Raw genomic sequence first — 284,241 nt, forward strand, 5'->3', positions numbered from 1 at the left:
CAGAGTACAATCATACAACAGCATCCATGCTGCTCAGGAGACACCCGTTTGAGCAAGAATGGCCTCTTACACTGTCTGTCTAGGGTCTCCATGCCCTGAGCCCCGCTTGCCCTAATTAATAATGAGTAATGAAGTATGTGCAATGCACATGATAGCTTTTAGAGACACTTGAAGAGAAGAGCCTTCGTTATTTCACAATTTTCAATGACGACACAGGCATCAGCTGCCAGGCCATGGCTGAATTATTTGATTGGATTCCTTCTAAGAGGAAACACAAGTACTTTCCTAAGGGTCTAAACCCACAACAGTGACACCAGCAGACCATAAAAAAAGAAAAAACCTTTTCAACAGGTAGCAGACGCCCTCCACTGGCATCTTAGAAGAGGACTTTGTGAATAAGCCATTTCCCCTGTGAAGCCCTCTCTTTCTCTCTCTGTTTTTGTAATCTCTTTTGCTGAGGTTACCTCAGGTTAAAAGTACTGCCTGAATTTCCAGCATTTCAAAGTAGGTTCTGGTTTTCATGAAGGGCTGCCTTCATGACAGATTACAGATCGACTCAGTGGACATTAATAAGATATGTTAATAACTGACAGCCCTGGTAAGTGAATTATTATATGCGCTGCAGACTGATACAAGACTAAGTCCCTCCGCTCAAAAATCGTTTAGGGAGGCAAGAATTTAATTCTATCCAGTGGCTTATTCAATAAGAGACGGTCAGTGCAGTGTGTTTAAACAATGTGTAGATGTATAGTCATGGACACAAGAAATAAGGTGGTAATTGCCTGAACTCATTCATGCAAGACCGGAACAGCCATGAGGTAACCAGAAAAGAATGTTTTTATTATCAGTTTAAATCTAGGCTACTCGTGACTCAAAACTCAAAGGGATTATTTTGTCAAGCCTGTTAATTAATGCATTGCATGGTGCGCAACACCTTCACTCTCTACATTGTCTTTCTCTTCTTTATTAGTCAGCACCATTGTGCTGGACAGCTGCAAACATCACAAGGCAGTTGGCCATTGACCTTTTGCTGAAATTAACATTGAATTAAATCACTGTGCACTACACAAAACTTTAACGCACACTATATTTGAATGTGGTTTTGTTGAATTAATGTTAGGTTTGGCATTGATAAAACTGTTCTTGACTTGATATAAAGTAGATTTGGAGGTGTTTTCAACACACACTCATATATAAAAAAGAGTGTACAGTTGCATAGCGTTCAAAAAGAAAAAAAGAAGAAAATGGATAATGGGTTTAACCTACATAAAGTAGACTCTTTAGGATGAGTATTGAACTTTAGAGCCTTAACTAGTAATGATAAAAAAAGGTTTGTGTGTATAAATTGTATGCTATGTGTTTTTTTTTAACTTAATAAATAGATAATAGCATTGCTAACTCATTTGTAATTCAGTTACACAGTAAATGGATTATAATTAAATTGTATAATGTGCTATGTTAGATGTCACAAATACTTGAAAAAAATGCAGTTTAAATTGACCTTGGCAGGAAGTGAATGTCCGGAAAAATTAAATGAAAAAAGGCACTTCAGAGGGCATTTGAAAATAGATGGAGTGTTAAAATAAATAAAGGAACTAGTCAATCTGTATCAGAATCGCTTCAAGTTCTTTTTATTTAACACTATCTCCTCCATTTCCATCCAGTGGAATACAAGTCAAAGCTTTTAAATATGCAGCTTTTCTAAGATTACAAGTGATTTATACACTTTACCTAAAGAAAACATCTACTATTGATAAACCATTACAACACCAGTGTATAATCATGAGGGAACAATCGCAGAATCATTATCAGACCATAGCACTACCAGCAATGCCAATACAAGCACATGGAAAACTCTAATGGATTACCAGTGTCTAATGGCTTATACCATCATGAATGATAACATAACTGCTTTTTTGCAACCCATTACTCAAGTATGTTGATTCGCTTCACCTGGATCTTTTTAAAGGCTGGGTTCCCATGCAGACACAGGAATGGAATGTAGAGAGAACAAGAGGCTGTCATGTGCCATGCCACCGGCACTAGTACTGTTTAACGTTCTTCACAAAAGAATCCTACGGCTGTTATATTTTTGTGAGTGTAAGATTGTAAACCTGCCTTTGTAAGAACTACGAGCAGCGGGAAAAACTATTCTCAGAATTATGAGAGGGTGTGAGTAAACCAATTTGGATATATATTTAGTAATTGGATAGATACCGCCATAGATGGCTGTTGAGAGTAAATACCTGAAGGAAGTGACTAGTTAAATGTACTGTTCAAAACTAAGCAAATTTACATTTACTTTGGCCAGATGCTTGTAAAGTGACACACAGGCTTGGTATATGGTGTAATCCCTGACAGCCTGTCATTCTGTAGATTAGAGGGAGGTTTGAGTCTATTTTAGTTTCTGTTCTTTCTTGTAGAGAAACGCCCCTGATTTTAGCCGATTTTATGTATTGTGTTTAGCTGGAAGGTTTTTAATGATAATATCCTGTGAAGGATTGTTTGTAGTAATTCACCGATGGTATATAAACTTTACTATCCTACTTGGACTGACCCTCCTACTTTCAGTGTCTATGTCCCTGATACACATTTTAAGACTGTTTATTCTTGTCTGTGTGCCTTTTCTCCTCGGGTTACATCCCAGTTATGTACCACTGCCCTATAAAACAAACCTGTGATAAACTTTGAATTATAAGGGACTAATTGGATGTGTTCACCAAAATGATTCAATTTCTGAGGGAAAAAGTCCCTCAGTGGCGTAGTCAGACTACTGATTTTGATCCTGTGCCATTTACTGTAGCCACTTTCTCTTGTCTTGAGGAGGCATTACAAAAAAAAATTGAGGCTGGTGGATTAAGAGAAGACCTGAGGTCAGGTTTTTCAATCCACAACTTAATTTTAACAATTCAATTATAGTGACCATTCATTTTGTAACTGGAATTTTAAGCTAGTCCAACTATTTTTGTTTAATGAATAAATTACTAACTTGCAAAATAAAGATAAATCATTGTATACCCATGCTGATGAAGACAACAATTTCCTATTATCAGGGACTGCCTCGATCACGGCTTGTTCGAGCTACGCCAAACAATATATATATTTTATTGTTTTTTAAATGAACTAAACAGACTAAATAGTGTTCATTATTGCTTAACCTCCCACAGTTCCATACTCTTTGTGCAGCAGCCTCCAAACATGTTCCCAAAACTGAAGAGATGTAGTGGAGCAATTAAATAATAAGAATCCCTCACCCCCGCAAAAGGATGGCATTGAACATCTGCTGGTAATCCCCAAAGTGTGTGGGAGGTGGCAGGGGACTTAGTGACTGCTCCAATACTTTCTCACATTACTCACACAGAAAAGGAGACTGAAATATTGGCCTCCTGTGCAGTCTTACAGAACTGCTTACAGTGCAGACAGAGGTGCATTTCAGCTCAATAACCCAGCAGTAATCTCTTAGAGGAAGTTCATGCAAAACAGTGTGTACGCCAGTATTTATTTAGATTCAATAAACACATTGCAATTAACTCTGTTAATTGCAAGAACCTATTTTTCTCTCAACATTTCGCCCCAGCTAAAACATGTATTGAATTTAATTTTTGATCAATCCGGAGTTTCATTAATTTTGTAGATATATACTAATAGGATGTTTGAGGGTCTTAGAGAACGGAAAACTGGAAAGAAACTTATTTACAGTATTAACAATATAAGCACAGTGGTGCTTTTAAACAAATTTACATTAAAGTTACAATAATAATAATAATAATAATAATAATAATAATAATAATATATGTTGTTCAATCCCTCCCACCCTTCAAATTATATTTCTCTTTTCCTTGTCTTTTTTTAAACTATGTGGCCTTTAGAACAAGACAGGAATTCCAAAAACTTTCTGCTTTCGTAATGAGACTGCCTGTGTGTGATCTGTCCATCAGAGTGACTAGCAGTAACAACTGAGGCTTCACTGAGCAAGGTTGCCTAGGAAACTAGTTTGGGCCTGCTCTTTGGCTCTGATAGCTATCGCTGTGAGAGGAAAAATGAAAGGGTGAACAAATATTTCTGTGATCGATAAATAGATTAATAATTGGTACTTTATTTTTTTTTCCTTAAGCATTGCTTTATGCATGTTTTTTCAACGGCTGTTTTTATGAATAAAACATATATTTGTAAAACTGCTCTCGACTGTTGCTTGGCTTTTTAAAAAACAGTTCCATGCATACCAAAATGATTGTATTCATAAAAATAGAACATTTAAATATCTCATGAGCTTTGTGAATACGGCTCTATGTCTTGCTGGGTTTTATATTATATTCAAAGTCAGTGAATGTGTTGGAGCCTTCAGCACTGTACAGGATAAAAATATGTATAGAATTCCATAAAGTGTTTTGATAATATATTACCATGCTAACAAAACAAGAAATACCGAAGAGAGCTTCTAAAATAACAAGCTTACATGAGACATCTAAGAGAAAGATGTTGCGTCATCTGCCTTAGTAGCATTTGATGGAAATGCTTAAAGATGCAGTTAGTTAATCCAAATGTATTACAGTATGTTTCCTCCAATGTTTTGTTAGTTGTTATTTTTCTATATCATTCTGCTACTCTCTCTCTCTCTCTCTCTCTCTCTCTCTCTCTCTCTCTCTTTCTCCTTACAGTGATTTTGCATTATTTAAAGTAATTTACAAACAGTAAAAAGCTGCTCTTCAAATGATGTCGAATATTTCAGCTGCTTTACATTTATCTTGGTTTCCATGGAAACAAGACTAGAGCTTAGACTACCCAATCATAGCTTTCTTGGATCCGAGTAAGCTTACATTCATGAATGAAGAAAGTCATTCACACAAAAAAAAAAACAGAATGGAGAGGAAGGGGGTGTTAAAAGGTGACATACACAGAACACAGTTAGAATGTATAATTACCATGACAGTCTAATTACTGCAGCTAAGGCAGCTAGAAAAAGAAACATATTTCAGAACTGATGATTATCTTGCAATGATAGCGTACATCACTTGAGAATCACAGAAAACTAGAGGAAATTATGTTCTTTGTGGGGAAATGTAAACTGTTACATATAGTATCTATAAGGGATAAACAACAATTTTTCATTCTGGATCTGTAAAAATAATTCACTGTTACGAGTGCCGTTAGGCAGAAGAAACTGTGGATATTTTCTTACCAATTCAACACTTTGAGCTGTTTGTGCCACTTAAAAATGTCTTCCTAACTGATACTTGTTCGATACAGAGATTGAATTGATTGTTAATTTGGTACTTGGATTTGGTTTTTGCTCTTTTGTTACGCTTAGTTCAAACAGTTAAAATGTTTGTCTCTCATATTGTTGGAATGTTGTTATGAGTTCCTTGCAATTTGAGTTTGAAATCCCACTTACACAGACAACAGTGTATGTTGTTAGTGAAGATTTTCCGCACCTAAAACAGATAAAGACCTAAATATCATTGCCAGCGATCAATTTTCGAGACATACTCAGGCAAAATGTAAGTGGGCTGTAAGCTTGTCTGAACAATGGTTAAAACGAAAGAAATGCAAAAGCTGAGTTCACATCTAACGTCAGTTAATGAAGATTTACTAAGTGATGATGAAATTGCTGTTGATCAACAATATACCTGCTCTGCACTCCTATTCTCTTCAAAGCCACTTTCAATTGGAAGATTCGTAGAATTAATCCATCAAAAGATCAAAGCGTGACATCATAGAAATGTTTTAAGGTTAAAGTATACTTTGTTATAAATGTAGCTTTTCTGCAATTGTTTGTCATAACTTTGATAAGTTCCTTCAATGCACAATTTCCATTGAATAAGCAATAGCCCCAACACGTTTTGAAGTCTGTGCACTCCTTATGAAAATGAGATGCAATCTTAAGAGTCCTGGTGAAATAAAGAAATTCAAATTTAAAAAAAAAGCAGATTGTTTGAGGGTTTGGTTGCCTGACACACAGATGCCCACTTTGGCAAAATTGTAATTAATATAGCAAAGCTTTAAGCAGAGAAGCACTTAAGTGCTTTTTTAACAGCATTATAGTGCCAATGATAGCTGTGCGATCATTTTGGTTTAATTTACTAGAAAAGATAAGGGGGGGGGGGGGGGGGGGGGGGGGGGGGGGTCTGCTTCTTTTCTTGCTAATTATTCTGTGTAATGTGTTTATTGATTGATTGGTTGACTGATTGATAGAAAGGTGGACAAGGGTGGCACATTAAGGGTCAAGGCTCCTTTCAGAGAGCACATCTGTTTCCTGCTTTTAAATTAAACCACAGAGGTGTTGGAAATTGTCTCCATGCCCTACAATGTGCTGCCCATCAATGGCTGTAACTACAGGTCATTTTGTCAATGCCAGTACCCAAGATGGATAAATAAATCTTTGTTCAATGTCAGTGTTTCCAAATTAACAGAAAGTATAGATGTGCAGTGGGATATAAGTACAGCCAAAACACAGCTGGAAACGGCTTCATATTTGATGGTAATGAAAGGGACTGCAGGCTGGCTCCAGTATTCTTTCTCCCCAACTCTCTCTCATTCTGAGAGTAAGAATTACAACCTTCAAATAAGTGAAAACCCCATGTGTCGTATATGAAATACTGTGCGAGATGCTTTGATTGTGAACTAATTAGATTTTCTAAACCTTTGAGAAACTGCCACGTTTCGTAATAGCAACTTCAGTAACTGGGTGTGCTTCCCTTCAAGCATGTCCGCTCGCCAGAGGGGTTGATTCGTCTTTATTTGCAGACTATGCTTTCTACCCTAGATTGAATAAGTTATGCCTTACAAAAAAACCTGTTCTATCCTTTGACCTTGACAGATAGTAATTAGAGTCTAAATTGGAAAACAGGAGTCAATTCATTTCATCTGTCCAGCGTCTTTCACCTTTAACCCTCCCAGATTAAGCACATGTTTGAACAGATAAGATACGGAAAAATCAGTTGTTGTCAGGGTATATGTTTAGTTGGATACATCTTTTACGGTGTAAAAACCAATAAATGCAACGAATGAAGAAGCTTTGTAACCTTTACATTATTATGGGGTTGGTTTGCAGAATGCTGTGTGTAATGAAAAGCACAACCATTTCAGATTGATTGTGCTATAGAGATAATCAATACAATACAGTTTTTAGGCTTCTACAATGGCTAAGAATCGAATGTGAGTTTGCATACAACAAAAGACTTTTAAAATTAGTGAGGAGCTTAAAGTACCAAGATTCTGAAGATATTACACTTCACATCTATCATATTAAAAAGACATTTAATTACTCAAACCCAGGCTGGATTCAAGCCTGTCTCGGAAGTACAGTCAGTGAACTCACCAGGGAAATGGAAGATGTCATCTTGTCGTCTAATCGACAGGGCTTTTTTAGATACTTTATTTTACAAGTTAATGCACTACTGAGTACAAGATTCGGAGGATACCTATTAGGTATAGGATGAATGGATTACTTTTGCAATACCCATGCATAACCCATAACGTATTCTGTTTATCCTTTTCGAATAATCATGTACCGTGCCTACCGTATGTACCATGGATCTCGCTGTATGTGAAGAGTCACCCAATACTGTACATCAACCAGTTTGGGGTTCATGAACTGTGTGGTGTAGGTGTCAAAGAGTTATTACACATGGGGAATAGTTTGTTCCACCTACAGCAGCAGCAGCAGCAGTTTCAAACTGGGTTCTGAAATTGATATTTTTGTTTGGTTTGTGCATAGCATCTTTAGGACTTAACATTTATACATCTGGTGTAATCAAATTTCACACATCCTTAAAATTTTACAGTTTTGAAGGACAGTGAGCAAATAACTAGTTAAATGTATTTCACTTATAAACATTAGATTTTATATGAATAGGAAGGTACAGTCGTCAAAGGCATTTTGAAGGATGCAGTCTGCTATGATTACCCCCAGGGACACACTTCTCAAAATGTACAGCAGTAGGATGTTTGGGATGAGTCATCAAGCCAAAAAGAAGAATAAAAAACTTTAAAGAATGCAGCATGTTTTGACCAGAGTTAAAGGTGGTTATACTGATGAAAGAAGTCTATGCTAATGTAAAGGAACTGCATGAAACTCACTGTGTGCTGAACATTTAATGGATGTGTAAAGATTTTCATTTGTATAATGAAGTATTGAATTCTTTGTTTTTTTTAGATTAACTATTTTAATGATTTTTTTTGGGAGAAATTTGCATGGCAGGAAAAACCCATATCCAAAAAAAAAATGCTTTGTTGGGCAATTCAGACAAATAATTTAAAACAAGCATAGCAAGTGCATTCAAGGCTAATGTATCAGTTTCAGACCCTTTAAATATAACAGAAACTGTTCCCTTGGGTTGGGGTGCGCTTCCATCTTTTGGTCCAAAACATTAAAACCAGGTCATTTTCCAATGGAGTTCTTCCCCAGATAACAACTATCTGCTACCAAAAAACAATTAAACATAATTAAATCATTCCTTGGTACCAACAGGGTTCACATGTTTCAAGCAAGCATTTAGCAGGGGGATGTTTCTTAATCATACTCAGCTCAGTGGTGCTATAACAACCCCATCCCTGCTTCCTTCCTCACCTCGATTGACAGGAGCTTTTTGCAGAAACGACAGCATGAAATCAAAGCCCCCCATAGCTATTTACAACCTGTCTGAGTCTCATTTCCTCCTCCCTTCAGAGACAATGTACCCATTTGCTGCTCAATCTTGACAGATGTCTTTTGTAGCAAGTCTGCCGCTAACATTTGCTCCTGCACATTTGTAATGAAATTCACGGGAGCAGAGAAATAAAGCATTAATTGGATCAGCTGTCAGAGAGTGGATGTCATTTATATCTTTATATACCTTAAACCCACCCTTGCAGGAATAGCTGAATGGATCAACTTGCCCTGTTTGATAACCTCTCCTGCCCTCTTGATCAGGATTGTTACCTTCAAGGGCAGTTTCTTATAAATGCATAAACCATTCAAAAGTCTTTTTGTTTTTTACTGGTTACTGATACCATATTAATTACTGTGTTACAGCAGCTTATGCTAATTGCTGTGTTTCCTAATTTATGTGCTACTTATTTGTCTTCAATATACTTTTAATTTATTCACACTGACACTCTTCTTCCTGTGGGAAACCTCACACTTTCTAAAACAGTTTTTGCAATAAATCATGCACACCTGAAGCTTGAGATTTGCTCCATCCAATTTGTGATGGACCAGATTCTCTCCAGTGTGTGTTTGACACGTTAATCCACAAAGAAAAACTGTACTCACTCAAGTACAAGGGAGCTGACACGTTTGTGTTTTATATTATCACCAACAGTTTAAAGCCCAATACTAAGCCATTTTCACCCTTACAAGTCCGGGGGAAATGTGGTAGAAGCGGGATACCACCCTTTATCATAGAGGGCAACTGGATACGCTGAACCTGTCAGTACTCAATAAACAGATATGACGCCAAGTGTCATTTTTACAGGCCCTGGTAGCTTTACACCTTCTTGAAAGAAGTTCCTTTTTGGTCTTATTCCTCTGAATTTGGAGAGTTTAAATACACTGGCTGAGTGTCCATGTCCTCTGTATTTTTATTAACCCTTACACATTTTTTTTTCCACAGCTTTTTGCTCACTGTAATTTTTTTCTAATCTGTTGACCCCGATAATTAAGGGCACTATATTTAAGACTGATATGCAAGTAAACCCTAGTGAGGCTACAACTTCAAAGGCTAATTGATGTTGTATTGATAAAGCATAACCAATTCTGTCACACACACACATACACTTGTGTTTCGATGCTGTTTCCATCTGAAAGCTGTCAATTGGTGCCACTATATACAGTATAAAGGGAATGTTATTAATGTAATTCGGTCCTTATGGTAATAACAAAAAGAATGAAAGCAGTTGAGATGCCCTGCCCTGATTATATGCATTACTTAATGCTCCCTTGAGATCAGAGCTGATCCATCATGCAGTGACACAGCCTTGTTTCAGAGCGGACAAATGTAATCAATAAGTTTTCAGTCTGCTTGCCATTTGTACAAAATCCTTTCGAGCTGTCATGTTGATATCTGTGTTTGAGGTGCATCCCTGATTGGTCTGTGCATTTAGACTTTTCCGCATAGGTTAACACAAATAGACAAGTCATTTAAATGTAATTACATATTGTAAGATTTAAGGATTTAAAATCAATTTCTCTAGCATTTACTGTTTCCAGCACCAGTTGACTGTTATCACTGTGGTGTTTTTTTCCCGATACCTAATACACCACTTAGAACTAGCTGTGCAACCCCATGGGACAAGTGAATGACACACACACCAATATGGAACATTCTCAAGAAAATCCCTGTAATTGTTTTTCTCTTCATGCACAAATGAATTTAATTTCATATTTTGTTTAAAAACAAAACTGCATATTTGATCATTCTTTTTAATAGTCATATTTCTTTAATTGATACCGCTCAGTTAATATGAAGCATAACCCAGTTAAATTCCGCATATGGTTTATCATGTGTAAAGCAGCCAAACATCAATTATTTAAAATTCAAAAGAGCTGAAAAAATTACTAGCTCTTAAGAGCCCTTATTCAATGATCTGTGCTGCTCTGCACAGTGCAGATTACCAAGCAAATACTAGGCTATATTTGCGTGTGGATGTGATGCAGTGTCTGCTATAAATATCATTAAACTGACTCGTTTGATTTGCCGGACCTGGTTGTTTCAAGACAAATCATATTCCTAACCCAATTGTTTTGTTTGGCCACACCTAAAGAAAATTTACCTAGCCTCATTGTACCACGGCTAAAATTATGAGTGTGTATGCATAGAAGTTACCACATGAAAGGAATACATCAATCAATTGATCAGATAAAATACCAATACTGTACCAATTTTCTTCATATTGTTGTTCAGTGTGTCTAATCACAAGCTGGTGGAAATAAAGTGATTTTTACTCTATTTGAATGGGTTGATTTTGAGTCTGGCTTGCTTCCTGCAATGCTGGGCATTATATAAGGTTGCAGTAGCAAAGCATTGGAAAATGTTGTCATTCTGTATCAGCTAGTATGCTTGCTGATTTTTTGCTCAGCTCGGCGTTATGTTTGTGGCATTTTCTGTACCAAGTGGAGGAGCTGAATGGTAAACTCAGATCTGTAAAATGGCTAAAAAGTCAAATGTAAAGGCAGTGTGTAGTGCACATTTGTGCAGATGTGTGTTTGGATGCCCAAGAATTTATTGCTCTTATTACACAAGAAAAGAATGGTCTACAGCTGTTTTAACTGTGTACTTCAAACTATGGCTTATGGATGGTCTTATTTTAATGGCCATCGCAATGGGGTTTGCGGTTTCTATTATCGCAAGCCACCAAAATGGTATCTCTCTCTTTAAAGTGCTGCACAGCTTTGTAATGTGACCTCAACCTGAGCAATATCTGTAAACCGAATGCATTACCATTTCCCAGGCTCTCGGAAATGTCATAAAATGATGGATTGGACTGAGAATAACATCCCTGTGGTGTACTGTTGTTAGCAAAATGTTTGGAGCCTCCAATCTGATCAACCACGTCTAAGATATATGGCAGTGATTCACAACTGGAAAACAACATCCTGTTTTTTTATTTTTATTTAACATTGAAGACTTGCAATTCAAGAAGTCTCAAAAAATTATATATATATATATATATATATATATATATATATATATATATATATATACAATTTACGAGGTAGTGTATTGCCAGCTATATTCCAAATTAAAATAAAATAAAAATTATTAAAATATTACTTGTGTAACATGAGAACGCCTTAATGCATATTTCTTTCAGATGAATGTTTCAGATTGCGGAAGTAAATTGTGAAAACTAAAATAAAGAAGCAATTTTATACTAATAATATTCATTTATCAGTGCCTGCTGTTCATAATTAATTATTGTTTAAGGTTACCTAATATGAACAGATCATGTTAAGTTTCAAAGGGGCAGAAAAAAGTGACAGGCCTTCAAACCATGGCGATAGATACACTATTTACTGTGGTATCCAAGGTTGAGATGCATGCGTGGATCTGGTGATTCTACATGGGATTGCCACTTGAAGGTCGTGACACAAGTATATTGGATGTGTTGAGCTGTTTCTGTGGACCATTGTTATGTCAAACCAGATTTAACAGCTTCAAATATAATGCATAGCAGCAACCTTTATTAGAGCAACCAGATGTGATCGGATGTTACATCTAAATCAGATTTTCTCATTAAAATAATATAACCAGAACCACCCTTTGTAATAAATTTAGTTTCTACTAAATATTTACAGATTGCCAGTAAGATTCCAGGCATTCTAAAGCATTTAAGTAAACTTTATTCTACTGTTTCTTTCATTACTTTTCCCCCAATCTCTTTAGAAACAAGGACCAGGGGTCACAAATGGAGATTAGATAAAGGGGCATTCAGAACAGAAAATAGGAGACACATTTTTACACAGAGAATTGTGAGGGTCTGGAACCAACTCCCCAGTAATGTTGTTGAAGCTGACACCCAGGGATCCTTCAAGAAGCTGCTTGATGAGATTCTGGGATCAATAAGCTACTAACAACCAAACAAGCAAGATGGGCTGAATGGCCTCCTCTCGTTTGTAAACTTTCTTATGTTCTTATGTTCTTAAACCTTAAAGAAAACATTACTGAATTATTCTTCTTTAAAACATGTCTGTGAAAAGTGAATACCATTTTATTAGGCAACAATCATTTCAACAATTAGTTCATTATAGTATTACACATTTCAAACTTAACACTTCGAAAAGGGCTTGCTATTTCAATTTAGCATTTCATATTGTTTGCTAAAAGTAATACAATTATACTTATACATAATTAAACACCTCATTTGATTTCACATTTGATTTCACATCTTCTGGACAGGTTCAGGAACAACAGAAGTTTCATCATCACTTAGTAAATCTCCATCAATTACACGGATGTTAGATTTAAACCATGAAACCACCATGTGTATTTGTAAACAAACAATCAAAATACTTCATTAAAAAGTTAAAAAATTAAAAAGTGCAGTAAACTCATGTTTGTGAGAAACAGAACATTTGTCATGAGCAATCTGACCAATCAAAGTGTGTTTTGTGGATGGAAATAAAACACCTATTGCATAGAAGTTTCACCTATTCCAGGCTTTATGAGCTTGATTAGCCACAGTGTATAGGTAACAAGCTCAGGTGTATTCTATTAAACTCATCGTAAAACCAGAATTGGATCAAACTGGGAGTCTTATTTACATCCTTGCTTTCCATGCATTTTACAGAAAAGGTAGTTGCATGCACTGGTATTAATAACTCTGACACAAAAAGGGTAAAATATGGTATGAAGCCTTACCTTTTTTGTCTTGTGATTGGCTGCTCTCAGTCTCTTCACTTTGGGCCTTGGTTGTTGTCTCACTGACATCAGCAGCAGGCACGTCGGCTTGTTTGGGCTCTTCTTTCTCCACGGCATTCGGCGATGGGGCACTTTCAGTGGAAGCATTGGTGGTAGATGCACTCTCCTTGGCAGTGGGGGGTTCTTTGTTTTCGCTTTCAGCTGCCTTCTTCTCTTCAGAGACAGCAGGGGAAGCAACATCCTTGGTCTTTTCTGAAACGTCCGTCACAGCCTCAGGCTTCTCTTCCTCTTTGCTGGGTTCAGAAGGAACTGCATCAGTCGCAGGAGTGCTGACGGCCTTTTCTGCCTCTTCGGTTTTGGATTCGCTGCTCTCTGCTTTCTGCTCTGTTACTGCATCTGCAGCAGGTTCTTGGCTCTCTGCTGCTGGAGAGGTGGCCTCTTCTTTCTTTTTCTCTCCCTCAGCTGTCGCTGCCACAGGGGCTGCTGTGCCATCCTCCTTTTTCACGTCCTTGAGCTTTTTCCGGATTATGTGCCCACGGAAACTGGCCTGGATTTTTGTGGCAGCCTTGTGTGCCTTGTCTTCAGGTTTGTTGCCATCCTGCTCAATTTTCTGGTCAGCCTCTTCATTCTTCTCAACCTTCAGGTAAAAGAAGAAGAAGAACAACAAAAAAAATTAATTAGATCAGAAATGTTTATTTATATTATTGAATGCATGTGAATAAATAAAGTAAGATTAGGTTATAATGACACCCCAAACAATGTGAGATATACCAGTTGCATAGATACGGACAACAAATAAAGAAAGGGAATTATGATATCTATTTAAGGTTTTTGCTTTTCTTGTATTACCTGGATGTCATTTATGGTACCAGATGTTATTCTTCTTGGTTCATTTAAATTGCAGTCAGTGGGTGAAAGAGCCTTAAACATTAAAATGCTATAACCCTGATTTGTGGAGTTCCCTGCCTTAGGATGTATGTGACTAATCACAAGGAACCTACTACACAAGGACCAATAAACATGACTGTACCATGGTTTACCTATTATGTGTAGGAATTTTAAAATATACTACAGGGATCATCAAGTGGTGTTTGAATCATTTATCCTGGATCTGCCTGTGTCAACGCCAAAGGCCATAAATTTAATTGTGGTCAAAATTACGGTGGTGGCTGTGACAAAGACGATGGATAACATTGTACCATACTAATACATAGAGGGAAAATTACTCTGAGTCAAAATTGTTTTGGGGGAGGGGGTACCATTTTTATTTCTACAATGAAGCTCTCCCTATAAAAACTGAGCTGAATGTGGATTATACTTTCTGGCATTTCCATGAATGTATGCCTGATATCCTACAAGTGTGTAATGCTGTGAAGCCAAGGCTCACATTCCTAGAAGCATCATTAAAAAAAAAAAGGTTAATCTGGGATTAATGCTTTATTAGGATAATTCTGTTTTTGTATTATCAAATCATGTTTGGCAGTGCTTACATATGCATCTGTTTGATCTACATAATTAGTGGTTTGTAATGTACTAAGTGGTTAAAAACTGAAGATGTGGCTAATGAGAGTTTTACAGTCTCCAGATTGTGGAGACCATTCATAAAATGAGGGGGAAAACAGTAATTTCAAAGTGATGAATATTTATATAAAATGACAAGGTAATCCGTCACGTGCTTTTTATGACAGAGGTAAACACTGAGAAGTGCCAACACTGCTTGGTATAAAAATAAATGTAAGTTGTGCACAAACAATTTTCATTCACAGATCTCTACAGATACTTTTGTCTTCAAGGTGAGCTACTTTTCCCCCTATTTTTCTACCTACAGATTTTACTGTATAGGAACCATACCATGATATTTAATGGGAGGGGATATTGAGGTAAAACCGTCTACCTTAGGCGACAGTTAGGTTCAAGAGCTTTCCCATCTGGATAAAACTATTTTTTTATTCAGCTGTCAAAGACACAGTAGGATGCATATTGTGAAAGTGGTGTGAATAAAAAGGAGCATTTTGCTTAGGACGTTGATTCACTGTTCCCTGTTGTGCAGGAGAGCTGAATAAGCACCACATGTAACTTTGATTTGGCATGTGTATTTATACAGGTAACCAGGTAGGTAATTTTCTATGTTGTCAGCTAAAAAAGCACACAGGAAATCTGCTGAATGTTATACTCCAAGCTGGCACTTCCAAGCTGCCTCTGTAGTAATGTATAGGTACTACAGTGGTTTAATTACATCAAAGTATCCTGTATACCAGGGCTTCTCAAACTCGGTCCTGGGGACCCCCTGTGTCTGTTGGTTTTCATTCTAGCCGAGCTCTCAATTACTTAACTAGACCCTTAATTGAACTAATAATTTGCTTAATTAGACATTTTTACTTGTTTTCAGCTCTTAAACAGTTGCAGTTTACTTATCAAATGTTATAGCTGACTTGAAATATGCAACTGTTCAAGAGCTGAAAACAAGTAAAAAGGTCTAATTAAGCAAATTATCAGTTCTATTAAGTGTCTAGTTAAGTAATTGAGAGCTCGGTTGGAATGAAATCCAGCAGACACAGGGGGTCCCCAGGACAGAGTTTGAGAAGCCCTGCTGTATACAATATGTACAAAGAGGTTGGAATAAAGTGGTTCACATAAAATGTTGAATGAATGGTGAATTGATAATGGCTATTCAATGGGAAATTAAAATATATTCAATCCGGAATCTAAATTGTTGTACAGTTCAATAGAACTATGTGGCAAATTGTATGAGACCTGTACAAATTAAGGCCCGATACCTTCAGAGTTTGAAAAAGTCATGTTAGTGGTATTTGTATATGGAAGGCAACTGAAGACCGAGTTTAAATAATTTTATAAGAGAACTAGACAGATGGGTTGAGAAGGATGTGAGGGGAAAGCGGGGGGCAGGTGGGGACCCCAAGTGTCTTCTACTTTTTATTCCAACTGAGCTCTCAGTTACTTAACTAAACCCTTAATATAACTAATAATTTGCTTAATTAGACCTTTGTACTTGTTTTCAGCTCTTAAACAGTTACAGATTTCAAGTTAGCTATAACAAGTTAACTTGAACAGCAACTTTTAATGGAGCTGAGAACAATTAAAAAGGGCTAATAAGCAAATTATTACTTCAATTGGAATTAACTAATCATTTGAAGCTTAATTGGAATGAAAACCAGAAGACACGGGGTCCCAAGGACCAGGGTGGGGAAGCCCTGCCTTAGTGGAAAGAGTGTGTGTGTGTGGGAATGTAAGGTTGCCAGCAATCATAGGTGTGGCCATTCCTCAGTTAGGTAATCGATGCTAATTGGGTAGTGGCCACATGTACAAAAGCAATGAGAAATCCTTTTGTTTGGTGAAGGTGTTAGAGAGGAGTGTGAGTGTGAGTGTGAGTGTGCGTGTGAGTTTTGGAGAACTTGGTCAATGAAGGTGAATGCCCAGCCTGACAACCAAATTGTTTTGTTTAACCTTTTATTTTGGCCCTTGTGCCTATTTTTTTGTTCATGTGTATTCAACGTGCGCACCTGCGTTTTTAACTGGAGCTTCTTGGCTCTGAGTCTCATTCTTGAGACTATCCTGCTACAATGTGCCTGCTTGTATTTCACTCCTAGTGGACTTTAAAAAAAACATTAGACAGTCAAAAGGTACTAGCCTTCTCAGTGTTGCCTTTGGAACCAGTACCCTTACACTTGGAAAGGCTGAAACAAAAATGTAATCTAATTTTCTGCACACATCATATCAACATTAAATTCTGCCAAAGGCATTCCATAATAAAACATTTTACTGAACAGCACTGAAGTGCTGAACACTGATGAACCAAACCCTTCTTAACCTCTGCACTAAATAAAACCCCCTGAGCTATCATTTTCTCACTCTGAAATGAATATACGGGCTAGTCAGGATGTCTGCTTTATTGCATTACACAGTTTTGATATTCTGTGCAAAATTGCTGTAATAATGTATGTTGTGAGTAATAAGGACAGTTTATCTGATGGGCACACTTCTGAATTTAGATCATTGTCCCAAGGGTAAAAAAAGGTACTGAATAAATATGGTGTTTCTCTGCTCCTTTATTTCATTTTATTGTATTTATTTATTCAACCAGGACAAGATCCCCTTAGGGCTAAGGCCTTCTTATAAGAGGGTCCTGACAAGACAACACCAGTCATAGACAATCACAAATACAACACATTACAACTTAAAATAAACTATTTTAAATGTAATAAGAAATTATCTTTTTGTAATTCATTTTCTAGTTCTGAAAACTTTTTTTTTTTTTTTTTTTTTTTAATGGCACAACAAAATTGGGATTCAAGTGGGACACCATAAGAAGAACAGCTAATCCATAACCCATAATTTGTGGTTATTTTTTGTACAAATCTATAAAATCTTGCATTTATACATTTCATTCAAAGGGTATTCATGTGTGCATTTAAACAAACTTACAGCATGCAAGTACAACTTTGACCTCACTGAAGATAATTCATAGGATAGTTTCATTTCAAGGAAAAAATGTCACAGATAATTTGCCCTTTTCTGTTTTTTAATGATACGGTGTTGTAATTATAATCAGAATATTTACTGTTTAATTACAAATGATACTATTATAAAAAGATCTCAAACCACATGATATCAAAAAATAATCAATAATACTTACTGTAGTCTTTCTCAGTCTCATTGTTCTACTGTTTTACTTTGTTACTGTTCTACTGTTTTATTAATTTGTTGTTTTTATTGTTTTAATTGTGTTGTTCATTTTGTATTGTCCATTGTAACTTCTTTTAATGTTTTTATTCATGTAAAGCGCCTTGCGGTGATGTATCGTGAAACGCCACTATATAAATAAAGAATGATTGATTGATCAAAGAATTTACCCTCATACAATGAAAGTATGAACATTTGTATCTTAATCAGAGGTCTCGAGTAAGTGTGGTGGCAGACCAGCGCTATATGCTTGGGAGTCAAACAGTAATTACTGCTCCTGGGCAAATGAGAACCCAGCTGGTTCTAATAACCTTTCATGATATCGGTTAAAATACTACATCTGTGCCCTGAGGTGTGTGAAGGTGCTGATCGTTTTTGCCCTGCCGATTTTCCATTGTATCCGTAATTCCCCTTTTCAAAATGAAATTGCCGGTTAGACACACAAAAGACTAAGTGGCTCTGATTATTCTCAGAAAGGACAAAGTGGCATTACTGTACAGCAGCGAAATCTCATTCATTGTAAATGCCACAGGAAACCAAAGAACACAAGACATGCCTTCCAAATGATATGCTGTAGGACAATATATCCGATTTATACAGTTAGCACGCTTAGCAGTTGGAAATAAAAATCTTCCATTGCATTCCAAGAAGATGGTTTTCCAAGTCAGGAGTAATTGGATGACAAGGAACTGAATCCAGTAACTGCTATGGACTTCCCAGGCCTGATTTAAACATAATAGAGCATGACTTGGAATCACCCTTAACGGAAGCACATGCTATCTGCATCCACTGTAATATCTTTTAGATTCATACTTGACCCTGCATTGACCCCAATTAGAGGAGCAGCTCATTAGAAATGCTAGCAGGGGAATGGGCCTGTAACAGGGGGTATTAGGGATGTGAGTATCCGCTGACAGTCAGGAGGTTGTATTTGCCGCACCACACAGTTGCGCAGGATTTATTTATAATAATTATTATTGCAGTTGCAGGTAGTCGCCACTAGGATAAGACCAAGTACAGCAAGTGTAAGCAAAATAATACATGCAAAACAAAACAGTAAAAACACAACTAATAAAACCAAAGCTGGCCTACAAGGAGCCAAGCGCTACCTCCACTAAAAGGAGGGTCCCGCTCCAGGAACCTTCTGCGCTACACACAATCAAATAAACTGAGTGGGATTCGAATCCCCTAAATGAAGCCCTTTTTTACAGTTGTGGTTATCCAGGTCTACACACAGTGATAACTTGTTGCTCACCCTGGTTCACACACGCCGCTGTGAGGGCCCTCCACAGATTCATCTCCAGACTCGTAACGTCAAAGAAGAGCAAATGACTGGCTAACACATATTTCATTTATAAAAACCTAAACAAGAAACAAAAACACACTATTTACAGGTGCAGGGCCTCAGCCCTGACACAGGGCCACTCAGTCCATTGAGGTTCATTCATTTTTGTACGTCATGTCCCCAGGAATGCTCTCTAATTGCTTTTAGAATGACCCCAGTGTTTGAGCCTCAACAGCCAGCCTGACTATTCCTCATAGTTATTATTCTATGAATTACAGTGTTGTTAAAATGTCATAACATGACAGTCATGGTTATCCATTCTCATCTGTGCATTTTCATTGCTGGATAAAGGAGATATTTAAGCCAGAACAAAGTTTAATGTATTAACATCTGGAATGTAACACATGGTATCGTTACATAACCAATTATGGATTGCTTAAGCTTTACTGTATCTTTTACGTATTGATTTTAGCACCTGGAGCGTGCTGATGGCCGTTATGAGCTTTAGCAGGAAAATGGACAGGATGTCACCATGTGAGGAGGAATGTTAAACAGGGTTTTTTGACTTTAAATACCTCGGATTGGTTCTGATTGGTTAGCAGAAGATTTGGGGCCTGTTATTCAGTGTTGTTGTTTTTATTTTGTGGTGTTTTTTAAAAGCTGATAAATAGCAGAGTCATATTAAAATCTAAGAGTGAATATAGGTTTAATATTCAAATCTTCATTTTCACTTGATTTATATAATATACTTATGCATATTGGTCATTTCAGTGAAGTCAAGATTGGCATCCCTTGCACTAATGCACACTAGTTAATTACTGCTATCTTGACTATCCATCATATTTACATCTCTGGTCTTAACGAATGAGGCCAATTTCTGAGTTTTAAAAATCGAAAGATGTTTTCCATTGACTGCCTTTAATCACCCCCCCCCCCCCCCCCCCCCCCCAAAGCTTTCGGCTGTAATAAACAATTGGTGATTAAAGTGTGTCAGTATTAGGGATGCAGCTGGGATAATATCCTACATGGAGAAGTAGCCCACGCCAATTAGCAGGATCCTCCCGGGACTCGGAAAAATCTGACTGCAGCCAGCAGAGGGAGGGGCATCAGAGGCAAAGCTACTGTCCAAGACAGAAGATCAATGATAATAGCAGGGGGTGGCCTATATGGGCATACGTTATGCTAACAAGAAAACAAATTATCCATAAAGACCAGTCTTCAGAAACAAATGAAACGACCACGTACTGGCTGTCAGAGGGGCATGAGGCATGATACAATGCTACAGTACCACTTACAAAATTAAAATTGAGGATTACAGTATTTAATATAAATGGATTTAATATTTTTGGCAGTCTATGCAATAGTGATTGTGTTAATTCTCCAAATAAGCAATACCGGAATACCGGAACATAGGGCAGAATATATGAAAAACAAACCATATAATGAGATCAATTACTTCCATTCAACCAAATCAAAAAGAGACATTGTTACATGTTCTAATTACTGTTAATTAGTATAATCGCATGTGAAAGATACTGTAAATTCTATAATCGTTTATCATATCGAAGCTCAAGCTTACCAAAAAACAACAGTTTCCTAATATGTAATCATGCCAGTTTTGGATGACTCATCTAAACAAAATCTTCCTGGCTAAATAATTCAGTTGATTATTTTACAGTTAATTATGTACATCATTGGATTCAATGTAAATGTTGATGATTATTCCAGGGAGCACAATAGCTACAGCAAATACTGTGTGTGTTTACCAGTGTCTTTGTGTGTGCTCTAGGTATAATCAATTCTCATGCATAAAGAACAGTAACAAACTGCTTTTTAACAATATACGTATAGGTATTGCTTTACAAAGTGTGAAAACACAACTCATAACACACAATTAATTGAAACATAATTTAGGAGATGGTAATAATAAGAGGCTGGAATAAACTGATATGTTTTAATGTTTAGCAGGAGGAGAATAGTATGGGTTAATGTTTAATATTATGAAGTCATCTTGGGCTTAGAGGAAGAAGGCCTTAGCAAGGCTTAACATCTATCCCTACCACGCAAAACCTTGAGGTGACACAAAGTTATATAAACAACCGTATTACATATTGGCACTTTAAAATACAAACAAACATTCCTGTCAAACCATTTGCTAACATCTGGTGATGGAAAAGCTGAAAGGTGAGGCAAAAATAATAGAAATACCATCCTCCACAAATTGTATGAACACATTTTAAAGTACCCTTAGACGAAAAACAAGTAGCACTTTGGTTTTGCTGCACATAATGTTATCAAATTAATCCAATGCATTTTTTTTTAACTACCTTGATGTTTGCAACCCCATAATTTCTTGTTGGGGTTACGCTATATGCCTTAGCGCAAGGCTTCTCAAACCCCTGTGGCTGCTGGTTTTCATTCCAACTGAGCTCTCAATTACTTAACTAGACCCTTAATTGAACTGATAATTTGCTTAATTAGACCATTTTACTTGTTTGCATATTTCAAGTTAGATATAACATTTGATAAGTAACTTGAACTGCAACAGTTAATAGCTGAAAACAAGTAAAAACTAACTTTTAAACACACAAAACAGCGGCTTTTGTTTCATTAATTCCTTTACAATGCAGATGCATCTTGCACAGAGATTCAGCTGTAAATCTTTGCATCTGAAGTTTGGTTTCATATGCATTATGATAGCATGGTTCAGCTCCAATGGCAATTCAGATTAACTACTGTATTATACTGTTGGTCCTTTTGGATCTATTGTACGGTATCTTCCTGTACAAATTAATGATCTTCTCTTTTTACTCCAATCTTGGCCTTGTATTTTCATAATGAAAGAAGGATTACATATTGTTGCTGCCAAATATTACATTTTAGAATCAGAATTCACATTCTGCTGTAGGTGAGAGAAGATGCTAAGGTATTACATAGTAAATTGGCTCAATTTTATTCAAAGAATCAAAATTGAGTAGTAAATGTATTTAAAATCAAATAGCATACAAAGTGCCATGGACTGAAGTATACAATTTACCATGGGGTGATTAACTGACACTGTATCTTACAGGTCATGCTTAACCCAGCTACTAATAACCCCCTTTTTCACTCAACATATACAGACACAGACACAAAGACATTACCAATGAAGTACTGAGAATATAGGTTTAGTCATATGATTTATTAGAAACGTAATTGAATTGTAATTACACTCCTGCATGCATTAATGTATTAATGCAGTTTATCTCCACTCTCTAAAAATTGTGATTATTTGCCATTCCAGGGCTTCCAGTTGCTTTAAGCATATGGCCTTTCTGGTATCTATACCACAAAGAAAGAAAGATCACAATAATTTTACCCTGGGATGCCCATCCTGTAGGACCGATGGAAGGCGATCCTACATGATCCTCAATAACCAATAATCACCTTTAGTAGATTCATATACTTTTTGTCATGGATGATTGGTAAGAGGGATATGGGACAGCTGTAGAATAGTTGTTCTGGGTTAGGCTAATCGTGCAGATGACGACTGGTTGCAAACATACTTATTTGAAATCTTATATTAAGATTTCAGAAGCTAAGAATGTTTTGGTCTGGTCAATTCTTAGGTCTGACCATTCCTAGTACCACCAGCTGTGCTGCATGAAGTGATAGTGACAGCTCTGTAGGTGGCACTCACGTCCCAGGGCCGGAACTCAACCAGTGCCCCAGAATGGTGCCACAGGTGCTGTCCTTTTGGATGAAATTTTAAACAGATGCCATATCTACTGTGAAGATTGCACAGTGATTTCAGGCCAAATTCTGCTGTCTTGGATAATATCATTCTAAAAACCTTCAATTCTACACCTGTAGTGTGGACAAATAAAATTTTCTTAGTCAAACAGACTAGTATTGTCAATTAAAACAAATACTGACTATATTTTGATTGGTTGGTTTCACTCTCCCAGACTAGCACTGATCTTAGAATATTTTAGCTAGGATCTGTTAAACCAGCCATAAATGCCAAGATGCCCTTATTTTTTATTAACTCACTTTATGTGCTATATAAACTTTTATAAAGTGAAGAATGACAGTGTTAAAAACACAATATAAAAATCAGATCACCAAGCTTCAGCACAATAAACCTTTGCGTTCATATCAAAACCCTTAGGATGTACGATTTTCGGTACTGAATCCAGTTGATAATTGGAGCCATATGGGCCTTTACAGACATAATTTCAAGGTAATCAAAGTTAATTCTGGAACATCTTTGCATCCATTTCCACAAAGGCCATTAGCCATTGCATAATGATCAGCATATCAATTAACATTTTCTGCAACTCCTTCAGATTTCACATCACTGATGACACAGTCTGATTAATAGTCTCTAGGATTTATTGAATCATGAAATAAGAAAGGAAATACTGTAGTACCATATTATACTGTAGATCACAGAATTTGGTGCCAGCAATTCCTAACAGCAGGTATTCGTCATTATACCCAGTTATAGCACCTGGACTTACTGCAAATGCAGCTCGCCCATCTGTTTCTGTTTTGCGCATGTGATTACCTGGAGCAGCATTTCTAAGGGAACTGCACATTAGTAACTGACAGATCACCAAATCTATGCAGCTGAAAGAGACAGCCAAGCCTTTATATTAATATTAAAAGGCAATTAAAATGACACTGCTCACTGATGGAGTGTGATCTATTATTAATACAGTCTTATAATGCTACGTCAATATGTTGATTTTGGTTAGAAGATGCACATGTTCGTAATACAGATTGCAGCGAATGCTCTATAAACCATCGCAGGGAGTGCCAACTTGGATTAAAGTCTGTCGTCCTGAATCAGTTTAAATGCATCTTAGTTCTACATGTATCCTGTCTTTTCTTCTTTTTTGTCCATTTTGTGTTTGTTTGTGTTGCCAACCACGTGGGTAGAACATTCTCTTCTCCAGTCACGTGGTTCTATATATCCAGCTGAGAAAGCCCAGAAACGGATGTTAACATAGGATCAGCATTCTAAGCAAGGTGACTGCTCCTATTTAACTATCAGTACTGTCAATCAGATACCACGCCTTGCCCTCTACATCCATTCGTGTGCTGTAGAATCAGACAATGCATCTTGAGCAGCCTTCTTTGAAAATAGATGCAATAATGTACTGTTCTGTTGTCCACTATCTTAAAACCCAATGACAAGAAAGACAGATTGGATAAGTGAGATGTGTAAAATATTTTTCTGTAAGAAGTCTTATTAATAATGCTTCCATAATGTTTGAAGGTTGATGTATAACTTATCCATAGGAAGATGATAAGTCTACATTGTGGATATTAAACATCCTTTGTTACTCATATGAAGCATAATATCTTGGTGAAATTCCAAAACAGGTCAGAATTCTTCCATGGCTAAAATTTCTGGCTGATTTACGAAAAAAAAGTCTTCAAATACCATTCTTCTATATAATCAGGAAATTACATCTTTACCATTGAAGTGCTGCTACCCAGTGAATCCATCTTGTATGTTAAAAGTCAACTCATAACAAAAAAGAAAATGAACCAGTTTTAAGAGAAACTGTAATAGGAATAGGAAAAGATGTAATTTAATGTACCCTATATCTGTCTCTGTACATATCAGTGGTATATTAATGATGAGAAAGGAAAGATTAAATATGCAGCTCTCAATCTGTAGGACCATTTACAAACCTGCAGATGATTGATGAATATGGAGATACTCACTGCCTCTTCCTATTGGTTTTCATTAATTGTTTATATCCTAATACATTCTCATTAAGTTTTAGTCTCCAAAGGATGGGTGTTTAAGAAGGGCATAAAGAATGTACAGGTCCCAACAATTAATATGCATTGTACCAGTATTAGTACAATGTATACATAAGTAAGGACAACATTAGTATTCCTGGCCACAACTCAAAACAAGTAATTTATGGACATGTGGCTACATGACACCTCTATGTAATGTTGACCAAGGTTAGAGAAGACAAGTGGTTCAAAAACATAATCAAGGAAATTATGACTCAACCCATCAACCTCCTCAAAGCTTGGACTCCAGTTTCCTTCAATTTGTAGAAATCAAAAAGGTTAATTAATGCAGAACAATCTCAGAAGGACTTAATCCCTCAAAAGTTAATTTATTTCTATATGGAAAGCTTAAGGGGTCAGCAAATCATGCAAGGATTACTCTTTTGGGGAGATGACATCACTGTCTCCCAAGTCTCCCAAGTCATGGAGGTTACATCACCCCAGAACTCAAGATAGGGGGTTGTGATGTTTAGATCATCTAAACAATACCAAAAGCAAAGATACTACAGTATTATAAAAACACAATCCTTCGCATGGGTTGATAATGAAGCCAGTTGGCTACTTTAAGCTGCTTCCACCTAATTCGCCACAAGCACGGTGTGTGGGCCCCAAAAGGTAATAAATATTAATTTAGTGTATCAGACACCTATAAGTGTTATTGTTATAACAGTTTAATACAGTCCCTCGAGTTCTTGTGAGAAGTTTTCAAAATTGATACATTTTCACAGGACAAGACACCTCTAGATGGATCTTTCAATTTTCAAAGGAATGTGTTTTCAAACAGACTCAGACAATCATTCTCTTTTACACAAAACACACTCTTCAAAAGGTGGTCCCTAGTTTAAAATCCCATAGCGCTGCAACCCTGTGTAAAACTCACATCACAAGCTACATTCTCAGGTTATCTCTGTTCTGGAGATTGAAATTCCCTTATGCAAACTCAAAGCAGGAATCACCTTCAATTTGATATAAACTGAACAAAGGCACCACACCCTTTGTGATGGCAGATGGGCTTTGTGTATATTTTAGAAGGGGAGAGAGTCATTTTCCACAGTAAAATATCTTTCCCCCCCTGTGCCTAAGGAAACCAGTAGGGACCTCATTGCTGGAGACAGTGCTATTAAGACACACTGAGTGCAGAAACATGCCAGCTTTGATGCTTCTGCTGGGAATTCACAGCGGTAACAAATCATTGGATCACCATTAAGTGGAGCGAGACAACAGCCATGGATTCAGTTTCATTTAATCATCTTCATAGATACTGTGCCTACTTTCTGCATTATATATCATGCGGGATTCTGAAAGTATTTGGGCATTATAGTGTAATCGTAATGTTTATTACTGGTTTGGAAAGCGCAGCTGATCAAATTAATAATGTTACCAGTTAAGGAATATTGCTCACACTGGATCTATACATATCCACATTTTAAAAAGCTATTTATACAGAAAATGAGACATTACTGTTCGATACAAAATAAAATATGTGAATAACATGTTCCTTAATTTCTGACCTCAATGTGAACGTTTGACAGTTTTGTGCAATTCGAGGATTCACCAATCCAAGTCACATTTTTTTATTTCTGTTGAGATGTATTTGAACATATTATCCCAATTCTGAATAGTCTTTAAGAAGTTTTAAAACATGATATTTAATATGCATTTGAATATAATTCCTAGTATGAGAATTACAAGGAATCCCTAATTTCCAAATTAATGCTGAATAAGATACATATAAGATATAAGTGTATGTATCCCCAGTGTGAATAAAATATAGGAACTTAAATGCATTTTGCAGGTTGATTCTCTCCCTTTTCGTATGCTATGTACTGCACTGTCTGTCTGCTCTGACCACACCCCACCCTCTCGAGTGAGCTTGCAGCTGCCTTTGTGCAGGAAAAAAAAAGATGTGTGGTAAATTCTCCTAACAGAATTGATTCTGCTTTGTGCTAAGATATTAGTACTGTAATACAAATACACATTTAAAAAATTAATACATTATATATATATATATATATATATATATATATATATATATATATATATATATATATATAATCAGCTAATAGTACGTGATATTGATATTGTTATTTTAAGTAATACCAAATACAATATTCTATATTTTCATGTCAGACAATTTCTATATGAAGCCAAGCCTTTCCTATTGAAATCCTGAATTTCTATACCCATGCTGAACACCCATCGCTTGAACAAAGGTGCCACACCCACCCTTTAGATATCTCAAGCCTCACTTCCGTTCTGCATGTTAAGCACTAGTGCAACCTGCAGGAGTTATACTCCATTGCTGAAGAACTTAATGGGTGCATTCATTGATGCACTTCCAAATTAAATTGACTGTAAGGGTGCTGTTACAAATGGAATACAGTTCACACAAAAAGTCAAGACCTTCTTCATTCTAGTTCCGCTGAGAAAGCAGCTCCTGCCCTGTAAGATTCCACGAATCCCTGGAGCTATCACACGTTATACTATAATAATGAATGCAGTGTAGTATATATTTTACACAGGTGATGGGAAACATAAAAATAACCCTTTCATCTTTTCTTTACCCCAGCTTCAAATGAACAATGTTCAAAGAGAAAGACTCTTGCATTTAAAATGTAGTACCAGTACATGGCAATACAGCCCACCTCACCCATTCCCTTGCAAAGTGCATTACATGCTCTGAATGAAATGACTCATCCTTGCAGACATTTATAGCTATACCGTGAACCTCCAATATGCTTTCTATGTTAACAGGTCAGATGTGCATTTCTTTTTTAAGTCAAGGATCACAAAAATACTCCCCATGACAAAGTGTATATCTTAGATTGGGCTCGGAATAGTGTACATATCACAACACCTGGTTTAATATATAAACTGTCCAAAAAGTGATTTAAAATCTATTTACACACATTTAAAAAATGCATTTTTTAAACTGTGTGTTTTACAAATCCTTTTTTCCTGTGCTATAACACCTTACATTCTGTGAGCTCTGATGACAGAAAAGCAGGTTTGTAAAGCCAGTACCAGATGCAGACATAATGGTGTTATTCCTGATGAGATATTTCCTAAAGCAATAACAATCCTCAAGACATTAATTCATTTTTCCATGCTTGTCCCTGCTGAGCAGCACTATGCTCCCTGAATATCGAGTTTGCACTCAAATCTAATTGCCTTTTGGGCACCATACTGTACAATATATTATTTTCTTTGCTTTATAAACCTATAGATGTAATGTATTCTAATCATATTCGCATATTCATCTTTTATAGCTTTGCATTCAGTTAATTCACAGATCCTACTCATTTGAAGGCAGATTTTGGCACACTGCAGTGGTTTAGGCAGCATGCATATGAAAGGTATCACTACTACTATCAATTTGTCACTATCAGCTGCCTGATATATATTATAGATACCAATACCTCTGTTCCCTGTGGCTTATAAAAATGTACATCTCTATTATTCAGCTTGCAGGAAATTGTAAATTCGTTGTCACAAGTCAGCTTCTTCTGCCCACATGCTTTAAAACCGGCAAGTGCACACACCATGCCAATACGTCTAGCCTTCACACAAGTGCTAAAAGTTATTATTCTACAGAGATAATTCATTCTCTAAATTAATCACATGCATAGTTTGAATTTACACGGCACTCCATTAAAATCTAGAAAAAAATACACATAAAATATATCTTCTGCAATTCACACATTTTTTATATATATATATAAAAAAGCATGGCAATTCTCATTTTAAATGGTGTCATCCTATATGTAGTGCAAATCCTTTAAAATTACCTGTTTTGTTCTTCTAATACAGCACAGCATGATTGTAGTATCCTCCTTTCTTTTCCTTTCTTTTCCTTCTTTCCTTTTTTCTCTCACTCTTTCCTCTCTCTCCCTTACTCTCTCGCTCTCGCTCGCACACACACACACACCCAGGCTGTATCAGCAGCTGAGTCGCCTAATGCTTTTACTCATCACAATTTGCGCACACACACTCACATACACTGACTCTCAGTAGCTCACTGTGACTTGCTGGCTTACAATGACTACAAGCCCCCCCCCCCCCCTTCCCCTCCCCCCCCCCCCTCCTGACTAAACTAAACCCAGCCAGCCCACCCCCACTCCCTCTTCCACACTCATGCATCAACTACAAATGCAGCTACCCCTCCCAGTCTTGCTAGTCTTATGAATTATTAAATGCCTACACTCAGGCCCCAGACAATTTAGATATTGCAAGGTTTTTTATTTATTTATTTATTTTTTTGACACGCTAACTTAAGGGTGGTGGCTTATCCTGTGAATATGTGTTGAAGGGAGCATCCTTTTTATGATCCTTTTTTTAAAATTTTGGTAATGATCTGTGCAGTATTCCCTTTAGATCCCAAGGAAATTATTTCTTAAAGGTATAACTGTAAAACCTGGATAGGACTTATTCTTTTCATATGCTTTTAAGTAAAATGCAGCAATCTTATTAAACAGTTATTATATATATATATATATATATATATATATATATATATATATATATATATATATATATATATATATATATATATATATATATCCATACACATATACTTTATGTATTTTCAGTTTGCATGGGATAAAATAACCTTGCCAACCACACCCATGTAAATCATACCCACTGGTGTATGTATTGATGTATTGATACATAGATATTGATAGGTACTTATAATATAATATAATATACCGTTAATAGAATATAATATAATATAATGCTGATTACTTGGTGCATGATTATACATATTATGTGATTGTATACTAATGTTTATGAACAAACAAAAAGATCACTGCATGTGACAAAGATACAGGGTGTGGTGCACTGTATGTGTTAACATATAATTGTGCTGTGTAAATTTAGCCCTAAAATGGAGCAGATCAATCATTTTCAATCTGAAGCTTGATTTAATTTGGCAGATTCTTGCTATACAGCCACGGGGTGCTTTCTGCAGGAGTAAACACACAAAGCTGTAAAGTTCAGTCAAAAATGCTACTGTATCAGCCTTTGGTGAATTATCGGTGGCCCACTGTGACAGAGAGCGAATGAATCCTAGTCAACAATCTCCCTACTAATCTGTGAGGGTGCTGTTCGAGGAACAGAGTGCCTCGTACTGGTTGGTCTGGCAGTTCATTCCAGGGTCAGTCAGAAGCCAGCCAGCCAACCAGGAAGGGGGCGGAGTCACAATGCCCAAAGTCCTCGCCCTAAAGCGGTACTCGATGTGTCAGTCATGGATTGGAGGAGACATAACTGAACTAGCTATCGCAGGGGGCATGACTAAGGGTATAATTGGGGATGTGACGATGTAATCTGTTCCTTTGATGTGGTTACGAAACTGACCGATAAAGGAAATGGACTGTGTAAACGTATCGAGAGTGTTAAGTGTTTTGTTTGTTTGTGGAATCTAACTGTCTGTTTGTCACTACTAGACGGCTAACACGAGCCGGGAAGCTGTCGCTACAGGCCAGCATCAAGCCCGGACTGCACTTACACCACTTGTTACTAAATACCTTGCACCAGCACCTGCACACAGAGCACTCACTGTCAGGCAACATACCCCACTGTAAAAGCATATGTATCGGTAGGACCGATACAGCACCACCTGATAGTGCGGGTGGTGGAAAGGCTGCCGCACCCCATCATTTTGGGTCAGGACTGGCCAAACTTTAGACAATTAATTAAAAAGGCAGTCCCGTAACCATGGCAGACACAGCAGGGCACACAACTGATGAGATTTTCACCCTGCAAGCTGACCTGTTTTCTTCCCGTTTGCGTCCTAGAAAAACTAAGAAATAAATTAATCGAAAAATGGGAAGGAGCATCACTGAAACATTGGGCAAGGCTTCTTCCCTACGTCCTTTTTGCAGTGAGAGAGGTGCCACAGAGTTTCCCCCTTCAAGCTCTTATACAGCTGTCTCGGAGCATCCTCGATCTGTCCAAAAATGTAGTGCAGCATGTGCTCCTACTGAGAGATTGTCTGCATTTGGTCAGTCATTTGGCCCAGGACATCTCAAATTGGCTCGGCACCGGCAACAGCAGCATTACAACATAAATGCACATATTTAGACCTTACGACCAGGAGACAAGGTAATGTTGCTTCTTCCCACATCAGAATCCAAACTGTATGCTAAATGGCAGGGGCCATATGAGGTGAATCGGACTATAGGGAAAGTGAATTATGAAATTCGGCAGCCTGATTGCCGCAATGAGTGAGAAATGGAGGCTTTATTTATAGCCCCAGGTGAGGTAGAGGATGATTTTGGACCCTGTATAGAGGTCCCTAGCATTCAGAGCATTCTGATGGGGTAACAGTTACTCCCAGATCAGCAGAGAGATCTGTGTAGGTTAATTGGGGAGTTCTAGGATGTTTTTTCTGACGTGCCCAGTAGAACTAATCTTGTTGAATATGACATTATCACTCCCCCAGGTACCACGGTTTGAGAGAGACCTTATCAGATCCCAGAAAGTCGACGAAGTGGCGTTAGCAAAGAGGTGTGGGAGATGCTTGAACTTGGGGTGATTGAGCCTTCCAGGAGTGAGTGGTGCAGTCAATTGTGATAGTCGCCAAAAAGGACGGCACCAACCGCTTCTGCGTTGATTTCCGTAAGGTAAACGCTATTGCCAAGTTCAATGCCTACCCCATGCCTCGGGTCGACGAGCTTCTCGATAGACTGGGAACGGCAAAGTTCATCTCGACTTTGGACTCGACAAAGGGATACTGGCAGATCCCCTTAACCACCAAGTCACGTGAGAAAACTGCATTTTCTACCCCTGGTCTGTTTCATTTCACAACCATGCCGTTTGGGCTACATGGTGTGCCCACTACCTTTCAGACTAATGGACCAGGTCTTACGTCCACATCGTGAGTATGTGGCAGCGTATATTGATGTTATGATTATTTACAGCTCCATCTGGCGAGAGCATTTGGCTAGGCTCACGGCCATCCTGCAGTCTCTAAGGGTAGCCCGGCTGACAGCCAACTTGGGTAAATGTGTGTTTGCCAAAGTAGAGATGCAATATTTGGGATTTGTTATGGGGCATGGGCAGGTGAAACCCATCGCCACCAAAGTACAGGCTTTGATGGATGCGGCAATCCTGAAAACCAAGCCCCAGGTGAGGTCTCTCTTGGGGTTGGGCAGGCCGAGACAATCCGATGGAATCGACTCAACAGCGGGGCGCAGCATAGCCATGGCCCAGTGGAGGAATCACACGTATCTGTTTTAAAAAAAATTATTATTAGCTCTAAATAGCGGAGGAAAAAACACAAAACAGCAAGTGCTGTGAGGTTAGAAAGCAGACTACAATCAGAAAGTGATGTAGGCTGTTGAAAGAAAAGATTAAACGCAACACTGAGTTTCTGATTCCAGGAAAGTGGCAAGCCGACTTCAGCAATGAATTGCAGGCAATAAATTGCTGGGGAACTCCAGAAAACTCGAGTGAGAGCTCTTTTACACAGAGTCAATCACAGCAACTGGACAGGTTAGTTATACCTACCTTACTTACCTGATGTGAGATGCAAACAAGAACGTGATCTCCGCGGAGTGACTACTTAAGGCGGGACCGAGGACGTCACTCCACGGAGGGGCCTATCAGCAGCGCTGGCATAAAATGGTCAGTAAATACCTGACCTGTGGCAGGCATATCCCAAAAGTATTGGTTGGTGGTCGTCTTCTGTTTTTGTCAAATGTGCTGTAATAACATTTGTTTCAATAACACTACAAAAGTTATTATAGACTACAAGTGGTAAAGACTATGAGGAACACAAAGGTGCCGGTATTTGAAATGCTGCATTTTCAATTACAGCCCATGTGATTTGTGACAAATGATATGACAGATGTTATGAATCCTTATATGCATGTCATGGTATGTCAAAGTTATTAGAAAGGATTATGCAAATAGTTATACAGTATGAAGGTGTGGTGAATGCTGCATAATACAAGTGTTAATCAAACAGTAATATTTATTATTGAAAGCAGAGAGAACATGATAATATACGAAAGTGTAATTCTGGCTCTAGGGTCAGTCAGTTTTACCTTCACATATTGGCAGTGATAAAGCAAACAGGGAAGTAAAAATTGGTAATGACTGATCAAATTACCATGGATAACATTTCTACTGCAGAAGGATTCACTTGAATGTGCGTTATAAGAAACTTTGAAAGGAACTACTGGTTATCCCTTAGACCTACATTCTCACCCTATGAAAAAAACTGAACAAATAGTCATCACCACCAGGTCATTGGTGTTTCACATATTCACCCAGCATGGCCATAGGCAACTTTAGGTCCTGTATTGAATCTGACCTGAATATATTACTTTGTATTCCATTAGATGACAGACAAATTGCCAACACTGACATACAATTCTAGTTCAGATATTACCTAACCCTTACTATACAACAGTACGTACTGAATGTCTTGAAACTGGAAGTAGAAAGAATTACATTTCCTTAAATGCTAACAGTTACCAAAATGTATATATTTATTGACCAGTTCAAAATATCTCTGCAGTGCAGTCTCCCAAACCAAGCTGATCATAGATTTGCCACAGATTTGCCTTTTTTCTTGTGAATGTTAGACATAATTTAAGTAGCAGCAAAAAGAAACAATACTTAACCCCCTAGGTGGTAATACATCTTTAACTACATTGTAAAGACAGATACATTTTTTGTCAACCGAATCATTCATTTTTAATGAGTCATTAGGCAGGGTTGAATGAAAAACACTACTTTCCAAAAAATCAAATTTCTACCCTAACTGTAAACCAAAAATCCATTCCACAAACCAGAGTTTAAATAAATAAATACTGTGATGATCAGTGTGTGCAGCGTGTTGTTAAAACGACAGACGGTGCAGAGCCCCCCATGCATGTCAACGGTGGTTTGGGAAAGTGCTTGTGTGCTAATGATGGAGTAGTGGGGGGTTGGGAGTACCTGTTTTGCTGTGTTTTGGTGGGCTGGGTGAGTTTGGGAAGGGCATCTAGGGCAAGGGGGTGCTGTGTGGGGGGCTTTGTTAATTTCAGTAAAATGACAAGCACAAGTGGGTATCGGATCTGTTGGGGGATACCACTGAAGAACCTGTGTATTGAGCATTGGGCAGCAGTGTGGAGTAGTGGTTAGGGCTCTGGAGTCTTGACCGGAGAGTCGTGGGTTCAATCCCTGATAAGAAATTAATAATAATAATAATGTTCCTTGTATGTTGAACAGCGTGCATAAAATGTGGACAAAGCAGAACTGACACTTTATGACATGTTGTTGCCAAAACAGTATGTTAAATATCGTATCATTTTAATCTTAGCTCCAATCTCTTAGCTCTTTACAACTGTGTGGAATTGCTTTTAACTTTTTTTACATCTCTCAAAAATCAATGTGTTTATTACTAATTAAAAGTTCAATTAATAGGAATGAGTAAAACTAATTTTATCAAACGTATGCATGACTAATAAATGTCAACTATTTTGGCAGCCATGTGTTGTGAGTGTGTTTAATAAAGATGCTTTAATAAGATTCAACACAGCAGGGTGTTGCATTCACATAAAGAAAGACAGCAGAATCCACAAGCAAAGGTAGCCAGTCATATTGCATGTGACTATAACAGGTTTGCATATAGATTTAAACGTGCAGTACCCCATATGGTTTAATACATTGTTTTTACATAATTGCATTTAAAACCATTGTGAAAATATCAGCTCCAGGTACAACAAGGAATTTGCTTCTAATTATTATTATTATTATTTATTTCTTAGCAGACGCCCTTATCCAGGGCGACTTACAATTGTTACAAGATATCACATTATTTTTACATACAGTTACCCATTTATACAGTTGGGTTTTTACTGGAGCAATCTAGGTAAAGTACCTTGCTCAAGGGTACAGCAGCAGTGTCCTCCACTGGGGATTGAACCCACAACCCTCCGGTCAAGAGTCCAGAGCCCTAACCACTACTCCACACTGCTGCCCCTATGATTGAAGATATGCTGATTACTTTTCCAGTTGTTACCGATTACCATTTGTACATTCAGTAGGTTTCCGAATTTCAGGTAGTCTATTGTCCACTGTTTTCTGCTATCTCTGTCCCTATAAAACAGGGGACTTTTTCTACCTGAAAAAAGATACAAGGACCAGGGGTCACGAATGGACATTAGATAAAGGGGCATTCAGAACAGAAAACACTTTTTTTACACAGAGAATTGTGAGGGTCTGGAACCAACTCCCCAGTAATGTTGTTGAAGCTGACACCCTGGGATCCTTCAAGAAGCTGCTTGATGAGATTCTGGGATCAATAAGCTACTAACAACCAAACGAGCAAGATGGGCCAAATGGCCTCCTCTCGTTTGTAAACTTTCTTATGTTCTTATGTTCTTCTTATTAAGTAAATTAGTTAATAACATTTTTATAATTCAATGAATGAACCCAAGAAATTCATCTTAAACAAACATACAGCAGAGCGATGTGAAAGCATACAGTATCTGCTTATGTTGAATAGTAAGATGGTCATTTCAGTTGCACACAGATAAAAGGGAGTGTGGATATTGGATCAAAGGGCTTTTCTGACAAATCCAATTGATTGTGTCTCTTTTGTCATGAATAATTCACTTTGCTGGGATGGGGAGATTCTTCAACATCAGTGGTTAACAAAGTTACCCCCCTGAGAGGAAACCCATCATAATCGTTCCTGTTTGGCTGGAATTTGTAAGGCAGCAGATACTGACTAAACTGCCCTTTGAACATTAATTTGTTCTGAAAACAATAACCACAGCACTGACCTTAGGCTGACCGTGAAAAGGCTTTTAAAGAACTCTCCCCTTTTAAAAAAAATGCAATTTCCCTTCTCCAGATCCCAGGATGAAACCTCCTTTTTAAAAGAACCTTGCCACACTTGAATAAACTTTGTGTACAGATTTGTATACATTAGTATTGAACGTTTGAATTTCAAAATGATTCCAAGTCCTGAGCAGCATGCAGTAAGTGTTGATTCCATTACATGTTTTAACACCAGGGTGGAAATCAAATGCTCTCGAACCAGAGCCCAGACTAGCCCGGACTTGTGAAAAAGGCTTGAACGTGCTTGCAAAGTTATTTAGAAGAGGGAATAAATCAAAAGGAGGACAAACCAAATTGTAATAGAGATACACTGATACACCAAAAATATTATTGTTTTAATACGTTTAGTTTTGACTGATGGTAAATTATATACATTTATTTTCATTAAAAAGTTAATTAAGTAACTAACGTAGCTGTGAATAACTGATAAAAAAAAACCAAAACAATTAAGGGCAGTGTTGAGGTGACACTATTCTGACCCATGCAGGATTGATAATGTTAAAACCCCTACAACTGCTCATATAAACTGCTCTTTTGTACTGAGTGTAAATGCTTGCAATGTTAATGTTATATTGTTTGCTCCCAGCCTTGTTAAATACATACTTTTGGGCACAACTGTATAGGGAATAAACTATTTAGGATTCATGCTGCTGCTGCTTTGAAGAAAAAATAAAACAGTCACAGCAGAGCAATAAAACCAAGCAAGCGAAGGCACACAATTGAAGGTCTACCACCACAGTAACCTGCTCCTATCAGTTTTACTGAACACTGCTCTATATGACCACCATTGTTTCAAAAAAGCTTCAGACATCGAAGAGCTCCCATCCAAGTTCTTACCAGACACACTGGCATGTAGCTTCTGAAATCAGACAAGATTAGAATCCAAAGTGGTACTGAATACCTGCAACGGCTCAAAAGCTCCCTTATTATTCATGACACAGAACAGCTTATTGTGTGGGTGTTTGAGGTTCACGTAGGAACTCATTGGATGCCGCAATGGCTGGATCCTATAGTACATTCTTCTGCAATACAGTCATGTTTATTCTTTTGACTGTTTATACCTGTGACGTTAACACAAATCATTCCTATATGGAATTATCTCTGCTAAACTGGAGATATTCTTTTTCTTTGTAACGACAGTTACTACAATGACTTATCTGATAGCTTTTGCCTTAAGTGCTAAAATTGTACTGCATGCATCAGCATCCAAAGTGTGAAATATGGGAATTAGAGCAACGCTAAAAACATTTTGAATAGAAGATTGGTTAAAGTCTCCATCAGTCCTTTTGAGCATGATACAGAAAGAGAGAGTCAGATGAACAAATTAAAAACCCATTTACAATGAACATCCTCTTTCATCAATTGCTACTTTTTTTTGACAAATAATGTGAAGTGATTTATTGCAACGCAGCATGCAGAGAAAAATGTATTTCCTGTTAATTTGCCATTGTGGACATGACCTATACGTAAATGCTTTCTCTTTTCAGATCCATTAGTATACTTTTTCTCTATGGTGCTGTATGGCATCCTTAGGTCTGTCAGCTCTATTCACTTCACCTCTGCCTAAATTAAAACAATAGAACTGCACCATTACCCCATAATAGCTGGTGCATTAATATAACATTTCTATAGAATCAATGGAATTTATCTTTACAGCAGGCCAAGGTGTTGTTGGCTCAGCAGAATGTTGTTGTTTTTTTGTTTGTTTTGTATCTCTCTGCATGGGTATGGATTTGCATTCTGGGGACAAACCACACCCAAGCATGTTGTGTGGGGGTGTGGTGCTGCTAAGAGGTGCCATCTGCTTTGGAGAAATGACTGATCCCAAAGGACTTGTCAAGCAAGAGCGACTGTATTGATCTTATTAGCCTGTTCACTGTCACTTACGAAATTGTCATTTTCCAGTCCTGGTGTGAGCACAGGGCCTGTATAAAATGGAGTGGACATCAAAGCATGAATAAATTGCTACCTCAATATACCTCAAAATGAATACAGATCAGATAGCTTCCAAGATGTTATTCAATACTAGTCCTGGAGAAGAAGGTGTGTTTAAAAAACATTCGTGGCTCAATTCAAAAGCAGGTCAAACAATCATGCATTCCCCCTGTAATAGCAAAATATACAAAAAGTCTTCTTTGGTGTCCCCAGTGATACATCCAATAAAGGCAGATAATAGAGTGAATGCTGGATGAGTTGAGGTTGTTCTAATTTTCCAATCTTGGCTAGGGGCCCACAAGGGGTTGAAAATGAACTAGGCTTAGTTCACTTCATTGTGCGTTTTTAATCATGCCTGCTGATCAGGCTCCCCTACAAGTCCTGGTGGAACTTTTCCAGGCTGACCCTTGTATCCAGTGATCATACTGTAGCTTGGTAACATCTGTTGGTATCTTTGTCAGGTGAAAAGAGGCAATTGGCTTGACAGCAGGAACAAAAAGTAGCTTTTTCTGGTCATTTAGTATATGCTAAACCTAATAACAGCACTGGTTCTACTGCTAAATCGTTGCTGTCATGCCATGACTTTGCTGCACACTTTCAGAATAAAATCAGCTTAATTCGAGGTAGTATGGTCATTGGCACCAATGAGCTTGTGGCTGAGTTGTTGGTGATCGCCCCTCAGTTCCCATTTAGCTTTATGGAAGCTTCTCAGGCTGAGGTTTTATGGCTACGCGACCCACGACCTGTCCTTTAGACCCTTTACCATTCAATATAGTCTGTCAATGTGGGACTCGCATTTTAAATCTGTCATTAAGAACAGGCACTGTCCCACTGGAATTAAAACAGCCATCATAAGACCTGTGTTGAAAAAGGCTGGAGCAGATGAGGCTGATTTATCAAATTATCGCCCCATCTAATCTACCATTCCTCTCTGTTATTTGAGCATGTAGTTTATATCCAGCTCTTAAAAGACATAATGGCCAACAATTTATTAGATCTTTGTCAGTCTGGATATCGGCAGGGACACAACACTGAAACAGTGCTGGTCAGGGTTGTTAACGACTTGCTGATCAATGCTGATTCTGGGTCGGCTTTGGTGCTCGTCCTGTTGGATCTATCAGCGGCTTTTGTCACGACTGACCATGACATACTGCTCAGTTGTTTAAGAACTTGTATACGTTTCGACTACTGAGCAATGCCATGGTTTAAGTCACATTTGACAGGCAGAACACATTATGTGAGTTTTATAGGTCAGGACTCTTTGGATGTGTATCATACAGTCCCACGGTGTTCTGTTCGAGGTCTGCTATTTAGCATTTATATACTGCCGCTTGGATTGCTGATACATCGGCACAGGATGTTCTACCACTCCTATGCTGACGATACTCAGCTGTATATCCGCTTGCAAGACACAGCTATGTCTGGTTGGCACAAAAAAGCAGCTAGCCAACTCAGACACTTTTGTGCTTAGCTCGGCTGGCTGCAAGATAGTACCTCCATCTTCTGTGAGGATCTTGGGGGTCACCCTGGATAGTGGTTGTAGACTGGAGAAGCATAACTCTTTGGTGGTTGGGGCTGGTTTTTATCACCTCAGAAACATTGCCTGTGTACGCTCCTTTTTAAATCAAAGGGATGCAGAGATTCTCTGTCACATGTTTATATCCTCTAGGCTAGATTACTGTAATGCGTTGTATGCTGGACTGCCTCATAAACTCATTCATCTGCTCCAATTAGTGCAGAATGCAGCTGCTAGAGTCTTGACTGACCATCGACAGAATATCCCCCAGTGCTCAGGGATCTGCATTGGTTGTCAGTCCGTTTACGGATCACATTTAAAACCCTTTTGTTAACATACAGGGCTTACCTCTGAGCTTTTGGAGAACTATGTTTCTGCCAGGTGTCTCTAGTGCAGGGAGCCACAAGGTAGTTCTGTGCAGGATCTAGTGCACAGAACTACCTTGTGACCCCCTGCTTCCGATGTGTAAAAATGCAGGTCACTGGAAATACAGGTCACTTCAATATTACGAGTGATAATAAAGAAAAAAAAACAAAGAAAAAGGAAGAACATTTTATAAGTGCTTGTTATTTGTTTCCCAAAACATATTTTTAACATGTGTAGCATGTTTTCCTAAAAGAAAATGCAGCAACAAACTTCATACTCGAGTAAAAGCTTAGAAAAACCTGGCCCTAGCATTCAGCTACTAGCTCACACCATATCTATTTTTTCTTGAGCTGAGCTATATAATCACCATTCACATGAACATGATTTGTGTTGGGGGTTATCACCATGAACATGAAATGGTTTTCAACGCTATGCCTCTCAGCATTTGTTGTATATTATAATATATTTCTTAGTAATACTGAAAATAAGAAATCAGTATCTCACTTGAGCACAAAGGCATTATGCTTGAAACTCAGGCAGTACGCTTACATCCAGTACGCTCACCATACAGAAAACAAAAATCTGCAAAAACAAGCATTCTGTGGCAGGTTGTGGTGTTTTGTTAAACATACGGCTGAAATCAAGCAGCATAGAGTTTTTCCTCACATGCTGGTGGGTTTCTGCTATCAGAGATACAAATCTTTTAATAAAGGCTGTGAAAGCCAGTTGTTATTATCTTCAATGTGCAAAAAGGTGGCATTTGGAGGATGCAGTTTATCTAGAATACCTTTATTACAATAGCTGGACAGCAATCTCCATCATCATTTAATATAAATCATCAACAAGAAATATATCTAACTGCTATGTCTGTGCCTGCTCCTAGTATATATACATACACAGAGCATCAAAAGATACTTAGCACTATTATAACACATTTATTTAAAAAAAAAAAAATGAGGTATATAAATGATGGACATTGACAAAATGTTTTTGGTTTTTTAATCACTCAATCATTCATCCTTGACCATGACACGCTTGAGTGACTGTGACTGAAGCATATGCACTTAATCACCTAATTAGTGAGACAGTTGATTGGACACTGGATATGGAGTGATTTCAGCTGTTGAATTGGAAGCTTGAATAAAAGCAATAAAGAAAATCACAGAAAAAAAAAAAAAAATATGCCACGTCTGTTGGAGGCTAGACTCGGGCAGCATGCTGTGGCTTGCCATCTTGGGTGCTCACAGCCAGCAATTTCAAACCTGACGAGACGGTATAACCAGGCACACTCTGTCAATGACAGGCCATGAACCGGGAGACCAAGAGTCACAACACCTGCCCAAAATCAACAGATCTTTTTGCAGCATCTTTATGATGTCAATTGTTAATCAACACAATAAAAAGTCACTGCACCTGCTCTAAAACAGAGTTTGTCATTTTCAATCACAACTAGTGAATTTTATCCAAATATAAGTGATACGTTTCTTTTGATGCTCAAATTTAAGTATATGTTGTAAAATAAAATGATTATATAATGATTTGTCAAAATCCCAGTAAATAGTGCTGCACTATTGAGATATACCTGTGCAGGCCCTGTGGGGCACAAAATGAATAAACTAAACTAACTAACAACACATTTATTTTCTTTTTGGTATTCCCTGCATTTTTTTTTTTTTTTATTGCCAGGCCTTTGAAATAAAATTACTCATTTAAGCATCATTGAAGATTTCGCCAAGGGTTTGCAAATGCTACACTGTCTAATTAATCTGACATCAAACCTGTTGAGACAGGAAAAAAAGAGAGGACCAAGAGAAAACACATTTAAATGGAAAGATGGCAGCCTGAAACCCTTCTGAGCTTTGTCTTTCATTGATTTATTTAACATAATTATCATCAAATCTAACTAAGTGATGTAAAAAAAGTGATCCCATTGTCCATTAGCTGAACTGAAGACATTTATAACTCTTTAGCTGGAACACTGCAATTTTAAAGGCCAGCATTCCACTAGACAATAACCCCTAAATGAAGTCTCTTAGTTATAACACTCCTATTCCATATAGGTGTGCTACACCTTGGTTCCCATTAGCTTGGTCTCCTATTAAAAACATCCTCATTATTTTACTCATATCTTCATAACACTCAATAAGCTGGGCTCTCATGGGCAGAACTGTAATGATGGCAAAGAGTACAATTAAGCAGACAGAAACAGCATTATAATTATAGTAATGTGTAAAGTGCCATTTTCATTTTTACTTTCGTATTATTATTTTTTTTTTTCAAAGCATGGCTAAGGTCATTCTACTACAGTATCTCTACGTATCTATATCAGTATTGTATAAATGATTGGTGGCTAAGAGAAGAGCTGGTCCTAATATAACAGGAGGTACGATGACAAGTATTCATGTAGTTACCGTTACATTATATATTGCTACTGTTACATTAATATCATAATATCTACTACGATAACAATAATTTAAGACAATTAAGTTGTGCCCATGATTTTTGCTTTGCCTTACATTGTTCATCCATTCTTTACATTCTTATTCTATAAATATGACTGAAGTGTTACAAAGATATCTGTTAAAAGGATAAACCCCATGCAACTCTAATAAGTGTATTATGAACTGGGAATACACTATTTAGTGCATCATAGAAACATTCATTGTTGGTTGAACTCGTTAAGAATGCAACACATTATATAAAGAGTTTCCATAAATCAGACTGTATTTTAGGGAAATGTATATTTTAAACTCCGACTCTTATACCGTCTATCTGGAACAAAGAGTCATCATCATCTACTAAACTAAACAGAGCTGGTTCAGATAACATGAAAAACAGGGATTCAGTTTCTAAAGTGTAAAAAGGACGTTGACTTGGAGGTGGGATTGGAGGGCTGGCACTACTTTCAGTTCTTCTCAGCTGGAGTTGCCACACTCCCTTTGTTTTCCCCTAAACCCACTATCAGCAGTGATGTGGGTTTTTTGTTCGTAACATAGTTACCATAATAGTTGTGATCAAAGTGAATTTTAATTGTATTTAATAAAACAACAAAGAAAAGAAATACCAATTGAATCAAAGGTAATAACAACTGAAATGGCTGCATAGTTGTCAGTTGTTTTGTTTTTATGTATCTCCCCGGTGACAGTTATCAAATGAAAGATATGTATTTGGAGATGCTGTGCCAAAGATAACAGATAATATGCCATTAGATAAGGATTACAGAAATATTTTAAGGAAATTCCAATTGAAATGATCAATAGGGTCAAAAGAGAGACTAAAGAGCATGGACACAGATCAATACAATATTGGAATAGACACAAAGTATACATTGTAATGGCATTGAACAATTACTATGCCTGTTCTGTTTAAATTTGTTTTGTGCAGTTTGGGACCAAACAGGTGAGTATATTTTTCCATAGCCCAATCGTATATCATTGTGCTTAAACATGTTATAGTTTAATAGAATAATATACTATTTGTTATGGGTCATGTGTAATTCAGAATACTTTTGTAATTATTTATTTTTCCTTTTGGTTTCATGTGTGCTTGCTTTCCCAATAGGAAGATGATTTCTAACCAAGAAACTCCCCAAAAAACAATGCCCCCAAAATCCACGATAACAAATCAATACATAATGATTTGCTCTTTAAATAAAATACCAAAATGCATAACATATTGGTACTTACACATACTCACTCTGCTAAAAATTAAAAAATGTAAAAGTTGCCAATAAAAAAGGTTATTTTGACCTTGCTTATTATTATGGTATGCTGGCTGTTATCCTTGCAGTCTTGGTCTGAAAAGAACACAATTGTCTGACATTTGCTGCCACTATTGTAAAAGTGGTAGTTTAACACCATATTAAAGACCATCTGTGCTGCATAAAGCATATGTTGCACTTTAGAATGAAAGCAGAATTGAGTGGTATACAAATAATAACAGCAGAATTCTTCTGCCATTGTTAGGTCATTTTGGCATAGCCTGTAATTTAATGCACAATGCTAAAGCAAGGGCTTATAAGAATGTGCAGTACTTTGGCCAAATAAACAAGAATATGAGCTAATATAATAAGACAGGGGCAACATTATACAGTATATCAATCGTACAACTGGACACTGCTCACCTATTGTTTTGTATGGAGGTCAGCTGTTCTGTTATTGCTCAAATAAAGCATGGCTGTGAAGCCAAATTAATGACACTTGTAAAACCACTGGTAAATAAATAAATAACTTGAAAAAGTTGTAGTATACTAGTGATGATAATGCCTTGCTCAAATAATGCCCTCAACCTCCGCTTATCAGTCTTATTGATATGGGAGTTCCATTAATACAGAGGAACACCCTATAGACGTTCCAGTATAACATTCCACTATAACATTGTCTTCCTAACCCTATTTACACTTTCCATACAATAAACTGAGTGGCTGTTCTGCAGATGGATGAGAAATGCACCAGGAACATCTGCATGTCTGTATTAAATCAACCCTCTCAGGGAGTGTCCCTTTCTTCAAACCTAATGTGGATGTTCTTTGAGCATCTACTGAGTTTCTATGCAGTTTCAATGCTGTAAAATGTATTTTAAGCACATTTGGGAAGAAGATCATTTATAGGCCACATGTTAAATACAATGAAAACCCTTTTGATATGTTATCAATCGCAATAAATCTGCTTGAAAAATAGTTGGTTGCCACAGTAGACATTATTGGTCAGAATATTTGTTTGAGTCCATTAAGTTTATAGTGTTGGTTAAATCACTGTTCTGTTTCTGTGACAGCACCCGACTGTATAACACTGACCACCTAACTGCTGATATAATTGTCTTACCAGTATAACCTTGAGCAACTGATTTACATATTGAGTTTTTCACTGAATACCCAAGGCACCCTTCTGGATGATGTTTGGCAAATTATTGGTAAAATACAACAAAATAGTGTGAGTCAGATCGATATGGATTCCCTGGTGCATTAACTCTGATTAAATGACTATTCTCACCTATATTTTCTTTAGACTGCAAACCAAAAATATATACATATTGTACATATGCTCTGTGAATGTATTCTTTATATTGTTAATCTTCTAAAGATCAGCTAGCAGAAATTCTTACAAGTTAATTAATTTACACTCACATTAAACCAACACCACAGTTGCTTCAATAATGTGAATACATACACACTAAATTGTACATACAACTTGCAGTGTTTTTTTCAATACAGTATGCTTTTTGTTTTGCAAAATGACTCATTGTCTTATTACATACCACATAGACCTATTTAGGGAAAACCACATTAAATAGATGCACCATAAAAAAATGCATGTTCATTAAAATACCATCCACCTAGATACTTGAGAATGCCTGAGCAGTTTATTTGAATGATCCAAACAGTGGTCAATCTAAATACTGCCACTCTTAATCTCTTTATTAAACTAGCTTGCTCTGATCCCTTCAATTGTTACCTTAGGTTAGATAAACAAACAGCTCATGATTTGGAATGTGTATCCTATAAGCAGACCTTGGCCCAGTAAGATTTTTTGATATATATATAAAAAAATAATCATGAAATACTTTTGGGACCTTTAACATACAAAATGGAAAGCGGATATGACTTCAAAGCAAAAGAATAAAATCACAGTCAGATAGATTTCCAACTTTTAATAGACTATTTCAAAAGCTAGACAGGATTACGTACATAAGGGTGATTGGTACCTACTCTACATTACAAATGACACTTAATGCCCACACAGATGATAATCTCTTAACAAGATCGATATGCTTAAAGTGATTCACTGTTGAGATGCATTACTAAAAGCACTATGAGTTCATCAGCTATTCATCAGGTTATGACTTGTGTGTTAAGAAAGAATCGCCTGTAATCATGCCAGGAATGCTTACTGTTTGCTGCTTCCTCCCTGGCTTCCACCTGCTTTTTGGCTTTGTCTAATGGGAGAGGGCAGCTATCCTGCCCCTCTGCCCATGGCTTCCCTACAGTAAACCTCTCTACTTATCTGTGGCCTATTTTATGGACAGGGGTTCCTCGAAAGTGTGAGTCAAAGAATGTAGCGTAAAATATGTATAATGTAGTAGTGTTGTCTAGTTTTTGTTTTAATAAATACTCTATTGCATGAGTTTCCTAGCTGACAAGCAGTTCACACTGTACTAGGGTCAATATGATCACATTCTTAGCCAACAAAAGCTAAGAGATGAATAACAAACCCTTATTCAAGCAATATTTAATTGCATTAGTGGTGTTGCAAACGGCCCGTATTTGATTTGACCTGGAAGTGTAGAGTCCCTGTCCAGAGGTCCAGCTGGCTGAAGGTGCTTCTCAAGAAGTCCAGGCTGAGGATGCAGGGGTCCTGTAATGGGAGCTACCCACACGGGGTAGCTGCAGTAGTGGTGCTGTGCAGGGCGATGTGGCGTTGTCATCTGCTTTTGGGGGAATGTCATCTACTTCAGGATCGGAATTCAGTAGGGGGCCCACTGAAGGGCTGGCGTGGTGGGGTGGTGGTTGCTGAACACTGGTGCTGCAGGTTATCCAGCCCCCCTTTTGATTAGGGGGTGCCAAACCGAATCTTTTCACCGGCTGCCTTCGGGCAGCTGGTGCGCCGGCTGCCAATAGGCAGCCGACGCAGTTTGCTACCGGCCCTTAAATAGGCTGCAGGTTATCCAGACACCTACCACCTCCATACCCAAATAAGGAATGTGTCCGTATCAGTAGCGTTCCACCAGCTTGCCTTTACATTGAATTAAAGACAATACACAGACAAAGCATAGCAACATAACAAACAGAAAAATATTACAAAACAACACATTTAACATATTTTTCTCTTACTGTCTTTAAAGTGCTATAAAGCAAAACATATCTGAGATACTGTAGAAAAGTGAGTTTTTAAAATTTATTTCCAGACCCTTGGCAGAAGACACTACTACATGTTCATTTTTTGTAAGATGATCAAATATTTTAAAAATAAAGTGAAAAAAAAAAGATATATATATATATATATACTGTATATATATTCTACCTTTAGAGGGTATTTTTTTCAACAAGAGCACCTTTTCTAATAAAAAAATGTTACCTTATGTACTCTGGGGTAAACGAAAGGGATTTTTTTTCCCACAATTGAAAAATAATTATTGAACATATAGTTATTATACATAACCAAATTCCACACATGGTAATGTCAACAGGTTGCATAACAACACAAACATGAATTAATTAAATAAATGTGTGTATATGAGCTTATATAAAAACAATAGTGTCATTCCCTGCTTCCTAATCATCCAGCAAATGCATTTACATAGTTATTATAATACAGATTTAGATGTATAAAGGAAGTATAAAAAACAACATTATATCCTACTTAATCATTAATCCAAGTAACCCGATCACTGTTGATCAATCAATACAGTACTTGGTGGCAGTAGGTGCAGAAGAAACATTTCGTACAAAAGGCTTTTCAAATTGAAAAAAGACAGCTGAAAAATGTAGTGATCACCAAAAAAGCAGGTTACATGTTTCAGTAGCTGTTAGTTAATTCCGCCTCTGGCTATATGTAGAAGGTAAGAAGGGTAATAGTATTCTAAAAGAAATGTGCATTATACAAAATGTGAAAGCCAAAAGCGCCTGGTATACACAGGGTGCACATTATATGAAAATAAGATGTTGCGTTGGTGGCCCAGCATGGTGTATGGGGGCATTGTGCTGTTGGAGGTGTATAAATAGTAGTGGTGCAATCGGCACCCTCATTTTGTATTCGATTATCGTATAGACATTTATCAACGATAATCAATGCATTGATGTTTGATTTTTCAAAATAAAGAACCATTTTTTTTTTTTTAACAGAAGATCCAATAACTAAAAACTCTGTTGTGCATAATAGTTAAAGAAAAAGGCACAATTTACATTCAAATTAGAACACTTCCAATTTAAAAAAAATAAATACAAAAGGACTTAAGTTTTTAAAGACTGAAAAGAACATGCGTGCGCCCGCATCAGATTAACACTGTAATAATAATAATAAAAATACTATATTTTAGCAGAAGTAATTTTTATCTGAACTATGGTTGTTCATTACTGTTAACATTTTATGTCCTAAAGCAAAGCAAAACATTTGAATTAATCTCACAAATCCTGACTAATTTAACTATCGTACTAAATTCAGCTTCTTTTTATATAATATTACCATGTAATCTAATCACAACATGCTTTGAAACAAAAGAAGGTAATTGGTAGATGTAATAGATTAAAAAAACAAACAAAAAATACATATTGCCTTCATTGTTAAATCAAGATAACGTGAATACAATAGGCCTACTTCTGATTTGGCTTGTCCAACGCAAATGTAGAGACTAAAGTGTGTATCCTAGCAACGCACTAATCTACCGTACTAGCACTAGCACTCTCACACACTCAAGGTTTTAATGCAAACTGGCGACAGGAGACTTCAAACTGGGTTCTAATTTGAAGCATCGATTCACCAATATGTAATCAAAGCTCGGGAAATTTAAGGACAGATGATCAATAAATCGATGGGTGTCAACCTGAGTTTCCAGATCAAATTCCAATACAGGGCCAATTCTATCCTGGATAATATTCAATTCCATATTCCCAAACAAATTGTGTCAGGCTACCTGATACAATAAAAATGTCACCTCCATAGGTCTCCCCCCAATCTCATTTTTTTTTTACATATTAATAAATGAAGTGGTCCAACATAAAATGTCCAGGGCAGTTTTCTACGGATGAATAACAGTATACCAGTTGCTTTTTTTTTTTTTTTTTTAAATACAAGTAAATGTAATCCAGCAATTTATGCATGCCAAATACAGTGAAGGCTTATAAGGTATGCAATCTTTCCCTTTTGGTAAATTGTTTGGGAAGATTTTTGGCTTGAAAAGAATGCATGATGAACTGTTTTTACAGACTAGCAATTCTCATGTGTCAATTGACTCCTAATTTCCATTACAAACTATAATCATTGCATCCTGGTGGTCTCAAGACAAACATATTTCAGTGATCTTCCTCAGGGATGTTCAGTTGGTTTTAAATAATATTGTGTTGGTTGTAGAGATATGTCCCAGAGTTTAAGTCCCTTTGGTTGTACCTTAAAAACTGCAGGTAGCACAACTCGCTTACATATATTTCAAAATACATAAAGCAATATTAAAATGAAGCATCGAATGTATTTAAAAATATTCTGAATATCTCTAAAAAAAAATCTGACGATATTCAAAATTGTCACATTTTTAAAAGCATATTGTAGTTCTTCCTGTTTTCAGTAAATGCTACTGCACCTAGAGGTTAACTGTGACATGTTCTGGAAATATCAAATTAATTCCTATAAAGTACCTGCCTGCTCTCCATCTGCTGTACTCACTCACACGGTACTAATGTGAAAGCTTGCTTTACTAAGGAGCCAAAATAAATGGCTTTATTCTGGTAAATAGTTTTATTTGGTTTGAATCTACAAGCTCCCTGGCTGATGCCAGTAAATCACAGGTTTGATGCTTGTGTGCAGAACCAGGAATGCATACAAGAAGCTAAACCCCACTCTGGCTTAACCAGCAGCATCATCAATATTTTTCCATGCAGGAGTTATCTGTTTTTCTTAAGCTGAATGACGGGGCAATGAATGAAAAATGCATTTTATTTTTTCAATTTAGGACAAGTTTGTTTCTCTCTCTCTCTCTCTCTCTCTCTCTCTCTCTCTCTCTCTCTCTCTTTCTGAAGTGCTGCAGTGATACAGTGTTAAATTGCTTTGTTGTATGAAAGAGAAGAGATTCTTTCTCAGCAACTCCCAGGGTCTCTCTCTCTCTCTCTCTCTCTCTCTCTCTCTCTCTCTCTCTCTCTCTCTCTTTCTGAAGTGCTGCAGTGATACAGTGTTACATTGCTTTGTTGTATGAAAGAGAAGAGATTCTTTCTCAGCAACTCCCTGGGTCTCTCTCTCTCTCTCTCTCTCTCTCTCTCTCTCTCTCTCTCTCTCTCTCTCTCTCTCTCTCTCTCCTCTTTGTGCTGCACCCTGCTTCACACCAGTGTTGCCATGGAAACCCAGGAAGAGCAGCTGGCTGCAGTGACAGCCAAGATTCCGAAGACGAAGGAGGTCAGATACCAATGCAAGAGAAAACGGGCCAGTTTTGTAATCCCTTCAGGGAGAACCATTTTTTTCCCCTCTATTTTGTATCTATTAGATTGCATTATTATTAATCAGGACAAGTAATCTGCCAGCCTGTTAATAAATAACATACTTGCTTCAGCTGCAGAGAAAGGGTATCTATTTGATTTCTCCTAAGACTTTTAAACTTTTAAAGCCTGCAGAAAGTACCTAATGGGTTTATATTCAGTGTTTTGTGGTTTCCCCAAGAGTAACATACAAAAAGATACATAAAAGTCCATCACAATAAATATCCTTTTGTTAGACCAATAAAAAAGCGCTACATTAACATACATGCCAACAGTCCCTATATGGTCGGTACAGTCCCGATTTCCTAGCAAATGTCCCGTGTCCCGGTGCATAGGAAGAAAGTCCCGATATTTACCCATAGAAAAAAAAATCATTTATTCTGCACAGTAGAGTTAGTGAAAACCACACGCTGTGCTCTTCTGCTGATCACTAACTTATACAAAGGTAAGAACGTTACATTATGTCTGTTTTTACTGTCATGATGGTCGTGACATGTTGAGTTGGGAGGGGGGGTACGCTGAACAGTTTCCAAATGTTGGCAAGTATGCATTAAGCTACAGTTAGTTTACACCAGGGGTGCCCAATCCTGGTCCTGGAGGGCTGCTGTCCCTGATGGTTTTTGTTCCAACTGTACCCTAAATTGCTTAATTGGACCAATTAAGCATCTAATAAGTGTTTGATTGGTCAAATTAAGTAATTTAGGGGACAGCTGGAACAAAAGCCAGGAGGACACCGGCCCTCCAGGACCAGGATTGGGCACCCCTGGTTTACACCATGCTTTAGTTTTTAGAAATATCTCTGCCATTGATCTTAATTAGGATTCCAAATCCATATATCCTGAGATTTAGCAAATGTAAAGAAGGCTGGCCGCCGACCCCACAAGCGAGCATTTTAACCACTATGCAAAAGAGCCAGATTCGTCTATATTTGTGTTATAGATCCCTTGAACTCATCTCATTTCACCGACAGGGAACATTACTCAAAGCAGTCAGGAAGCCATTGAAGTCTCTGGCTCAGAAGTGTTCATTAACTGCTGGGAGTTGGTCATTTTTCATCTCAGCTGTTTTAATAAAACACAGACACATGATATACTATAAAACTTTCCATTCTACCTAATTAGTTTAAATAGGTTTCTTACTGTCACACAAGGTCTGTAGATAAGAGAACTGTACTCTTTATTTTAAATGGCAGTGCAAGCACTCTATTAAAAAGAAAGCAATTGATTTTGAATTCTATATTATCAATAATACCCTATAACGTTTGGTCTTTTCTCTACTCCGTACAAGCTAATGCTATTAACTGAAATTAGAAAACGATTCAGTATCATCAGCCAATCAGCTTCCAGCTATAGCAGGCATTAATACACACATCACTGCATCACCTGTGAATCAAATTTGGAATCAATCCGCGCAAGAACTGTCTTTTTCATTTTGACGATGTATTTTTAAGCGTAGTTCTATTGGACAGTAAGACTAAACAAATACACCAATCAAAACTTTGCATCGACGAAAGCAACCAATCCTGTACCTGCGACTGTCGAGTCAGCCAATCACAGCCTGTCGGCTTGACTAGAGCTCAGACAGCATCTTTCAACAACAAAAAACGGGACACATGGACAGTTCAGTAATATTGCTCCATTCGGATATCTGGCACTGTTCAAACAGACTATAAGAAGCTCTGACAAGTAAAAAAGTTATTTGTTTAATAAAGGTTTTTTTTTTCCCTCTAATTATGTGTGGTACCCGACGAATCGTTACAAGTTCAGCTCGGGACACACAACTCCAGACGCAGTTAACTAACACATGATAGAGCCTTCATTGACGGGCACTATCACTTAAGTAGAGTGGACACCTAGGAAAGGACCACTTCTTTGTAATTATTTCGTACATAAATGATTAACCCTTTCACACTCAATGCATGATCAACCGGCAAGTTTAATTTCAGAACATGTCTTCATCTTGTAATGAGCATTATTATTGCAATTACAATAAGACACAGACCGTGTAGCACACATCTAGTTTGTCTGTAGATACTCCAGGGGCTGCAGAAGTTCCCAGAGCTTTTTTTTTTTTCAGTGGATCAATTGATAACCAGCGATGATCCCTTTCTTGCTGTATACTGTCTGTATACTGTCTGTTTCATTTTAAATCAGTTGTCAAAAAACTATTTTCTGTTCTTTATAGATCAACAATATTAAAGATGCCATGTATAGACCCAGGGCAATAGTGACATTTCCAGTTCAACTATGTTTTAGTGGAGAGAGGTACAGTATATGTTGGACTCTTATACCTCACAAACTCAATGCCCTGTGCTAGGTCTATGTTGGGGAGATGATGAAAATTCCTATGCACTCTAGTCACACAAGAGTCCTTGATTGGTGGAACACACCCTGATCCAACATTAATTCCAGGGATTTTGGTGCAATTTATTACACATTGGTCAATCTGCATTCCCCCTCAATGCCTCTAGATTGCCTTTAATGTGAATGACATCACGTTTTCAACGTGTATTGATCAGGAATTATTTAGATAGTGTGAATAGAGTATATGTAGGGATAGCCAGGACCTTTAAAGGAGTAACCTATCTGCCCATCAGAGCAAATCTGTGTAATTTATTGGAGTATTGGAGTTAATGTAACAGTGGAATATTGCTTCATCATAATAAGCTTGCTCTTTCTCAGCTGTCAGATAGTGTCTAGTATGATTTAACCCCCCCCCCCCCAATCTCATTATCCCCCTATCCCCCTATCCCACTATTGACCAGACACGATAGCAACATAGCCATTTTGGGCTTACAGAACAGGCTATACATACCAAAGCTCAGACAGCCTGCAAACACTATCTTTAATAATACATTTTCAATATATAAAATGTATTTAGCAGAGCCTCTGGCTGTTTTCTTGTGACACAATACAGTCAATTCCAACAGTCTTGGTGCTCAACAATAAGGAAGCACATGGAGGGAGATACATACAACACACACATTGCAAGTGCAGTACTTGATGAACAGACTTGCCAGGAAGTTGTAAAAGAAATCCAAAATATTTTAGATGGTGTGTAGCTTTCTGAAGGTTGTTTCATTATATGTATTTAACTGTTTTTGTAGTTGATATGACATAACATCAAGGAGTTACTTTGAGCTTGAAATTATCGTTAATTATGAATAATATTAACTGTTCAGGCCAGGTACTGTAGGTTTAAAATGAAAGCAGTAAATTACATTTGATCTCTCATGAGATCTGTATTTGCTCTCTGATGCTTTTTAACTACACCGTTTTTTTATCAGTAGGCCAATAATAAACCAGATTTTTTATTATTATTATTATTATTTCAAGTGATGAAAATTGATTAAATTTTTATAGATCCTACATTTTAAAGTGCATTGTCATTTTATGGTGGTATTTAAAAAGTATTAGCTGAATACATTTCAATAACTCTTTCCCCAGCTGAAAATGCTATTTTTAAAATCATGTAATTATGAATGTCTGTAGCCTTTGAGGACTAATAGAAATATATAACTACTATAGATTAACCGGGAGCCTTCGGTGGTTCCAAAATGGCTTTAGTATAAAAGGCGAAAATCGTAAACATTAATATTGTATGCTGTTAAGAAATGGTGAGTTTGTTCAAAACAGCATAAGGAGGCTTCATTTTGTGAATGAACATTTTTTTTTTTCACAGTGCTACTTAAATGGCTTATTGCGTGGCTAATTTTAAATCAGACTTCTGTTCATTGTGCTGTTTACATGAATGGATATTTCAAAAGAAGGGATCACCACTGAAAAAAGTAGTAATTCTTAGTGTAAAAAAAACATGCTATACACAACATCAGGGTACACATGTATGCCACCAGTGACTAATACTATACTAGTTGGTACACAAAGTTAAAAGATTACAGGAGCTGATGGCAGTTTTCTATGACCTGAAAGTGTAGACTACTTGAAGAAATCTGGGGTGTCTTATAAGTAGTGTTTGACAGATTAAATTGATTCTGCCAGGAAACAGATACAAGGTCTACATTTAGATTGAATATGTGCATTATTGATCGTTATCAATTGGAGAACGCTGATTGAAAGGGCTGCAGTTTAGCAAAGCAAGGCTTGGAGAGATCCGTCTTGAACTGAATAATTTCCCCTTTCTATTATATTTGTGATTTATGTAAGAGCAAACTATAATTACAATCCAATTTTAAATTCTAACTGCATTACAGTGGGACTCAGTGACTGCACTTTACCAACAAACTTGTTATTCTTAAACTGCCAAAATGTTTTACTTTTGAATGGAAAGTCATGGAATTGAAATTTCAGATGATTCTCAAATGCCTATAACAGATGGCGGAGAACAGAATATGTAGTGTTTGTATTAGTTTGACTTTGTCCCAAATGTACCTTACTGGTTTCAGTTAATGTGCGATTGGTTTTGGACTATTGAGTTCCTGTATTAGGACTGGGGTTGACCTTTGTGTTTAAATGAATGTGAGAGAAACATGGGTGTGATAGACAGCAAGAACAGCAGCTCCATCCATTCAAGCTCTGTTCACGCCTGTAAACATGTGAGATCCTAAATAAAGCATTTGGAAAAAACCTACCTTCTGTCGACAATTCATTCATTCCTTTACACTTCTCAAACACACTGTCAGTGCTTTTACACTGAGGTAGTCGCACAATAATAAAACGCTATACTGCAACAAAACTAGATCATGGAGGAAGTAAGAGGATGTAAAATTGCACGGTTTTAAAATAATGTTTTATATAAGAAATAGTCTACATCTAAAGATTGCTGGGTATTTTGCTTGTTAAAGACACACTGTTTGAGTATTAAAGTAGACAACTGCTATGCCATTGATGATTCATCTTTCAAGCAAGGATTATTTTCCAGTACTTTAATACAGTACTGATGCAGAACATGTGTATTAAAAAAAAAGTGGGGATGAGAGTGTAACAGAAAGACAAGACAGTATCTGATTCTAAAACAATCTGAGCAGGTCTGAGATAAAGAGTGCAGTCGTTTGATCCATATGGGAGAGATTGCCGCAGCAGCTGCTGGTATTTCTAAATGCCACGGAGCCCTGCATAAAATTACAGAGAGATCAATAAATGCGATTTGAATTAAATATCCTTATGAACACAACCTGCTGATTTTATATTGGGCTTTTATTTGTGCTATTCCCTGCGTGCCTGTCTTGGAGGGGTGCATATGGTGTAGTCAGAATGTGGCTACACATATCTTTTCCTCTTTTACAGCTTAAAACACATTAGCAAGCAGAATTTCAATGGGTGGTGTAGGAAAAGCACTTACAGCTTACCTAGGTAACGCGTTTCTGTAATAATATTACTTTTGTCAATAACGAGGTAATATAATGTGTTCTATTTCTGATGGGAGTAATAATATTACAGCTAATTCTCGCACAAAATAAACAAGCTCATCTCGTTACCTTTTCTATGTTGTACACCTACATGGGTGGTATTTTTTTTTTAAGCCAAAGAAGTACATTTCAGTTCAGTTACCATAAATGTCTTTATTGTATTTTCAGTCAGCACGACACGCCGTCAAACCTAACGCAGTAACAACTCAGCTTACGGCAGTCCTTAAAGTAACTGCTATTTTCCGTGAACACATAGAAACCCTGACCATAACAGCTCTCATTGCGTGCGTGCGCACAATCAGGATTAACTGGCTTGAATACATAGTAGTACATAGTAAACATGCTATTATTAAGATTCTATTTGAGAGAAGGATCTGTCATTTTTACACCAGATTCAGCCTTCGACTCCTTTGATTGGACAACATGTGTGCACGTACTATCAAACCCACATGTGATGAGACGTTGAAGATTAATATAGAAATTATGGCCTCAGCTAATACTAGCATTACTGGAAAAGAAAAAAAAGAACAAAAAAATTCTACAATTTTTTTATTTGTCCTACTGCCTCAAACCAGTGGTTTTCAAACTTTTCATCTCAAGTACCAGTGTTTCCAGCAGGGACCACCAGGTGTAACAGTAACTATGTACAATCTAAAGCCAGATTCGAAGGTGGTTTTTCACTCTGCTAGCCCGCCGTGCAGCCATATCCAGAATTTACAGTGTCCACGCAGTTGCATACAGGCAGGCCAGCAGGCGCCCAGCCAGCCACAGGGGTCGCTGGTGCGTGGTGAGCCAGTGACTCCCCAGCCGACCTAGCCCCTCCCCGCCCGGGCAGTGCTTGGCCAATTGCGCGCCGCCCCCTGGGAACTCCCATCCACGGTCGTCAGTGGCATAGCTTGGATTCGAACCGGCGATCTCCAAGCTATAGAGTGCATCCTGCACTCCAGGCGGAATGCCTTTACTGGATGTGCCACTCGGGAGTCTAGGTAATTATTTAATTTGTATGTTTGATAACTGTATCATAGTGTTTCTAAATGTGATTGTGAGGTGAAACATCACGGTTCTTAATAGAGCAATTTCAAGTTCCTTGCAAGTTTGGAGTGTAGTTCATTTTTATAAATTATTACCTATCTTCAAAAATCTCCACACGAGTGAGATAACACCCTCAAGCATGCAGAAGATGCAGGACAGGTTAAACTGCATGTTGCGTTGACTTCAGTTTTATCGCGTTACACCATATTTCACCATTTTTATAGGTGGTTGTGGCTACCAATGCATACTCTGTGATTGTCTTTCATCTCTTCTACTACTCCAGTATTATACCAGATTACTGCTTAGCTTTAACCACTGGAGGAGTAGCTTGATATTCAGGTCACAGTGAATTTTATAGCTATCATTTACTGATCAGACAAAGTGGTTGAATTCTAATCAGTTTACTCAGATAGTTTAGAAAGTGATTTATGTTATCTGTGCCATAGTTTTATTTGCATGTCATGTGCAATTTTACTGTTATTCTTCCTGTTGCTTTACAAATAGTTCAGATGACTGATAGTAATACAAAACCTTTCTGTAATATTTGCATTTTTAAAGGACAAACCCCTTCGATAGGATAATATATGCATTTCTGGAATCAACCATTTTAAACATCCATAGGGAATTTGAAATCCCATTGGAATCCAAGCCATTCAGTCTTTAAATATGTATGTGCTTACTATGCATTACATATAGTCTGCTGTGATAATCAGTTAGCCATTTATAAATAAAGTGAACATTTGCACCTCAATGAGAGGATGGATACAATATAAGACAATGGTTGCTTCCAGAGAATTGTTAGAATCATTGTTGTGTCTGGAATAATTATCTTCCACATCCATTATTATTGGTCACGTTTATAATTGCTGTGGTGGTCATCAGTCTACCTACCCAGTTCATTGTGGTCACCAACATAATTTAAAGAAAGTCAGTTGCAAGGTATCAAAATTAAATAAACTAGGCATGGACTGAAATATAAAAGAGGATCTATTCTACAAAAACTGAGAAGATCGTGGCAAATTACAGTTGATTTCTATTAATCTGAATCAGGTTGGGACAGATGTTTTAAGGTCCAGTGTAAAACCTTGTTTTCAAGTAAATCAGTATAGGTTACAATCACACAGTAACATTATTCAACATTCAAATTTCATGGGAAGCAAACATTATCTCATGTAGCAGACCTTAAAGAGAAAGCATTATGGATCAAAGCAAACAAGAGGTCATTGATTATCTCAACATTTTATACGTAAATATTTGTTCTCTGCACTTTATGGTTTGAACAATCAATATTTACACATTGTCGGCCTGTTTGATTCCTTTTGACATTTTGACTAATTGCCATACCCATGCTGCCTGCCATTTGTTTGTTTCAACAGTATAATTTTCTTTTACAAATGGAAGTCAAATTTAGCATGAGCTTGCTCGTGTCCAGCATTTTAAGGGAGTTCTGCTCTGCGTGTTTCAAATGCGTGCCCGTTTCAATTGTGAGACGTCAGTTTTAAATGCCGAAACTGCAGGAGGAGAACAAAAGTGTCATTCAAAACAATATTCTTTGGAAAACCATTACATTTGCCATGTACATTACATTCAGTCATGTATGTTGAGTATATCTTATAGAGACACTTTACATAAGGTTTAAATACAATACAATATATAGACATTTTTTTTACCGGGAGATGTTGTTACAGCCACAGAAATAGCAACCTATTAGACATTCAATAGTGTTGACTGAAACCTGATCAATTCTTCAGAAAAACATACACAGCTATTACCTGCAATGACATGAATACTTTATTTTTTGTTTTTTATGGTTTTGCTTTCATGGTCTGTGAAGGAACATTTCCTAACTGTGGCACACTGTTTCCCTAGCAACAAGCAACCTAAAAGGTGTAGCTCCTGCATACTTCAAATATATCTTACAAACCTCCAGAGTTCCATGTGTATTTTGCTGTACTATATACTGAGAGTGCTTTATTCAGAGACACCTTCTCATGGAATAGTTTAATAGTTAATAGTAATCTTGAAAGCTCCAGCATTCTGCCAGTGTTGACCTAATCCACAAGAATAAAGCTGGACACATTTGAGCCAATTTAACAGGGCGGAGGCTGGGAGCGAAAGAGTGCAGTGCAAAAGAGACAGGCTCGTCTTTTTTAACCTCATCTCATTTTACCGACAGGGGACAGAATCAGTAATCGGCAGTGATCCCACAACACTGCCTGTTACACCAGCTCATTATTCATTATCATACACCATCTCAACATTTACAACCAATGAGATTACTCCATTGCATAGGAAATGCCACGATACACTACAGCTATTGGTTTCTGTGGTGTATGAAATGGAACTGGCTGAAATAAAAAAAAGACTACTGCATATGAGAGTATAGTAAAAAGAAAACAAATCGAGGTGTATTCAAGAATAAAAACAAAATGAAAGAGAACAAAACCCTTTTATTAAGATATTTTTCAAATGGTGTATGTTACTTTTTCCCCTAGTCATAACAATGAAGATAAGGTTAAATTGACATCTTCTTAAAATGATATTAACAACATACCTTAATTACATAAACAGTGGTGGATCGAAGTACTGCCTCTGATTAACTCTGTATTAATCTACATGTTAACACATTACTACATACAATAAAAATACACCAAAAAGAGGTTCACAAAAAAGCACAGTATATGGGAGCAGATTCAGATCTGCCATGGTTTAGATCATTAAAATAAACCGAATTGTCTTCATTAATATTAAGTGTCTAACAACTGAATAAAATGAGACTATGACTAGTAACATGACTTGTGGTATTAGCTCTTAAGGTCTAGATTACACCTTGTTAAACTTAAAAATATCATCCTCAGTATGTTATATTTTATAATTGGATGTTGAGTCAATCTTAAAGCATACAAATTATTGAAACAGAGGTCAAATAGAAACATAAGCATGCTTACTTCCCTGTGTTATAGCCTATAGGGCAATCCATTGTTCAGGGAATTTGTTTTTCTGTAAGCATGTATGACTCATTACGGCATTGTTGTCATAGCAAAATGTCATTAGACCTTGTGTGTGAGTGTCTAGTGATGTTAGATCCACATGTTTTCATTCCTGTAGGAAGAGCAGCAATTTTATATTATTAGTTTTCCACAGCATAAATACTGAGCGGGTCCACAAGTGCTTGTAAAAATGGGTAAACAGCTCCTGAGAAGAAAACTGTATTTAAAGAGTTTACTATCAATACATTTTTTAAGCTGTGCTGCAGTGTAAATAACAGCCACAGTTACTTGTAAATGTGTTTCTTCAAGAAAGTATGGTAGGAGCCGTCAACAGCACAGTTGCCAAGTCCACTTATAATAAGCGGGATTGGGCTTGTTTTTTTGAGAGTCGCGGTTGGAATTTGAGAGTCGCGGGTTGGAATTTGCATAAACACCCATACTTTGACATGGGTTGCTCTTGTTATGGGCTTGTTTTGAAAGGCAGTACCGCTTTTATTTCACGTGTGACTTGGCAACACTGGTCAACAGCCTTAGGGCTCAGCACGTTGTTGTTTTGATAGGGCCAAAGGCCTGTGCATGAAAATAGAAGCTAGGGAAAGTAATGATAAGAAATCGATTTTTGTTCCAAGGGGGTGGGTTGAATTGGTCAAACAAGGCCAACCTTAAAGTCTTGTCCTGCTTCAAAAGAACACTGGGGGATTGTGGAGTAGTATAGTGCAGTAGAAACGAGGTATAAGATTTTAGGAGACAAAAAATCTACATGAAAAATTAAAACTGCTTTTGGCATATTTTCACTATAGGAGCTCACACATATAAATGATAAAGGATAAAGGGTAGAACCGAGCTTGAAGCTCTGATTTTGCTCAGATTCTAAATTCCTGGTCTTGTAATTATTTCGAAATGCAATATTGATAACTAACTTCAAGGGGGTAGTATAGTCCCTTTCCAACTAATGGCTTCTTTTTAGAGCTTCTAGTGAATTCCTTGCTCTTATCTTTCATCTCTTTCAAGTCTATGCTTTCTGTAAAGCCCTGTGTCCCTAATAGGCAAACCAATCCTAATGTTGTTATTATCTGACAAAAGCCAACTCCTTAGGGACTAGGTAAAAGCTATAAGTCAGTAAGGCAAATTTAGACTGCAGCAGCTCCTTCGCAGCTGTAATTAAAACAAGTTATTTTACAAGGAACAGAAAACACCTCCCTTCCCCAACACATATCTATGTTCAATTAAACAAAATCATTGGAACCTTTGTATAAAGATTTATGGTGAACTAGTATTTTAATAACTGTAATGTATAGGGCTGAAAGATAACTTTAATGCAAAATCAAGTTATAGAAAGAGCCAGGGAAATAAGGAAGTGATGTTAGGAAACTGTAACGGACGACAAAACAATTCATATACAACAATAATGGATTTTTCAGTTTCCACGACTCCGAAACTAGCCGACCATAACTTTTGTCAGGCATTAAACCCTATGAAGAAAACCTTTTCAAAGACAGTCCTCCCCACCAAGTTAAAACTGTGCTGTGCTTATATGTTAAAACAAACATATAAATTGAATGCACATTTTTAGAATAAGCAAACACATATTTAATAATATTGTTGTGGTTAAGCTATTTGCCTGCAGGTGGCGATACATCATACCCCTGTCAAAGTCTGTGCATTGGGTACAAGGTCAAATTTGCCAACCAGAAACAATTTATGTAACTCCTCAATGCTCTCCAGAATAACTTCAGACATTCATTACTTTTGATACTGCTGCTTTTGACACATGAGTAAGTTGTGCAGCATCTACTATCAGCTGTCTGTCAGGTCTCCTGTCTGTGTGGCTGAAACTGATTTGCAGCAAGATGATGCAGCATGTTTGCATAGCAAATTAGTTATTTTACACAACAGTGTGTGCTACGCATGAAGGTTTTCCTTTGTCCGATGTTCATGCATGTCATATGACATATTTGTACACATCCAAACCTGAAAAAAATATGCACATGGTTTGGGGTTTGGTCTTCGGGTCCATGTACACCTCCAACAGTAAACATGTTTTCATTATGAAACACACAGTTGTTTCGAGTAGTACACCAATGAAGTGATGTTTATAGTATTACAGCGATGTTACAAGGGGCAGCTCCAGAAATCATTCCTAGTGGGGGCTTAGCCTCTGGGTAGTGGAGCCAAGGAGAACATTTTGGTGTTAATAAACTCTGACAACCCAGAGCAACCTCATTTTTGCTTCTGTAGCATTTGTTACCTCTGAAGTCATTATCATGACTGAGCAATAATATAAATACATACATTGCTGATGTAGCTGATCCTGTATATTGTGCTATGTTATTGTGAGTGTTTTATATGAGAAATAACTTTAATCAACACTTGCTAAGTTATGCTACAAACGAGAAATTTTCACTGTGCAAAATTGCATAAGAACTTTTGTTCAACTTTCAGAATTATGTTGTGTGATAATGCTTAATTTACAAAACAATTGGGTGTAGGCTATGTAGAAAAAAAAAACTGATGTATAAGAATTCTTACCGTTGTGTCTGGTTCATTTATTTATCTACATTCTGAAGATGTAACTCTCTGATTGCCCACGCGCTGAGTTTTTTTTTTTTTTTTATTACTTAATTATTTAGCAGCCACTTTTATCCAAAGACTTAGAGAAAATTAAACAAAATATAAAAGTATATAAATTACAGGCAATAAAAATGCAAAACCAAACAAATATATACACTATATACAAAATAAATTTAAATAAAGATTGAATAAGTGGGTTTTGAGAAGACAGCGGAAAGCAGTAAAAGATTGAACAGTCCTGAGGTTAACCAGTAGCTGGTTCCACCACAGGGGGACGAGGGATGAGAACAAGTCGGCCAGTAGAGGATGGTGGAGAGGGCGAGTGGGAATATAAGGAAACACTTTACTACTTTACAGCTAAAAATCATTTCCCAAAGGTCTGTACAGACTATAAAGATGAATTGCCTCGTAGAGATTTTCTTTAATGCAAAATGATGGTTGGAATTGCAACAAAACGATAAACAGAATTGAACAACATCATCAATTTCTATTACAAATAAAAATCTCTACTGGCTCTGCTACTCTGTATCTGTATAGACTTCACAGGATTTATATACTAGACAAATCCAAAGCTATAAATCCATATACTGTACAGTAAATTGTATTATTTACTGTATATTGGTTTCGAGCTAAAGAATTGGCCCAGTGTAGTTTATTAATTCAGAGAGTGTTCTGCATTGAGGCGCAAGGCTTTGCAGGAATAGTGCATTTGTTACTTTACATTTACATATTAAAAGGTAGTGACTGACAGCAAAGCTACCTCAATTATTTTCAGTGTTTTGCTGCAAGGACGCAAGCTTTCTCTCCTCATAAACCAGGTCTCTTTGTGATCCAAATAGGCAAACTCCTGTTACTTTTGCAGAAGTAAAAGTTATAAACAATACCTTCAACTGTAGCTGTGTTATAGCTAAGGATCCAACAAAAAAAAATGTGTTTATACTAATAACACTTTAATACCTGAATTTAATTTAAAAACAGCAGCACTATACCCAGAGCAACATTACAGGCCTCCTAAGTGTTTCTGGATAGCTAGCTGTATCAGTGCAACATAACTGATACATATTTATTCAACCAATTCATGTATGAGCTGTCTGCCTGTTCAATTTGACAAGTTGGATGTTTTTTTATGCAAAGTGATTCTGACTTGTGCCAAATCTTTGGTTCAAAACTTAAAGTATTATTGACCCTGAGGTGGGCCTCTGTTATTCTTATTTACATGTGGGTTCATGTGGTCATGGCAACCCATCTGCTTTCACATGTGAAACACAATTTCTATTGATCTTTGGTAGTAATGGCCTAAATAAGCCAGATAAAATCCAGTATCATGGAAATGGCTGGTACCAAAATCAAATGAGCAGTGGGCTCGACTGCTAGGTCATTGAGATCACATCCCTTCAATTCTGCATGCAGTTAACAGTCAGTAAGTTTATCTTAACCCAAAAATAAATACATTCGATTACATTTTTTGTGAAATTATTAAGAATTAGAATATGTATTTGCTTTCTTTATTTTTTCATTAATAGAGTTCTGTAGAGATGAATAGTATTAAAGGTCAATGCGTTTATGAATATTTAAATTGCAGTACCTTTTACTGCAGTCCTCACCAATCAATATCTCTTTACTGAAAGAGAAATGTATTTACTGAATACATTTTTTTTTAAATGATCAGTTTGAAATTCAAGCATTTTCATACGTAGGCCACTCTGAGTCAGTTTTAGGAAGGTTTATATATTGTAATAATAGTAATGTGTCACACAGCTGGCAATGATGATCACAGGGATTTTATAGTTAGCAGAAAATGTTACATTTGCATATTGTGCTTTCCAATCGCTGTTTAATAAAAAAATATGCAAATTACACTTTCATTATCTTTATTTGGATCTTTACTTCAACAATTGCTGTCAGTTTTTGACCTTTCCATTTTTATTGTGCATTTCGCTGGTCAAATGGGTTTTGTATTTGCAGTATTTCTTGTCTCTAGTTTTAGTTTTAAATTGGTGTGTTACAATTGCAGTGACTTTCTGCTCTGCTCCTGTTTGAACCAGGAAATAAATATTTGTTTTAAACATGCACTGCGCATCCAGTAAACGCACTCGCCATGTAGTGCAGGATGCGCCCTATAGCCTGGAGGTCACTGAAAAAATCCTTTGGCACACTAACAGCACTTGCCTGAACATTAAAATATCATTTGAATCCTTAGCAAAACTAGCTGAATTCATCAAAGTGTGTCAAATGCCTCAGACCAATTCTAAGCTTGCTTTTAAGTTACACTTTAATGTTGAGGACAAATGGAAAATGTACTTTAATGGCAATGCAATACTAATAGCCTCAAAAACCTTTAATATCAAGAACAAGTTGCATGTTGTAGGGGGAAAGTGAAGAAACAGGAGGAAACAACATTTGTCTGCTGGTTGAGGCTAGTTTTGCTGTTGGAATTTACACCAAAGGTAAAAGTTATATGACTTAGTATTGACCTTCAGCAAATCCTTATGCACCTTCTCTAGCCTAGCATAAATGATGACCATATGTGTAGATATTAGAGTGACCAGACACCCTGGTTTGACCATAAGCTGTCCCTGTATCCCGACATTTTTCCAAAAACCTTGAAAAAAGTCACATTTTTCAACTGTGCCAGATAGTAAGATTATTTACGAAAGTGATCTCTGTTGTGGAATGAAGAGGCAGGTTTCTGTTCAGATGCTTGCGAGGTAGAGTAGCAGGGAGGTGGAAAGAACTCACAATTTGGCGCAGATTACTTAACAAAAGGTCTGGATTACTGTGAGTAAAAATAATTATGTATTACCCAGGTAACTAAAATCACCGTATTAAAGGTTAACTGAGCATAAATAAATAAATAAATAAAAGGAAACAAGAAAAACAGATATGCCTAAATGTAACTGTAATTGTAACAGTGATCTGCAGAAATAATTCCTAATTCTGAATAAGAAAGGAAACAGTGACTATGATGTCTTTTGCCAGCTTTTCAGTAGCTTGTGGCAGCAGGTTATCTGATATTAAGGATCACTTGCAAACAAAACACAAGTGTTGAAGCAAAAAGCAGTTTCAGCATTACTAATATTTTTGCTAATGCAGCTCTCAGTAAGAAAGAGTTTAATCTAGCTGCTGCCAAAAGTACTTTCAACTATATCATGTTGTAAAACACAACCATAATGTTAGGTTGATGGACTGTGCATCTAAAATGATTTACAAGTTATATGATAAAAAGTTTTACTGTGCTCGCACTAAGACTGACGCCATAGAGATTAATGTATTGGCTCCACTTATCGAAAAAGTTTTAAAACTATGTGTCCCGGTTCTGAGCTTTGGAAATCTGGTTACCATAACACATATCTACATGAATCTATCAGCCATCGTTCACTTTTTAAAATGAAATGAAAATAAACAATACGTTAAGATTTTGCAACCATGTGTATAAGTATATTGCAGATATTTCAGTCTTGCACTGCACCAACACATATCACTGTAAGTTAACAACGTAAGTTATCCATATATGAACCAGTAATTTTGTATTTTGTATGAAAATATAATGGTTCAACCCTTCAGTGATACAGTTCACGGTGAAAAACAGCTCTTTATTGTGCTGCAAAAAATAATAACTGGCTCTGCACAATGATGTGTATGGCACAGTTAAAATCCACGGGGTTCAGTCCCGAAATAATAATAACACACACTATACACATACACGATCACAAATTCCAACAGTGAGTGCTCCTAGTGCCAGTGGTGGATTATACAGCAGTGGTGAAACAGTAGTGCAGTGTAGTTCGGGTTTCATGCTGCCTGATAGCGACAGCTCCCGGATTTTAGTCGTCTATAAATTACAAAGGTGACAATTAATAGACAGACGGATACAACATGAAAACACTTACAGTTAGTTTTTACTTGTACCATCCTTTACAGGTCTTTTCACAACCATAACAAAGGAACAGATTGCTTCGCCACATCCCCTGATATACCCTCAGTCATGCCCCCTTCGTTAGCGAGTGCAATTGTTTTTCTTCCAATCCGCGATTGACACAACACCTGCCACATTAAGGCGATGACTTCTGGTATTGTGACTCCGCTCCCTTTCTGGATGGCCGATTTCTGACTTTCCTTGGAATGAATTGCCAACCCATCCAGTCCGGGGTACACTGTTCCTGTTATACAGTGCCCTCACAGATCGGGAAGGAGATTTATGACTTGGATTCACTCGCTCTCTGTCACAGTAGTATGTCTATTTTTCCTAAATATCTATTAATTGTTAGGAGTTTGTTAACTTATAGGGAAACATGAATTAAGCATGGGAGAAAAGAAACAAAAAACAATGTACTGTACAAAAATCTATACACTCAAAACAGAGAAAGGAAAAAATAAATATTGAATACCCTAATCAATTGATTTTGGTTTTCATATTGAAATTCATATGAATCTGCAACCATTGTTTTAAAGTGTTACCTGGAATTTTTAGATTGTGTAACCAGCTGCGTTATTATTCATTACTGATGGGCACATGCCCAACTTATAAAACACAATACACTTTACAGACATATTACTGCATATAAGAGGATATATCCTAGCACACCCACAGAGCATGGGGCTGGGGGCTTCTGAGATTAGGACAGGGACAGGGCAAAAAACAAATTATTCATAGACACTATCGCCATGTCAGTAAAAAAAAAAAAAAAGAAAATCCAATAGTTTTTATTCCAGCTAATGAAATTTTCATTGCCAACTGACGTCTTCCAAATTCCATCAACAAAATCGACCAACGGTGGCGACTCGGTGGATTTGCATGAGAGCTTTGTATGAACAATTGGCAAGCTGCAAGGCTTCCTAAATCTCTTCAAATTTTCTACTTGAGATCTAGGGCAGTTGATTACATGTCTTATTCTCTTTACAAAGAACAGTACTTTAATTTAAGAGAGCAGTTAAACCCTTTCCTGTAAGACAACATTTGTTTTCCTAATTAACCCTTAAGTGAACAACAAACAATGAGAGTGTTGAGGGGTTAGGGGAAACATAAGTCAAACCTGAAAGCAGCTGCATTCTGCTCGAAAGAATAATTTTAAAGTACTATGCTTAGAAAAATGTTCACATTTAGCATTTATGGGGTATTCACCTCAAAGCAATGCCAGATTTTACAATAAACCATAATATAACATTACAATTCTACAGCTCAATAAAACGCAACGTATGTGCATAACCAAATTGGGGATTGGGGGATAAACATAATTGGTGACTTAAAGACATAATTAGGGAAGCTAAAAAATCAAACACAATTAATTTACAGGCAACCCTTAGGCTACAGTATCATTTTTAGTAAACAATATATGGTTTAAATATGGTGTAGGTGGCAAATTCAAATTTTCCGGCAAGTGTTGTTTTACAAACATTCGCTTGAAACACTGCATTAGACTGAAATTTGAACAGCACAATTATAGTTTGTTTCAGAATACTGTGTATAATTGTGTCTACAAATTTGTAGACATACCATCCTACTGTATGAGTGTAGATCACTTCAATATTATAAGTGATGCTATTTCAGACGAAGCAATAATGTTTGTTTTTACCACTAGAATTCTGCTTGCATTAAAAGCAGGCAGTACTTAAAATGGGCAGTTACTCGCTGGTACTCAGTACTGACACCAATCAAGCATCGGCAGTTTTTTTTTTTCTTTTTACTAGAAATAACTTTGTTTAGACTCATGTATAATTATGCCATGCTTTGTACTTTTGGGAGTTGTATTTTACACCATACATTTCAGTCTATTTTTACCCATGTAGACTGTAGGACAACATTATCATTCATTTCTGAGAACCCAGAGTGCATTGTATACTTATTCTGACTGTACACCAAAGATGTTGCTGCTGCGATGCTAAGAACACAATCCTTTGTTTCCAAGCACAGGGTACTGTGAATGATTGACTGTGTGCTCCCAGTGAAAGAAATAATAATGTTCGAAGTTCTTGATACAGACATCCTATACCAGTGTGTATTCAGACATCAATATTTTTCCATAAACCAAAGTGTAGGAGAAGAAAGTCTTGTCTGTCTAGATGACATCCTTCACTCCTGTCTTGAGAGGATAACCCCTGGGTTAGGTAGCACTGAACAACTATACTTTAACCATTGACTGTATTCTGTATTATCAATAACCAGTGGATATTAACCTATAATAAAATATATTGCACAATGTACTGTATTAAACAATACAACAGGTTTATATTGCAGCATCTCAAAAGAGGAAAAGGCTGTTTCATTATCACTTTAAAACTACCTTTCTCATCTTAACACTGAGAGATTTATTGGCACAAAGAGCTCATTTTATTTTATACATGAGTATTCTCAATATCAATGTAATCTGATGGCAGTCTTGACTTGAAATGGAAATATATACTGTAAGGGTCAGAGCTCAAGCCAGGTCTTTTCTCAGAGGTCAATGACTGGTGGCTTATGGGACAATGGGATCAGGTGTTCCTCATAGAAGGTCAGATTTTCAAACAGCACAAGTTATAAATCTATATTATTTTTTACTTAAAAGGTTAACAGCAAAAAATGTGATTTAAAAAGCTGACATGCAGTATTACCAGTGATACCAATACTTTTTCACTAGGTACATTACATTTTACGTTCAGTTTTTCTACACACAAGACACCCAATGTTAAAATAGACTATTTGTGTAATTATACATGATAAACAGATACACAGATACATAGATTATAGGGAAATTAGCTGACTACTTAAGAACTAAGTCAGCATAATTGGTGTGGCAAATAGATGCAAAGCTTTTTTTTATATTGCTTTGAATAATAAATGTTTTAAAGTTGATAAGTCAATTTTCATTCACATAAGATGGAGGATCTTTGTTTTTTAGTCTAAAAAAACAAAACAAACTAAAATAAATAAAATAAATAAAATAAATAAACAAACAATCACCTGTTCACTTGGTGTTGGGTGCATTAGTCAATATCTAGTCTGGTATATGACCACCATATATATATATATATATATATATAAACGAATTGCTCGATTAATCTTGTGTACATGAGTGCGATATCTAAAATTGGTGCGCAAAAAAGAAATCTTAAAATTGGGTACGTACTGGAACAAACAAACAAACACCACACATCTTGACATTCCAAACAATCAAACACTCTTCAATTTCCACCCTTTGTATGAGTTTATAAGCACTATACACTTTTTTAACCCATCCTCAGCACCACTGATTAAAAAGAAATACCCATTTCCAAGAACTTCTCTTCAATGATCAATTTAATAGTCTAGCTTAGAATTCCTGTGCTGCTGAAAGTTCAAACCTTTGTGTGATATAAATCATGTTGGTTGTTGGCTTGAGAACAGTAAAGTGAGAGAGGGGGGCAAATTTAAAATTGGTTTTCTAATAGAGATTATTGGATTTCCCAGGTGATAACAGTCAGGGGTGTTCACAACTGCACTACACTCATCATTGTGAAGAATTACAGAAATACAATCCTACTTATCTAGCCTGGCTGAAAATATTGTCATGTCATCTAGAGCTTTCCTGTAAAAGACAAAGAAAACAAGAACTGCTCATGCTGTATGCATTCTGTCCTTTTTTCTGTTGTCTTAATTTAGACTTGGTTTAGCAGACCAGACAGCCTCCATTTTGTCAAGGGACTGGGCAGACATTCAGAACACAGAATATATAACAAATGAATGGAACTTTATTCTACTTTTTAAGGACACTGGAAGGTTACCCATTTTTCAACCCATCTAGAATTCCATTAGTTAAATTTTCACTTTCACAGCTTTTTTCTTGGCTTAAGAAAATGTTGAGCTGCGTTATGTGTTTAAATGTCAAGACTGGCGGAGACGTCAAAGTCGTTTCATGAAATATAAAAAGGTTATTGGTTAATGCATTTAGATCCGTATTTCAAAAAGGCACAGTATGGTTTTCCGTTGATCACTGTCTATCTGTTGCAGTAAAGAGCAATATTAACCCGAGCAGGCAGTCAGAAAGTTCTTAGTTTGAACGATTTAAGGAATCGTAAGCAATAACACATAAGAAACCATGATCCACCTCAGAATACAACTCATATCATCAAGTGTGTTAGTATGCTTAAAACATGGCCCATTATTAATTTGGATACATTTCAAAATACAGGTACATAAACTTCTGTGTAGCTACACACTTACACTTCTGTTACATTATTTAATACATTAACAAAATGATATGACTGGAAAAACACACATTGTTAATATATGGAGTTCTATCCTCACAAGCAAAGCATTGTGTGCTACTGGGTGTGCTTGTAGTAAATATTGGCAAATGATAACTACAGTATGACTACATGCAGTTAATGTACCTGTATTTTGGGAGTGTATTTGTTATTTCACATATAAAACAAACAAAAAAAAAGATTAAAATGTATTTATTTATTTTGATGTATTTTCAAATTATATTAAGTCGTCCAGCAAAAGACTGCCAGCAGCTCTCTCCAGGTAATCAACCCAAACCACACTGTAACCCTTGCAACCATTTCAAAACTAAATAAAAACAACCCCAGAAACATTATTCAGATTGTAATCAAATAAGATTTAGGTATTCTTTTTATTACCACTTCAAAAATACCTGAATAGATAACTAAAGCCTGACAATCTTGGTAACACATCCAAGATGGTGCTGAAGCCTCAATTGCATAAACCAGTGCTACAGCAGCACTAACAACTACTGACACGTGTACAGGCACAGGCACACAGTTTAAATTGCATTTCTGTTGGCAGCCTACATGAGCTGTTTGATACTTTAAACATCACACAGACTTCTGTGTTCAAAATTGCTGTGTTATGCTCTTCACTTAAAAAACTTACTGCTTCAAAGATTTTAATAAGACTCAACACTCTATCCACAAAGAGCTGACTGAGTAGTATGCTAACTCTGACTATATGCTCATTGTGTGACCCTGAGCAAGTCACTTAACCTCCTTGTGCTCTGTCTTTCGGGTGAGACGTAATTGTAAGTGACTCTGCAGCTGATGCATAGTTCACACACCCTAGTCTCTGTAAGTCGCCTTGGATAAAGGTGTCTGCTAAATAAACATAATAATAATAATAATAATAATAATAATAATAATAATAATAATAATAATAATAATAATGCTTTTAGATATTAATAATATTACTAGACAATATACATGTTCAGACAAGCTAATGGTGGCTAATGTCTGTCGGGCATATCTTCTCTCAACTTCCCTTTCCTTGTGCATTTTATTAATCAGCTACGGTGCAGAGATAGTATGTAGAATGTATTGACTTCTGACAGGAGACCCTGCTTTGAGGTATTGTCCAAATCTTCATATAGCATTACCAGTGAAGATGGTCTGTTAAACTGGGTGTCAACACATATTTGTCTCTTTCTCCAGAATGTATACCAAAAAAGAAAGGATTAGCAGGAGCTTGAAATGTTCTTTATAGAAATGTTGGTTCCTTGATTCCCTCTTGTCTTGATGCTGGAAGTAGTAAACAAACATGTGAAACTGCATCTTTAAATATTTTAGCATATTCCACTGTAACACAATGTATATCCAAAAGATCAACAAACCTAGGGAATCACTGGGATTCACAACCAGCAAAGTTTGAGCTCAGGACTAACAGATCATTTTCTTATATCTCAAATGTAAAGTCAATATGATTTTGTTTTAAACATTTAAAACACTTACATCAGACTGGGCTGTATCAAACATGATACATCTGTATTACTATATAGCCCATTCACAATATAGACAAAGCTACACCGCTAAACTATGGAGTTACTTTATTTGAGCTATTTTTTTTTAGTTTTGAGGAGCGCACAAAATACTGTAATAAGTCACTTTTAGAGTAACGTATTATTTTCAGCTGATTTAGGTTTTTCACAGCAACATCATTAAAATATGTTAATTGTGCAACAGGTCAGTGTTTAGGTTAGGGATAATGTGAAGTGCAGAGACACATCCCTTATTGTGACTGGATGTAGATATCGAAGGGAAGCTGGAAGTCAATCATGTCTAACCCGAATTCCTGACATAAAAAAAAATAGAGGAGACGTTTCACTAAGCTCTTTAAGTATTCCACAGGTGCGACGCTGTAAATCAAGATACTGAAAGATATCTTCTTGTGACAACGTTATCAAAATTGAGGAGACAGACAGAAAAGGAATCCCTAGTGGATGAATCGCTTGACAGAAAGGTAACAATGTCTTCTTGTATAACTAGCTGTGGTCGAAGTTTAAGATTATTTCTGCCTTGCCAGATCTGTTGTACAGGTTAGGGCAGTTTCCATCTGGAAGGACAAAAGATATTGACTGAGACTTTTTTAAAATCCATAAAGCTCCTGTTTTATAAGAACAAGTGGTCACAGCACACTAATAGGATGAACTCAGTTGCCAACCCCAGTAATTAGTAGGCCTACTCAAAATTAATGTGGGTTAAAAATCTGGACAAACATATAATTAGGTGGATACCTGTCTCCTAAAAGATCATAGAAATGACATCTCTTTTGAGACAAAGGAATAAGAGACAACACTGTTCGGAGCTCATTAGAGTCAAAGTACTAAAGAACTGTCAGCGCTCCAGTCAAAAAATATTGATGCAGTTAATCATGGTAAAAGCCATATGAAATGTTGTTAAGTATGAGAAAGGTATGGAAGCGTCCTAGTGCCAATTAAAAAAACAAAACAAAAACACGTATCTCCTATGTAGGACTTTATATGTCCTACGTAGGACTTTATATCTTCTATGAGATATAAAGTCCTACATAGGAGTTAAAAAGTCCTACGTAGGACATATGATGTTCAATTAAGTAACAGCCAAAATTGTTTGTGTCAGACTTGTTAGAAAGTCTGTAACAAAATGATTGATTGTTTCTGTTGATACGTTATAGATACAACTATTATTGAAGACACCAATCGTGCAGGTATCGCAAAATGGTGGCTGGTTTGTGCTAAATTTAATGTGGCATTGTGACAGGCTGGCTGCCAGGAGGAACTCAGACCAGAGAGAGAAACACACACAGACGGTGGTGATGAGTAATGCTGAGTGCAATGGTGGCACTCAGCGTTTATTAAATGAAATAAAAGGTTTAAACAGACAGAACACAAAACAGGACACGGCACTTGCGCCAAAATAAATATATAAACAAAACGAACCAACACTTAACAAATGGTGCACAGAGACAAACAAACACGGTGAGTAAAGCAAAAACAAACATTATGATCTTTCTTTATTTCTGTCTTTCTTTCTTTCTCCTCTCTCTCTCACCCGTTCTCCACTCATGAACACCCAACCCCGAGTGAGTGAAAAAATGCTGTTTTTATGCAGTTGTACCGAGACTCGATTGCTAGTCAATCATTCAATTGGAATCTCGGTACAACTGCACGTGAATTAATTAAGTGCAATCCCGTGACACACATTATACACATTTTATCTGCACGTGAAGTGATGTGCAATCCTCGTGCCTAACTACAACTATACATTTTAAATACTCGTGCTGCACACACCCATTTATATCCCGTGCAGCCATCGCTAAACACCAACATTTACACACAACACGTAACATATAAACAGAAAATAACAAAGGGCGGGCACTTCGTCACAGACATACAGAGAAACCAGAGCCATGTTGGATTTTTTTTTTTTACCAGTATAAGTACATGTGGGAGGTGTGAAATACCACAGACATAAGTAAGATGGGTGTGAGGTCCAAAAAGTTTGAGAACCACTGCTCTAGATAAAAAATTTTTTTAAATGTAGGGACAAAAAGAGTACTAAGGGATGAAGAAACAAAATATGATTGAGAGTGTTTACTTGATCTGAAAATAAAATCATCTTTATTCTATGGACAAAATCAAATGATGTCAAATACTGTACATCTGGGATAAGGTCAGAAGACTCTTAGTAGCCATAGGTACATATACATTCAGATGCAAGTATACCACTGTTTTCTTTGATGTAATCCTAGCAAGTTTATGCATATTGAGTTAGTGAAGAAACATGTGATGCTTGCTTTATTCAAACTGCTGCTTCAGGATTCTTTCTAACCATTTATATGTATGGAGTGTGCAGGTACTGTATACAAAAACTCATCTTAAACCATTGATGCTATTCTTGAAGATTGTTTTGTTATGAGCCAAGAATCACTGCTGGCCATTCACAAAAATTGATTAAATATTGGTAAAGGGTGAATCTCATTATTGATGTGTCAACATTTGCTTCTCTGAAGGGATAATTGTATTTATTGACTGAAGGCATGAGGTTTTTAGCAAAGGGTCTTAAAAAAATTCCTAAGCTGTCAGCCTGCAAGTGTGAGAAGGCATGCATGCCCCACAATCATGTGCAGAATTAGATCTGCTGACATTTCAAAAGGACTGAAATGGGATTTTGGCTCACTTTCAGAGAGCCTCACAAACTTGGAGAACTTTGTGGAAAAAACGCAAGCCTGCTTGCAAGGCAGATTTTGCTAAGCTTGCACAGCTCTACTTGTCAACCCTCTGTCTTGCATTGATTGAATATTTATCGCTAGACCTGAGATTATGTATTTCAAGTCTGGTCTTTTAACTATTTGTAAATTGTGGTCTGATGTATGAACCAAGTACCTGACACACCCTTATAGTTTAGACCCACCACCTGTGATTCAATACAGTTTCGCTAATGAGAGGAAGAAGTATGGTTTCAATTAGTAATACAAGCAGATGCAGGGAGAATTACCAGCAGTTTGCTTAGTAATGGCCGATTATGCCATACCATTACATAATCCTTTTAGATGTGAAAGGTCTTACTGCAATCATATATCAACACATTTTTTTTACAATACATGTACAGGGTGTCGTCATTTGTTCCTGGTGATGTTGGATTTAGATTCTGATGAAGAGCTCTCATGCAGGTTACTATGGCTTGTGGTGCAGTTTTAAACACTGATATTTCTAATTTTGAGTTCCCTACCTATAACTGATCATACATTATAAATGTATATAGATTTTGTTTGTGATGCTTCTGAATTACAGATATGTCATGCAATTTCAAGCAATGACAATTACATAGAAATTGGATTTACACATCTGAAAAAATATCCAGCCATCAACTAACCACTACATTGTATAATATAAAGTACATAGCCTTGGATGTTGAGATGTTCCACTCACCATTGTTAGGGCTTATAATGCTACAGAACGGATCAGTTCATCTGCATTGGAAACCTTGAAATTATTTTTGTTGCTGTATTAATGTGTCCTTCTTAGAAGACCATTTATCGTGCCTATATTTTTAAAATGAGAAATTATTGAATTCTTTGACCTCAGTTTCAAATTGTGTTCCATGATGCATTTAAAGGCGATATTCTCAATTTGTTTCTAAGCTGATTAAAGAAGGAAGCATAATAAGAGACTCTGGAAATGGAGGAAAAACAAGTAGCTTATTTTCTTTTAAATAAAATAACAGTTAATAACCATACACTTAGCTTGGTAATGGAATGGGTTCAGTCTGGCGATAAATCTGAGAGGTCCGAGGTGCACTTGTTCTGTTCTCTATCTTTTCTGCTAACAGGCTTGTGAGAGGGGAGGAAGCAGTGCTGACTCTCAGGCACCAGAGTCTCGAATAGAGTATCGAATATCATGAAACTGTGCATGGTATCGTATCGAGGCACCCTAAATGAGGTATAGCAGAACACCAATTGCTGGGTTCCTGGCCCCTGGAAGACAAAGGCCATCCATGCAGGTGTCCACTTGAGCCTGGCCAGGCCAGTAGTAGCCTCCAACTCTGCACTGCCATAACTACATAAATGATTCTGCTTACAAAGAGGTTGTGCTTTTACCAGGTGAACCATTCAGGGCTCAATTAGTTTGATTCTTTATTGTAATTTCTGCTGCCATCTTTATTTTCATGTTTTGTTTAATTTGTCTGGGCACATGAAACAGAAACATTATTCCCACCCAATAAGCCCTTACTGTTAGAGAAGAAACAGTTATGATAAAGCAGAGGTCAGTATTACAATGAAGAATAAATAAATTATTTATTTGCCAATGTTCATACACATATATTAATGTCCTGTTACATACTATCACAGCTGCAGCAATAGACAAAATACTAAATAACACAGATCTATTACATAGAAATAGTTTCCAAAATTCCAATAAAATTGGACAAATAATGTTTACATGCTGATAAACACAAATACCAATTTCACTAAAACACTGAGATAAAGCATTGCTTTTTTTTTGTTCTTCTTTAGGTCATTTTGGTCTGAAGATTGCATTATCCACACTATTTGCAAATAACTGCAAAAGAGAGCTGGACAGCATTGATCTGCAAACACAGATCTGGTAACTGCATTCATCCAGACGACAATGCTGTATCAAATGTTGATGGGGAATTCTTCTGGGGGTGTGCTCCTCTATCAGATGTACATTAAAGTGGAGATCCTAATGATTTGTGTTGCTTTGTTCCAATTACATAGCTTTTCAAACTGCCCTCTGCTTCAACCTTGTTGTTTTCTGTTTGAGCAAATGAAAGTAACTTTTATGTCCACAGAAACTCACATAATGATTTTCAGAAAATCAACACAGAGTAACGCAGTGCAGTGTTTAATCGCTATTTTTTGAGAAACACCTATACATTTAAAAAATCTGAGTAGGCCTCTTAAACACTATTGAGTTGTTTATTTCTCACTGTTATGAATATTTTTCCTTTAAGAAAATAGGAGTCAATAAAGACTGGAGTACACATTTGAGACTAGGCCCCTAGGAGTTGTAAGGATTGAAATTCCTTTGTCAAGGCCAGTACAAACATGAGTGAGGTGGTACCGGACCGCTCCTGGCAGCACTATGCCACACCACTCCTCTGGTGGACACACAAGAACGACATACCCTTAAATATCGCTTGCTAAGTAGAAGCTGTCCTTCTATCTTTCTTCTCAAAGCTGTAGATTTCCCCCATGTGACATGTGATGCAAACCCAATTTTCACTTCTGGTTGGTTTACACCCACCGCAGCAGCAGCAAAATATTCCTCGGGGTAGCAATAATTTGCAGCTGCTATAATGTGCCTGTTTGTTGTTTTTTTTTTTTCCGTGAGAGTACTTTATCTTGGCTGTACCACAGTCTTAGGAATACATGGTTACCAATATGCAGGGCAAAATGCCGCACGGTACCTCTCTGCTCATGTGTGTCCAGGCTTTTGGCTTTTGCCATTATTGAACAAAATTATGACAATCACAATTATTTTAATAAATTAGTTCAGCAGATCCAAGAGTGGCTCACCTTGTAAAGCCACAGCCATGTGGTGTTCATGGTGAGTCATACAGTCAAGGGAGTGCAGGTTTGTGTGCTGGCTGTGCATTGGCTGGGGGTCCCTTGGGGAGCATTGCATTAACATCTTAAATCTTAAAACCTAATGCTTTTCAACAAAACAGACAAAAGCCTGTGTGTGCAAAGTCAATTAAAAGTTTTTGTCTGTGTGTACTACCACACCACATAAAATAATACACCAGGTATCAAATAAATCAACAAGGAAAATGAAGAAAAAGTAAACCCACAAAAAACGGTTATATTACATTGGTTTAACTAAAACAAGGAAAGGATGATCAAATTTAAAGACAATGAAATATATAAGCAACTCGAAATATATCTTATCTTTGTTATGATAAAAACCCCTGTCCTTTTATAAGATGCTGCTTTTCTTTTCAACAAAATGTATAATGGAACAACAGTGTGTAAAAAATAGCAGACTGAAGTGTTTTACAAGATGTATGTATGTTAGACACCCATTAGACAAACATCTCACAACAAAATAACTAGTACAAAAACAGAGATACACTCCTGCTTTTCTTTTCATCACAATGCATTGAAAGCACGCAGTAGCAGTGCATTTTCCTAGTCAACAAAAGTAACATCTATATTGTCTGTCGTGCTGTTTCAGAAAGGTTTGTGAACACTGCAAGCTGTATAACCGTGCCATTATTTTTTATTTAAAAAAAAGGGTGCACTAACAATGACCCTCCCCCCGCCCCTGGCGCACACTTTGCATGCTTTTAGAAATAGCTTGATAATTTTAGACGGCCCCTAATGGAGGATGAGTCACCAAAGACTGCTGTACTGATGCCCCCCCCTCCAGATAGGTTCTCTGCTTCTAGACTTGAGATGGACAGTGGTCACTGTCCTATTAGAGTGAGAAGCTGATTCAATGCCTTTTTTTACATATATATTTTTTTCTCAGATTAACAAGTAATAGCAAAATAACTTTTACTGGGGGGGGGGGGGATGACTACACTCGTTGCAAATACTTGTTTATGCTTGTACACGGCACACCCCTAGTAAGTATGAGTGAATCTATTTGTTGACATGTGCAAGTAGCACTAAGAATTCAGTTTGACAATAACCAATTAAGCAATTTAGTGCAGTATTTTCAACGCAGTAACTTTTCATTTGTACTGCCAAGTACTCATTAAATACTTATTATATGTATTATACTTATTTTATAAAATACTTGCAATAAATTACATTAAAATATAGTGCAATGGACTGCTTTTTTGTATTATTACTGGTGATATTTTTGTAATGGTCCTAACACAACAGGTATCGAGGCTCGATAATTGACCACAATGATAGCAAGCGTCAAGCAAAAGGCAAGGTCAGTAAACTACTGTTGTACAATACAAGATAATATACTACCATGTGCCCATCCGAGCTGCTCTCGGGCCATCATTATTATTAGTTGTTTATTTAGCAGACACCTTTGTCCAAGGCAACTTACGGAGACTAGGGTGTGTGAACTATGCATCAGCTGCAGAGTCACTAACAATTACGTCTCACCCGAAAGACAGAGCACAAGGAGGTTAAGTGACTTGCTCAGGGTCACACAATGTGTCAGTGGCTGAGGTGGGATTTGAACCGGGGACCTTTCTTTAACCACTGGACCACACAGCCTCCTTACCCATCATTAATCATTATGAAATTAACAGACACCTCCTAAGGGAGGAGGAACATCAGCAGAAACCAAAATCTTACAATGGAGCTAACAGTTATGCAGGTCAGCTGAGATTTACTTTTCCCTTACCTGACAACGCCCAAGTTGCTGACTGGTTGTGGGAGATGTGTGTAACGATCAGCAGTCACTGCAAGGTCTTTCGGGCAATATTTACATTACATTACATTTGAACATATTGTACTTACCAGTTTCTAATGGAAGCAATGCTGAAAGGAGCTTAACTTATTTACATGACACATTATGCTCCAACATCTGACTCACTTATTGGAAATTGCATTATTCTACCATTACATCTAGATGAAGCCCTGAGGTAGCAAAGCTATCAAAATTGGAGAAAAAAAAAAAACTTAATCCATATCAAACAAATGGAAAAAGGCCAAAGGGCACCTAGCTTTGATGGTTATAGTGATCTCAGACTATATGGACACAAAATTGAAAATGGTTACTTTTTTCATTAAGATCTGATGTCATTTATGTTCTCTGTCTTTGGAAAAACCACACGTCATAAATCTAGCATAAAAAAGAAAAAAAAAATACAGGTACACATTTATTTATTTTTTTCTAAAATACCATGTAATATTCATAGGACATCAACTGCAAAACTAAACCTGAAACTTCAACTTTTTATTATTCTCTTAATAATGGACAATACTGTACAACAAATCATGTTATTATTAATAATGTTGAGTAATTGTTAAGTTGAAAATATATCCAAATATAAAAGAAAATGCGGTATTCAAGACTCACTGTGGAGCGTATCACCCCTGGGATTTTATTTTAGATTTACACTGCAGATACAACAACCAGAGCACATACTACAGCCTGTGCCCCAACTTGTTGTTCATCGCGGCTCACTCCGCTCTCCCTGCCCATCAGCCTCTGATTCTTATATCTCCCTACCTCTCTGCCACTTTGACTGACACCATGGCCCAGCCAAAAATGCCGTTTGGTCCAAAACCTTTCCTACATGGGATTAACACCCAAAGCAAACCAATAAAGAAAGCCAGCAGGGGGATTCATTTTACAGTGGCCATCCCCTAATTATGGATATAACAAATACCTCCAGCAGACAGATGTCTCAGTGAACCAGACAGAAACTAGCCACACCTAAAAATAACCACATTGTTCTATCGGGGTTTACTCCCCTAATCTCAAACTTGAACTGAACACCCCCTGCAATTTAGTGATGCGCCTCTCCCAGATTACTAAAGTCAACAGGGCCTTGGTTGAGACCATCAAACTCCTTTAGTGGGTCACCTAAACTGGATTCAAAACCATGCTCCAAATTGTAAAGGCAAAAAGCAAACAAATCACTGGCTGCTTGTCTTTTGCTTTTCCTCTGCTAATGTGTGCATTCTCTACCTGCTTTGTCTTACATTGCATAATAATTAAAATCTATAAATAACACATTTTCATTTTTATTAAATAAACCACATATAAAAAGAGCTTTACTTGAAAACAGCTTTGCTGCAAATCAGTATAAGATGTAACAAGTAGTGGTTTATGGCTAAAGATATAAAACTCTCATCAACCTCCCACAGGCCCAGACACAGTTGCTATGGTAACAACATTTCTTCAGAGTCAATATGCACCAAACGGTTACCATGGTACCTAGAAATTGTCTGAACACTGTAGTGGGGTCACACCTATAATGCTGGGTTTGCTCTCATGAAACAATAAAAACAATATAATTCTTATTGTGGTACCTTCAAACACAAATTAGGCATGTTTATAAAAAAAAAAAAAAAATAATAGGGTAGACACCAGTATGAAGAGAGGAAATAAGCTGTCCTCCCAATTTAAAAGCAATCTTCTAAAATGTAAATTTCATAATTGCTACTGAGAAAGCCCTACCTTATATTGTTTGCTTAAAGTTCAAGGTTAACTGCACTACTCAACATTTTTTAAAGGACCACCTCAAGCTAGGATGCGCCAGTCAGTAGCACACCCTTGTGCCATGTTCATACACAGAGGCAGGAGATCAGGCAGAAAGAGATGTGACGTGACTGTGTGGACTGCTCCCTGTGGCCCACAAGGGTCAGGTAGGGACGTCCTTTTCTCCTGGTTGTTGTGTTTAGGGCTTGGCCTAAATAAAAGTGTCCTTGTGCAGTGAGTCGATGCAGTCATTGCCTTAATTTCTGGCATCCTGACATCCATCAGTCGCTATTTCCCATAAACAGCAAGCAAGTGCCACAATATACTTATTATTGATGGTTTCATTCATGATCTAGAGTACTTCATTATTATTAAATTTTATTACAATACAAGTGCACATTTACTCACCCACCCTTTCACTTCAATGAAGCACAGTAGGATTGATCTGCTGTGCTCCCTGCTCTGGAGTGACAACTTATGAATGAAAATAGAGTCACCCAAATCAGCAGCAGTTTCTTTCTTCCTACAGAAATATAAAATATTAAAAAGATGGCAAGAATACTAAATACTAAATGGTAAGCCCATTGCACTTCCAGCTGTGGGCCATATTCTTAAAACTTATTGGGGTTTCAGTAATGTTTTATTTATTTATTTGTTGTTTTGCAACTGCTGCAAAAAAAGATAGTACTAAATAATAAAAAGTAAAACAGGTCACTACTTCATTTACATAAACTAATTAAAGGTTGCTCTCTTGGCTGTCAGCACTTTACATTTACTAAATGCATTGTATGCACAACAATCCCTTTGAAAAACAGCCTCTTTCTCTGGTAACATTCACTGTAGTCACTGTAGGGAATTAGTTTTCTGAATTAAGTTGCAGATCTGCTTTGTTGCTTTGATTCAGCTTTCTGAGATGGTGGCTGAATTATCTGGTTTATCTTTGGACAGTATTTCATTATTGTATTTATGTGGAACCAGTCTGAGGTGTCTCGCTCCACATACATGTTCTCAGTTTATCACAGGGCCGAATTTAATGGGTGACAACTGGGACACTCCAGGGGGACCCATGAAAAACAAAAGAAAAAAGAAAAATGTTTCATGTTAGCGCAGCTGATTGTAGCTTTGCAGACTTCACTGTGTATTCTGTGCATAGGATCACGAATGCTTCCCAGGCAGCGTTTCTTCATTTGCTACATGAATACCACATCAATAACATTAATTTGTCATTTAATGTTATGACAGCTGTAATTACGGACATTACATGTCGTAATATAATATCAATGGAATAAAGCGTACAGTTGCATACTGCTATATATTGTTGGGGGGGGGGGGGGGGGGGGGGGGGGGGGGGGGGGGGGGGGGAATTACAGGCTTTTTCTTAAGCTTAACATCTTTAGAGAGAAGACAGGACTCTAAACCTAGACAGGACTTATAATACAAGAGAGTGATTTCGCTCTCAATGACATTGCTGCAGAGGGGAATAGGTGGACCTCATAACATGTAGCTAACAGTACAGCCAATTACCTATCTGGTCTGATGGCCCAGGGCTCAAGATAACCAGCGACGGATTTAATTTTCATTGTGCTCTTTTGTGGTCTTTCCTTATGTTAGAATGTCATCAGTGTAGCTTTCCACACTTTCAAAACCTTCCTATGTTTGCTGTATTGATCACTGATAGACATCAGGGGCTGAATACATTTCAAAGGTTATTCTAGTAAATCTGCACCCTCTAGGCGCAATGAGGAGCTTTGCCCATTCTCTGCTGGCATACAGATCTGTAAATATTGTTGCTTTCGACAGACTGTAGGCAGTTGATAGTGCTCCCTCTTTATCACTTTGTTCAAGACACCTTTTTTCCTGGCTTTTCAACAATCACCATAGATTTCACCCACTCATTAGACACTTTTTTGATTACTAAAATTTCTCCAAGCATCTCAGTCATCTCTGAGTCTTTCTCTCATGGCCAATGAACTGTGTGTGGTGTAAGTATCACTTGTGTCATACCAGAGTTTATCTGAAATTCATTTTGGCCAATCGGGAATTCCATACCTTCAAAAGCGTTCTTGAATTGTGTGTATCAGAATCTGATTTCTTCTCTTTCGTCACTCCAATTAATCAACCTACTAGGTTTAAACCTTTAGTACTACAATATCGCTTGTGAGTTTAGCATGACTTGAGAAAACCTTTTAATTTGTTCTTAAGAGTATAGTTTAAATTAAAGCAGCCAAGTACTTGGAGTTTCTTATCTCAATAGGTAGATAATCTTGTGCTTAGACTACTATACAATCTGGCAGGGATTACATTAACTTTTTGTTTTCCTGTATCAATATTGTATTTCATGGTGTTCCTTTCATTACCCTGCAAATTTATAACCCATTTCTCATTTTTAGAGTCACTGTTTATCGTTCATATGAGGATTTTTTTAAGATTCACTGTCACAGTCTTTCGCTGCGTATATTTCCCTTGCTGTTTCTTTGGCTGTAGCAGTGGGAGTTTTGGAGACGTGATTTTTCTTGCAGCGTTTTTTTTTACACAGCTGGCCACATGCAGGACATTTCCCTGCTGGGTCATTGCAAGCACATATTTTACTTGTTTTTCCAACCATTATGTAGGTCACCTTTGAGCTCTGTTTGTCTTTGTTCTACACTGTCCTGTCATTTGCTTTTTTGTTGTCTCACTGACTTTGCAAACATGCGCACACTTCATTTAATATTTAAAGCCATTTCTCTTAACAAGCTTACCTGATTTAAAATGATATTCCACTCACAAATCCTTTGCTATTCACACTCCTGCCTAAATTCACACGTCTTGGATGTTAGCTTTAAATTGGTCACACAATAATCTAGGGATATGCCCTCACCTACTTTATGCAGAAACAATGCTGATTTCTTGCTAAATTTTTCTCCGATTTTGTAGCTGAGATATTTAGTCCTGGAGGTTTTAGTTGGCCAGTTTCCAACACCTTCTAATGTTAAGGAATACTTGAGAAGTATCAGAAGTTTAACATAACTGTATGTAGGAGTGTAATCAGTATACAGGGCCGTAGCCAAATGACTGGTACACTTCCTGATGCAGCCACACTTGGCTCTTGTTGAGGTGAGACAGGAACATGTTCGGAGGAGAAGGGCAAGATGAAGAAGACCCTGCATATTCAATCCCATGGTCACTTTGTTTGGGATGCCGGAGGATTCGGTGCTAAAGCGGTATCGATTTACTCTGCAGGTCATCCTTAATTGAGGAATGAGCTAGACCCCAGCGTCAATCTAGGGGCCGCTATTCCTGCACATGTGAAAGTGCTGTGATCTCTGCACTACTTAGCCTCTGGTTCCTTTCAGACCACAGCTGGAATGTCTGGAGGGATAGCCCAATCAACCTTTTCCAGAATGCTAGGCAAATCTCTGGATGTCATGCTAAAAAGGGCAGGCCAATACGTATCGTTTCCTAAGGATACTAGCATAACTGATGTTGGCTGAGGCTTTTCCAAACAACTCTGTTTCATGCCGAGTGATCTCAGCGGTAAGGATTCTCAGCTTATTCTCAGAAAACCTTTCTTTTCTTTTCCCTGCATCAAGAGGACTTTGCTGTCCTTCCTCTGACTTTTTTTTTGGTTTGTATTTTCATGCTCCAAAAATGTCATACAGCGACTACTGCTCTCTGTACTCCTAACTTTGCAAGTGCGGCCGCTAAATAGACTGATGTGCTCATTGAGACCCTTGTTATCTTAATTGCTTATTATAATTTGTGCGTGTTGAGTAATTTGCATTGCTCTTAAGCTTACACAGGGCACAGTGCAAAATAATTGCCTGGCCACACTGCAATTTTAATTTTGCATCCACAATTATTTGCACTGCGCCTATACTTACATCATCCCCCAAATGTCTTTGAACATTCAAACTGTGTGCAGCAATACATTTAGAGATAGATGGCTTACTATATTAGGACATTTTTTCTTTAATTTGCCTCAGGAGTAAAGTTAATTGGTAATTTACTGATTATCCCAAAACAATCAAAAGCCTCTCTCTACCCATAGTCAAGCACTTAGCATAAAGAGAAGATGGAGTCAGTGGCTATGAGATTGACCTGGATGTCAGCAAACTCACAGACAAATGGCAGCTAAAATTTGTGTTGTCTGTGCTCCAGTAATATCTGAACAGACGAGTAAGTATTTTATATTACCAGATTGTATACTGTATATAAGCATAACGTCACTTGACAAAGTACACTGTTTTGTGGTTTGTGTTGCTCTCATCACAGGGGTATTACATGTATAACAGTGGGTGTGTTCAGAGACAAATCTATGTAATTTACACTCACACATTTCACTTATGATAGATGTTTTATGTCTATTGATTTATGTCTATTGATTGAGTCAATGCGAATACTTTAGAATTGATTGGGCATCTAGGACCAGGTTCCAAACAGAGAATCAAGCAAAGCAGACAAAATGAATAAAAAGTCAGTGAGGCTCAAATATGAGTCTAGATGGGACTCATCATAAGTAAATAAATCGTGAGCCCATAATATCCACAAATCATTCATTGAAATAACTCTTTAACATCATATTCTACCATTCTCTATTGTTGTTTCCACAAAGACTATTATTTAGAATATGGTAAATACATATTCCAGCTAAAACATTTTAATGTTCCACCATGGCTGCTTTTATAAAGAAGCACATAATCATTCACAGCAATATGGGTTTCAATGCAGAGCACCACAATTACATAGTTACACATTGCTTTTGTATGTCTTGTTCAAAAGCAGTAGGGATCTGTGGCTGAAACTATCAGTCAGACACTATGAAATATTAAACACGTACATGATAAATATGTTGAAACCCAACAGTACTAAAAATGTATACATTTATAGTAAAGAATTAAGCATAACAGAAGATACAATTTAGTACAATACAAATTAAAACATATTATAACACCAAATGCACAGCAAAAGAGCATTCCCTCAGAACACAGGGTTAGATCTGATGAATTCAGAGGATATTTGTCTCTTACTGTTTGGACCACATCATATTTTTCAGCTGTTAAAGATCAAGAGGTATTAGAAACTTCAATCACAGTCTTGCAGGTTCCTGCTTGTGTACACATTGGTTTAATTTAGCAACATTTCTTCCAGACCAAAAATGATTTCAGTCAATACAACATTTGTTTCCAGAGAGAGAGAGGTTATACTAAGGGATTCATCTCAGAGGTGCGGTATAATTTTGCGATGAACTATCAACCATGACGTGTTTGTGACATGCCTCATTTACAACAGCAGCTTCATGACTATTCAGTTGGTGACCTTTTCTCTTTAATTTGTAGTATGTAAAAGGTTATAAACCAAACTCTCAACTGATACATATATGCATCGATGTATTTCAATCAATCAATTTAAATGTATCTTTGCCCCCTATTGATCTACTGTACGGTTCTATGAATCATTATGATAATATTTAAAGATCAGGCTAGCTATGTAATGAATTAGTACCTATGCATTAAACATCTTTTCATTGTGTTAGATGTGTTGTCATCTGTCCTTATTGCGCTATTCCTTAATAGTCTGAACTGATTGGAGCTGGTTGTTGATCAGGCCTTCAGCTGTTTGTACTAGTTCAAGGCATTGCGATTCTGGGTATAATGGTTATAAATAAAAAAGAACATCAGTATTGCAAAATTATTCTGAGCTTTCAAAAACTGGCAGAAGATAATAAGCTACCAAATGAACTTCATTACCAACGGTAACAGAAGGGCAGATGTTATAGTACGAGACATTTGAAGAGTGTTACCACAGTGTTAACAATATCTCATTTTGGCAGAATACCAGCAGTTACAGTGTTATGAACTAATATACATCAGGTTTTCTATTGCAGTATAATACCATATAATGTGCAATATTTGTGCCACGTTCATTGGGTTGCCATTGCTGGTAACTGATAGTTCTTCTGGGGTTTCTTCAGGGCAAATACACTGGTATTAAAAACAAGTTAATTATCCGAGACACTCGCAAAGAAGGCGATTTGTTTTTTTACATTATATCTTGTAAATATGAAATAATGTTCTGGAAAAAGGGTTGCTTAAAAGAAAATACTGTATTAGTAATGAATAGTGTTGTATTACAAGTGTGTTGTTGAACCCAAGACTTGGTTTTAGTTCTCAACCATCTGCAGCAGATCGTATATTTTTCTTTGTCCTACAAGTACGTTTAATGGAGTGGGTCTCATTATGTGTATGTGTTCTCGGTAGAAATGAGTTATTGCTGATCTCTGCCCTTTATTACCATTTCCCATCAATATGACAGACTCTGGATGATGTCACCTTGCTTGCTGTATTAGATCACTGTAATGTGTCTTGCATAATGGACACTCTTGGGTCTTGTTAGTGTATACTACTTTTAATAAGACACATTTCTATAAAATACTTTCCGTCCATTACCAATAATTATCTAAAGCCCACAGTCATCAGATTATAAAGATAAATTAAATTGTATGATGAATATTTTGACAGCATACACAATGTGTATTTTAAATAAAGATAAAACTGTGTTTTAAGGAGCTATGATTTGGCCAAAGGGTCCCACTCTGTCCTGATGAAGCCATCATCTTGAGACCTGAGGCACAGGGTCAAAGACTTGAGGATGGTACACTCTCCATCAATCTGGAGGGGGCACTGTTGCAGAGGTGGAGGCGGAGAGGCAGCATAGCAAACCACACAGACAATAAGAACAAAGGCTTTGACGTTTAAATTGAGAGACAGGTTAGTGGATGAAAGAGGGCCATTGTCCAGGCTCCTTAACTTCACCAAGATTGTAACTACAGTTTTGACACTTTATAGAAAACTATAGCAATAGGAATAAGAAGATGATGTTTTTTTATTTTTCATTTTTATCAGTTTTTTTAACATCTGCATACTCTTACTTATTGGCATTTTTTTCCCATATGCTCAGTGTTCAGTGTGTTGCATGCATATACATAATGTAGAATTTATAATCAAAGTTATAGACTTAAACTCATCAAGATTAGAAGGGTTTTTTTTTTTTTTTTTAAATAAAACAACCTATTATTTGAACTATGTACCACATATGTGGATTGGTTAATCACTTTCGAGACACTACGCTATCCCTGTCCCTTTCCTTTTAAGAGGACACATCCTACTCAAGCGTGATTGGCTCAGTTAAATGCTTTTAAAATGTTCTCCCTGTTGATGGCTGTCATTAAAAGTGCTTTAAAAAGGGGAGAGGACAGGGGGTGAAGGAATGGGTTTAAAATAGCTGCAAACCAATAGCACCCTATTTGAATACAGTGTGTATATACATATGTGGCATACATAGCAGACAATTTAGCTAACCCTTTTAAAAAACAATTATACAGGGTGGTTAAATAATCCACATTGTAATGTTTCAGTGGGGGGAAAAGAACACGGAGACCCTGACATGTAATGGTGGGTGCTACCAAATGATGGGCAGTAGGATTCCATGACTCGCCATGGAACTTGTAGGTCATCCCTATAAGTTTCTTTAACTGCATAATATTGGTACCATTTGTCACAATGGTTTCTCTCATCAAGATAGCATAAAAGCAGAATGACGAATTGTCAGAAACAGATGCCATCCTTTAAATGGTTTAGAAATAATGTATACAGTCTTTGATGCAACATCACTCAAGCTCTTGCCAATGGAACATTTACTATCAGCTCTGTCTTGTCCATTTAAACAGACATGTTAAAAAGAGATGCAGCTTTTATATATCTCATAACATATGTCAGGAGGTCAGGCATGCACAGGACTGCATTTACAACAAAATGCTTCCTTGCAGATGTTTCAAACTTTTTTTGTAAGTTTTTTCTCCATTATATCTCCGACTGAATAAAATCCCTCTAATGTTTCTCTTTTTCCATAACAACTCGGTAAATGAGATCTCAAGGGTCTTTTATTTTACTAGGTAATGGTCATAAATAGGATAACATTTCCACCACTTTGTCCAACTAAAGAAATCTGTCTTGTTATTGTTTAGTTTTTCTTTACCCCCTACAGCTTTTATGAATAGAATTATCTAATGATCAGCTTCTTCCAAAAATGGAAAACATTGCATTCATATTGCACAGTTCCAGCCAACAAGAGGCTGTGTGGTCCAGTGGTTAAAGAAACAGGCTTGTAACCAGGAGGTCCTTGGTTCAAATCCCGGCTCAGCCACTGACTCATTGTGTGACCTGAGCAAGTAAATAAACTCCTTGTGCTCTGTCTTTCGGGTGAGACGTTGTTGTAAGTGATTCTGCATCTGATGCATAGCTCACACACCTGAGTCTTCTATCTAGCGATTTGTGATGCCGGTCCATGCTAAAAGGTGCTATATAAAGATAAGTTATTATTATTATAACTGAGTGAAATTGAGGAACATTGTATTACAAGTCACTACCTTGTAAAATATACCCCAGATATAATTCCAATAAAAAAGTGCTGACAATAGCAGTTAAGTACAACAGTTACATAACATCTTCACACAGATGCACGTAGCAACAGATTGTTGGATTTGATCAACATTCTGGCTCTGCGGAAGCAGCTTCCCAGCCAAGCTAGTAGGATCTGGGCATATTTTCCTGTTTTTCTTTTTTAAGCAGAGGTTAAGTTTCCTCGTTAAAATGGGCCCCGTTTTATTTCTGTTTTCACAGCAAAGCCTCCATATCTTTTGACGAGGAGAAACTTCTTCAACCTTTCTTGATAGTTTTACAGTACTATTTTGCCAAAAAGAAAATGGAGACACAGACTCATAGCAAAAAGCAGGCTTGTTGTATCTGATACCAAAATATACTGATACCTCAGTAATCCACATTGTTCACAATAAACAGATACAGCATTTGGTATCTTTATGAAGAAGTGGGTGTTCCTGATAAAAGTGGCCACACCCCCAGTGTTCTTCAGGTGTTTTTTTTCCATTGTCAACCCCTAGTCATTTCAAGCACAGACAGGTTGATAGTAAACATTTGCCACATCCTAAAGACAGAAAGACACGTGACACAGTGCTTGATTTACAGTGTGGCATACACACGTCAGGTGTACACCCACTATTGTGCCCTTTTCATCCACTGTTTCAACCCATTTTACAGCTAACTGATGACTGCAACTGACACTGGTAAATTCACTTGGTCTTATCTACTTCAGTCACATAACGTGTTGTAGGGTTACTATTTCTTTAGAAGTGGCCACACCCTGTAGTTGATAATCAATAGGGAATTATATGTGGATAATAACATGTGCACGTCTATATAGCAGGTTATTATTTTACACTAGTACTAGCACGTGGTTTAAAGTGCTGTTTAAGTCTGACTATATATATAAAACATGTTGTTAGAATTTAAATGCATGCCTATAGCAAATAGGGAAATGTGTATTACTTCAAAAATGGGACATGAGGCTGGCTTTCTCTAAAACAATAACCCTTTCCACAATTGACATAAATGTTCAAGCTAGTGGCAGACATGCATTAAAATAACCTTGTATTTTTTTTTCTCTGCTTTTAAAATGTCATCCTAAAAAACAGGCATTTCAAGGAATAAAAAAAAAAAAATGAAAATGATTTTCTGCTGCAGAAGCTTGATGCTGCCCCCTGTAGCCCAGTCCTGAAATGAATGGGTAAGATCACCAATGAATGGGTTTAATGTAGTTTTACATTTAAATTATGTTATCATTAAAGTCACATCATTGTATATCAGCCATTGTACAAATGCCTTCCCTCATTTGTGTTCTGCTTTATAGTGATAATGCCACTGAAATGGCCTTATTGGGAACTGCTGGTGTGCTACATAGTATATACCATTCTCAAAAAGTAAGTTAAGCTGACAGGTGTCAGTTCATTTCTTTACAAAATGTGAAATATTGTCAATGGAAGTCTTATTTCTCTGGTAGTAACAGGGGATAGAACTGTAAGAATTGTTTTTACTCTCAAGCTTTGAAAGCAAATTGTAGCTAAATGCATTGGTCACTGCATGTGTAACTGCAATATCTTATCTCTTCTCACGTACAGTATTATGACATACATATCAAGCACACCAAAACACAATGCTGAACAATGAAATATCTGAGTACAAAAACAAAAAAAAAACATTTGAAAATGTACACTTTGCCAGTCCTATTTCCACGCTGTGTGTGTTGTAGTCTTTTCCTGTAGCATATGGTTATGTGGCCGATTTCAATGTTCTTGTTATTTATTTTTTCTTTGATCTAATCCCTTTTCAGAACATTCTCAATGTGTTTTCAATCTCTTTCTATGGAAGTGACATTTCCGGACTGAAGCCTGCAAGTCCTCCTTCTCTGAGTTTACATACTGCATCTGTACAGACCCACTGCACCCAGATGGAAGAAGAAGAGGAACATTTTGGCACATCATTGTGAACAAATGACATCTGCTATATTTTTATACACGTCATCTTTGAATAGAAATATTTGAGTTATGTTTTGGTATACATTTTATTTGTGTATCTATTCATAGATATTTTAATAGAAAATACCCATTGAAATGAAACATCTTGTTTTAATCCAGCTTTAACTAAAAACAGGTTGGGTCATTAGCATTAATAAAAGAAGCATGAACCAAATGTGTACCTACTTACAAAATTTTAACCATATTGCTTGTTTGTCCAGTGCTGCCACTTGCAGGCTTGGAAAGGTAGTACACATCTGCGTCTTTTCTTATGCAAGTGTAATAGACATTGGATAAGAAAGTCTGGGCTTGGCACAATTTGTCACATAACATTCAAATTGTATAATATACTGCAGGGTAAGTGTCAGCACTTTAGCTGAATCTCATTTGAGTAGCAAAATGATGAGTCTGTACAGACTACTGCAGATAAAATTGTATATGTAGAGTGATAGAGAGAAACAGAGAGGGAGAGAGAAACACCAACCAAGGATGTAGAGTTTAACAAATACCTGTGCAAAAAATCATCACATTTGGCCAAGCGTTTGTTTCTAAAGGTCTGTTAGACCAACAAATCGGAGACCAGCATTTTGATTTTTCCCCCTCTAAATAAGACTAATTTAATAATTAATACCACTGCTGTTTTCAGCTTAAAGTTAAATATACAGTATGTCAAAATTGAATGTGGACTGAATTAATTTCATGCTTATGTTAGTCCCTCTGTATAGTCTGTGGAGGAAAGATCTGTCATGTCCAATACAAAATATATTTTACTTAGGTTCAAAAAGGATAGGTAAAAAATGTATTTCAAAATGGCTGAGCCACTAAAATCATAACCACAGATGGAGTATTGGGTGAGTCATGCAAGTGTGTTTCGAATCCTATTCACGGCGAATTGCCGAAAATCTGCTGGGGCTTTAGTGACCTCTACTGGTCAGGCACACAACAAGGCCAGGCAGAAAATACATTGACTGTATTTGCTAGAGTGTAAGTCGAGAAATTTAACCCCAAAACACAATCCTGAAGTTGGGGGGGTCGACTAATACACAAGTAAAAAAAAAAAAACCTTGTCAGCAAACCATTAATGTCTGCAAAAGTCATGGCCGGTGTGTGGTTACTACAATCCCTGTCTGTACCTAGCAAGGTTTAGGACCCAGGGGAGCCCTGTGCAGGCATGCATTCAGCGCACGAGGCAAGTTCACATACAGGGTGCATTTACAGAGATGATTCTCAGCAGATTCTGTGCAAAATCTGACCAATATAGCCAATGATCTTCTAAGAATGATCTTCTAACAGTGACGCACCCACTGGCTAAATTGGTCAGATTCTGCACAGAATTATCTCCGTGAACGCACCCACAATACTTAGCAATGTACCGACAGGTCTGCTGGGAGGGGCTGCCTAGCTTTGAGGCTTGCTCACTGCTGCTTGTTTGTTATTTTTTCTTTATCAATAGTTTGTATTAGCGCTTGAAAAGAAAGAAAGTTCGGTTAAGATCAGGTTAACTTAGTTCAGAGAGAACAGACTCGTTGTGTTTCACTGAAAATGTTTTTATGATTCACTACACTGCCGCTGTGTACTTGCATTGCCATCTTTCCCGTGTGGATTATAAACTAATGAAGAATGAAGATTTAATGTGGACGTTAAAACTCAGAAGATATTCTTATATTTGGCACAGTAACTAGTTCTAATTTCTGGGAGCGTATATAGTTAGCTATAGGCTAAGGGCTGATTGTTACAGCGTGACCCTGCAGCAGAGTGCGTCTGTGGAAACAGCGCACCTCCATTGACACTGTTGTGGCAAATTCTTGTTGCCCTCGTTGCCAGAGCAAATGCTTATTTCTCTCAAATCAAAACGCAAACATCTCAAGATTTGGCAAAAATGATTCCGTAACATTGTCTATATATGAAAAAAATTAATCCCAGGTTTGTTTACATCCAGGAGCTGTCACGTAAAACAAAGACGCCGTTTCATTGAATTACAGCCAGACCACCCCAACTCCCACATTCCATTGAAATACATACTTCCTTGTGGGATAGGAAGGAAGTTGGGGTGGGGATTGTATACAAAAAAATACTATTGTAGGCTATACAAAAACAACAACAACAACAACAACAACAACAAAAGTACCAATATTCTGGCGGTTCTAGGTAGAAGTTCTTATAAAATTGTTAATTTTGCAAATCTGCTGCTCAGACGCCATCAGGATATCTAAATACATATATTTAGGAAAACTAACACCTGAAGTGTACTCTAACAACAGTTTTGATTTCAATTGTTAATTTGTTTTCTATTTCACTAAACTTCATCTGTTTCAATAACAAATGAAAAAAATTTTAAAAAATGATACCTGAATCTCGACCTCACAATGGTGGGCTCGACTTTTACACGAGGTCGACCTTTACTCGAGCGAATACGGTACATGCACTTTGCAGGAGACTGAAGTAATTTACCAATTTTAATCAACATTAATTAATCATGTACTGTACAAGCACTTATTTTTTTAAATAACTTAAACTAATATCTAAAATATGCAATAACAGTTAATGCAGATGCACCGTCTCCTGACAGTCGATCCCAAGGCATGAATCATTTCTTTGGGGAAACCTGGGACTTCCCTGGAGGATGGCAGGCTTGTCTTTCAAGATTAATTAGAAGGTGGTGCACAAGTTACCTCTCGGTTCACACGGTAAGAGGTTAGGTAAGGTGACATTTACTTTTTTTTTGTACAAAACAGAAAATGAAACATTTTGTTTCTGTATTGTTAGCATTGGAAACTGGACTTCTTTAACAGTTGCCAGACCAGGAGCAGACTGTTTCAAATTACATTTTATTTTGCCAGCATATATGCAGGACAAACCTTTTTCTTGCACTATATAATCTTCCCAATCAGAATCATATTATGGACAAATGTGCATCTCAATTTTACATAGCAAATTAGACATGGTTTATGACAATTCAAAGTATTTTGCTACTCTGCAAAACGTGACTAATTGAGCCTTTAATCCCATTAACAAATTTTAATCCTGGTGCTTTTTCCAAAGTTGCAATCACAGCAGTCAGTTGCAAAGTCAATTATGTAAATTCAGTTACTTGAGAAAATACAGTTGTACACTGATTCTTGTGTGGTACACTTAAGAGAACACAGATCATACCAACCAAGAACCTGAACAGAAATATTTTTTAAACATGTGTTAATAATCACAAATTGAATAAACTCATCAAGTTGCAACTACATTTTATGTTCTACTACTATGTACTGTAAACAACAGTTATCAAGCCAGTAGACATCCGATTGCTTATATGGATTAAAGCATATTTGTGATTGTTATTGCAGAATTGTTTAATTAAAATATGCGTCTTTAGAACACTCTTAAAACAAGCTGTTACAAGAATGTATCCTGGCCAGCTTTAAATCATCCATGATAAAATACTATTACATAATGACAGTCCTAAAACCAGTTACAATTAGTTTAAAGCAGGTAGATAGGAATGTTTTTGTTTCCAAGTAGGACCTACATTTATGATGGCCAGATGTTCTATTTCTGTATTTATATTACTGAAATGTTAACGTGATGCTGATACCAAAAAGTAAATAAGACAAACAGCTAATATTTCTATCAGTGTAATATATATATATATATATATATATATATATATATATATATATATATATATATATATATATATATAATCTGAAGCATTGCTATTTTTTTAATAGCTACTGTTGACATTTTCTGATCTTGAAAAGAGCATTGTGATATTGTTTCTCAGCTGATATTACTGTGTTATACCCCAACATACCAGCAGATGGCATGCTTAAACAGCTACCAGTACAGTTAGAAACTCAGTCAGGCATTAAATATTTCTGCCTGAAACTGGAGGACATTTTAAACATTCAGGATTTGGGGACCATACACCGAAACTTGATATACACGATGTACATGCATGCATTGTGTTCATGTTTTTTTTTCAATTCATGCTTCATCATTAAAATGTATTATTTCCTTTAAATTGCTTGAACACACACACACATTATATATATATATATATATATATATATATATATATATATATATATATATATATATATATATATATATATATATATATATAATCAACTTATTGTATCCAGGATTTTGTTTAAGGTGTGGATATTGTTACATTGAGTCCCCCGTCCCCCGTCCCCCCCCAAAAAGATAGGCCTATTAACACCTGAAAGATACTGCCTTCACTTCAGAATATTACACAGACATACCTGTATGCTGCAATTGGGATGTATTTGTTACGTTACTAGTGCTAGGCTACACGGTTAACAACGTGTATTTCCTTTCATTTGTTACACGGCTGCTGCTGAATTATTTTTTATTCTTTGGAGTTATGTGGTTTAAATGGTTAAATGTACTTAATTATTTAAGATTGCGTTTTAACTGTCACCGTAGCATACCTTTTTTTAAAATCCAAGACTACGTTATATAAAATCCACTGTGCCACACTCTACAGCGCTCACTTCAACTGATAGGTGTCTTAGCCACAATGTGTGCTATTGTCATTGCTGTCTGCCGCTTTAAGTATCATATATAGTCTCGACTTCAGACAGGCACACACCTGTCACCGTCTAGACAGGGGTGGGGAGCAAAACAAAAACCGTAGCCCCAATTGCTTTGGCGTTGTGTCAGTCACCGTTTTCTCAAAGGCTATTGGGACCAGCGATGCGAAATGCAGCCTAACTGGCTAGCTGAACTGTCAGTCACTTTTTTTTAAAATTGGCTTGCGGTCAAGTGGGGTCGTTGTCTTTAAAAATAAATAAATGAGAAAATAGAAATGCGTAGAAAGTAAAAGTGGGACGGAATACAATCTAACATGATAGCAGAAAAAAAACTGACAGACAGCAAATTCGCCCAATGCAGGAGTTAAAAAATGGCACTCGTAAATGTTCTGACAAGTCATTTAACCAATCCAGAGTAACAATAAATGATGGCCATTTATAATTGACAATGAACAAACAGTTTTTAAGAGATAGGTCGTAAATGTTCATTTGTGTGTGTTTTTGGACTAAATTAAAACAAGTCTTATTGAAAACTTTCATTAACTAAATATTTAAGCTCCTACCGGCACCAAAACTATTGTTCTGGTAGTAAATAAACCCAATTCTGATACATAACGCTGCACCGAAGTTCTTACCGTTGTTGGCTGGATGGAGTGCGTAGGGTTTAGTCTTTCTGCGGTGCAAAGGGTGAAGAAACTGCGTTCCTGTTGTTTCCATGTTGGCTCGCGTAGGTCTACAGTTTAGCATACAGCGCTGCCGCCATGGTAGAGCCAAAATGGCGTCAGTTTCACGCACTCTTCCGTCAGTAACCGTGGGTGTGCGATAATCTTATTGGCTCAAGATGTTCCGAATTGATGTGCACGCTAGCCAAGCGGGTTTATCAGAAATCTCAGTCCTGCCAATGAGTGCCATGAGGGCGTAACATGTTTGAAAGTGTACCAATATGACAGAAGGGGAGGGTTGGTGCGCTTGCAAAGGTAGGCTGCAGTGCGTGTGTGTTTATTGATGAGATGAAAGAAGATGGAAGTGAGAAATGAAACAAAGTAAGGAAATTTATTAAAACACACTAAAAAAAAAAAAACGTGTGTGGGGGGAAAGAAAACCGGGGAAGATTAAAACACCGCCACCACTGGAGCAGGAACCGAGGAGGGGGTAGAAGGTAAGAAAATAAGAGGAAGGGGGTGGGTGTTAATAAAGTCTCTGTTTTAATTCTAAGAGCAGAAATGTCTGTTATTCCAGAACATTTTGGGGAAAAAACTTTTCAACAAGTATCTGATAAGCGTATATGTATCCACAGACAGCAATAATAGCCTACATACGTCATTTTGGATTCAAGATGAAGGTAAGTAGAAGAATGTTTAATTCTAAACGGTGCTTTTCATTTGGGATAGTTTACAGTTATCTCTTAATAGTTGTACAGTGTTTTAGTGTTCTGTGGTTCGTGTAGATTATCTTGCGTAGTGTGAGGTGTATTACTTAAAAGTGATGCTGGACTGCCGGGGAACTGTAAATGGCTGGGGAAAGACTTTCTCAATCTCAAAATAAGTTTATTGTTGAATTATAGTTGTTATTGTATTTCATATCGTGTATACATTATTGAAAAAAAAGTAATGCATTCGGTCTATTTTATGCGGTACTGTTTAATAATGTTTAGATATGCTGATTATGAATGGGAACCTTTTTTAAAATATATATTCTGAATATCGATTTCTTATCGGATTGTCACAGAATTTTGGGATTTGAGATAAAACCTTTACTGTACGGTGTAGTTAACCGAGTTAATATCAAGCTTACATTTACTAACATCGCAAATGCAACAAGAAAGAAACACATATTGTTAAATAAATGTTAGTTTAGACGGAGAGATAAGGGGGGAGGGAACGTTTATTAACTGTATGTGGCCGATTCTGACGGTTTTCGCTTGTATGTATAGTTAGTGCGGCAAAACTTTTGTTCGCTTTTAAAACCAGGAAATCGATACATGGATACTTGTAAATTTAAAAGAAAAACTAACAAGAAAATAATAATACAGTTTGCTATTTAAAAAAAAACAAACAAACAAAAAAAAAACATGGTCTGTGCTTTCTCAGGGACGAAGCAAGGCTCTCAAAAAATCACAGGCGCAACCTGCAGAAAATATAAATATTTGCCATCTGCCACAAATGTTGTTTTATATTCTAAAAATATACAATACTGAATCTGTTGCAGCGTCTTGATGTTTTTGGCTATCAATTAATGTATTAGTACAGATTAAAATTGGAAGAATAGAAACGGTGAAGAAAACAAGACTGTCTCACTCTGGAAGATTTTGGTGTCATGCGCTAATTTGTCTCCTTTTTTTTCTCTTGCCTGGGTTGAGGGTTTGAAATCCAAGCTCGATTTTTATTTATTTATTTATTTATTTATTTATTTATTTAGTACTGCGTTTTATTTATTTTTTTTTTTTGGGGGGGGGGGGGGGGGGGGTCATGAAAATAAAGTGTTACAACAGAAGAACAAAGAAAGCTTACAGTGCAGGTCTGGGAGGACAGGCAAACGTGACATGTAGGTTTATGTACCTTATACAGCCTTGCTTAAAAGGTATAGGGTAGATATTGATGTTATATCGCGAAATGATTAAGTAAGTTAATAAGAATATTTAAATCTGCCGCAACGGTCACAGTAACTTGCCAGTATGACTAACCCGACATGACACACTCACTGAGCTCCCGCACTATAGCAAAAATGCTGACGTATGGAGGACCTTTTAAGTATGGTGCTATATTCATATTGTTAAACGAATATATATATATATATATATATATATATATATATATATATATATATATAGTTTTAATTATTTTAATCCAAAGCCGTAATATTGTGAAACAAAACTTATTTGCATTTTTTTGGTATTATACTGAATTAAATTGGATTATAAAAAGAGATGTGCGTCGTTGTTTTACTATTGTATTTTAAATAAATAAATATATTAAAAAAAAACCACTGATCAGACATTAAAATAATATATAAGGCCCACAGGTATATCCCATCTTATGTGCGTCTTGAAGAGCCTTCAGGATCGCGGTATAACGGTGAGCACTGACCCATTTTCTATGGATGTAAGATTAAGTCAGTTTGTAAAAGTCTGACATGCAGTTCAGCTTTAGAAATACGGGTTGGCTACTGTCAAACCCTGCCTGAATCAAAAAGAGGCACGCAGGCGATTAAAAAAAAAAAAAAAAAAAAAAAAAAAAAAAGAGTGAGTTTATTAACAGTTGAATTGTCGGAACCATCACTTGCATTAATATAAAATATTTCTAAACAACAAACTAGGCTAATGACAAGCCTCTCTATATACTTTTCTTTCTTTTGTTTGTTTATTTTTTCCTGCCTTGTTATTGCTTCCAGGGATACTGTGCATTATTACTTAAATAACCATGGCTGTGAAAGGTGGTAGCCATTAATAATTACCCTGCATTTTAATATACAGTAGAAGTTTATGTATAGGTTCACTTTGCCAAAATACGCAAAAAACATAATATTTTGCATAATGCTGACCCTGTTACATGTATATTTTACTTTTTAACAGCAGACAAGTACAGAGACCTTGCTTTTTAAACTGTAGTGAGAAGATAACCTGTTCTTAAAGAAACAAGTTTTATTTATAAATAAAATACCAGTAAATGTATAGATACAAACTCCTTAAAAGTTAAGGGATTATTAGGTACTTGTTTCATTCCAATTTAATGAATATTATTAGGTTTTAATTGAGGGGTCAACCTTTAAAATATGTAAAACATACACTGACATTATGTTACCCTTCAGCTGTATCTGTGATTAAAGGTGTGGATAGGTAACATGCAGTGGGCTGAAAAAGAGAACACAGTTAAAGACTTTCTACCAGGGTAGCTGTGAAGCATATACTGTAGTTTATTTTTAGTATTTATGAGTTTGATTATTTTGTAAATTGTGGAGTACTGCCCTCTGGCTTGCAAATATTGATTATTAACCATGGAAGTTATTAGGTAGATGTTTTTCAAAATATGAAGACGTGTTTTATACTAAATTTACATAAATGAGCGTTCTTGCATACTAACAGTTGTATTCTCCTACAAGACCTGTTTATTTCCACAGCTGCAAATTTGCAGACACATTGTGTGCTAGTTCTGCTAATTTATTGATCATTATTAAATAGGTGGCAATGTAAAAATAAGATATACATTAAAATATTATACATTAGTGGACATAATATAGGTAATACAACATTTTTTTTCACTGTTAGTTTGATTATAGAAAATATTTATTTAATAACATAATTAGTGCATTGATCCATGGTAGCAGATTAATTTTACAAACATCCAAAATGGTTAATTGGAAATTTGATTAATTTATATATATATATATATATATATATATATATATATATATATATATATATATATATATATATATATATATTATGTATTACCTATGGCTCTAATTACAAAACATACTTTTTTAAAAGACACAAATTATTTAAAGGTGACAGTTTTAAAGCCAAAAAAAGCAATTACTATAGGCTAATAGTGTAGGTATTTGTGTCCTTAACTTTATCCTAAGTATTAATTAATCAAACACATTATCGTAGGGCCAATTAGTGCTCACTGTTAGGATTAACGTATGTGTCCTGTTTGTTCTGTAGGGATGCAGAGTTGTTTTAATGTACATCATTCTTAATGTGCTTAACCCTATGTGGATGGAAAACACTCAAGTGTGGTGTGGTCAGAAGTGCAGGTGACTAGGAAGGATGAAAAGGTTCATTAGTGCCTAGAATTGCTTTGGTACCACTGATGACATGTGCTCCAAGGAGTTAGTGTGAATTTATACTGAACTGAATTTCATCTACATTGCATGTTAAATTTGCCTATATGGTAAAGCAAGCGAGATACATAAATACAGGTTTACGATGTGCATCTTTGTTTTCTAGACTATGAAAGGGATTGTTTGGGTTTGAACTTGCTATTTTCTTGTGCTAATTTGGGCTTATTTTGGTTGTACAAGGATGTTAATTAAGCTTTGCTTTTGAAAATCCGCTGCCGTCACATGCTGATTTTATATTTTCAGTACAAAAACTGTTCAGGCAAAATTTAACCAGTTTTGACCTGTGACCTGAAATTGCTGCCCAGGGTTCTCCCCAGGAATTCTGTACAGCCGGGCGGGAGAACATTATAGCGGGAGCCCTTTTAATGGAATAATAAACTTGCCTTACCTTAAATATATAATAAGACAAAGAATTTCAATAATGTGTTGTCTTTCGTTGACTGTATCTGGTTGCTCTTTTTTATGTTCTGCATCTTTTTCATTACTATTTATTATGGTAAATTACCGTGCTTATGTAGGCACTCTGCGATTTGACTGGGGAAAGATAACGTAAGTTTATTGGAGTTCACAAAAAAATCAAAAACGGTTCATTTTACTTCCTTTTTAGCTTAATTATTGATCTTATTTCTTTATGTTAAGTTTTCAGGGCATTTTGTTAATGCACGGCCATTTTTGTTTTTCACTGTTCTACATTTTTTGAATGCAACTATTAATTTTAACCATTTTTTTTTACACAACGGTACTCGCACAACACGTTTGGTCACCATCATAACTGTTGCATGAAACTGGAGTGTAATCAGCACCTCTGCACTTAAACATTTGTATGTCAGCTGACAAGTGTTCAGCTGATATCCCATCATGCCTTTTTTCTTAAAGGCGTACAGCCTCTATACATAAACCCCAATATCTCTCACAAGCACCTGGGTACATATTTTTTAATAAAGTAGCCAGCACAAATATAGTATTAGATGGTGGATTGCTCCGATCGCCAGCTTATTTTGAAAACCCTCCATTCATTGTCACTATTTTTGCTTTGAAAATAATTGGTTATTTTTTTAGCAGTCATTTTAACATTTTAGTCTCTCAAAGTGCTTAACACAGAAAACCCGCCCCTACAACTCTTTGATTAGTTAAATGTTGTGTCAAGTAACACAGCTGTCATGTGGTTCCAAGAATTTTTTTTTTTTTCACCCAAAAGTGATCTAGTCTGCTAGAAGCACAATCAATCCTTATTGTTAAAGCCACAGTAGCATCTGCATGATGGGTAGATCGGGTTTTTTTCAGCCTGGCGGCGACAGCCACTTTGCCGGGCGGCGTCAGGCTGAAAAGGCCTGGGGAGAACCCGGCTGTCGTATAGGTAATTTGAGTTTTTAGGTTTTTGCATGAGATAAACAGCATACTATTTGATATGTCTGTATTTGGTACACACAGCTGTATTCTGTGTTTCTCTCATTGAAGTTCCATTACAAATAGTGTCCCGTGGAAGTTAACCATTTCACTGCCACATTGTTTTAACCTCTGTCTATGTCAATGAAACAGATCACCTGCTTTGAGATAGTGTCTTCCTATTTGGTAGACAACTTTCTATTAGACTTTTTACATTATAATGGCGTTAAGGTCACACCAGGCCAGGAAACTAGAGTCCTATAACCTACATTACTTTGGCCCAGGGGTTAGGCGGCTTTACTTGTTTAAGGTAAGGTAGTCATGTCTTAATGTAATCAATATATACTGTAAAAAAGAAAGTGGGACTATGCAGTTGGAAGTGAGTGTCTACATGACATTTCATGGGTGTTTGTTATAAAAACAATACAAAAAAAAAAAACATTTAGTTCGACTTCAGCTTTACCTGGTTTATACGGAATTCAATAATCCAACAAATTTAATCCCAAAATTAAAAAATGAAAAATAAAAAATCCTTAATAAATAATTGCGTTTTGCCTTTCATGCTGTAATTTAACAAAATTAAACCAATAACCTGTGTGAGGACTGGTCTAGAGAATCTTCTGTCAATGGAGCAGCGCGGCCTCCACACGGAACTTAAAATAAGTCAAAGACGATTACCCAAACTGATATACTGTATAACACGATGATCAGGCTGATCGCCTGATCATCGTGCTCGCTAACCGGCTGTGCTCCTTCCAGACAATCGTAGCCAGTCCTGGCTGATGGCTGGTTGGTACTGCGCATGTGCATGGTGGATTTGGGCGCTTACATTTCTGAGAAAGAGCATGGCTTCAGCCCAGTAAACAGATGGGATGAATGGCATTGTTGAGGTGCCAGTGTCACGTGAGAGGGGAAAATGAAACGCACATCACCCAGAAGATAAGCACAATTCATTAATACGAGACTGGGGGTTCAACGAGCAAGCAAACACTTAACCAACTGCCCCTGGTATTTCTCCTTTGTGTAGGTTCATAATGGAACAAAAACATGAAATTCACACGACAGATTTCTAGATTGACAGTTTGACGCTGCACAGCGTATTGTTAATGTGTTTTTCCCGCGTCCATAATAAATCACTTTCATTTTTTTGTAAATTAAGTGGTATTAAGTTATTATGTTTTTTTTTTTGCTATCAATCAGTCATTTTATCTGATATATCAATTTTAGACTGCATTTGCCAGGTTAATTCATTGACGTTGCTTGCAGACAGTGATGTCGTGTGCTGGGAACGAGTGGAGATTAGAAGCAAAACACAGAATACTTAGTCACACGCGACTTTCTGATCTGAATTAATAAGCTCTAAAAGTAAGATTATAACTTAAATAAAGATATTTCAGTAGCCTTGTTAAATGTAATTCATGTAGCCTACATACTCGCCATGCTATCTTTTTACAGTGGTACCTTTCTGCCAATTTGGGTTTCTTTTAGGGAGAGAAATTCTTCTTCCAAATGCAAATTACCCTATCAGTAATAAAATACGGGAGGGTATTTTTAAATGTCTGTCAGAGTTCCAATTTGGATTTGCAAGGCGCCTGATATTGTGCAGCTTTCTGTGTTTACAAGAAGTTTTTAGGTTGTGTTAAAGTACCGGAAACAAAGCAAAAACCCAGGCATATTGTATACATTTAAAAAAAAGAGAGTGCTTTGCAGTACCCATGCATTACTTGTTAAACATTTTTCTGACTTATATATTAAAAAAAAAAAAATGGAAACACTTGGGGAAATGAGGGACACCAAGTATATTGAAAGCAAGGGCAAATAACATCCCAGCATGCTTAGGGTCATGTATAAAACTGCTGGACAAGCCTGGTTGCCTATAATTATTGCTAGCATGGCATGGAAGAGGAGACCTCAGTGACTTTGAAAGAGGGGTGAACAACTGGGAGCAACTGCAGATCAATTGACTGCAAATTTCAACCTGGGGCGGGAGCAGCCAGTTTCATCAAAAACAGTCCGCCGAGAACTCCACAGAGCGGGATACCATAGTGGCCCAACGCCCTATTAAGTGTTTCCATTTTTTTGTCCACTACCTACATATATATATATATATATATATATATATATATATATATATATATATATATATATATATATATAAGCCAGATTATACGCTTCTTGTAAAGGAGCCAGGCTCTTTTGTACAGCGATATAGGTGCTATGCTTTAGTGCGAGAGGTCCCGGGTTCGCGCCCGCCCTCTGACTGTGTGTGGATTGCCTCGCCCTGTGTGATGTGCCTGCCTTTGTTAACCGGGGTTTGCACACACACACACACACACACACACACACACACACACACACAGACACCACTACATGGTACGGCTTTCAATCTTGTTGCCATACAAAAAAAAAAAAGGTTTTGGTCAATTTGCACAGCATTTTAGCGTGACAAGGCGATTGACCCATCCTTTTTAGTCGTACCAGGTTTTGAATGTAGAGAAACGTGATGATCATGTATACCAAGTGGACCAACAATTTTATATCTTCAAGTGGAGAATAAGTGGGAGTTTTAATTATGTGCTCTGTGAACTATGTATAGAGGGTACAAATATCAAGTGGAAATCAAAATATATATATATATATATATATATATATATATATATATATATATAACCTATGGTATATATTGTAAGGTGTGGCTGGGTGATAAACATAATGACCTGTTTTGATGGAAATTGGTTTATGGCCAATTTCACAAGAACAGATATGGGAATAGTTAAGGGGCCCTATCTTATTATAAACAATAACAATGACACCCTATTGATAATCATTATAATTGTAATGACAAGAATTAATCATGTAGTTATAAGCAGTGTTATAATCGCTAACGGAAACTGAAATGGATAAAAACGGGAAATAAATGATTTCCTTAACAATATAGAAACTGAAATGGAATTTAGAAAAAATCTAAAAAATAAACTTAAATAGAAATTAACACAACAAAAAAGAAAGAGAAATAATAATAATAATAATAATAATAATAATAATAATAATAATAATAATGCTGAGTGTGATTTCCGTTGCTGGCAAGCAGGGTATAAATTATTATTTTAATATCACCATGTGTTATTGGGTGATAACTGGTAGTTCAGCCCATTTTGCGTATCAGAACTTGTCTTGTTACACATGTGTAAAACAAAACAAAACAAAAAATAGTTCTGTTCCACAGTGCAATCAGTTTGCTTCCCACACCAACAACAAGCGCTTCATTGTGGTTTTCATAAGTCATACAAAACAGCAACAGAAACACAAATGATTGACAAAGTGAAATCTATGAAACTGAAACTAAAACAAGAATTATCGTTAAAACAAAAACAGAAATAAATTGATAATAACATTCGTAACTGAAATAACGCTTTAGAAATTGAAACCACAAGCCTACATGGCAACACACTTCCTATATCACGAGGAATGTGCGTGGTATGTGCTCGCTCCAGTATGTCTCATTCTAATGACAATGGAGAGAGAGTTTGGAGATTCTAAACTGCATGGAAACCACACCACTGTGTAGGCCTACATCATCATGTGGTGTTTCATTGATACATGGAGTCAGCATATTACTGAAGTTACTATTTTTTGGGTGAGATGTTGGATTTCTTGTATGATTTTGCAATGGCACTACATGTTGCAAGGCATAGGCTTTGAGAAATACATAAACATGGTGCCCTAGTGTTTGAGAATCACGATCATTGATTTTCTCAATTGATTCAACCCGCTCTCCAGCCGGCTGCATTAGAAACTCAGAACCGTGGCTTGTAGACTGCCTTCCACTGCCACACAGTTTGATACTACAGAAAGAAACTAAACAAAGCAAAAGACCAAAAATCAGTTGATATAAAAAAAAATAATAATAGGCCTAAATAGCCTACATTTAGCACAAGATTTCAGAGGGGAGTAATACAATTGGGATGCTTATAAAAATAAAAGGCCATGATCATAAACCCTACCTATGGCACAACATTCGAAAATCTTTTATTTAATATTTTATTTATTTAATTTTTTTTGTTTGTTTGTTTTGCAGATTTTTTTCATTCTTAGACCCCTAAGCAATTTGGACAGTTTTCAAAACAATTGTTGATTTATTTTTAAAAATACACAGTTTTTATTGTTATTATGAAAAAAGGAAATATATTATTTCAATAGAACTTAAATAACAGCAATTTGTTTACAATTGTAGCAACGTAACATTTTTTTTTTCCAATGGCAGTATTATAAGAGTATAAATACATATTTTTTTATACAATTGCAGCATTATAACAATGTGGCAAAAAGTCATTGTGCAGTCATATCACTTCTTAGATTTATAATTTTATCAATGCTGACGTCTTTATCTGGTACATATACATCAGAAAACTTGTAAACATTGTCAATTTTCAGTCACGTCATATACAGGGCGATTAGAAAGTAAGTTTACCACATCAACGCACCATGTCATTGATGTGTTAAACTTATATGCATTATTATCTGTGAAGTGTAGGTACTTAATCAACAGAATAAATCAGTTGTTTTGACCAGTACCAGTCCTGACAAGGTTTCCTTACAATCCCTTGTAACATCAACAATGAAATAAATACCCTCATCTCATTCTCTGTACTAGGTGTCAATTTTTAGTCGGCGAATGCAGCTGTGCTTACCTATGGATTTGTTATTTGTTTATTTAGCATCTGACAGCAAAAAACAAAACTGCAGACTATAGTAGCATATATTCTGCCTCTTGATTTAGTGTAGCACGTCGAGAAGAAGTGATAAACTTTGCATATAACCCCCTGCACGTTATTCTCACGGGCGGGGCAAATTTGGACTTGCGCTCGACGTGGAAATCGCGGGATAAGTAGCTGGGTGGTTAACCCAGAATAATATTTATGTGGATTGGCATTTAATCAGTCACTGTCTGTGTCAAAGATCATTAGTGGTCTAAGATGCTTCATCGGTGGTGCTTGATTGTAGATTTGGACCGTACCTGTATGGTTGAAAATACAATTGGCACCAAAGATGGTTTGAATGCTGTGTATAGGAGTTTACGAATTAGTCTCCCAGCCAGTTGGTGGTGCTGTCTCCTTTTCTCTCGCTGTTGCTGTGCTGGAGGTTTGTCTGCTTGCTGATGCTGTTGTCTATTGGGAATCAAAGTTGCCAGTGCTTGAACAGACCATATTGTGCCAGGTTCATACTCACTGCTGTCATTTTTCGTAACGCAGGAAATTAAATTTGCCAGGTGTGTGTCCAGCTCGGACACAGATATTTCTTCTGGATTAATGTGCTCTCTGATCTTCGTTAGATAAGATTTTACCAGAGCCAATTCAGATTTAGTTTTCTGGGATGTGTGCCCATTTTCTTGTCGACTAATAAACGTTTTTCGAGGGTCTGAAAACGGGACAGCATGTTGAGTTTGTGAGACAAAGGTTTTTGCTTGAGCTAATCTTAATTAACACCACTAATATTAGCATAAGAACCTGACAGGGAAAATAATACATTTCTAAAATCCTTGGCATGATGACATCAATTCTGTCTTTGAGCCAAAGTAGGACTAAATCTTATGTTGCTTTATGTTGCATTTAGGTTTTATGGCATTGTCACCATTTCTTTCTTTGGGTTGAAGAGTTGGCTCTATTTACTGTTTAAAACGTGATGCATAATTTGAAACACCATCTAGTGTTCAGCCAGGGTATTTTTTTTTAAGTTTGAAAAAAATTCGCCACCTAGTGGCTCTATTAGGGATTTTTCACAAATTAGTTGAACATTTGATTAAAAAAACAATAATAATAATGTATTAGGACCCCACCTAAAACAGCCTCCTCTTGTTTTTTTTCTTGCATTCTTATGTTACGAGTAGATCTAATCTAAACCAGGAATTACTTCAGTTATTTTCATTTTTCTGCCCCCTTTTTCTCATAGCTTTTATGTGTTGTTTACTAGTAAAATACAATTTTAAAATGGAAAGGCTTAGTTAAATGTTTATTACAGTTTTTTATCAACTCTTTCAGCTATTTGACGTCCAATCATTTTTTGGTAAAAGCAAAATGAAAGTTTAAAACCAAAAAACTGGCCTGAATTTGGGTAGCCATGGGAACAGGATACCATTTTACACACATGCAGTTTTTTCAACTGACAAATAAGCTGAATACAGTGTTATTGCATCACTTATAGTAATGTATTATACAATTAGACATACAGTAGAAAGAATAAATAATGTTTTAAGAGATATTAAACTTTTTTTATTTTCCTGGTACCCCCATTGTCGCTGCGTTTGGTTGTAAGTGGCAAAGCTCATGGTTTTTGAAATTTGAAGTTATTTATTCAAAATGTCTGCTTCAAAGTGACTGTGATGTTTGGTAGCATTTTAATGAGCAAACACTTCTAATTAAAATGTCATGTAGATTTATGCAATGCCTACAGCTAGAACTCCGTTCTGGTGGCAGTCCCCCAAAAACATACACAAAGTTCTCGTTTAGTATGCTGGTTTATTATTGCACATTACTACAGTATGATATTCCATGACTGTATGGATAAGGCCCTTGCACTTGAATTCAGTGAATATGCCGATAGAATGCAGCAACAAAGTAACCAGACAAACTAAACTAAAATGAAACACTGCATCTGCTCATAGAAGCATCTAATTTAAAGCATCTTCTAGATATTTGTACTAAGGCTCCAGGCTGTGGGCTACAACTCCCCTTTGAATCCAGGTGCTTATTTTAGTAAGCATGGTCTTCCTCAAATTACTATCAAGTTGGTCCATGTTCTCAGCTTTGCACAGTTTACTGCTTATTCCAGTTTCACAAAGGTTCAGGACCTCAACTAACATTTTATTAGATTTTAATACTTTTGCATTTGGCTATTATTGTCAGTTTTGCATCATCATTAAATGTTTTTTATATTAGGCATAAATTAGGTTTGCACAGAATAATTCAACAGATGCAACAGACTCGTAAACCTTTCTTCAGCTCAAAAACTTCCAGCTTCAGCTTTTCTTTTCTTTTTTTAACAAAAGGGTTAGTTTAGGGTACGCAGGCATGTGTGCTAGTACTAGCACCAGCACCTTTCATCAAGCCATTTAGAAAGAACACCGCAGTTATCCCTACTGCGTGCTGTCGGCATAAATCAGGTGAGTCATGTTGTAACTTTTGATTTGTGTTACTATAGTACAATTATCAAGGGATGTTACTATGAACAATCTACATGCAGAAGTGTGTGCAATGCTCTCCCTAAAATGTTGCCGGTTTAGTGCTGAGACCTGCCAACACTTTTTTCAAAAATGTTGGTTTTTAATTTGGTTTTGTCAATATCGTTCGGTTTGAAATTTTATAAACGTTGCATCCCTAATGGGCCTAATTACAGGACATCGAGTGTACAGTACATTTTTCTATATGATTTACCACACAAAGCCTATCACAGTCCACATGTATGGAAAATATATATATATTGTGAACGACTCACCCTCACTCGGGTTCGTTGCCCCTTTAAGAATACGACCCAGACACGAGAAATGGATTTTTTCCAGCGCTCACGCGCTATTTTTTTAATAATCACAAAATAAAACAAAACACACAAAATAAACACCTAGCTCTTCTGAGCATTAACTACACACGCAGGAACCTAACTATCACAGGACGGCTAAGCCGTTTCCCTGTTCCACAAAAACTTCACCACACAGGTTTGCACTGTACCTTTCTCTCGGGACTGCCGGGAAGCAGAGCACTCCTTTCTGCCTCCTTCCATTCAGCAGCCTCGAGCAGACTGTTTGCTCTCTTTTTAAACCCCCGCACCTGGGCTTAATTTCCAATAGCGCCCAGGTGCGGATGACAATTAACAATAAAACAATTACACCAACACCAATCAAAACAGAACACAATCAAAACAGTGCATTTCTCTCTAGCAGGGAGGTTTTAACCCCCTCCCTGCTGTTTCTCATACCCCGCTATGTTACATATCCCCCCCCTTGTCTTTACAAGACACAGGCCACGAGACGGCCACCTCCTCCCCTAAAACATAACCACCCACCCTCAAGTCCATAAATGTCCTTTCTTGCCCTCTTCCACGGGCAGGCTTGAGGGTGGATCGGTCCCCGTCCCGGCTCAGCCAGGTAAGGACCGCGCACCGGCGACAAGGGGACCCAACGGTTCAACAGGGGCGACCGGAGCGTAGACCGTGGCACTGGAGGATGCAGCAGTGGGCAGAGATCTTCCCCTGGGAACCGGCGCAGTGATGTCCGATCACCCAGGGGAAGCGAAGCAGCGAACAGGGGGAGCGACAGCGACGTCTGGCAGCAGCCCAGCGACGTCTGGGTGCTCGGGAAGAGCGGAGCAGGGACCCAGGGGAAAAGCTGTGGCCAGTGCTGCACACTCCTGGGCTCAAGGTCCAGCGCAGGAAGGTCCGGGAAGACCGGCCGGGTGTCCTGGAGCAAGGGGTGAGGGACTGGACGCAGCGGTGCCGGACTGGACCGTAGGGGCGGTGGTCGGGGCTGTGGTGGAGGTATACTTTTCACCTCCCCTCTGGGCTCCGGAAGCGGCGGCTCCTCCCCTCTGGGCTCCGGAAGCGGCGGCTCCTCCCCTCTGGGCTCTGGAAGCGGCGGCTCCTCCCCTCTGGGCTCTGGCAGCGGCGGCTCCTCCCCTCTGGGCTCCGGCAGCGGCGGCTCCTCCCCTCTGGGCTCCGGAAGCGGCGGCTCCTCCCCTCTGGGCTCTGGCAGCGGCGGCTCCTCCCCTCTGGGCTCTGGCAGCGGCGGCTCCTCCCCTCTGGGCTCCGGAAGCGGCGGCTCCTCCCCTCTGGGCTCCGGAAGCGGCGGCTCCTCCCCTCTGGGCTCCGGAAGCGGCGGCTCCTCCCCTCTGGGCTCCGGAAGCGGCGGCTCCTCCTCTCTGGGTTCTGGCAGCGGCGGCTCCTCCCTTCTGGGCTCAGGAGACTGTGGAGCTACGCTAGCCTGCTCCCATTCCAGGATTAACCGCTCCAATTCTGTTGGCTCCCTCCTTTTCACTGGAGCCAACCCCATCTCTCTCTCCCATCTGTCCAGCTGCTCTATTTGCGCAGCAGTATTGCGGTTAATTCGCTCAATTAACTGTTCAATGCTCTCCATTTCTAGGGTCGTAGGGGCGCCCACACACTCTGCCACCATATGTGAACGACTCACCCTCACTCGGGTTCGTTGCCCCTTTAAGAATACGACCCAGACACGAGAAATTGATTTTTTCCAGCGCTCACGCGCTATTTTTTTAATAATCACAAAATAAAACAAAACACACAAAATAAACACCTAGCTCTTCTGAGCATTAACTACACACGCAGGAACCTAACTATCACAGGACGGCTAAGCCGTTTCCCTGTTCCACAAAAACTTCACCACACAGGTTTGCACTGTACCTTTCTCTCGGGACTGCCGGGAAGCAGAGCACTCCTTTCTGCCTCCTTCCATTCAGCAGCCTCGAGCAGACTGTTTGCTCTCTTTTTAAACCCCCCGCACCTGGGCTTAATTTCCAATAGCGCCCAGGTGCGGATGACAATTAACAATAAAACAATTACACCAACACCAATCAAAACAGAACACAATCAAAACAGTGCATTTCTCTCTAGCAGGGAGGTTTTAACCCCCTCCCTGCTGTTTCTCATACCCCGCTATGTTACAATATATATATATATATATATATATATATATATATATATATATATATATATATATATATATATATATACTGTGTGTGTGTATATATATATATATATATATATTATATATAGATTTAACTGAACAAAAGTATAAGTTTCCTGCCAAAATGCAAGCAGAATGTGCCTTTGGCAGAAACGGTGAAAGGACACATTTGACCACTTAACAAACTAACGTGCAACTTTTTGAAAAGTATATGCATTGCGTAAGCAATCCACTGTAGTGTTCCCTGGCATTCTATTGTTCTGTATTTAATAAAAAGCGGTTTGTGAAGTTAAACTGAATAGGCATTAGTGAAGCTGTATAATTATAATTTATATACAAATTGGTATGATACTGTTTAATTTAGACCTAATGAGAAAATGTTCTGGAATGTTTAAATAAGCAAAGGATTAAATAATATTTTTGCTTTGTATATGTAAAGAGCAAATAAATTCAAGAAACCTTGCACACAATGTGTGTCATCTTTAATTTCATACCTAGGCCTGTATGGTACTCAGTTAAAAGATTACCCTGTGTAAGCGAAGTCGTCATATTTTTGTCGTATTACCTGTTTCTTTTTACAACTAGAAACAAAACAACCACAAGGCCTGATTGCATAGTTTACTGTATTGTCTGTTATATTATTCAGTGTGCAAGAAATGACATTACATAGGCGTAAGGTACTGCAATGCTCTGTTGAAATTAAACAAGACAAATAATCAAATTTAGCAAATACAGCATTAAAAGAATAACCTATAAAAAAGTTACAGAAATGGGACAATAAAAAAACAAAAAACAAAAAAAAACGCTGTTAATATACTTGGAAAAATAATGTACAGCTTTTCTGCATACTGGTCCACACAACCTTATTTTTTGTGCATATTATTTATTCAGACCAACATAAAAGTGTGAACTGTATAATATGGAAGGATGATTCATGTAAACTTTCAAATATGTATTTATTCAAAATCCAAATATAAGTCATAGTTTTCTCCAGAAATAATACAGTTTATTTTAGTAGTTTATTTTTGTATGTTTCAGTGTTGACTTCATTTGGATCTAAAGTATTATTTCTTATAGTTTTAAAAGAGCACGTTGCACCTGATGGATTTTTTTTTCTCCTACCACAGTTTGTAAATAGTTTGTGTAGGCCGCATATGCAGTGCAGCCAAGGATTTACAGAGTTCAAAGGCTCACAGGAAAGTTTCGGAAACTGAAACCAAATCCTGGAAAGAAATCTGTGAACTCTGTTCTGCTGATTCATGTTTTAGTTTATCAAGGAAGTGATTATTAAAAAAAAAAAAGTTTGCCAGATGTTGTTTTTATTTATTTATTTATTTTTTTATTTATTTATTTATTTATTTTTAATTTTATTTATTTATTTTTATTTATTTGCAGATTAAAAAAAAAAAAAAATCCCCTGGTGAGTAATTTATGACTGCTCTATACTGTAGTGTTGTGCTGTACCTTCACCACAAGGATACTGTTAGGAGCAGAAGAATGCTAGATACAGTAAACATAATTTGAATACTACATGTATCTACTTAACTTGTTTACAGTGTAATAATAACTTGTGTTAACAAACTTTTCGTTTTATTGGCTATGCACCTGTGTATGTCTCATGCCCTTTTTTGCATCTATTTGCATGTTTCTTTGCTTATGTTAAGTAATTAGCACTTCAAGATACTGACTTCATACCTGGAACACCGCTATATTATATGATTCTTTTAGTTAAGGTTGATTGTGGTTGCAGTACAAGAAAAAATTGCCATTTTGTGGCAATTATGTTAAAAAAGCTGTATGAGATATGTGTCAGCGCCTCAGTTTGAGGTAGTGACATTATGTGCAGAGTTATATAAACCTTTAATGCTAAATGAGTTGGTGACTAAAACATGTAAATGTCACGTACAGTACAGTGTTACTGTATCTTCATGGGTCACACTTACTATCTCCCATCGGAAGCAAGGGCCGGATTAACCCGTCACGGGGCCCTAGGCAAAGATACATTTCTGGGCCCCTATCTTCTTGTATGAATAACAACAAATATATGATTATGTATATATTAGCTTAACTCGCGCTCCACCAATTTGCAAAAGGTATTGTTTTTGTTTTGAAGTTATTATACATGGTTTTGATCAGAAACAGTCAATTGAACTGAACTGAACGATTGCTGAACGGCTAACTCTGCCAGAAACAGTTCAATTGAGGGTGGTGTGCTAAATACATTTCAAAATAAATTTGGAAAAACCTGAAGCCTACGTCAAATCCCATAACAGAGCTTGATAATCACCTTTCACGATTTACTGAATAAAAATACAACAGTTCAGATATGAACAACAGTACCATGCTGATTGTTATCCAATTAAAAATAAAAACATGATACTTCTATATAGGAGGGTGCTCAAATTTTTGGCCACTAACTGTAGGTCCCCCATAGTCCACATAAAAATAAATATAATAAACAAACACACCTGCAGATAGTCAAATCAGGTCTGCCAACCTTGTCATTTTGTTTTTACTGACATACAGATTTACAGTGGCCTTTTATTTTATTTATTTTTTTTACTGACTAAGGTCCTTCAAGCCTTAATGGACAGTTGGCAACCTTCAGTCAAATGCAGTTTAACGTGGTTTACTTCTTTCTCAATCGCCAGTTCAACAAAGGCAGTGCGCTTTTCTTGCTTTACTGTTGATAGGAGGTGTTTTTTGATCCGCTTCGTTAAAGAAAATTCCCTTTCTTCCGGGTCGGGATAATGTTTTCAGCGGTACGGGGGTTTCAGCACTGATTTGTAAAAATATTTCTAATGCCCCTCTTTGCCGCTTGTATTCTCCTTCTTCCTGTTTCTCGTGTTTACACTTTGCTGCACATGAAAGAGACATTGTTTGCTGTATTCAAGCAAAATCAGACTGACCTGGCTGGAATGTACTCGTGTCACCGCGCGAAAGTGAGCGAGACAGTAAGTTCAGGGTCAGCCACTTAGATTTTGTGTGAACGCAAGTGAGATACACTGCCTCGGTTGAAATGTCAGTGAGTGAAGTTCTTCCAGTTTGCTCGTAATTCCGTATCTGTTTTAAAAAAAAAACAAAAAAAAAACCAACATTTTCGTTTTGGGCCCTAGGCAGGTGCCTAGTTTGCCTATGCATTAATCCGGCCCTGATCGGAAGGCTATAATAAATATATATTTTTTTGTATTTCTAGAGAACTGGTTGTACAATTATGATTACATTTGCCAAGGTTCTTCTTGGGCACACGTTCTTGAATGTGTGTAATATTTTTGGAATATATAAATCTGGAGAACTGCTTGTCCAAATGTGATGAAACTTACCAAGGGCCGCCTTTACTGAATAAGCTATTCAGTGTACCATAATCTCAGGGTATATTAAGGCAGTGTGTCTGGTCTGTCCTGTATACCACTTACATTTTAACATGTATCTAGATGCACCTTGATAATAACATTCTTTAGTTATTGAGTGCATCATAATCTTGGAGTACATAGAGATGTCCGTCCAACTGTCTATCTCTCCGTCGCTTTTAACATGCTAAAAAAGTACTTAATTGGTGTGAAACCTGGACTAGACATCAGAATCCCGGGCTATGAAGGCTTTTGTCCATCTGTCTGTCACATTTTTATATCCGTATGAAGTGGATCTGTTGGTGATGTTACTGATATTTAATGATGTCATTTACAGCTGTTGCAGGGATGAATTGCACTGTTAACTTTAGGGGTTGCAGGTCAAACTGTATTTAAGCTGAGAAGTCTGTGATGAACATGTAAAAGAATAGACTTCCTGGACATACATATTTGAATTTGATTCAGCATCAACAACATGGCTTTATTTGGATATTCTTTCAGAATTCAAGCACGTGAAAAATCATTGTTTGTCCCAATCATTGTTTGTCCCAGCACTAAAACTGGTAAATACTTTAGAGCCTGGATGGTTGACAAAGCTGGTATCTAGACCAAATCATGATTGATGATCATTTAACAAGGGGTGTGCCAGTTCATTGATTAGTTCTCAATGTAGAGAGTTAAGTGGAATATTCCATTGCTGGAATATATACAAACATGCACCATATGACCTAAACTATGTTTATTAATATTTCAATAATAGAGTATCAAACAAAGCACTGTTATGGCATGTTGGTAACTGTAGTTTTGTAAATAAAAAGGTTGCATAGGATTTATTAATGTCAAACTCACAAATGTGGAAACACAGTTACATATAAAATCACTTGCAGGCTTTCGCTCTCCTTAGCACCTTTATTATTATTATTATTATTATTTATTTCTTAGCAGACACCCTTATCCAGGGCGACTTATAATTGTTACAAGATATCACATTATACATTATACAGATACCACATTATTTTTTTACATACAATTAACTATTTATACAGTTGGGTTTTTACTGGAGCAATCTAGGTAAAGTACCTTGCTCAAGGGTACAGCTGCAGTGTCCCCCACCTGGGCTTGAACCCACGACCCTCCGGTCAAGAGTCCAGAGCCCTAATCACTACTCCACACTGCTTACACCTTTGTAACTGAACGTAAATGTATATTCTGTTTTAGCTTTAAGTTGTTTTAGTGAATACCCAAAATGTGTGTTTTTTTTTTTTTTTTTTTTATAGTGTTGCAAACATTTTCTCAGTTTCTGTATCAAGAGACCCAGCTGTGAAAAAAGCCCCGGTGTGAGCTAAACAGGCATTCTCCTGCTACTCCATGCAGCAGTAGAAGGTTATCAATGACATACAGTTCATGAAGAAACACATTTTAAATACTCAAGATTGTTTTTATGTTTTTTCTCTTTTATGCTTTTGTCCATCCTTCTGGACACATGAAAATATTTTACTGGATTTGACTAATTTTTTATGACTATTTTGGACACATTTTTTTTGGTCTACAGTACACAATCAAAGCCTTTTGTTATACTGTAGGTAATTGGTTGTACAGTGGCACCTGTACCTTCTGGAAATGGGTTACACTTGTATGCTTACATGTGAATGTATATTTACTGATGCCCTTGTTTACCCTGGATCTGTTAATGAGCTGTTTTCTTTAGATCATTGTTAAAAAATGCAGCACTAGATCCTGCCATCAGCCAACCACATGGTCTCTGCTATGTGTATCTAATTTAATATCCTTATGAACTGGAACAGTTGCAGCCATAAATATTGCAATATTTTTACATTACTGATTTAATTTTGAATGTGTAGTCATGGCTGGGGATAAATGTCACTGACATGCTTTTCAAAAGCTCATGTAGGCTAATGTTCTATTCTGTGCTTTCAGGTATATTCTGTTATATTTCTAGGGGTATATAGTTAAAGTTAGGAATAAAAATTAAACCAATTTTTTACGCTAAAAAATACAACCCAGGGACTAATGGTATAGTTATGGTTTCTTCATGAGGTGGTTGTTTTTGAAATCTTTTGAATTTAATAATTTTTTTTTTTTTTAAAAAACACTTTTAAAAAGACTTGCTGTACCAGTACAAATACTACTGGATTCCTAAATACTACTGGATTCCTAAATACTACTGGATTCTGAAATACTACTGGATTCCGAAATACTACTGGATTCTGAAATACTACTGGATTCCGAAATACTGCTGGATTCCACCAGAATCCAGCTTAAAACATTTTCAGCAATGTCAATATCAATAAGACCAGAAGTTCTGTCGGTAAAATGTTTTGAGCATATCAAATTCTACATGTTCTATTGATGAATATAGAATGCACATTTTATTGATGAACATAACTTCGTTAGTGTGATTTGGGAGAGATTATTTCTGTATGTGTTGCTGCTCCCTCGAATGCATCTTGTGGCCCTGACCCCTGACCCCTGACATTTGGGCTACAGTATCCAAAGAGGACTTACCATTACCTTGAAGAAATGTGTAGTACAGTAAGGCCTAACCTTAGATCATCCACAAAATGAAAAATGTACCTAATAATTTTTCTGCCCCACCCCCCCCCCCCCAAAAAAAAAAAAAAAAAAAAAAATCAGTTGTAGTACCTGACTGGATATTATGTTTTTTGACGCAATTTCATGTTAATTCTGAATTTTAGATTTCTCTAATATCCTAAACATAGAGTTAATAGTCTTCAAAGATCTATTCTTGAAATGTATTTTTGTTTACAACTGTAAGTCACCCTGGATAAGGGCGTCTGCTAAGAAATTAATAATAATTAACATGGAAGAAACACTGTAAATCCTACAGTACAGTTGTTAGTGCAACTACTGTTTCCACATGATTTTTTGTCAGTTTTAAGTTACTGAACTTGGTTTAGGATGTTTAGTAAATTATTATGCTAAATCTTATCAAAGAGTGACATACTGCAGTGTATTGGGTAAGTGGTATTTTTGCATAAATGTAGGGCTTGAATTTTTCGTTTTTTTATTTTTTATTTAGTTCAGGGTTTTTTCTCCGGTTTATATTATTATTCGTAACAGTCGTTTATAGTTTTGTTCCGTTGAAGACATTTCTGGCAGTCCTGCTTATCATTCAATTTGTGGTTGGAAACTTTGTGCCTTTTCTCTTAGAGACAGTTCTCGTCGATCATATACGAGCAGTGAACAAACTCCCCAATGGGGTGATATCTGATACGCTATACTGTTGCCAGTCATTTCTTGTTCGTGTTTTACTTAGTCAGGTTGGCAATAATGAATCTGTTTACCGGGAATCCCTCTTACAATAGCACCATGAATTCACATTGGATTGAATTCACCACCACAGAACAGACGCCTCCCCAGTCATCCACATTTTGTGTATAGATTGCATGTTCACTGATGACATACTTCATTTTTAGATACCTTGTACTGCAGTCATTTTATAGATCACAGAATGACGTTTTCCAAAGACCTGGGCAATGACGAGGGGTTGCTTTGAATTAGGGTGTTTATTTTAGATGCTAAATGGATACAGGGATGATCAGGCTTGACGATACATTAGGATACAAGAAGTTAAGCCGCTTTCACACTGGCACTTCTACCCGGGTCTGGACTGGGTTCTGGCTACCCAAGTCACAATCCCTCATAGTGTGAAACCACGTACTTGGGTCGTACCCAGGCTAACATGGGTCCCAGCGACCCACCTCAGGATGTGGGTTGACACTTTCACCCAGGTTGCCGAGACAAAATGCATGACGGCCGACGAAATAACAAACAGCCACGCCTGCGTGAAGGTTTCTCTTCCACAAGGAACGTTTGTTTATTCTGTTTAGCTGTATTTTTGTTGCTTGAGACACCATCAGACAGATTGCAGCAGGGATGTAGAAACATTTGCTCTAATCAACATCTGAGCCGACGGTTCAGTCCAGAGAAGCTGGAAAGCAGTGTGAAATCACGTACCTGACCCGCATGACACCAGGTCCTGACCCGGTTAGAGCATGCCAATGTGAAAGGGGCTTTAGTAGCTGACCTGAAGAACCCTACATTTCCTTTTATACACTAAACAAATTTGATCTGTTTCTCCTCTGATACTGTGGTCTTAAGTTGCAACAAATTGTATAATAGCAACCACAAGGACAAGCAACTGCTAGACTTTTTGCAGTAACTGAGGTGTCAGTCTTTAGGAAGAGTTCACCGTGTTGAGATGATGTACTGTAGCATTGTTTTTATTATTATTTTTTATAATAATTAAGCTACAGTAATTATTGCATTGTACCCTTCAACACAGTTTTAAATTCCTGATTGATTGAGAATTTGTGTTTGATTTATAAATGAACATCTGATTGATATAACATTTACTAGAATTGTACTCTTACATTCTTTTTGACATGTATTCCTTTGTGTGTTTTTTGTCTCTAGGCCTTGAGTGTTGTACTGCAAAGTGGCTTGCATTTTCTGTTCATGTCGATTTACTGATTTGCTGCAGATCAAAGGATAAAACTGGACTTTTATTTCATGGTTAAAGAAGACCTACAGTGATATCACTTCCTGCAAAATTGTAGACTATATACAAACCAGTTTATTCTATTGAAAAACAGTTCTGGCTTGTGTTCTTTAGTAATCTTTAATTTCATGCAGGCCTTGTGTGGTTTTGCGTGCCCCAAAAAAAGGATTAGGCTCAGGTTTAGAGGAAGAATGATGAGAAGATGTTTTTGGGTGTGGATCTTGTAATGCCCTGACCGTGAGAGTGCACAGAACAGCTATCCTCTTAATATTGTGTGGGGTTTACTTCAAACGTCAAACCGTCAGTCATTTTCATGGAATGACAACCATGTTCCGGCTCTTTCATGCTAGAAGAATACCCTTAGCATGCACTCTTTAATTACATAATGCTGACTTATTCATTGAAATAAAGAATAGACCACCTATGACCAGCTATTCTTTTTTGTGAATTCATTTGAATTATGTAAGAAAAAAACATGCTATTGATCTCTTTAGGTGGTTTGCCTCCTTTTGTTCTAGAAATTCAGTGGACCTGGAATTTTGATGGATTTGAGAATCATTAATAAATAATATACCACATTTAGACATCTCATGCTGACAATGTTAGTTATGAATCTACCTATAAAGTCAATTAGGCAGAATATCAAAATACTATTTTTTATTTGATATAATATTTACTGGGAATGTATTAGTGTTTATAAACAAAATAAAAATCAGTGCAAATAAAGCACATAAAAAATAAAAAATAAATTGCGGTTTGATAGCCAGGGTGATTTTTAGGTACGGACAATAAAGTAGTGATCACACGAAGCTGGTTAAGTTGACCTGTAGTCAGTTACAGTATGTCAAACAGACAGCCATGCACAGTATTGCATTAAAACAAATTCATTATTTACTGTAAATGTTTCTACTGAGGCAGATCTGGTTTAGCTTCTGGTGAAAACTACTTGAAAAAGTTTTAAAAACAAGAAGCATGTTCACTTAAAGTTATCAGCCTAATATATAGCATGCCTAAAATGCGGCGTGATATATTTTCATTTTTCTTGTAAATCTTTAAGACCAGACCTACTGTATTCAAATGAGCATGCCATTATTATATGCTAGTTTTAACAAAAATAACACACAAGTACAGTTCAATTGTTCTAGGCTTTTCCTCATAAAGCTTTTTTTTATTAAACCAAAACATACTGTAACAAGTGCAATCCAGAATCATAATCAAATGCACGTTCATATGGACACTGGGCAAATTCTTATATTCTTTGCATAATGGAAGGCATGTCTTTTTAAACTTGCTGCTTTTGCAATGACACATGTCAATTCTGAAGGGGAGTGAAAACTATTTCCAACAAAGGTTTAACCATGTTTTTTTTTTTTTTTTTTTTTACTATTTTTAATGCACATTTATCAAAGATTATGGATAGTTATGATTAGTAAATCAATCATGGTTTTCATTCGTACTGTCTTTCATATTCTGGTTTGCCATGTAGTTAACATGGTTTGTCATGGTTAATCGTGAAACTGATCCACCCTCAGAATTGGATTCCAGATCAGAGCTAGAATATTTATTTATCATTCCACAAGAGTGCAACACCAGAGCCGGACAGCAGGGCAAGAAATTAACAGGGCAAGGGGAAAAGTACAAGATATTACACACCATCAAGGGAATGCTACACGTCTGTCATTGCAAGTAGACATTTGAAACAGAGCAGCAGTGTCCACTTTAACATCAACAGAAATTGATATACCTTCCGAAAGGCAAAATGCACGTATAGCCTGCTGTATGTGTAACAATGTGTTTAATAATTGCACAATTTGGAGATATAAGGGGTGCACCGATAATCAGTAGCCTTTCATCATGGCACCGATATAAGGGAAAAAAAAAACAGTAGGCTATTGACAGTGTGTGTTATTTTATCTGATTTTTAATGTATGCAGATATTCATGCTTGAATTTCTTCCAGCACAGAATTTAATGTTTGGTCAGACTCGCTTACTAATGACATAAGAACATGAGACAGTCATTTGGCTTGCAGTGCTGTGTAACGTGTAATCAACCTGCAGTAAATATGTCTCAAAAGAGCAGTATTTGGAATTTTTAAAACATATCTGAAGACAACAATAGTATAGCAGAGTTGTGTGCAGCAGAACAGACTTGATGCTACATTAAATCTAACGATGAACTGTGAGTAGAACAGTATTGTGATACTTTTTTTTTTTTTTTTTTTTTTTAAAGCATGTTGAATCATAAATAACATTGATGGTTTCAATTATTATTATTATTATTATTATTATTATTATAAAGTGTGCTTCAGAATGACAGTATAGAAATGTATTACTGTGCCGTCTTTTGTTAAGTAACAAATTCTAGTTTGAACCAGAAACTAAGTGAACAATGTAAGTTGTGCTGCAATTTTAAGCAGTGTATGCTTAAAATAAGAATTTAATGAAAGCTTGCGTAGGCTACCTTTTTTCTTTTCTACGTTACGGTATAGGTAAAAATTATACGCAATGTTTGACAGCAAGTGGCTATAAAAGTTAATGTCGCATAATATGTATTTTTTTTCTACAAGTGTTTTGCAAAAATGCAACATTTTATTTTTGTGTGACTATGTTGTAAGACATAGTCACACAAAAGTAGTTACAGTAGTTTACAATAGCTTACCTGCACTATCTATTATTATTGGTATCCTATCGATATCGGACGATATGGGTAGATAACCGTCGGCTATCGGTATCAGCCAAGATAATCTTTCAGTGCACCCCTAGTGTGTGTGTGTGTGTGTGTGTGTGTGTGTGTGTGTGTGTGTGTGTGTGTGTGTGTGTGTGTGTGTGTGTGTGTGTGTGTGTGTGTGATCTCAAACAGTAATACAAAAAAGAAAGAAAAAAAAAAGTTTGCTGTTGTAGATTCATTAAGGACATTCTCTTGGAAAATTATGTGACACTAAGTTTTATTGTAGAATGACTTTGTTTTTTCATGTTTTTGGTTACTAAGTTTAAACACTAAAAATAAATATATAAATACCATTGTAACTTACCTTAGGGTATTCTTGAAGTATCGACACACTTGAAGCATAGGCCTGCATCCTAGTTCATTTCATAGTGCTACAGTAATATCAGTAATCCTTGCTGTTAGTGGTACAGTACAACACAGCTTACTGTAGACTTACTGTATTCCCAGGCCTGCAATTGTGATGTTGCTCACCCGAAGTGCTTCTGTATTTCAGTCCCTATAGGTGAGCTGTTAAACTAACACTAATCTTTTTTTTTTCTTTTAAAATGTTTAAGGTTTTGACAGCAGTTTTCACATTATACTGTAGTTGGAAAACAAGGCAGGAAAAAAAATCCCAGATACTTTTGAATTATTAAAAACAAAGTTTCTCTAGAAATGAATAGTAATAATTAAGGGGACTGCTGTTTATCACACAAATTAGTAAGCCTATTTCTTATATTATGATTAAAAAAACACATTTTACTTTGCAACATATGGTTTTATACGTGTGATATCACTGCATTAATCCTACCATCCTGCAGCCTGAAATGAATCCTGGTCTCGTAAATTACCGTAACTGATAACACCATCACAGCTGACCTAAGCTATAATATTTCAGCTTCTGTTGGCGAGTATAGCTGGTGTAAGGGTGAAAAAGGGCAAACAGTCTTATTGCCAGATGTCGGGTAGAGCCATCCATATATGCCAAAGGTTGGAAATGTATGTAAAGTTTATGACTGTTTGCCTAGATGATCTTGCACACTGTTTTTTTTTTGGTATGCTTTTTTTTTGGTCCTGATTTTTTTTCTGGAAACCTTTTCTAGTTTTTTTTTGTTTGTTATTATATAGCCTATATACATTTATTGTTGTCTTTTTAAAATGCCTTTTAAACAAATTGAAAAACATTTCGCTCATAATTATTGATGCAGCGTTGAGAATGATTACATTTGTCGTTAACAAAAATCGATAGTGTCTTTCTAGTCGGTACCCAGCTGTATTCTATGATTCTGTGAAAACTGTTTCACTGTGTCGGAGATGGCTTGGTGGGTGACAAACACAACCAAATTGACACAGTGGCTAAAATAAACAGACACAATAATTCAACAAGTATTGTGCTGATCTAAATCCAGCACGAGTAGCAATTCGTTTAGTTTCTTCATTGTTGCGTCTTTCTCTCCGTCTCCTTTCTCCTCTACTCCACCAACCCGTTAGCTAAAGTTGCCACTATATGTATAGTGGTCGAGGGATTGACTGGTTGTCAGTTACCTCGTTTATCCCTCGACCACATTCTGCACGGGTTTTCTAATGCGCGTGGTCATCAGCCAGTTCTCGCGGGATGTAGTTTGGCAGAGACGAGAGGCAAACATTGACCCTGCCAACTACATTTAACCAAAATAATAATACATAATTTACTCTAAATAACCAAAAATAATAACACAAATACATTGGATAATAATAATAATAATAATAATAATAATAATAATAATAATAATAATAATACAACAATAACACTAAACACGGGCGGGGCATACCCTGTCACACACTGCCATTAACTTTAAAGAGTGAGTAGCGGGATTCCGAAAAAATATAGCGTTATACATCCCCACGTGTTGCTACAACTGTTTAAATAACGTGCCTTTACTTTTTCATTTCATTGTTAACATCCTTACAACTTTTTACACTTAGAACTTTTAAACCCTGTTTCAAAGCTCTTTTCAAAATGGCCGCTGTAGCGCACTGGAATTTGAGATCTGTCCTCTAAATCAGGGTTTCCCAATCCTGGTCCCGGGGAACCCTGGGTTTTCTGGTTTTCATTCCAGGTGAGTTCTTAATTACTTAGCTAGACCCTTAATTGAACTATTCATTAGCTTAATTAGATCTTTTTAATTGTTTTCAGCTTTTAAACAGGTAGATTTCAAGTTAGCTATACAATTTTATAAGTAACTTGAAATCGGCAACTTTTTAGGAGCTGAGAACAATTAGGTATAAGGTATAATTAAGCACATTATTAGTTCAATTAAGAGGGCGTCTGCTAAGAAATAAATAATAATAATAATAATAATAATAATAATAATAATAATAATAATAATTTAATTAAGTAATTGAGAACTCGGTTGGAATGAAAACCAGAAGACACAGACCAGGATTGGGAACCACTACTCTAAATCACTGTTTAAAAAAAAAAAAACATAACAAGAAGTGCTCTGGCTTTTCTGTTCCGTATCACATCATGGATCGTTATTGCTGTGTTACCTGTGGGCAATAATCCTTACACGATCAGTGCACTAGAGCAGTCATTTTGAAAAGAGCTTTTGAAACAGACTTTAAAGTTACAAGTGTAAAATGTTGTCAGGATGTTAACAATGAAAAGAAAAATTACAGGTATGTTATTTAAACAGCTGTAGCAACACCTGGGAACGTGTAACACTATCTTTCAGAACCCCGCTTCTTATTCTTTAAGCCATATCAATGACACACATCGTTTTCACAGATCCATATTACACTACTTACTGTTTACATGTCGTTTAATCAAATATCACTGATGTCTGATCATGAGTAAAGCCCCAAGGAATGCTTCCATTTTTAGGTTTCTAGTTATTTCTTTAAAGTTAACAAATCAACACTTGGTTGTCATTCTTGGCCATACAGAGCGAAGCAGAGAAATCTGGAACAATAAAAAAACACAAACTTGGGTACAGTATTTACAGTACATTAGGCTACCTCAGATGTATTCCTAATGAAAAATGATATGCTCAAATTGTATTTTTCAATTACGCTTAACTGAAAAAACTGGGTTTTTCGGTTTTAAACAGAACACAGTGCAATCTTCAGCTGTGCGATACGGGAATCGGCATACTAAAATAACATGTCATTATTAACACGTTTGACATTTGACCTTCAGGTCAAGGTCACAAAATACTGGACTCGTCCTCTGCCTCAATGTTTAGAGATTTAGAACTAAAAGTAGTCGGTGTAGAATTGAAGATTTTACAGGTAAGCATTTGTTCAGTTAGTTAAGTACAAACTCTCTATACCCGTTACTTTAGTAAATCTTTGAAATTAAATTACAGTAGGTCATATCAAACATCAAGAACTGTCTCTTCCTTTCAGCCTAACCTGTTCTGAAGTAGAACAACGATTCGATTTGGTTACAGTTTTGTACAAATGCACTGTTAGGTGCAAACTTTGAGCCTGTCTATTAATTTTTAAGAAAATCCGTATAACTGTAGTGCTGTAGTTCTAGGCCGCCATCTTTCACAAGGCACAGTGCATACTGTATATTGGTTGCAGATGGCAAAACGCATTTTTGTGTCTTTTTTTTGTTGGACAACATGGCGGTCAAGCCCCGTCCTTGGGAACAGTTGCAATGCAAAATGGCTGGCATAGCAGAACTTGGTGACGGTAGCGCTCCCTGTGCTGCCTCTCTATCTATGGTGTCTTTGTTTTGTACGTTCAATATATTAACACATAATTGAGAACCAGCTGTTTATAAGCTTTTGCTACATTTTATGAACTCACAAAGAATTGAGGAAGAGTGTTATTTAAAAAATATTATATTAATAAAATAAAAAAAATGATAAAGCAGGCAGGGAATTCTAAGGCCAAGTGTTGATGATCATGCTATTTTAACACTTTTTTAAAGAACTGTATATAAAAATGTATGAAACCTAAATACAAACAAAAAAAAAACAAGGTGGCATTGGCAAAAATGTTATTATGAATCGTGAACTTGACTATGACATCAATAAACCCTATTTGCAAATGAAAACAAAATATTTAAATTGTGCTTAATCTTTGAATGTAAAGCACGCAATATGATCAAATAGCACATGAATTTTAAATAATGTCATTGAGTGGCATGAAGTATTCAAAAAGCTTTTTCCAGATGATGTAATACTTGGCAAATTTCACATACGCAAACGACACTGAAGTACAAAGGAACACATCTGCTAACAAACACCATGTGTCTGATTGCAGGAGTCTGGATGGGTGGATATAATATATAACTATGGGATATGCTTTTAATGAAATGTCTTCATTAACTCCATTCAGAATTAAAAGTGAGTTTAGTTAAAGATATTTGCTCAGTACGTTTGCTAGGAAACAATGGAATTTACACAGCCATATGTTACCTAATAGAGATAGTAAGGTAATATTGTCATTCAGTTTAAATAAGTGTCTGGTTCCAAAGTTCTAAATGAACTGTGTAGGTGTTTGGTGTAGTAGTAAAGTATCTGTACATGTTGAAACCACATGATTTGCCATTCACATGGTTCACAATAATGTTTTCAACTTGTGATTTTATTGTGCATTGTTTAGGTAGTGTGGATAGGGTATACGTTGGTTCCAGTGCACAGGAGTTGATAGTGACCAGTTATTCCAGTTTCATTTCTTATAAGATCTAAGAAAAAACACTCCATCACAGTGACACAGATTCAGACAAGAAATCAGAAGTTTGTAGCGAGTGGAGAGTGTGTTTCAAAAGCATCCAGATCCCTTACACATATGGCATTTAAAAAAAAAAAAATAACATTGTAAGAAAGATGATGTACGGTGTGTGTGTTTGTCATACATATTATAGGGCAAGGCTTGAATTTCATTTGTGTGTGCTGGGGGGTTGCTTCAGCCAATGGGGGGGGGGGGGGGGGGATGACAAAAAAAAGAAGGAACTTTTGCATATAAAAAATGCAAAAGTTCCTTTTTTTTGCCATCCCCCCCTAAAATTGTGTGTGTGTGTGTGTATATATATATATATGTGTATATATGTGTGTGTGTATATATATATATATATATATATATATATATATATATATATATATATATATATATATATATATATATATATTCAACAATATATTCATGACAAGTTAGGTTGGGTAGAGAGCTGCATAGTGTACCTTTGGAAACCCTGAAGTGATTGCCTGTTTTTAGAGAAGAAACGCGGAACCAGATAGCATATATTTTAGCGATGAAGGACGGTCGGTATAAGTGTTGTATTGTGTAAGATGCAGTACAATGTAAAATTAGCATCCATTTCAGTTAACTATTAATGGACATTGGATAAAATGAATGGGACACACAGTACAGTTAGTAAAGAAGATTGGTCTGGTGTTAATTATTACAAAAGCTTCGGCCATAGGTTGTGCTACTGTATTAATGTTAGTTCTTTCTGTCCAACAGCAGTGTTATTTAGGTATTTGTATATTCAAATAACATTGGCATTAAAAATACTGGCTCTGGGTAAATTCCTGGAATTTTGTGAATAGGAACTTTATTATGCATTGCAGGTGTTTGACTTTTATCAACAGATAGCCATACTAACAGACAGTCATATCTTTCCCACTGGTTTACTGCTTTATTCAACTTTAAGCAGCAGGCCTTCTATTATGCAGAAGTTGCTTCTTCCTCCTAATCCTTTAGTGTCTACAATGTAACATTATTGATACCATGAAGGGTATTGGTGTTAAATACCAGAAAAAAAAGCCAAATTAATATCTGCCAAATGTACTCTGTCAAAAAGTATCAAACTGAACCTGCAGGTGTGGTTGCTCTGCAGTATTGGTTATAAATTGCCAGTGCCATTGAAAATGTGTGGATATTAAACTACAGGGAAGCAATACATTAAAAAAAAAAAAAAAAAAAAAAGAAAAGAAATTGGTCGGCCTCCCAGACATTCAAAGCAGGCTTGCTGAATAAAAGATAGAACTGGCAAACCACTAGATGAACTTACTGAAAGAGACTAAACAACTTTCTGTATTCATTAAAATGTTATACTAGCAGTGGTCAAGCAAACAACATTCTGTATTCATTAAAATGTCCTAATAGCAGTGGTCAAGCAGGCCTCTGAACCAAGCGTGTGCCCCATGGTGGCAGTAGTACTGTAGGGCAGCCTTTGTTACTAGGCTGCTTCAGTGTGCTTGTTTAAACTTGCAGCTGTGCAGTGTTCATTATGGTTGCTTCATCATTAAACTATTCATATCAGCACGCTGTTAAAAAACATAAGTGGAGATGCAGTAGTAACTGGTGCCTGATCTCCCTTCAAAACCACTGACTTGTGGTCCTGTCCAGAAGAAATGTATGTGAATAACACATAAAGCACACCCTTCTATAAGTTTACCGTGGTCATTTTGCAGTTTTCCCATGCTTTTCCCATAGCTATACTATGCATTTACAATGCTTACCTATGCTTTACAATGCCTTCACTATGCTTTATTACACTTTGCTGTGCTTGTACTGTGGGCTCATTTTTATAAGGATCATTAATAATACCAGCTAATGGTTCCTGTTTTACAACAAGGGTCAAATACTCTTCCCTCTGCTTTCACTTGATGGCAGCACCAGGTATCATGACTCATGGCTAGTGTATTTTGTGAGTGAGGCGAATTTGTTCGTTTCTGGCTTTTTTTCCCCAACTTGTCAAGAAAGCAAACTGTTGTTATTTTTACAATCAATGAGAATAAGTATTCATAAAGCAAGTGACATATTTCTTAATCCTAAATAGGGATGCAATTTGGTTGTGATTTGTTTAGGTTTTTTTATCAACTCTTTTAGCTGTTTTAAAACTGAAAAAACAGATTGCATTTTTGTAGCCAAGGAAACAGGACATACCATTATTACATACATGTTGTGGTGTGTGTGTGTGTGTTTTTTTTTGTTTGTTTGTTTTTTTAACGGTGACAAGCTGAATACTGTGTTATTGCATCACTCATATGAATGTATTATACAACTAGACACAATGTCAAAAGAATAACATAATGTATTCCTGGTACCTCCGTTGTTGCCATGGTCCGTTGGAAGTGGCAAATCCTGTGCAAATCATGTGTGAGTAGAACTACAGATCATGATGGTTTTTCAAAATTGAAATGATTTAATCAATATGTTGGCTTCAAAGTGACCAAAATGTTTGGCAGAATTTTTAAATAATTTCTGATGAGGAAACACTTTTATTTAATTTAAAATGTCTATATATATATATATATATATATATATATATATATATATATATATATATATATATATATATATATATATATATATATATATATATATTTATTTATTTATTTATTTATTTATTTTTATTTATTTATTGTCAGCCAGAAAACTAAAGCCAGAACTCGGGGCTGCCACCAGCCCCTCAAAACCATATGCAAAGTTCCTGTTTAGAATGCTTGTTTATTATGGTCTGTTACAGACCTGGGTTCAATTAAAATTGCAATGACAGTAGAGTTGTTTGATGAAATGACAATTCCATTACTAATTGCATTTCCAATGATGCTGCAGTAATTACAATTGTACTAAAAAGTAACATAAACAACTACACACATTAACATGCTGTACTCTATTTATTCTAAATGGCCAAGCAATAATCACAGGTACAAATACAGAGTGTAGATTTACAGCTCGATTTCCTATGGGTGCCTGCCACCAAATCCTGCCATGTGCCCCACTGTGAAATCTGTATATATTTTTCTTGCACTTGCTTTCATATTTTTTTCTAAACAATGGTACAGGAAACACATACAGTATCTGCTGCAGAAGGTGAAACACCAGGTACCAAAAGCTTGTCTTGAGTGTCTGCTGTCATCCCTCTATCACGTAACATATTACTGTACACCAAGTATATATTACAGAATACATGTCTTTGTTAGTCATGTGAGCAACAGCACATTTACAAAACAAGGATGGCAGGTCTTTCGAAATGTTTGCTCCACCCTTTTATGTTCAGAGCTTGATTCTAAACCATGGTCTTACACCTTTACCCTTATATTTCTCAGATTTCCAGTCTTTATGCAAATCATTTTTCCACCACTGCACGTTTGTATGCAAATGTCACAATTGGGCAAGGTAACATAAAAGTTAATGCCACACAGCACCTTTTAATCGGGCCCTGCAGAACAGAAGAGTTCATAAGATTATATTTTTAAAATTTTGAAATACAGTAAATATAGTTCACCTTGTGTCCCAAGGATAAGCCGTGGTTTGGTTCTGGAATTATCGCCTTACTTTCAGTAAATAAAGAGTTAATTGAAGACTAGAGTTAAAAATTACGAATAGCATTTGTTGTTGTTACACAACCAAGGGTGAAATATAGTTGAATTGCTGTTGACCTATTTTCATATTCAAATGAGCTTAATTAAACGGACCTACGGTAGCTGTAGATTTTGAGCCTTTGGAAAATGTTCAGGTTTTCATAGCATTTAACCAAGAGAGTATTGGTCCTTAATTGATTTTCACATACATTTATTAAAACCGGCCTCTTTCAACACAGTTTCCTGTTTGGATATGAGATACCCTAATGTTTTGTACAGCGTTTCTAGTAAAAGGAACACAGAGTCCTTGGAAAGTGCATATTCGTCATAGTATTATAATATATAATTTAGGTAAATGAGCAGTAAATGTTTTTTTTTTTTTTCATAGTTCACGTTAGCTTGAGGCCCGATTTTAACATTTAAAAGCAGTTAATTTACAGTTTGAATATATTTCTATTAAAGATACAGTTCCCCACAGTCCTGTTAAAGTTTGCAGTACAACACAATTCCCTGTTTAGTACATTCTTCTATAGTTTAGCCTTCTGTACATTGTAATTTATCAGAAAACATGCCCCATTGATACAATTTTACATTTTATTTACAACCACCCAAGGTCGTTTCTGCTATAAATTGAAGACTTAATTAACCAAGGTAGGAGGCCAGGGATTTTACCTGTACTTAAGATTGAACTGGGCACTTAAAAAAAAGTGCCATGGGATTGCTTTTTAAATATCAAACAAGCAGACCTCTGTTTAAGCTGTCATCTGAAGGATGGCACCTTCTACTAGGCCACAATGTCCCCTGACACAATACTGGGGTTGAGCTGTGACCCGAAGGAAAGATTGCTCACTAAAGAGGATGTGGTACAGTATGTATATTAACTTCACTGTAACTTATAGACTGAGACAAGGTTTTCTGCAGTTCATAGTTCAGTTTTTATAGATGTTGTTCAAATGGAAATGCTGAGTATTTACAGTTGTGCCCATTAGTCAATGCATTGCAACGTTTATTGTGTTGCAATACAAAAATAATTGGTTACATATTTTATTAAAGATAGATAATAGATGTATTGCAGATCTATATTGTGGAGTACCCTTCTATTAATATATGTATCGCGCTGGTGGAGTAAAACTGCAACACATAGTGTTGTGTGTTTTAAGTGTTCTAAACAGTAGCAGATTAAAATACCGCCAACAATTAAATGTGAAATAAGGACCAAACCTTTTCTGACTTATTTAAATGGCAGCAGTATTTTTTAGATTTAATTGAATAATAGACTGTGATGTATTTAGTTAGATGCATAAGTGGGTTTGGAGTTTATTCTTTAAAAAAAAAAAAAAAAAAAATCTACATTTTGTAGTATTTCACGACAGTGGGTAGGATCTCCAGTACAGTGTGTTTGTTTGTTTCACAAACTGTTTCACAATACATTACAGAAATGTAAATGCAAAGTCAAATTGGGTGTGCGTCAAATTGTCTTGTTGCTTCTTGGCAGACTGGAAATCATTTCCCTGGAACACAAGGTGAAGCTACATGCAAAACAGGGGTTTTAGCAAACCATCTGCAGAAGTACAACATCATTCCAGTTGGGACTTAGGCATGTGCAATACTTTATTCGAATAATCGTTTAGAAAATTAGTAATCGTATAATCTATCTTCGTATTGCAACAAATATAAATGGTCTGATGTATTACTTCAATGTTGGTATTCTGTAAGCATTATTTTCGCAAGTGGCACGTTAATGTAAAGTATAATAGTTTAATCGTTTAGTAAATCATGTATATTCGATTTATTAAAATATAGATGTTTTACAAAGCTACCACTGGTGCCTCCTGTCTTATTTGAGCTAGTGACTTCCTATTTGCAGGGTCAGCCGTATATATAAACACTGTGTGCTAAATTTGTTGGTGACCTTGCCAAGTTATGGATGCCATGTTTCTTGGAGTATGCTTTTAAGTTGTTGTTTTAATATCTGGTAAATGGGTGTATTCTTTAATTCTCAGTTAAAACCCATTACCTGTGTTGTCCAGAACAAATTAACCATTTCACTCCTACAGAGTTTTAACTTGACGATATAAATGAAACAGACCACACACTACAGTGTTTTAAGTTGACTATATAAATGAAACAGACCACACACTACAGTGTTTTAACTTGACTATATAAATGAAACAGACCACACACTTTCCCGTAGTGTCCATGGTTTATGATTGTTTGGAGGCGAGTACTGTAACATTAATGCTGTTTTAATCGTTTCACTGCCTTTGTTTAACCTTTGGCCATATCAATGTTACAGATCTTTTTCACATATCCGTAGTACTTCATGTTTAAAAACCTTCCAATCAGATACCGTATGCCATCCCCTTACCTTATGCTGAGGATGCTTTCTGTTTGTTGTCAATCTTGCATTATGTTATTTTAGCTCGTTATTTTATTTATTTAAATTTTTTTTCTCAATTGATTGTACCACCACAGGAACATGACACACCAAATACTTTCATAAAAACAACAACAATAATAAAATAATAAAAACACACATGCATAGATATATAGATATATAGATATATAGATCTATATATACATATATATATATATATATATATATATATATATATATATATATACATATATATATATATATATATATATATATATATAATATATAATATATAATATATAATGTGTACAGACACATATATACATATACATACCGCTGGTTCTGAATTATAAGTCTACAGCTATAGAATTAACACATTTTACTTCATAAAGTCGAATGAAACCTGCTGAATAATGTTATGCTAACATATTGAATTACATACTGCTCTGTAGTTTTCCATATACTTAACAAAAAACTGATTGAAAAATTGAATAATGTGACATTTCAAAATCTAGCGTGAAATACTGTACTACTAATTATGGCTTCTGGTAGACTTTTTTGCAATATCATTTTGTAGTTTCTTTAATTACACAATGTTAAATAAAATCCTAAAATGTGTAGGTGATGCTATACTGTAGTGGCCATAGCTGTACACTACAGTATTGTTAGATAGATCTGGCAGAGCTGTGTGACACAAGCAACCCGCTAAAGTCGGCTGAATGTGAATCTTTTACTCCTACCATTCTTTACAGACCTGTCTGCCCAGAACAAGCATCAAAAATAAATAGACTGCAGAATGTCCAAGTTTCTTAAAAAAAAAAAAAAAAACCTTGTCTGTTGAAAGATCTAGTAAGCATCTTCTTGTCAAACTCCACCTTGTACACAACACTGTGTGATAACTTATGTGGCCTCAAATGGATTTAAAACATCTTCCATAGAAAACTGTTTTATTTCTGAAATTCAGAATATTACCCCCTTGAAAGTTCCACTTCAGAACTATGAATGTTGTATTCTGGATATAGAGCCCTATTCACAGAACTGTAAGGGCAGTTTTAAGGTTTTTTTTTTTTGTTTGTTTTGTTTTTTAAGTAATGTTTTGTGAATTGTTGTGTTAATAAACAGTCTTAGGTTAAACAGCGTTTTGAAAACTGGGGAAACTAATAACCCCCCCTATAAGACAGTTGAAAAAGGTTCTATGAACTTTAACCTTGATTTAACTATTGAAAATGGTCTTTTAAAAAAACATTCCTTAAAATAGTCTTTTTGTGAATAGGGTCTATAATAACACACTTCCTCTACAACCACGGGGTAAAATGTGTACGTTTTGCTGTAGTTTACAGTTTGTTTCATTCTTTGAATAATTTGTACACCCCTAATCATGTTGAGCTGGGAATACAATACCTCATTCGCCTGATTAGTCAAAAAGCTGTAACTAATTACATTAGTTTTGTAGCAGCGTTCGAAGTGATTCACCTAAGGTTATTTGTTAATTAAGAGAAGTTTGTTTTGTAATACATATCATCTTTAGCCAAATAATAATTAACCTTTTTGTTGAAAAAGATTATGTTCTCATTAATTATATTTTACTTTTAACTTAATGTTGATTCACACCGTCTTTTTATTCTGTAATTTTCCACCTTAAAGTAAATGTATTTAGTTGAAATATAAAACAACCTAGTGCTGACTATCTCCTTATTGGTTATGCATTGGGCATGTCCTACAGGGATAGACTGATAAAACATTATTCAAATACCCATAACAATCACCCAATGCCATATTATTTTTGATGTATTTACTGTAAATTGTTTATAGTACATTTGCCATCATTTAACCGTATCATTGCAGGTACTGTAAGAACACCTGATGCAGTATACTGTAGGTGTGATTTCTGCTGGGTTAAACCATATTTTTGTGTTGCATTGCACATTTAATCTGTACAATATCTGCAATGAAGGAATTATTTTTTTATTTTATTTATTTATTGTTTAAGTTAATTATTAAATCAGGGGTTTCCTTCTTCCTCATAACTGCTCACCGGCAGGCTTATAACTAACCACAGGCCTCTCCAGACACAGAGGTATTTATTATGTTGTTACATTTAATCTGTTCATTTTATTGTAACATTGTAGCAAGACTGTACTTTTCTTCTGGTGTACCTTAGGTTATCTTGTGCAGCATCTGTTTCAATGTTCTTGATCCTTATCAGTCCTTACTGCCATTTTTCAATGGAGAGGGCAGGAATGTGTAAGAAAAGCAGGCTTGAAATGTCCCTTGCCTGAACCACACACTACCTACATTGATACCTGGACGACTTTGTTGCTAATCAAAGCTGAAAGGCATGAAAAGGAAGATGTAGCTTGCTCTTTCCTCAGTGTCATTAGGTTGTCAAGAACTAGAAGTGTTAGCTTGCTATGCAAGTCAGAGTTTGAGTTAGCAATTGTCCTTTTGTCTCAATGGGTAAATCTCCTGGTTTAAATAAATACATTAAAAAAGACCTACTGTAAACATGCAGTCTAACTGGATAGACAGTGAAGATGTATACATTTTTACAGAACCATAAAAAAAAACACAACAGGTTTTTGGATTGGATGCAAACATTCACAATATGTTAAAGTTGAAACATTTAGGAAACTAAATTAAATCTAACATCCCAAATGTACCTACTGTATGCACCATCTCAGCTATTCTGTAAATAGCATGTTCCCCAGCATTGCCTGCCAGAACCGTGTTTAAAACCCCTCTACTATTACACTGTAAATAAAAAAGTACTTTCAATCATAATATGAACCTAGCAGAGTCATGTTACTTTAATTTGACTTGATAGCTAGTAGTAGTAGTAGTAAAGAAGGAAAAGTGCAATGGATAATGGTGTTTTTTTTCTCTTTTTTTATTATTGTTTCAGGTTTTGCCATTGCAGAATCACCTAGGAAAGACCAGAGTATGTATCAAAACCTCTCTCTCTCTCTCTCTCTCTCTCTCTCTCTCTCTCTCTCTCTCTCTCTCTCTCTCTCTCTATGTCTATATATATATATATATATATATATATATATATATATATATATATATATATATATATATATATATAATTTATTTTAAATACCAAATGTGGCCGGAATTTGGAAAATTGGGGTTAAATTAAGCTACACATTTTGTTTTGCTGCTAGACCATCTGTGAAATAAACCTTTAGTTCTGTGGTTCTCAAGGTCATTTAACATGCCTGTTAGACAGCTGACACTGTCAGAGGTGCAGAAAACAATGAAGGGAAAGATTTGGCATTTTTTAAAATTTGTTTCCCCTTTGTTGTACTCTTTTTTTTAAATATTGGTAAACTGGAAAAATTTGACTGCAACATTTCAGGTGTGTCTCACCCTGTACTTGCACCTTTGCAATGTAGAAGGAGGCCCACAACATGCAATACAATGTTGTTTGTTTGAGCTGTTTGAATGGATATGAGATTTGATTTCATGATGCATGAAATGTAATATTGTTTATTTTGGAGCGTGAAATAACAAATGATGTTTTTAAAATGTTGACTGTTGGGCAATAATAAGGCAACAGTATTTTCTGTACCTTCTGTACTGAAGTGTTCTTTTACATTATTCAGCAGTGACATTCAAAACAGCCCAATTGCAGTTAATTTTCATTCATCTGTATTTGATTTGCCAAGAAAAAACATATTTAACTGAAGCTGGATATGCATGCTGCTTAGCCTAATTACTAATATAATGGAAACATACTAACAGGTTATTTTTTTATAGGCTCAAACATCTAGGATCATTATCAAATAGCAGTATTGGTCAGGGTTCAGTCCAAGGTTAAATGTTAGGTTTCATATTTAATGGTTAGCTACAGTATTTTTTAAACTCCGGTTTAGTCGGTTTCTTAAATAATTTATTGTGAAGCTTAAAATAATATTTTCATTATCATATTGATTTGCATACTGCTATAGCATTTTTTAAATTTTTCTGGTGCAATACATTTTTAAATATCCAAGACTGACATACTGTACATTGTTGCCACATTGTCAAACCTGGTGAATGACACACAGGATACATAGTTGGTGAGTAAGGATTTAATGTGCGCTGTTGAAATCAATGTAGGTTTCCATAAAAAAAGAAAAAAAGTAGAACACAGGTAAGCAAAAACATTGAAGTCTTTTGCAAATATAGCCTATTTACTGTGGCATACATTGCTAGCGTTGTTTGGACCTGGCAGACAGGATATTGACACAGATTTTAAATGAACACAGACTATTGGTTTTTCTAGGGTTCATGAAACTTCAGGATTTGATTTAAATAGTTGTTTTTCTGAAAAGCCAAGTCAAAGACATGCAGAGAATTATACAGTTCAGGATCACTGCCTCTTCCTACAAAGCTTCAAGTTCATGGGCTTGCCTTTCTATTATCTAATGCCACACTTCAGTAATTGCTGTGGGAGGTTTGCAGGGTCTGCACTGTGCAGAGGATAGACAGCATAACAAATGCTTTACTGCTTTTAACAGCGATTTGGACGCAGACTTTGTTTATTCAAAAAAAATATTTTCTGATAATGTATTAAAATAAATCTTTAAAACTGGTCAGCTGTGTTAGTCAATTAAGTACTTTTTTGGAGAGCAAGTGACTGTTTATATTATATATATATATATATATATATATATATATATATATATATATATATATATATATATATATAATTTTATTTTATTTTTATTTTTTTTTGAAGGAGCGGCCATTATAATTGCAGATTAATGCTACAGTATGTATTGTTGAGTGTACCGTGCTTACTGAGACAGTTTGTAGGTGGGGTTAGAAAAGGGCCTGTTTTGTCAAAACAGAGAACAGTTGTAACCAAAAACATAATTTAATAAAAGTAAAAATAAAACCGAACTGAATTGAAGTTAAAACCTGCAGTGTTAAGAGTCAAAGTAAAGTACAGTACTGTATGCCTATTCTTCTCTAATGTGAGAAATGCTAATTAGGTGACGTGCCATTTCGCTGTTGTTAACCTACTTTCAGCTGTCATTTTCAACTCTAATTTTCAGTGAACCCCAAATTCATTTTCTTGTGGTGAGAAGACAGCATACATTAGGTTAATGCCAACTCACTTTTCAGTCGTATTTTTAAACCTTAGCAAACTCCATACATGGCCATTCAGGTATTTCACTGATTTAAAAAATGCCTTTTGGATTCTAATAGTGCTTGGGACTCTTCCAAGCTGTATCTATGTCTGAGTTAACCTAGCTACCCATATGGTTCCCTACAGACCTGGTGGGATCACTGAAATGCTAAAAGAAAATGTCTGGGAAATAAATAAAAGTTGCTAAAACAAGTGTGAATTTTGTGCAGATTATGAAGTATTACATATTTCAATTTACACTAGTTGCTGTTCATTTTCAAATTCTAAATGCAGACCCCTTAAAAACGGTTCTAACTAAGCCTCATGGAATGTATTATATAGTAATAAATGTATTACTGTTTTTGCAGTTTTATTGTTTTGAATTGCTGATTTCTGTTAAGCACCTTGAGATGGCTCTGCCATAAAAAGCGCTATACAAATAAAGTTTGATTTGATTCTCCATGATTTTACCAAGAGCACATTGTAAATGCTCTCCTATTTATAAAAAAAATACAAAATACAGAATGTACATTTTACATCTGGAACCCCCCCTCCCCATTCAAAATAGCTAACTGCATAAGATAGCAAACAACAAAAAAAGTGTCATACTGACTAGATGAAAATAAACCCAACAACAGATACAAGTAGCCTTTTAAATCGCTAAAATGAAGAACATGATTAAAAGAGGGCATATAAACCATACTCTACAGAGTTTAAACAAACTGAGATTGATCGGCTGGAAAAGGGCAAGAAGCTTTTTGAAAGAATGATGGACTCCACTGGTTCGAAATGCAAGATGTGGACGACAATATTCTGAATCTGTAATTGCTTTTTGCAAAGAAAATAATGTTTGACTCGTGCCAAAAGAAAACAAAAGTAGTAGGTAGGCTTTCTGTTACTTGTAGCTACCCGTACGCTTCGCAGTTTTCTATGTACATTTTAAAAATGATTTATTTTGTTATACATCATGTGTTAAATCCTGCACAGTCATTTTTTTTGATGGCCGGAAATTACAGCCATCTTTTATACATATGGGTCTATGTGTTGTGATACTGGACCTAATAAGCACTGTAGTTATATCAGTGGTACTTTTATTACACAGATTGCCATTTACATTATCAATGCAAAAAACAATCTACCTTTTATTAATCCCTTTTTACCGGTTTCATTGAATGAAGTAACACAGGCAAATGGCCTAATTTGTATACAGTATGCACTTTGGCATGGATCTGTAGATGTTTTGTTTATGATCTAGATTAAAGCTGGTTACATCTATTTGCTTAAACTAGCAGACAAAGGCCCATGTGGTTTTTCAGGAAAAAGTTGAGTCCTCATCACAAGAGTTCACTGAATAAATTAAGGCATAGTGCCCATGTACTGGTAAATGCATAGGATTGTAATGCACTGACTCAATACTAGCACACTCGGCATGAGTGAACCACATCACTTACCAGTGCCACCACCAGCTCCTCTTCCTCCACCTACAAGTAACATTGCAATAACTTGTTTTGAAATGTTGATGGATTGTTAAGTTTTGTCACCACATTCCTAATTTATACAATTGACTGGATCCATCCAATTCTGCTTAGCTCCTGTGTATCTGAATCCAAGTTGATATGATTACAGGTGGAATCCTCCACCCACAACAACTGTTTAGATTTTCTCATAGCATAGCATGATAAAAAAATAAGTGTCTACTTGTAACTTAAGCTTGAACTGTTAAACACCTGCTTTTGCTTAGCATTAAAGTACATTTTGAGGAAAAAGAAAATATACCCCCTCTCTTACTATGCTGTACAATTTCCCTAAATACAGTACTGTCTGCTTGGAGTTAATGTTGGGATTTTCATTTTTACATCATGTGGTCTGAGGAATACATTTCAGTGGGTCCAGAAAATCTATTAAAAAGAACTGCATTTAGCCAGTCCCTTGTAGAAGTAGAATACCGAGCTCTGTGTCTCCTAACAACATCCATTATTATTATTTATTATTATTATTATTTATTTCTTAGCAGACGCCCTTATCCAGGGCGACTTACAATCGCAAGCAAATACAAATACATTCAAGTGTTACAATATAAGTCATACAATAAGAACAAGAAATACAATAATTCTCAAGTGTGACAAACCACAATTCAATAATACAGCAGATAATAGTGAAAGTTACATCAGGATATGATTAAGTAGTGATAGTTACATCAGGATATGATTAAGTACAAAATACTACAGATTAAACACTTGGGAGATTACAATATTCTGAGGTACAGGATTAAATGCAGTAAAATAGGGGGCAGATAAGAGCAAAATAAAGCATATTTAAATGAAGGGTGATAGTGTCCCAGGATACAACAGAGGAGTTCTACAGGTGCTGTTTGAAGAGGTGAGTCTTAAGGAGGCGCCGGAATGTGGTCAGGGACTGGGCAGTCCTGACATCTGTAGGAAGGTCGTTCCACCACTGCGGAGCAAGGGTGGAGAAGGAGCGGGCTCGGGAGGCAGGGGAGCGTAGCGGAGGTAGAGCCAGTCTTCTAGTGCAGGCGGAGCGGAGAGGTCGAGTGGGGGTGTAGGGAGAGATGAGGGTCTGGAGGTAGCTGGGTGCAGTCTGATCAAGGCATCTGTAGGATGTACTCTGCTACTCGTGCTAGATTTATTCACAAATTGCTAAAAAATCATTTTGGTCCGAGCAAGAAAAACCGTAGTGTGAATAATGAAAGGGTCATGATCTGTAATTGATACAAGGTCTGACAAGTGATATTATAGCATTTTTTCATTCAAATTGTACATTTTAATTATTTTGCCCTGTGCCTTATGAAATCATGCATGAGGAGAGCATGGGTGTAGTTATTCTTTGTGTTTCTCCCAGTGTGCTTTGTAATAAACCAGTGGCGTTTTAATCCAGTCATCACATTTGATACAATGTTCATCTGTACCGTACAGCCAAACCAGAAAAAACATAATTTCTGTACACATTTTGTGTTGCCAAACAGATCTTCCATTTTGTGTTTTGAACAAGGAACAGAGTCTTAAAATACTTGACATTACTCTGTTTAGCACATAGCTGTTTTAATTATAAAATCTGATTTATTTTTTATTTATTTTTTGTTAACAAATGTTAAGGGTTTTTTTTTTTTTTTTGCCTGAATAAGGATAAATGGGGAAACTGTTGCCATTTTGTTTGAGCTCTTTGGGACTAACGTTGCATGCCACTCTGTGGTGTGTATATGCATACTCATATAATGACAAGGGTTTAAGGCTGCATGTAAATGTAGCTGCCTTTTTATCATTATTGTCTGTTCACAATAGTATCCATACTGTTGCTGCTATATTGGTTAAAGAAGCTTTCTATTTGACAATTGAACACCTGCTCTCCCTCTAGGTGTAACAAACAAATACTGTTAACTGACTCAGTCCTTGAAGTGTTAAGGGCATGCATCCCAACTGCACCCTAATTTGACCTTGCAGTCAATTAAAAACAGGGAAATTTAACTTGAAAATATGTAGCGTATTTTCTATAACACACAGATGGTTTTTGTATGCCTGTTTACAGTATATCCACTGTTTACATACAAACTTGATATTATGTTTATATTATGCAAGTCAGTATTTCCTTTGCTATGTGTTTGGTATAAACAGTGCACGAGTTTGTTTAGTGCAAATTCATGCTATAGACCGGACAGATTTTTTTTTTTTTTTTGCTTTCTTTCAGAGGATTATTGGTCTATCCAAAGTTAAAAGAAAACACAAAAACACTTTTATGTTTCAGTGTGAATTTTTTTCTAAGTGTGGAATATGTTTTAAAGGCGTACCATCCTTCTATGTTCAAGTAATGCTCATCTTGACATTATCGGCAAGTTTCTTGTCAGTTTATGTTGTAGGCCAGGTTTGAAACAGGACTTCTTAAGCCTTAAAGTGGCATTCATTAAAATGAGTTGTAACTAACAAAATAATCTTACCTGTAATGAACTTTTTATTCACTATATATGTTTAGAATGTGCAGTTTTGAAAGAAACACAAGTTAAAGCAAACATGTACTTTTACTTTAAAACATGTCACCTGGTACTATACTAGGTTAAAGAGTTTTCTGGTTTTCATACGTGCTTTCCAGGAAGATCCAAACATGACACTAAATCTATAAAAAGTCAACAAATGGTGTTGTTGGGTCTTTGAATATGCAAAGGCAGGGGTCATATCCTAATTCGATTTAAGTACCAACCTAGCAGGCAACCAATGGCCCCTTGGTCATGAGCCATTAATTAAAAAAGTAATGGTAATAGATATCTGCCATTTTCTCCCATACTTGTGAATGCTCAGTTTTTTTTTTTTAAAGTGAGAAAGGCTTGCTTTAAAATAAGTTGCGTACCCTCTGTTGAATAAAAATTATTTTGGTTCACTGCATGGTCGATGTTCAGATTTCTGAGTGTCTTTTCACAGACTTATTAGCATAGACGCTACGCGGATCTGTTTTATCTCATTATTTTCTTCCCTTATTTTCTGCTGGGACCAGGTGGAAGTACTTCAAAAGAATACCAGTGGGTTTTAATACTTTAAACCCCTTTTTTCCCTCAGAAATTAAGGCATTTCCATTATTTTCTGTGTGAACCCAGTGGGTGTATTGAGGCTCAGTAATTGAAATCAGTAACCCTTCATGTAAGAGGTGTATTTTGTATTCATGTTTCTTAACATGTGTTATATGGGTGCCCTTTGATTTCATAATGTGCTCCATTTCTTATTTCGTAGTTGCCGTGCCGTATGAAGAATGATACAAGAAATGTCTATTTCCCCATAACTAAACTTAAAAATGCAGGGCTTGGCTACACAGTGGGTAATTGCACTGTGCTTGCACCTCTGCAGGTCTGAGTTCCTATCTGGTTGTGGTTAAGTTTGAATGTCTCAACTTGGCACTCAAAACTGCAAAATGGATGCTGCTTAGAGCAGAGGGTAGGCGTGATTCATGCTCACATATGGGCAAACTCCTAAAATGCACAAATGCACTGCTTTAATAAACCAAAGGGCAGTGCAGAATGTGTGGACTGACTTCAAGTGTCCTTTAGCATTTTCCAACAAAAATGTGATCTGGTGGTCAAAAACTTGCCAGTTTATCCCCATTTCACACATTACTTTTAATTGACTTGTTCTAGTAAATGTACAGTAGTCATATATTTACTGTAGCTGTAACAAGTTGGATCAGTGTGGTGTTTTAAAACATTCTAATGGATTAACTTGCTTTTACGTATAACTTAATTTTATTTAGTTTGGCAGAAATGTAAAATATAGTTCAATGTATTCCTTTTGTGAAATTAAACACAATCTTTTCCACTAGGCTGACACCAGGCAAAAGTTAATTGCTTCTGTCCTTTTAAGTGGAGTTTGAATTTGTGAAATTGGAAGGTTTATGAAAGCTAAATCATAGGGAGCTTAAATTACATTCTTGTGATTAAATATTAATAAATCAATTAAAACCTAAGCTGAGTATAATATTACTTTTTTTTTTTTTTCTTTGAAACCATGGCCATTAATGATTCATTACCGTATGCGCTGGCAATTATTTCATTCTTTTGTTATTCTTTCTGTATGTTTTGCTGCGAATTGCTGAACAGATCTGCTGAATTCTTCAAGCCATTTAACCCACTGGTGGTTTGTCTCACTGTATTGACGAATAAATTTGGGATTTTATTTTTCTAATTATGCGACAAATAGTATTATGTAGGAGTTTATGCAAAAAAGGATGATCCTTGTCGGGTTTGATTATGATACTGTATCTCCACAGAATTGAAGTTGCCTTTCCTGAGAATTACTATTTTACTGTTTCTGTCTCAATAATAAGTAATACTTACACTAAAAGAATATATTCATAAGTTAACAAGCATTATTGGGCATTGTCCCGAGGCATTCCTTGTCTGCTCATATTCATTCAATTTTGCTGAGATAAAAAAATATACTTGGGAAGGAACACACAATAATAAAAGTACAACATTGTAAAATCAATGGATCAGCATGTATTCCTTTTCTCTCTTTATTTTGTTTGGAAAACTAACTACTCAATGCATTTCTTGTGTCTGTATTAAAATGCCATATGGCATTTTAATACGGACACAAGAAATGCATTGAGTAGTTAGTTTTCCAAACATTTATACATATGAAGAAGCTACATTGAAAGTGAGCTACCACTAGGGTGTGCAACTGTAAATTGTGTCCCCTCTGAAACCTGTGTGTAGATTTTCTAAAGTTGTTCCAAATTACATTAGTTATTAAGCCTGGTAAACAATGATCAACAAAGCCAAAACAACAGTAAACAATGATAAAGTAGGCACACAGGATATTAAACAGGTAGAGTAAGAAATTAAATATTAAAAACATGTAGATTTTATAAAGTATCCCTTGTGTACACACAAAGGTTACTGATATTGATTTCTAAAAGCGAACCGAAATAGCGCATATACAATGCCTAAAATGTAAATGTGTTTGATGCTGGCCTGGGGGGGATCAATTATAATTTTTGTTTTAATTAATTATTATATTAATAGCGTACAGTATGTAATGTTTGAGATTCAAATGTGCAGCTGTTATTGGGGTTACATGTCCTGTTGTTTAGGATACTAGGGGGGCAGCAGTGCTGGTGAAAAGATTTGAATTCACCCGTGGATTTCCATTACCACCCTTATGGTATATCTGCCCCGCTGTACAATAGACCCATTAATCATTACTTCTTTTCAGTCATATTTTATAAAATATTTAAATAAATCCTGGTATTGGTTACATTCATATTATATACCTCGTACGCCATCGTCTTCTTCAGCATGCAGTCAGTGCCGCTTAATGTCAACAGCCGCCATATTGATTTCTAATTAAAACAAGCACAGTCTAAACTGGAAAATAATAGGCTACATTCAAAACAAAGATATGGACAATTCCAAAAAAATGAGATTCACACCAATAACAAGATATACATATCTGTAAGGAATAAAATACACATTTAATATTGTATTCTGGGTATAAATATTAATTTGGAAGGAGTCCAGTGTGAGACTTGTGGGACTTAAAGGTGTCCATGGTTAGCATGGTAAAATGGTCTCCATTGTATCGGTTCATTCTACGTGACAGTGCTGTATCAGCTAAGGTGAAACAGATGGAAACCAAGACCAGATGTTTTAAACTATGGAATTCTATAGGATTACGACTGCACATGTTCAGAGCCAAATGAGATGCAACTATGTAAGCTTAGAGGGGACTACACTTATTTTAATTGCCCAGGTGAAATTATTAGACCTGTTCTGAAAGGGTGTTCCCAGTTGAAGGTAATGGCTAATTACTATTTTAACTGCAAATAAGGTGACTACCATTATTCGAGTAGAAGAATGGGTTGCAATAATTGTGATGTTTCTGTATCTTGAATAACCTAATGTAATCATGTATGGACTATCATCTGTTAAGAATACTCTTTCATTAATCAATAAACCGTGTAATTTGGATTATAAGTAGAATTGTCTGATTCATTATAAATTAATAGAGTTACCACACCCTACAGTCCTTTAATTAGTTTCCAGATGCTTCTGCTGAGCAATATGGTGTACAGACTGTTTGCTGTTTGATTTCCCTTCTTTTGAACTGCTAAACATTCTGTTCTCCGTTACAGGGAGAGCAGTGTGGAGTAGTGGTTAGGGCTCTGGACTCTTGACCGGAGGGTCATGGGTTCAATCTCAAGTGAGGACACTGCTGCTGTACCCTTGAAAGGTACTTTACCTAGATTGCTCCAGTAAAAACCCAGCTGTATAAATGGGTAATTGTATGTAAAAAATAATGTGATATCTTGTAACAATTGTAAGTCGCCCTGGATTAGGGCGTCTGCTAAGAAATAAATAATAATAATAATAATAATAATAATAATAATAATAATAATAATAATAATACAGAAGCATGCTGTACTTTTTGGATAGAAATTTTGGAAACTTTTATCTTGACAAAAGAAGGATTTTGAGGAACTGGTCCTGTGCAATATTGTGGCAGATTTAAATGTATAGTCTATGGCTGTTGATCTGTTGTGTTACCTTAAAGCTGCCGCTAACATGCCTTGTCATTGGATGTTGTTTGTTTAATACCTGAACATATGGTTATTCTACTAGATCAGTTCTCTATACTGCCATATGTTAAAATTAAATAGCAATACACATTTGTAAGCAGAATTGTAAAATGCACACCATTAACAACAGTGATGCGAAGAGGAAATAGCGCACAGAAATGTTAGTTTGCCATATCTGTCCCATCCCTGCTTGCTTGTACCATTATTTTACTGTTGTATGTTAGACTACATTTTCGTATGCTTTTACATGTATTGCAGTAAACATTTAAAGGGTGTCTGCAATGTGCTTCATCAGGATTTGGGTTTTAACTGCTTTATGTAGCCTCACCTGCATCTACCAAAAGACCTGTGAGCTGTGAGCTAGCTGAAACTATTCTGTTCATGTAGGGGTCTGGCTGGGAGACGAGCATGATGGCTAGCAATATTTAAGCAATAACTGCAGGGTGTATGGAGTGTACACATAGGTAACAGTATTCCAAGCCCTTTTTTATTGCAGCAGTACTGAGTTGTGTAATCACAGGTTAGCATGATTTGGAATCTCAATAGAAGATTCAGTTTGTCATATAATTTGTTATAAAGTTTTATCTATTTGCAAATCTGGTGGCTGCTAAAAGTGTAAGATTTTAACATTCTCAAGTCTATCATCGCACAACACATTTTTATCCATCACAGCGGCATACCTCCAGCAATGGGGATATATTGCAGGAGCCCATGTATGCACTCATGTCCGTGTTTACCACATTTCTACAGTGCATCTTAGGGAACCACCAAATATTATTTGGATTACCTGTAAAATGGAAACAAAAAGTATGGGGATAAGAAACTTGTTCTAAAACAATATTATGTAAGTGGAAAGATTAAGATGGATATCTTCTGCTGTGTGGGTTGGTTATGAAAAACATTTAATTAAAAATTTGTATTACTGTGGCAGAAGAAATTATTTAGCATTCAACATATTGTAAAATATGTACTTTGTATTTGAAAAACCGGTAACACTTTCAAATAAGTGTCAGTTCATGATTATTTCATGTGTATTAAGTGAAATGTTATGAATAGGGCTTCTGTTTTTCGGGTTTTATTAATTTTATTTTTCGGTGCTCATTTTTAGCTATTTTCGAGTTTTATGTAAATCGTTTTTTTACAGGGCTTTCGTTTTTGATATATTGTATGAGATGAGTGTTTTCGGTTACTTTCCAAAATGCTTGAGCGTTTTTTTTGTTTGTTTGTTTTTTGTGTGTCAAAATATGTATAGGACTAGTAGTAACTTGACAGTACTTGCACACTTAAGTTGTACCTTCTTTCCTTTGCTGTCATCCACAACTAAATCCCTATGGTCACGGGCACATTCTTCTGGGGTTTTTGTCTGTTTTAAATCCTCTGTATCTTAACTGTAATACATCTTGAAATCCCGCTAACAAACCTCCATCCTGATTGTAATCTCGTTTTAAATCTCGCAAGCAGAGTCTCCAATAGAAATGTAGGAATGTGCTGTCATTCAGTAGTTGGAGGCTGGTTTAAAGTATTGAAAACGAATCAATGATAGATTCAAGTCAGGAAGGCGGGACATTGCCCAGCAGCGCTGGGAAATGTATTTATTATTATTATTTTTGTAGTAGGTTTTATTTTTTAATGGGAAAAGGGTAAAGTCAATGTGAATTGAATTAATTAAGTGATTTAATTTGTTGCTAATCGGGAGATGGTCACCTGTTATAAAAAGCCTGCAGCTCTCCAACTCGTGGTGGGGTGTTGAAAGGAGAGAGCGAGAACGAGAGGAGAGAAACAAAACGAAACAAAACATAAAGATTCCAGGAACAGTGACAGCAACTGCCCAGCCTGACCTGGGATCGTATTATTTATTGTTTATTTTGTGTTCGTGATTTGTTTTTGTTTAACCTTTTATTTTGCTCTGTGAGCGAGTGTTTATTTTTGTTTAAATATTTTATTTTTTTGGATTCTTTAAATAAAACGGCGCCCGCGCCGCTGCACCGTACCTTTTGTTTTTGTTGTCCCTTCTTCTGCCGTGACGTCACCACTCGTCCATTCCTGTCACACCCTAATTATGAAGTCAGGAAAAGTATGTCATGTACTCATGCTTGTGACTTGAATTCAATAGGAATTTCATTTGAAATCAGTAGGAAATCATGTGTTAGTTACACTGGAATTACAGACACTTATTTTAAAGTGTTACTGAAAAACCTTTTGTGAAAAAACAAATGCAATGTTTTTCATTCCACCCTGAGTACATTATGTTAAACAATTACTTGTGCTTACATTCACCTTTTGAGATTATGTTAAGGTTTATCTTGCGCATCTGTTATATCTGTATTGGAAAACACTGCAAAGCAAATGGAATTCTATTTTCTAAGTAACGCAACACTCATTTAATATGCTACCAGTTTGTCATAGTCAATCAAATGTATTTTCAGATCAATCTCAAGTAATTTTCACTGGTACATTGTTCAATAGAAAAAGTGGTAAGTGACCTTACCATGTTGGCTTATAAGCTACTTCAAAGTAACATGTCATTCACATGTTAGCAAATTGAATTTTCTTGAATGCAGATGAGTGTGTGCACAGTTGTTTCCAACAGAATAGTAACATTGGCAAGGAAGCTGATATTTCTTTTTAACACAAGTAATTTACTACTGAATCAGCCAATTACATGATGATGACAGTTAGAATGCTTAAGAGATCGTTTTACAAGTATTTTACTTGTAAAATGTTTACCCACTTGAGGACATAAGAAAATTCATCACCCAAAAATCCTGAAAATAATTGTCGTCGTCCCCCTCATGAATACTTATCAATTATTGCATACCTGTGATACATAAACATGTCCTTTTGCATACGAGAGCCAACTGTAGGTCTGTGCATCTCAATTACTTGTAGAATCTAAAAAAAAACCTCAGCAATGTACTGCAAGCGGTTTCAAAACTAAGTATCATGATCAACCCTGACTATATGACAGAGTATTAAAACAGGTCATGAGAATACTTTCATTCAAAGTCTGCAATAATCAGGGCTGTCTCTCTTGTAGCTTGAGCTGGGTTTGAAATTTCACTGATTTACTTTATTCTAGTATAAATAGAATACATTCAAAGAGAAAAGTGACTTGCACTTATAAATCTTATCTTGATGTCAGTAAAATACAAAAAAAACAGGCTTAATCAGCCTGTAGATTTTGTCTAGACAATAGTTGTGCAGCATATCGTAGTAGAGCTGATATTTAGGTAAGGGAAAACAAAAAGAATATGTAGGTTAAAGAATGTATCCTTTATGTACTTTGATGAATTTACAGCATTCAGCTGAATCACAATAGCATTGGCGGACAGAAATGATTTCAGGGCTCAGTTCAAACTATTTCTAATAAAAATGCATATTTAATATATTTTTGTTTTTCACAAATGTTATGAAAGTAGATTAGCAACCACCTATGGATGATGATGATGATGATGATAGTAAATGGCCTGTGTTGTTCTGCAGTATAATAATCCGCTAATTAAGCATTCAAATCCAATTTAAACTCAACGTCACATTTGTATACTGCAGTTCTAACTTCTTTTTTTTTTCCTTTTAAGCTTGTGTATTTAATTGTTTTTCATGTTTAACCAGGTTTTACTAAGGACATTTGGGGAATGTTTTCTTACTAAACAATTACACTTGTCTAGCAGTTGTGTATATAAGCATGTTCTGTACAGCAAGGTTACGTTGATTACAATAGATTACTGTATCACAGCATAAAACAATCATTAGTTTGTTTAACACAACATACTGGTTGTCTTAATTAAATAATGATGATGTCACAGTCTGCTCTGTCTACTGGCGTATATCCTATGAGGTGGCTCAGTGAGTGAATGCACTTTATTGTGACACAAAAACACATATTTTGTAGTTTGTTATTCCAAGAACAGAAGCCATTCACATGGGTGACTCATAGTGGTACTCCTAGTAAAAGCTCAATTGAAAAGTGTGTTATGTAGTTACACAGTAATTCAGCTGTTAAGCAGCCATAATGCTTGCTTTAATTTACATTGAAGATATTAAACCCAATTTGCAAGGTGTCTGCTTGGTGTTTTCTGTGCACAGTATGTTTTCCTTTGTTTTTTTGTATCCTTGCACTTGAATGTTATCTTATCAGCTTTTGCTTATGTTGATTTTGTTTCTCATGGTTTTTATAGGTCAATGTACTTTGATTTTTTCTTCCAATATGTACTTATAAACAATGACTTTGCAAATTAGGGTTAATAAAGAAACGCATACAAAACACAGTCTGGCAAAACATTACAAATAGAAACAAAATGAATTGAATAAACTTGAATAAAATGTATTTAAAAGAATACAATTACACATACCGGTATTTTACTGTAAAGTTTATGGAACCCAAACAAAAAAAGAATACCGTAGGTACACAGCACTATGCACTGATACAGCAGCACTAAAATAAATATATATATTTAGGAATTTGCAAGAAAAGTAATACATTGTAGTTGTATTGCAGGAGCTGTATTATTATTATTATTATTATTATTATTATTATTATTATTATTATTATTATTATTATTATTATTATTATTATTATTTAAGTTTCTTAAATGCATTTCTTTTTTGGTTGTATGCCAGGTATTTTGGCTAATAAGAGACGCTGTAGAATCCTGATCCAGACAGGAAGTTCGGAGAGTGGGGGGTGTGGTGTTTTGGAGTGTCAAGCAGAAGCTAGGGTAGCTCTCACTGTAGAGTTGCTGTTTAGGGGATAGCCACAGGATCGACTCCTCTTCCACACGAAGCCCTGCCTGGACCAGGAGACTGCGAGCGTTTAGTTGTCTTGCTGTTTGAAGAGAAAGAAACGCACTGTATATTAGAGTTCAGCCCTGCGTGAGGAAAGAGGGAAAGTAAACCTACCTCCTTGGTGCTGAATTGACATTTCTATCTTGTTATTTATTATTTCCCTCTCCACAGCTACACTGGTATGTGTCCTCACCTAGTCAAACACGGATCTGATCTGCAAGCTCAACAGCTTTCAGTGTAAAGTTGTAGGACTTCTTCACCATCCTGATCACGTTGTATCCGCAGAAATAAACTTCAACATACGCCTCCCTCAAATACTGCAATAAAAAATTGCGCCTTTTAAAAACCATAGTACTTCTAATTACCACCGCCCTTCAATAAGCACCACAGATATTTTTAGCAATTTAAAATAAATGCTGCAGGGTTAATTCAAAGCAATACAGTATCTACTGTTTGCCTTTAACATGTCAATGTCCTGTAAGGTAAGAATCTAATTGGAAAAATGTTTTGTATATACTTTGTATAGATGCCTGTATTCAATGTCAAATGTTTTTCACTCATTGTTTGAATACAGAAGCTAATCATACAGTAATACAAATATAGCTCAATTACTTTTTATACCTTGTGAAGCTTCTCAAAGTTTAGTACTGTAAATGGGTTGTAAGATCTTTTGTATAACACAAGAGCCGACTATGTCAGAAAGTCACATGTCTGAGCCAATGAGAAAAGCTCTATTATACCTTTTAACCAAAGTTAAAGGAATATTTTGCCTTCCAAAAAGGGAACAAAATTAGAAATATATGTGCAGATATATTACATGCAGATATGAGGTTTACTGTTTTTAAGGGTATTTCCATTACATTTTATAAACAAATAACCAAACCAATGCCTCCCTGAAATGACCACAATGTAGCCTTTACCTGGGGCAATTACTGTGTAGGGTAAGAACCTACTGCTTAATAATTGTTCTAAAGGTTCCATCCAGCCTGAAGGTAAACCAATTGAAATTTAGTTAGACGTACAACACATATATTGTAACTGCCGGTATGCATTTTTATTTTATTGTGTTTGTGGTTCCAAAGCAGAAAGGCACAAACAAGAGCTTGTCGGGTGTTGCTGTGGGGGGAGCACTGACACTTGCAAAATGGAGGAAGTGAAAACTGGATTTGGAGCCATAAAGTTCAGAAACTGGACATTTTGTACTTTGATCTTATAACACAAGTAGAAAAGGATGCTGAAGTTCCTCAGTACCATAACAGTAGTGTGATGTTTTAATCTAGTGTGTGGTATGTTCAATCTACTGGTTTATAAAAAAATAAAAAAGATTCTCGTAACACCATCGCCATTGATCCAGCAGAAGTGTTACACCAAAGAATGCTTATTTGCTGTTGGACAGAATGATGTCATACCAAGTTGGACACATTAAAAATAGACAGCAGCAGGACATTATTTATAAAATGGCTAATCCAGTTGAAAGTCCTTCTGTGTTTGTAACACATATTGTAAGGGATGGAGAGGGCAAACTGATGGCTTATTGAGGAAAATGATGTCGACATCACCAGATTCATTATTGCAGGGTCTCAGCAATTCAAATGTTATAGTATGTATTGAGATTCTGAGAATTAATCTCAACATAACAGATTGAGATGTGGAGATTTTGAAAACCATTTCTCTTATAATTTCCAGTAAATATATTTAAATCTTGAGATCCTTGAAAATGTATCTGGTGATTTTGACATAACAGGTTGAAGTGTCAAGCTCAATAAATATTGATCTTGACATAACAATGTGTCTATCCTTTTTCAACCACTATATGAAACCAATGAGTGCTCAATGAGACCTTGTAACCAGTTCACGCAGATAGGTTTTCGACCTGCCCTTCTTGTGAAGGACATAGTCTTGTGAAGGACCCCCCCTCCCCCCCTCCGAAGATTAGACAAGGGTGTGAGTGAAATCTAGCTTGTTCTTATTGAGGGCATCCCAGCACCTTTTCATGCCTTCTATCACAATAAACGCAGATTTAAACTGTATTTTTTCCCAAATGGATTCCTATAATAACAGTTGATTGGTATGTGTGATTATCGTCACTTGATGGGACCTTTAACACACTGTGAAGATACTGTGGCAGAAACTACTTAAAACAATAAAAACATACTCTTTTCTATTGAAAGTGTAAATATTTATCTTTTTACCTTATCATTGGTTGCCCCCATACAATATGTGCCTTTTTACTGACTAATATACAATATTAGAATTTTATTTAATTAGACACAAACAAATAATGGTGTTTGTTAGCATTACAGCATGAGCTCAATTTTAGAGGTGCTGCCGTTACTCTGCAGTAGCACTTTTTTGAAAACAAATGTATTAGGAATGAAAAAGTGAAGAAAAAAAAAAAATATATATATATATATATAATCTGTGCTTGACATTTTTCATTATTGTATTTTAAATGTGAAAGCATTATGCTAATGTTATTGAATAATATTCGATTTCAATTTATGTTTACAGGTTGTTGTTTTTTTTTCCCAGTGTGTGTTGGGAAGTCTTACTCTGATGCTGATTCTGAAGAACCAAACACAAACCAATGCCAGAAGCCATCCTTGTAAGTAAAATACTAGTGTGTGTTGTTTTTTTCTTTTTAATCTAGAGACGTCCCATGCATACACAACTGTATTTAATCCATAGACTTTAAATTAACCATTCTTTACAGTTTCTTTACATTTGGTACATGTACATATTTTATTAATTCGCCTAGCTCCTGGGACTTCCTTGAAAAACGATTTTAATCTTGATTGACCTGTCCTGGTAAAATAAAGTTTTAATAAATACGTAAATAAATAAAAAAAAAACATTTTTAACAGTTGGTCATTTTATAGTATAAAAATAATCATCAACCAATTTTCTAGTAACTTCTAGTCATTTTGAGATTCAGACTTCCTGTTGGTAACATTCTTTTTACATATGTTTCAAATGTCTAGATAACCGCTTGTCCAATTTTGAAGGACATTATGATTATATAATCCCACAAAAGTCTTCTCACAGTGTGCTACACAACAAACAAAAGAAACAGTAGATTGTAAATGCTTTAACATGAGGACATATGACTAAATTTGAATGAAAACTGCTGAATAATGTTATGTTAACATATTATTATTATTATTATTATTATTATTATTATTATTTATTTATTTATTTCTTAGCAGACGCCCTTATCCAGGGCGACTTACAATCGTAAGCAAAAACATTTCAAGCGTTACAATACAAGTAATACAATAAGAGCAAGAAATACAATAACTTTTGTTCAAGTAAAGTACAAGTTTGACAAACCACAATTCAATAATACAGCAGGTAATAGTGATAGTTACATCAGGATATGATTAAATAGTGATAGTTACATCAGGATGTGATTAAATACAAAGTACTACAGGTTAAAAACTTGGCAGATTACAGTATTCTGAAGTACAGGATTAAATGCAGTAAAATAGGGGCTGATAAGAGCAAAATAAAGCACATTTACATGAAGGGTGATAGTGACCCAGGATACAAACAGAGGAGTTCTACAGGTGCTCTTTGAAGAGGTGAGTCTTAAGGAGGCGCCGGAATGTGGTCAGGGACTGGGCAGTCCTGACATCTGTAGGAAGGTCATTCCACCACTGCGGAGCAAGGATGGAGAAGGAGCGGGCTTTGGAGGCAGGGGAGCGCTTTGTAGTTTTCCATATGCTTAACGAAGAACTGACAAATTAAAAAATATGAAATTTTGAAATATAACATGCAATACTGTACTGCTATTATGGCCTATAGTAGACTTTTGCGATATCACTTTGTAGTTGCTTTGATTACATGATGTTATATAAAATATCTAAATTATATAGAGTTTATTTTTTTATTTTATTTTTTAAAACTGTGTCTCAATCGTAAAATTCTAGGTGATGCAAAGCATTTTGCCATAGCTGTATATATACAGTCGGCACTCACATATCCGACCCTATAACATTTTTACTTCAGTGATGGTTAAACGCATGTGACGCATATCTGATTGTTTCATTTTGGCCTGTTCCAACCCTTGTATCTTTTTTGTGTTCCCTGAAAAACGGACAATATCAAAAATACGTATCTGAAAGGACTGTGTTTTAAAATAACTAGGCTTCCATTTAGATGTACGATATTGGTTTTGTTGGTACAGTACTATATTTTTAACAGAAGTAGTATTTCAATTCAGAACGATATGATTCTGAAATTATCACTTGCCAAAACTAAAGAGACGACACATTAACTGTAAGTACATACTTTTAAATCCGGTACATATTGTAAAGTTTCCCATTTAATGACCCAACAGCAAAATGAAATCAGAATGTTGCCTATGCACTGAACTGCGTGAAACGTAAAAGCCAATGCAATTTAGCAAAACTAAAAGATTTAACAAAAAAAAAAAAAAAAAAAGTTTGAGTTTAAACAATATAGTGCTGGATAAGGCCCTAATGTCACAGTTCACTTCCAAATGAAAAGGCACAAAAGCAACAAAAGATCACAGATAAAAAAAATAAAATAATAAATAAATAAATAAATGAATAAACGCATCAGTATCTAAAACTGTTACATTACCCTAGCTTCTCTCGTTCTCTTTGTTTTGGCTGCATTTTCATCAGGTGAAACTGGAGGAAGCGCTGTGTAACTGCACAATACAAGACTGATTTGGCATTAGAGAATTTTTTTAAACGCGGGCTGTGACGTATATTCAGATAAATTGTAACACTGAAGAGTTGGACTGCTGAAGTGAACAGGGGAAGTGAAGAGTAATGTAAAATACTGAAAGAAAAATAAAATGCATATTTCTTGTGGTAGGCAGTCAAATACATGATTTCTGGGACATTCGTGATATTGTGAATTTTCATACTAAGGCTAGTATGATCTGTGCTCAGTCTGTATCTAGTTTTATTACCTCCTTCTCACACAGCCCTAGTAACGTCTGCCTGGTCCGAAATACTCTCTCCCTGACTCATCTTTTCGTTCTCCTGTGCAGCTCTTATGATTCTGTGAGACCGCCTGGTTTCAATAAGCGGTAACTTAACACACACTGAGAGGCACCTAGTAAAGTTAGCGCCCTTAAGTGAATATGGTTTGCATATCAGATGCCTCCCTTGCTATATTTTGTGACATGATTTGCATACATTTCCACATATTAACATTATTCATTATATTTAAATGACTCAGACGCGGTACTTTTTCCACGCTCTTGGTTGCCTGCCACTGGTTGGTGAATACAGCAGGTGTACAAAACATGGAGTAAAGGGGCTTACTGCGTGCAAAACACGTTACCGCTGTTTAGTGAATGAGCCGCTGAAAGTATTACGTAAGTCATGCTGAATTTTGCATTATTTTGAGATGTGTTTTGATGTTTTTGATGTCTAAAGTACATCTCGTTTATAATACCGAAAGTTTACGTGTAAATCACGGTGATGAATAAATAAATAATAGAGTAAGTAATCGCATGGACAAAATTCTCTTATCTAGAAATATATGTAAAATTCGACACACCGGCAACACTTCACGGACTGCCAATAGTGACACATTTAATGCAAATAGTGTTTGGTACCTAAACACCAATCAATGGAATACAATGGTTAGATAATACTTGTGTGTGGTGTTTCTTTGCCTACAAGACTGACAGTGATTGGTATGTGTAGGGTTTATTGTATCTTAATATAAAATAAACCTCATTATACTGTGTTTGTATTTTTAGCAGTATTAGTGAGCGTATGATAATTGGTTTTTGATTTTTTTTTTTTATCCCATGATATTGCGATATGGAAATTATTGATATCGAACAATATCAGTAACATATTAAAATATCGATATTGGTGCCCATCACTATTTTTAATGATGTTTGCAATTATTCTGAGTGTTTTATTAATAAAAGTAAGAGCCATTTATCTAGTGAATATGTATTAAGGATTGTGTTTTTTTTTTATTTTCTTTTTTCTTGGCGGCACTGCACAGGTGTGTGTGTACTAGATGGTGGTAGACAGTAAAGAAAAAATAAATAAAATTCATGACCTGTACATTGACACTTAAGTACCAGTAATTTCAAATAAATAAACAACATAAATAAAATATTTAAACCCTATCTTTTTAATTATAGCCTTTTTTTGTTTCTGGTACAAGATATGTTATTTGTACAAGCTGCAGTATGCCACAATCATCTTTAATTTTACACTAACAATTCACTGGTGTGTGTTTACCTTTTTTCTTCTATAGTTTATCCTTCCGTGCTGTCTTTTAGACAGCAGATTTTCAGCTTTTCCATGATATACTAAATATGCATACTCATTTTATGTGGCACAATAGGATGTTAGGGTATTAATGACCTCTTTAAGCCATGTAATAGCTTGGGAAGAAATTTAAACATATATATATATATTTTTATTTTTTACAATCTCACCTGATATTTTCAAGTGAGCCTAAACAGTCTTACACATTTAAATTCAGCATTTTGTTCTGCCATCGTGCTTTACTGTCTAGTACCTATAAAAAGCAGACCAAACATATGGGGATGCAGAGCCAAAAGCCTCCTTAAATCACCAGACCTAACATACACCCTCTGGATAATTCTACCTGGAATTAGTTTGAGATACTTGTTTCTGCTTATAATAAACTCAAGGGGATAATGGTTCCAGAAAATAGACAGAGAAAATATACTTAATATAGTGAAAAATAACTTGCATCACATTAATTTATTCTTTCACAGTGAATAGTTAAACAAACAGTTTTATTTTGAATTATTCTGATATATTGGTGTAAATCTATTTGTTTATTATTATTAGAATGAACGTGTGCTTTGAAGATTCTGCTTCCCAACATTTCGATATACAGTACTGTGCAAAAGTTTTAGGCAGGTGTGAAAAAATGCTGTAAAGTAAGAATGCTTTCAAAAATAGACATGTTAATAGTTTATATTTATCAATTAACAAAATGCAAAGTGAGTGAACAGAAGAAAAATCTACATCAAATCAATATTTGGTGTGACCACCCTTTGCCTTCAAAACAGCATCAATTCTTCTAGGTACACTTGCACACAGTTTTTGAAGGAACTCGGCAGGTAGGTTGGCCCAAACATCTTGGAGAACTAACCACAGTTCTTCTGTGGATTTAGTCAGCCTCAGTTGCTTCTCTCTCTTCATGTAATCCCAGACAGAATCGATGATGTTGAGATCAGGGCTCTGTGGGGGCCATACCATCACTTCCAGGACTCCTTGTTCTTCTTTACGCTGAAGATAGTTCTTAATGACTTTTGCTGTATGTTTGGGGTCGTTGTCATGCTGCAGAATAAATTTGGGGCCAATCAGATGCCTCCCTGATGGTATTGCATGATGGATAAGTATCTGCCTGTACTTCTCAGCATTGAGGAGACCATTAATTCTGACCAAATCCCCAACTCCATTTGCAGAAATGCAGCCCCAAACTTGCAAGGAACCTCCACCATGCTTCACTGTTGCCTGCAGACACTCATTCGTGTACTGCTCTCCAGCCCTTCGGCGAACAAATTGCCTTCTGCTACAGCCAAATATTTCAAATTTTGACTCATCAGTCCAGAGCACCTGCTGCCATTTTTCCGCACCCCAGTTCCTGCGTTTTCGTGCATAGTTGAGTCGCTTGGCCTTGTTTCCACGTCGGAGGTATGGCTTTTTGGCCGCAAGTCTTCCATGAAGGCCGCTTCTGACCAGACTTCTCTGGACAGTAGATGGGTGTACCAGGGTCCCACTGTTTTCTGCCAATTCTGAGCTGATGGCACTGCTGGACATCTTCCGATTGCGAAGGGAAGTAAGCATGATGTGTCTTTCATCTGCTGCAGTAAGTTTCCTTGGCCGACCACTGCGTCTACGGTCCTCAACGTTGCCCTTTTCTTTGTGCTTCTTCAAAAGAGCTTGGACAGCACATCTGGAAACCCCTGTCTGCCTTGAAATTTCTGCCTGGGAGAGACCTTGCTGATGCAGTATAACTACCTTGTGTCTTGTTGCTGTGCTCAGTCTTGCCATGGTGTATGACTTTTGACAGTAAACTGTCTTCAGCAACCTCACCTTGTTAGCTGAGTTTGGCTGTTCCTCACCCAGTTTTATTCCTCCTACACAGCTGTTTCTGTTTCAGTTAATGATTGTGTTTCAACCTACATATTGAATTGATGATCATTAGCACCTGTTTGGTATAATTGTTTAATCATACACCTGACTATATGCTTACAAAATCCCTGACTTTGTGCAAGTGTACCTAGAAGAATTGATGCTGTTTTGAAGGCAAAGGGTGGTCACACCAAATATGGATTTGATTTAGATTTTTCTTCCGTTCACTCACTTTGCATTTAGTTAATTGATAAATATAAACTATTAACATGTCTATTTTTGAAAGCATTCTTACTTTACAGCATTTTTTCACACCTGCCTAAAACTTTTGCACAGTACTGTATATGTAAACATTTCTCAGGGGGTCGAAAACAAACAGTAGAGGTATTTACAGGTTTCCGAATGGATGGCAACTCTTGTTTGTTTAGAGAAAGCAAATGGCAGACTAGAATCTTTTGGAAGTTTACATTTATTTTTTAGAAGCGTGTGTTTGTCTTTCAAAATGTGTTTCAGTAGCTTTAGGTATATAAAGAATGTACTTTAAGCTCAAACTACAGTAGACGCCAGACATTGAAAACATGGCATAACATGAATCTGTTGTTTATGTCTGTTACGGTATGTTTAGTATTGAATGGCACTATTATTAACTTGCCACAGAGACTTAAGATTTAAAAGTCTAGGCCATTGGCATTCATCATTTTACTGTATTGTTTTCGGCACTTTCAGTTTGGTGGATCAGTTTCTGCTCTGCCTGGAGCCAAGTGTAAAACTATACAACTAGAATAAAAACACAGATCGTTAATAAAAGACAATCCAATGCAGAGCTGCCCTATGTTCTGCATAGCAGAATGCAAACACATTTCTTACATACACTCCTCTTCAAGAAACAAGAAGAGAGATGCATTTTCTGTACTTGTGTAAAAATGTAAAGGTGAATGTTGAAGTGCAACAGAGTGTGCCAATTATGAAATGTATCCCAGATATTATATGTTTCTTTATATCGAATGTTAAAAGTTGTATCCGGCATACGCTTGTAAACATGGCAGAATTAAACAATGTGTGGGGTAATATAGACCCTCATAGATGCAAGGAATACCAATTAACCGATTTATGAAATAAACAGCAACATAATTTGTTTTTTTACTATGAGCTATACAAAAAATATGTTCTCTTTAGCATACGCAGTCATGTATTTCTTTGCTATTTTTGTACTAGTAGTATTTTGGGATTATCACTCAATATGGTTTATTTGGCGGGAATGCATTGGACATTACCACAGCTAATGAGTGCAGTGAAATGAGATACAATGAGACATTCAAGAAAAGCGCATAGACAACCACTGATACCTGCTGCTGCAGTAGAGTATATATAATCTCTCAGGTCTGTATTATTCACACCAGAGGGTAATATGGGATTACATTTAAATTATGGCTTTGCTATCCTTATAGTGCCTGTAACAGAAGTGCCCCATAACAAATACTGTGGTAAAGATATTTGAAAATATGATGTCATAGCTGATAAAATATATTAAAAAACACACATCAGTTTTCATTTATCTTTATTTATTTGTAAACAAAAAAATATTTGGTAAGGGAAGTAATGTTAAAACTTTACAATGCATTAGTAAGACCTCATCTAGAATATTGTGTTCAGTTCTGGTCACCTCGCTACAAAAAAGGATATTGCTGCTCTAGAAAGAATGCAAAGAGCGACCAGAATTATTCCGGGTTTAAAAGGCATGTCATATGCAGACAGGCTTAAAGAATTGAATCTATTCAGTCTTGAACAAAGAAGACTACGCAGCGATCTGATTCAAGCATTCAAAATTCTAAAAGGTATTGACAATGTCGACCCAAGGGACTTTTTCGACCTGAAAAAAAAAACATGGACCAGGGGTCACAAATGGAGATTATATAAAGGGGCATTCAGAACAGAAGAATAGGAGGCACTTTTTTACACAGAGAATTCGGAGGGTCTAGAGCCAACTCCACAGTAATGTTGTTGAAGCTGACACCCTGGGATCCTTCAAGAAGCTGCTTGAATAGATTCTGAGATCAATAAGCTAACAACCAAATGAGCAAGGTGGGCCGAATGGCCTCTTCTCGTTTGTAAACTTTCTTATGTTCGAAAGCTACTTAGTCTAAGTAGCGGGGTTCTGAAAAGTATAGCGTACTCACGTGTTGCTACAACTATTTAAATAATGTACCTCATGACAACTTTTTACACTTATAACTTTAAAGCCTGTTTCAAAACTGTTTTCAAGGATTATTGCCCATATTGTCAAACCGGTAACACAGCAATTAGGATCAATGATGTGGTACAGAACAGAAAAACAAGAACACTTATAACGCTGTATTTTTCTGATCCCCGCTACTTACTCTTTAAGATAGCTGCTCAGAATACCTGCCCAGTATGAATAATTTAGCTTGGTTATACCCTGTTTTGTTGTATTAAGTCTGCTTATCAGGTTGCCATGTTGTGCACACTGCAAATCTGAGAATCCCTCCACTTCACTTGTGATAATTTTAATTTACTAGACCACATGCTTGAGGCACAATTTATAGAAGAGATACCATGAAAAGTAGTTTTGAAAGTAAAAAAAAAAAAAGTAATTTATTATACACTAACCAAAAATTATAAAATGCAAATGAGAAAATCTCCTAATCTGCCATGTATGCAAACACATGCGGTCACTTGACATTTCATGTGATCCACTTGACCTATATAAACTGTGAGAACCCAGATGGTACTCAAGGTAGCTGAAATCCTTCTCAAAAGAAGACAACTTTGAAAACTTGTTGAGTGTGTTCTGAGTAATAAATCACCATTTCTTTTCATGGTCCAGTCTCAGTGTTTTAATAGAGCTAATTTGGACTCAGGCTAGAACAACAGAGCTGTTACAAAATAATTATTGCTGTAGGGAGATTAGTCATATTGTAACAGCAGATACAAAAACCATTAAAGACAGTTGAATTTTGTCTGGAGGAATAAAGTGCTAGTTTTGTTTTTGGTTCCCAAGCAATTAATGTAAGTCCATTCAGTTGTTTTTTTTATTACAGAATACTAATCAAAGACAAATTAAAATTATATTGGCACATTGGTGATTTTAACTTCAGTTGTACTGTTTATAACAACATTTAGGCCTTTCATGATTGAACAATTTTATTGCTTTTGTTACCATCACTGCAAATGTAAGACCTATGTAGCGAATAGATGACTCCTCTTGGCAGCTAGTGAGTTTACTTTTTTATTGGTTTACCAGGTATTGTTTTTTTTATATGGATTCTTGCAGAATTAACAAACCAAACTGGTCTTGCCTTATATTTGGGATGATTTTTCTTGAAGTAGCTGTGAAGTATTAACTCATGTCAATAATGTCATATGCAACTGTCGACACTCTGCAGTTCATTATTTTTGTGATGCTGGTGTTATGATCTCTACTGTTTAGAAAAAAAAAAAGGTTCCTCTGTGTCATTCTATTTGAAACAAGTTCTTACGTTTAAAATACAATTTAAAAAAGTGCATTACTGTACCAGCTTTTAAAACAAACTATATTTTTGCCTTGAAGATGGTGTGAATAAATAATGTCTCCTTTTTATTTTTATTTTAGCATAAGCTATTGCATTGGTATAAGGGAGACTAATATACAGTACATTGGGTGGTTTGTTATTCTTCTGTGGATCCAGTTATGCATGAGGATGGGATTAAACTTGAATTATGTCGTGTAAATGGGGCTGGGAACCAGGCCAGTCCGAGCCCAAAACAAAAAATTATGTTTTTTTTTTTATTATTATTATTTACAGTGTCTTCTCAGTAGATAGGAGAGCACACAGTCTTCATCTGGGGGCTTTTCCCTGGTTTCAGAGGGGCCCAGAATCTGGTCGCAGGGTTTCCCTTAGTACCGTGTCCGCCTCCTGGTCACAGGTAGGAATTGCAGGTCTCTGGTTCTGAAGGTACAAACAGTTACTATGGCTGCCATGTATGCTTTTCCACATACCTCCTCTGGCTGCAGCAGTTCTCCTGCGCTTCCCAAAACACAACTAACTCCCAAGCCATCACAGTCCCCTTATATGCTTCCAATCACCACCTCTCCAATCAGTGATACACCTGTTAGTAGTTGGCAGGCACATCAACTTAATCTTTGTTTTGGAGAAGCATGTATGTGCCTGACCCTACCAAGATGGCCACCGTAAACCAGCCGAGAAGCTGGTCTGTTCCATCTTGGCAAGGGAAGGAAGTTAATTGCTTTAGCGCCTCCGTCTGTCACTCACTTCACTGTCAGGTGGCACCACAATGACAAAAACTGTGATCAAGGTAATTGCAATTATGCTTTGCTCAAACTATTCCATTTGCTGAAAATACATAATTTGTCTTTACCACAGTTGCTGTAATTTTGTCTTAAATGGTCCTGTACTTCTTTTAAAACTGCTACTGAGTATGGAAACTGAAACTCAAAGCTACAAAGTGAAGACAACCTCAAGTAATCAGTTCAACAAAAATTATGTCTCTCTTGTAATGCCTATTTTCACATTGGAAAACCATGTTGGTAAGAAATAAAATATGCAATGAGCTATATGCACAGCACTGTGTTGGGGGTAGAGACGAGGTTGAAAACTATGAAGACATTTAGCAGGAATACATGAATTAGTCACTATACTGTATAAAAAAAATATGAAAGAAAATTGGGAACATCATTCCAGCATTTGCTGTCGGTGACTTCAGATCCCCTTTTTTGTTCTTGAAGGATAATGCTTTCCACGGGGATCAAGCGATTCAAAGAGGAGTCAGAGGGTAATGTTTTAACATCCCGTTTGTGTCTGGAAAGCAAGCCAGAGCGAGCCAATCAAAAAACTAAAACGCCCACAACTTGCACTGTTGTTTCTTTTAGACACATTTCACATAAGATCTTGCCTGGAATGACACCTACAGTAGTGAAATTCGACATACTGTAATACTAGAACACTCAACCTCTCAGTCATGGTTTTCTCTAAACATTTCTCACGGCAAGATGGCATGGTGAATGCAATTTTGTGCAGTTGCAAGCCTCAAGCGGAGCACCTGGTTCCTGTAAAATACAGTGTCATTTATAACACTGGCACTGTATGTTGTGCTAAAATGGAATACAAAAAAAAAATCCATGAAATTATATTTTGACAAAAACAGACACACAGCATGCTTTGTGTACTATGTTTTATAAATATATAGTATTTAAAAAGTCAGCTATTAAGTGCACTTTAGGCCAATTTCAAAAGGTTTTTTGTACATGACACTAAATTGAAATGCACACAAGTTATCACCAATATCATAACAATAATCATGACAACTGCTGTAGAATCCCTACATTCACTTACTTCTTGCTGCCATTTCTGTGCTCCATTTCCAGTTCAAATTAAAATAAACTCAAAGCGATTCTATGATGGGAAATTCCTGTTCATACTGTTCATATTTATTAAAATACTTATTTGCTGCTTTATACTAGATGTTGAATTGTCTTCAGTTGTTTTTTTTAAGTTTTGACTGAGATTATAATGTATCTGTTCTGGTTTCACATCCATTTTGTCATACCGATTTCATTTTGAAAGGAGTATTTCTATACTGTAACTACACAGGAATCAGTTTTTTTTTTTTTTTGTACACATGTCTGCTCAGTCTGAAGCGGTATTGTGCTGGGAACACATTCAACAATCTCGCGCAAATGTTTGCGTAGTTGAACGCTGCCTTGGTTCCATAGCTTTTTTTTTTTTTTCACATTTTCTTTCATATTTGTATACAATGGCCAATTTATTCCTGCTACATTTCTGAAAAGTTAATATACAGGAAAAACATAAAATCAAAAGCAGACTGAAATGAGTGACCTCAAATGATCTCCTAAATGTAGTCAAAAAAGCCTCAGGAAAATAAGGCTAAAGCTGCTGTAGAATCCAGTGTCTGGCTGAGAAGTGTAGGATACAAACGAACCAAAACGCAGCAGAACGGCCAGTACTTTTTTTTTTTAAAAAAAGCTGGAACAGGCTCAGCTTTGATCAGCCAACACTTTTCCATTTTTTGACATTTCTATTATTCCTACCCTGCATTAGAATGCACAAATTATATTTAAGTTTTGGAAAATGATACACTGTTATTCTCCTGCAGCACTCAACTCCCTATTGACAAACACATCCCCACAGAGGGGCACTTTGAACAGGCTTGTTGGAGCTAACTACAGTACAGTGCTGAGCCTCACCGTATTTGGTCACATTTTTAAGTCTTTGTAAACCAGTTGTAAAAGCTTTTACTACAGTTTATTTTAACTTGCTCAAATGCCTCATTTTGCAAAATATATAGGACACAAGAAGGTACCACTGCATTTTGACTATCCAACTCCCTACTTGAAGTTGTACGTCCACTGAAGTACACTGATATGATTATGCAGACTCATTCTAATATTCTGATATTCATTATACTGAACAAGGAGATTGAAAAGAAAAAAGCAGCACTCCATTGGTCAGGTACAATCATCAGAAGCATCTGTCGATATCATACAGGATCCTAAGAGGGTCCTCTTATTGTGGCCTTTGATGTATAGTCTAAGTCTGTTTAGAAGGGAAACATCATTATGAATGGTGTATTCATTCAAATGAAATCATGCTGCTTTTTGCTCACAGTGTATATATTAGATAGTATATGCTGAATATAATAGCAGTGTCTGCCACTTAACAAGTGGCATACAATGTGCCAGTAGAAATTTGTAAGGTATATAGACAAGCATCTCTCCTGATTATTTTCAGTGTAATTTGCATGTCTTTTGTTTGATGTGCTGCAGGTACTGCAAATTCAGGACTCGTGTCCTTTTGTATTTTTCCTTTTATTGTGGCCACAGCACATGTATTTGTATTACAAAAGACTGCAATGCAATGTCACCATTTTTTTCCTTCTTTTAATTATGTTTCCAGTGCAAGGTTGTAGCAGAAAATACATGTTCCCCATTGCAAGCATTATATAGAACAGTACCATGTTTTCCCCCGTTTGTTTGGTCTTCATCTTTAGAGAAATCTGACGAATCACTGTTCTTCACTGATGGATCTGCTGATTTTTTTTTTCCATGCACAATTCCCTCCTCGTCGATTGACATTTTCTTGAAATAAGATTCTGTACTTTTTTGATTTCCCTCCATAGTTTCAGTGAGCCAGTTCAATGCTACACAATCCTAAAAGCACCTGAATGTTAATGACTCTTTTGAGGGTTATTATAAGAGATTTAATCTCACACAAGCTGAGGGGTTCTGGCTGCTGCAAACAGAGAGAGAGAGAGAGAGAGAGAGAGAGAGACGCCATTCACACAACGTAGTGACTTATAACAAATCACACAAATAAGGATTCTTTCTATTTATAAATAGCTTTTAAGACTCAAGTTGAGTCACTCAAACAGTCCCACTGGCTTATGGGTGCTGTGTTTATTGACGATAGAGATGGGTAATGTTACGTAAGCCACTTACATTAAAGTCGAATGGAAATGACACATACCGTATGTCGCCATGGCTTGCTTTTATATGAAATTTAAGTTAAATCTGAGAGATTTAATTGAATATTTTAGCTTTTATATATGCACTGAAATTAATAATGCAAAAATAGTAGGGCTGTCACGCGATTACAAAATTTTGATTGGTTAATTTATGGGCTAGTTGATTAATAGGTTGATTTAATCTGTGCACATTTTTAATAAAGGTGACAATCTTATAGTGGCTGTCCTGCATAGTAATACTTAAACAATAATCTAAAAAAATATATAAGCCCAATGGGAATTTGGTCTTTTTAAAACCATTTTTATTATTAATTTTATTTTAGTAAATGTAACAAATGTTACCTTTCTGTCCTATTACCCTAATAAAACAGATTTAGGGACCTGATAACTCAATCACACAAGCCCCCAGGGCCAGAGCAGCACAGTTATACGTGTACTGTTTAACCACTCTGGGGTAACCCCTAAACAGCAAAATTATTAACATGGAAACAAACGACACTCTGAGGTTTAAACAAAATCAGCAGTTTAATATGTTGGTCAGGATAACTGTGCCACGCTGTATTTTACCACAGTGTTCACCACAGCTGGTTACAGTGCACACGAGTATGGGCCTGGACACACCAGCGCGCTGCTTAGCTTTTTTTTTTTTTTTTTTTTTTGACAGGCGGTAGACAGTGCCACACCAACGCGTCTATACCCAAGTGTCAATTCCCTTTACCAGGTAAAAAAGTACTTTATAGCATTCCATGTAGCATGAAAATACCCCCCCTTCCCGCACTGTTACTCTTACCAAATACAAAGAAAATATAGCTGTGTAGGAGGAACAAAAAGAAGAGATTTGTACTGTACATAAGTTTGAACATAAATTTCCATTTGACTTGAACTTAAAAAGGGAATTTAGAGTCTTCTAAAATAAAGAACTTTTGTCTTTAACCCTCTTTAGTGCCGTGCCTATTTAAACATAGATAGATAGTCATAGTATGTGTTTATGTGTATTTGTATGTGCGTGTTTGTGTGTGTGGGTGTACTTTTTATCTATATACATGTTGTGTGTAAAAGTCAATAATATTACTAGACCACAACAACTGATTATGCAGCAAAAGATCTGACCGGTACATCTTGATATTTTTCGTTTTAATAAAGACTAAATCAGCAAAACAAAGCACATACATATAAAACAGTCATTAATTGTGCAATGCAAACATAGTTTCCTGAATCAATTGTATATGCTAGGTTTCAGATCGATCTTCTATGTCAATGCAGAAGACATTTTACAGTGCTATAACATATACACACTGTCTTTTGTACACTTCGAGTAAAAAAGACGATCTTACATGGAAAACGTTGTTTGTTTTTTTTAGTTGAAACGTGTGCTAAATTTCATAACTCTGCTGTATGGTTACTGACTCGGGTATGTGATTGTACAAGTATACAAGCCTCTCTTGCCAGAAATGGAAAAAGAGGAAAATTGGTTTAAGATCAGAATTCATTTGAACCAGGATGTATTTATATATAATTATGTTTAAAAAAAAAGAAAAGTCAAGTTTACAGTGCACTGATGGAAGGAACAGAGTCTACGTTAACCTACATAAACAACAAATCGGACAGATTTTTACTTATATCAGCAATGACATGATAGCAATTTTTCAGTTTTAGCACATGTTTCAACTTCTCATTTCATAGTTGCAGTACAGAGTGTTTGACATTATCGACAGGCTTTAGTTTTAGCTGTGTTTATGGGTTATAGTTTTACGAAAGCGGGAGAAGGCAGATGACATGACAATACCCCATTCAATTTCTCAAAATAATTACAGACCTATAAATGACTCGCCTGGAATGTCCTTCTGAAGCGATGAGCCTCTGTTTTTTCATTTCTGGTGACGTCACCCAGGAGTTGACTGCTATTGGTCGAGTGCAGACGTGTTGGACGAGCAGGTCGTCAAAAATTGCTCTGGAAGAAACCTAGAACGCAACGTACTAGTGTGTGATGTTCAACTCTTTAGTTGATTAATCGGTCCTATTAATCTGTTAATCGGAACATCTTTAAAAAATAGTAATAGTCTGTGCACCCCCCTGCTCATGAAGTGAGGGGTCGGTGACCCCACAGGACTACAGCCCACAGCAAAACAAACACATGTTGAAACACAGCAAGTTAAGTGAGGTCTTGTTTAGAAATCCCTCCAAAATACTTCTAAAACTAGTGAGAAGAAAAAATAAGCAGATAATAATAATCACAAAACTTAGATTTATAGTGCCTTTCTTCGTAAATGAGTCCAAGGCATTTTGCAATAAATATTGTTCGTCTTGTGTGACTCAAGCGACTTAGTGGTACTGTATTACATCATTGCAAAAGTAAAGAGTGAAACACTATTGGAAGGGATAAACAAAACTGTAGCCTCTTTTGTCATGGTCCACGTTATTCAAACTTGCTGAACAAATATGGAACAAGAGAATAGGGGCTCTGCTTTTCTAGTTAGAAATGGACAATTGATTATTACCTGTAAGCATGAAAACAGTGCTTCACTCTGACTTCTGCTAATAGAATAGCAATTACATCCGTCATACCTTAAAAAAGCCTGTAGTTTTCATAGCTCTGCGCAGATCACAGAATAAACCATCCATCTCACTCAAAATGTTATACAATGATACAAATTAAAAATGAGAGCAGCAGGTAATAATAATATCACTGCATTCAGTAGGGGAAAAGATGAGCTAATTATTTTTATGTTGAAATAACTGGATTTTTGTGCATTCGGTTCTTGCTGAAAACCTTCTAAGAAAAAAAATAATAATAAAAATAAATATATATGAATATGCAACGCTTTAAAACCAGAAACGGGATGTAAATTACATTTGTATGATGGCAAATAACAAGCAATAGGAATGTGTCATTCTGAAAATTATTATTATTATTATTATTTATTTCTTAGCAGACGCCCTTATCCAGGGCGACTTACAATTGTTACAAGGTATCACATTATACATTATTTCACATTATACAGATATCACATTATTTTTACATACAATTACCCATTTATACAGTTGGGTTTTTACTGGAGCAATCTAGGTAAAGTACCTTGCTCAAGGGTACAACAGCAGTGTCCCCCACTGGGGATTGAACCCACGACCCTCCGGTCAAGAGTCCAGAGCCCTAACCACTACTCCACACTGCTGCTGAAAATGAAATGCAAGCCGTCATTCTTTTTTTTTTTATATATATACACGCAGTAGGTTAAGACTGAGGACAGACAGAGATAAATTGGTTGTTGTGGCATTGATTTTTTTTCTAAAGCAACCTGATGTTTCAATCTGGGTGTGTGTGGAAGTACACGTTCCTTGCTGAAGAAATATTACAGTGTCTTAAAAGATTAATAATCCTGCCTGTCCTCTGGAGGCCTGTCTTAATTTGCCAGGCTGCTCAGTCTTATGTACAGTAATTTATCTTGTCTGGTTTGAATAGCAAATGGCACAGATTGCCATTAGGGAAACAGGAATAATTAAATCTCCCCCCCCTGCTTTTTTAGTGTATATGTGCATGGGGGAGGGAAACATTTATTTTTAAGAAATTGTAGTGTTCATGCATGTAGCGAGGTGGCCTTAAAAAACAGCTGTATTATGAAATGACTTTATTTTTTAAGTTGATTTATTCTGATTCTTATTTTCACATGTTCATTATAATGAAAATGGGGAATGAAAGAAGAACAAACAACACTTCTTTAGTCAGGCACATTCATAAGCACTTTCTGTCAAGATCATACTAAGGATTTTGAGAGGGTCCTCTTATTGTGGCCCTTTGATATATATATATATTCAAGAGGGAGAAGTATCATCATAAATGGTGCATGAATGTATCCATGCTGCCTATTACTCACAGGCTACCTGTTAGATACAGTTCACAAGTAACATATAATTTTCCAGTATTGTCTGTTGTGGGATTCAGATTTGGTAATTGGGCTATTTGGTTCAGATGCTCATTTCACAGAGCTTGTACTATGTTCTAAAATGACAGAGCTGTCTGACTATACTGTAAACTTCAACTTCTATACACTTAAACCACTTGCTGGATTTTTTGCATATTGCCGCTCTCTGAAGACACAAAATACATGCAAATAAACATGTAAAAATAAATTAATAGAGTGGCGGAAATAGTTATCCCCCAAAACCAAATTAATATAATAAAATGTTGTTTTTGCATGTGTTTCTGCATTGGGTCTCATTAGGCTGCAGTAAGAGAGGTCCAACATAATCAGGTATTGATGATACTGACATAATGTCACATGCTTGGTTATACTGTATTTATACAAATAAAAAAGGTATTTATAAAGGGATTTTTTAGTATAAAATTGTAATGGTTTGTCAGGTACCCTTCCGTTGAGGAAAATAGCCCCGAAAATATGCAAAAAAAGGATAAGGACAGAGAAATAGCTTTTTATTTGCCTTAGTTACGTATAGTTTATCTGGACAGTGCCAGGTGAATGGAGCAATATTACTAAACTGTCTCGGTTTGTTGTTGTTGAAAGATACTGAGCTCCAGTCGAGCTGACCTGATGTGATTGGATGATTCGGCAGTTGCGGGTACAGGACTGGTCGCTTTCGTCAGTGCAAAATATTGATTGGCTGGTTTTAGGGGATAATAAAATATCTTTGAACCAACCTGAGTCTTTGTTTAGTATTTGCTGTCCAATAGATGTTAACTGAGCTTTCAATGCAGCAAAATGAAAAGCCAGACTTGCGGATTGATTTTAAATTTTATTAACAGTTGATGCAGTCATGTTCCAGAGGGCATCTACTGTCTGATAGAAGCCTGCGAGAGCTGGAAACTGATTGGCTGATGGTACTGAATCGTTTCTTAATCCCTAGTATATTTTTGTAACAGCATCACAAAAACAAATCAAACAACATCACTCCACCAGTTTTATTTGTAACAAAATGTAATTTCAAGTAAATTTCAACCTTTTTAATAACATGTTAATTGAATCTATATATTTATGTATAGATTTGATGAAATCTCCATTTTATGTGCCATTAGGTTTACAGTTGAGTGCTTGGCAGGATCAAATGCTTGATCATTAAAATACTCTGCTGGGTAAAACAGGTGCCCATTTGAGCAGTACTTACTCTAATGGTATAAAATCAAAGGAAATAGACAATGATATCCAAAAATAGAACATTTGGAGAAAAAAACGAAGCAGAAATGGGAAAATACATTCATGCCAAGCAGTGAAGGGTAAGAACCATAATGAAGGGCTAATATGATTTATTTATTGCTTCATGAACAGCCTTTGAAGAAAGGTTATTCATAGTTATACAGGTTAAAACTGCAACTTACTGAAACTGCCTTATATTAAATACCTGCTTGAGTTTAACTGTAGTGTGTTTTTCTCGTTTTCAAAAAAACTCCCATTTCTTGTTTAAAATTGACTCCCTACTTGTGTCTCTCTACAGAGCTGTGTTTTAGTTATACGTTAAGATATATTTACTTATGTCTAAGTAAACGTGCTTGTTCAGACAGCAAGGGAAAAGACAGCAACAGTATATCCTTAGAACAAGAAATATCTATTCTCTTTACTTTTTTTCTGGGGGGGGGGGGAGCTCAACATGTTGTTTGGGATGTGGGCCACACCACTGCAAACCTATGTCTTTCTCTGCATGATTTCCTAGCAGTAATACAGCATTCGGTTTAGTGTTCCGGGTTACACTCTACCAGAACAAAATTTATGGTTTTGGAAGCATCTAAAATTCCAAAAATATAAACAGATGCTGTATAGAATATATTGGTACCTTTTACTATATTTGCTTGATTTTTACACCTTTTTCCATTCTGTTCAAAAGGTGTTTCCAGCACTAACCTGCATTCTTACCATGAATGTTATAAATTAGCATTCAGCTTTTCCTTTAAAACAGCTCCTCAATGTCTGTCTTTTGTATGTTTTTTTTCTTTTTTTTTAACTTAATATCAGTGTTTATTCTTCACTACTCCTTCATTCCTTGTAACAGTTTTTAATATATTAGTGACTCTGTTGGTTCTTACTAATTGACCATATTAAACTAATCCTTGCTAAAACAAAAAGGTCTAATAAGTACCTCATGGTATTCTTCGGCTTCAGTACAGTACATTCCACAGTTTCCGTGGCTTTCCCCTGTACAGCTGTTCCAACTGTAATCATCGTTTGTTTATCTGAAGTCCCAGTTGGCATTTTTCAGTATTTATGCTTAGTTTGTCAAAAGAGTATTTGTTTTTTTCTTAATGATGTATTGACCAGGCAGTAACCACCTAACTGTCATTGTTTGTATTATGTTTGTTATTATGTTTACCGCAGAATGTATGGCATTGTCTCCTGCTACCATGCTGGAAATCTGTTCTTGTGCTGCGTTCAGGGAAAGACTAAAGTGACAGCTGCCTAATCCAATGGCCGTTTTTAAAAAAAAATTATTTCATCCTGTATCTATTTGTTTTGAGTTTACTACTATATATGGCATTTATAATGTGACCTATTTTATACCTACTGTTACCAGCCAGCAAATCTCAGAACAGATTATCTTTTTTCCACACAGGCAACCTGGAGCATACCACAAATGCTCAGTCCATATTGGTGACTGCTTGTAAATTGGAAATGTATTGAATTAATGCTTAAGTCAGTTTTTACCATACATTTTCACTCCCAAGCAGCAGATAAGTCATACAGCAATGGGCACAATTTTCATTCATTTTGCCCCATGGTAATGTTTCCTCCAAATTATTCTGAAGAAAATAAATAAAACAACCGCTAAACAGTTTTACTTCAGAAATGAATTAGCTGTAACTGCTTCTACTAGTTATTCACCACTGTCAGTTAATTTTTGTTGTGTGGCATTCCTTTTAGATAGTAGAGGTTGTGCCAAGGGTTGTGTTGCTGTTGCTAGTTTGAAATGTAGAAAATAAGGCTGAATGACAAGAAACTAAGATCTAGCTTTTAACATTTGGCAATCACATTATATAAACACAGAAACAATCGAATATATATATATACTGGTCTACCAGTGGTGAAAAAAAACACGACATTGTACATACTGTCTAGTCGTTTCTGATGTTAATAAGTGGAATGCAACAGAAGTGGGATTTTGGGATATGAATGTCCTAACTTGGAAAATCCACTCTTATTAAGACAACTTCAGTGCTTGTTTCTAACAAAGTTTGTAGAGTTGAAACTGGTCCATTGCAGGTGGTAAATGAGAATTTTTCTGCCCATCAGATAAAAGCTTTTGTTTTATACTATTAGTTATTTTTCTTCCAAACCATGAGCCAAGCAGTACAAAAACTGTGACCTTGGTATCCATTACTAAACAAAGCTGGAGAGAGCGTCCCTTAGTTATTTACAGTTACAGTAGTTCAGCGCAGTACTGCAGTACAGCAGTACTCAAACTGTCCCCCTTCTTATCTGTGGTACTTGAATCCCCTCCCCCCAGAACAGATATATATGGCGAGTCTAGTTTTGCCACTTTTTTTCGGCACTCGTCCACATCCAATCGAGCAAGTCTAGATTGGCCCAGAACTTGAAAAAGACAACTGGGCGAAACCCGCTTTTTCAGCAGTTTTCACTGAATTTTGGGGCTAACCCGGGCGAGTCGGCTAGTTTTGTCCAACACTTAAAAGTCGATGCTGGGCTAATCTGGTTCGCCCATGCCATTAATTTGGGTGAGTCTGGTTTTGCATTTCTACACTCTCCCCTGCCAGCTTCCAAGTGCGTGCCAGGGTACCTGCCTCACCTTCACTTCTGACAACAATGTAGCGACTGTATGCTGGGTTTCCAGCGGCGGTGCACGAAAGGCAGGACACCAGGGATGGTTTTAATAAAACCTCTTTTTATTAGCTCTCTCTCCCAAAAAGTTAAAGTCTCGCTCCTCGATACGCACAGGCAAACTCGCCACACACAGGTGGGTAAAACTATCAATAACTCATTTACTTGGTGCCCCACTAGGATTCGCCTTAACATATATATAGGTTAAGATGCGTGGTAATAAAACCAATTATTAATAAATAAATAATCCTGAACTTTGACACACCCCCGCCCCTCGTGAGGGACGCGCTCCCCCAGTTTCAGAACCTCTGCTGTAGAACACTCCTTGTGGGTCGGTTGACAGTTCTGGCTCTCAACTGTGTTTGGAACTTCATGTGGCGCAGAAAATAATTAACAAGTCTGGGGGGACAAGTCAGCAATGGAGAGAAAGTCAAACATTTTTTAAAAAGACATGAAGAAAACAGTTAAAATAGCAGGAGGTTGAAACATATATGATTTAATATAAGAGTTAGCTTAAGTAAGAGTTTTTATAGTTGGCCAGATTTTTTTTTAAATTTTTATTGCAAGGCATTATGTTCGTGGGAAAAACCTGTTTTGAACACATGATTCTTGCTATTAAGCACTTTATTTGAAGTAACATGCTTCTTTTTATTTTAAGGATTTATTCATATGCTCATATGTAGCATACTTGGATAGCAACACACAATATGGAAATACGTTTGGAATGCATAAAATAACAATGTTGTTTGTTATTCAAAATGTGCGGGTAGTGATGGTTTGCATACTTCAGTTGCAGCTGCTAAAAAATTCTGATCGCCAGTCAAAGCAGAAACCCCCTTTACAAATGTTATACAGTAGTTGTAATTGTTAGTTGATGCTGCAAGGTGATACAATATAAGGTATGAGCACAGTACGTATATCCAACTGAAGAAAGTTCTTTTTGGATACAGGAAGGAATGCAATAAATATTTGTTTGTTTTATTTAACAAATATACTTTCTGGAATGACATGTATTAATTCTGTGTAATTGGGAATGGAGGTGTTTGTCTGGTTATGCAGGGATAGATAAGTTGACTTAAATTTTGACATGGGCATTCTTCTTGAGAGTATTTTTTGGTCAGAGTGCCCTACTATTGAGTAATGAAGGCTCTGTCATAGGAGCTAGTCACCTAAATGTCATAAAATGTTGCCTGAGAAAGTTATTCAGTATTCTGTGTGTAGGTCCCATGTGTAATTTCACAATTAAGCTTTGCATTAGATCTGTTCAAGAAAACCAGTTTAATCAGTTGTATCAAGTGTGACATTTTCAGCCTAGCCGCTAATCAGGTGTCAAGCATGGCTTTATCATTTTGTTGAGCGTGGTTTTATACCGATACAGATTTAAAACCTTTTTACTTTACCTGCAAAAAAAAAAAAAAAATGGTTTAATTGTTTGGGGTCTAGATAGCATTGCATGTACAGTACTTACAAAATCAGTTATGTCTTCAGTAGATTCTGCTGTATTTACTGTACTGTAAATTACAAAGCAAAATCCAAGAGCTCAAACCGTTGGCCTGGAATACAACACTGAACAGGGGAAATGGCTACAGGATCATTGACATTGAAAAGTTACAGTTTGAAGCTACATGTGGTGTGGATACTGGGGTGAGACATGTATGTATTTATTTATTTATTTATTGTATTATTAACTGAACTGTTTCCATCATTGTTAATAAACAATTATTAATGGTAATTGAATCCCAGTGGAGAGAAATCATGCTCTCTGATTGACTGGCAGGGTGTATGTAAATGGCAACTAGGTATAGCAGATTGAGCGTACCCTCGAAACGACTGTCGGTGGCCTGCCCGTCTGCTGCATGCAGTAAAACCATATCACTCCACAAACCTAACAAACACTTCATGGCTTCAAGTACAGTGTTGAGGTTACAGTGTGCTCCATGAAGGGAGCGTTGGCTTTGCTTTTTGAATATAGTCCATACTTGAAGTGCCTTATTGTTATCCCTTAACTGCTCACTTTGTGGTACTCCTCAGCAATAATATAAGTGTGTTTTCTGAATACCAGCCAAAGAAAGCCATCACCTCTTTTCTTCAATACAGTTGTGTTTTTTTTTTGGTTTTTTTTGTTTTTTTGTTTTTATTAACTGACTTAAGAGATGCTTGTTAACTACTGGCACATTCATACTTTATTTTAGTATAGGTATTTTCTTTCATTTAAAATAACACAACAGTTGAATTTTTTGGTTAAAATATGCCATTTTATATATCTACACATTTTCTCTATTCATAGGTTAAAGCAACATATTCCTTTTCTTAAATAAAACGAAGTTTCTTTTAAAGCTTTTACATTTATATTACCATGCTATTTACTCTGGTATTCCACAGCTATTGACAAAGGTTTTGCATCACCTGGAATTTTATGACTGAGACATACTTTACTAACTTTGAAAAATACAGCATACATTTAGCTAACTCTAACAGGTGTCAATATCTATATGTTTAAATTGCCTAATTTCCCTCCTGATTTTACATCTGCTTAGTGGGCGGACACTGATTTTGACATTTATTTAGAATCGGTGCCTTGTGCGTTAAGATTTAACTGCTAGGCTTCCAAGTTAAAAAGACGAGTTGTGTCTATATATATATTTTTATATATTTAGTTTCAAAACAGAAAAGGGATGTCAGTTTAAAAGCCTTTCTCTGCTTTGTTCTTATTATCCTCTCTTTTAAATCATATCATAAATGAACTATATAGGCTTCAAACTGTTTCACCACAGGGAAGAAAAGCCACTGTTCATGTGTGAGGTCCAGTGTCCCCTGCAGTTTATACAGCGCCACAAGCAAAGTTTGTGTAAAGGCTCTTAAATTTAGCTTAGGGGAAGAGAAAAAGCTATCTTTAGCAGCAGCCAATCTCTCAAATTATTTTGCTAAAACCCCATCTCTTAGAGGTGCTTGCTCACTCCCAACACCAGTGCTTCCAGGGCATGTGATATGTCATGCAAACAGGGATTCCACGTCAATAAGCCAGCAGTTTTATATGTTCTACTTCTAAAGGCTTCCACACACAAGGAAGCGTGAGCAAACAGTTCTTTTCAGAAATCATCCAAAAATAACTAAATCATCTGTTACGTGCAGGTTGGCAGTCATGCTCAAGACATGCATGGCCTCTGTGGGAACAGGAATAAAAAAGAAAAAAATATATATTTTTAACAATCAACACAAAGTAAACCTCAACCAGACATACATTAAATTGTGTAACATCATAGCAGTTCAGCCACTGCATCAGGACTGGAGGGTTGTGGGTTCAATCCCCAGTGGGGGACACTGCTGCTGTACCCTTGAGCAAGGTACTTTACCTAGATTGCTCCAGTAAAAACCCAACTGTATAAATTATTGTAAAAAAAATAATGTAATTGTATGTAAAAATAATGTGATATCTTGTAACAATTGTAAGTCGCCCTGGATAAGGGCGTCTGCTAAGAAATAAATAATAATACCAATGGGAACAGAATCATCTTTTTTGCTGTAGTAAGGCCTGCGAGTATTCTATAATTCTCTAGGTCAAGTTTGATTGTGGCTTACATACTTTACAAGATAAAATTGAACCCTTTCACGTCAGTAATTTTACAAAGCCGTGCCAAAGCCTCATAGGTGCCTTTTGTTGACTTTATTAACAGGACCAGTTTCTTTTGTTCATTAAAACAGTCTCAGTTAAACTTTCTGTGAACGAGATTTTTCCACTCTCCCTTATTAACTTGTGTTTAAAATGCCCCTTCATTTAAGTTCAGTATCAAAATCTGAGAAAAAGGCAATATGCGAATGAATGGAATTTAGAACGAAGTATTAACCAGATGCAATTACAGTAACAGAAAGTCTCATTACAGGACAGTAGTAAATACAGTTATATGTACAGTACAGGCCTGCAGTACAGTCAAAATTCAGTTGCCATTAACAGGAACTGCAATAATCATAAAGGCATTTTATTATCCACAACATTAGCGCTAATTCATGTTAAACGTTCCCATTATGAATTCATATTTCAGTAAAGCCCTATAATCAAAGCATTCTGATATTTGAGGAAACAAATGAGTTTGCATCCTGTTCCTAATGTAATTTCCTGTTTGCTTTACACAATGCCATGTCTTTTCTATACCATTTGTACACCGATAATATGAGTGCTTTTGTGTGGAGCTCTTTGAGTCATATTCCAAAGGGGCAAATGTATCTTGCTTTCTTGTTTATTCTTGTGTAATAGGTTGTAACTCAAAGCACTACCGTTACATACCATTATACCATTGCTCCACAGAGAAGTTTTAACTTCAAGTTAATAAAAGGTCATAAAACAGCAGGTGATTTTTTTTAAAAGTGTGATTTACTAAAAAAAATTTCAATATTCTAAATGGCTTTTCATCCTGTTTATAATATAATTTTCTGTAATGCTTTAAATTATGAAATTAATTACATTTTGCTAAAGGTTACTTATTTGCATAAATTATGCTTTAAACCACTGTCATACTAATTACACTTATTTTTAGTTGAAATGATACAATACAGTGATTTATTGTGGATTTGTTTAATTAATAGGTTCTGCAGTTCACCACACATAAAAAAAGACAAGCTTTTCACTTTTTTAGATATTGATGGATTGGGTACTTCCGTAGTTTAATAGTAGTATAAGCAATTTGTTTTCTGTTCAAAAGACTAGTCATCCCTACCCTAAATGCATTAGTTCTGCAAAAGTTAAAAAGAAAACATGAGTATTTAATTAAAAACAAACCAAGCAGTGGAGTGGTTTCAATGATGAAACAATGACAACAATGGTTGCATTAGGTGGTCGGAGTGGCATTGTTCTTATTAAAGAGTTGAATTAATGTATCCACCCTCAAAAACAAACCGTGAATTGCTTGCAAAACTTTTTTTCTAAATCAGTAACTATTGCATCTCAGTATGAGTGCTGTGGTGATTCTTGTTTTGGAAAACAGAAATGTATTCCATATGTAGGAACAGTTTACAAAGGTTCCAAGTGACAGATATTTTCTTTCCACGTGACACTTACATGGCATCTCAAAGCATTATCATTCTTGCAGGCCTGTTTCTCATAATGAAAAGAGAAAGGCAATGTGCATGAATACATTGGGATGTGAGTTAAAAAAAGGTGTCCAATCACAGGAGGGTCATTCCACTACAGGTTAAAGTGAAAATTTAATAATTTAAAGGGGGGTTAATTGCTTAATAAAACAATTTAGAACAGGGTGGGAACATAGCCCAGGACTGGAAGGGCAAACTTTGGCTAACACTGATCTAACCTGTCCCAATGAACCTGGAGGTAAAGTATATGGTGACCTCCTCTTGCTATCACATATTGGCTACACAACATGCATGTAATAGAACTGTTTCGATGGCCTAGGCACTTGCCTAGACTACAGTAGTTGTTTTATGCATCATAATATATTACTGTACTGCACGTTTTAAATAAATCTGTTTAAACTTTTAACAGATTTCAATTGGAATACGAAGTTGTGGATTTGTATTTGAAAATTAATTTAGACATTTATTAGGCTTCAGCTTTAAAGAAATAGCCGCTTGTAGACCCACCTCTGCCAGGATCATTGAAAAACCTTCAATACTTCATTACCAGCACATTTGATGATTACAGTATTGTTACTAACTCGATGACAGTGACCCCCTTTTTTAACGAAACCTTTCTTTGGTGTCCAGGAAAACGTGACAGTATGGCTCAACAATAAGGAACACATGTTTTCTCCTTAGTTATTTCCTTCCTTTCACAAAAAATAATGAATAACTTTGATGAACAGGGACCATCAATGTATGTTTAAATAAACGATTGCAGAGATTTGTTACAGTATTTATCTTTATTACAAAGTTATATTCATTGGAATGACGAGGGTGCTGAGTCAGCATTGAGGCATTGTGAATGGTGTGGGTTGTTCCAATTTTGGAACTTTTCAAAGAGGTTTCTTGTGTCAGGTTTGAGCTGGGGGAAAACAAAATGACCACAGACTAGGTGACAACATTCTAAAGAATGTGTGGTGAAATGCCATGTGATAATCCAGTCTTACTCATGCTTTGTTATGCATTGCCTTAGATAAACCAATTCTGGTCATCAAGTCAACTGTCACAAATGGCCAACTTATGGCCATCAAAATATTATTGTCTAAATCCATAAGAGTTCCACATGGAAATGTAACCATACCAAGCCTGAGTCAAACATTATAAACAGAAAAACACATTTACTGTCTACTACAAAGACATGATTCAGACCAGACTCACACTTCTTTTGTCATGGTGGTATCAGTACTGGAATGCTGATAGATGCTGTACAGTAATATTTAAGATATCCTTACAGGAAACTTATCAACTGAGATACTAAATCTAATTGTCATGGATTTCCTACCCTGTTTATTTGTGGATAATGGAACTGAGCAATTATTCTAGAATTTCTCAAGATTTGTAACCTGTTGTGATGTCCCCTGAGAATGATTAATGTAGCTACTGTATCCTCAGAGAGTTGCCCTTGGTTTCCAATATACTTTTCTCCACACTACTAGATCACAGTTTAACCATTCCAATGTATTTTTGTATGGAGTAAACCTGCCTCAGTAGACCCTCCCTTATCCAAACCTGAGTAGTCCAAATTGACCTATAATCCGAACCATGGTACCATTATGAAATGCATGCAGTTGACCAAACTTAAATATCATAATGCTATTGTCAATGTGTAAACAGTCTTTGTAGTTTTGTATTCAAAGGATTATTTAATTTAAAAAAAAAAAAAAAAAAAAAAGATATCATAATCCTAAAACAAAGTCTAGATGAAACATTTTTAGTTGGGTGCAGATTATATTCAGCACTCTGAGCAAATCACTAATCTGAACAGGGTCTGGTCCCAACTGGTTCAGATTAGCGAGAGTTTACTGGATATTTATGTAACACATTAAAGATCTGGCTGGCAACACTTTTATGGTGCATATGAAAAGGTTTACTTTTAGAGGCTTGATTTTAAGCATAATTGGCTACAAAGAGGGCTCTTTTATCAAATATCATACACCAATGAGCATTACAGGGTAAATTAGTTTTTTCCAAAGTGTGTGCTGTAGACAGGGTTTTGCTCTGCATATCAAATGTCAGACTTTGTTTGCAATCTTACAGGCTTTAGTAAGAATGCACAGATCTTGTCCAGGTGAACTCCAGCGAAACGCACTTTTCCAGTCGAGTCACAGAACTCTATGCAAGGTTGACATCTGTACTTGAATTTTGACAGATTCTTCACAGTGATTTACCATACATGATTTACATTGTTCAGATAGTACCATTTCAAACCTTGATATCACTCTGCTGCTGATGGAATAGAATATGATCCATTTCAAATTGCTTTCTGCTCAATCCCGGTGGCAGAGGGAAAGATGAAAGCATACATGAACTCACAACATACTCATGGCCGCCATTGTCTTATTGTGTCAGGAAAATAGCAACAGACAACAATAAAGCATGGAGGCTTTTCACTGATGGTGTGGAGATGCATGTGGTGCTCAGGCAGTTCAATTATATATTTTTTTTTTTAAATCTGCGAAGGGGTTTATCACAGAATCCCAATGCAATTTTGAAAGGGGCAAACCAGTTGTTATCTCAAACCAATCTGCGAGTATCCGAATAGAGGGTACTGTATGGAGGTGCATGTATGTCTGTGTGAAACAGTCATTGTGCAGTACATGTACATACAGTACTGTGGAGGTCATTGTATATGGTCATTGTAATATAACTTCCAGGAGACTAGTGCTCCAAAAGTACCATGCTGATTTTTCTAGATCAGACTAGACTTCTGTAAATCAATGGTAAACGCTCACCGCCCACCTCTAGTAGTTGTGCAATGTTTTAAATCAGAAGCTTTGTACCGAAGCTGTTGCACAATTCCTCGTTTATAGGAAGGGAATGGAAAATGACAGTTGGGATAATGTAATGTAGTTGGTGCATTTATTATAATTAATGCATGGTATACTTGTGCCAGTGGATCACAGGTGCACAGCAAACTGCTTAAGGTATGCACTGAATGTTATTTTATTAAGGTCGGGTTTTTTGATCTACAGTTTATGAATAATTAACCACCTTTTGATCTTGTAAAAGCAATTCAAGATTTAGAGTTATAATTCTTACATTAACAACATTATATTTGTATGCCTAATGTGGATATTGACAGGCTGTTCCACTTATTTTATTCCCAGGAAAGAAAAATGTACTGTATTTCATATATAACAAAACTGGTTTCATATTGTAAAACGGGTATATCAAATTGGCTTAAATTATCCCTTGCAATGAAGCATATGCCCAGTGATGGGAAATGAGCTTCTTAATAAGTCACACTTGCTGTATGTTTAAAAAAAAGGAAACTTTGATTATCTGTATGGTGACCTACTTATCCTGGCTAGACAAATAATTACTATTTAGTGAATTTCATGAAACCTTCCATGTACGTAAGTCCCACAAGAAGTTCAGTGTACTGTGGATGTAGGTTATGGTACTGATTTTTATGCTCAATGCAGGAACTTAGTTTTGTAGATGTGTGCATTTATACAATTGTACTTTACTTTATCTGCTTTGCTGAAATAGCATTGACATCTGGAGGAACAGATTGGCTGTTTTATAGTACCCAGATGTTCCCCTGCCAATGGTATTCTTCCAAATAACAAACACGAAAAACAACCATAAATAAATACATTGTGTACTGTTGGAGTTCCAAGTTAAGCAGTGAGTCAATGCATTACCATAATTATGTTTTTTTTTTTTTTTAATAAAACTTGATTTATACATTCAAGTCATGATGGTCCTCCTGTATACCCATCAGCATTGCTTTTGATCCGACAGCAGTTAAAACTCCATCTCATTGTAGTTTACTTATGTTCTGTACAATGGCCATATATTGTACAAGAAGCATTTGATATCTGGCTTAATGCAGAACACTGCTGTTTAGTAACTATGTTCAGATCCAAAGAGTTTCACAATTAAGTATTACGCAGAAGACTCCGGCTTTTGAAGCAAGTGCAAATGAGATTTTTCTGAAAGGAATAAAACTATGTTGATGGTATTAAACTAGCAATAAAGTACTCCAAACAATCATTTAACAACCTACATTTAAATTGATTCATTGGCATATAGTGAAACATTAAGGCACGACGGGGGTGGAGTTACATTATATAATCGCACACTTAAGGCGTTATAAGGCACAACGTGATACTAAGTGTTAAAGAATTAGGACAGGCAAGTAAGTGGCAGAGGAATTCAAATCAAAGGTGATGTGTCTGTTGAAAGGTTGTGTGGGAGTAACGTATGACTGATAGAGTGCAGCTAACCAATCAGAGAGCAGCAGTTTTCTAAACAGATTTATAATAAAGAATATTGATACATATTCGCAATTGCATACACATTCATTTTCCATTGTTTAATGGATCAGCTGATGGGGGAGGGGGGTCATATTATACATTACTGTATACACAGTATATGACTTTCTGTAATTGGAAAGCCTGCCAATTTTGTTAAGCATGTTTACTCCCCACACTGTTTAGGTTGTCTGCTATACTGTGCAATATTAAAGCTCATCTGAAGCCGTCTAGATTTGATATTTATGGCATCTGAGAACTGTAATTTGTAGGCTTATTAGAGTGATATTGATCATTACGCCTCAGGGAAGCTGAACAAACCATCTCAGTGATTCAGATGGGAGTATTGTGTCTCTCTGCTCAGTCACAGAGCGGTTGATCAGGCTGATAGAATCTGGGATTCTGAAATGGAAAACCATATGACTGCTGGGCACAGAACAGGAAATCAGAAACGGGGCTTATACAGTAGTAGCCACTTCTTATTAAAAATATCACGTTTAATATACAGTGAGCACATAGCCAAGGATTCTTCATTTAGGTCCTTTTGTTAGGTGAGGTTGATACTGAGTGAACAGAACCATAAAAGTCAACACACCATAGTTTGCAGCCTGGTAAAGCAGTTCAGTGGAAAAACTGCAGCTCCATGTTATTTTACTCTTTGACTTCCCAAAATTGGTATCTACATTTAAATTAGGGAGTTACTGAAGTCTAAAGCAACTTATTGGTATTGCATTGAGCCATCGAACAAGGAAAAAGTTAGATTGTAATGAGCGAAGAGGTTTATAATGAATAGCTACATATGTTACAAAATATACTATAGACATCTTAGTCTGTTTTTTATAAATGAAACCCATTTTTATGTAAGTGTTCTAGACTTTTGTTAAAGGAATCTACAATAGGACAGTTTCATGAATGTCAAACTTTATTGTATTCATAAAAAACAGACCTTGAAAAAGCATTCTTCCAAAAACAAAAATGTTAATAGTGTCTGTTGTATTGTAGTTAGAGATGGATTCAACACATTGGAACACAAAGGCTGTTTTTTGTGTGTAAGGCAGTTGGTACAGTACAAAGAAATCAGTTAATATAGACCATCTATTGTATGTAGCATAGGCATAATATTTTTTGGGGGTTTTTGTGGTATAAAAAAGATTATATTTGTAAATCTCTAAACAAATCTCAATATGGTTTTGAGCTTCACTTCAGAGTGCTTTTTAATATGGATTCTTTATATAGTTTTACAGCTGGGCAAAACTATAATATAATAATTAAAGAGTACATTGCAAATAAGGTTAGCTTTGTCCTGCCAGGTTGGGAAATTCCATGATGGCTGTTTGCCCAGCATACTGGAATTCAAACTGGAGGAACAGAGGAAACAGAAGAGTATACAGTGACCATAAATTATTGTATGCACAAGTTTTAATCAGGTCAAGCCTTTTATCGAATGTGAAACAAGAAAAACACAAGCTGTTTTGAAACTTTCCATGGTAATAGTTCTGTTTTGAAAAAAAAGAGCTTTTTTTTAAATTAAATTTTTATTTATTTATTTATTTTTACATCTTTGCAGATCTGCCTTCTCAAATTGGAGGTTCCTGAAAAGTTTTCACAAAAGTTATAAACAGTAGTTGCCCCATATGTGACCGATTGCAATGTGATAGCAATGTATTTATTCAGGGGGGTTATTTGTAGTTATGGGTTTCTTGTGCCAGAAGTCCTTAATCCTCCTCTTCTGAGGTATACTAAACTTGAGCCAAAGAGCCTGGCGTGCATTGAACACAAAATAGTGTTGTATCCAGCAGAGCAAGCAGTAACAATGTTACAGCAGTAATTTAATGTTAAACCCAGTTTCTACAGTAAAATGAATTTTGTTACCAAATTTCAGTGATGTTGCTGTTATTCCACATCTCAGTCAGTTTGAATTGGATATGCACTGTAAGTGTAGTAGGAAATGTTGTGTATACTAAGTTTGTACCTAGAGAATATTGACTTTCTCTACTGTCTACTGTTGGTCTTTGATGATGTTTTACAACTCGTCTTCAATTATTTTACTTTACAGCTTTGCTAGCTGACAGAATTCACAAACAGCACTGGATATTTTGTTTCATAAATCACTCTCTTCAGGATATGTATATCTACAGTATTTTTTGAAAGCAAGTAGTTGCTATGCACTTTTAGTGACTCATCGTTTTCTAAAGCATGAACATGGGAAAGAGGTAAAGCAAAAAATAATAATTTTGCAGGAACAGAAATAATTAGAGAAGCACTCCCTCGCCCCCCTGCCCCCTAGACCCCCTATAAAATCCCAAATTCAGACAATGTGAACATCCTCCAAATATTTTTCTCTTAAAACAACATAATTCCTACGGGATGCTGCTGAAACTGTCAGCCGCCAGGCTTGATCTGTGAAGGTATCAAATTCATTTTCAGACGGTCCAGATTACAGCTTTGTATCTGCAATCTGACACTTCATAAAATGAAACACGCATCAGGGATCTTGTTGCAATTTCAACTGACACAGAAGCCACATATTTTTAAGAAAAGGTTTTGCTGAAACAATTCTATCACACTTCACTTCATAAAAATATTATTATTTTTTATTATTTGAGACTTAAACACATAAGTAAACAAATATTACTAAGGAAGTACACCACTTCAGATACTATGCAAAGTAGTCCAGGTCTTCAAAAATTGCTGCTAGGTTTGCAAGTATACTGAGTATAGTGCTTTCTAAAGTACTGTGTGGGCTGACGGTAGTATTTACTAATGTAACAGGATCGATTTGCTGCCAATCACATTCATGGTCAAAAGGTAAATTCATTAAAACTGAAATTATAAGGGTTTTTTTTTTTCTACATTTATACCATTGAACATATTTTTTTCAGTGTCACTCATATTTACAACTAATTTCTGTTTACACATAATTGCCCAGAGGTTTGAAATTGAAGCACTCAATTGTAATGAGAGACCCTTTATATGATATTGCGTACTAATTTAATTAGCTGCCTAAATATTTTAGGATGGGTGTTGTACACCCCAACCACTTTTCAATGGTTATTTTAATGTGTCCAAAACAAGCAGCATCACAATGTGCTATTATAGTTTAAATAATGGATTTCTCTGAGGAATTTCTTCTTGATGCAGCTTTAAAAAAAAAGAGTTTAAATTCCTTTCCTCAGCCGTGATGTTCAACTCTGTCGGTATGTGTGTGTCTGTGTGTGTTTGATACCTGTAACAATATATATTGTAGTCAAATATGACATGTCACAGAGGCAAATGTCAGCAAAGCTTTCCAGACGGTGATCAGTAATTGTTAGATAGTACCATTTTCAACATCCAAGCAGACAAATCAATAGTAGTTGTGTGTGTAAAAAAAACACATACAAAAATAGTCTTCATATCTGTAGAATGGACAACAGCTGGAGCCAGGTCCTGTTGGCCAGAATCACAATGACAAGTATTCTATTTGTAGTTATCACACTACCAAAAAGATTTGCAAACAATGCACTCCAGCTTTAGAAATGCTGTGTATCCATATAGACAGAAAGGCTTAACATTTGATTAAAATAACCTGCATGCATAATCAGTCAAGCTGCCACATATGGCTCAAAAGCAGTACAAGCAGTATTTTTTTCACAGGAGCACTTTTTGCTAACCGCAATGCAAACACAGACATGCCAGGAAAGGTGAGGTTTGTCTTTGCATGTGAAGCTGTTACAGTATGTCATTTTCCGGTTGCAAAGCCATTTATCAACCGATGAAGAATGAAACCCCTAAAATGTAAATCACAACACACAAAGTCCACACATATATTTTATTTCTTCAGCAATTACCAGAAGCAAAGACACAATTTCAATTTGGTCCATTCAAAGTTTTACTGTGAGCTTATTCATTAACCTTAGCCAACTTGGACAAGGGCCGCAGCAAGTCCTATGAAATACTATTGCTAGCGCACATTGACAGAATTTACCCTGTAAAAAAAAAGTAAAAACAGCTCATGTTTTTCTTATGCAGATACAAGCAGAGTTACAGACAGTTGCTTAACTGCATGCTATTATGCGCAGTAAAAAATTGAGACCAGTTGAAGTATTATTAGATGTGTATCAGTTAAAACACACTTTAAAAATAAAACTCGCTGTTCAGACTCTGAACATACAATGTGTTTTCATAATGTCCAACTAGTTTATTGTAATATGTTGTGTGTGCTTTACTTTGAGAAATAATAAAACGTTTACTAATTTTAACATTTTGAAAGGAATATCAAGGTTAAATATATACACATATAAATTATTTCCTTTCTTAAATATTTTTCTTAAGCTTATAGAGTTTTTTTTTTCTTTTTTTCCTTAGGACACCTGTTTAGATAATAAATGCTAAATGCTATTAAGGTGTTCTGAAAGTGTTGTAGAAATGTGCTTAGTTGTTTTTAGTGTAGCCAATACCTCATTATTCTAACACCAGAATACACATACCTCGAAATAAAAAAAAATATTTTGTGCATTTTGTTAAAATACAACAAAAAAAAGTCTTATGTCGGAATAATAATAATAATAATAATAATAATAATAATAATAATAATAATAATAATAATAAACTATTCCTATCTGTATGTTTTGAGAACATTTTTGATGTTTACTGATCGAAAGTTTACTTTGAAAGCTCTTTCTTCCTCAGCAAGTGTCACAGGCAGTGTGCAAAAGATCCTAATGTAATGGAGATGCAGTTTGCAGTTTAATTTTGTAGATTGCATGCAGTGGGTGGACGACCTTCCTCTTTGTGAAAGCGCGTTGTTTTTTCTCTTTATTTACATCACTTATAGAATACTTTATGATGGGGTTCCTGCTTCTCAGCTCCAATTCGCTTTCTCTCTCCTTTCTCTCTTTTGCTTTCACAAGCCGGATTTATGATGAATAATTTTTTTAATCATCAGCCTACAATCACACATAACTTTTATGAGCTGAGCACGAGCATAATGCATACTAAGAATGAGTTTGCAGCGGAAAAACACTGATTTTCAATGCTTCAGTGATCATTTTTAGTTTTACACCGGGCAAAAAACATGCAAGGCTTTTTTTTGTTTGTTTTGATAACCAAATCAATACACTTTAATTTTGCTTTAAATTTATGTAAACATACTTGTTCAATAAAACTGCTTCTGGTGTACAGAGGTCAAGGATGAACGAGGCGCACTGTCAGTGTCAAATTCATGCTGAAACGTAGCTGCAGTTTACTTCATTATCAAGTGTGTTGTTACGACTGAACGAGCTGCTAAGTTAAACATCCAGAAAACGATACAAATCACCCCTAAGATTGGCTCAAGGAGTTTAGCCATCCAGATAAAAAAAAAAGACTAACTCAGAGATAAACTCGTATGAATACTATAGTTTTTTGTTTGTTTGTTTTTTAATTTATTATTATCGCAACAAAGACATATTTGTAATGTTTAAAGTAAAATTGAACGTTTGTTTATATTAGTGATTGATGGCACTGGTGAGCTTGCAACTTTCTTAGAATTTAAAAGAGTACCAATAAATGCGTCCTGTGTTAACTGTTATTCAATAGTCCTGTTTGTTTATCTTATAATGTGACAGTGGGGGCTCAATTTTAGCCTTTTATTTTAATTGCAGAATAACGTTTTTTTAATCGGATATTTTTTTATTATTATTATTATTATTATTATTATTATTATTATTATTATTATTATTAATAATATTAATATTATTATTATTATTATTATTATTGCGGAAAGCTAGGATCCCTGGTGATGACGGTATGACGTGTGAGGTCTGTCGCACGTTCATGAGCAAGCCGTTTCGAGCAAAAAAATTCTCATCCAAAGAAAGGGGGGGAGAAAACATTTCACGCTTCTGGTATGATTTGAATGCAAAAAATATCGATGTAGAGTAAGAAAATATTTCCAGGACTTATAAGGAAATGTTTTTTTGGCAATACAATTTTTTGGCAATACAATTAAAACAATAAATAAAGCTGGGACCCAGGACAAACCCACCCCCCCCCCACGGCAGCCCTGATTTATGTCATAATATCAGACTGGATTATGATCATGGAAAAGTAGGGATTGTCTCAAACAGCTTCTTTACATCCCTCAGGTTACTTATTGTTCAAGTATATCATAACATTTTTTAAAAAATACAAATGTTAGTAGACAAATGTGTAATATGCATTTTGTGGTCGTATAATACAGTACATATAAATAGCAATATAATTGAGGATGATTAAAAAAAAACAAAAAAAACCCTGAGCTCAATAAAATGGATATGTTCTGTCTCACCGAAGTTTATTGGTTAGGGGCTGTGATGTGCCTTCTCGATTAGGAACATTGGCACAAAAGGACCATTTGAATGTTAGCAATGGCACACATACAGACATTAAAGGGATACTTGATGTCATCTCCTGTTGTGTGTTTTATTTTAAATTTTCCATTGTTTTGGTTTAGATCATATTTACCCTGCAGATTTACTATGCTTAGTAACTTTTCCAGCACTAAAATAATTTTCAACCAGATCGGTTGCAGGTGTCGTTCCTGTCACTCCAGCCCCTTTGTTTGTAAAAGGACATTAGTGAAAACGTTAGGGTTAGGGTTACACACAAAAAGTAATAGAGAATAATATACACACACATAACATTAAACTTGCCGGGACTCACATAGCTGCCTCAATCTTAGGTTTTGCTATAAAGAAAACGTGATTTAACAACTACTGTATGAATTAGTATTGTCTGTTGTTCTTCACGGACAGGAACATCACTTAAATCCACATTTTAAATGTCGTTAATGGTTAATTATATTACTACTCCAAAAAATTAAAATCAGTTACTGCTTGATCAACACTGACCAACAATCCCCAGGGCTAGCAATGGAGCCTGTTATACAGCATATACAGTAAGAGCAATTTGCCAAAAAGGCAAGAACCATCAAAGCTTGTTAACTGAAAAGAGAATTTGTTAATTCCAGAAATGTTTTACATTTTTCAGGTTATCTTTACAGAAATACACCACTGTGTTAAAAAAACAAACAAATGCAATATGAGCCGTTGGACCAATACAGGTAACATTAAGACCAAGATTAGTGCTAATGTGGGTCTGTGAAACCAGCTGTAAGGCATTTAAGCAGAAGCCAGGCAAACATTTCAACTGGTGTTGTTGGTTCATTGGTGGTAAAATGATAATATTTTGACTTACCAATTTGTAATTGCCATGTTTGTATCCAGAGAGCCGTCATCCTGAATTTGGGTGACAGCGTGTCACCTCTGATTCCAGATTGGACCGTGTCTGGATTTGTTAACTTTGTCTGCTTTTAATGTGGGAGTTCAATACAGAGCCTTCAGTTTTAGTCTTCAGTCAACATTACAACTGGCTGCCATTCTTTTCTTTCTGTGTGGCAGCTGGCAAGTAAGATTTCTACTTACTCTTACATACCATATGCAGCGTTGGTATGTGGAAACAGTTCCACAATATGTTTGTATTTTTCTGTTTGTTGCAGGAGTGGTGATTTATTTACGTTGTGCTGTCTGTCTACAGTATATTTTTGAAGTAAAAAAAAATAATAATGTTTTAGTTTCTTTTATATTATGGTACAACGTGTGGCTAAAATATGAAGATATATTTTCTTAAGTGTTGTGAATTTTATTGGCATCAGATACAACTGTATTGAAGTACATGCCTCTTTATGCATTTGTGTTGATTAAGGGGTAACAACAGTATGAATAAGTATGAGTTTCATATTAATTCAATAGGCAATCGTGTGCTGGTTTCTATATTGTTACATTGGAATGACATAATGAATTAATGACACAAACATGTTAAGGATTTTAATTCTATACTCTCAAAGCTGTAATACTCTTTTTTTCTCTCTGGTAAATGCAGATAGCTGCAATGAACCCAAGGTAATGAATGCAAGGTAAAGATATTGTTTTTGATTTAATGTTCCTGTTTTTTATCAATGTACAACATTTCTACCCAAATGAGTTGTAACATTTAAAAGTAGTTTGCATATAATGGACTACAATGAATGTTAAGAGAGTTCTGGTTTTTTAAATAAAACCCTTTGTACAGAATGTTCTCTTATTATGCTGTGAGTGGAACAGCAGCATTCAAAGCTGCTTTTTTCCAGTTTTATTAACTTTGACTTGTATTAGATTTTCAAATTGAATTTCATGTGGGTTTTGTACAGATTACTGATATAATTAACTTTGTTACCATTATAAATGGTCTTCTAGACAGCATTGTGCTTATTCCAGGAACCTGGTGTTATTATTTATTGCACTACCTTGCTCCATTCCAAGAGTAAAACTAACAAAAACTGATTTAAATCTATATTAGAATGGACTGGAGTCTCATATTCGAATGGGATGTTTGGGGTGGGCAAAGGCTCTGTATTTAACAAATATTTATTTAATATTTAAATATTTATATATATATATATAACGAAAACAGCCATTTATCAGAATAAGAACAGAGGTTGAGTAGGGTTTTTATTGTTACAATATGGATTCCAATACATAACCACTGTAGCACAATTCATCTCCAGTATGCACTATGATTTCTTTCACCTGTTATAGAGTCAATTAAATATACCTCAATCAAGCTGATGTTGATGCACAGTTGGTCTTTGTAAGACTTTATAATCTAATTGGTATCCCACCTTTTGTTGTTCACGGCTATCAATGAGCCCTATTGGGATGTAGAGGTATTCTGACAAACAAAACAAAAAAAACAAAAAAAAAAAAAAGCTTTTGATTCTGAATATTATTAACCACATGCCATCATTCAAGAAGCTGCTTGATGAGATTCTGGGATCAATAAGCTACTAACAACCAAACGAGCAAGATGGGCTGAATGGCCTCCTCTCGTTTGTAAACTTTCTTATGTTCTTATTTGCAATTTTTTGGTGGCATTTTGCACAAAAGAAAAGAAAAAAAAAAGATAATATTTTGATATATTTTAAGCCAGTACTGATTTGAAGCTGGTTGTGGTCCTCTGAGAAATCCTTAAACTACACGGTTGTCTCTGCTGTACCTTGCAAACATGTTGGGAACCACTGGGTTATGGTACTATGGGTAGCAGCTTGCATTCTTTCTTGATAATTGGCGGCAGCAACAGTTAAGTGTCCCGGAAGCTGTAGGAGCCAGGGGCACGTCACAAAGGTTGGCTGAGACATTAAATTTTATAAAATGAACTAAGGACTGAGAAAATCCCTGCCTTCATCAGGTCTGCATTGGAGCAGCATGTGGAATTCACAAGTCATTCATGTTACTGAATACAGCCATTGAAGAGCATACACACACTCTTATTGTAGTTACCAGTCACAAAAAATGATTTATAAAAATAAATATGGAATCTCTATATGTAGGTGTGTAATTCATTTAGATTCATAGGTCATCATATGTCTGCAGAGTTCTACCTGTTGGCTATTTAGGTCAGGTGTTAATCACAGAAAAATGTTCCTGAGATGACCAAAACAGACTAATTAGATACAAATTGTGGCTTTCTTTTTGAGAGGGAGGCACCATTATTTTTGGAATATAACATGCATGACTGAGCTGAGCTATCTTGGGATGCATCTTCAATATTATGCACACCTCTTCTGCAACACACACCTCTCTTTCATATCAAAAACACCATAGTGTACCATTTACAAAGCGTAGACTATAGCATGTACTACAATAACGCACAACCTGTTAATAACATTCTCCTAAAATGTTGACCGAGGGCCTGTTCTACTGTGTTATTAAAGTACATACAGTAATGGCTAACAGAGGAGGCATTGTATTCTGGACATCTGCTTGTTATTCATGGATTTCCTGTTTATACTGTAAAAAAATAAATAAAAAATGCATTTGTATTTAATTAATATGTTAATGTTTTTTTCATTGGGGTATTCATGAAGTTTGCAGTCCAAGGCTTTTCAATAATATGCAATATTGTACAGGGTGTATATTATACACAGCATGCATATTATATTTGGTTATACATTTGATTTTAAGGAAAAATGTTCTTTAAACTGAAAAAAGATGAGAAAGTGGTGGGTTTGTGAAATCATTTATTTTTATTTTTTTTTCTCCTATTCCACTTTGAAATCGTATATTTAAATTATATCCCTTTCCATTTCTCACCATGTTAGACTGATCATTAAAGATAATTTGCAGATGGAGCGCGAAACTCCTTCAGATAATTAGGACAGTGATTTCAATACCACCTTACACTCTCTCAGTGCACAGTGAGGTAGTTTTGTTGGCAACCGGAACTGGGATTTATTCAGTCGTTGCTGCTGTCTTAACCTTATGTCTTATGAACCTTTATGTCTGGTCTGCAGCTCATAAGGTTGTAAATTAAATCTGTGTATAAATCTGAAACTCTGCCAACACAACTTTGTTAATATCTCATAAACTTCTAATGTCGACTTCATGTTTCCAATGGTATGGAAACTCCTCTGGGGATATCTGACGGCGCCCTTCACTTTGACCTGGGACCTAAGAAAGCTGCCTGTGGCAAAGTGGTTCTCAGGGTATAGATGTAGGAGTGATGCGCAAGGAAGAGACAGACGGTGATAATCCAATCAGAAAATAGATTTATTTTTGTATTCCAGGTATGGTGACCTTAAACAATAATCCCAGGCAATACACAGCAATGTGTGTTGCACTGTTCTATAAAACGGGTTTGCAGTCCCAAATAATAAACACAGTTATTACATCCACAATGTACAAACACGGTCACCAGTCCTGGGTGAGTGCAGTAGTGCTTGTGGTGCAAATACAATATATATTGTGATACAGGTGCAATGGTATCCAGGTTCGTGCTGACCTCTGGCGACAGCTCCGGAACTTGTTAGCTGTCTACTAATAATAACAAGTAACAATTGGAGACAAACAAACAAAATACTCACGGTACGATACACAAACACTGGTCCTTCTGGGTCGTTCCTTAACAAAGGAACAGATCACGTCGCTCCGTCCCGTATTTGTACCATCACTCATGACTCCTTGGTTAACGATTGCAACCACTCCTCAAATCTGCAGCTGCCACATCGTTTCCCTTCCGGGTCAATGATTTAGTGTACCCCTTTCTAGATGACTGACTTCCTTTTAACCCGGTGAATGAACTGTCAGGCCATCCAATCCAGGGTACTCTGTTCCCTTTACTTATCGCCCTCACAGGCCAGGAGGGAGATTTACCACCAAGAATCATTCTGTTTCTGTCACACTGCCATATTGGGGTCATGTGGCTTTTTGGTTTTTGGATGATAGATTGAAGGCTTTAATATTAGCTTCATACTCTCTTCATAGCGATAATTGGTCTGTCTCTCGGTCAAGTGTAATCATGGGTATCATGCAAGAGAAATTAACTCTTTCATGATAGTATTTTTACAGTTACTGTCATATCTCAGAAACCATTTGAGGTACAGTAGTGACTATGACATTGACCTGACCTAATATGGTACCATATGAAGGTCATGTGACTTTTTACATTTCTACTATTTGGAGACCGTGCACTTTGAGTTATTGTTTTGTACACAGCTGTATTCTTTGATTTTCTTCACCAGTGTTGCCAAGTAAAATGTAACCCTGCGAAATTGTTTAACCTCTGGATCTATAAATCATACAGATCACTTGCTTTGACATACACTAGGATTACATTTAGATTTTGATGGTGCTGTAAAACACAAGCGAATAGGGCAAAGGGCTTTACGCTTGAACTGGATTGTGAGGTCCCCTTCATTTTGTGATTTTTAAAGGGAGTTTGACATGGCTGCTGGTGGAAATGCATTAGTGCTGGCTAATGAAGAAAAACTATGACCTAGTGATTTGCCTTTCCTGTGATCTTGACAATTTAAAAAAGTTGTTTATTGCCATAAAACCTTTTTGTGAATGCAGTATTTAGAAATATTAACATTCACTGAACAATGTTTGCATAGGCCTATGTGATTGCAGTGTTTTGTTTTATTTATAAATATCAATTATTGTTCCAATACATCCTTCCAGCCTTTTGCAGTATTGAGGTTATTTAGGATGTATATGGGAACTATGATTTGGAACGTGGCTTAATTTAGTGCTGCTATAAATATAGATTTGTATGAAAAATTAAAAAAAAAAAAAAAAAAACACCTGACACTTCATCATTACTAGTAGTCATTTCCAAAGTGTTTTAAATTTGAATATGAACTTATTGTTTTGATGGTGTTCTTCAGAATATCCATGTGTATTTCAAAATCGACGCCCAAAGAAAAGGTGCACTTAAGAATATTAAATTATCTGTAAGACATTACTTTACTACAGGTATGTCTACTTTACTACAGGTATGCCTACAGGTATGTCATTGGCAGAACCGTATCTGTATTAGCCTATACAGAATGATTCTCATCAGTCATTTACACTTATTTGGAGAATTAGTTCTAACATTAAAAAAATAATGCATTTAATACACTAGGCCTATAAAGAGGATACCAGTTTATTGCTTTTGACACAGCCAGATAAATTCAGGTTTTTGCTAATACAATACATCATTCGAAAGGCTGAAGTCTAGATTTTAAGTACACAGATATAATTTGTATATGATTGTTTTACAAAGTGCTATTAATATCGCCCTCCATCTGCTTAACCATAACAAAACTTCATATACTAAGCCTTATGTAAAGAGACAATGAATGCATAACAGTGTGGACTGCATACAGGGTTAGAAATTAGCTTTTTGAGGAGGTGGCCATTCGGACCACCAGTCAAGAAAATGTGGTTGTCAATTGCATCATCCATGGCTCTGGCAGGTTTTTTTTTTTTTTTTTTCTGAACTTCTACTACTACGGGTTTCTTTAAAACGCAGCACAATCCCTTCCCACAATCCCCCAGTGAACTGATGATGCAGGACAAGAACCACGTTGGGGAAAAAAACACAGAAACACATTTCTGTTGGCCTGGGCCAGTCAGTGGAAACAAGGCATTAGTGAACCTAAAAATAATCACAATTAATCTGATAAATAACACAGTCTGTGAAAGAACACTTTTAAACTGAATTCAGCAAAACTGAAGTCATGGCACTTTACTCAAATATTAAATGTTTATCCCGTACTTATTACATCCTTTTTATTTATTTTTTCCAACACTAAAAGTCAAATGTTAAATCACAAAACATTGCATTTTTTTTTATTTTTTTTTTGTGCTTCATCAAGAATCACTCACGGAAAATGTAATGCCACTTATTGTCAAAACTACGTACATGGTCTGTCTTATCATATACCGTAATAGTGCTGAGACAACAAGGTATTTTTATGTTCGGTTATCCCTTCAAAATTGAGATAAGTATCTGGATATTTGTTCATGTGACAATTTAATTAAAAAGAATAGATTGTAAAGGCCTTGCCCCACTGAATTACCTATAAAACAGAGGACGTCATACAGTAAGTTAAACATTTTTCTTGTGTGAATTTCAGACAGAATCAGTAAATTTATTATTATTATTATTTTTTTAAATCCCTGCCAATATCTGGCAAGTACATGACACCATTCCGCAGTATGACATTCAGTACAGTAAAAGTAAATGTAAGTGTTGCTCTGAAAATTATAGGTTTCTAACAAACATTTTTTTTCTTAAATAAAATAAAACCTTTATTTCGTACCTGTGTGAAATAATTTATTACAGACATTGTTTTTTAACTCTGCCTTTTCTTTTTGTGTTGAGTTTGAGATGTACGCCCATTTTCCAAAAGACCCCACACAGTAAATCAATATGTGCATATTCCAATTTAAAACGCTTGAAATAAATGGCTTCCAGAAAATAAATCTATTTTTTAGAGCAGCATTAAAGTTGATCACCAGTTTTGTTTACAGTTCTCACATTTTAGGGTGCTACAGTATTTGTGATAGAATATACTTCAAAGTAATGTATTAGATGTTCCACCAACAGTGAGAGAATGCCTGGTAATTTACAGGTCAAAGTAATCTGGCTGGGCACCATTAACCAGGAGGTCCAGCTATTTAAAAAAAAAAAGAGAGTAAGAGGAGGAATTAGTCAGCATCTCTAACCATTGTGTTGTTTCAATAGGTTTTCCCTAATTATTCTGCACTAAGCAAATGGTTGGGTTTCATTAACAAACAGTCCTACAGAATGGTGGATTCCGAAAAAAAAAAAAATAAATAATAGGTGAAACAATATTCTGTTTTAGTGTTTAGTATTTTACAAGAGAAGTGGTGGATATGTGAGCTGTATCAAGCATAAAACCAGACAGATCTGTGGCCACTACCCAGCGCTGCAACGAGATAGCAGGAAAGTTTAATTTGTAACATTTACACTGTGTGTGTCTGGAATCATCCTGCTGCAGAGGAAAATCATTACCTGCTTCATGGAGATTAATTGACAGCTTTTGTTACAGCAACCGTCAATGAGCTCAGATTTATTAATGCCATCAGGGATTAGAACAGCACCTACAAGTCGATTCCCTTTTAGAGTAAGAAGGAGCTTTGGCCCAGTACAGCTCAAGGCATTTGGTTAAGGTGCTGGATTTACTTTTGTTGACAGTGGAGTTCTCTTGCACAAGCACAGAGAATCGTGTAATTCCAGAATGTACCGTCTTTAATCTTCAATTTTACTGCAAGCGTACCTGTAGCAATAAGAACATAAGAACGTTTACAAACGAGAGGAGGCCATTCGGCCCATCTTGCTCCTTTGGTTGTTAGTAGCTTATTGATCCCAGAATCTCATCAAGCAGCTTCTTGAAGGATCCCAGGGTGTCAGCTTCAACAGCATTACTGTGGAGTTGGTTCCAGACCCTCACAATTCTCTGTGTAAAAAAGTGCCTCCTGTTTTCTGTTCTGAATGCCCCTTTATCTAATCTCCATTTGTGACCCCTGGTCCTTGTTTCTTTTTTCAGGTCTAAAAAGTCCCCTGGGTCGACATTGTCAATACCTTTTAGGATTTTGAATGCTTGAATCAGATCACCACATAGTCTTCAAGACTGAATAGATTCAATTCTTTTAGCCTGTCTGCATATGACATGCCTTTTAAACACGGAATAATTCTGGTTGCTCTTCTTTGCACTCTTTCTAGAGCAGCAATATCCTTTTTGTAACGAGGAATAGGACAATAGGAAGTATCAGAAATGCTGTGCAAAAAATACTAAGGATTTGATTAAAGTAAAGGTTAATTTGTTATTTAAATTACTTACAAGGTAAGGTAACGACTCCAAAGCTGCTTTTATTTTGTTATAATCCTGAATACTGGTATATAAATTGTTTAAATATAATACAGTACTTAAACACTAAGCATTTGGCGTAGAGCAATACTTTAACCAAAATTAACATTTGTAAATAGAGCTACCACACCACATTAGGAAAAATAGTCTTCCATTATTACTATTTTTGCTTCCTTAGATAGGAACCTTCTACTGTAAGTACAGCAGTTGTAAGCCCACATGAAGGCAAGCTGGATCCAGAGGGGTTCAAGCAAATGTCCCTCTGCTATAATAAGCTATTTACAGACTGTAGTAACCTGACACAGAACAATGTTTGAATGTAAACTAAACAGGACTGTCGGCACAGAGACAGATTTGCTATGACTGGTCCAGTTATTGCACCACTTTTGGTGCACTTACGGGTTGTTAATTGCTAGTTTTAAAACATTACCAGTTTAAACTCTGCTCTGGAGTCTTACAATAACTAAAACAACAATAACTAAAGAGAATATTAATATACTTACTGATTGAGCAGCACTTAAAAAAGTTAACCTTTTTTTGAAAGTTAATGCTGTAGCAGATATACATTAAACTGTCCTAATGCTTTATACAGAGATATCTAAACTGTCATAAGGAATTATAATATGTTGTCATGTTATGAATACTTAAACATGTTACCAGTAGGTACCTGGTTACCTGGTTATAAAGGGTTAAGACGTCCTTTCTGAAGGTGATATGAATGTTAAAGAACAGAGTTTGAAATACACATGTTGCATAGTACGGAACTTTTTTAATGCTGACATCTTATATTTATCATGCCGTACAGTGCTATTGTTACTTTAATAGTTTATTGTAAGAATAAAAACTGGTCTAAATTTAAAGGGATACTTTATCATCTACAGTAATTATCAGGGTATAACGCACACCCCATTTATTGCATAGATAATAGGATATAAAACATGTATGACATTACAGCTTAAGAAAATGTAAAGTAGCCATTTACCAACAATGGCTAGGTTTACAACAACTTTTGGCATCTAGAATGGAACGTCCTTTTTCTAGAATGCTGATGTCACCATACCGCCATTGTACTATATTTTTCTAGATTTTGGAATATCTCTGTTTAGCTTAGTCAATAAAATCGTAGCTCACAGTCCTTACGATCATAGCATCGAATCCAGTTGTTGCTTGGAAAGTATCATCATACAAAGGTGATTTGGAGGTGATCGTATATCTTTTACCACACAAATTTTGTTTTAACTTAAAGCTAAAAAAAAATAATAATAATGACTCAAGGTTGCATTCATATGACGGAGAAGCTATTGATACTGATAATCACATTGCTGATGTGGTATAACTGCATGAGACACATTAACAGTACATGGTTAAAAAAAACCAAAAAACTTCAATGCAGTTAGCAGTAGGGGAAACATTTAGCAAATAATTATATTTAACCGTCTTTGGAGATGATCCAGTTACACCTGTCGTTAACCTGTACGGCCACAATTAGGTAAGTAAAATTAGAACCTTTCTGTAATATCAGCCTCACATTGTGTTGTTGTAAAAACCCGTTTTAATACAATGCAGCTTTCATTTATAGCACAGTTCTTTTTATGATTGACACCCGAAATAATAGGCCCTCCATTACTACCCAATGACACCCGCTGCCATGGGACTTATAAGTTTGTTGTAAACCCATGCCATAATAAAAAAAAGGACAGGGTCATGTAGATTATTTTTTTCAGGAAAAATAGTTACAAACAGCGTGCGTTAAACAAGGTTAATTTTGGTGCTGTTTATTTTTTTAATTTCTGTGTTTTAATTGCCTAAGTGTTACTAGCTTTACAAATTCTACCTTTTTGATCTCCCTGCTACTTAATGATAACATACCTGCAGAAAGATAATCAATTCCCTCCACTCTACATCTGTTTTGTAATTAACTTTTGCATAAATATTTGTTTTTAGATTTGTAGATGGTATTAATAGTTTAATTAAAGATGGGGTTCATTTTGAATAACATGTTTTAATTGAAATTTATAATAACTTTGTATCTTACCCCCCCCCCCCCCCCCCCCCAAAATGATTATGGCTAATTAGTTTTGGTAGTTGAAATTATATAATGAAAAAGCCAATTCACCTGACAGTAAATGTTAATTACTGAATGGATAATTTAAAAATAAACATTTTTGTTAAATACATCTTAAGCTTGGTTTCTTATGTGTTAAGAGTGTGTTTGTAAGAAGTGTGGCTTTGAGTTGATTGTTTTGAGGATCCCCAGATTCTGATACTATCAATAACTTGAGCCAAAGAATATAAGTTTAATCAAATTTGATCAGCAGATAGTATATAACAATGTATATGAGACAAACAGCTATGACCAAAAGTTTTGCTACACCCTATAGAATTAATACATTTAGCATCATAAAGTAGAATGAAACTTGCTTAATAATGTCACGTTAACATATTGAATTACATACTGCTTTGTAGTTTTCCATATATAAACTACTTATGAAAAACTGTCAATTAAAAAATTGACATTTTGAAATCTAACATCAAATACTGTATACCACTATATAGATAGACTTTTGCAATATAATTTTTTAGTTTCTTTGTTTACATGATGTTAATAAAAAATCAAAATTATGTTCATATAGTTGTTTTTTTTTTGTTTGTTTTTTTTATAATTATGTCTCAATCCTAAAATTCTAGGTGATGCAAAACTTTTGGCCACAGCTGTAGTTATGAGAAATCAATCACTTTTAAGGATTTGTTAAAACTCCAGTGCATCTTTACGTGTGTACAGATGTCATCCCGTGCATAGAACATACACATCTGAAAGTTTATAGATAGATTGATAGATCTGTGTGTATATTAGCTAAAATATCATTATTTTACAGATGCATATTGTTTTTGCTTCTTCTGTAAGCATACTGTCTCACCTAGATACAATTCTTTCAAGGAAAATATTTTATTCAGAAACCAGTTTTTACAGCTTTACAGGATCACTTTGGTGTTTACCTCCACGGTCAGCATAGACTTACAGGCTCTCAGTTTTTGACCAAACAATGGTAGGCATCGTCTCTTAACAAAATGGGAAATGTAATTTGCAGTTATGTGTTGTTTACTCATACAAACACATGTAAAATAGGGCGGTGAGTAAAAACTGTTGGAATAGCACTTGTGGCAAAGCCGTTTGTAGACAATTGCTTTGCCCTTTCGTTCTAACATATCCGCCTCTGTCATGCAGCATTATTTACTCTCTATTTAAATATATATGTGTGTGTGTGTGTGTGTGTGTGTGTGTGTGTGTGTATATATATATATATATATATATATATATATAATATATATATATCTTTGTGTGTGTGTGTGTGTATGTGTGTGTGTGTGTGTATATATATATATATATATATATATATAAACACACACACAGACACACACTAGTCTCTGGCTAAGAGAACACCCCTCGGAAAGCAAGTGAAGTGTTCTCTAAGACAGAGTAAGATGGAGTTCTCTAATATGAATCAATAAATAAATACATATGTATTACTTATCATGACTTATCAGCATATGACATTAACTGAGTAAGTAAAAGCAAAACAATAGGCAAGTGTATGTTAGTAAACTATAATAATAAAGTAACAGATAAACTAACGTTAATAAAACTAAAGCAAAAAAGCTTAAATCGCTACGTTCTATGAAATTAGCTGGCGGGTGTGTTTCTGGCTTCACAATGGCAGAAAAACAATGGGTTAATTTAAGGTTAATAAACTAACTGTCAAATTAAATTAACACAGCACCCCTACACATGTTACAAAATGCAGCAGCAATATACAGGACATGTACTTTATTTAACAGAACGGGAACACCAAATTGCTCGGCGACAGGTTTTTTTCAAGAGCTTCAACAATTTCCAACTTTGTGTAGCAATAGAAAAAGCGGCGCATTTTACCGTTTGTTTACGTGCCATTTTGCAGCGATGAGCTGCACTCGTGGAAATCAGAATACAGAACAATTCAATGATATGATGGCGGTTCTGAAAAGATTTAATAAACCAGTCGGTGTCCCTCAAGACACTCTTGCAATAAGTCACTTTTTTACAAAACAGTACTGTATCAGTTGTGAACGAATCGCTATCAGTGCCAAGGTGTTCTTTTAAGCAAAATTCCTGCTCCTTTAGCCGGAGCATTTACAATGGAAAAATCTGTTTCACTACAAGTGTTCTCTTAGGAGGTGTTCCTATATGGAGAGACTACTGTATATATATATATATATATATATATATATATATATATATATATATATATATATATATATATATATATGAGATTATAATAAACTGTGACATTGGTAGACGCTTTAAACATTTTGGAGCTTTAAAAAGGTGTGTCTAAGTCAATATAAACAAATCTATGAAAAATGAAAGTCACTATTGAGTGTAGATATGTTGCTGCTAAATGCCTGTTTAACTAGGCAGTGATTGCTACATATTCATTGTCTTTACACAGACATCAACTACAGTAGCCTACAATATCTAGCTAAAACTGGACACCTAATAAATAAATAAAATAAACCTTCCCCAGTGAGTCACAAAAAGGAATGTAAATTGAATGCAACTTGCAGTCTGGTGTCTCTTCAGATGAATGAACCATTATCGTTATTGTAGTTATGTACTGGGAAAAGGCACCAGGACCTTCATTCTTGTCTGCATCATCGCGTATGTCATTATCACGCTGCATCTAAGTAAATAAGAGGAAGCAGTAAGGTTGAAGGAATCAGGGAATTAGGTACTTGAGGAATTAGATAGTTACATTACAACTGCAAGGTGCTAAAAGATTATTATGTTCATAAGGGATAATTGTAAAATGCAGGTTTAGTGTAGAGCTAAGCAAAGTTTCAAAAAAATGTACTTTACTTTACCTTAAATTAGGAAAGGCAGTGTTTTGAAAGTGAGTAGGCCTGTTATTTTATTTCGTACTGCACGATACACATCACAAACAAAAATATACAAAACAATTAAAAACAAAGCATTAATATCGTACTGTTATCATATACACGCATTGCACAGTAATACAAAGCAAATTAAATATCTACTTGCTGAAGCGTTTTTTTATTTTATTTTAGTAGACGAGTTGTTCAGTTGTAGCAGGCAGCAATGTAGCAAAAGTCACAGGGCAGCGACGTCACTTCCCTAGCAACAAGCCTCCTATGTTGGGAATGGGTTTCTTTCAATGCAGCGGGTTTGTGCATTTAAGAAAGGAGAGGAAGACTCATAAAATGAGTTGGAGACAAGGTGATGAGAAACAATTACCCTCCACAGTACGAATTAAAATGGTGTGCTGCTTTTTATGCGAAAAATTAGAAAAAACAAGTCAACGAAGTTTTAAATAAATAAATAAATAAATAAATAAATAAATAAAAATAATAAATAAAAAAAAAAGTGAAATGGAATGAATACACTGGGCCGCAGTCAGCCGATAAACGGGCCGCATGCGGCCCATGGGCCACGGCTTGAGTGTCCCTGTCTAATGGATTCCTGCCTACATCTGATATATGAGTTTCCTTTGGGGCAAATCATTTTGAATTACTTAAAAGTAATGGGAAAAACAGTTGGCAGGAACCATACATAATTAAATGAATAATAATGTTTATTATAATAGTGTTTATCATCAAAGAAATTGCATACTGTCCTGTTTAAGGACATCTCACAACCATCTGCCAGAGTGTGGCACTGGCATGCAGTAAAAACAATATTTGTTTGTATCTGCTTTGGACGCCTTCAGTGTTTTCTCCAGGATAGGTAAAGAAGCAGAACTGGGTTTTTGGTGGGAGGGGAAGTACACCAGGGTGTGATGTAATGTGTCATTATTATTTTTCATATAATGATACATTTCCTGCTATACTTGGGACTTATAAAGCATTATATCAAAGTGTGTTTTTAAACATGCCTAGTTAACATTTTTTTATCAGAAATATGTTTTTTTTTAGCTGTGATCTAATTCAGTTTAAATGTGTGTTTGTAGACCACTGATAATCTCAAATATTAGGTACACATCCCACGATGTGATTGCCAGGGTGGAGCACCCTTCTATTACAACTAAACTGCTGCTCCTAAATGCAGATAGGCTGTTTTGTGTGGGCTGTCCTGAAGTGCTTGAGAAGCATATACTAGGTAGTATTGTAGAAAAGCAGTGAGTACCTAAGATCCAGTTATCCAGGCCAGATCTAACTAGACAGACGCACCTCTGGGTTCAAGGTGTCCCCTTACTTCTTGGAGGTTTTTGTTCTGGTATTAACCAGTTTAAGTTTTTCGACTAATCATTTCAAAGTCAGACAAATAAGTTACACATATTCAACGAGAACTGACTTTTGTCTGGCTTGATTTGTAACCCAGTTCCTGGGAATGACAGGTGAGGAAACTGTAGAAGTCCATCAGTATGACGTGCTGTTGCCAGTAACCTGAAAATGACCCAACACATTTTTTTTTTTTTAAACTGGTAGGAATCTTACTGGGTTGTTGCTTTAAACCTTTATGTCATATCTAATTTAAAAAAGGAAATACCATCACCCTGTTTAAGAATTCTCTTTTTTTTTAAAGGCCTGGTCATATCGCATAACAGACCAGGCTTTATAGCACACGGATATCATGATTCATGAGAAACTTTTATGTATTATGTTTCATTATTTTAACATTAGTACAAATAGGAAAAAAATATCTCCTTGCTTCAGAGATTCATTTTATAAAAAACAACCAAGTGGAATGTATGTAATTAAACATTAACTTATGCCCCCCCCCACCCCACACAAACACAAACACACTTATTAAAACCTGGTTATCCACTACATCATTATGCAAATTGTATATTGCTTCAGAGTTTACATAGCTTATATCCTGTCCAAAAATTATTTTCATTTCTTTCCTTTCCTTCACAAGGCAACCCGATTTAAAATGTGTTCAACTTGAACTGGGTGTTCTTTATGCAGCGGCCAGCTAATTAAAGAAGGTCTGATTAACCTGACTACTGGCGGTGTCGCTCTCTCTCTTACAAATCAGTCCCCCCTTCTTTTTTTTTTACGTGGTCTGTGTTCTGATGGCTGTGCATGGCACTCCGAGACGAGTGCATTGTGTCTGGTTTCAAGCAGGCGGACTGACCCGCTACCTCTGGGGACGTATCGACAGAGCACTCCAGAGAGCCACACAGAAAGAGAGAGCAGAAAAATAGAGAAAGAGACACAATAAAGAGGATCAATAACGGGCTGAGAACATCTAAAGCCTTTTTTTCTTTTTTTATATATATATATATATATATAAAGAATAGTCATTACTTCTTGGGAAGAAGCAGCAGCAGCAGCAACAAAAATAAAAAAAATAGAAGGAAAGAAAGAAAAAGGCTGCCACCGAAAGGATCTAATACATTTTGAAGGAAACGACTCCTTTGGCTGAGGAGAGAGCACAGAGACTCCTGGGCTGATTAGCATTCACGGCAGGTAGGAGACGGCTGCTGCTCACTCACTGTGTCGCAGCTGAAATGGAATTGCTGTTATGAGTGTCGGTCGGGTTGTAAGGAGCTGGCGATTGTTAGTCTCTCCTGTGTCTTTGTTGCTCAGCCTCACCTCATTTCACCCCGTAGCAGGTGGATTTCCTTGGAGTTAGATAAGGATGTATCACAAGTTTAGTGCTTAGTGGAGGGGAGAAAAAAAATATGTATAGAACACATGCTTTTGTTTTCCAGCCAGCCTGTCGGACGTCTTTTGGCATCTGGCCAAGTTAGGAAGGCACTAAGTATTTTAACACTTGTAATGGTGATGGTTGCCTGTAATGTTAAAATCTATCTTCATGCCCACCCGGCAGTGGTGCAGCAGTGTAAGCCGATAGCCAGCGTTATTGAATTCTTTCTGGGGCTGATCTGTGTGTTACATAGTTGCAGTAAAGAAGAAAAAGCTCTTTGACCAAAAGTACACTGGTTCTTTCTTTCCCTCTAGGCAAGCTGGTTAGCTTTTGGCTATGTGTCCTGCAGTATCAGATATCATATGACTTTTTAATTTGGAAGTGCTTGGGAAACAAAGCTTTGTTTTCTTTCATTTCCTGTACTTTTATTTTGAATTAATTTTTTCTTTGTTTTTTTAACTTTGGTTTTAAAATGTGTTTTCCTTTTTTTTGTTTTTGTGTGCGTCCTTTTGGTGATGTCGTTTCTGTTTGTTTTAAATGCTGGTGCTCTTTTAATGACACAATGAGTATGTCTGCTTAATATTCTTGAAACATTTTAAAGGCACCTCTAACACTGCACAAGCAAGACAGCGAGAATTCATTGGTGTGAACGTATTCAAGGGTGCATTGAAAAAAGCCCTCTAATGCATTGAAAGCTAGATTGTGTTTCACTTCAGGTTTACTTTAAACAGGATTTATAACTGATAGCAAGAAGACAGAGACAGATAGATTGATAGATTGGAGAGGTTTCTTCCCAACATCAACCAAAATCAGACAATGCTGGTAATGAAAGAAGCTCTCGGGGAATCTTCTGAGATTTTCATTTCTCATTTGGCATCTCTTAGGTATCCATGCCATACACTGTACCCATGTATTGTGCAAACACTGCATGCTTATTAAGTTATTCTGTATAGCGTTGTCCTCGCATGCCCTGTGGTTCGTGATCTCAAATACCCTTTGAACATTGCTTCAAGGCTCCAGTTACATTTTAACGCCTCCTTTAAAGAGATTAATATATATTGCTTTTGATATTGCTTTGGTGTGAATTCACTTTAACTGCTGAGGTGTCCCATTTCAGCGCTCCTAACGGTAAATATTAAGTTAGGGTGCGTGAAGGTCAAAAACGGGGTTCTAAAAGCCTTTCCCTTTTATTTTGTGGTGGTTTGGAGTATCTGTGGTGTTTGTGACTAACAGTGTGAAAATCCGTAACCGTGCAACTGGTGCCTGTTGAAAAAGAATCAGACTGTGGTGTTGGTTTAATTGCTACAAATGCATTGGTTCAGCTGCATTTCTCCCTCGTGATATCTCATTGTACATATAAAACACTGTATTGTTCCATTTGCCAATTGTATTTAACTCTTTCTGAAAACAGTGACATCCATGAACTTGGTATTTTATCCCATAGAACTGCAATTTTTCTGGTATGAAAAAACTCCTCTTCTTGCTCAGATATATGATGTGACTTAAAATGTAAAAAAAAAAAAAAAAACACTGTTGTGGTTCCAAAATGAAGTCAGTTTTAAAGCTATTAAGCTGTCATTGCAAGGGAAAAAAATAAATAAATACATATGTTCAAGAAATTAAACTACCAGAGTAATGAAAACTATAACATGCTTGACTGTTGTGAAAAAAGAAAAATCTCAGCAGTGTCATTTTGAAATGTTACAATAACAATACTTGTCTGTCCACAAACAAGAAGAGGCAGCTGGCTCTTTGAGCTAAATATATATATATATATATATAATATATATATATATACACACACACACACACACACACACACACACACACACACACACACACACACCACATATTGTACCGATTTAATGATGATCTGCATTTGTTACTCAAATTTTACATGAACAAATCTGCAGTGTCATAAACAGCTGATTCCTAATCCAAGTGGTCATAGATGTGATGGTAATAGGTTATTTAGATGAGAAGGGGTTAAAAGGTGAAAAGAGTGATCATGATGAAGTCATTTTAGATTTTGGTTTTAAAATGATGAATACGTATGAGATGTATACCAAGGTGTAGACAGTTTTAAATCAAAAGCTAATGCTGTATTAACTTGGCTGTTACTTCACTCTTGCATGTACCAGATTTACTTTCAAATGTGCTGTAATGTAGTAAGTACTTTTTAATGCCCTGACATGCATTATAAAAATAATAGCTGTCTTTCCCTGTTGCAATTCAGTTCTGATTTAACAGACTGGTAAAGGGTTGATAGTAGCATATGTATCCAGTATAGCACACATTATTGATGTTTCACAAGAAAGTCTGGATACAGACTACCCTGCAGATTAGTCCCGTCAAATCAGTGACAACCCAGCGACCAATGATGGGCCTGTTGTACAGCCTTCTGATTGTCTGTCCAACCCTTGTGTTTATTATGTTGTCTTTCCTGTTTTCAGTATGCTCCCACTTTCATAGGTAAGGATAAGACTGCCAGCTACCTGTCATAATAAACTATTTTTTTTAAATCTGTAACCCAAATGTTGCCTTGACCTGAACATAACCTTTTAGTATTATTATTATTAAGTATGTTATTTGTCGCCTGTGGTGTACAATAATAAACTATATTAAAGATTGTATTTTCCCTTTTTGCAACTCATTACATCGAGTTACATATAGATAATAAGCAAATGCCAGTCACAACAGTACATTGTGTGAATCTTAAATGCATAACCCTAAAGTATGTAATCCTCTGGAGGCGTCAGTTAATTGAGAAATCTCTATCTTTTTAACAGGATTGAAGCTGTCATGGTCCTATGAGCTACTTTGAAAAGTTGCATATCGCAAGAATACGCATCAACAAAGGTACAGTAGGATTGAGATCATTGCTTTTAAACCACATATATTGTGTAAATTGCTTATTTTTCTACCAGCTGTAAGCAGTGCACTATACAGCTTCCTGAAAAGGTGTTTGAAAAGAAAAAAAAACCTGACAATTCTAGCCCGGTTTAATGTCTGGAAGCAATACAATTGATGGACTTGGGTGGTATCATCTTTAAGGATGTAATGCTATTTGTCAGCTGTTATGGTTTCTACTTAAAAAAAGAAGAGAGAAAATGTCTGTCTGTTTTATCATTTTTTCACAGGAATATTTTCCTAGAGAAGTTGTTTGCACACAGAAAAGTTTCATGACAATATTAATACTAATAAACTTACTCCTGCCACTACCTGCAGCAATAGCAGGGTATACATTTAAACTACACACAACAAAATGTGGCAAATTAATGAGAAAAGGGTTGTTTCATTTTTTCCAAATTATGTTTTTGGTATACTGATAAAACCATAACCAAGCTGATATTTTTAGCATGGGATTTTAAAGCAGTGCTGTATAGCTGGTATTATTGGTGGGACTTGTATTTGGCATATCTGCCTCCGGAACACTTAGTAGAATTATTATTTAATATATAATGTATGTATTTATTTAACCTTTATTTAACCAGGAAAGTCCCTACTACTGTTTATGGAATATTCAATATTCAAGCAACACAGTGTTCTCATAGATCTATTTGGTGGAATTTAATTTGTCACATTTTTTTTTTTGTTTCAACTTGAAAAATCACATCATAAAGTTCTCGAAAAAAATATAATTAATACAATAATCTAAAGTGGGGCTCCATACCTTAAAGTTTGCTTCCTGAAAGTGTACTCAGAACAGAATGTGCAACTGTTTTTTATCTTAGCCTTGGTAAGGTTCAGGATGCCGGGCAATGGTTATGCCATTCACCACTAATCAGTCCGACAAACAGAAATTGTTTGCATGTTTACAGGACATACTGTAATACACCTTTTAAATAATTTTAGCAAATTTCACAAAGTTTGTTAAATCGATAACATAAATGTCTGCTAATTTCTAAAACAAAAGTTACTGTTTGTAAGGCATCATAGTTTAACTACGAGCCTGTGGATGTAAAGGCGTGCACAGTATCTGTTGTATATTAATTTCAAAGCTATCTGTAAACGCCAGGTTTTCCACATAAGAAAGTAAAGCTCTGACCTGAATTTACATCACTTTGTTTTAGTTTTTTTCCTCAAAGCATGTATGCGTTACTCAGTAGGGAGCATCATACTGGCAACCATGCTGACAAAATTGTGCTGATCCCTGTGCATTACACATCTCATTGCACACTGTTTACACCTGCTGACTTACATTCAGATGTTCTGAAATGATCCACAAAATGTATATGTCAGAAAGACTTCTTTGATGTTACTTGCCAATGGAGTGCTGTCATTTCTTAACAGCTACATTATTTGGTTAGCTGAACAAGTCAACTCATTGTTAGGTAGAGAAAGTTTCATTTTATGTTTACAAAAAAACATAGCTTGAAAACCTACGTATTTTTATTTATTTATTTAATTTTTTGACTGCCACACAAATGCCACGGTAAAAATTGCACCTTTGCATCATTCTTTTAAACTATTTGTTAAACAATTTTACAAACACACATTGTGAAATTGTTAATATAATCTAAGAAAAAAAAAATGCTGGTACAGTGATAACACATAGATACGGACAGGAAATCAGAAAGAGTTTCAGCATGTACTGTGAATTTCAGAAATAGTGCTGCCAAATCCCAACTGCTTCACATATGTATACAACAAATAACAGAACACTTCGTTTGCACTGTTGTAGAGACAGTAAATACATTTGTCAGTATTGTCTTTATCTAAAGAGGGAGCTGTTTTTCACAGGATTTCACATTACCATCCGTCTGACCTACAGTACTGGAGAACGACAGTTAAAAAAAAAAAAAAAAAAAAAAAAAACTATATACCTCTTGTGAACTTTTTGTGCCAGGTGCTTTTTGTAGTCTGTCAGCTCTCGATATCAGGTCTTTTTGTCATCTCAAACTCCTGCAATGTTGTGCAATGCATAGAAACTCAATGTTTGCATTTCCCTTGTGTGCTGCGAGCCATGCACTTACAGCAGGAAGGGGAGGGTTTTACTCTAGTCTCTTGTAAGGCGTTTGAGTTTTCAAAGCTTCTGTAACTTTCAGGAAAATGGTTCGTCAGAATGTTACCAGCAGTCCATGAATACAACCCTTTAATCATTGCATGTTGGTCAAGTGCCAAGCCTACCTGGAAATAGGAGGCTATTATCAGCCAAAAAAGCACCAAGATTACAGTAAACATATATTATGCAATACAATGGCAGCACTGTATTATTCAGAGAGTTTCAGTATCACGTCTAAACCAATTGAAAGGAACCCATTCAGAAATGCTGGGGTGCCAAGTTTGCAGGATGTTCTTTCGGTTACTCTACAGCAATGTATTGCATATTTTGTTTTTACCACTGGACAGGAAGAACATGCCGGACTAAAACATATGCTGCATTGTATTTTTGCATGCAATAGACTGAAGGCACTGTTATTCACATTTGACAGTCAGGGGCACCATTGCAAAAAGCGAAAGCAGGAATTGGATACCCAGAGACTGAGCTCCTTCAGTCTCCCCTCTCCAACGCAGGCTTGTTTTTGGAGCAATGTGGGCTCAGCACGATGCCTTCTCTTTTAATAAATATAAATTACTTTATCTGCCAGATCTGCCAATACAGCAGAATCTTTGTAGCATTAAAAGTAGTATTAAAATAAATAAATAAAGCATCATCAAGTGGCCTTTAAAAAAAAAAAAAATCCTCAAGTTTACAGCAATACCAACAGTGAAGATCATTGTATGGTGTTTAAAGCAAACTTTTTAGTTTCAAGATAGAACTTTGTGCTGTTATTAAATGTAATTGTAGATGTACATGTTTTTCCCTACAGCACTGCATCAGAGAATTCTCTTCTTGGTTCATCTAAGGATAAATAGTGCCAGTGGTTCTTCTATTGACACTCAGTTATCTTGACTGGCCATTTTTGGCATTGCTCATCAGAATTGTCATACTATAGTCATTGTATGTGCAGAACACCTAGCATTTATTGTATGCTTCTCTTTGAATCCTTTTTCTTTTAATGCATGCTTTATTAAATTCATTTAACCAGGAGATGTAATAAAGACTTCACTTTTTCACAAACTCTTTTTCTCAACACTTTTTATTTTTATGAGCTCCATCCAAATTGGGCCCTGTATTTTTAAACTGATGATAGATGTGTTCTTTAGTGAAACTCCAGAAGAAAGGCCTCAGATCCTTTGTAATTTGGTTTTACTAGACAATGGTCATCTTCAACAGTCATACCTGACTATGCTCAAAGCTGTTTCTAATTTATCAAAATAATTATGAGCACTAGTGAGCTCTGACTTTAAGTAATAACTACAGAGAGAAGTTGATTTAATTCACTTTTTCTCTCTCTCATATTTCATATTTTGAAATAATGTTGCTTCTTTAGCAATAATTCTTCGCGTTAGGTCCTGATTAAGTCCCCTCTGCGGCTGTGTGTCGTGTGCGAAGTCGGTGGCTCTCTCTGCCCCTTCCCCGGGATTCACCTAGTTGCGGCTAAGTTCACGCTCTCTCCCTTGCTGCTCCGCTCGGCTATTCTTGCTAGCGCCTTTTCATATATATATATATATATATATATATATATATATATATATATATATATATATATATATATATATATATATATATATATAATATTCTATATATTTTTAGCAAGTGTCTAATCATTGTTCGGGTTTTTTTTTGGTTGTTTTTTTTTCAGAAATCCAGCATGCGCGCAGGCTATCTCTCTGTACTAGAGTCCGCCTCTGTACACAGACAGTATACTCTGCTAGCCGTCCTGGTTTTCTCCTGTCAGCTTTTCACGCTACAGAGACTATACCAGTGTTAATGGCTTTTTACCTACTGTGCTGTCGAATTGGCAGGAGCCTTTTCGACCGGAAAATATTCTGAGTGTCTGTGCCATTGCTGTGTTTTGCTTTGCTGCACTGACAATGAAGGCTGCTAGATTTTTCTAGTTAGCAGGCAACTGCAGCCCCTGTCTGTTTTACAGTGCATGCTTGCAGATTGCCAGTGGCTTTTTCAGGTTTTTACCTGTACCACCATCACAGGCAGTGTTACACACGGGACTGGTCACCAACCACCTCCAACGGTTAGGTATCACGGTGAACCAGTTGAAAAGCCGGTTAATGCCCTCTCAAAGGGCTGTCTATCTCGGCGAAGCCTCAACTCCAGAAAACATGATCGCCAATCTGTTGGACGGCAGAATCCAGAGGCTATCTGTGTGCTAGGAGCTGTTTCAGCCCAACGCAGTGGTGAGGGTACTGACCTTCCATAGACTTCTGGGCCTGATGGCAGCAGCATCCCAGATCATCCCCTTAGGGCTCTTACGCATGCGCCCTCTCCAGGCCTGGTTCAACCACAGGGTCCGGCACCCTGTCTTAGAATACCACTGCTTATTCAGTGTCTCATCACTGTATGGAGGATCTCTCGCGGTGGAAACAACCAGCTCATCTGTGCTTGGGCACAAGTAGAGAGGTGGTGACTACAGATGCTTCCATCCTAGGTTAGGGCACCCTCTGGAATGGTCTAAATCATGTTGCCTGGAAGCCTTTGCTATGGTCCACATGCTTTCAGTAAAAGCAGTTCACCTGCCAGGGGTGATGAACTGTGCGGCGGACCACTTCTCCAGAGGGGACCCCACAGTCCGGAATGGTTGTGAACCTCATTTGGGAGAGGTTTGGGTGCACACAGATAGGTCTTTTTGCGACCCAGGAGTCCACCCATTGTCCCCACTGGTATTCTCGAGTGGAGAGTGTTCACCCGCTAGGCACAGACGTGCTGGCCCACATGGCCCACGACTCTGCTGTATGCTTTCCCACCATTGCCACTGCTTCCACTGTGCATGGACAAGGTCAGGCAAGCACTGCAGCTTTGGGTCTGGCCCCTGAGCGAGACATCTGGGCCGTCTCGGGTTATCTGACAAAGCCATAGAGACGCTTCAGAATACCACGTCTACACACTTTCAGTATGGCTATAAATGGGGTGTATTCCTGATGTGGTGTCAGTCACGTGAACTGGACCACATGACTTGTCCCACCTTGCCATATTCAAAATGACTCGTTCTCCCCAGGAGCACACTTCCATACGGGACAGTTTTTGAAGGGTGCACGGAGGTTAAAGGGTACATAAGGACCTTTTTATTTTATTGTGTTACATGTTCCCATGTGTTGCTACAACTGTTTATGTAAGGTGTGTATTTTTTACATTTTGACCACTTTTTAAAATGCTTAAATTGCATTCCCCACTCAGAATGGCTTCCCATGTACCCGCATGGACCTCTCAGAACTACATTTTATCATCCTCCTGCTCACTGGTAAATCCATCTCAGTTACATATGTGAGCAGGAAGATGAAGAGGCCAGAACTAAGGTTACTCTCCGCACTAATCCTGCTTTTCTCCCTAAAAGCATTTCTGCTTTCCATATCAACCAGTCAGTGGAACTGGAGGCCTTCCATCCACCTCCTTTCCAGTCTGAGAGACAGTTCTGTCTGGTTAGGGCACTGGCGTATTATGCTGACCGTACCCAGAGTTAGTGGCAAACAGAGCAATTGTTTATTTGCTTCGGGTATAAGTTCCTTGGACAAGGCCTATCTAAACAGGTGGATTGCAGACACGGTCAGGATTGCATACAATCTAGCCAACCTGCCCCCACCAGAGAAGGTAATGGTTACATTTCGTACTTGAAAGGGAACACCAGGTTATTGTCATAAACCTGGTTCCCTGTCAAAAGTTGCACTATTCAAATGGATCGTAACAGGATATGATTTGTTTGCTCTAAAGGTTTTATGGTAAGCATGTTGTAAACAAAAAACCTATACAAGGTGGCACAGTTACAATACATTTAGCATTGTTTTGCATTTGGCTTTTGCCTCATAAGAATCAAAAAGTTGTAATCCAATGTGTGTCCAAAAGCAAACGGTAGCCTCTTTTTTTTAAAGCTTCTTCCTGGTGTAAAATACAAATACCATCATTGTAGCGTAAGCACAAAATACAGGTTACAGTGCTTTATGTACACCTGTGTTTGTGAAAGTCAGTGTTAACAGTACTATGAATAGTGTGGTGACAAGCAGTGATAGGCTACATTGTAAATAAGAAGGTGAAAACTGAAAGGTTAACCACTTCATATCGTTGGATAAAAAACAAAAATGTGAAATGAATGAAGTCGTTTTTTCACAGCCTGGGCATTTGTATATACAGTTTATTATTATTATTATTATTATTATTATTATTATTATTATTATTATTATTATTATTATTATTATTAAATCGACACAGGTTCATGTCAGCAGCTTTTCCATGAAAATCGGACATCCTGAATTTTGAGGGGGACATAAAAGTTACAGGGGGCACGGTAGTTGTGCCTATGATTGGAAGTGCTGCCACTCTTTTTACTGGCGGATAGACTGTTGACCCTTCTGAAGCAGATGGAAAGCAAACTGGTAGAAGTTTAAATTATCTACCACTTTGGTCTTTGGAAAATAGACACAGATTCTTAGATCATTACATATTCCACCAAAAAGAAAGCGCCAGAATAACTAATGAACCAAACTAGCAGATAGATTCCCGACGTTTTTTTCTGCAGCTTTAGAAAATACTCAATCGGTGGTAAAAACAGAAATACAGAAAAAAACAGTTTTAACACCATCCTTCAGCAGATCTCCTTTGAAAATAACCCCCATTATAAGGACTTTTAAATCAAAATCAGTCATCTCATTGGATGCATAACAAAATTCTGTGTGAGCAAACCACAGGTTAAACAGTTTTAAATGTATTTTTTACTGAAGGTAGCTTTAATAACTTGAACAACCTCAGCCAAGGGCATTTACAGGGGAATTAATAACCAACTGGGGTTATCCAACTCTCCCAGCTGGTCAATAATCCATAGGAAATGCCCTGGCCCTTGATCGTTATTATTTAAATATTAAACTGGCATACTAGATAGAGTGAAAACATCGGCAAATTCCAGGAATAGTTACAGTATAATATTTGAGTTTAGGCAAGGCATAATAAACATAATAATTTATTAATCTTCTATTATTTCCAATTTACTGCTTTTGGTCTCATGACCACCCTTATTTCTATAGATCAGTTCTTGTTGCGTGTATTCTGTTGCTGTCCCATCCCAATTTCCAGATTGCTGTCACCAAGTACAGTAAAAAAAAAAAATAGCACAACAACAGTGTGTCTGGTTTATGCTGAGATATATGAACTTGGAAACCTAAGGGCTGTCTCATACAACTGTTGTGGGTGTGCTACAGGATGCCTTCCTTAAATGCAAGTAATGTAGAGAGAAAATAGGAATTCTCATAGGTCATGTTTACAACGACTTTTGGCACAGAGAATAGAGCGTTATTTTTCTAGAATTTTGATTTCATCATGCAGTCATTGTACTGTACTTTTCTAGATTTTGGAAATGCACGTTCTGAGCGTGGAACACCTGGTGGAGGTAGAGTCGAAATGCATCAAACTGAAGAATACATCTCTTATAATAATTATAGTAGTTTTAGCCTTTTCTTTTAAAATGAGTTGATTTGAAGTTAAGAAAATCATAAATCTTTTACCAGACACATTTTTTAATGATGTTCATGTAACAGGATAGCGATTCTGATAGTCATAATTCTAAGTAACCAAAAAACAAAACATATATTAACTAACTTGGTTAAAAAATATACATTTTTAAAAAATCACTTAATTGGTAGTTGCGTAACATGTTGGCACAACTTTATCGCAGCCCATTACAGAATCCCTTTTGTGCTATGAGGGAGTCTTAATAGAAACATTTAACAAAAAATTACATTTAACCATCCTCGGAGATGACCAGCAGAACGCTCCAGTTACATCTGTTGTAAACCCAGATGGCCGTGATTAGGTAACATTGGAACACTTATGGAATATCATTCTACAATCTTACAAAGTAATTGTAAACAGCCTTTTAATGCAATGCATGTTTTCTTGGTACGTTCTTGTAATGCTTGCTATATGAAATATTAGCATAGCCCCTCCTTAATTACCATAAAATGACAACCACTGGCATGGCACTTTAGAAATTGGTTGTAAACCTTTGTAAGAATAAAAAGGGGTTTTCTTTCAGGAATAATAGTGCAACAATCATAGCGTGCTACCTCTGTTTTCGTTAGAAGTGTAGCTATAGATGCCCAGGTCAAAAATGCATTTAATTAAGCAGTGGAAACGCAGCAGGCACCAAGATGAAAATTACTGAAATTAACAAATACTACTACTCACTCATTGGGCAGATGTGAAGATAAATTCACCCTGCCTTTTTACAGTGAAGTGGTTGACCTCATTAAATTCTAACTCAATTTTGTTTGCATGAAAGAGGTCGGCCCAGGTTAATCCTACTCTAACATATTTACCTCTTTTCACAGACTTAAATCTGTTATGTAAATATATCTATTGGCAGGCTGCAGTGATGTTCAGATTTAACATGGCAGCTTTTACTTATTTACCATAACAGGAAAATTCCACCAGGCTTTCTGGATGTTGTACTTCATCCATGGGTCACCTCAGAAATGACTCGCATTTAAAGTGGTGCACATAGTTGAAATAATCAGAAACAATGTAGTATTTAAAACAGTACAGTATGCTTGACTCTACCTAGCTAAAGTGGAATATGGATGTGTAGATCATGGTACTGTGCAATTGATGCTAAAATCAATCTTACATTGTAGCAAACCATTCCTTGGTAATCGGGTATCATTTTTTGGCAGTGATTAAGGGTCCAATTCATAATCTTAAGTGTGATAAAGTGACCTTTGCCAGCCCACCACAGTAGGTGGAGTTTGTTAGGTAGAGAAAGTGTCGTTTTTTGTTTGATTTAAAAGGAGTGAGTGCCAGCACTGAGATTGCACTGGTCGATCGGACCTGTGTTACACATGTCTATGGCAGGCAACTGTAACAAACATAATATAGGCTATAGCCTGTCAAAAACAATTAGGGTCATTTCTTATTATAAAAAATACTGCAATATGAAGTGTACTATTAATGCTGATCTCCATTATTGTAATGCTTTTATTACAAACACTATCGTGACTCTACCCTTGAAAATAAATGCCTTTATTTTTTTATTTTCTTTTTTCTTCTAAAAAGGAACGTCTGTTACAGTAGAAGTCCGACAGGTCATCAGAACTGACATATAACCCGAACCATCATGCATTTCAGTTTACGAACCATGTTGAAATGCATGTTGTCAGCTGCAGAAACCAAACTTCTGTAAGACAGAGTAGACCACCAGACACAATATGAATCAATCAATCAATAAATAAATAAATAAATATGTATTACTTGTCGTGACGTACCCCAACATATGAAATTAATTGGATAAGTAAGAGAAAAGCAATTGGCAAGTGTATGTTAATAAACTATAATAATAAAAATAACAACAAAACTAACGTTAATAAACTACCTGTCAACTAAATTTAACACAGCACCCCTACACACATTTATAAAATGCAGCAGCAGCTCTAGATTAATTATGAATACATATACAGGAGCAATATTCAAGACATGCACAAAATTATTTAACAGAATGGTGAAGCAACTCACCAGAACTGAAAATTGCTCGGCAACTTGTGTCTGATTCAGGTTTTTTTCAACAGCTCGAACAATTAACAACTTTTTTTCGTAGCAAGAGAAACAGCGGCACGTTTCGGCGTTGGTTTACATGCCATTTTGTAGCGATGAGGTGCACTCGTGGAAATCAGAATACAAAACAAGGCAATATTAAATGACGGCAGTTCTGGAAAGATTGAACAAACCAATCAGTGTGCGTCAAGACACTCTCGCTATGACAAGTCACATTTGATTGAATAAACCATTTGAATTTAAGTTTTAATGATGATGAGTTATCAGGTTACAAAGCAGTACTGTATCAGTTGTGAACGAATCGCTAGCGGTGCCAAAAAGGTGTTTTTTAAGCTTTAGGCAGAGCATTTACAATGGGAAAAATCAGTTTCATTACAAGGGTGTTCTCTTAGCCGAAGTGTATACCTGTATATAGTAGTTTATAATATCCATATCTGTGTTTTTGGTCAAGTGTACTGTACAATGCTTTATTTTTATCTTTATAGTGTTGTATGTGCTTTACCTAACTTTCACAATGCCTGGCAACAATTTGCAATGGTATTGTAAGAAAACTAATTCTCAATTATCATTTTTTCATTGACAGCATTTCAGTAAAGTAATTGTAAATGTATACCGCTCCAATGAAGATCTGCAGTAGACCCCGGACTGACTTGCCTGAAGAGTGAGGAACAGACCAAAAAAAGACTTGAGCAGATACTGTAAGTATTTATTTAATTTATTTTGTGTTTGTTTGTGATTTTGTACTTGTAGTATTTTATACTTATAACTTCATTCTCACAGTTCTTAAATATTCATAATTCAAGTCTGCACCTGATGATTACATAAGTTTTTATGGACGAGCACATTTTTCAAGTTTGGATTTTACCAGAAGGGATCTTAGCAAACAATTTATCGCATAAAGTAATGATGCATGTAACTGAAGCTGTACACAACAGGTGTCTTCCCTATCAGGGTTCCATGGCCTGTCAGGTTATCCTCTGAGGAATGCATATACCTAGAGACAGGGATGTAGTTGAGGCACCCTTACGTATGTCATCCTTCTTATCCAAATCAGGTGAAACGTGCAGAAGTCTTTTTAGTTACCGTGATTATTAGAGCCTGGTGATATATATGGAGGCTCCTGTCTGTCTGCCTATCATTATGGATCTCACAGTTATATTCCAGCTTTCGAGGATAAAGATGATCTACTTTTGCAAGAGTTCTGGACTTCAATTATTTTGTCTACATCTTCAGGACCTCTCATCTGAACTGTATCTTTACCTGTATATGTATTAAAATAAGTTACTCCACATACAGTACATTTTTGTCATGGTGATCTACTGTTAATGTTTTTATGGCAGTGATAGTTTTGTAAGTTTCTATTTACAACTATTGCAGGAATATAGATTCTTTTGAATTATAATTATTTAAATGTATGCTAAAATCTGGCGCAAATATTGACACATTTTTTTTCAGATTATGTATCTGAAAATGTGAACCATTCCTATTTATGGATGTGTTTCTAATTAATCAGGAAGCTGTGTTTTAGATGGTCTCGTATGTTAGAAAGCTGCTTCCACAGAGTTTTTAAAACTGTAGTGTCAAAGTTGAAAGTATTGGCTGAATCAATGAAGAGCACTTTTGTCTCTCTTCTGGGTGCCCTGCCATTCACTTCTTGACTGAAGATAATTTGTTATTCTGATATGAAAAATTGACAACATTGTTGCGGAACACAGATGTTATAATATTCTCTTTGTGAAGCTATAATTTGATAACTGGGAAAAAATGTGAGATGTGGGTCATCATTTCAACGGGTTAATTACCTGGACACTTTCCACAGGAGAAGTAAAAGTAACAGAGGCAGACATACAGAGCGACAGCAAAGACCAGAAAAGCTTTGAGAAAAGACAGGTTTGACAGGGGAGCAGTACAAAGAGAAATCGGTCTTGATTGGTGTTTTGGTTGTTGCAGTATCTCTTGGGCTAATTGCTGTAAGGGGTACGTCATTGGACATGATGTCACCTCTTTCATTTCTCGATTGTTGCTACCTGATTCTAAACAACCCTCAGGATATGTTTTTTTTTTTTAAATAAATAACTAAATAGAGTAGCTTAAGTTTTTTTTTTTAGTTTTCTTTTTTTAATCCATCCCCTTTTTTTGTAACATGTTTGCAAGCATTGGGGGTTATTTTTCAATTGCCCAGATATTGTGCCTTTTATTTTTTTTATATTCGGCCAATTGAGCGCCGCCCCCTGGGAGCTCCCGTCCACGGTCGGCTGTGGAATAGCCTGGATTCGAACTCGCGACATCCAGGCTATAGAGCGCATCCTGCACTCTAGCGAGTGCTTTAACTGGATGCGCCACTCAGGAGCCCATGTCTTTTATTTTTTGACAGTAAAATGATTTTTACCAGTCAGTAAATCACAGAACAAGTAAGCAGTCACCAATACTTAGGCCATTTGCTGACCAGCTGATTTCAGGTTTCACAGTAATTTGGCAAACCTTCTTGAAAAGTTTTTTCTTTTTTTTTTTCCAGACCAAAGGATAAAGTCCAAAGGTTAACCTAAACAAACATTTCTGTACAGTATGTAAAAAAAAAAAAAAAATGTCAAAAAGTAATCCTGGAGACAAACACAGGACTTCCATATTTATTTTGTAATTACGTTTTCAAAAAATAAAACAAAATAGATTTACATAAAACTAGATAAAGTGATTATACATTATTATAAATGATAATTATACAAAATAAATAAGACCGTAACATATTATCAATCATTGTAAGGCTTTTTATTTAGCTGAAGGTATTTCCCTCTGTCAGGTATTCAAAGACATTTTACTATGAAAGGTTGCTGTGTGTTTTGGGGTTTTTTTTTTTTTTTTTTTTGAGGGGGTGTCAAGGTGTTACAGCAGTCAACATTATTATTGTGCATGGAGCCAGCTATGAAACCTGATTGGTTGGAATGTACAATACATTGTAAGTTCTTAACTCAAGATTCTATTTGATCCTACAACATACTGTAGCTTATTGTCTGCCTTTGTAAGTAATATTGGTCTATCATATATAAAACCATGAACGTAATGAAAAACAGAAGATGTGTATCAAGTGTATTTCAGAAAGAAACATATGGAAGTAGACTGTCTGGTCCAGTTTTGCCTTTTTGCATTGTTTTTTTGGATGAAAACATTATCTGTAATTAAATGAATATTTCTTTCTACATCCTTCAGCTGTGATAGATTAAGGTAATAATAGCATATAGGCTAACGTTTCCTTGCTTCGCGTTTTCATTTTTTTTTCAAAATTATCTTTAATATCTTATTTATTATTATTATTTTTTTATTATAAATTAAAAGTGGCCTGATTTATTTGTATTTTATTTATCAGAGGCAGTAATCTCCCTGATTAATTGCTGTATATGAGTCCCAGGGGACCTGTTTGCTTCTTTTTGCAATTACTATAACGAAAATTTTTGTCCAAGTATATGTCAGTCTGTTCTTGCATGTACGATAATACTGTCACTTTGCGGCAGTGATGTAGCCAATTGCCATGTTTGTGTTTCCCCACTGTTGTATCTGTGCTGTATGTGTAATGATATTAGAACATGTTAGGAAATGATAATCCCATGCATTTTGCCACTGACAATGGTATACAGTTGTGATTTGGGTATGAGAAAATAGTCTAATCTTTAACCAACCTGTAAGTATGCTTAGTCTTAAATGCAGGATGCCTGTTGGATTACAAAAATCGAATCATAAAGTTGAATACTAACTGGTTATCCGTAATTTGTACTGTTGTGAAAAAAAGGAATGCATGTGTTAGTACAGATGGGCATGTATAATACTCCAGTGCATAATGCAATCTAATTTAGCTGTTTAGTGCTGTTTCCTAAGGAAACATTCTGCAACCCACAACAAACATTTATTGAAACAACGTCCAGTTAGGTTTTTGTAATCTATTGTCAGGTAATAAAAACTGTTGTTGTCAGGTTGGTAGTTCTGCCATTTGGTATAATTTATATAGCTGTACCTGTAGTTCTTGTGTAATTACTGTATGACTGCATGGCTAATTACATTGTTGTAATTCTTTTTGATAGTTCTCTATACAAAAAGTGGTCTTTGGCTCCAACAAATATCTAATGTCATACCATCAGAAAAATAAGATAACTAAAGGGCCCATTGCGTGTATCCTTATAAAACCAAACGGCAGAGACATTTCACTTGTCATATAATACGGTTTTGAGAGCTGGCAAACTGGAAAACGTTGTGATCAATGCAGCTTGTCGTTTTTATTAAGGTGATTTAAATTCATATCTGTTGGTTTTGTATTCACTTTTTTTATATTTTGATTAGTGGTATGCAGATTTACAACACTAGATTCTGAAGGTTTAAAGTTCTGCTTTGAAGTACCTCATCACTTTGTGTTCTACAGGTTGGCATGCCTCCCATGGTCAACCAGCGTGAGGAAAGAAAGCTGTAGCAAAGTTGTGCTGTTTACCATATAATCCGATATGGTAGTGGTGGTTGACGTTCTAGTGATGAAAAAAAACAAACAAACATTAAAACAAAACATTATGCTAATTATTTACTGCACAAAATAGTGTGGGTGACTTTTATTTCATTTTTTGTTAATCCTACAACAGTTTTTTTCCCACAAATTCCTCATGCATAGTAATACTTCCTGTTATTCCTTAACCAGGAAGAAGATTACAGTGTAGCCCATAGCTAATGACATTCTGCCCCCTGGTGTCCCTCTGGATAAATGATCAGCAATGATGTAATCCTTCTATAACAAAAGATTGTGAATTTAATTAACAGAATTGTTGTATGATAAGGTCTTTTGTAACCTTTGGAAATGTATACGATTATTCTTCCTAGCACATAACTCTCACTGTAAAGCAGACAGCAAGTAGAGACAGATGGTACAAAAAAAAGGGTGTGGTTCTTCGACCAGTTGTCTGGAATAATGCCCTGTTCCTTCAGTTTCCAATGTTGTTACATTACAAAGCAGCTCACAACTGGGCATGCAACAAACAATTCAAACGACCAACCAGGGCCTATTTTAATGATTAAAACAGCAATAGACCTTACTGACACTACTAAGACGTAAACCTGGTCTAGTGCGGACATATGTCATTGTATTTAGTGTAGTTAAAAAGGGCGCCAATAAATCACATCTGGGGTAAATTAAAATAGACCCCACTATCTTTATCCATGATCTCTTTGCTTCCTCACTGCCCTTCAGCACAGGCCGTGGGTGTTGGCTCATTTTGAGATACACATTTTGCTTTGTATGTGCTAGTAGCAGCCCACTATGGTTGTAAATTATTGAACAGGAACGTATTTAAATGCTAGACAGTGTATCCTTACATGAACTATAAGCAGAAATAAACTTTTAGGACTTGATTTATTAATGATTCTGTATGCTGTTTGTAAGCTGCGCAGGGCTGCTAATTACTATCAGGTGGTAGTCCAACATATTTTTGATAGTGTCAATTTAAAGTAGCATACCGAAGTATTTGAAACTGGAAATTGGGAAGAAAAAGATGAAAAGTGCTCTTTTTCAGGTCACAGTATTATTATTATTTGGTCTGTTCTAAAAACAGACAGGGGGATGGGGTTTTGGAAGGACCTGGAGAGTGGAGAATACAACCTCTGTTCTAATGAGACCCCTCTTGTGTTCCAGCATAAACCACAACAGCTGAAAGACATTTGGTATCTGCAGAGAAGAATGAGATTACTCACTGGGGCAGACACTGCACCACGCTGGTCTTCCTGTGCCAGCAACCTGTAGCTTTCCAACTGCGACTTCACCAGCTTCACAAACACATACTCACCACAGCGTCATCTGACCGTAAGTGAGCACCAATTCAATTAAAGGGGCGGCCACCTTTTTTTTTTTTTTTTTAACCAGCTATATATACTAGTTCTATAGTTACTGCTTTCTTTCCCTTTAATTCGAAAGCTATGTGTGTGTATATATATATATATATATATATATATATATATATATATATATATATATATATATATACACAAATTAAAGAAAGTTTAGTAGAAAATGCTGTGTGTTTTTTTTTTTTTTTTTTTTTTTGGTTTTTTTGGTCGAAATACAATAAATGCAGGAAAACAGAACCAGAAACCACAGGAGCAATAAAGGTTAAGGACTGATTAAAACATTAAAATGTAATTGTCATGCTCTTTGGTCTTTAATAATGCAGACTCCCGCTCTGTAGGTCTGCCCATTCCCCAGGAGTGTGGCGGCCCATTTAGAGGCAAAAGTAACAGTCAGTAGCAGAGAAAAAAAAACTGCAGGTCTCGGCTCTTAGTACAAATGAAAGCCTGCGGCCTGTTCACTTCAACATTTTGTTGGTTACAGCATTTAACAGGGCAGGGGGCGACGATATACATAGTTTCCTTTAAGGCTTTTGTAGAATGGGTATGCAGACAACTAGGATTTGACTTTCCCTTTAAGGAACTTGAAAAAAAAAAACAGAAACCACAATTACAACATCGGTCAGTGGCTGGTTCTACTAAACTCCCATTAGTTATATTTGCACTGGGACATAAAAATAATTTAAATGGAAGGCCAATTAGACAAGGATAGTGGTGCCCATAAATATTGACACCGTGAGGTTTCAGAAATGACGTAAATCGTTTAGCTGCCTGAATGTGCTGTTATTACTAATGCTTTCAGTTTTCAATGACTGTACACATTTTTTTTTACTGTTGATCTAAAATATAAAATGAGCAGTAACACTTTTAGTGAAGAATATCACACATAAGTACTGACACCCATCCTGTGTATTTAAATGTGGCCTCACACAGCTTCTGGATGACCTGACATACAGTAGCATGTATTGTACAAGTCTGGGATATATTTTGCTACTTTTCTGAGCAATTCAATGCTCTCTTCATTAGGATCCAGTAATGCTCAGGTGAATTCAGAACTGGAGACTGAAGTCTGGGCAATGGACCTGATGTTTCCACTCCCAGTGTTAAAATATATCATTTTTTGTATGAAATTAATATAAGTTGTCAATATGGGCACCACTGTATATTATACATTTAAAAAAATAAACACTTTGCATATGTACTGTGTGTGTGTGTGTGTGTGTGTGTGTGTGTGTGTGTGTGTGTGTGTGTGTGTGTGTGTGTGTGTGTGTGTGTGTATGATTTTTGTAAAGACCCATATGGTTCCCTGGCGTGTCAGCACCATGCCGTGCCAGCATCCTTTCATAGCTGATACTGGCACGGCACGGCCAGAGCCAGGGGGTTGTAACGAAACGGAAAAAGTGTCAGGAAAAAAACAAAGAACTCTGTGGGAGGATTTTAAAATAATAAAAAAAACACTGATTAAAACATGCTGAGAATGTAACATCCAAAAGCAAATGAATAACACCGTTAGGAACATAAGTGTCACTTTATCTCACTAGCCTACCAGAATAGAAATACATGTTTCCCAGTGCTGTGAAAAAAAAAAAAAAAAGCATTTTGGCCATTCACAAGGCTTATATTGAAATGGAAGAGAGATAGAGGGAAAGTTACAGATTTGCAGCAGCTGAAAACCGGCAATTATTTGTAGATTTGCTTGTAGCAGAAAGGTTTGCTGTCACGCTATACTGTCCGTGAGTCTGCTGCTTTCCATGTACATAGTTCATTGATATTTTTATTCTGCTTTCGGTCATTTTCATTTTTTGTTCATGAAGTTCAATGGTTCAATAATTCATACATTTTCTGTAAATAAGATCAATAATTAAATTTAAACAAAACTTTATTGTCAAAGAGTGTTTATGCAAAACCAATGTGAATTTACAATATAACTTTATATAACTTTTAATATTGTTCTGAGTGGTAGTGTAAATCTTCTGTAGCGGGCTTTACGTTGTTTTTTACGAATGTTTTCCCTATAAGTGTTTTTAATACAAAAAAAATTAAAACCGTCACTTAAAAAACAAAACAAAACACCAGCCCTCCAGGACGATTAAACATATCCATCTTGACGTGCCTTCAATACCATGTGTTACCATGGTTACCATTGTACGTATTGCGTCATTTCTGTTATCTACACAGATTTATATATTTCGTGGGGACAACTTGGCATACTTCCAGTACTATGCTGTTTAACTACCATGCTGACACGGTAGGGAAATAGTAATCGTGGAAACGAGGTAACAGTCAGATTATATAGCTTTGCCAGGTTTGCACACTTTTAATAATAACAAATAAACAAACACAGGAACAAATCAATGGTTAAAACAAAACACTACCAAACTATTCAAAATAAACAAACCCAAGCTACGGCTATCACTATGTTTTTCCTCTAGTTCTGCTCTCTGCTCCACACTCTTACTCAGTGCTTCTCAACCCTGGTCCTGGGAACCCACTGTCCTGCTGATTTTTGTTCCAACCAAGCTCTCAATTACTTAATTGAACCCCTTAATTGAACTATAATTTGCCTAATAAGTGCTTTTTAATTATTTTAAACAGTTGGAGGTTCCAAGTTAAATATAAAATTATATAAGGAACTTGAATTCTCCAACTTTTTGTAATCTAAACAATTTAAAGTTAAATTCAGCTAATTATTAGTTAATTTAAGGCTTCATTTAAGTAATTTGAGAGCTTGGTTGGATCAAAAACCAGCAGGACAGTGGGTCTCCAGGACCAGGATTGAGATACACTGCTCTTACTCAATCCTCTCTCTCTAAACCCGTGGTACTCAACTCTGGTCCTTGAGATCAATTCCAGTCCTGGTCTTTATTCCAGCCAGGTCCTATATAAGTTAATTGCCTATTAGCAGCTTCAATTAACTACATTATATCCTGGAGTAAAAACCTGGACTGGATTGAATTTTGAGGGCCAGAGCTGAGTACCACTGCTCTAAACAAACATTTCTTCTGCCTTTTATACCACTAGCAGCTTAACCAGCTGCCCCTGTGTCCAGTTGTTTGACCTTCCATGTATAGTTCCAAAATGGGCACCATCAATTTCTCCCCATGGTCCTATAAACCCCTGTGTTACGGTAGCGCAGGCACACCCACCACAATATATATTTATTCAATATATCTATTCATTTTGTTCAAGGTCAGTGAAAAGTTTTTGTCCTTCATTATAAATAATGTGTAAGTAAATACTGTACTGCTGAGCAGCAGCAGCTTCAAGCCTCGCCATTCCACCATATTGATTGAAGGGCAGTACCTTTTTGAGGCAGTTCATTTTTATAATGCATTTGCTGCATAACCTCTTGCAAGTCCTTTACATGCAATATGCAACTTTTATTGTAATGGATTTGTATCTCTAATTAACAACCTATTAATGGTACTTAACGTGTATCTTGACTAAATAATGGTTCTTCCTCTGTTCATTAACAGTGTTCACTACTTTGTTCCTAAGCCACTGAAGTCTGCCAATGATTAATGTCGCCAGTTTAAATTGATTGTGTGACACAGGTCCACATACTTCACAGTAGTAAGCCAGCGCACAATAAAGTATAGAAGGCACTAGCGTCAGCAAACTCCATTTATTTTCTCCTGTTTAAAACTTTAGTTTGAATTACAAATGCACATAAAGACAGCTCCGCACGGTTACACTAAAATACAGTGAATTGTTAAATGGCAGAAAAAATAGCCTACGCTTTTATTTGTTACTGTACTGTAGTCAGTTTGCAGATACCTGCACAATTAATTAAAATACAATGCATACAATATAATACATCTCAAATCTGTTTCTCAAACAGTACTCCTTACCAAACAAAAACCTTATTTTAAACTAAGACATACAGCTAGATTGAAAATCCTGCCTGTTAAACAATACTGCTAGCTTTAATAGCGAAACTATATTAGAAAACGCTACATATTCCTTGCAGTTTATTTGAAGTTACTAAAATACAACTTATTGAACAAACTAATAATCCCATTTTATAATAATATGTATTTTTCAATATATAGCTATGGCCAAAAGTTTAGCATCACCTAGAATTAGGATTGAGACATAATATGTGTGTGTGTGTGTGTATATATATATATATATATATATATATATATATATATATATATATATATATATATATAGACACAATTTAGTTATTTTATTTAACATCATGTAATCAAAGAAACTACAAAATGATTTCGCAAAAGTCTACCAGTTTTTCGTTAAGTATATGGAAAACTACAAAACGGTATGTAATTCAATATGTTAACATAACATTATTCAGCAGGTTTCATTTGACTTTATGAAGCAAAATGTGTTAATGCTGTAGGGTGATGCAAAACCTTTGTCTGTAGCTGTAAATAATAAACACACGTGCGTCTCGGGGGGGGCTTGTTATAACGTATAATTTACTTTAAAATGACTTGAGCTGCCTCTATCGTATCGGTAGATGGACTGCTATGAAAAATATGTAAAGCTGAGTACTAGCTTTGTGCGCACGGACAGTGATAGGAATGACAAACTGTTTTTTGGTGTTTTTTTAATACCTGCAAAACTCGCTAACATCAGAATCCAAACCATGCACTGAGTTTTTAACTTTCATTAATACGATGGCAGCCTTGATTCTAGCAGTTCAACTTCAATTCATGTTCAAGTTGAGTAACTGTGCTACTGTTAAATCGATACCTGCTATGAATCATCAGAGTAATCCAAAGCAACTCACAGCTCAAATATGCGGCTCTTCTCACTCTTCTGGGAGGATAAGTTTCCAAGATATCTTGGTGTCCAGCCCACACAATCACACCGAAGCTTGACATTTTCTCAACTAAATAAATAGGCTACAAATGTGGTTAATGTTTTCCAACCAGTAAGCAGCCTATCCGGTTCAGACAAGTTAACAATGCAATTTAATGAATGTGTTACAAATATCAAAATACTTAAAGTATGTCATTATTGGATAGTTAAACGTTTTTATTATTGTTATTGGCTTAAATACATGTTCCAAAATGCAGAAATTATGCTAGGAAATTATACCGTTTAGACGCATCTCATTCTCCGCCTGGTCTGAGTCACATGTCAATTTAATAATGCCGGTAAGGGTCAGTTTAACGGCACAATACAGATTTATGAATAGGACAAATAATATTTTAATGAGAAAATTGCTCTCTAAGGGCACGTTATTCTAACATCACAATGAGGGATGTGTTTTGACAGTAAAAGGCATTTAGGCATCACCCGATGATATACTGTCATGTTAAATGCATTACTGGCACAATAAAGGAGACGGTAAGTTTTATCCATATGGACCTGACTGTCATAGATCCCCAATACCCTGGCTTTGGGACCAGAGTGCTAAGAGCAGCCACTCAGTCTACCATTTGATGCACATACACCATAGTATGGGTTTACCCCACACATTTTATCTAGTTTTATAGTATATTTGTCATAGAACCCTTAAAATCTTGGATTTTTTATATCAAAGTGCTAAGGGAAGCCACTCAGCCCAGCCTTTACAGCATGCATACTGAAGTGCAGGTTCTTCCCACACTTATGTCCAATGGACTATATGTCATAGATCCTCAAAAGTCCTGCACTTGCGATAGCTTTGGTATACTATCCCAATCGGTAATGCAATAACATTTTGCACGTGAAAGGGAACGTTAGGTTATATATCATACCAGTTCCCTGAAATAGAAATGTTATCCATTACCTTGCGAGGCCGCTGCGTTCACTCCCACACAGCGGGCCAGAATAGAAAATGGTGTTTGCAGCACTATATCCTCTCTGGGGCAGGGATGCCTGACACAGAGGTGGCTCTACTAGAAGCATTGACATACATGTTTAGGAAAATCGGGCTACACAGAGGTAATGGATAACATTTCTGTTTCGGGGAACCAGGGTTATGATATATAACCTAACGTAGCAGGATTGCAGGTCATTGCATGGCTGGAGGGAGATATCAATCCATTAGCCCAGCATGGATTAAATACCCCCTGTCATAAGCTCAGTTCAGCTCAGAGTGATGTCTGTAGTGGTTGCCTAATAAAGACAGATGCTTTCTATATACATTCGTTTCCAGTCCTGCAGCCTCTGAAATGCTAAAATATGATTACATTTTTTTTTTTTTAAAGTTGATTATTGTCTTAACAGAAGGTAGACTTTAAATTGCCAGGGTTCGCTGTCTTCATTAGGTAATGTAATCATGTTCCAGCTTGCATTTTGGTTACCTATTATTGGACACTGCAGCAACTGTGATGTAAATAATTGCATAGAGAAAATATTAATCAGGATAGGCTATACAATTTTAATTAAAGTGGCTGCATCAGAATGCATTGTCACTCTATCACTCTTGCCATTTGGAATAATTCCACCCAAGAGTCAAACTCAGAAAAGGAATAGATTGAAAATGATCTTGTTATTTAATGAAGGCACTGAATCTTGACGTTGCAATTTATTTCTGTGTAAATTGAAGAATCATAATTAGGGAAGTTGTATCCAAATTATTTGTAACCCCACAGTTAATATTCACTTCTACATGTTTTTTTTTTTTTTTTTTTGCTTCTCAGTGGATATGGGAGCTGTTATAAGGCATAGAAAATTGATTTTAAACCTTAAAAGAAAAGCACTCGCATGTTATCTGTGGGGCCTGTAATATACCTGACCCAGGATAGATTTACTGAAGTGATTCCTGACATATGCAACTTCAAATGTGTCCTGACAGCCTCAGTGAATATAAAACTGCCACCATAAGTGACACCTCTTTCAGAAGCTGCAGTTTAAATACAGAACTGTAACATTGATACTGTAAGCTGGAGTAGCTCTGTGCAAGCAATTGTGGCTGAGACAGATCATGACCAGTGTCTTATGCAGCTCTTTAGCGAAGGCTGCTAGCAGGAGCATCAAATTGCTGGTGCAAGCTGCGGCTTCTTGCCAGAGGCCTCCACAGTACATTTCACTTTTCTGCACGCAACCCGCTTGCCTCCACAGCCCCTGAAGTCGGCACATTCTGCCACAGTTTCCACAAAAACGACTGCGTCAAACAGCTTCTTAGACCCTTCGCTTACGGGGTGTAACAACAACAATCACCGTTCTGAGCCCAAAAATGTGGCAGCGCCCCCTTCTAACTAACAGCCCTAGGGCTTTGCTGCCACAGGTCCAAGGCCATTCTCTCCAGACTCATCTGGACTACTAGCAGTTATGCACCCTGGACACCTGGGTGCTCACTACCATTCAGACTGGCTGCTCTATATAGTTCCAACATGGCACTCTCCCCTTTCGGGACGTGACCAAAACAACGGTCATGAATCCACAAGACCATATCTTAGTGTCTCAGGAGGTGTCAGCCCTGTTACAAAAACAGGCCATCGTACATCCTCTTGATGAGAGGGAGGGCTTTAGGTACATCCTGGAGATGAAATGGGATGGCGGCCTCAGACCGATCTTTGACCTCAGACAGCTCAACCTGTTCTTGAGGTGACTGAAATTCAAAATGCTGACAACGTAATATCTGTTGCAAGCAGTGAGGCCAGACGTCAGGTTCACTGACGGCCTCAGTGGATGTAAGTCAGTATCATAAAACTGCCACCAAAAATGACACCTCATTCAGAAGCTGCAGTTTAACTAGATTGAACAGTAACATTGATACAGTAAGCTGCAGTAGCTCTGTGCATTCGGCTGAGAAGGTGCATGACCCTCTGTTACCAGGAATGCTTTTCCTTGCTAAAGAAAATGTGAAAATGATATTTAAATATACAATTTTCCATCCATATTTTAATTGATCTTGCTAGTTACACAAGTTAATTTGGATTTAGCTGGAGTGCTAACCAATGCTTTTAAAATCACCTCTTAGCTGTATTAACATTATTACTTTTCTTGCGTATATTATTTTCCACCTGTTTTTCAGTATGTATTCATTTCAGATATGCAAATTTTTTAGATATAAAGCTATAGATGGACTGTAGATCACATGGTCTGATTGCAGCTAAATCATTGGGATTTGAACTACAACACATTCAATGATTAGGTAGCAGGAAGGATTTTAACTCAAATATCTGCTTATTCCAAACTGAAGTATAAAATACTAGCAGTGAAGTGAAATTTCGTTAACATAATTAAAGTGGGGCTAGTAATAATATTTCTAATGCTAATAAGAGGTAATATGTTGGTTAGTTTCAGTTTTCAGTGATACTGTAGCTTTAAAAGTATGATTTAGAGGTTTTTAAGGATGTAAAACCTTCCAAATTAAATGTATCTATCCTGTGTTTGATCTATTTGCACTTCGAATCAACTCCAATCATAGCAATTACTGGGAGATCGAATGCAGATCATAATTTTGGTACGTAGCATAGGCAAATATGAGATGGATGTTGCTGGGATGACTGTTGTGATGTTTAAAACATGTCTGTAAAAAAACATTGATTAAAATGCACAGCTTTTACATTTTTAAAGTAGCTGTAAAGATATCCAGTTGTCTTGTAACCAGAACCCCAGCGGTACATAAAGTACAAGGGAGCCATGTCAGCACATTAAAGCAGATTTGATGCAGAGTGTGACAGACAGACAGATTGACACAATTAGCACAGACAGGCTTTCTTTATTAAAATATAATCTGTCCGCCTTTGGATTTATCACAGCTTCTTTGTCGTATCAAGTACATGCATTTGGGGATGTTCTACCACTCCTCTCAACAGATCTGTTTCAACTGCTCAATATTTAAGTCTTCTTTTCAGGTCCTTATCCAAATTGAATGCTTGCTTTTCTACAACCCCTGTAAACATTCACAAAAACATAGTGCTTTTTGTTTTTTTTGTTTTTTTTAATAACATTTTGCATGTGAAACAGAATGTTACTTATTTAATTGAAAAATATATCTACCTAATCCCAATTCCTTAAAACAGGTTAATGTTGTTTATTTGGCTTACCATGTGTAATGTGGTAGTAATCATATTTGTTTTTGTGCCAGGTGACATCAGTTGCAAGGGGATGACCGAGCGCATTCACAGCATCAACCTCCACAACTTCAGCAACTCTGTACTTGAGACCCTCAATGAGCAGCGCAACCGTGGCCACTTCTGTGACGTGACAGTTCGGATCCATGGAAGCATGCTGCGTGCCCACCGCTGTGTGCTGGCTGCTGGGAGCCCCTTCTTCCAGGACAAGCTCCTTTTGGGCTACAGCGACATTGAGATTCCCTCAGTGGTCTCGGTGCAGTCCATCCAGAAGCTCATTGACTTCATGTACAGTGGAGTGCTGCGAGTGTCCCAGTCCGAGGCCCTGCAGATCCTCACGGCAGCCAGCATATTGCAGATTAAGACTGTCATTGACGAATGCACGCGCATCGTCTCACAGACCGGGGGCACTGGGGCCAGGGGGTACCCCCTGATCCCTGGGGACTCGGGCCAGGAGACGCCCAGGGGAACACCGGAATCTGGCACCTCTGGGCCCAGCAGTGATGCCGAATCTGGTTACATGCAACCTCACTCTCAGCATAGCTTGGACCGGATCTACACGTCCTTGTACACCTGTCCCGGGATCTCCATGCAGAATGGCACAGGAGAGCAGTCGTATTATGGAGGGGCGATAGTAGGTAACTACGAAACGTCTCTGGCACTCCAAAAAGACCAGCACGTGCAAGAGCCTGCCTGGATCACCCGCATCCACGAAAGAACACAGCAGATGGAGAGGTACCTCTCCACCTCAGAAACCACCCACTGCCGCAAGCAGCCCCGTCCAGTCCGCATCCAGACCATGTCGGGAAACACGCACATTAAGCAGGAGGTAGAGGACGACTATGACTACTACCATCAACAGAGGACACAGGTCTTGGAGCGTAACGAATCTGAAGAATGCACTGAAGACACAGATCAGGCAGAGGGTACAGAGAGTGAGCCCAAAGGAGAGAGCTTCGACTCTGGAGTGAGCTCCTCCATTGGGACTGAGCCTGACTCTGTGGAGCAGCACTACATGACTGTCTTCGGCAGAGAAGGCCACCAGGACATCACGCAAACAGAACAAACTGAACTGACCGAACACACACAGCAGGTAGAAGTCAATGACGACTCCTCACCTGAGCAGATGAACGATGTTGATGCCGACACAGGGGAGTCTCAGAGCGGGGGGGACGTTACCATGGTGAGCGAGAAGGGATCTCTACAGCCTGTAGCCAATCCCATGATATCAAAGCAGGTGCCCAGCACCCAGCTTTACCTTCGCCAGCTCGATGGCCTCACCAGCAACTTGAGAATGCCGCTGACCCTGACCAGCAACTCACAGGTAATTGGCACTGCTGGAAACACTTACCTGCCAACCCTGTTCGCCACACAGTCGGCGGGCAGCAACAAGCCCTTCTTGTTCAGCTTGCCGCAGCCCCTGGCTGGCCAGCAGCCCCAGTTTCTGACTGTTCCGCCACCCAGCTTGCCCCCCTTCTCCACCCCGCTGTCTGCACAGCAGCCCCCGGGGCAGCAAGCTGGGCAGAGCACAGCAAGTGGCCAAGGAGAGAAGAAGCCCTATGAGTGTGCACTCTGCACCAAGACATTCACTGCGAAACAGAACTACGTCAAACACATGTTTGTACACACAGGTTAGTATTGCTAAATCACTTTGCATGTGTTTAATGTCAGACTAGTGCAGTTTTACATGTTTGCATTTCGTACACAAAACCGTTATGTTCTGTACATCAGGTATCTGCATTTGCAAAACCAGTAGAGCTGGAGATACCAATTTAACCATAGAAATGCCCCAGGCTGGGTTAATTGGCTTAATTTCTGGTTTCTGCTGGTGAAGTCCCAAGGTAGATTTAATAAGCTAACACGTTTTAGTTTTGTTTATTTTCTTGCTGGTTCAGAGAGATTCAAATGTGCACCATTTGTAAATAGTTGTATTCATGTTATTACAGGTGAATAACTCAAAAGCATATTGAACTACTTACTCAGACATGTAAATGGTACACAACATTTGTTATATTGCGTTATACTAAGCTATGTAGACTAGCAGATTATATAAAATTGCATATACATGTTGTGACACAAACAAATGGCTGACTTCATGAAACAAACAGCATGACATCAGGTCATGCATCTCTGATGGTAAAATTAGTCATAAAATACATGTAGCTATATCTGGTAAGGCTTTCAAAATATATCAAGGAAAGCTGATTCAAGACCATTTCTGGGTGGAACTTGGCATCAGCACTTCCTGGCTCCCATGACTTTCAGAAATGAACAGTATATTGTTAGTAATGTCGTTGCATAAAAGTGTCCTAAATGTCTGACAGAGACTGGACCCGATTAGACATTAATACTAGGCTCTGTCTTTTCTCTCAGACAGTCATGGGACTGCAAGAAGAGTAAGTGCCAAGCTCTTGCATTTCTTCAGGCAATAAAAAAATAAGAAAATAAAGGCAGGTTTAACTCAAATCTTTATAGTAACAGTGTGTTTCCTCTAAATGTCAAGTTTTGAGTAGTTCTCAGAAAATAATGACTGCCATCCATATGATTGTTAAACAATTCAAAAGACACAAAGAATGTTTTATAAGTTATAATAAGTGTTTATTACAGAGTAGCACAAGTATAGTTCAGTATGTCTAGTGAAACTGCCTCATACAGTTTTTATTTAATTTAATTGTTTTATAAACAAATGCACACCCTTTTTAATCCTTTAATTTACAAAAATGTAATTGTTATGTTAAATGTGAAAATATGTGTCGCCATTTGAATGTTGATCTTGAGTCAGAGGAAAGTGCCTTAGATGATGAAAGATCTGTAACTCAAAGACATCTGCCACATTAAGAATTGTCTTTGCGATAAATACAGTTAGTCCCATATGGTTTCTTAATTTCACAGATGCTTACTTTCCAGACATTAAGGTACTGGAATAATTTATTGTCTCTTGATCTTGACCTTGGAAGTAACTCTCAACCTGTTGCTGGTCACACCAATGGAGTAAGAAAATCAAATTTCCGTGGTCTAAAAAACATACAGATATGGCCAAAAGTTTTGCATCACCCTATAGAATTAACTCATTGTGCTTCATAAAATCGAATTAAACTTGCTGAATAATGTTATGTTGACATATTGAATTACATACTGCTTTGTAGTTTTCCATATTCTTAAAGAAAAACTGACAAGAATTGAAATAAAATACTGTACTACCATTATGACTTCTAGTAGATTTTTGTAGTTTCTTTGATTTATATGACGTTAAATACAAGATCTAAATTATGTTCATATAGTTTCTTAATTCTAATGCAAAACTTTTGGCCATAGCTGTACAGTATAGCCTAGGGTCTTTTGTTATGGTGATTGAAAATGTTTTCTTCTTCCTGCAGGATCACAACAGGTAGAGATCTATTCCATAGGTCATATCAGGAAGAAATTTACATTGGAGTTTAAAGGGAATTACTTCAATAAACCTGGTCTGCTTGAGGAAAAAACATTTTGCATTTATCTTTTCTTATTTTTGGTGTTTTTTTTCTTTTTTTAATAATTATTATTATTTATTTTTTTACAAATGTTTCATCAGTTGTTTGGATGTAATAGTTTTTTTTTTGTTTTGTAATGAATGTGAATTCTGTGTTTTTAGGTGAGAAACCACACCAGTGCAGCATCTGTTGGCGTTCTTTTTCCTTGAAGGATTACCTTATAAAACACATGGTGACGCACACAGGGGTGCGGGCGTACCAGTGCAGCATCTGCAACAAGCGCTTCACTCAGAAGAGCTCCCTGAACGTTCACATGCGTCTCCACCGCGGCGAGAAGTCCTACGAGTGCTACGTCTGCAAGAAGAGGTTCTCCCACAAGACCCTGCTTGAGAGACATATGGCCCTGCACAGCACAGGCAGTGGAGGCCCTGTGGCAGTCCCTGTCTCAGTTCCCGTCCTTAAGCCTGAACCCGGAGCTTTGGCTGGCACCGTCAGGACCGGGGGCGCTAGTGTAGGAGTGGAAGAGGGAGTTGGAGTTGCAGCTGAAGCAGGCTGCCAAGAGGGGACCACCTACGTGTGCTCAGTCTGCCCTGCCAAGTTCGACCAAATTGAGCTGTTCAACGACCACATGCGGATGCATGTCTCGGATGGATAAGTAAAAAAAAAAAAAAAAAAAAAACCTCTTGAGAAAAAAAAAAGAAAATGGCACTAGAATTTTTTTTTTCTTATTTGGGGCATGAAGAGTTATGAGTTATAGACACTGGCACATTAAGTTACCCAGAGACAAGATTTGTTGGTATTCTTAGAAGAAGAAAAAAAAAAAAAAAAAAGATGGTGGCCTTAAGGCTATGTAGTTTGTTAGTGGTCCACTGGCTGGATCCTGGCTACAGGCCTCTAAATGTATCCTTTCTTCTTAAAGTGGTTTATGTGTTGAACACTACAAAAGGCCTACTATCTCTAAAAAAGCAAACACGTATATACATACAGTAAAATAAAAAAAATATATGATTTATTTTTTTCCCATTTAAGACCTTTTTGGATGCTATAAAAGTCCAAGCTAACTGTGGTATACAGGCCTCTTGAAAAGTACTTGGTTTGTACTTAGTTTCCTTTCTAAAGTAATGATGGTCACAAGTTTGCCTTTTATATATATGATGAGAAGAGGAGCGTTATCAGAATGACACTGGGTTATTATTTATTGTACTCCTGCATCCAGCTGGCTAATGGTATAGAGGGATTAAAATGCAGCTGTCGTTAGGTACAAGACAATTATTACTTAATTGTGTGAACATGTTACTTATTAATTGAGGATAAAGGAAAGATGAAAAGTTGTGTTTTTCATACATGTTTGATGGTTCAGATAAAGTTTACTAAATAGAGGTGTGTTTTTATACAACAGTATTTAGGCAAAAATGTAAGATTGTTAAAGATTTTTTTTGGTTTTGTTTTGTTTTTTTGCATACACTGCCACTAATATTTTAGAAGACTGTTAGGGCTGTTTGACCTCTTCCAGTTAGAAAATGTGAGTTAAAAGAAAAAATTGAAAAAGGAAGGTTATATGTTTTGTTTTTATTATTTTATTTTTTTAGCATATTAATGTTGTGGTCGTGACAGCTTTAGACTTGTGTATGCTGCCTGGCATGCTGTCACTTTTGATTGCTGCTCCTGTTTATTTTAACTAACTTGCTTCACGCTGTTCTCGGCTGCTCTTTCAATCAACATTTTTTTTTTCTACCAGGGACAAAGATCACAGTAATAATAGATTGGATTAGGTTAGATTTAAGCATTAGTAGGTTTTTATTTATTTTTTTGAGAAATTTAGACTGCCCAGTTATTTTACCCACGATATTTTCTCCACAATTTAGAATGTCTAATCCCCTGCATCGCAGCAATTCTGCACACAGCTCAGGAAAACTGAAGGTTCAGTGGGTGCCCTTCAATCCCACGACCAAGCCAGTGAGCTAACAGTGCTGCAGGTGTCTGTCTTAGTTCACCAGGCGCCTTGCCAGTAGGGTCCGCTGTAGCACGATGAGGAAAAACATCCCCTGCTGGTTTAGCCTTCCTAACCCGCAGGAGCGCCAGCTTAGCACCGCCAGGACGTGTGTGAACAAAAAAACAAGTCTTTGCCTTTTTAAACTGTTGTGTTTCCTGTCAGCAATAATCATTGCACTGCCGTGTAAGTGCAGCAGGTGGTTGAAATGAAAATGCACTACTCCTGATACGTTAGCACCACCTGATGGCTCCAACAGCACATGCAAATTGTCCTGACAGAAATGACAGATGTTATGTAAGATGCAAGGCAAAATAAGTAACAGCAATCAAACAAAAATGCTTGTTAATACAGAGCTCCAAGTCAAGTCAACAAATATACCACCAGTTCAGAAGAATTGAAACACCATACATCCCAAAATAAGTGTGAGACATGGATAGTGATTAGGGAAGCGGTTCAGATTTCAGTGACTGGTGTAGTTTTCCTCTGGTGGTTTGAGTTGACGTGTTTCAGTCCAAGCAACACTGCTTCTGATAAACGCCATTAGCTGCAGCACCAATCTGAGTATTCGACCATGTCAATAATGTAGGCTACAGTACAAAACTAGTCTAATTTTACAATATTGGAAACTAAAAATTAGAATTTGCAAAGCTGAAAATCTATGGATATTTAAATAAATATCTGTCCAGAAACTTGAGAAGACTGCATCTTTTCCTTATAACCAATATATAACCAATAAGCGCACTACTGATACCAGAGTTATTGTAGTTTTTTATTTTATTATTTATCATGTACGATATGTAGGCATTAGTTTTTTGAAGTAAGAGCGTATAAGAGAACCCTACTTTCCTGATAATTAACAAATTAGATGTCTTTAAGCCTGGTTTTATTATTTATCGCTGTGTATTTACATGAGCAGTGTTAGCGCAAGCGTTTTAATTTCACTCTGCTACTCTGTGTGTGTGTGTGTGTGTGTGTTTTTTTTTGTGTTTTTTTTCTGTTATCCAGCAATGTATTGCTTCTTAGGGCAGTTCTTACTGTGTAGAAGAAAAGAGATAAGGCTGTAACTCTAAATTGAAAAAGCAACTGTTTGAAAGTTAAGAAATGTTGATGTTCCTCCTACGATTTGTAGTGTATTTTAGATGTCATGAACACAAACTGAAAAGTGCACAGTTGAAGCTGCTGTTTAATTTCAAGTATGGTTTTTGAAAGGATTATTTCGGCATACAGTACCAGGTGATCTATATAAAATGTATTCGGTCTTTTGGTCAGTGATTACAGTGGCTTCTCTTCCTGTATTGCTGAATTTCCTTTCCACAGTGCAGTGCAGGTGTCCAGTGCAAGAAGCAAATACTGCAGTACAGTCTGCCTCCTCCTTGATGCCACTTAACAAATAGTAATTTATTATGATGAGCCACGCGACTGGAAACCAAACCACTCCCAGACTTGTCTTTTAAAATACATAACTCTTGAATGGCGAATATTTTCTAAAAATAAGAAATACAGCTCACAAATAATGCTTTCTGTAATTTATTTCAACCCTTGTTGCGTATCTAGTCTGTAAGCAAACCATTAAAATAAAATTCTCCATGTAAAAATGTAGCGTCATATAGTACACAAACGATTTGAGACCGTAACATAAACGTGTTTCTGACATTTAATTGTAGTTCATTGCAGATCGGTTCTTATTAGCAGTGCTGACAGCCTTACTTTAATGAATCTTGTCGGGTTTCAATTCAGAATTTGGATACACTACAAAATACAGGTCCATAAACCCCATGTATCGTAGTTACACTGTCTTTATGATTTACTAATATTTACTACATGCACTTAAAACACAAGAATGCGATTGTGAGGATGAAACTCCATACAGTAACAACATGCATTTAACAGAGGTATGATACCATTGTGTTATAAGTACAATTATTACACAATGTAACAACAGTATAGTTTAGCTAATGTATGTGTATTTTAAAGTGTATCCTTGATTCTTATGGCAATACTGCTTTTTAGAATTGTTAAATACTGAGTAGAATTCTTTATGAATAAACATTTGTGTGGATAGACATGGCTTTCTGTTGAATCACTTTCACTAGCACCAGGAGGTAAAATGCTAATACTGCAGCTTCTCATTCTTACTGGAATTCATAGGGTGAAGCTCTTTGCTACTTCAAGGCCTGTATATCGTGACTTTATTGGGTTTGTTCAAGCCAAACCGAGGCTGTCCCCTTTGTATGGCAATAGCTCACTCAATCTCACCATACCTGATAAATAAAGAAACTATCTGGTTTGGTTAAACATTAAACTGCAGCAACAGGTTTTGAATGTCATTTTAAGATCGTCAGAGTTTTGGCCTCAATCTTGCTACTTTTGTTTCTGGTTTGGAACGGATGCTGTTGATTGTACTTTATTAACAGACAGGACAGCCTGTCTGTTAATAAAGTGCACATCATTTTAACAATTAAGATCACGGTCTATCTATTAGTAGGTTTCAAAGCACCCAGTGTACAAGACTCTTTCCTTACTGTTAAAGCCAGCCAATCTATTTAAATGATAATAAAATCTAAGAACCCACAGTATTGAACAAAAATGTAAATACTAATTCAGCATCCCTTTATTAAAAGATTTCAGCAATTGCAAATGTTCATTTGAGTATTAGTAGAATTAACAGTTCTTTGCATATAACCCATTAAATATATTAATCTTGAACCAGTACTGTGTTTTCTACAACAGCATAAATTTCTATTGTTTGTTAAGTAACACCTGGAATACTGACTATTTGAACAAAATTTGACAAGTTTGGTAGAATCAGTCTTGATGTTGCTGGTAGTGTACTAGCTCATATAATGCAGGTGAGATCTCAGTTTGCTTCAAACTCAAATATCTTGGTACGTTTCTTGGCCTGAAGGTGTTGTTTCCTGAATTGTTTTAATACACATTCAATTATTATTTAAATCAGTGATTTAAATGCAATTAGTGGCAGGAATTCAAATGACATAATTCAGTGTTTACTACCAGTAACATGTTTTTGGACTAATCCTTCAAAGAAAAAAATCAATTTAAACAAAAAAAAACACAACCACATGTACAGTAAAATCAACAATTATTCACATCAGCTATCACTTCTTGTAGGCCAGGACTCCACAGAATGAAACATTTTCATGCCTTCAACTGTTTTCTTTGCGTGAAACAAAACAGATTCTTTTCATAAGAGGATACTGACCAAATTAGAAACACACAAATGATTTCGATCCCAAATTATTTTTTATTTTAGTAACTGTTAAAAAGCCTGTTTAATTCTGATGGACGAGTAATATCCTATGGAAGGAGATTATATAACCTAGCTTACTATGTAACAGCAACTGTACAGATACAGTATTTGTTAATAGAACACATGTAATATATATATGCCTTATATATTTTCTTAATATAGATTCACTAAAAGTGATCAACAACCAGATATGATATTGAGTCCAGTAACTTCCTTTGTCTCTTCAGTATTGCCGATTGTTGTCATATGTATGTAAAGAGTAAAAGTAGGCCAAATATACTACAGTGAATATTCACCATACACTACAGCAGATATTATAACATTTCTTCAAAAAAACGAAGCTCACAAGATGTATGTAAGCCAATGTCTTTTTTTATTTTAGTTTTTTTTAGTTTTTTTCTCTAAATCTAGTTTGTTTGGCCAGATGCAAGCAAGCACTGTAATAAGTAAAAAAAAAAAAAAAAGTAAAAAAAAAAAAAATGTTTTATTAAATCCAATCAATTATTTTTTGCTGTTGTTTTTAAAATAGTAAATGTAGTTATCTGAAAGGTGCAGAGAAGTAAGGTTGGAGTTGAGTAGTGACTGTAGCACCAAACTATACTTACACAGATAAATGTGGTCGTCAGGTTTAGCCCAGAGCGGACTACATGCGTTAAGTAGATCCAAGATCTAAAAACTAGAATTTTGAAAAAGAGCCCTGACAGAATGTTGCAGGACAGCTTTCATCCTTTAATTTTACAGGTTTTCTGTACCAGTATAGAAGTTGAATAATAATGAAACTGAAACTCAAGATTTATTCTTCTGTTATCCTTCCTGGTCAGGAATTATTTCAGAGAGTTTGAAGCATTTCAGTTTATGATGTCATTGTCAGTTTGTGTGCATAACTGAGGTAAAAAAAAAATAAATAAAAAAAAATAATAATAATAATGCAAACAGTAGAGAATAAAGATTACTGTATGTTATTCTGTTTCATAAAGGTGTCTCATGAATATATCGCTTTTTTTACAGTATTCTTGTAGAATTAGCTAAAAACCGACCGATTTCTGATATTTTAACTGAAACACATTTTTCTTGCATGTTTTTAATCACATACAATATACAGATAATGTACAAATACAAGACTTCATTTTATCCATTTGCACATCAGCTCGTACTTTGCTCTTCTGTAATTTCTCACAGATCAGAATGCTAGAAGATCAAGTCAAGGAATATGTTGCACGTTGAACTTCTCTGCCCGATGGTATTTAGAAAGTTACCTAGCTTACTGGAATACATGGTGCGTCATTAGAATCAACATTTTTATCAAACCTTTATTCCACCCCACCTACGAAAGCACCTTCTAGGTTACTCAGATAAAGGAGGTCGCCTGCACTAATGCCACCAGATTGTGTAACATTTCAAAATGATTCTATCATTTTGTCCAGATGACTTTGCCTTGCATTGTGTTTTTGTTGAAGATGTATTTATTTATTTTTTTGTCTGGTCAGGAACCTTCTCAATTATATTGATTTCACTTGCAGTTAAACATTGCATCTCTAGTAGTCAGCACTGCTTACATTATTCACCGCTGCATCTCGCTCGCATTTGCTTTATTAATACAGGAATACACATAAACGCATATTTTATATTCATACAGGATTTTTTTGGAGACAGCACAGTTTTAACAGGTGATGGTACTAGAGCTTTTTCAGCCATCTCAGTATAGAGTATATATAACGTCACCATCCACTTTGGTCTTCACAACAGTTTATTAGCTTACTAATCAATACATACTCAAAAGAAAAAGTTCATTCCGAACTTTATCAGCAGAAACTTTCACTTATTGTGTTTCTGTTCTTTAAATGTATGAAGCTGGTTGAAAGGGAGTGGTCATCACCCCTTTATAGGCAATGCGGTGGAGAATATAGGCAACACACCTATTAAGTGCCTATTTGTATAGGACAGTACAGTACCTTCAATGTATTTGTAGTTGTTTTGTCAAACATCCACAGCTCAATAAGTTTTAAAACGTTAACATTTTACATGCAATACAAGGTGTGATATAATGTACATAACTTTAAAAAGTGTTGGAAACTTTCTGACTTCAGATAGAATCAGCTGGTTAAGGTCAATTCACGCAATTCAAAGCTTGTGCAACAAAATATATTTTCAGGTGCAGTTTAAAACAGGTGGATTGTGTGAAATATATAATATTCATTATGGAACTGACGTTTTATAAATCAGTTGAAATATTGTTTTGTTAAATGAGTAGTTTTCACGTATTTAGGCATTTACATGTTTTCACAGTTTAAACAGTAATATAACATAACATAGCTTATTACAAAACTTTTTGTCTTTTCAAATATTTGCATTTTGCCGTTTTTATAAACTCACATTTTGAGAGATACGGTGTATAACTTTCTCCTTAGGGCTTTTTTAAATGAGTCTAGTTTGATTTATGCTTATTTACTAGTTGGTTTGCATTCAGATTAAATTGAGCAACCAGATGATCCCAGAAGCAGCATTCCTTACAACTCTTAATGTTTTTTTGTTTTTTTTCCTTTGATCCTACTATGCCTTGCCTTTCTTCAACATCGTATGTGTCCAATTCCAGATCATCAATTTTATTTTTTACTCTTTTTACTCCCCATTCTCATTTATAACATGTATTAATGTGCATATATCTTTCATTCCCCAGTTGTTAGTTGTGGTGTCTGTTTCGTTTAGTTAGAAATCTCTATATTAAAATAATGCTTTACTAGGATTTCCTCTTGAACGTACTTGTCATGATGCAAAATGCCTTGCATTTTTATATATATATATATATATATATATATATATATATATATATATATATATATATATATATTACATGCCATAATATGTATTGTAATCATCACTTGCCACCAAAAGCACTTTTGCAATGAAAGCAAAATCACTACAAGGACCCACATTGTAAACACTGTAGTCCCATTCACATCTACTACGCTGGCTTCAACTGTGATTATGTGTCTGTGACTCGATTTCAAATCTTGCTGTGCCCAGCACACAGATCAGCCCTTCTCCCCTCCTGCATATCAGCAACTCTTTACTGTTCTATACAGCTGTCATTAATGATCAAAAAAGCTAAACTGCCCTTTCCCCCAAATTAGAGGGCTCTGTTTTTATCCCAAATGTTGGCAGTTAAATTGATAAATAGCCTACCGTTGGCGCCCTGGTTCAAAAAGATTTGTGGTCAGGCCCATCCACAGATCTAACTTTCTTTGAGCTTCGAAGCATTGTAGACATTCAAATCGCTTCTACTGTATAAAATCCAGAGGAAAGCTAAGATTGAATTTATGTATTTATACAAATAATTTATGTATCTGTGCCCTGGTGTCGTTAGACCACATTTAAATGTATTGCCGGAGGGTAAATCTTTACATCTTTAAAATATGAGATCTGTAGACTGTGTTTGAAAAGGACATTTTTCTTCTTTCTCATCTTCCTGTTTTATTTACATAATAATATTAAATAATTTAGCAGTGCAATCATAAAGGCTCTTTAATAAGTCCCGTAACAGGGTGATGCATCAACCCCAATACCAGCTTTCTAGGCCAGTGGATTGGCAAAGCTGTTGTAACGATAGTACTAGTCAAGGTGTAGTTACTATGTTGCAACAGTGTAATGACAGTGTACTTGACAAGCTTCCAATAATAGATATTAAAATAGAATTCTTTGTGAATTCTTTAATTAATGGAATGGAAATTGATACATTTTTACCAATAATAACTTTTAACCATGCCGATACATTGTATTATACAATTTTGTTCACTTTTTAGCAGAAAAGAAATTCTGGAAATCCATGCTATCGACAGAGCAAATATGCATTGGTATATGTATTAAACTACAGCTTTTTATATACAAATGTGAGTATACTATATATAGCGTGGGATACATTTTTGTTGTTCCGCTTAAGTGGAATAACGTGCTCACTGGGACTAGTTTCGAATGTGTCTTTGCTTACATTCCAATCCAGCGGTGTGCGGCTGAAATTCAGGGCGGAGCTGTGCTTCGGTAGTTCGAACAATACTGCCACCGATTACAAATTTTATACAACTTTTTTACAACATTAAAATGTGAAATAATTTCATATTTCTGTTGTTGTTTTGAATTGGACCCCCGATTTCCTTGAGTTTAGTCAAGATATGCCAGTTATCGATCTGCCTGCGTCTGACTTATCCAAACAGCCTGTAGCCTTGTTTTTAACCCCAGTAATGTTAGGAAACAACAGAGACCGGCCTCAAGGTTCTGTCTGAAAATACGGTTGTGAAGAGACCATAACCAGGGTTTAAAATGAATCTACGTCAAAGCGTAGTCTCTTGAAGATGTGATCTCTCTAGTTTTGTATTTAAAGCCTAACTTACACCACACAATACATTGATTGAATTGTACCAAATCTGAAGTAAGGAAAATAAACAGTATTTAACTAGTTTTCTGCTAGGATTTTTACAATACTTTTTTTTTTAAGCAGTAAGCTAACCAACCTGTTATAGAAACATTTCTGAGGCAGAAAGATGACGTCACTGCATTTATTGACATTCTTAAAGGGATCTCATTCTGATCCAGCTAATTGCATTTGGTGAGTCTTGACCGTGGTAAAGAGTTAATAGAGTCTGTTTTGGGTGCCAAGTAATGTTAGACTTCACAAATCTCATTGAGACCCCCTGTCAGTTAGAAACAAGATGCTGAATGGAAGGTCAGTCTTTGGTTGATGTTTGTGATGTCTCTGTGGTTATTAAACAGCTGATATTTACAGTTTTAGAGTTAACTGTGCATTAGTGTTTTTCATAAAAAGGTAGCGATGAAATGGATAAGCCAAACATTTGTGCTAATTGGCATCTGTGAAATCAGCCTTTTCCCCTTAGTATCTGATTGTATCTTGCGCATGTATTATATGTATTGTTTTATAAAAAGAAAATCTAGACATTAATTTCAAACCTTAAAATAGTGTGTTGACCATTTAAGCTGCCAAATGAAAACAAGTCCATGACAATTATAATTACAGAAAAAATATATACAATGACAAGTATAATTATAGAAACTACAGGATAGTAAGGCAAATAAGAGACTGTATAAAAACAAACTGTCACGTCTATAGACATGATTTTGACCTAACTGTGCTTTACTCTGCCAAGTTTTCATTTTCAGTATATGAGGTACAGGTCTCTGCGTTTGTGTTAATGTGCAAAAAATGCCTTGGGAGAAGTGTGTCACATACATTTTTTTGGCTTGTTATCGTCATGAATCCAGGGAGGTTGAAACCAAGCAATAACTAATCCTTTCACCTTCTTGTCTACCTTTGTTTTTGCCACTTCTTTACTGCACTGTTAAGTGAGACTCCTAAAGGGTTGATGCCCCTAACTAGAAACTTCCATTCCTTCTGAGAGTTGGCTTCCTGCTTTATTAAGCTTGATTTAGATTCACAGAGAAGGGGCCTGGGTGTAGAAATATCGGGAGGGTATGAAGCCACGTGGCCACTTTGCACTGTTGTAGCCTTGGAAATCCCATTGCGGAATTAGAAGGATGCCACACATCACAAGAGGTTGAGTAGTGCCTTCGTGGAATGCTGCCATTTTAATGTCATCCCAAGATAGAAGCCGTAGTGAGCAGTTGATGTTAATGCAATAACACTTACAAGAGTCTGCTACGTCGCCCTCCTATGACCCATTGCCTTGTGCCTCCAAATATTGGGTATCTTTTTTGAGCAGTTTTCCACAACGAAGCAAAGTCACCCAGTCACTTTAAAACCACCACAAACCGAAAGTGAATTAGAAACTAAAGCTAGCAAGTAAAAAAATAACAGCTGTGTAACATTTCATTTCAGATAGATCTGATTGACTTGTGTAATAGGGTCATGTTCGTGTACAGTGTGCATGTACCCTGGCAATGCTGAAGCAAAATCAGATTTCAACATCTGTACTTCTAAACTCAAGTTTTCAACACTCCTTGAACAGCATCCGTAACACTAAATACCCTTAACACTAGTAGAGTGCTGTAGTTTAATACTGTTTAACTATTGTTGACAACATTTTAAAAACAAAAGATAGATAGATAGATAGATAGATATATACTTTTAACAGATGCATTTCCAGTAATATAAAAGAGTATAGCATGCTATGACTTTTAGACGATTGTAAATGTAGCACTGTTATTTGTTACTCTGCCTGAAGGATTTGTTTTAAATTTGAGCAACACTTCTAAATAACCATTGTTTTTTGAGTTTCTAAACACGCTTGCCCTTTCTTTTTGCCCTTGCAGATGCTGTTGTTTTGTAATATCTTTTGATTTATTTTTTACATTTTTATCACATTTAGATTTCATTTTTAGTTAGTAGTAGTATTTGAAAATGTTTCTAGTTTTCATATAAATGGAAAGCACTGGACTTGGTTGGACATCTCCTTAGATGTGTAATTGTGTTTTATCTTGCTGAATGTTGTTCTGTATCTACAAGACTCCCATTACTAAATTGTATAAGTGTCCGCTGGATACCCCATTTAGTGAACGAGTGTTGTCGTTGGGGTTGAAGTACCCAACACTGATATTTACCATCGTCTAAGTGTTAGCACATACATGTAGATTGGTTTAGGCAATGTGTTACAGTGTTTCTGTATAGGAAGGGATAATAGAAACATTGCTGTCTGTAATTAGAACCTGTTAGTTAGTTTATTATTTATTTATAAGCATCTCGTTCGCAGGGACATCTTGAATGAAAAACTAAGTATAGATGGTAGTCATAGAACTATGGCCTGGATGAAGTCAAGATTATAGCACCACTTTAACCATCTCTGAGTCTTTTGAAAAATCATATTTAGTGGTACCATGGGTCTGCTTTTAAAATACAAATAAAATTAAATGTTTTTGCTGGCTGCCTTTTGTGTCAATATTGCAAAACAAGGACCAAATCCCCCTCTTTCTCTCGAGCACAAGTGTTTTGTAATGTTGTTTTTTTTTGTTTGTTTTTTTAATTTAGCTCTTCTATAGGGTTATTTTATTCGAAATGAACTACAAATCTCCCTCATATCAAAGGCAGAATCTAACAGTATTGAATCATCTTGGATTAAAAATGACAATGTGTTTTACTTTTCGGTTTGAGCACAGTCTGGTTTCAAATCTGTGTTGCGTTTTGTCTTTTTGAGTGAATTGCTTATCGCGGAATATCACTAAACATAATTTTAGTTAGTGTATTTTAATAGTGGTGGAGATTAGCATTTAAATTCCAAGGATGTTAGCTGTGTAGAACATGTAAACATCGGTATACTTTTGACAATTTAAACTCTTGCTTTCTGACATTCAAGTTTACTTAGGTTTCATAGTTGAATTGAATATTTAAGATATCAGAGGTATGATGATATATGGTTAATGTCTTCTGCTTTAACACATTGCAAAATCAATTCCAAAAGTAGCTAACTACATATTCCAGAGTACCCTTAATACAATCCATTAGTAATGAAAGTTGTTGTATTTTAATGTTTTACAATTCATTTCCACCATATCTTCCATATTTTACAAATAAGATGCCCTTTTTAAAGTTTTAGGAAATTTTTTACAACATGAAAATGTTGTTTCTGTAAAGTTTTTTCATTGGCATACTATATATATTTATATATATATATATATATATATATATATATATATATATTCTTTTTTTTTTTTTTAATAATAAAAGCGATTGGAAATTGGACTGTTTTGGTGAAGGTGTTTAAGATACATCCAAGTTTGCCCTTCTGGATATGCTGCAGTAATGTTTTTCAACTCTTTTTCTTGATGTGTGTTCTAAGTTGGTTTTAGTGTCTGTTTTTTATTGTTACAAAACTTTGTAATGTAATGACTGCTGTTTTTGAGATAGGTAATAAGGGGATTTTTTATATAAGGGCGTTTTATATTCTGACTTGTCAAAGACACTGGACTGTGAGTGTGTTTATGATGTGTACACGTTAAGGACTGTTAGAAAAGAAAATAAGCAGCACATAATAGCGTCTTTTACACATTTATTGCTCTGTGTTTTAAAAAGGAGAGTACGGAAATGATGTGATATTTCCCTGATATATCTGGTGTTATCTGAAGAGAGCAGACACAGATAGCTTTGGTGTGAAAAGGAAATTATTTGAAAAGGTTCAGAGGAACTTTACAATACTGTTTTAAATAAAGTTCAGTCAACCAAAGAAATTTCTTCCAAAAATACCAATTAGTGGGTTGCACTGACTATTAAAATTGGGGCTCCCTACTAATTATCAACAAACAATATGAAACGTAAGAACGCAAATCATTCATTTCCAGTTAAAAATTGTCAGCATTAATACAAATAAAAAAGGTTTTTAGGCCAAATGTTCTCTAACATAGTACCAATGTAAAAGAGTTTTGCACTATTGTTGACTAGGTTTCACAGATTCATAGCATAACACTGCACAGCACATGCAAATCCATACTTTAAGAACAATTAAATTAAAACTGTTTGGTCATACACAGGGCATTAAAGTGTAAAAGACTTAAAATGGAGATACAGTATTTAAGATGGATGCACTTTCTAAGAAATGATACATCCTCCGTGCATATACAGTGATATCCACTTTTGGTCAAGACTTGCAATCAAGATGTATCCTAGTGAGCAAAGCTCTTGCACCAGTTATATTGGTTACATACAGTACAGTTCTTCTCCCCTTGTTTCCCAGTACTTCCTGATTCCCAATACCCCTCTAAATGAGAGTGGAGTATATTGATGGTAAAATCTCCACACCTGGGCACATCTGCTCTATTTTTAATCTCCTCTTTTCTCTGTTTCCTCTTGTGACATGTTTAGCATATGGGGCTAAAATCAGACTCTTCACTGCAGTCTTACGGTATGGTAGGAGAGATAGAGTGTAAAAACCAAAAAAAAGAAGACAAAATAAACAAAAGCTGTTTAATCCATTGAATCCACATTTCCTCAATGTAAGATGTTTTAAGAGAACTGCAGAAATAATCGTAATGTATGGGTCAACCCAAAAAATAAAAACCAGTACTTGAATTTTGCCACCTTCTAGCAGTGGGGTGTAAAAACAGGATGCACCATATCTAAATGTGTCACTTGTTGAAGGAAGCATAGTAACGTGCCTTCTGTTAATTCCTTGTTGTACAATCACAAACATGAACAGCTTGAGCCATTCCAGGCAACGTTGTTTGCACTATAGCCCAATTCTTACGACCTAACATAAACGTGAAAGCATCCCATTGATGTGAGATCTGTCAGTATCTTCCATTCAAGGTGAGGTTGTCGTGGACCATGATTCTTTTAACCCGCCTTTTAATATTACATTAAATCCATCGAAATATCTCCAGTTTATTATGTGCTGTTTTTTGGGAGTAGACCTTCCTGTTTCCCTCACAATCCACAGTTTGCAGTGATATTTACCATGACAGGAACGTTAGATTGAATAAAAGGAACTTTTGTTTTCATAATTCCACTTGCCATGATTGAGCTTTTGTGGTAAAACACAAAAAAAGACAAGCAATTTATTTTTTATTTTCCTTTTTTTTTAAAACTAATGGAAGATGTACGAGGTCGCCTTAAAGCTGTTGGCCAGCTTTTTACTTTTTTGGTTTTATCAAACAAAAACAAAAAAATATAAAAGCTATACAGGACTTTATAAGCACCTTATACGTGCTGATCTGAATAGATAGGATCAGCACTCTAATATTTCTTATTTAGCACCTTAATAAATGTTTTAAGTCTACTGTGTTTAAGTTGTTGTCCAGCATTTATGCCTGTGTTTTGCTACCCAGCATATTATTTAAGAAGAAACCTTTATCTATTTTATAAAAATATTTAAAGGGATGTGCCAAAGTTTTTGAGGCGATCTCCAAGTTTGTTTTTTGCTCTGCTTTTAGTTATAAGAATGGTATGTCATTTATATAAGTAATCTATATATGTACAACTTTCTTTCAAGTGCTTTAAAAATGAAAAAACTACCCATTTTATTTTAGCAGACAATATCCTAACTTGCCATTTACAGTTAGCCCTGTATTTTCACATATATTTACCTGTGATGTGTATTTGTTATTATAAAAAAAATAGCCGTAATGCTTCATTATGTTATATATTATTGTGACTTTTTTCGAAATACTGTGAAGACTTATCTTGCATATACTTTATACAGAAGTATTAAGCCTTAATACAAAAGATTAAAAAAAAAAACTTTTGTGTGGAAGAATAAACTGATTGTTGCTAAGTAAGGATGAAGATTTTTTTGTAAATGTTACCAGCACTTTTTTTTGTAAGTTTCACTTTCTGAGGTATTGTACAAGTTCACGCTGTTTGTGAAGTTTGATTATGAAGGAATAAAAACTCTAGTACTTTCCTGTACTTTACTGAATGACATGGTGCTGTGTGCTTATTCTATGCTTTTCTGCAAGCTCAATTTATTTGAGTGATTTATTGCATAAGCAACATTCATAAAAATGTACAGGATCCAATGAAGTCCTGCAGTCATATGTCATGGCAATCCACAGATTCAGATAACTGTGCCAGTGTTGTCTAAAATAAGGAGGGCAGAGAGATAGAAGGCTATCATCCCCAGGGTAGTAAAACAAGACACATGATGAGCCGCAAAATAAATTAAAAGGACACACTGAACCCGCAGAAAATGATATCAAACAGGTCATAAATATTACGAACATTCCAACGATTCTGTAAGCTCCCTTTTACTGGTGTGCCATTATTCTGCTACAGTGTTTTCAATTACTGTATCTCTGTATTACACAGATGCTTATTGGGTAATTTCGTGTATAGCGCACAGTGTTGTTTGTCCTTCATCGGTAAGTTTGATGCTGTCTGATTTTGAGTTTCTTGAAAATCACCTTAAAAGAAAAAAAAAAACAGTTCCTTTAACAATCGTATTATGTTTCATAATATTAATAATTATTCTAGGAGTTTCCCTTTACAAAAACATCCTGCAATGAAAACAACACTTGGATTGTTTCTGTACTTTTAGTGATACTAACTGCAATAGCTACTATGTCCATATATATATATATATATATATATATATATATATATATATATATATATATATATATATATATATATATATATATATATTAGGCCATTTGATATCTATTCTAATAAAGTGTCTTGAAGATCCTTACTTCATCTTTGAGACAGTTAATTGTCAACCTACAGTATAGGTGATAGTCATGTATATTTCGTGATAGTAACTGCAACCCTTACATATTGTTGAAGCCAAATTTCGCTAAACCTGCAGAAATCCATCCCCCTCTACAGGAGATTAGAAACTGAAGGAAAATACAAAGTGAGTCATAACAAGTTCAAGGATAGTTTTCACAGACTCCTTGACTGCAAGGTGGATAAGAACTGGACCATGAGATTCTGAACAAGATACACTGCAGTGCTGGATTTCAACAGAGGAGGGATAATCAAACAATAGGGTGGAAGAAATGTCAGTGAAAACGCAAATGACTTCAATGGGGTTGTTGCTATAGTGAAAGGTAAGTTTAATCTACAGTGTTTAAGCCAGTGTCGTTTATATAATGAACTCATGAGATTTTGTCAGAACTCATGGAAATCTTCACATGTATGAAGTGGTTGAAATTGTGTGTTAAACAAAATCCTGATTGTAAAAATAACCTGGCTTTCTGGTTAATTAGTATATCTAAATGACAACTGACTGCTCCAAGCCTTATACAATTATATCAATTTGCCAACTTAAATTATTTAATTTTAAGTAGTTCCTTGTTATGTAGCATATCATGTCAATGTTGTAATTGGCACACATTGATGAAACAAATTGTAAATTGTTTATCCCGCCCCCACCCACCACCATTTTTATACAGACAATACAACATGGTTCAACACATTATGACAACATTGATCAGAGAAGGGTTACTACAACAAGTGAAAGAAACACAATGAGTGTGTTAAAGAACAGAGCATGCCGTTAAGTGGATTCTTTCACTGAGCTGCTCACTTACTTAACGCACCCAGTTCTCAGTTCCGCTCCTTTTGAGCAGCTTATCACTATTATGACATCACAATGGTAGCCATTGATCTTTTTGTATATTGTCCACTAGAGAGAACACAATTTATGACATAAAATGTATAGTTGTGTAAATGCATTATGTAGTCAGGAATGTTTTAAAAATGCATTAATATTTATAGTACATTACAGTTATTTAAATGTACAGTTAAATTGTATATTAAGATACTTAATCAGGATAGATCCACTGATATACAATATCTGATTTCCAGGGATATCCTGCCCCTGTTTAAGAGGATTCAGGAATTAACTATTTAACTACTGTAAACATGGACACATCCTTTTAAATAACACTGTCGTTATCACATGGTCAAAACAGCAAAATAAGGGTTACAGGCAAGTAAATCTGATCTGGCTTTGTGTTTACAAGACTGTTGAAATCCTCTTTTGTAACTGCATAGCTTCAAAAGCCAACCACCAAGTGGGGATGTGTAGTCTACTACTAAAGGTAAACATCAACCTTAAAGGTGTAGTATCTAAAAATGCAATTATTAATAACAAAATAATCAAAGTAACAAATAGGCTCATATCCACAAAGCGCTGACCCAAGTGTGCACAATTATTTTTTGAAAAGGAACAAACTCGAAAGTCAACTAAAATGCAAGTAGAAACTCCTTAAAACCAAAGAAAACCCTGAATTATTGGTCATTTGGAAGAGGGGTGGCCAACCCTAGTCCTGAAGAGGCACTGGGACTTCTGTGTTCCGTTCCACCTGAGTTCTCAATTACTTTATTAAACCAATTATTTTCTTAATTGGTCAAGACAAAAAAAAAAAAAAAAAATGATTTAAAGCTATCCAGGCTTGTGGCTCTCTGGGTCCAGGGTTGACCACCCCTAATTTACAGCCTTAGTTTATATGACAATAAATAAAATCATCACTATCACAAAACCCTCCCTCATATTTGTCCAATGAATTACATTAAAAAATAATTTTTATCTGTATTCTGTAACACAGATATTACTTGCTTTTATATGAAGCTCTGTAACATGAATGTTTTGTAAGGGCTTTTTGAATACCGCCCATTCGCGGCTTACACTGCAAACTGTTTCAATGAGGCATTTATACACTTCAACATGGCAGTGCTATGGGAAAACCTTCAGTACTTCCTAAGGCATGGACACTCAAACGTCTCAAGGGTGTAACAAAGAGGAGTTCATTAAAAAAGAATCAAAGATAGACTGAAACTCATTGAACAATGCTATAGTGTTGTTGGGCATCTAGTCCCCAGCTACAGCCGGGTTCACTAGAGCAGGGAAAAAAGACTTAAACTGAGATAAGCCTGCATACAATCCTCACTGCAGAAACTTAGTCCTTCACACATTTATTACATTTTGTAATATGTATCTTACCTGAGACAGGAGAAAGAAAAAAAAAATGTTGACCCTATTACTGGAATGGAAACTGTATAAAAATGTTGTGGTGTCACAGCCAGTGAAAAAATAACATTTTAAATCATTTTGCAACACACTGTTTAAGTACATGTTTTTAGACACTTCAAAAAACTGTTTATAAAAGAGTGAATGAACCCAGACATGTAGTACACAGCTTCAGTTCCCTAAATACAGTTCCATGTGAATGAAGTGTTTATTTAACTACAGTACATTGTGACAGCTAAGTGACTGATTGAACCATAGGGTGTCATAACTCAGGGGTACCACTGGACACACCAAGGAAAGTTTTTAAAAGAAATGACATGTCTTATTATGAAGCAATTACAAGTAATTATATTTAAAAGCAATATAGTACCCCATAATCATGTTCAATTTTATATACAAGTATGGAAGCCTTCTGTGCACTATTTTTCTTTAACAGGAAGCAAACCAAGATATAGAAGAAGGGCAAGGCAAGCTCCTTCTTTCCATCAGCCAGTACATCACCCTGTGAGTTAAACTGGCAAAATCCTGCTTCTACATACTGCAGTAGGAAGTTAGGAATGACATATGCTGTTAATTCTCAGCAAGTGTGACAAAACTTAAAGGAAATATGCATGAAGGGGAAATGTAAATGAGGTAAATCTGCAGAACATTTAGGCCCATGTGCTTTCCACCAAGCTGATTGGGGGAAAAATGGTCCAAAGTGCAGGTACTTTCCTCATAAAAGGTTACCCCAGTAAATTTGCATGGTATTTTGGTAGATTCCCTTCCATTCCAATGGTTCTGCTATGCATTTACCACAGTTTACCATGGTTTGCCATGTTTTTTTTTTGTTTTTTTTTAATATGTTTTACTATACCTCTCTGTGCTTTACATTCATTATGCCTATTACACTGTGGTATGCCTGTACACTATAAGGGGTTCTACACTTCCTGAACATGTTATTCAGAGCTGTCTAGCTGTGTGAGGCATTCTTATGACATACCCTGGGTTCTTTGATTACTCTGGATGGCCAAATAAATTGCTATAGTTTATAAAAGCATTGTTGAGGATCAATGGACTTCACCTTTTGAGTGTCTCTCATTTAACACCTTCATTTTTTAAAATGTAGTTTCAATAAACGCTTTCTGGTTCTCTTTTGCAATGTTTAATTTGAACGGAATGATTTCATAACACCCACACAGATAAATCATTGTTATGTTCTTGGCTAAGGCATTATGTCATGGTGATCGTTAGTGAGTTTATAGCTCAATAGTGTTACTGTATGCAGCTGGCCCTTTCTCCTTATCTGGATTAGAATTCTCAAAAATAAAAAAAACATGGTTGTCAAAACAATCCAAAACTGTCCTTTCTAATCTGCTGAACACAATAGGAAGCCATTGAAAGAAAAGTAATGTTAACTTTCCCCTAGCTTCATGGTTTCAATGAATGGTATCTGCTACAGGAGCCGTGCTCAAACTCAGACTTGGTTGAAGTGTTTACTCAAATCTTAAAACAAAAAAAGTGGAGAAGGCTGTGAATAACTCAATTCAAATGCATATACAGCAAATAGAGTGGTGTGTGATCCCCAGGGCAAAATATTAATGCTAGATTTTGTTTTATTTTACCTATAGAATTGAAACAGCACTTTTTATGCAGTATTTTTATTTTATATAACACCCACTTGTCATTTTTTTTCTATAGACTGCCAACAATTGCTGCTTTCATTTGCACTCATCAGCTACATGTACATAAATTGAATTGATAGGATTACACTTCTATGCAAGAACATGAATACATTCAATCTTGTTGAGTTAACAATTCAAAACAGTAATAACACTTCACCGGCCAGTCATAAATACAGTAGACAAATTATGTTCCGAGCACAGTGCTGCTTTATATATATATATATATATATATATATATATATATATATATATATATATATATATATATATATACACACACTACAGTACTTGGCTCCTGCATTAAACTCCAGCAGCATCAGTGAGAATTGTCTGCAACAACAAGTCCCCAGACATTGATCGAATCCTGTCAGACAGACACTGCCATTAATTCACACTGATTACAGAGGGTAATAAATGATGTTTGTTGCTATACTGTAACCTTGGGTGCTGGTAAAGCTGGCATACTTTAGTGATTCACTCCCATATATTTAAACTAGATGCACGTAGCCCTCTGAGAAGGCCCTTGAGGTCCCAATTTGTGAGCACCTGCTGTAAACCCAAAGCAAGGGATTCTGTAAACTAAATATATTAGGAATGTTAGAAGATCGGCTTTGTCAAACAGTTCAGTTACCTGCTCATCCATAGCTATTAAACGCTCAGTTATGCTGAAATACAATTAAAAACTTGTTGGCTATTTTTCAATGTCTAAAATCTTAGTTAGCTGGTCATTGGCATCAGTAGATCAAGCTCTGAAGCATTTCTTGCTGTTACAGCTGCTTGAAACCATTTAGTTGACATGGTCTATGGATTTGGAGTATTTGCAAGGGTCATGCAAGGAGGTCCATGAATTGCAAAGATAATGTACAGAATATCATAAAGAGTTATCAATGTATCATTTAGATGAACATTTGTCTAACAACAGTCAGTCATGGTCCATAAAATGATTTAAAATTACAAGACAGTGGAATTGATGACTGTCTCATTTGCTTCTATTGGAGTTTCCAAGTCAGTATATCCAACAATATACAGACGCATTACAGAATCAGTATATCTTACAATAAACCCAACGTCATAAAGTCTTCACTGTTTAAACCTCAGCACAGCTCAACCTCCAGCCACTGAATGAAACTGACACCAACTTGTGCAAAAGCTTGTCTATCTTTTTGATGAAACTAACACAGGCCTGCACTTTCAAAATAGCGGTCTATAATTTTGAAATTATAACAATAATTTAAAAAAAATCTTACCTTATTGTGTCTGGATACTATACCCGTACTTTGATTTCATATTCATCTGCATTTGTTCATTTCATTTACAGTTTTTGAACCATTAAAAATGTCTACAGGTTCATGTCCTGGCTGTGCAGAGTCGCCAGTCTTCTTTGGGGATTCCGAAAAAAATGTTGCATTGGCTCTGGGTTAGGAAGTCAAAACCAGAAGGGACTGTTTCTCCTCGTTGCACTACAGCGAACCCTGCTGGCCAGGTGCCCAGTGAGCGTAGAGTGGATACATGAAGGGCTGCCCATTGTCTCCCAGAGGACGGTAGCTCGCTTACATCTGCTCTCGAGTTCCTGGGTGTAAAAGAAGCTGGCTTGGTTGTGGGATCGGAGGACGCCCACTGAACCTTCAGATCTCCTGAGCTGTGTAGGGAATTGCTGCAGTGAGGAGAAAAAATGATTGGACATTCCAAATAGAGGAGAAAATAGGGGTTAACATAATTGGACATACTAAATTATATAAAAATGTGTTGAAATACATTTTGTTTTCATTGTTACTTCACTGGAAGGTTTACTTTTGAATGTTTTTGAAAGAAATGTTATTTTTTTTTTTGTTCAGTTTTTGCTTTTTGTTGAAATAAAAAGAAGAAAATGCCAGGATGGAAGTTTGATGGATTGGATTGAAAATGCATCAGACAGCAACTTTTCAAGTCTTTTTTTAATAGAATGTTTTAATAGAATCGAATATTTGTGATACATACTGTATTCTCCTTTTCAAATTTTGTAATGTAGTTACCTCTTGAGACATCTTGCTGTTTTTCCTCAGATTCAATGTGTAGGCCTTTGATGAATATAGTAAAATCGATTAAATCATTTGAAATAAAATTTCAGTTACAAATATCTTGTATGAGAAACCTCATTTAAAGGGGCACATAATGATTCCTAATATGATTGGTAAGGTACTATTTTATTTTTGCAGCAGTGAATTGGATTAGTGATGTGTCAGATCAATGCAGCATTACCAGGTAATTGATGTTGGGGCTCAGCGTTGTCTGAGTGGGTGGCTGTAAAGCAGAGATAGCTGTTTTATGATGTTAACTTTAACATTGTGGTTGCATAAGAAGAGCACAATAACAAAATATTGCATATGGATTTTCCTGTTCTACAATTTCTAATGTAAGTGTTCAAGCAGAAACTGCATCTACAGCTATGTCCAAAAGTATTGCATCACTTAGAATTTTACGATTGAAAAAAGAAAAACTATACAAACATACTGTTAATCTTTGAATTAACATCATGTAATCAAATAAACCAAAAAATTATATTGCAAAAGTCTTAATGGAAGCCATAATAGTAGTGCAGTATTTCATATTAGATTTTGAAATGTCAGTTTTACTTTAAGTATGTGGTAAACTACAAAGCGGTGCGTAATTCGAAACATTAATGTAACATTATTTAGCAGGTTTCGTTTGACTTTATGAAGCAAAATTAGTTCATTCTATAGGGCGATGCTATTGGCCATAGCTCTATGTAACACTACAGCAGTTATGATATCAAGTTTTTTTTTTAAGTTCGTAGGCACCATGCATGGTTATAGTCAGGGCTGTAGTTGCTTAATAAAGTCACAAGCACCAATCATAAAGTGATCCTATGTGATTAAAAAAAAAAAGGTGCCGTCACCCGGGGACAAAATGGCAACCGTGTTGTAAAGGCATTTGTTACAAACCACTGCAATGTGCCTCATGGTGTGCTTCCCAGTGTCACAGCATCGCCGCACTCCATGTGATGAGGGGTTGCTATTTCAGCTGGGAAAAGCTGTACTGTAGGCTGAGATCAAATAAATACAAGCAAATACAGTTTAGCAAAGCTTGAGAAATGATTATAAAAGTAACCCCTGTAAAAGTGATGAATTGCTGGGTTTTCCTGCAATGTTGCTGGTTATCTGCAGGCGTGGATCTGTAGTAGTGTGCAGGCACTGTTCCATGAAAGTGTGATCATACAAATGAAGCATTAAAGTCTCTTTCCTTAATACGATGATAAAAAAAAAAAGATATGAAAAACTATGTCAAATGTATATGTGAGGAGTGCTGGAAATGACTCCAATAAAAACAATTTGTATTCCTATATTTGTGGGGACTTCTCATTGACTCTCACTATATTTTTCATTTACTATTTCTAACTCCAGTCAGACAGAACTCCACACAGGGTGAAAGTCGACAACAAACTAAATAGTTTGGCACTTTATTTTTTTTAATGCATATTTAGTTTACAAAGTTGGGATGTTCCCACAACATCGTTTTTTCAGGAGCTACTATCTTTTTGGGACATTTTCTCAAATTTTGTCCGCACATTGATAGTAATAACTACACACACACAACACACACACATATTTCCTGTAGTAAACCATTATAAGGCAGAGAACTACAAAAAAAAAATTGCTTGAGATATTCATCAGATACTATTTTAAAAAATCACAATGTTAAGTAATTTATAATTATGAACGCTAAATGAAGAAGATTTCATTGTTCTGGCTTCCTGATATCATTTAGGGTTGAATTTTAGAAAGGGGGGCATAACAACCAAAAACCATTGTCCCAGATGTTTTCCTCAACTTTTTTAAATCATTAGTAGATTACCATTCTATGATCTCAGTGAAAACCTGAGAAGATTGGCAATCAGATAAGAAGGCCCAAAGGCAGATGAGCGTATGTATGGCAATTTATTAATGAGGAGTGAAACCATTCCAGAACAGTCTAAAATTAGCTGAATACACTCAGCCTCCTCTAGCACCTTTGCTAATATATATATATATATATATATATATATATATATATATATATATATGTGTGTGTGTGTGTGTGTGTGTGTATATATATTATATGTGTGTGTATATATATATATATATATATATATATATATATATATATATATATATATATATATATATAGAATGTGTCATCCCAAATCATCATACTGTAACACTCTCCTTGCAGGTCTCCCTGGTTCAGCTATCTGCTCCCTTCAGCTCATTCAAAATTCAACTGCTTGTCTTGTATTCTCCCAGCCTCGCTACTCTCATGCTACCCCTCTCTGTTTCGCACCCTACACTGGCAACCTATCTCTGCTCGCATTCAATTCAAGACCCTTGTTCTTGCCTACCTCTCTCTTCACCACACTGCCCCTCCTACCTCCAATTCCTAGTGTCTCCCTTTAATCCCTCTCGCTCTCTCTGGTCCTCCACTACTGGCTGACTAGTCACTCCATCCTCCCGTGCCCGCTCCTTCTCTTCCCTAGCCCCTCTGTGGTGGAACCAGCTTCTGGAGAAACTCAGGACTGCTCCGTCTCTCCACCGCATCCTCAAGACCCACCTGTTTAGACTGCGCTTGTAGATCTCTCAAGCTACCCCTCCTACTATGCACTGGACTTGCCTGACCTGAGCATCATGTTACTGGATCCTCAGCTAATGCATCACCCTTACACTACTAATATGAGATAGAACTTGTTGTAATCCTAACTTGTTGCATCCTAGTTCATATTATATTTTAGTTGTACTATTGCACTTACTGTAAACTACACTGTATTTAAATATTAAGCTTGTGTTGTAACCCTGTACTGCCGTATAACACATGTCAGAGATTGCCAGATTGCCTTGAAAATGGAAAGGCTGAAGGGGGCTGGTTGGAAAAGGACTGTATAATGCCTACATTAAATGATTTGGCAACACTGTCCAGATACAGATCATGTTCATGATCATTTTCTGTAACGGCTCCATGAATTCTCAGTTTCCTCAAAGAATAGAGACTGTCACAAGGCATGCTGTTTCAAAGAAACAACAGGAAGTTCAAAAGTGCTACCAAAAGGAAGAAGAAAGACAATTTGCTAGCAGTTTGTTTAATGAAATACTTTTTCATCAGAAAAAACTGGCAGGAAATCACAGAATCCCAGTGACCTAACTGGGTTAGATAAATGCTTCCCCCAGATTTATTTGCTGATCCACATCATGGCTGCATGTGTTGGATTCCCCTCTATAACTACTAATGCATGCAATGTTATTTTAAAAGGTTTGTTTCACTAGCATAATGCAGGTCAATGTTCACCCATTTTCAAACTTTTTTTTAGTTTTTTTTTCTGATATAATTTTACAGGAAACAAGGCAGAGATAACATTTTCACCATATGCTCATAAGCTAATGGGTTTGGTTGAAAGCAGAGGCGGTCAGGTGGTGATAGAAAATAGTTGATTTGGTATGGTGGCATTATTAAAATCTTGTGATGTGCCAACATTTGCCAAGTGTCATCAATGTAATTTTTATACAAAGAGCAGCATGACATCGACTGTACAAAACTAATAACAAGTAACTAATCCCGTCAAGGATATAAAATACCAAGAAAAAGTATGTGACCACAGCATGCTATGATGGCTCCAGTGCAGTGTTTGTGGCTCTTTTGGAGCACTGTTACGTTTTCTGGTTCTGAAGCCCTGATATCTGCCCAGGTTTGTGTTCTGTCATGTGCATGGAGAAATTCATTGTAGCAGAATTTAACAACGAATGCCCATGCTGATTAAGTTCTCAAGAAAATAGCCATGGGAGCTTTATCCCTTTATCATGGGGGAAACAAAATAATAATCACTGAGAATGAGGATGTGGGATTCATAACGCATAACTAATGGTTGATCAACGACCTACCAAACAGTAACCAAATCATGTTTTTTAAACCAGCCAAAAACCGCACTTACAATTAAGATTTTATATATATTACAAAAGCATAAATAAGGGCTACACATTTATTTAAAATAATAATAATAAAAACACAGTACTGTTATAAACTATGTATTTATTTATTTGCTTTGCTTGGTTATTTCTCACAATTTACAGAACCAGAACCGGTGTTTTTATCCTTTTTTTTTATTTGAGATAAAATGCGACAGATCCTGAAAAATCGTCATCTTTATCTTTAAAATACATTTAAAAACAATTGTAATTGTACTGATACAGTCCTTAAAATGGTGACAAAAAAAAAGATGAGGGGAGGACGTGATCTATACAGGAACATCGTGGTGATAGAAGTTATGCGCTGGTGATGACCTCCTAATCGAAAGGAACAGAAAAAAAAAGCTCGATAAAAATAACTAAACCACCAGACAGTATGCTTTCAAAACAATACACATGTGGCCCGGATACTGCCAATCTGACAGCACTGACAGGGGGGGTAGACTACAAGTCGAATGCGAGGCGCATGCATTACCTATTACATGTTACCTCAAGCTCAAGCAACAAATAAAACGTGACTTTGTGTAATTGTTGTTTAAGAAAATCTATATTCTATTAGCGTTCCAGTACTTTCAGATTTAGGAGTACACCGCTGGTTGGGAAGCCCAGGTTTACTATACAGCAGGTGTCTCTATTGGCACGTGACGCACTTACCTCAAAGCAGTGTGAGGCTTTTTTGTTTACGGTTGCTAAGACAACACGTTGAGCGTGTATACAGAAAGCCCCGGGAACAGATGCAGACAAATCATTTTTTAAACGCGTTTAAAATTAAAGTCACTACAGGGTAAACGCTGACATTTACTAAATATAGCACCAGGAAATACCGCAAGCCTTGAACGTTTTAAAAAAACGTAAGTTTTACAATTTGTAAAATGATTTCTTTGCCACTGGATCTTATTGAATACTGTAGGCCTACTTTAAAAGTACGGTTACTAATGTTACTATGTAGTATTGCTATTGTAAGCCAGAGTTGCAAATATATGGTTAGCTAAGCATTTATTTACCGTAAAGTGCATATTGGTGTATGGATTTTGTAGAATTTGAAGTAGTTTGTTGAAAATGATTGATTTTTTAAAAATAGTTGAACATATTTTATTATTATTAGTAGTTGTCGTAGTCGTAGTAGTAATATAAGTCGTAGAAAAATGTATATTTTAAAACTGTCCTTGTACTATCAAGCTTTTTACTTTGTGGTATAGAAAGTATCCTATATGCTGTGCACAAATGTCTTGTTTTGTACCTTAAAGTTTATACTGTATTAAGTAACCCGTCTCCTCTGCTTCTGTTCCTCCATCCTGTTTTTTCCTGGTTTCTTTCTACACTTCTTTGTGTAATATCCTTGTCTAATTAGATACGCTGCAGCTGACACTGTGCATTCTAGGATCATATGCTCTGTTGTTTTATTCTGCCACATAGGCTATACTGTAGGCTACAGAACATCCTGCAACACATAGTGAGTGCACTGTTGCTCAGTGGCTTGCCTAGGCTGCAATTTGAACAAACATTTAAATTGCCTAAGATTCTGAATCTAAATCTACAGTATAGTTATTGTATTGTATGTAGCTGTCCCATGAAAGACTGTTTATTGCTACACCTACTTCACTACAGTTGTTTTTTTGTAAACAGCATGAATCATTGCCCCTGAAAAATCTCTTGCCAAAAACCTGGCAATTCACTTACCTCACAGCAAACCATGTGTTTACAAACTTTACAGTCTTCATTTGTTCTCTATAGCATAAGGACTATTATGTTGAATACACCTGACTATTACTTCAGTTTTGCATGTCCTTTATTTAAGACCTCTGCTTTCAGCATAACTTTGTGGTCTATCTATTAGCAAACTTGGTCAGATTTACAGGTAATCACAAACATGTCTGGTAAATACAATAAATAAATAAATAAAAACAAAATATATTGATGGATCAAATAGGCTTTTTTAGATCTTTAAGATGCAGTTACCAAACATCTGACACATTTTCTGTTTTCCAACAATATATCAGGAGTCTTTGGACCCATGTTTTTCAGGTTACTGTAGTGAAAACTTAGTTTTGTAGTTATTATTATCATTATCATTACCATTATCATCACTATGCCTTTATTTATTTACCGGGCAGCTTCCTTAACTGAAATGCTTAATCCCTGTGATGCTCATTATATAACATTCAATATATTAATTAAAATTAAACCCAAATGACCCTGTAAGACAGCTGGTGATTTGCTGTCCTATTTCTTGTTTAATCCTTTACAGGCAGATTTGAGTAATGAGCGGTGTCTGTCTTTTCACTTCTAAGACTAACAATTTGCATTATATTTCAACATCAATCCAAATTAAATTGACTGAATTAGGCCTATATTGTAGATTATCCTGCCACAATTAAATGTGTCCTTGTGCAGTACAGCATAAAAATAAATTGAGGAAAAATATTATTTCTAAAATACAGAATTTAACTTGCCTACAAATATTTAGCATTTGTGATATACTTGCATACCTGCCGCCAGCCCCCACGAAAACATTCGCAAAGTATACAGGCCTGCCAACAAAACCAAATGCCAGCTTAGCTTTCTACGTTCATCGACAACTAAAAATCGAAGGTTATATTTAAATGCAAAGAAAGAAAAATAAAATAAAATAAATGAACTACTGAGTCAAACCTGAAGCGCATCAACAAACAGAATAATTACCATTTAGCTGAAAACAAGCCCAGCCCAGTTAAAGTGTAACCATGTTTTCTGTGTGCTTTAGGGGGTGTTATAAAATGGGTATTTTAAATACTCTATCCTGTTTGGTCAAAACAGGTCATATGGGGTGTTTATTGCAGCATATCACCATGGGTCAGCACATCTTTTCAAAAAGGGGCAAATCACTGAGATATCCATACGCAGCATACTAAAATACGCTCTCAGATCACCCCCGGGGGAGCAGTGCTGTTTTTCAGAACTGCAGCAGTAAAAATGCCATTAAATTCCAAAGGTAAGGTTAGTTTGAATTGTAGAATGTTTTTGCCTTTTACATTAAAAACTTTCTCCAGTCTAAAATACACGGTTAACAACTTGATATTTGAAATGCTCACAAAAAAGTCACGAAAATATATTATTATGCACAGAAAATACTTGATATTATAACTTGCAGACACCTCCATTGTACTCCTGAAAACAAAAACATTAGTTGTCATATGTATACTGCAGTAATATTTCTTATGGTGTTGTAATAAATATCTCTTTGGTATACCCCCAAATTATTTATATTATCAATTACATTTATTACAAATTAATAGAGGCCCTGTATTTCAAATAGCATCAAAACTATCCCCCGGAGCCCCATAGTGATAATAGAGCCCCATGGGCCCCGTAGTGGTAAGAGAGCCTCCCGGAGCCCCGTAGTAATAGAGCCCGCCGGAGCCCCGTAGTGATAATAGAGCCCCATGGGCCCCGTAGTGGTACTACAGCCCCTGGAGCCATGTAGTGGTAATAGAGCCCCCGGGGCCCTGTAGTGGTAATAGGGCCCCCCAGGGCCCCATAGTGGTAATAAGTCAGTTTGATAAGTAACTGGATATTTCATGCAAATAATGTATTTCTCACCACTGTGAAGTGGTAGCACAAATCTGGTATGGCTATCTCCTGTTACTACCCTGTGAGGAGGGGTCTGCGTGATTGAAGGCAGACTCATTTGTACTGTATAATGATGAAAATAGGCAGTAATATTTTACTTTAAAATGTAATGAACAAATCAAGAATTACAAGAAGTATAATGAATCAAATACAGAAAAACTGCACTTTAAATGGCAATGTTTAATTCAACATCTATAAATCACTTTTTTTTAATTAATGAATTTTTGGTTTTATTATATGGAATATAAGTTATATGGAGCTATTTGTGTGTTTTTCTTTTAGCTTACTTCAAGGCGGAAGGATATTTAATAAAAATGACTTTTTTGTTCATTAATTTTTTTATTCAATTTAGGTGGTTAACCCATTTTATAAGTACAATAAGGCACTTCAGGGTGTGTGATATATTAGAGTATATCACACACACTGTCGTGCCGTATTGCTTACATATTACTAACAGAGATTATTATAGCCTCTATGGAATACGTCAAACAACTCTTCAAAAGGGCTTGTAACCAGTTCAAATCCCGGCTCACTCACTGACTCACTGTGTGACCTTGAGACGTTGTTAGTGACTCTGCAGCTGATGCATAGTTCACACTCCCTAGTCTCTGTAACTCGCCTTGGATAAAGGTGTCTGCTAAATAAACAAATAATAATAATAAACATTAAAAATAGCTGTAAATGCAGCATTTAACAGTTAAAACCCACCAAACGTGTATGAATACAAATAATACATGTTTAACATTGCTATAACCCTAACAGGAAATATTATAAATGGAAACCTTACATGTAGGAAGATATATATATATATATATATATATATATATATATATATATATATATATATATATATATATATATATATATATATATATATATATAATATACAGTATATATATATTACTCTAGGTCATCAAAACCAAGGGCAATACGTTTGTCATGCAGAACAAGTTTGATACGTTTGATATCCACCTCCACGTCCCAATATATGTTCAATAGTGCAAGTCCAGTTAATCTTTCTTCCCACGTTGTACTCCACAGATAAGTCTTAAGACGTCTAAGGCAGCTAAGCAACCGTTCAACGAAGCAGTAGACACAGGCATTGTTAACAGAACTGTCAGAATTGGCATTCATGTTGGAGTACAGTCGGTACATGATTTTTCACAGCAGAGTTGAGGTCCTGTGCATTGACCCCCCCTTCCTGGATTGCCAACTGTCACAGCTGTAGTTCACAGTCAACGCTATCTTCATTAACAAGAAATCTTCGGTACTCTTGTTCAGTGTCATCCCGTTTCCAGTGTAATATCCCTTACATACTAAGCTTTCAGAGGTTGGCAAAGGCGATCTTAAGTGGTCAATAAATGGAATAAAGACATTCATTCTCCAGTACTCTTTAGGTGATGCATTGGCATGATGACACTGATGTACATTTGTTCTTGGTGTCCCAACAAGAATGTCATATTCCGACGAGGTATCACAAGCACTGCTCCAAATCTGGTTAAACAATTCATCATCTCTTTTAAGCAAAACAGCCAGCTTGTTCAGATGCCCAAACAAGGTCGCGCTCGGGTGATTGTAATGCATTACAGAGGGGCACAGTCTTTGAGTCAGTTTTGCACTGATCAGAAACTCAAATTCGTGATTTGCATCGCTTGCAACTTTCCTGGAGCTGTCCTGCTTTAGATCCTGAAGTGGGGTGATAATTCTACCAAAACTTTCCAAAAATGTGGTTACTCTTGTCTGTAATAGAAACAGGTGCTACAAATCTGTCAACGTTAATAAATAAAGGTAAGTGAAAAAACTGAATAATCCTAAATATATGAGGAATAAAGATGATTATAAGGCCCTGTGGCCCCCAACGATTGTGTAGTGAGGACCAATGTTTTCAACTATTTTAAAATGGAATGTTGTATGCTTTTTCTTGTTAAGATGGCTGAAATGGAAGCTACAGACAACATCCTCATTACAGAAACCCCAGACCAGTATAAAGACTCTTACTTTACCTACGAGGACCCATTTGAGCGCTCAGTAAAGTACATGGAGAAACACAACATTCTTTACATCTTTCAGGTGTGTGAGATCATTTCTTATATGTTTTACCTTGCCAGTGGAATGCCCAAGGAGGTGAAAATTGAGAGGGGTCGTGTGTGGTGCACACTAAAACCTGTTTGACTTGTTTTGTGATGCATTTTCTTCTTTTCACTGACTTTTTTTCTATGATTGGTCAGCACCCCAGAGAAACAAGATTATTATTTTCTTCTCAGTGCTCTTCAATCTATATTGCAATTTATTTGACACAACAGTGTGTCCAGGATCAGCAGCACTTATACAATTTCATCCAATATGAATGAATTATTATAAGTCATTAACATACTGTGATCAGAATGCTCTTTTAAGCACATAAACATTTGTACCCCTGAAGTGTGCTCAATTAAGTTGTCTTTTGCTGTTCTAGTCCCCACAGACTGCAATTCCCCACCATCTATTTGAACAGAGTCCAAAATAAAGAAGACTATGTTATTTTTCTCTCGGCTCTTTTACTGTGTATGTGTTTTATATGTAATGGGAAATAGGAAGAATAGACTTGTTTGCCGTAACTCTTGAGCATCATGTGGTGGCCCTCGACAGAAATGTGGCACCATCACTGATTGGAACAGTGTATTAATTCTTTTTCAAGCAGTAAACCCCCTAATGTGGCAGTATGTAAGAAGTCTGTCTCCCCATGTCTTGAATGTAGTCCAGTCACTTTCAACTGTACGTGACTAGGCACTCAATTACACAACATCATAAGACTTCCCATGGCTTCCAACCAATAATAATAATAATATAATGTACCGTACATTCATATCTAATGTGATTTGTTTAATTCATGTAAGGAGAGCATGGTCTTCATTCAGAAAAATGCCCTTCTGTATCAAAGTATGATAGTAGATGATACATATATAATAGGATATAGTTAAGGCTATTTGATTTACAATGACATTATTATTTTTTTATTTTAGTTGGTTTACAATTACATTATTATTATTTTTTATTTTAATTTCCCATGTATGTGTGCATACTGTATTTGTTATGTAAGAATTGTAATGCTGTGTGCTAATTAACTGTGACAGAATTGAACAAGTGTGATATTGGTTTAAAGCAACCTGGATTTTTTTTTTCTGAAAACAGAAACAATCAATATATTAAAAAATATATATATATAATCATCTTCAAATAGTGAATAATTAAATTAGTAATTACATTGTTTTGTATGAAACTTTGATTATTTATTTACTAAAGTGCCATTAGCTGTTACATTTATTTATTTATTTATTTGTTTTGCATCATTTCAATTACATGATTTGGATTATACTGACTGCATTATGCACATTACATGCTTGGTGCTGCAAAACTAAATATTTAGCCTGTTGAAGAACATTTATAATGCATTTACACTGTTTTCATTCAACAGGAGATTACAGAAAACTTGGTGTATGCAAGACCTGAAGAACCTCTTCAGTTCATGTTAGAACAGGTTGGGTTTGACGATTCATTATTATTGTTATTATTATTATTACTATTATTATTATTATTTAACTCAAGCAGGCATGGCTTTGGCAGAGGTTTAATGAGCATCGTGGCTGTTTAGATCCAACAACAGTTGGGTTGGGAGCTCCTGTCCAGTGCTGAGAATGAATTACAATACCTCAATTTGAATTTTAAAAAATGCAGCCAAGTTTACTTTTCTGTGCTGTAAATCTTATTTTGAAGTGCAACCGTTGCTAATTACTAATTACCATCTAAAATTAAACAAGAACCTGTACTTCAAACAGACTTCCTTTTTATCATATCAATTGCAAGCATACTTTTAACTCATTAAAAGGCTCTCTGTTGTAACCTTACTTCTGATATAAGGCTACTATATGTTCCTTCCTAATTACATTAAACCTTATTAGGAGCACATAATTATACTGAGCACCTAATCACAATCAAACAGTTTGCCTTTCAAGGACGTCTCTGTAATAAGGGTTGTGAGTGAAGAACCCTACGGAGTACATTTCTTTACCCATAAGGCTGACAGTTTCCAAATGAGTAATTACTTCTCAATAACTTAAGAAAAGTTTTCTGTTCAGATACATCGTTTAAATGTATTGATGATTATGAAACATGGCATGAACACTTAGTTTGAGGCCCACCACTTGTCCAATTGGAAGAAGCGACAGACCCCAATCAGTTTTTACACTGGTCAGTGTTTATGCAGCTGCATAGCATATTTGTTTGTACTCTGCATATTGACAGTGCTGGTTTTTAACAGGTCCCAGGGGGTTTATTGTGCAGTTAATTTGTTTTTCTTTTTTTATCAATAACAAATATTTAATTTACTTATATAACATCTCATGAAGTCAAAACTTTTTAAAAAGCTATTTCCAACAAACTTAACAACAAAACTATGTAAATTCCTTAATCTGAAAAACATTCCTATACACTTCCATATCAATGTATCATTTCCCTTGGGAGGCAATCATGAGCTGCATGTTATAATGAAGATAATTATCAGCAGCAGTGTGGAGTAGTGGTTAGGGCTCTGGACTCTTGACCGGAGGGTTGTGGGTTCAATCCCCAGTGGGGGACACTGCTGCTGTACCCTTGAGCAAGGTACTTTACCTAGATTGCTCCAGTAAAAACCCAACTGTATAAATGGGTAATTGTATGTAAAAATAATGTGATATCTGTATAATGTGAAATAATGTATAATGTGATATCTTGTAACAATTGTAAGTCGCCCTGGATAAGGGCGTCTGCTAAGAAATAAATAATAATAATAATAATAATAATAATTTAATTCCTTACCACCAAGAGAGCACCGGTAATGCAAATAAATACAAATACTGTGATGGAAATAAATGATTTACTTTAACACAAGTTCCACGTAGAAATTACCTGTTACCAAAGAAAAAGAGCGCTGGTGGAATAAATGATGCCATCCATACTTTATTAATATTTAAGTGTCAGACATAGAACTGAAGGACCATGTACAATATCAATGTATCAAACGTGTTAATGTTAATGGTGCATGTATTTAGTCAGTGCAAGTTATCTCCGTCAAGCTTATCAGAAACTTAAAATGTGTTTTTATCGGTCCCATAATATTGGGACAGAGTATTTAAGCAATACATGCTCTGATGGCAGTTGAATATATAACATTTTTCTACTTTATTGTTCAATGTATGACCCTTGACCTTGCCTATCGTGTCTCCTTATATTCCCTCCTGCCCTCTCCGCTCATCCTCTACTGGGATGACTTGTTATGGCTTCTCTTCACTCTACTTCCTCTCGTGCTCGCTCCTTCTCTTACCTCGTCCCCCTGTGGTGGAACCAGCTACCGGTTAACCTCAGGACTGTTCAATCTTTTACTGCTTTCCTCTGTCTTCTTAAAACCCACTTATTCAACGTTTATTTGTAAATTCTTATTTTATATATCTTTTTATTTTCATGTTTTAATTTTTTTTTGTGTATATTGTATATAACTCTTTATTTTTGCATTTGTATTGCCTGTAACATACTGTATATTGTTATATTTTGTTTAATTTCTGTAAGTCACTTTGGGTAAAAGCATCTGCTAAATAATAATAATAATAATAATAATAATAATAATAATAATAATAATAACAGATTATGTAACTTCTTAGCCCATTGATATTGCTCACAGATCTACAGTTAAAAGAGTGCATCCTGTCATAACTTGAATATTCTTTGAATTCAACAGCCATTTCCTGTTGCACATCCTTTGTTTATTTAATGCACTTGGAGTCAAGACCTGGTGTGCTTATAATAGCTAGTGGCAGTGGTATATGAAAGACAGCCTTAATGCAATGATGACATGTTTCAGTATCTTCCCCAGCAAGGACAAATAAAAGAATGTATTTGCTTGATCCTTCTTATGGCTCTTGTAGAACAGAGACAAACATTCACATTATACTGGAGCAAAAAAACTCAAACCGTATTCCAGTACATTGCCAGGAAAATACAGTAAAACTGCTGGATTGCAATCGTTTTCAACTTGTCCAGCAGAGGGAGGTAAGAGATCCAGAAAGAACAGATATTTCATGATGGAACAATCCTGATAGAATTAGAGTAGCACTAAAAAGCATTCATACAGCTCAAGAATACCTACATAGCATCAGCTTTATTATTATTATTTTCTTAGCAGATGCCCTTATCCAGGGCAACTTACAATTTTTACAAGATATCACATTATTTTTTTCATACAATTACATTATTATTTACACATTATTTTTACATATAATTACCCATTTATACAGTTGGGTTTTTACTGGAGCAATCTAGGTAAAGTACCTTGCTCAAGGGTACAGCAGCAGTGTCTCCCACCTGGGATTGAACCCACAACCCTCCGGTCAGGAGTCCAGAGCCCTAACCACTACTCCACACTGCTGCCCTTTAGCTTTGTTCTTTGTTGGACAATATGTTTCTTTATTCTTTATTGCCCTTATGTTAGTAAAAAAAAAAAAATTATTAATTTTACAGTACAGGTATTCTGATTTTATGATTCATGAACGTAGTCCTGGGGTACATCATCAATATTTTTTGACTTGCTAATAATATTTAGCACAAATTATATATTTTTAAATATCGTAATCTTGGGGTATATAAATTGGTCTGTCCGTCGATCTGTCTTTCTGTATTCATATTTCTTGTACACTTTATTTATTTTTTTACATAATGTACGTCCTTTGGGATATTCAAATAATAATATAATGTAAAGTACAAAGTCAAACCCATGATGCTTAGATTTGGGAGCAAATAGAAATAGTCCAGGCAGACGTGCACTAACTTTAAGAGCATTTTACTCATTTTTTCAGTACAGTTAAGATGTTTTAAGCAGCAACGATGCATGCTACATTAAGTAAATGTCTGAATTGAGTTGTTTATTGAAGTGAAATGGGACATTTATAGTCAGCAGAGGATGGTTGGCTCCAAAAGTCAGTTCAGAAACACTGTTGTTACAAGATGTTCTTTCTGATGCATTAGGATACAGGTCTTTTGCCTCCATCATTTCAAGTCTTGAAAAAAATAAAATGAAAATCTAACTGATGAAATTGTTAAAGTATATATATATATATATATATATATATATATATATATATATATATATATATATATATATATATATATATATATATATATTTCCATTATTGCAATGGGATTTGGAATTAAATCTTCCTGTCTAGAAAGAAAGCACACGTGAAACTAAAAAAGCAGTGGAAGAAATCGGGACAAAACTAAACATTGACAAAAATGTAACCACTCTGAAAATTGAAAATTGTGTGGAAATAAGCCATGTACACATTTACTTTGTATGCCCCTGATTGTCTTGATTTCCTGTTTTTTATCCATAAGAGCAATGGTCCTAGTTGTTGCACCCAGAATCCTACTCATTGATACTGAATAAGTTGAAAAATACAATTATAAGACCAGTATCTTAGAGGGGACAGTAGCAAAACAATGAACAGTGATACAAAGTCAAACTGTTACGTTACTCACCTGGCAAAAATCACATAGACAAACACTCCTCCACTGTGACAACAACCCTGCTCTATGTAATGTTATCATGAATTGAAATCGCTTGTTAGCAATCAGCAATGTCGCTTCTTTGTAAACTGATTTGGAATTCCTTCTAGACCACTGTAAAAGAAAAACATCATTCCTGAATAAGATGCCATCTTGGTCTCAAATTATTATTATTATTATTATTTATTTCTTAGCAGACGCCCTTATCCAGGGCGACTTACAATCGTAAGCAAATACATTTCAAATGGAAGAAGGTCTAGTAAAAAATGTCCTTCTCCGACTGTTTTATTGTAGCTTAATATGCACAGAATACTAGCCTAGGAGCCTGTCATGCAATGCAGATTTCTAATGAGTATGATGAATAGTGGGTGTGATGAACAGTGTGTCAGTTGTTACCTACAGCTATACACAGTACTAAAGCTCTGAAGCATGTTCTTAATTTTATTGAACACAATGGAATTTGCTAACTGTGAACTATGTTCTTTTTGTAGGTGCAAACTATGATCAAGAATAAGAAGGAAACCAATTAAAGCATTTAATTTAATTGCACGGAAGGACTTACCATAGCCACATCATGAACAGGCACCAGGCGCATAGTTGAAGATGACAACCACAATTTGTTTTTATTTAGTAGTCACAGTTAAGCTAGAATTGCATCAATAATGTTATTCAGGGTCCTGGTTTCCGTTGATAATATAAAAATATGACAAAACTTGAAAAGAACATTTTAGAATCCTTTTTATATTTTTACATGTTTTGATTGTAAAACAAACCAACCTGTACAATCTTAATAGCTAAACTGAGTGTGTGTCCGTGTGTTTTTACATTTAAAAATGTTTTTCCACCTATGAGGGTATCCTTTTTAATCCATACTGTAAATAAAAGCTTTTAGGGGTTTCTTGTAAAATGTTGTCAATGCAACAAAATAAAAATATATACATTTCAGGAAAATAAAGGCAATGTATTGCTTCTTTTGCTACCAGAATTTAACATGTGGATTTCAGAAACGTAAAATGTGCAAAACAAAATTATATTGTTTAATACTTTTGTGGATTTTTTAAATGTAGATCAAACATAAATTGATGAAATCGTGAAAAGAAATGATCTCATTAGTAGTTATGGTACTAATAAGATGGTACACTGAATCAGTTTAGTTTTACACATAATATGATAACACATTTTAGTGATCAGTACATACATACTGTATGCAAAATTACCATTTGCAGAAGTCAAGAAGGATGCCTGTCAGTCACACTCTTATGCGTGCCAGTTATGTAAAAGCTCTGATGTATTTAGCTCAGAATATAGATTTAGAATTGTATAGTATATTGGTGGTTTTATTTCAATAAACAGCATGTTTAACCTGCATGTACCTTATGCTATGTTGTTCATTCAAATATTCCAAATGGTACACAACCCTCCAATAAGTGTGGAGAATAAAGAAATGCAGAATGACTTGGGGTGTGTCAGGATGTTAGCCATTTTCTTCCAATGAACTCTCTGCTTACTAACTATCTTGGTATCCCTTCGTTGTTGTTTCCTCTCCAAATGTTTGAATGAGCAAGCTGTCTCACAACTGTAGTGGTGCTCTAAAGTGTTATCAATATTTTAGGAATGAAAAATGACTGGGGTTAAGGAATGTATTGCCCATTTTACACCCAAATTTGCATTTCTGCAATAGTGTCTTGTCATGCCATCTTAAACTAAAGAATTCACAGTTTTAGAAATGAATTGAACTGTAAATCTGCGTTATTGGTATCCCACTAAGACATCTTGTTCCAGTGTTATGTCGTACTGCACTAACCTACATGGGCAGGATATGTCTAAAGCAGTCAACATGAATTAAATTCTAAATGTATTTACTTAAAATCTTTTAGAGAGAGTCCTGTCATATTAAACATACATTGTGGTGTATGGGGGAAAAATGTACTTCTCCTCGACTGTTTTTCCCAGTCAGTGGGTGGATGAATTTATACTGTATGATGTTCAGTTCGCTCACACCATACTCTAATGGTATTTATTTTCCCCAGTCGATTGACAACACCAGGACTGTTTTTAACTTCTGGTTGTGGAACAGTTGTCTGCTTTACAGTAGACTTTCTAGATGGATAGTTAAACAAAGTAATTTTTCTTTCAAGAGCTAAAGTGTGGATGTCAATACCACCATCCTAAAAGGTGTTTTTTGCAGAGCCTCTGCATTTTTATAGTATTTTAGTGATGTTAATATCAGGGTCAAATCACTCCTGGAGGAAAACAACAGTGATTTATATACAAATAAAGAACAGCTATTTAGATAATTTAAATGGACCTGTAATTGTAAAAGCTTCAGCTGGTGCTTGTGTATTTTAGTGTTGATGACACTGGGGCATATGGTTCAGACTGGGATTTGTGAGCGCTTTTTTACAGTCAACATCATCATAGCATCTGCTCCGTACCTTGTGAAAGATGTCACTTACCCAAGGGTTTAAAATGTAGGGATGGAACTGAATACTTGTAGGTTGCTTTATCAAACACCACAAAATAATTGTGTGGAGATAGTAATGCTTACACTGTATGAAATGTCAAAAACTTAATGACGAAAGAGGGCAATGAAAGAGAGCTGAAGTACTTTTAATTGGTGATACCTACCTGGCTTCTTTATTGTCTTCCCCATTGGATTTGGCATCACCCTTGTGTGTTCTTCTACCCTAAGACCAATGAATGCTGGAATTTACTTAAGCATTTATGTGGACAACCTTTACCCAACAATGCTGCACTTGTACCATGATAATGATAGCTACTTTCAAGACAACAGATTCTGTCATCCACTGTGCCACAATTGTGAGCAAATGGTTTGAGGAGCATGACAAGACTTTAGGCATCTTCCATGGCCACTACAATACCTGGATCTGAATCCAATTGTGCATGTTTGGGATTACTTTGCATTGGTCATCACAATACTCTGCCTACATCCCTACAACAGTTATGTGAAATATTAATGACTGAAATGGATTAACATCCCTCAAAACACCTCAAGCACCTTGTGAAGTCTTTGCCACATTGTGTCAAGGATGTCAGGGTAAATGATGGCTCAACTCAATATTAGGAACATATCCAAATAAAGTGACCAGACAGTACATATCTCATGTTTCTTACTTAAATGTTATTCATTCCAGTCTCTAAATATTGCATTATTTATTTATGTATTTGCATTTGTATAGAGCTTTTCAAACAGTAGTATCTCAAAGCACTGTACAGTACATAGTAGACAAATCAACCCACAATACATTTATCATCTAACACAATCATACCATTTAAATAACATATTTAAACAGTATATATATATATAATATATATATATATATATATATATATATATATATATATATATTAATATATATATATATATATATATATATATATATATATATATATATATATATATATATATATATACACAAATACAAATAACTACATCATGGGATCCATCCTCTGTCTAACAGCACAATATGGTATGCTGTTGATGGATTCATCTATAACTTCTAACACTCAGATGTAAAATATTCAGCAATACTAAAAATAGGCTATTTATAACATCACACAAATGTTTAGACAAAAAGCAGTGTCTCTGTTAGTGCCACGAAAAGCTTCCAGTTCCTTCGGTTTAAATTTAGTGAAAAAGAAACTGACAGCACAAGCCTTTTAACTTCTGTACAAGTCTGTTTAGAACTGCCATAAGTAACCACCGTAACATCCATAATTTTAAAAAATGTTCAAATAAAAAAGAAAAACTTATAAAACTAAGTTAGGTAGACAAAAAGTTCTGCTAGTGCCTTAGTATGACATAATTTGTAATACATTTTTACACACAACTGTATATTTTGAATGTGGAATGTCAACTATGTTAAGTATTAAAGGGTTCAGTTCCTTGTTGCGGAAATACTTGTTACAGAATACTTGTTATGAAGCCCTTCCCAAATCACAGGCACTTCTAAGTATCAGTATTCTAATAAAGACAAGGGTATCCTTTAGGGACTGCTTTTAAAGGTTTTTTGAAGAGTGTTTATAAGCATTTTTTTTAAAAAAAAGTTAAACAGTGCTTTGAAAAAATTGAATAAACAAGCAAACCTTCTCTAAAACAGTTGAAAGCGGTTTCATGAACTGCAAATCAAAGATGGAGGAAGCTTTGGCACCTGTGTCTCAACTTTTAAAGGGCTAGTTCACAGACAAGATATTCAAAATTGTGTGATTTCTAATGAAATTGGGTAAAATATTGGAGGTTGTACTAAATTAAACAATCTTATATTTATTGCTAACAAATATAAAAACGTGTATGTTTTTCAAAATGCATACGCCTGTATGAACAGATTAAAAAAGTGAATTTGATCCGATTGTTCTTTAAATTAGTCTGCTACTGTGCACTACCTGTAGCTCCTCTGAACAGTCACATTATTACAAATGTTTTTCCTTTTACATGCATAAATCAATGTTAAACATCCCTCTGTATAAACAGGAGAACTGTCACAATACTAAGGTTCTGCCAAAAGATGCAGAATACTGTTGCTCATCCCAATTCTTCCTTTTCTTCATGATGACAAATGTTTTTATTTGAATACTTTAACTTTTCTGTAATTAACAACATACTTCTCCACCGTCTCACACTTTTATACAGTGAGATGAAAAATCACTCTGTAAGATACATTGTTGTATGCTAAGTCGCGCCCTAGTTTCAGGAGGATGAGTTTTACATGATTATCTGTTTCTCAAGTCCTCGGGCAATTGTAGCACTGCCGACTGCGCAATAACGAGCAAACTACCAAACCCATCCCAAACAGGTTGTACAAGGGCCATGTGATCTCTGAAAGCCAACCAGAAGTGAGCTCCATTGTCTTGCAGCGTGGTCCCTTTAAAAAGTTGGACTTAAGTTTTTTAACCTGTTTAGCAAAGTGGTAAGTGCACCAGTTAGTGCTGTGCTTTATTTGACCCAAGTTTTTGTATTACAAGGTGAGTTTGTGTTTTTATTGATTGCTTTTGTGTTTGGAATTGTTCTGTATTTAATACAAAAATATGTATATAATAACATCAGTCCTAGATTCCCTCTGGTGTTTTTATTGACATGGTACCACGTTTGTTTATTCCACTTTAGAAGTTTGCGTTTTTAAATAACCATCAGTTTTGTGTACAGTATTTTATTTTATTTATTTTTCCTTTGGCTAATCGGTATTTATTTATAGACATTGCTTTTAATTATTTCAACACTCGGGTGCATTTTGTGTTTCATCTGCGCTACCGGTAACTGATACTGTCGCATTAGTGTCAAACTAATTTTGATTCTTGTTGTAAACACGGTTCAGTGTACATACTGTAACCGGTGTGCTGTTACACTGTGATACAGTGCTAGTTTCAGTAGACAATGGGTTTTAGGAACCTGCTTTTTTACAAGAACTGTCCTTGGGTGTGCTGGTTTAATATGTTTTTTTTTTTTATCACGAATGTTTTACCAGTAAACTATTAACGGATTATCACCTTCTTTAAGGTTAGTTATTTCTTACCCAGAAACTATACCAATTTCCATAACATGCCAGTTTAAATATAGCCCAGCTATCCTTAATCGACTTTGTTTTAATACATTATTTAATACTAATCTACCCATTTGCGTTTAAAGAGGACTTGTTAAATAGACAATCTGGATGCATCCACATTGAACATGATTTGGTGTAAGCTCAATAAGCACGTATGAACATTGTGTGTTTGTATTCTTTGTCCCAAGTGTATACATAGTTCAACAATAGTAATAGGTGCAATAGGGATGGAGGCAGTCCGGTTCAAAGTGAAGTCTATTTGCTGGACTATTGTGATAAAAAACACAGTTGACATCCGTGTCTCAATTTACAGTTGACAGTCCGTTCAGGTCCTGAGATACATATCAAAAGATGTTGGTTGAGCGATCTATCTTTCTCCTTCCCTCCCTCCCTCCCTCCCCAGTATTTCCCCCCATCAGTTACAAAAATGTCATGAATGTTGTTGAACAAGTTTGGTCCATCTCGTCATTTTGTAATAGTGATACTGTTCTTTTGAACGAAACCGGTCAACAGTAAAGCTGAAGGAAGAAAAAAAGAGGGAGGTACATTCCACTGCTTCAGTGATGCTCACTCTTGGTTTGTTGCTGAACAGGTTTAGTGAGCAGATTGGCACCTTTTGAAGGATGCCACTCCAAAAAAAAAAAGCAAACCCTCTACTCCTTACTGCGGATGTATATATCTTGTGTGCTTTATACATTTTATACAGCTTTAATTATTTACCTTTGGGACATAACTTTGTGGAACAAACCTAGTAAATGTGTGGCAATAGTCATTTAGATTTGATTTCCAGATCTTTCGTGATTATAACTTATTTCCTGGAATTCCTCTCCATTGTGAATTGTCTGCTGGTGTGACGTTGACACACTCTTATGAAGCTGCATGTTTTGAAGTGTCTTGTCTTATTTTATAGAAAACTGCTGTGCACAATTGAAATGGAGTTTGCATTTACTGTAGTCCTATGACTTTTTTTTTTTTTAATTTGAAAAGCATTGTACTGCTTAGGTCTCTTAATAATGGTGCTGGGCTCAGATGTGGTTAGCAGCCATTGTAAGCAGTATCCCTTTGAAAAAGCAAATCTAGTGATTTGCTCACAGGTCTCAAAGTGATGGCTCATCCTTTTGTAATTTTAACCACTGAAGAGCACTGCCCTGGGTGTGACAGTCCCATTGTTATTTACTGTAAACCAAGTCTAATTAAAGAGAGGTGTGCTGAAACTCCACAGATGTAGGGTGGATTTAGGATTACTTCAGTGCTATTGGATGTTATTAGAGTACAATTCTGAAGTAGTTTGAACTTCTAATAGTGTGGATCATTGAGAAAAATCACAAAATGTGTGACCAAGTTTAGGCTCTACAGCCCTGAACCATAATTGGCGTGAATCGACAGAGACAATTGTTTATATCATGGACAGTACTTATATTGGTCAGCACCTCTGTGTACACTGAAGCATTGCAGTGCACAAAGGTTTTTTTTGTTTTTCTTTGTTTTGGACATATGTACACACACACACACATATACCTTATTAATGCTACAGCGTTTATTTTAAATTGCTAAAAACAGCTGCACGCTTATTCAAGGGCAGCGGTAATTTGAAGTACGGTAATTCGAAGTATGGTAATTCGAAGCTGTAATTCCAGCAAATAGAATTTTTTATTGCGGTATTTTTAGGGAGGCATTTAAGAGGGTTGGTTCCTGATACAGTAAGCTTGCATCAGGGCTGCATATTACTGTCTGGTCTACTGTCCTGCATATTCATTTGTTCTCTATAGCTTGTCTTGCTTGGTTCCCACAGAGGTGAGGTTTTGACTGACTACAGTATTTTTTAACAAGGCAAGTCTGCTCATTATGTGAGGCTGCAGTTGTTTTCTGAAAGGTCAAGTGATGATGCTGAAACCTGAGAATACATTGTAATGCAACATAATCTGCCTTGTTCTCCTATTCTTGGTGACATTACAAAGAACTGAATCTGGTTCTAGGAAGAAATGCAATTGAGTAGATAAAGAGTATACACTATGTAAAGCTATGAAAAGTAACAGTAGTGGGGTTGTGGGTGCTCCTTGGTGTGACTCCAGCCTTTCTGATTCAAGATGTCCAGCATACTTTCCAATTCGTTATGGTGTTGCTACTTTGCCAATATTTATTTATTTATTTTTTTGCTTTCAGATAAATCCCTTTTGGCACCTTTTTATGTTGTTTTTCTTCTCATCTCTATAACCGCAAGTGATTGTTGCCTTTGGTCTGATTTATTACTCTCTGCAATGCGTGACATGTCGGTCGTATTCAAGATCACTTTGTAAAAAGCTGTTGATCCAAACTCTGTTTAATGCAAGCTTTAACTTTTGGTTTTTTTCCCCTCAGGGTAATTTCTCTTGACATGTGTTCTTTATTTGTTTCCATTTTTACCATAGGTGGTCTGAGATCTAACCATGACCTCCAAGGGAGATTCAGGAGTCCGCTGCTATCAGATCACGCTAATCCTGGGCAATGCGATGATTGCGGTAGGTCACTCCTGGATAAGTGAACAGTATTCTTGGAAAAGCTAGTGGAGATGCTCCAAAAAAAAATGGTGGAAAAAGTGTATTTCTTTCCAGTGCACTTCTCTGTCCTGCTGTTTGGCTGTAAAATACTTCATTATATATGATTATTCTGAGGAACCAGCCTTCATCGGACCACAGGTTCTTGACAGAGCCCCTTTCACACTGGCACTTCTACCTGGGTCCTGACCCGGGTTCTGGCTACCGGGTCACAATCCCACATAGTGTGAAATGAGTTGGATGTGGGTCGACATGCTTTGACCCGAGTCGAGCAAGACGAAATGCATGATGGCTGTTCGTAAGCCAACTAAATAACAAACAGTCATGCCTGCGTGAAGGTTTTACTTCCGCAAGGAACATTTCTGTGTATTCTGTTTAGCCATATTTTTGTTGATTTGAGACACACCATGTGCCAGATTGCAGCAGGGATGAAGAAACATTTGCTCTAATCAACATTGGGGCCGACGGTTCAATCCAGAGAAGCTTGGCTGGAAGCGTCAGTAACAAGCTGCTTCCAGGGCATTGATACGCGCGTTGTGTATTTGCTTCTGTCACCCAGGTTGACCCTGCTTCTTCAAAAGCAGTGTGAGATCGCTTAGTCGACCCGCATGACGCCGGGTCCTGACCCGGGTAGAGCATGCCAGTGGGAAAGGGGCTTATGATTTGCCAGCTACTGAACCTACTTCCTAAATATAACTTCCTATGGAGACCATAACTAAAGAACTATACAAGTGTTTTATTATGAGAGGTGCTGATAGTAACCATTGTTGGTTGTTCGTTTTAATTCTGTACATTAAAACACTCAACCCTTAATCCTGAAGTAAAACTTCAATAAAGCATACAGACATTTTGACTAATCCTTTAATGAGTCCAAAAAAAAACCTGTCAAGCAGTAATTAAAGTAAGATGAAACTATAATAACACTGGCGCTCTTTAGTAAAGTAGAAATACAGTGACAAGAGACCTGCATTGAACAGGTTTAGGTCATTAGATTCCACTTTGTCAACTTTACTTGTTTCTCAGTTTTATTTAACATTAAACTTGCATTTTATTTTAAGTTAACCATTGAGAAGTGAATAACATGCATCAAAGAGAACAGTTCATCAAAAGAACCTCGGTCCCTTGCCATTAACCATTGCTGCAAAATCTCCACCTTTTTCAAGTCCTTTC

The 284,241-nt window shown here is 36.1% G+C and overlaps 3 protein-coding genes across 9 annotated transcripts in view; 2 read left to right on the forward strand and 1 right to left on the reverse strand.

The window, feature by feature from the left end:
* The window catches only part of LOC117962454 (neuromodulin-like), a 34,684-nt gene extending 5,536 nt beyond the window's left edge, over nucleotides 1-29,148 (reverse strand). The window contains exons 1-2 of the mRNA XM_034008331.3: nucleotides 28,914-29,148; nucleotides 13,341-13,977 (exon numbers count right to left, since the gene is read on the reverse strand). Of these exons, the coding sequence (XP_033864222.3) occupies nucleotides 13,341-13,977; nucleotides 28,914-28,943 (667 nt within the window). The 5' untranslated portion in view covers nucleotides 28,944-29,148. The remainder of the gene's footprint in view (nucleotides 1-13,340; nucleotides 13,978-28,913) is intronic.
* A 67,532-nt stretch (nucleotides 29,149-96,680) lies between these two features.
* On the forward strand, nucleotides 96,681-243,209 carry LOC117406039 (zinc finger and BTB domain-containing protein 20). 7 transcript variants are annotated; one of them, XM_059031084.1, is made up of 9 exons: nucleotides 96,682-96,899; nucleotides 97,038-97,082; nucleotides 135,846-135,881; nucleotides 153,429-153,522; nucleotides 209,335-209,404; nucleotides 219,721-219,835; nucleotides 224,797-224,964; nucleotides 234,001-235,617; nucleotides 237,618-243,209. In XM_059031084.1, exons 8-9 carry the CDS (start codon nucleotides 234,021-234,023, stop codon nucleotides 238,109-238,111), a joined length of 2,091 nt encoding a protein of 696 aa, XP_058887067.1. In that variant the 5' UTR covers nucleotides 96,682-96,899; nucleotides 97,038-97,082; nucleotides 135,846-135,881; nucleotides 153,429-153,522; nucleotides 209,335-209,404; nucleotides 219,721-219,835; nucleotides 224,797-224,964; nucleotides 234,001-234,020; the 3' UTR covers nucleotides 238,112-243,209. The 7 variants fall into 7 exon arrangements, with proteins under 7 accessions (XP_058887070.1, XP_058887067.1, XP_058887065.1 ...); XM_059031082.1 differs by having other exon boundaries at nucleotides 153,450-153,522; XM_059031083.1 differs by lacking the exon at nucleotides 97,038-97,082.
* Nucleotides 243,210-264,495: 21,286 nt separating this feature from the next.
* On the forward strand, nucleotides 264,496-276,364 carry LOC117405130 (testis-specific expressed protein 55). Its single transcript, XM_034007944.3, has 4 exons — nucleotides 264,496-264,646; nucleotides 269,334-269,474; nucleotides 270,859-270,921; nucleotides 275,468-276,364. Exons 2-4 carry the CDS (start codon nucleotides 269,334-269,336, stop codon nucleotides 275,504-275,506), a joined length of 243 nt encoding a protein of 80 aa, XP_033863835.1. The 5' UTR covers nucleotides 264,496-264,646; the 3' UTR covers nucleotides 275,507-276,364.
* The last annotated feature ends 7,877 nt before the right edge of the window (nucleotides 276,365-284,241 follow it).

This window comes from Acipenser ruthenus, chromosome 9 (assembly GCF_902713425.1).
Source record: "Acipenser ruthenus chromosome 9, fAciRut3.2 maternal haplotype, whole genome shotgun sequence".
NCBI classification, from domain to species: domain Eukaryota; kingdom Metazoa; phylum Chordata; class Actinopteri; order Acipenseriformes; family Acipenseridae; genus Acipenser; species Acipenser ruthenus.

Excerpts from the sequence above, each read along its gene's own strand:
- LOC117405130 (XM_034007944.3), top strand. The coding sequence starts at position 269,334 with ATGGCTGAAATGGAAGCTACAGACAACATCCTCATTACAGAAACCCCA. Across the intron at positions 269,475-270,858 it reads ACATTCTTTACATCTTTCAG|GAGATTACAGAAAACTTGGT; the intron begins GTGTGTGAGATC and ends TTCATTCAACAG. Across the intron at positions 270,922-275,467 it reads TTCAGTTCATGTTAGAACAG|GTGCAAACTATGATCAAGAA; the intron begins GTTGGGTTTGAC and ends TTCTTTTTGTAG.
- LOC117406039 (XM_059031087.1), top strand. The coding sequence starts at position 234,021 with ATGACCGAGCGCATTCACAGCATCAACCTCCACAACTTCAGCAACTCT. Across the intron at positions 235,618-237,617 it reads ACACATGTTTGTACACACAG|GTGAGAAACCACACCAGTGC; the intron begins GTTAGTATTGCT and ends CTGTGTTTTTAG.